Raw genomic sequence first — 222199 nt, forward strand, 5'->3', positions numbered from 1 at the left:
ATATATATATATATATATATATATATATATATATATATATTTTATATTTTATATTTTATAAACACTATTTGACAGTTCCATCAAAATCAAGAGGAAGCTTTGTTGGTGAGCCACGTTGCTAAAAAGCCAATGGGATTTGCCACATATCCAATAAAAATTTTAGATGCACCCATTGTACTATAAGCCGACTATAAAATGTGTATTTATAAATACTATTTGACAATTCTGTCAAAATCAAGAGGAAGCTTTGTTAGTGAGCCACCTTGCCAAAAGGCCAATGGGTTTGCCACATATCTAATAAAAAAAATCAAGAGGAAGCTTTGTTAGTGAGCCATCTTGCCAAAAAGCTAATGGGATTGGCCACATATCCAATAAAAATTTTAGATGCACCTTGTACGGCCAAATGGGTTTGCCACATATCCAATAAAAAAATAAAGAGGAAGCTTTGTTAGTGAGCCACCTTGCCAAAAAGCCCATGGGATTTGCCACATATCCAAAAAAAAATTTTAGATGCACCCATTGTACGGCTTATGGGTTTGCCACATATCCAATAAAAAAATCAAGAGGAAGCTTTGTTAGTGAGACACATTGCCAAAAAGCCAATGGAATTTGCCATATATTCAATAAAAATTTTAGATGCACCCATTGTACTGTAAGCTGACTATAAAATGTGTCTTTGTAAGCATTATTTGACAGTTCTGTCAAAATCAAGAGGAACCTTTGTTAGTGAGCCACCTTGCCAAAAAGCCAATGGGATTTGCCACATATCCAATAAAAATTTTAGATGCACTTATTGTACTATAAGCCGATTCTAAAATGTGTATTAAAAATAAATTTATGTAGTATAATAAATTATTCAAATATTTTATATATTATATATTGTATCATATTTAATTTTATAATATTAATTATCAAATATATTATCAATTATCTAATATTCTGTGCAGTGTATGGAGCATCAGTATACATTAGATGCAAACAAAGATTTCTTCTCTTTCTTGAAATTACAAGTACATTTAATTAAACATTCTTTGCACGAAGCCACCAAGTGTATATTTGTACATACACCACGTACCTAAAACTTTTTAATAGAAATTTTAAAATTAATTCATAAAATATAATTTAACGTTGATCATATATATTTAATTAAATATTGATATTAGAATATTAATCATCTAATATATGTTACGGTATATAGAGTATTGTTATACACTAGATGCATGTAATAGTTTCTCTTTAGCCCATCAATTTTGGTAAAGCCAAAGCACCCTAATCTATTCTTCAATTTAAAGTAAGTCCACTATCCCAGCACGTCGTTTCATAGGACGTATAGCAACCTGGTGGATCACCTGAGACCTCCGGAATAGGGCGATCTTCAGGACGTCTTAGTACAACCCAACAGTAGGTTCTTACAAGATCATTCAGTTGACGGACCTGTGGATGAAAATTTCGCCAGACTGACTCAACTGTAGCTTACCCACCCCCCCCCNGCGTCTTCTCGTCACTTGCCGAGGCCTTGCTGCCCCACCCACGTAGCTTAATTCACGTCCTTAATGAATGAAGCGGGTAGCGTGCTACCCTTCTCTCAAAAAAATTTAAAATAAGTCCTCCAATTTTAACTTTTTAAGTTAAAAAAATTTATTTATAGAATAACTATCAAAACTAAAAATTTGATCGAAGTTTTAAATAAAATTATTAGTATAATTTAACTTTACAAATACTGATAGTTAAGAAAATATTAATAAAAAATAATTTTTTTTATAATATACATAAGACTATTTTATAAATTTCTTTTGTATTTATTTAGTTAGACTTTTTTCAATCTTAAAATTTTAATAACTATATATCTTAATTATCCGAAATATTAGCGCAGCATAGGTCCCATACTAGTTCCAAATAGGGATGTCAACGGGTCGGGTTTCTGTCGGATTTTTAAAAATCCGAATTCGAACTCGAAAATTAAATTAAAACTTGTACCCGGATCCGAATCCGACGGATTTTAAAAATTCATACTTATATTTGTACCCGACCAAAAACTTGAAACCTGAACCTGGACCCGAATCCGGCGGACTTTAAAAATTCATACAGTTGAATAAAGATCTTAAAAATAAAAATTATTAAATATTTTATATATTATTAAAATAAATAAAAATAAATTATGTATATATATAATTTATTCAGATTTGGATTTGGGTTCGGACGGGATAAATATAAAATCTATATTCGTATTCATATTCGGCGAAATTTTATTTTCTATATCTATAACCGAATTCATATCCATTTATCTCAAATAAAACCGCTATGTTCGAATTCGAACTCGAATTCGGAGTATTGACATCCCTATTTCCAAACGAAGCGTCTGTGAATCAGTAAAGGAAATTTGAAGAAAATTTTGTGGATTAAGCTTTTGCCACGTGAGCACGTGCTATGAGTCTATGACAGCTCAATTCCGTGCTCATCTCCTTCTTCCCACCGCTCAGTCACTCACTCCCTTCGCTCCTCTCTCTCTCTCTCTCTCTCTCTCTCTCTGCAAAGCAACTCTGTCTCTCTCTCTGCAAAGCAACCTTATCACCGCTATGCTCTCTCTCTACCCTTCCCTTCGTCTCCCTCTTCCCATGGGGAGGTGGACGAGCCGCCGATCTCGAAGCGATCTCCGCCCCTTTCCTCGTACTCGCCTCCTCTCACGGCGAACTCCATTCTCCGTGAACGGCGACTCCGCTTCCGTAAAAACCCTAACCCTTCTCTCTCGCCCCCAATAGCAGCGATCGTCCTACTTTTTGATGTTTCCTGTTTTTTTTTTGTTTTTTCTTGTAAGCTTTTTGAGTTCGATCCTCTTTTGTAGCAGCTCGATTACGATCCTTCGACAGAGTTACTAGGGCTCGATGTGGATCCCAACTTAAGGTTCGCTTCTTTATTTTATCTCGATTGCTTGCTTGTAATGAATTTGGTGGGTTGTGAAATTAGGAATCAAGGAAATATTGCTGATTAATGAAAAGATTTCAATTGCGCGATTCGAATCGGAAGAGAGAAAAGATTGTGTTTAGTTCGCTAATTAGTGAGATGCATTAGCACGATTGTTTCTTCTTCTTTTTTTTTTGAAATTTCTTAACTTTAATTCTCTTACTTGTGCTAAAATTAGTTTGTTTCATTAGGAATCCAAATCCTGTTGCGGCGAAACTAAGATCCTGGTTTGGTCCAAATGGGCAATACATTAGAGAATTGCCTTGCCCTAGTTGTAGAGGCAGAGGATATACACCTTGTACTGAATGCGGAATAGAGAGATTAAGATCCGACTGTGCCCAGTGCAATGGGAAGGTAGATGCAATGTTATGCAAACTATTTTGGTTGGACTTTTTATTGGATTACTGATATTTGCAACTGTATTACCCAACATACTCACGGTGTGTGCAAACTGCAAAATTTTTGTATCCTTGAATAACTTCGTAAACATATTTTTCTATTGCAGTAAATATGACCATCAAAATGACCCATTATTGAGACCATTGATTTTATGGAGTGCAGAGAAAGTAGTCTATTCACAACATTATGATTCCTTTTACTGGTTCTAGTTGTACAAAAATAGACGTTTAAATGATTATTATGCTATATCAGCATAAACAAATTATGCTTATGATTTACTGCTCATAAAATGCCCATAATTTCAGTGAGCTGTTAATGCTTGTCGTATTAAACCTGCATATGTCTACAGGGCATTAGAACTTGTTGGCAATGTTTAGGAGATTGTGTCATATGGGAAGAATCTATTGATGAACGGCCATGGGAGAAAGCTCGATCTAGGTAACCCTCGTACTTCCATTCCTATTGCTACTGATTATATAATCTTCAGAGTTCAGAGTATATGAGACTCACTCCCACATTTTTGGCATTTTTGCAGCTCACCGCTAAAAGTTAAGGAAGATGATGAAGTTGATAAACTAGACATAAAGGTTGATATTTCGAGAAGATCAAAGCGTGTCTACCAGTCACCATCTCCTGAAGTTAGCTTAAAGATTAGCAGATCATTGAGAGTAAGTTTCTTTTCCATATATTTCTAAACTTCTTTGTTTTAGAGCAACAGGGAACATTAAAAATACTGTGCAATATGTTATGCTGTTAATGTGCTTCACATGAATCTCCGATCATCTTATGAACCAGAGTAACTTGCTCTTGATTATTGGCATGCCTGCATTGTGTGACTGTGCCTATGCAAGGGTGCTTTTTTGTTTCCTACATGCACTCCACAACCCTGGGGCACCCCAATACGCCTGCAACTCCACACAACAAACACTTACACGGGCTTTAGCAGTACCATCTTCTATATATATATATATAGAGAGAGAGAGAGAGAGAGTTGAGCTAGAATACTATCGATAGTAAACGAGCCGTTTTACTACTTATTTGTTTTCGATGATAGAGCTTCCAAATTGACGATCGGCTCCGTTGAACATGATCTATACCACTTGAAGTGTTTAGAAATCAAATTTCAAATCTTTTCGACATCATTTGCCTAATGATCAAAGGGTTTCAAAATTTGTAATTTTATGGTCGATAAGAGGCGTTTTCTCGTTTAACGGCGTAAAAATATCCAAATCAATTGAATTTTTGTTAGAAAATTCTTTAAACTATTTAAAACAAGATCTATACTCTTGATCTTGATTACAAGACTCCTATCATCATTTTTTAAAGAATATTCATTTTCAGCCATTCATTTTTCTGTTCACTTGATGGATAAAAGAACAATATCGAAAGTGCGTGAAATTTGATTTCTAGCTAGTTTAAATGGTTTAGATCATATTTAACGGAGCCGATCGTCAATTTGGAAGCTCTATCATCGAAAACAAATCGTAGTAAAACGACTTGTTTACTATCGATAGTATTCTAGCTCAACTCTATATATATATAAATAGAATTTAGCTTATATAGAATTTAGCTCCTATGCTTTTAAAAGTACCAAGTCATTGGTACTTGTAGGTTTTCGGCTCTTAAATTAAGGGATGTGTGGTTAGGATGATAGTGGTTCCCTTGGATTGAATGGGTGGTCGGTTGAATAGTATGATATAACGGGTAGAAATGATCGAAGGGGTAGATCTAACGGCAAAAACTTACAAGCACCAAGTACTTTGTGCTTTTGAAAGCACCATAGCCGGACTGACTCTCTCTCTCTCTCTCTCTCTCTCTCTCTCTCTCTATATATATATATATATATATATATATATATTCAATTCTAAAAGAACCTGTTAACTCCTTTAACCATGGTTTATTGCTGCCCAGTGCATTGAATTTGTTGCTTACTGCCTTTGAATAGTTCAATAATTGCAGAGTCTCAATGCTAAAACAGGATTGTTTAGTAAGCGCATGAAGATTATTCACCGGGATCCTGTTCTGCATGCGCAAAGGGTAGCCGCAATTAAGGTAAACAAAATCTTTTTTGGTCTCTATTTTAACATAATTTGTTGGCCAGAGTATGATTATAAGGTTTCAATTTGTATGTATGATTTCCTTTACTTGCAGAAAGCAAAAGGTACAGCTGCTGCAAGAAAGCGGGCTTCTGAAACATTGAAAGCATATTTCAGTAATCCAGAGAATCGTCTTAAGAGAAGCATAGCCATGAAAGGTTCTCTCTCTCTCTCTCTCTCTCTCTCTCTCTACACACACAGACATGCGCTTGTGTACACGCTATACAGGTATTTGAATTTTGGATAACTATTTAGAGAATTATTTATCACACATATGGACCAAAGAAAACTAGGTATTTCAAAATAGGAGATTATCTCCGAATCAAAAGTGCGTACAACCCAGTACAGTAGTAAACTGATGGAATAGGATTAGAGTTTGAGTGTAAAAGAATATGGACCAAAGAAAGGTGGAGCGGTGGATTATTATCTTTCATGAATTGGCAATTTATGTTATAATATCAGATGGCAGTGTTGTTTTTAAGTTTGATTTATGATGTTAATTTCTTTTTTAAATATCTTCCGATTCTTTTCCAGGAGTGAAGTTCTACTGCAGCATGTGTGGGCAAGAAGGACATAGGAGACACTATTGCCCAACCCTGAGACAGACTTCAGGTGAGATGCGTTTCAAATGCCGGCTATGTGGGGAACGAGGTCACAACCGTCGGACCTGTGGAAAGTTAAAATCAGAGGGAGAAAGAAAGAAGAATCCAAAGAGCTCTCGGCATTGCACACTTTGTGGACAAATTGGGCATAATTGCCGCACATGTTCGAAACTCATCCAGCCAGGAGGGAGTGCTGGTTCAAATACTCAAAAGGGACAATTTATTATCACTTCGAAACGAACTTATTCGTGCAGTTATTGCTTTGTAAAGGGACACAATAGAAGGGCATGTCCTAAAAGGGAGGTTAATACACGGGCTGTTAAAGAGAGAATACCAGTAACTTAAGCAATTAAGAATGGCTATCAGATTTTAGTGCTCACAAACTGTGAGAACATTGACATTGTACTAACAGAAACTTAGTATGTTATGCTTTTTTATTTTATTTTATTTTTGCACGGTGGCTCAAATATCGCTCCTTCCTTTTGCTGCAATTGTCTAGTCTTTGTATTAAACTTACTGTGTGCTCTTCTTAAAAAGTGCTTGTAACCTTTAAATTTGACCCCAAGATTAGCTAAATCCTTCGGCTGGAGAAACTAAAGAACGAAAATAAAATTTGAATCCTCTTGGAAACTATTCTTTGCATCGAACTTTTCCTCTCATCAATATGCAGTAGAAATGACTGTGGATATCCTAAGGTATCTATGGAGAAATGAATTTACTGATGCATGGTATTCGATTTATTACGCTGTAAAGAAAGAATTCAAAACAAAATGTTTCTGCAGTAAAGACCTCAGTCGATGTGCTATCTTTTTGTTCATAACACAATCAATTAGATCTATTTCTTCTTTCTGGCATCATTTTTGTGTTTTTGAAGGGTTTTAGGAGGTCTCTAAAACAATTTTATTAAGGAAAAGTAAGTACAACTAGCATCCTACGGAGTGCGAAAGGTAGGCTACTATCACAGACTTAGCATTTTTACTCGCAAAACCTGTGTGGCGCTCACCCTTCTCCACAAAGATGGAAAAATCTTTTTCCCTATTGCTAGTCCAGACTTTTTTGAGTCCTACGATTAAATATGTAAAGAAAAGAAAAAAGAGAGATGGAGGTTAACCTAAAAAAAAACTAAGCCCTCTCGATTATTTAGAAAAGAGGATTACAACATGTACACACTTTCTTATGTTTTGGCCTTAATGACACCCTCAATTTATAAACCTAAGATACAATAGATCTAACCACCATAACCCACCTACTAACTCACTTATTAACACACATAATAAGCCATTTTAAAAGCTAAGTCTAATAGTCTTTTTTATAACTCTTGGCAGTTTTTTCTAAGGAATAATAGGACATAATAGCAACAGTTTTGTAATTCTTTACTCTTTCAAAATGGCCTGGATTCGGATGGGCCAGGGACCAAGCTGCACAGAATATTTTTAAAGTCCCTGATACTACGGTGGCCTGTGGCCAACTACAATAGAAGACTGAGCATTCCGTCAACTAAACAGAAAAGAGCTAAAAAACATTAATAAACCCACCCAAATCCAACGAATGCTGTCGCTCATACGCTTCCCAACATGCAAACAACCAATTCTCAACCCAAAATCGTCGAGAGTGATACCCAACTCCCTGCTGAGCACCTCGGCTGAAATGCCACACTCTCTACTGATTCGTCAGCAGTCTTCATCAGAAAGAGGTGACGCCGCAGCGCGCAGGCCAAGAGGAGCAGGCACAAAGAAGCACCATTTGGACGGCAATATCTTTTTCTTCTTTTTTTTTTGAGAAATAGATAACTTGCTATCGCTTCATTCATTAAGAAGATAAACTTAGCTACAAAATGAGGCAACCAGACCTCGGAGATGGCCGGCAATATCTAAGTGGTGCCGAAAGGCACTTTTTCCCACAGGAGAAAGCAGCAGAAGAGACCACATTCTTCTTGGTTGAGACCAACTCCGCGCAAGCCAAAGTGCTACGATAAGCAACATTCCTCTTCCATGCAAGACCAATTTGTTAGCTGCGTACGTAACATTTCTATACACTAAAGAAGTTCGTAATGATTCTCAAATTACTCTTCCTTTTGCACTGATTGGTGCAAAGGGATCTAACGACATACAAATGCGAAATTTGGAAAAGAAACTAAAAGAAACTGAGAGAAGATAAACTGGATTCTCTCGACGCCTTTCATTGCATCGAAGACAAGCTCACAGCTCCATCCCAAATTATCTGTTCGCTGCTGTAATTATACGAAAGATTCTCCTGCAGTTTGATGCTTTGAGGACCATCAACAGTTGATGAGAAACAGCCGTAAGGCGCATTATCCTTGATCCCTTCGCAAAAGACTCCTACTTCGTCCACGGCTTTAGAGTTCTTCTCTACCAATCGCCTAAACATCGACGACTTCAGTAGGAGGCTGAGTGCAGTAGGAGAGGCTCTTCTACCGAAGCCGCCGTTATTATGGAACTGAGGAAGTGTGAATTCTTGTTTATATGGTGAGACCATACTATCTGAGATGAAGGGGTTGTTGCTTGAGATTATCTCGGATTCGCTGATAGAGAATTGGTTCATTGAGGCTTGCTCCTGGGTGATAACCGAGAGTGTCGAAGAAGCTGGCTTTAGCCATTTGATGTATGTGCTCAAATCGAAGTTTGTCACGGCATTTATCCCCCTATACTCGATTGCTGCAATGTCGTATGCATGAGCAGCTTCCTCTTGAGTACCTAACAATAGATTCATATGTTCATTTGGTAAGCTACGGAAATAAGAATTATTTTTTCGTTTTGAGAAAATTCTAAAAGGCAACAAACACTACCAATGAGGAATCCACTCCCAAGTAAATAAGTAAATAACAGAAAAAAAGATTGGAGAATCAAAAGAATAGGTAGAAAGAAAAACAGTTAAGGTCATGCCATGGCTCAAATAAACTTTAATGCAAGAAAAGGTTTCAAGTGTGCAAATAAGGAGTAATTAAAATAGAGATCTATAAATATGCACTAAAATTGATTTTTAGTGTTTGAGTACTTAAAAACTGTGTGTTTTACTTACTGTAAGTGCCAAGATAGAGGTACTTGTTTCCAAAAACTCTTCCAATGCGCGCTTCCCATCTTCCGTTGTGATGATGCCTGTAATATACTTAAATCCGTTATGTCTTTCATTCCCCTTCATAAAATTACTGGTGATCAAAAACATTTTTGGTCGACGAATATATACCGTGCAACTCCGCGGTATTTAGACACGCCTCTTGAGAAACCGCTGCTCTTCCTGCTATCATACCAAATTAATCAGTATTGAGGAGTTTGCTTCTAAGATTAATTGTTTGAATAATTCTTCAGGTAGAGGCAAGATTTTACCACCTCCTTAGCGATGCAAGGTACTCTTCTTTGGTAGCATTCTTCATGATTTCGAGCTCATTTTCATAGTCAGATACCTGAAACAACAGTCGATAATTCGTACTTAAAAACTATATGCCGAGTATTGCATCATACACTACCTAAATAATTGTGTACGTACTACGTACTCTCTCCATCTCTCCTTGTTCTTTTGCACTGCGAGGTTTAGTTATTCATGATGAATTTATAAACTCTTAAATGGGATACAGTAAAACTACAAAGAGCATTCTAAGAACATCCAATTTGGATTACAGTGCTTTATTAGTAGTAAGTTCCCTGATTAATATTCTGAAAAAGATACAAGTTTCATCGTGAATCCAATTGAATAGGAAGGGTCAGTTTCACTGGTGCATGTTCAAGCTAAGGTGATACTGATTACATACTAACATAATTATCTTCATAATATACTAATATGATATGATTAATGAGAACTATATGTGTGGCTTTTAAGACATACTGGGAAGTTTGTGTAGGTAGTTGGTCCCCAATACTTGAGTGCTGCGAGGTCATAAGCTCTTGCTGCTGCTTCTTCCACATCATATGCTCCTAGATAAACTGTTTTGAATCAATTAATGAACAATATATAAGATTCAATTATTTAACCTGTAGGAGCAAAGTAAAAGGCCCAAAATTGAGAAGACGCAATACATAGGACAACTTTACCTTGTTTTCCCTTCTTTCTTTGTGTTATATTCCAAGAGCTTTTGTCCCACAAATGTGCTTCGTAACGGCCTGTCCATCTATGCCTGTGTTCGGAAAATTTGCTCTTGTCAACTGCTATATATATATATAAATATATATAGTAGAATGATGAGAAGTTAGAACATTCAAAGAACTTCTTAACAATATATATGACATATGTGTTGTGCTACAGGTATAACAGTGCAGATATGTAAATGGAACAGTTTCTGATTTGCTTAATTTCTATACCTGCTAACCCCGCGAAACCTTGAACTCCTTTTGATGGTTGTACTAGGCGAAGATCGTTCGACGACTTCACCATTGGCGTCGGTGGCAACCGTGGGCTCCCTCCGTCTCCTTTTGATACATTTGACAACTTGCCTGCCCTCCGATGGGCCGATCGCCACACCGTGAGCCCGCCTTCCGCTGCTGTGAACTTCATTCTTTACCAACACTGCATCCATCTCTTTTCTTCTTTTTTTTTCGCCACGTAAAGCTCCTGCCCTAGTGGATAATGTGTTATGGAGCAGCTAATTCCAAGTCTCAAGCACAGGTGTGCTTATATATGGCTTCTAATTTTGTTCTTTAGTGAAATGAAGACAAGTTAGACGATAATTCCATTACCATACCAAGTGTGGAAATTTGTCTTAGCTGTGGCTGCCAAATTAATTACATAATTCTATACTGATTCAGGGCAAAATTCTCTACTTACCTGAAATATTCTTCTTTTTTATTTTTCCTGTGGACTTGTTGAGCACCCAGAATACTATATTTACCATGGGAAAATAAGAATATCGACTAATTTGAGTTGGCTTAGTTTGCATAAAAATCCACCCAATTTTCCTAAAATGAAATCCACACTTTTTTGTATTTTGCACTTTTGTAAATTAAATTTCCTTGTGGTGCAGAGTTTTGCCCATATTGTTGGCTCGAAACAGTTCACTCCACAATGCAAAAATTGCAAAAGCAAAATAAATGAGGTAAAATTGCAAAACAGTTTAAAAAAAGTTGATTAACATTAATCCCTTGTCTCCAACAGGAAAACTAGTTTGAGACATAACCAGGTAAAGCTAAAGAAGGGGTGAAAATAAGACAATAAACTTGCCCAAATGATAATAATCAAGTCCAAGAAAATTTTGGATTCTTGTGACAATACAGAACAAGAAACGAAAGCGCTGAGAGATCTGCAGTTGATGGTCTCTTAAGCCAATTTTATCTTGTGGGATAAAGATGAGGTGGGTTTTTCTTTTTTTGTATGTATTTAGAAATATATAAGTGAAAAAAACAGGATAATAGAAGGTTCATTATTTCCTTGGAAAATTCGCCCTTCTATCTTTATCTTCTATTTTTTGGCTTATATCTTAGGTTTCTAAGAAGCTTATGCTTTGTCCTCAAGTGTAGTAAAACAGTAAAGATTCACCTCATATTTGCTGGGTGGCTGCATTATTCTGTGCTAACTTGGTTCTCCATGTAAATTGTAGTAATTAAATTTATAGTACATTGTTTCTACTGGGTACAATAGTTTTTTTTTTTTTTTTTTTTTTTTTTGAAATGGGTATGGCAGATTTTTGAAACTGATAATAGTAAGGACTCCTTCCCATTTCCAAAATACTCCAAAATACTCAACTCAATAAGACATGCATTTTTTATCTTTTTGCGCAAATCTTTTGCCATATCATACTGGATTAAAAATTCTATGGAACGAACGGAAAAGAAGAAAAAAATGGTGAATAATTTACAGTTTTTTTAAGAAAATGGGAAATCATGTGATAAATATGATGAATTGTTCAACTTTTCTATAAAAATAGAATACGATTCACTGTTTTAATTATTTCCTCTATTTCCCACCCACACGTATTGCTGACATGATGAGAAAAAAAGTTAAATTCTAAAATAATTTTTTTGGAAGGTTGTAACCTGAAATTTAAAATTTTCAAAGATTATTATCAAAGAAAAAAAATCCAAATTAGATTAATATTACTAAATAGCTACGAAAAAAGACTTATGTTGTGCCCCACGTTTAAGCGCTCTCGCTCGCAACAACGACCAAAAGTAGGCATAACACTACTCTAGCAACTACAGCTCCACAAGACCACAAGACACTGTGATGCATTTTTAATTGCCTCGGTCTATCGCTGACGTGGTGGACCAAGTCTATACTAATTGCAGCGATATATGGGCCGCTGAACCCGTTAGGCCCAGTTTAATTGGACCGGACAACGTGGACCGAATTGGGTTTCCTTGGACCCATTTTGGTCCAAAAGTCACTATTCGCGCTCTATTACGCCCATTAACTAGGACACGTTGTTCACCACACACGTCGACCCAATCTTGAGCATCGTCGACCATCGACGTACTAATAATTCCCCCTCTCCATTTCTTCGTCGTCTTCTTCCTCGCCCCCCTCCTCTTCGTTCCTAGGGTTTCTTCTCGCCCTTCCTCGTCCCGGATCTCTCCCTTTCCTCTCGATCCCCCTTCGAGATCCGAACGATCGGCGCTCGGATCGCTCCGATCTGCGGCGAGGATGTACGGATTCGAAGCCATGACGTTCAACATCAACGATGGGTACCTCGAGGCGATTGTGCGGGGTCACCGCGCCGGTCTCCTCACCGCCGCCGACTACAACAACCTGTGCCAATGCGAAACCCTAGACGACATTAAGATGCACCTCTCCGCCACCGAATACGGGCCTTACCTTCAAAATGGTGACTCTTCCGATCTCTTTCCCGAACAATCCTGTGTTTATTCTTTTTGGTATGATTTCGTGATGTTTTCCGCTGTAAATCGTTGAATATTTTCTGAAAAACGGCACCCGTTTAATTTGTCTACTGGTTTTGGTCTAAATTGTTCTGAAGCATTAGATTGAAGCTTGTATTGGTGAGAACATTATCGAGATCCGGATCTCTGACGTAGTTAGTCGACATTAGAGAATCACCAGTGCTAAAATTTAAAAGTATTTAGTATATCAACTGCAGTAGGATAGATGATTAGTTTGTTTCCGTTATTGTTGATCTTGTGGTAACTCTGAAACTTATTGTTTTCCTTATTGCTGCACATTTGCACGTCAGTTTCCTACATCAGATCTTACTTTAATAGTTGTTTCCTTGAGCATGTTTCCTAGTTTATGTAACCCTGTTTGGTTGTTCCTGGTTGCATGAGCTTAAACTGTTCCGTAAGGTAACTACGCCACTTAGCGAAACATTTCAGTTTTGTTAAAAGTTTAGCCCAGATTTTTCTTTCCAAAATTGGCTGATATAGTTGTAGAGAATATGGGTTTCCTGCTAACTTGTTCCTATCATAGTATTCAATTTTCATTGTGCTTTTTTTTTAAAAAAAAAATTTCTTTCATCATTGTCTAACTGCTTGCAGAGCCTTCTCCTCTGCATACAACCACAATCGTGGAGAAATGCACTCTTAAACTGGTTGATGAATACAAGCATATGTTGTGCCAGGCCACTGAGCCATTATCGACTTTCCTGGAATACATAACGTAGGTATTATTATATTCAGTATTCTTTTTTAATACTATTGATGCACTTTTTATTACTGTAATGTTTGGATCTCCTTTCTGCGGGTTCAAGTACTGTATGGTAGTATAGTTTATTAGATCCTTTACTTTATATAATGTGTACAGGTATGGTCACATGATTGATAATGTTGTCCTTATTGTCACTGGAACATTACATGAGAGAGATGTTCATGAGCTGTTGGAGAAATGCCATCCGTTGGGTATGTTTGACAGGTAAATTCGCAAAGAGATGTGTTGGTTCTTACTTTATCCTTTCAGCACTTTTCACAGTGCTGTACTTATTTTTGTTTTCCACTCCTCCCTGCAGTATTGCATCCCTTGCAGTTGCACAGAACATGCGTGAGCTTTACAGATTAGTTCTTGTCGATACGCCATTAGCCCCATATTTCTCTGAATGCATCACATCGGAGGTACTATTTTTGTGTCTTGCTCATGTTTTGTCTGCTAAATGTAAGCTTGGATTTTTGTGGATTGTAAGATAGCAGTGGCTGCTCCTAAGTGTATTGGTGTCACGCATCGTGCTACTGTGTGTCTTTCTGATATGTAGTTTCTTCCAGGACCTAGACGATATGAATATTGAGATTATGAGGAACACACTCTACAAAGCATACCTGGAAGATTTTTATAAATTTTGCCAGGTGAAATTGGTTTTTGTTAATTAATTGGATTCTCACCAATGTTTGCGTTACTCAAGCCGACATTCTTTTCTTTATAAATCTAAGTGCAATTTTTCTTTCTTTTCTGATTTAATGGCTTTAATCAGAAACTAGGTGGTGCTACTGCCGAGATCATGTGTGACCTTCTTGCATTTGAAGCTGATAGAAGAGCTGTGAATATTACCATAAATAGGTGAGTCCTGCATAGGAATTTTGCTAATTTTAGGGCATGTTGCATTTTATTATTCTAGTTTTGTAATCTTAATTTTCTGTTTTGCATGACAATTAGTAAATTTTTTCTGCATTTTTTTTACATAATTTTGAAATGCCAAGATCATGGCACCATTGCCATAATAACATATAGTTATGTTGTACAGTATTGGCACTGAGTTGACTAGAGATGATCGCCGCAAGCTTTATTCGAGCTTTGGTTTGTTGTAAGTTATACATCTGAGTTTTTCATCAATTGGCAAGATATAAGCCTTACATGCCTCATTTGTTGAGTAAATAACAATTTTTTGCTTCACAGGTATCCTTATGGTCATGAGGAACTTGCTGTCTGTGAGGACATTGACCAGGTGAGTTTCCATGTTGGACTTTCTGTGAGAATGTGGAATGCGGTTCATTTCTTACTTGAGGTGTAGAATCTTGACAATCTGAATGCTTTTGATATTCAACCAAGGGTTAAATGTATGGATCATGCCTTTTTTGTCCGAATAATGTACTTTCTGCTTAAGCAGTGTTCCTGAACTTTCTTTTTTGTTGCAATTCAACCGTTCTGCTGATAATTAACATCCTTATTTTAGTTTACTTTAAACAGGTTATAGACGGTCATTTTTTTGGCAAAAGTCGTTGGATGTGAGATTTTCTTTTTAACTGTCAGGGATTGAATCTCAATATCTAAGCAAGAACTAAAGGACCAAGTAACAATATTAGGATGGTATAAGGACTAATTATAAGTTTTACCCTCTATACAGATTAGCGTGCCCTAGGCCGAGCGCTTTTCCCATAAGAGGTAGCGTGATATTCCATGGAGAGGTTGTTGTGGCACACAATGTGATGTGTGATGGGCAGAAAACATTTTCTGGCTTTCTTTGGCTATTCTTCTGTTTAAGAGGCAGTTAGAGCGGCAGAATTGGCTAATATCTGATCCTCACCATCTTTTACTTCCACATGAACAGCCTTTTGTGTTTTTTTCTCTCCTTGTTTATTTCATAATTAGTATTTTCGTGTTATACATATTTTTTTTGTCAAGCTAGATAACATATTGTAACCATTATGTAACAAAACATTATCATATTTTCTCCTTTTTAATTTTTATTTCTTCCCCCTTAAGTTTTTGTGGTTTTTGCTAATGCGTACTAGGAATTCAGTTCATTACTTCCTGAAGTTCTTTTAAAGTGCTGGATAACTTTGTCATGACCATATCTTATTTCTTCCTCGGGTTTTTTTTTGTAGGTCCGGGGTGTAATGGAGAAATACCCTCCATATCAGTCAATTTTTGTGAAGTTAGCTTATGGAGAAAGCCAGATGCTGGACAAGGCCTTCTACGAAGAGGAAGTGAAAAGGCTTTGCCTCGCTTTCGAACAGCAGGTATCTCTTATCAGGCACTCGACGTTAGCTGAATCACATATACTTGCAAATGCACATACTCTCTCTATATAGTGTTATATTTAACTGGATATGTGGGAATATCATCTATACGCATAACATTCAAAAGTTTTTTTTTCTTTTTATTTATACAACTAATTGCTATGTTTGTTCAGCAAGCAGTGGTTATTCTAGATCACTGGCATTGTCTTTCAATACTATCTTATATATGCGTTGAGTTATCTGCAATGTGAAGCCTTACATCAGTTCCCGACTTATGTAGCCTCCTAGTTAGTGCTATCTGTTGAGCAGTACTTATTTCAATGGCTAGATACATTGAACCTGGATTTGAATTTGCACTGTCCATAGTAAAACTGCTTTGTCAATATCGGCATCCCTTAATTCAATATGGTCAAAACATTTATATTTTTCTTTCTGTTTTTATTTAAACAATTTGCAGTTTCACTATGCGGTCTTCTTTGCATACATAAGGCTAAGGGAGCAGGAAATAAGGAATCTCATGTGGATATCCGAGTGTGTAGCACAGAATCAGAAGTCCCGAGTCCACGACAGTGTGGTTTTCATCTTTTGAGTGCTACGAAGTAATGTAAAAAAGTTTATTTTGAAGGACCTTTGTGAACGTCTATCTATTTTCCACCGGTGAATGTGGAGTCGCCTGGGTCATATACCATTCGTTATTTGCACCACCGACAATAACATGTAATCTTCTTGCGCAAACAACTACTGGGAAAAAATTGCTGTACTTTAAATAAACTTTGTACGGTAATACCATATTCCCTCCAGGTATTGAGGCATGTTCTGTATTGATCGAACTTCAAAAAACTATCGTGTATGTTTTGTTTTGATCAGTCGTGAATAAGCAGCAAGCCATGGTATGGCGGTGTTCTGATTTTGGGCCTTGCTTTCTACCACTCTATGATATTAGATGTGCTTGTACGTTAACATAACGGTTGTACAATTATGAGACCATGTGGTATCAATGGAAAATGGCAATCGTTACTTTCTTGGTTGTTTTGTCCGTCCTAGCAACTTACCAACTATTAGTATTTGTGAAACACGTCCTCCAGACGCCATAAGCTGAGTTAAAAAGAAAAAACAGAAACAAAACTTAAATGACACAAAATGAGACTTTAACTTGCTATTTGCTCTATCTTCTCTCATAGCTTAAATAAGAACAGAAATTACTTTGATAATAAAATGTAAGGTAGGATGGTTAAGGCAACTTAACGGATTTCTATCAGCAAAAGCTTTTTCACCACTGACGTAAAGAAAGGCAATAAATAACACGAACCGAAAACCTAAATGGCACTCAAATGGTGTGGTCTGATGTTCAGCCACCATCGAAAGCCATTCTTATGATTTAGAAGGCCAATAATTGTGTAAACAGTTATCAGTCACAATGAACTCTCCTGCCACCCGTTGGGCGCACATCTCAACCTTGGCCGAGGATTTTTATTTTTTTAAATCAAAACACATTTGAAAACCTTTGTTTTATGTTCCTCTTCCTGGGGCCTTTTCGATTCAATTTCCCTCAGATTATGTAGCAGCTGGCACTTCCCAGTCCTTGGGCAAAGGCCCAATGTCATATATGACTTCTCTGTGGCAAGACCAAACAAGCTTAATGGCTTCCGGGGTTCCAATCCCTGCACCCCTCGGGTCGCCTGCTGGACCAAACCTGTGTAGGCCCAATAATTGCCGATATAAGCTCTTTAATCTTTATTGATATTTTTAACTATGAGAGTGTTTATTGATGTATCTTAACAAACCAGTGGTTCTGCGGAGCACCAGTGGTCCTTGCCCGGATTCCGGCATACGTAGTCCCATTGACTGATCTCCCTATTACATCCTACAAAAACGAATTCGTTGCGGTACACTAATCACATGGTGCAAATATAACAAAAGCTGCTTAGGCATCTAAGCTTTTAGTCTCAACTATAGCTAATTCCATGGTAGGAGAGGAACTAGCAAGTCATGAGCTGGATCACCTTTAAGCACAGTTTTCATTACATGAAAAATGCAGGCAAAGATTGTTCTCTCAGGAAAAAAGCTAGTGAATTATCATGAATGACTAGAAAGAGTATGACTGGTAAGCAACCTTTCCCATTAGAACTTCAATGCCCTATCTAAAATCTTATTGACCCACCATAGAAACTTTTAACTATGACTCTCCCTGTAATAGCATTTAAGGATCCAACACAACTGGTGCAATTTAATTCTCTATATTGAATTACTGCACCTACTAATATGTCCCAAAAGAACCTGAAATGAAGAAGGTAATCCATATATATTTGAGATATGAGACACCGTGACATTAACTACAGATGCAACAGGTATCATAAATTAAATAATAAAGGCAGTCAATTTGAACTTAATGTAAATCTTGCCTGAAGGAACAATGGATCATTTGAAACCACAGCAGCTGTCAAATGTGCATGCATCCTCTCACAAGCATCCAAAACTAATTCAAGCTGATCATGCCTGTATTCTGTAATAATCTGGAACAAGAATAAGTGACAGCAGATAAACTCAGAAGCTATTCAACTGTGGACTGCGAAGAATGTGGTAGATAATGGTTTATAGTAAATTTAGTTGCAATAGGTAAAATGATTAAGATTAAGGGCTTGTTTGGTTCAAGGATGGAATTGGAATGAATAATGGAATGGGAATGAATTGGAATGACAATTGGAATGGTCCACTCCCCGAAGACGTTTGGTTCATTTGTGGATTGGGAATTGGAATGAGTTATTCCCATTTTATTGTTTGGTTCTTATAAACTAAAAAATTATAGGATATCATAATACTAATTTAACACTCAAATATAATATTATATTATTTAAAATTTATGAAAAATATAATATTATTCTCTAATGAGTTTTTCAAAAAAAAATCAAATTTATTTTTAAAAACTTTTATGCAAGAAAAAAATTATAAAAAAATCAATTAAAGAGTTGTTTTACAGGGGGTCTCTGTACATTTTTCCTATTCCAGTCCGGAACCCAATGGGCTTTGGGTATTGAATCGCAATTGGGAAGCTAATTGGGAATTGCAATTCTAGTGTGTTAATTACAGAAAACCTTTTGGGCTTTGGGTATTGAATCGCAACCCAATAGGCTTCGGGGGGCTTCGGGAACCCAATGGGCTTTGGGAATGAAATCTCATTCCGGGCTTGGAGGCCGGAATCAGTTTGAAGGCTAATGGGACATTCCCATTCCAGTCCGGAATAGAAATCCCAAACCGATTCCTGTAAACCAAACAAAATTAATCGGATTTGATCAAACCGATTCCCATTCCATATCCAAAATGAATGAACCAAACAAGCCCTAAAACTGCATATTTCTTCCAATATATGTGAAAAGAAAATATATGAAACTCAATAACTCCAAGGAAATCTTTTACTTCCAATCGATAATGGCTAGTTCTGAGCAGCTTGTACTAACCAACAGTATAACTTTATGAATACCTCTCAGAAAAAAGAATAATCCTTATGAAAAATAGATTCATAGAACTTTCGGTCATCACCTGGAAAGGACCGAAGATTTCTCTTGTCACAAGCTCAAAGTTGTCGGTTTTAAGCATTTCACCTAATGGAACAAAAAGAGCAGTTGGTTTCAAGGCTCCATAAACTTCCGGAATAGAATGGTTCTCCAGAGGTTCACCACCAAATAGAATCTTAGACCCTGGAATCTTAAGCAACTTGTGGATGTGCTCAAGCATGCTTGCTGTTGTAACCTGCGAATTCAGAAGAGAAGATAGGAAACAAGTGTTCTATGCAAAATAAAAAGAAGCAATCGATCAGTAATAGCCTACTTACTGTAAGAACTGGACCAATAGTTAAATCTTCAAGCTTCCTTTTTCCAGCAAGACATTGCAGTTTATCAATTAGACCAGTTGAAGCCCAGTTCTGCCAAGTAATGAATCGTTATCCTTCACATGACAAAGAAGTTAAATCTACCCACAATTTTTTTTTTTTTTTTTGAAAAAAAAGGGTTAAAAGCCAACAGCTTAAGTAGGAATTCCCAATTCAGCTGATGGAAATAACTTAAATCAAAATGAACAAAATCCGAGGGAAGATTCAATTAAAAAAATGCATATTCAAAATGATTTAGAAGTTAACTAGGTCTCTTCACACTCAACCAAGAAGTGACTAGAGATTATTGAGCAAATATTAGGCTGGAACTGAAAAATATAATAAGACTCATAAAACAATTGAATATATCCTATATTTAAAAAGCACTTAAATACCAGACACTACCTCATGCACAAATAGAATAGACTGAGCAGAGCACTTTTGACCACTGCAAGCATAGGCATCCTGATCACAAACCCAAGCAACATAATCAACCTGCAATAAAAAAAATGAAGATAGAGATCAATTGGACCATGGAACATGGAAAATTATAGTGCTTGCATAAAGGTGGAGTCGGAACCTCTTGAACATCTGGACCAAGAATTTTCCAATCAAATCCGGCATCCTCCAATTTTATACGACCATTTAGGTCAGAAGCCAGCTTCTCAGCTACATGCGAGCTCCCTGTGAAAAGAGTCATTTGCGGTTTTGCCTGTTTATGGATGTTAAAAAAATCTATGTTAACTGCAATTTAGAATAGCATAAACAATCACTTCCAAACAGATGAAAACGCCTGCAACCTAATTTATTACAAGCATCCGGAAAATATATTTTGTCATCATGATTTTTTAAACGGAAACACCAAGCTGAAACAGTTATAGTAATTATATAAGGAAAAAGTTACAACTACAGCTACATCAAAAATTGTTAAGAGAAAACAATACCTCTATCAACAATTTGTTCATCGTTATCCCATCAGAATTAATGAAGTCAACATCCTCCATAGGCAGCCCACAATCATGGAGCAGCCGAAGCATCTGCTCCATCACAATGCTTACCTAGTGCAACAATAATCAATCAATCTATAACTACAAACTAGAAAAAAAAAAAATGAAAGAACAAGTAAAACCAAACAAAGGGTAAGTAAGAAAGGATGATAAGTAGTTATAATAAGCATGTTAGTAATTCCTAGTTCATCTTGGTGTAGTTGATCCTACAATGTTCACTAGGATACAAACGTACTCGAGAGAGGAAGCAGAGTAAGCTATATACTTATTTACATTGAAAACAAGAAAGTATATTACTAATATAAATACATACTCAAGAGAGGAAGAAGAAGTTATATAATATCTATGTTGAAAACAAGAAAAGAAAGTATATTACCAGTATGAACATCTCATAATCACCATACTGTAAACAAGAATATCACATTCGAAGTGAAGCAAAAGAGCAAGCAGTTTGGAAGTTCTCTTTTAAAATAAAAATCCCAAAGTGGCATCTAACACTAAAGATCATCCATTTTGGAGGTACCTCTGCTGTTTGTCAATCAGCCAACAAAGAAACAACATAAAACTGCATAACTAAAGAATTCCGCTCAGATATATCTGATCAGAAACATATAAATGATTTGGCAACAATACCATCTGAATTACCGGCATTAAGTGAATTAAGATCATCAGTAGGCTATCACAGTTCTAAGACTCACTTTTGCCCAGCAACAATGCTAAACAAGTGGCAAATTATGAGGATGAAATTGATTTAATAGAACATTTTCAATTTTCACAAACCTTGCTATCAACTTTTAGCACTGGTTTATTTCCCATGTATAGTGCACCCATAACTTGCAGTAGTGGAATCTCCAAAGGAAAATTGAAAGGCGTGATAATGGCAACCTGTTGATACAAACAAAATTCTGAGTATGTTAACTTCTCAGCAGTTTGATGAAAATAAATGAACAAAAACTGCAATTTTTTTTTTCTGTACATAAACATGACAGCGAGGTCAACTGTGCAGTTAAACTGCTGTTTTATGTATCAACGACAGTTTGTATGTATATATATTGTCCTCTATTACAAAATTAAAACCAATTTATGATGTGAAAATGAGACTCACAGGACCATACGGCCAGCGATAACCATGACTATGTTGTCCAAGATGGTTTCCAGGTACTGCAAATGATCGCGCTAGAAAGCGAACCTGTCAGATCCAAGAGGCAACAATCAATATGGTTAGCAACAACTAGGGTTAACTGAATACTGCTTCATAAGGTATAATTCTACCTTGTAAGATGGTGTAAGCCGAAAATCATTTTTTTAAAAAAAGGCAAAGCATAAATATGTATAATACTGCATCATACAAGAATCAATCATGTAATCTAACTTTGGCGATTACTTAAATCCCAAGGCATAACTAGTGGAACAAGAAAACAAAATAGAACATTTATGTTTCCCGTTAGTTCCTAACCTTGCTTCAGCATGTAATTATGACTCAGATGAAGAAATCTGACGGAACTTTTACAATATGCAGAAGAAAGATTTCCTGATAGCATAAAACAGAAAACCATAGGCTTATGGTAGGAGGCAGTAACTTCTTTTGGTTGAAAAAAAAAAAAAAAAAATCAGATGGAACTCAATACCATTTTTTTTTAAAAAAAAATCTTTTTTTCTTTTTATTTTGAGAATAAAAACAACCAATCTGCATGAGGGGTTGAGGTAAACCTCTATTGTGCAATTCACACATCTCTCAAATACAAGTGTAGAATCCAAAAGGCCAACTCTCTCTCTCCAGCACCTACTAAGAAGTATATCCTTTTCATACACAAAATTGCACGCAATCCTACACTGAACGCAACTTTGCATTCATCCTCTTTAAGTTCCTAATTTTCTACATTTATCCAACTTCAACTACCTAGTTGTTGAATTCTGCTCTAAACTGCCAAAAACATAGAAATCTAGAATCCTGGGATAAACTATGTTATATGATTTTATTGCAGAATTATTTTTTTCTGACAGAAGAGAAGAGATTATATAAGAAATGACTCGAATAAGTACTATGTTAATCAAGCTATAGTCAAAGAAATGGATAATATTTATGAAAAAAGCAGCGGAAAACTGAAAGCCCATTGGACATATATACCTGATCTCCAGAAAAATTCTCCAGAAACTTTTGAGAAACATTAACTTCAGCAAGAGCTTGTTTATAACTCTTTGGAGAGACTCTCTGAATAAGCCTTGTAAAGAAATGTGAAACCTATTGCCGTGGATCAAAATGAGAAAAGTTACAAACTTTACCCCGCTTTGTGCTGAATCATTAACCACATGCCTATTTATTTTCTTTCTGAGAAGAAGTCCTACCTCAGGTTGAGCAAGCATATTAGCAGCTTTTGCAGATATATCTCCATACATAACATACCTAAAAAATCATTCTAAAACTCAGGTAAAATGTAGTAATCATTACATGATTAACACAAATTAAGAGAAATGGAGTGGATGAAAGTTAATATTTGGTTGGGGAATAGAATAGGATGGTGGTAGACAGGTAGAGTATCCCATTTTCCCACCAAACATGTTAGCGTTATGTTGAATTCCCTCCTAAACTGCACAGCCAAAATATCTCAATTGGAATAGCAATTCTATGAAATAAGGCAGATTTACAATAGCCCCATACTGTTATTAGTCCAAGCAATCTCTCACCCCCAGAAAATACAATGGAGACAAGAAAGATCGAAGTAAAGTTCTCATGAAGGAGAATTATACAATTCCATGGATAGAAAACATCCAACAAAACATTAAGGGAAAGGCAAAGTAGCCCAAGGTCCAGATAAAGTGATCTCTTGAACAGTGAATATATTCTAAAATCCCAGCTAACTCTAGTTCCCACTAGCAGCACAGCTTTAGTTCACTTAGCATAAGGGTGCAGTTTCATGCACTGGCAAAGTTGCAGATTGAAGAAAAGTATTAAGTTTTCTAAAAGGATTCAGATGCAGACCTGTCTTGAGCCCGAAGTGGGTTGTGAAGCCCATATTTTGGGCACTTAGATAAGCTCTTCACAAGTGGCTGGAAAAAGAAAACAATATAATTAATTAGATTTTCTAGTCACAACGTCCTAGAAGACTGTTTAAACTACAAATGGTGTGATTTCCACCAAATTTATCTTATGCAAAAGTCCAGTTAGAAATATATGCAATACAAATATCCTCAAAAAATTGCAGAAAGGAAACATGATGCATAAGCCTCTGAATAGCATGCCTTTATTTCTGTCTCCTGAACCTCAGCAACCTTAATGAACCGGTCACCATTTAGCGGGTCAAGTATCGAACTCCAGTTAGCAGATGTCTTCCAGTTGCCCTGCACTAAAAGTAATCACAATAGCATCACTTACAGTCATTGTTAACTATCAAACATAGCACAGAAAATAGAACTAAACTACATGGTTAATAGTACAGATTTGTGCATATGTTCAAAACTAGATTGATGGGGCATAACGGCACATGACGAAGGACATACGCTAACCTCTGTTGTTTCAGTAATCAACAAGCTCTTCCTACAATTTTACTAAATTTTCTTAAAAAAATAGAGGGAAAAAATGCTCGCTCCAAAGGCATCATGTTATGTGACAAATTAGGCTTGCCAAAAGTGCCCTCGCAATCAGAACTGTGTCACATTTGCACTAGGTTCCCCTTTCTCGACAAAATGAATATTTAGTGCTCCATTTTATCAGCATCCCATCTCTAGAGCTGAATGATATTTGCATCACATAATCAGTACGATTTCATGCATAGCTGGGAAAAAATATGTTGTTGCTTCTTCGCATGCAGTTTCCTGGTCTATGAATCCTTTTGTATTAATGAGGCTCATATGGAAGAATTTAAACATGTATAATGGCCGGTCCAACAAAAATTAGTTAAGTTACCCAAGTTCTTCACTTCTGCAGGATGTGAACTAGAAAGGTCTTCAACATCTACTGTGGCAAAGGATGGTGAATGCACGGACCTTCTGAAGACAGAAACAATAGATTTAGAAACCAGCGAAGATTACATGGGTGGGGGTCGGAGAGCAAGTTCATCATCTTCCAAATATTTGTTCGGTAAATGAGACGATAAACAAATGTACACCTTCTAGCAAACATCACATCAAAATTAGCTCACAAAATGGCAAGTGGGATACTCCTTAAGGGAACTCGCAATGACATTTTTCTTTTCTTTTTTTCTTTGTCTGAAACAATGGCAAATTATTAGAGAAAGCCAGGTGAGAAAAGTGTAGCAGGATAGTCCTAAACTTTCACAAATTGCAATTTGACCCATGAGTTTTTCACTTAAGAATTGTACTTGATCTTGCCTTGCCTGTAAACAGCAAAGCGGATTTTGGACCGAAAATATGCAACATTTGTTAGAGAAACAAAATTGCTTATACTATGTTCATAAACAATTCTTAACATATGATATCTGAGGCGGGAAATGTTAGATTCTGCTGCTCTAATTTTGCTTCCTAACCTGAATCTTAATATCTGAAAGCTGGAGAAACTGAGAGGGAGAAACAAAAAAAAAAAAAAGGAAACAGCTCAGTTTGTTGCATATCAAAATTGTTCTCTTCTGAATAGAAACTTCACAAAATTCCACCAAACATACTTTACAATCTCCATTTCTTAATTTTCAGGATATTACAACAATAAATACAGGCCGATCCTCAGCAACAATTATCTTCAATAGTTAATTAACCAGACATGATAGAAACTAACAAAGAGACACTAAAACATCGCAAATTCTTAGAATGATAATAAAAACATCTTAAGATATTACCGATAACAAAATTAAATAAGAAAAAAAACACAAATTACAGATTCATCCAATTCCTATCGCCTCCCTTCGGTATCGATCATTCGAATGGAAGTAGAGAGCTAAATCGAAGCATAACGAGAAATAAGGATTGAATCGAACGATGAATCGAAGCCCCCAGAGCGATCGAACGGGGGGCCGAGCGATAGCAAAGCATACCTAGAAGCTAAGGAGATCGAAGGGGAGAACCAACTCCAAGCCGCGCGTCGAGCTCCAGCGCCGAGTTCTCGGTAGGAGATGAAGCGATTCATGGCGATACCGAGGCTCAAGCGTATATAAAAGATAAACGCGATGGAGAGAGAGAGAGAGAGAGAGAGAGAGAGAGAGAGCGAGCGCTCAGTAGTGAGTATATAGCGACGGATCGAAGAAGAGAGCGGGGAAAGGGGGAGTGAGGGCCCATTTATAAGGGAGCGCCCATTTAATGATATTGGGCCAGTGACAACCCATGGAATTTTTTTTCCCTTTTTTGTTAATCAAATTCGACACGCATGAGGTGGAGGAATTCTACACTACCTCACTTGCACCACGTTATTAATAATAAGTCAATCACCTATCTTCTTTCCAAACAAAAGTACAATAAAAATGCTTTTTTATAATCATGATGGGACATATATTCTGGAGATTTTTGATTGATTTGTTACGCTATGACATTAATATACCCGTTGCATTCTAGAATTTTTTCATGAGGGGCACCCTTTGTAATTCCAAACGATGTCTCCGGGCCATTTGTAGAGATGGAAAACGGATCGGATATAGATAGTATAGTACTGGGTCAGTTGGTAGATATTCATATTCATATTTTCTCGTTGAATATAGATATAGCTTCAGATATTAGTTAGATACAAAAATACAAATTGATATATGATAAAAGTATATTTGTCACATCAGATCTAGATACAGATTTGGAAATTTGTTGGATACGAAAATAAAAAATGTAAAAATATACTCGAATAAGGATTGGATATTAAACGGATATATCGAATGAATATATAAATTTAAATCATAAAAAGATTTGTCTATGAATTTTCAATTTTGTAAAATTTATTAAAAAAATATTGAATATATTAAGATTATAAATAATAATAATAATGTTGAATATGCACTCAACCAAAATGTTACATGTTGAGACCATACCAAAATAAGTTTGGACTTAGATATTTTGACTCCAAAAGAAAAATATAATGAACCGGAATCCAAATTCAAATTAGAAGAATTTGTAACTTGACATCTGACTCATAGAGAAATTTTAATCCATGAATTTGGAAACTGATCGAGTTGATCTGTTCTCACTCCTACCATTTGGGGCGTGTTTGGTTTAAAGTCGAAATCAATATCGGAATCGAAATGAAAATAAATCGAAAACAAAATCAAAATGATTCATTATCAATGTATGAGTTATAATGCTGTTAGGCGAATATAAGTTGGAATAAAAGCATATAAAAAAAATATATTTTTTGATAAGGTCAAAAAAATATATATCTTATTTGGCTGATTATGATATATACAATGTAATATTACTTTAAAAATAAAAATAAACAGAATATCCCACAATTTTAGATAGAATTAACTACCTGGCTTAGTCTAGCGCAGTAATTACTATAAAGCAAATTAGAAAAATAATACCAAACAGTCTAAATTGCCTGCACGCTTCCCTTTCAAACTTTTTTTATGACTTTTACACTCCATTTGAGCAAAAAAAAAAGAAAAGAAAAGAAAAAGTGCAAAGGAGAGGAATTGATATTCTATAACAGTAATTTTCTTCTAGTAAAATGCTAAAATAAAATGATATTCAATAACGATCAACTTTTTCCATAACAATCAAAATTCTTGTTATAAAAAATAAATATTCCACAGCAATCCACTCCTTTTTCTTTTCTTTTTTTTTTTTTCCCTTCATTTAAGATAGAACCACGTAAAATTATCTAACTCTTTGAGTTACCCTTTTTCCCGCTCATATTTCCTCTGTCAAATGAATCGTTACTTAATTCCGAATCCGAGTCGGAGTGGACCACAGAGTCCTAGTAGTAGTCAGAGACCGGGAAATCCTAGAATATAGGCCCGAGCCCTCATTTCGTAATTTCACTTCTTGAAATCCGGATCCCGAACCGCACTATAAAACCACCCCAACCCACATCGCCCACCATCTCCCCAACACCTCTCTCTCTCTCTCTTCTCCTGCTCCGGCGACGACGAAGGAGATCGCCATGGACACGGGGGGGAACTCGCTTTCCTCGCCGGTTTGCGGGGGAGAGGCGCGGCGCAGAGTGTGCTACTTCTACGACCCCGAGGTGGGGGATTACTACTACGGCTCTGGGCACGTGATGAGGCCGCTCCGGATCACCATCACCCACGACCTCGTCGTCAAATACGGCCTCCTCGACCGCATGAAGGTGTTCTTCCCCCGCCGCGCGGAGAAGAGCGACTTTTGCCGCTTCCATACGGACGACTACGTCGACTTCCTCCGCGAGACGAGCCCGCTGATGCCCCTGGCGACGAGCGTTGCCAAACGCTTCAACATCTCCGATGAGGATTGCCCCCTCTTCCTCAACCTCTACGACTTTTGCCGGAGCTACGCCGGCGCCTCCCTCGACGCAGCCGCGCGGCTCAACGAAGGGGCCTACGACATCGCCATCAACTGGTCCGGGGGGCTCCACCACGCCAAGCGCGACAATGCCTCCGGGTTCTGCTACGTCAACGATATCGTCCTCGCCATCCTCGAGCTCCTCAAGTGCTACAAGGTCCGTTCGATCGCGATCGCTTTTACTCGATTTATGTGTTTATGTGTGTTGTTGTTTCTTCGATCTCTCGTTTGAGATCAGAAAAGGAAGTAACGATGGATCGATCTGTGCTAGGAGCCCTAACACGAAAATTTTTCTGCTAATTAATTAAGTTCTACTTTATTTTGTTTCTGATCATCCAAGAGTTCTTTAATTTTTTGGGCTAACAGTAGAACTTTGAAGCTTCAATCATTTGCTTCGCTTTATGTAGATGCCCCAGTGTTTGATGTCCTTAATCTCTTAATATTAAATTGTTTCTTGTGTGAGTTTTCTTCGATTTGTTTAAGATGATTTATGTGGCAGTTCCATAGATTGGCCTAAATAATGTAAAATATTAAAAGCGAAATACATAGACCTCTCCTCTGTGCAGCTGTTTTAATCCATTAAGCATCAATTACTTGAGCTGAAATAAGATGATCAAGTTCTCTGTTTAAGACTGTAAGCTTATGAAGTACTTACTCTGTTCTGGTGGATTATGTAATCTAGTAGCGTCTCTGTTACTTCTGGTGGATTATGTAATCTAGTAGCATCTCTGTTACTTTACGAAGAGGAACTCATACCAAATTGTCTCAATTTATTGGCGGATAAGCATGACTTCCTTTGTATGTTAATCGCTATATTCATGTTCTTTGCTGATAATATTTTGCTTCTCTCTCTGGCAGCGTGTTTTGTATGTTGACATTGACGTACACCACGGGGATGGCGTGGAGGAGGCTTTCTACACAACAGACAGAGTAATGACCGTTTCGTTCCATCAATATGGAGATTTCTTCCCCAGGACAGGAGGCATAGATGATATTGGTGATAAAAAGGGGAAATACTATGCCATAAATGTCCCTTTAAAAGAGGGTATTGATGATGCAAACTATCATTCTTTGTTCAAACCCATTATGACCAAAGTTATGGAAGTTTTCGATCCGAATGCCGTGGTGCTACAGTGTGGTGCTGACTCCTTATCCGGAGATAGATTAGGACGTTTCAATCTTTCCGTCAGAGGCCATGCAGAGTGTGTTAAATTTATGAGATCATTTAATGTGCCCCTTTTGCTGCTTGGCGGTGGTGGCTATAGAATGCCGAATGTTGCTTGCTGCTGGACTTATGAGGTAAAACAAGATTCTGTATCTTATTCGCGATGCCTTTTTCTTGTTGTCATTTTCATAGGTTCTAGTGATTCGTTGTTCTTGCATCAGGATTCAACATATTGGCTTTTCATTTTCCCTTGTCATCCTTAGTACTTAAGCTTCTTCTGGATTTGTGTACAAACACCCTTGAATTTAGCAAGCACAAGTAATTTACATTTGCTGTATGTTTAGATCAGAAATTGTGTCCAGACGTGAAAGCTATATATATTTGATCCAATTATCGCTCTTTCACCAATTGCATTTCAGGCAGTGACGCACATGATTTTCTTAACTACTTTTTCGGGAAAGAAAAAAAAAAAAAGTAGCTACCGTTATCACTATTCAGTGTTCTGTTGTTTTCCCTCTTGGGGTAGGAGAAGGAGGACGAGGATGGGGATGGCGTGTTGGATGAGCCACTTTTTGCATCCCTTACAGAAACAGATTGCACAACTTTCAAAATTTAAAGCAACACATTTAGCATGTACTTCTTTTCGATTAGTCTGGTTTTATTCTTGTACCATTGGGTCGAACTAAATTGAATGTTATATTTTGTTCCATTTTACTATCAGAAAAAAATCATTTTTATATGTTTTTGAGCACTTCTGATGCAGTGTGTTTTTATTTTTCCCCTTGAGCAGACAGCAGTGGCAATTGGTGCAGAAGTTGCTGACAAGTTGCCAGATAGTGAATATTCTGGATATTTTGCTCCGGTATATACCCTTCACAGGCCAACAAGTAACATGAAGAATGCAAATTCAAGCGCAGAATTGGAAAATATTAAACAAAAGGTTTTTGATATTCTCTCAAAGCTTCCGCATGCTCCCAGTGTCCAATTTCACGAACGGCGACCTGATACGGAGCTTGTTGAGGTACTCTCTTCTCTAAATTTTACCATGAACTTCACGAATTTCCATGTTAACAGATCTTGATAATAATTTATCAATCAATCCTCATTCAAAATGCACGTGCTATCAAGAATATGCAAATGCATCACACACATGCATAAACAGACATCTGGACACATATGCCCACAAAGTCTGATATGTTGATAAAATTATTTTGACATATACTTGTTGATTTTTTTTACATGTAGCTGGTACGGATTAAATCCTCAAAACATAGTTAATTTTGGGCATGTCTATCATCGTACTTGTTGCTATTCTTCTATAAGTGGTAGTTCTAAAAGGAAGGCTACAAACTTTAAATTTGAAAACTTGCAGCCACTGCTGCTAGGGAAAGAAAATAGGAAAAAAAAAAGAAGGAAGAGTGACTTATTTGTCTCATGAAGAAAATTATATTCGAAAAGATGGCTATTGGGGACTGAGATAGTAGTCAAATGAAGTGAAGGTAGAGCTGAGGATTAATGAGAGCAGATATTAGATTGTGTGTATGTTGAAGCTGAATAAACATAAGTTCCTAAGGCAATGTAATTAGCTTGGCTATATTAGTCAAGTACATCTATATGGTTAACATTTGGAAAGATGAGAAATAGTTCAGATTGTCCATGGAATGCATGTGTTCATACTAAATACATAGGTTGGTGGACCATTTTGACAATATATCTTGCTAGTTGCTATGGCAATTAATGGAACACACTAGAGTGCGCAATTAGTATTAACTTCCATATAAATTCAACTGTTTTCTAATTGTTGTGTGATTTCCAGACCGATGAAGATCAAGAGGATGGGGATGAAAGATATGATTCTGATTCGGATGAAGAAATGGAAGATCCCTAATCTCCTGACAAAAAATCATGGTGTACTTTTCTTTCTTTATTCTGTTTATCTTCCTCTTTATCATACATGTTTTTTTTTCCTGTTGTTTCCTCTATTTAGCACAATTATACAGGGAATTACTTGTCAATACATTGAATAGTTTAGTACATACAATATTGATGAATGTGTTCGATCACTGTTACGGCTGGCACCTGAATATCTTTTATATGAATTTAAGCATTAGTATTGTCACTTCTTTAAACATTTTATTCTTGATACATTTACTGGAAATGCGAAACTCAGATGTACTTGGGAGTTCTCAATTATTTGCAGCTCTCAGGGGCTGTTTGGTTGCACGCATTTGCAACTGCAGTGCAGTTGCAAATACGTGCAGCCTCAATTCCTTTGTTTGGTTTAGTGTAGTTGAGTTCAACTGCTGCAGTTCCAACTACACAAGAAGGTCCAAATGCTGCAGTTGGAACTACATCCAAATTGGCCGTAGTTCCAACTGCAGCAGTTGGTGAGGGATAGGATCACCCACAAATTAACAATAATAAATAAATAAATAAATAGCTAAATAAATAAATAATATATGTATATAGGTAAATAAAAATACTTGTAAATAAACTCATACTAATAAAATTTTTTAGACAATACAAGCTTTGTGCAAAAAATTAAATTTTTTAAATTTATTTTATTTAAAATATAAATATAGTTTTTTTNCTTTTATATGAATTTAAGCATTAGTATTGTCACTTCTTTAAACATTTTATTCTTGATACATTTACTGGAAATGCGAAACTCAGATGTACTTGGGAGTTCTCAATTATTTGCAGCTCTCAGTACATTCAAATAGGCAGGGGGAAGTTACCCTCTCAATTTTTTGTATTAGAGTTAAAAGCTAGGCTACACTTTAGCATATTTGAGGGCAGTTACGTACTCTTTACCTTTTATCCTTTGGGAGCATATCTTGGTTACAATTGGCTTGCACATTTCATAGAGAAAATAGTGTATGCTTGAAAGATAGGCTAAAGAGCTTGTCCCCTTTAAGGTTTCATTGATGTGTTTATATAATTACAAGAGATGTATATATGGTAATCATTGTTATAACTTTATAATATTACCATATAACCTTATAGTATATTTGGAATATACTATAAGTTCCACTATATCTGTAATGTAATATATACTTGCTAAATATATCCTAACAATCCTTTTAGTAAGGAGAACATATGCTTCTTATGTGACTATACCAGCTTGCTCGAAAGGTTACTCGTAACTTCTGGTATTACTTCCTTGATTGCAAAACGTTCAGGCCTCGTTTGGATACCCTTAAAAACGTAGTATAGTTAAACTATACTATACTAGTTGGAATATTATCTTATGAAGTGTTTGGAACACACAAGAGAGTATATATTTTTTAGAGTATAGTTAACTCTAAAAAATGGAGCAAAATAATAATCCACTCTAACCAAAGAAAAAAAATTCCACCATTCTTGGGCTTCCTCATTCTTGTTCTCCCTCAGCCCCAAGATGTGTCAAAATTTAAACTTTAAATTTCAAAATTTTAAATTTTAAATTCCAACATAAAATTTAAAATTCAAAATTCAAAATTCAAAATTTTATATTTCAAATTTGAAATTTAAAAACTTAAAATTTAAACCTTGGTTTAAATTATAATTATAATTTTAAAAGTTAAATTATAATTATAAATTTTAAAATTATAATTTTAAATTTTATAATTTCAAATTTCAAAATTCCAAATTTCAAATTCCAAATATCAAATATCAAATATCAAATTTAAATTTCAAGATTTTAAATTCTAAATTTTATAATATTGATTTTTTAAATTTCAAAATTTAAAAATTTAAAATTTAAAATTAGATTTTCTATTTCAAAATTTCAAAATTTAAAATTTAAAAGTTCAAATTTCAAATCTAAATTTAAATTTTAAAATTTAAATTTTAAATCTAAATTTCAAATTCCAAACAGTTTAAAAATTAAAGTCATGGAAGGATTCCCTATTTTATTTAGACCAAAACTACAGTTTATAAATTTTATGGAGATTTTTTTTATTATGCATCCAAACATGTCCTTAATTTACCTATTTTTCCTTTTCCTAAACTTGCAGGGAGAGCCCAAGATAGCTGCAGAAAATGTGAATTGTGTAGAAAACACAAGTGAAGACTTGCCGGATTAATTGATCCAACAGTAATTAAGGCATTTGAGCAAACATGAATGGCTCGATAATCATTTTTCGACTTCCTAATTATGATCTTCTTGGTTGTAGTCTCAACATAATAGACCTCAGATACATTTGAGCAAACAAGTTGAGCAGATTGTTTAGTTCAGTGTCAGATGATAGACCAAAACTTGTCAATAAATTGTACGCTAAGCTTATTAGTGTTTATTGGATTGCCATTTTCACAGTTTTGTGCATTACTAATGCACTCCCATAACATTCATTCGGGTGCTTAATTATTCTTATATAATAATAGTACATCAGATCAGATAGCTCTTGGGCTTCTTTTGTTTGCAGCAGTTATCATATTGATTTGATGAAATTCTTGGAGGACTCTACCCGAATAAAGGAAAGAAAGGGAATGAAGGAGGATTGATGCATATATTTATGCGGCATCTGTAAACTGTTCCTGTATATCCGTGTTTCAAAATCCTACTCTGATCTGTAACTGTTCGGGAAACTGACCAGCTTAATTAGTTGATGAAGAAGGAAAATGCTATAGTTTTAAATTCTTTTAGGATTTTTAGTTACAAAAATTAATAAAATAAGTACCAACCCCTATAAAAATGTATACTTATAATATAGGTGTACATATACTCAAGTAGCATTTTTGGACAGAGAAATCGAGTGGTGGCGGCGTTTTTTTTTTTCATTTATTTTTTATTTTTTATCCTGCAGTTGCTTGGTCGATCAGAGACTCAGAGCTCTTTGTACAAATCTGTAGGGTGCTTGAACGCCTATTTTGGAAATATAGAATGGACATGATCCGATAGTGACTGTGGTGGTTAAAAGAGTTACGTGTTGAATCATCCAGTTCGAAATTAGTTCCTCCTACATTTGTTATTATTCTATATTATTATTTAACTAATTTTAAACCATATCCAGTCTCATTACTGACGTGGCCCAGAAAATATGGTCCACACATCGCAGAAACCTTTTCACCGTCCAATCCTTGCACCGACGGTCCTGATCCTTTTTAGTGCTGTCTCAACGCTCCCTACATGCACGGTGACGTAATTTTCTTTTTCAAAAGCCTCGCTGGCGCGTACGTCTCTTTTAGCAGATGCCAACGTATGGACCTGGTCCACTGTGCACTATTATTTTTTAAATTGCTTATAAAAATTTTGAAATTAAAATGTTATTGCTTGTGGACCATGAAATTTAAGGTATCTACATATTAAAATTCATATATTTCGAACACCTATTTTTAATGAATTGAATAATATATTTCTTTTGATATTATTGAATTTTAAGGAATATTTATTTCTATATTTTGTATATTTAATTTAAAACTCATGACTTTTTACACATAATTTTTTTAGATTGGGGAAACTATCATTTTTTTAATTCAGGTGCATGAGAGGCATGGTACGCCCGGTGCATTCAACAACTGTTTCTACTTTGGTCGGTGTACATCACGTCGTGTGCTGTGCTCAACGGAACCCTCGAGAAAGGACTCCCTCCCCTCACCTCAACCCCTCTCTCTCTCTCTCTCTCTCTCGCTCTCTCGCTTTAATAAATAACGAAATCCTTTTTGTAATTTGTTTCCTTTTTCCTAGCGTGATCCTTCATTTCGCCATGGCGACGAGGAGGCGCACCTTGCTCAAAGTCATCGTCCTCGGCGAGAGTGGGTAGGGGATTCTTCGACCCTTTCCCCTTTTCCTCTTCAGATTCGTGCTTTTTTCGCAGGATTTCGCTTTAGATCCTATTGATCCGTTGGAATCGTTGACCGTTTTCGTTGCTAATTCGATTCGATTTGATCTGCAGTGTGGGAAAGACGTCGCTGATGAATCAGTATCCTTTGCGTGCGAGATTTGTTGTTATTTCCCCCTTTTTTGGGGTTTGTTTTTGTGATTTGTAGCTTCGATTTGTTTTGGAGGTTGATGCGTTTGTGCTCCTGATCAATGTGGATCGTACGAGGGCTTGATGCTCATTTTGATTTGTGCGACTGGAGTCACGGATTCATAAGCTAGGGTTTTAGATGCCTCATTGTTGATTTCGTTTGTGAATCTATGCTTGTGCGGAGAATCTAATTCATCTGGACTAATTCATGTTTCTATTTGATTTTCTGATCTAGCAAATTTGCCTATCTTTTGTGGTAGCAGGATCATTTTAGGACTTTAATCTAGGCATTTTACTTCTTCTTTGTTAAACATGACACTTTGTAGATTTTGAGTAGGAGACATCTTGATATGTGTGTTTTTACTTCGTGGTCGCACTGAAACGATATAGAAGTTAGATAAGCTCAATCATCAGTGTTCTCTTGACCTTTCAACTAGATATGTACATAAGAAGTTCAGCCAACAATACAAAGCTACCATAGGTGCTGATTTTGTCACAAAGGAAATTTTGGTCGACGATCGACTTGTAACCTTGCAAGTGAGACATTCTTATTCTTCTTTTGGAAAATTTGTTCTGCTTCTAATAAAAAGAGATTATACATTATATTCCTGGTGCATAACAGTTGCTTTTATCCTTTCCTTTTGATTTAGATCTGGGATACAGCAGGACAGGAAAGGTTTCAGAGTCTTGGTGTTGCATTCTACAGAGGGGCGGATTGTTGTGTGCTTGTTTATGATGTCAACGTGCTCAGGTCTTTTGACACCCTTAACAACTGGCATGAGGAGTTTCTTAACCAGGTTTGGTTAATTCTATAACTGTTACTCTTTGTTATTTTCTTCGTATCTTGTGATCATACTTAGTCTGAAATTCTAAATTTATAATGTCAATTATTTCATTTCTTATAATTCTATTTCCTCTAATTAGATGTTGGCATAATACCATTTGCCTTTTCTTTTGTTAGACTGAACAGGTTAGAGCTGAAATTTTTTTATAAGCCTTTCTTTTCTCCCTAAAACTGCATGAAGATATGTTTATTATCCTTTTCTTTTTTGAATTTTAGTACATGATAGCACATTTTGTTCTTGGTTTGCAACTTCTCTCATGATATTTCCCTGTCAATTTGCTCATCTGCTGTTGACCAAATGGCGTGGCTTGATGCACTAGGATAAATTCTTTTTTTTTTTTCATCATTATCTAATGATATTGTGCAGTTCAATTTTTAGGCGGTTGTTTGATATTCAGTTAGTCTATCTGCTTCTGCCTTAGTGGAGGCTTCCATCATGCTTTCCTTATGGGAAAGTAATAGCTGGATTGGCTGTTGGTGTAATTTGACTTCCTATAGAAAACCCTAATAGTGCAGCTTTTGTTACTTGGTTTGAGAGCTATCTTGTCTATCCTATTATTCATTGTGGCTTTCTTGCTGTCACAATTCTGTCTCTCAAATTCACCAATTAGTCACTGGTGTGAAGGTGGTTATGATCCTCCTAGATCTTGCATGATTTTATCAAGCTAATTGTGCAAATTGTTTCCATCGGTTTCTAGGTCTTCTATCCTGTGCTCTTTGTGTCATTTTATAGGAAGATTGCTTTCCTTTGTCCAATAAGCTGTCGATCAAATTCTAAAATTTCTCATGCAGATGAACAATAACTTGCTTGAATTGCTTTCGGCACCCAATTCTATAAATATTGTCTAAAAGAATGTACTATATTACCATATTACTGTATTTCCGTATTGCTTGGATTACTTTTTGGTGTTTCCAACTACATATTCTTATTTCATATGCATGGAAGATTTGTCTACCAGAATTATTTTGGCAAGAAATTCTGTATGGCCATGGATTGCTTGACAGATTTAATTCAGATGAATGCTATGCTAGATTTCGGAAGATTGAAATTTTTTTTTTTTATTCCTCTCCAATAATGACGAATGTTCATCTGGTGTTAAAGATGATAATTTCAGTATGTTTGGGGGTATTGGTGTGATGTTTTATTTCAAACAGCCCCTCAGTAACAATAATGCTTGTGGAAAGTAGGAAACAGTGGCTAGGTGATTGATGAAAAAGGCTGTTCTTAAACTTTGCTATATGCTGTGAAACACGGGTGTGTGAGATTCAGAGTCTCTGGTGGGCATTAGCCGCATGAATGTCAAGCAGTATATCTCTGGACATTTTAGTACAATAAGCCTGTGGGGCTTAATGAGCTTAATCAAATTTGGGGGGAAATTTATGTGCTTAGAGAGTTAAGCTGCTCTTGTTGGTGTATTAGCAGCGTGATCGGAATATTAAATGGAGGTTATGAGTTTTGCTGTGTCACTTCAAATACAACGTCCTGTATTGACTGTTATTTATGAGCTGAACGACATTACTGGGGCATTATGCGTGGTTCTTATCTATTGCATTTTAATAATTTTAATACATGTATACAACTGTATATTTTGATCTTAAATCAGTTGTAGGGTACATCTTAATTCTTAAAGAGTTCTTTTCAAATATTTTTAGTTATAATATTCATAGCTGGATTTCCCCACTCTAATAGGCAATGATTTGGTTTATGTTTATAGCTATGTAAATGCACATTTCCTTAACTAATGCACATGTCCTTAACTAACTACCATCAGATTCTATTATTTGCAGGCTAGCCCTTCAGATCCTAAAAATTTTCCATTTATCTTACTTGGAAACAAGGTTGATGTAGATGGTGGGAACAGCAGAGTGGTGCGTGTTTACTAATGCACATTTTCTTTCGTTATTTGTCAAATTCCTTCATTTTCATTGAACTTAGGGATGGGTTGTTTAAATTTGTCATTGTTTGGTGTTTTGCTAATTCATCCTTATTAAGTCAAGAAACGAAGAAAAGTTACTGCCATATTATATTTTTCCTTTATGTTGTCAAGGAAGAATTATAAATAAAGAATGTGCCAACCAAAAAAGAAAAAACCAACAATGATGAAATAAAAGTTTAGTTTGCAAATCATGCACTAAGTTTCTTATTTCTTATTTGACTTTTATAAAATTTTTATTTTTATTTCTTATTTAACTTTTTTTTTAATATAACTCATGTAGGTTTCTGAGAAGAAAGCGAAAGAATGGTGTGCTAACAAGGGCAACATTCCTTATTTTGAAACATCTGCTAAAGAAGATTACAACGTAGATGCTGCCTTTCTTTGTGTTGCTAAGCTTGCTTTGGAACATGAGCGTGATCAGGACATGTAAGTAGAGAATGAGGTCTTTTATGCTTTTCCTGTTGGCTTCTGATCAATCTACTTGTGCTTTTATATTTTTAATTTGCTCTCTGACGACATCCTCTAAATAGCATCTTTCTGATTTTTTTTTCCTTTTTTTTTCCTCCATGCGGCCCACTTCCTTAAAAATAATGATGGCGGACTATTCATTTGCATAAAATATTGCTAATGTTGTTTAGTTTTGTTGTTGAATCATTTCTTAAAATGCAAAATATATTTAATAGACAAGAGATACATATCTTGCTAATACATTGATGGAGTAGTGAAATCTTCAACACACCTAGCTGTTGATGGCTGCGGCAATTGAGTTTTGCACCCATTTAGTTAGATATCATTATTGACCTTGCATAATTTATTTCCCTACTCGCAGTTTTCCTTGGGAAGCGAGACCATTTTTTCCTCTTGGGATTCCGTTATTGTTAAAAGTATTGATTTTGGGAATTGACTAGCATATATGTCCCTTAACATTGTTAGTTGTTTGCTTTTTTTTTAAAATGCCAAGGAAATGCGTGGCTCTTTACACATAACAACTTGACTTAGATAATCATACAAGTGAATTTGCCTCGGATTTTAGGGCAAAAGGGGTAGAGATGCTATTTAATTATATGTTAATTGCTAATTTTATGTACTTAAGTTGATTTATTGTATTTTTTCCACCCATATAAGAAACAAAACAGATGCTGGAAATTAATGGAATTATTATTAAAAGCAATTATTTTGTGCAAACATACTGGCTGTTGCTTCAAGAGCATGTTTTTTTTTAAAAAAAAAATTTCGTACTTCTTATCATATCATTTCCATGTTACCTTATATATGTTTTTTGGCTCTTTCAATTGGCACCCAGATACTTCCAGACTGTTCCGGACCCTGCCTCAGACACACAGCAGAGGAGCGGTTGCGCCTGCTAGGAGTTGGCGCCTTCTGAACTCTCTCACCCTCTTTTTATCTGTTGATTCATTGGGACATTCAATTTTTTTCAATGATGACCAAATGTTGTCGATAGATAGCACATGTACACTATGCATTCCCTTCATCTCACCGACTTTTCTTTGGCGTTTGAGAAGATAAAATAACTCGTGGGATGAAGTTTGGTATGTGGCGAACTTCTAGTCCGGCGCACATGTTTGACCTTGTGGGGCGATTTCAGCGGCTACTTTTCCTATGGCCAAATTCTTGTGGGAAGTATGATGTCTTTTCTCTTCTTCTCTTATTTAGTAGGTCCGTATCTTCTAGTTCTGTATTCGGCAACAGTTGACGTTTCTGATGGAGGTCACAGCAGTGTAATTTTGGAGCTGGTTGTGGTTCTTTCGACCAGTCATGTTCCTGTTCGTAAGTTACTAACCTTGATGTCTTGTGCTTTTCGGTATCATTGGTTCTAATTTCACGGAAATTTTGATTACTAATATGTCGTATAACTTCATAGAAATTTTAAAAATGATTTGTATGGTACAAAATCAGTTTCAAAATACATGGAGGTACGATATAGGGTGAAACGGAATTAGGTCTAAACCTTCCGATGTCAGTGGAGGCACTTTGATGGATTAAAGAAAATTAGATGGTTTAATTGTTTATTCACATGGGTATTTGGAGACGCTTGGATGGACGGAAGAAAAATACTCTGATGACCCATTTGACAGGTTCAGGTATTAAGTTAGCTTACACGCCTCGCTTGGTATTGCGTGTTTATTTTTATTTTTTAAAATAAAATTTTGTATATAAAATAGTATATGAGTGGATAGTGAGTTATTAGTAATTTTTTATCCAAAATTTGTACTTGATAAAAAAAAAAGGACTTAAAATAAGCTAATCAACTATAGCAATAAAAAAAAAAATTCAACACATCAAATTATAAAAAATTAGTGTTTCAAAGAGTTTAACAAAAATACAAAGACAATATTACCATATAAGGTTGTAATTTAGCGATTTGACTATTCACCTCCAATCAATTTAACCATATGCTAGAATCCAAAACTTGATTGAAAGCCAATCAAGCTTCGAGAACAAATTGTTTGGCATAAAAGATACTCTACGGTATCGTTTGGTTCGGGAATAAAAAAAAAGTGGCTATTTCAGGGATAGATATAAATTGAGGTATAAGTGGGGATTAGATCAATTTTGCGTTTGGATGAAAATTGGGTTATTCCTGCGAACAAAAAAAATAGCGTTTGGTTAGGTATGATGGAATAAGAAAGATAATGAGTTTTTATAAATAAAAAATAATGATATTATCCACTTATTATATTTGAATTTGAATTTTTAAATTTTTAAATTTATATTTCTAAATTTAAAATTTTAACTTTGAAATTTAAAATCTCAAATTTTAAATTCAAAATTTTAAATTTTAAATTTCAAACTTTAAATTTAAGATCATATTTAAATTTAAAAAATATCAAATATCAAATTTTAAATTTCAAAAAATTTAAAATATCAAAATTTAAATTTAAAATTTAAAATTTATAAATTAGGTTAAACTTAATTTGAATTATAAATTATAGAATGTAAAATTTTTAGGTTTTGTTGGTGTGAGAGAGATTTTGAGGATAGTATAAGAGGGATGATGAGTGGGTGGGCGAGCAATTAATAAAAATAATTTATTATAATAAATTTATAAATTTTTTTAAAATTCTACTTAAACTTAAATTTAATAAAAAGAATTTATTATAATATTTAAATATAATTTATTATAAATTTTATTATAATATTTAAATATAAATAATATGTAATATAGTACAATTAATAATTTTATAATAAAAATAATGTATTATAATATATAATATATTATATTTATATAATTTAGTTTAATTCAATTTTTAATTTTAATTAAGTTGAAATTAAGCTGGAATAGCACTATTCCACCAAAATGGTGGAATAGCAAATTCCTTGTTATTCCGAAATAATCGGGAATAGCAAAGTTTGACCGGAATAAAATATTTCAGCCAAATTTCACTCCGTTTGGTGGAATAGCGGGGATAACTTTCGTTATCCCCGCTTATCCCGCGATCCAAACGGGGCCTACATGAGCAGGTATGGTTCGTTTAGCGTAAATAAGACGTTGCTTCCCCTTTTCAAGGGACCAAAATTTTATGGATATCGTCCCCAAACTAATGAGTTTGGGGATGATACAGATGGGCGCCACGTGAAAAAAAGAAGAAGAAGAAGAAGAAGAAGTGCCCTTTATTTTTAGAGAGAAAGACACCTGTCAGATAGGTCACGTGGCATCCTTCTGTATTGTCTTCAAACTAATTAGTTTGGGGACCATACTGACAAAATTTTGTCCCTTTTCAGGCTCTTGAGGATCCTTCTAAATTCTTACGCAAGTGATCGGACGCTTCGACAATGGCAGTGACGTGAGAAAATACTTCAATCTGACGTTGCATGTGACTTCAATCGTCATGGTCGATTGCCGCACTTAAGGCTTTCCAACTAAAATTTAATTTGTGTGATATTAACAGCAACGCGATCTCTAATCTAATTAGCACTTCATATTCTAAATCCTGCAGGTTTTATATTTTGCGAGAAAATTATTCCTTGGAGAATACCTAAGTAAAAAATTAAAAATTTCTGTTGACAGAGTAGATGCGCTAAATTTAATTAAGTTTAAAATCAGATCTTTTTATACTTATTATGGTAATATCATCACTTGTTACACCACAGGCGACGACGTTGGATACCTAATTTAGTACGAGGCCTTTTTTAAGCGCAACGATAACACCAGGGCACGATTCCCTGAATTTAATTAGTCACATAAACACGTTTACACAAATAAGATTAAATTTATCTTCCCGTCAATATCAATCCGTACTCTAATATTGTAAGTGCTTATCTTAAAATTAATTAGCTAACTATATATGGTCTCTTAAATAAGACAAGACCCTCCTGATCTTTGTACAGTAATATTATATTTGTGCAAAGTCTCAAACTTTCTACTTCCCAGCAGCTTCCAAATGATAAGATTAAGATTGGGAGGATCATTAACGCAAAAAAAGCGCTCCCCCCCAAAACCCACAATCACGCCGAAGCGCTTTTGTGGGCCGCCAAAACGCCCAACGAACAAACTAGAAGACACTCCAAGTCAACGCCCCCATGCCCAAATTTTCCTCTCCGGACCTTCCGAGAAGTGAGGATTCGGCATGCACCGGGATCGTCTCCATCAGAGAAAGAACCAACATTGTTACATACATAGAGGGAAGCTTCCTAGTTCCTAATTCCTAAGCAGAGATCGGATTAGACACTAACCCGCGACGTGGCGAATCTCCATTCGTGCGAAACCTAGGCCATCGATCGTGACAAAATTTAGTCGGAAATTTCATAATAAAATTTGCTTGAGAAGCTTCCGATTCACTGCCACGTATCAACTTTTTTTTTTTTTATATCTATTTGAATGAAAAAAAAAAGTTTTAAAAAAAATTTTCAAAAGAATTTATTAAGGTGAAAAGCAAAATCAATACATTATTATGTAATAAGGTGTCGTTGGTGGGCTCACTGTTGAATGGGACACCACTTTATGAGTTAATTAGGTCAGTTTGAGAAGTGTATTATTAGGAATTTCCTTTAGAAGCAAAAGGTACTGGAAACTTTTGCCAATTAATTAATGCTCAGCAGCAAACCTGAAAGCGCAAAACAAAATAATAATAGTAAAAATAATAATTGCGGTGGGTAGTTTTACACTCCACATTGTGGAATGTATATGTATATATTTCACAATGAAAGGACACTTTTGTCCATGTCAACAACGCACCAATAAAATTGTAACACTTCGTTGGATGGTGATCGCTCCTAAAATTGGCATTATCTGATTTGTTGGACGGTGTCACGGTGAGGCTTCCGATTTGTAGATATGGATAATAAATCTCTTTCCATAACAAATTAAATAAATAAGATGTTGCTGTGAGCTTTCGTTTTTATTTAATATATGTTCACTAACTTAGATCTAGTTTGGTAAATTGGGATGATTAAAAATATCCTCTTCCGAATTTAAAGAGTTTCAAAATGTTCGAAAGTTTTTTTTAAATTTTTTTTTTTTATTTTCTACTATTGTCGAATTATGATTATAATAATAATAATAGCCACTCGAGAAGCGTGCAACAGCTATAATTTTATAAATCAAAAGAAAATTTTTTAAAAATACTTCTAAATTTTTAGCTTTTTTAAAATGTTAAAACAAATATTTTTAGAAATGTGAAACCAGAGTAAGGCCTTAGGCCTAATTTAATAATATAATAACTAAAAATATTGTTTTTACATTATAAAATATTTTAAAAAATTTATAAACACTTATAATTTTTTTCCTTCGGTATTTTAAAATTACGATTGCAACTGCTAACGAGAAAGCATAGGATTTCATATATTTTTTTTATAATAATTGCATCTGTAATTTTAGAATATAAAAAATAATTGAAAGCATTTATGAAATATTAGATGTTTTATAGCATAATAATAATAATAATAATAATAATAATAATAATAATATTATTATTATTATTATTATTATATTCAGGCACACTATACTTACCTGATCTTAATCGATCAAGTTGTGGATGGAATCGATTCACACTGCTTCTTGATGCCGTTTGGATCAACAGTCGCTGTAATTGTTCTGGACCTAATCCACGCATGTCCAATTAGGACTTGGGAGTTAGGTTCATGCATCGTTAGATTACGTGGCATCATTAATTTGTCACATGCGCCTTTGCATCAGAGGAATCTGGGGGGCGCTACAGTGTCCGATCAGCCATTCTCAGCCGTTAGATTCCAGGCGGCTACAATAACAACACGCATGCCCCTTTTGTTTTTTCCCTCTCGGTGGTGTGGCGTTATCGATTAATTAAATTATTTCTTTTAGATTCATTCGTCTCATCATAATTATTAAAATTTATTTTTATTATAATTTTTAAATAAAAATATAATTAATTAATTATAAATAATATGTTGCAAATGCTACTATACAGTAAAATTCCTTCGCAAGCTCAAGTATTTGTAACGTAGCTTGCTCGAGAAGCAATACATTTTCTTATCCAAAACTCCGCACGGGAAAGTATGTGCTGATGTGGTGGAACCGGTCTATTACAGGAGCTCGGTAATCATTAGCGGGGCCCACCACCAGTGGGCAAGGCGCTCCGCATAATCCAACGGCAACTGGGGCCCACAACCACAGCCACAGAAACAAGCGACACGTGTAAACCCTCAGATGGTCCAATTCGAAAGGCAACACGTGTTCGGGCCTAAGCTCCTGATCCCGGCCCCCCGCGACCACGTCCAGATGCGAAGACGAATCCGGGCGCCCAAGCGCGGCACGGCGACGCCAACGCATGGCGGCGGCTTCCGCAGAAGCAGCAGCAGCAGCGGAGAAGCTTCCCGCGAGAGGAAGCTCACTGGGAAGTAGCCGTTGCCCACCCAAAAAAAAAAAAAAAAAAAAAAAAAAAGGCACTTCATCGATAGATCCCCATCCCCGAAATTTCAAACTGATTAATTTAATTTATTTATAGATCATCAAATATCAAATAATTTAATTTAATGGCAATTAAATTTAAGTTCGTTTAAAATTTTACCACTATAAATACGATCACCAATATTTTGTTGAGGACCATGGCGGCTTTACACGCCGCAGCGAGCTACATGGCTTATTTCCCGCCGCAGGGCCAGGGGAGCACTTCTTCCGACGACCCCCCCGCGGCCAATCCGACGTCGGGGTTCGATCTCTCCGACTTCATCTTCTTCGATGAGGGGTCGACGCCGCCGACCTCGTTCGCGCAGTTAGGGACCGGCGCGATCACTCCGCAGCCTGCGACGGAGAGCGCCTACGCAGGGCAAAGTAGTGGGAGGAGCGTACCTGCAAGTGGAAGTAGTACTACTAGTGGTATAAGGTATGTAAAAGAAATTAATTACCAAATTAATTACATGCACTGTTAAAACATCTGAGTGTTGATCTCACCGTAATTAAGAAGGTTTATCGTAGTTTTATTATTATTATTATTATTTTCTTTATATCTGAAGCGTTTTGTGGGAATATATATATATATATGTAATATATATGATCAGGGCCGAGGTAGAGAGGCCGAGAACGGAGAGGATTGCGTTTCGAATGAAGTCGGAGGTGGAGATCGTCGATGACGGCTTCAGATGGAGGAAGTACGGGAAGAAATCCGTCAAGAACAGCCCCAACCCAAGGTGTATATATATACATTTATACGTACGGATATATGCATAGTTTTAGTCTAATTAATTTTCTTTTTTTCTAGAGAGAAATTTTACATATATAATTACTTTCCACTGGCTTTAATTAGCACGAATTATGAGCTCTCTTGTGCACATTGCACTACTTAGTACAAGCATCCTACTTAGTACTAACATCACGTTTCTTTATTCGATTTTGAGTTTCCAAATTGGGAAAGTAACTATATGTATGTATATATATATATATATATATATATCTTGAATATATATAGAGTGGCTTTAACAAATTAAGTGACCACTTTCTATAATTTATCTTACAAAAGTGCCAATCCTTTGTTATTCTTCATTTAAAATAACCAATCAATTCACACATTTTAATTATTTACATTTACGTACATGGAAACCACTCAATTGCTTCAATTATTCTGGGTAAAACAGCAATAAACGGTAATTAATATAAACTAAGCTAGTCACTATGCATGAACGTACGTGCATGTTTGTTTCCAGGAACTACTACCGGTGCTCGACGGAAGGTTGCTCGGTGAAGAAGAGGGTGGAGAGAGACAAAGATGATCCGAGTTACGTGATCACGACGTACGAAGGGGTTCACAACCACATGAGCCCCGGCGTGGTTTACTACACCACGCAAGACGCTGCGTCGGGGCGGTACTTCGTCGCCGGATGCCAAATCCCTCCAGGTTCATCGTGAATCATCCTCATCATGCTTTTTTCTTCTTTTTTTTTTTCTTCTTTTTTTTTTCTTTTTTTAACTCATGCCCAAGTAAGCGATCCATCTTCTCCATGAAACTACCACCAAATGTAACATATTTTTTTGGGCCTTTGTAATAAAATTTAGTTCTTGGTTTTGGCCAGTTATTAACTCACTTTTGCTTAACTGTTGTTGTCTAGTACTGATTTTTCTACTTTTTGGTGCATGGCTAGCTGTGGCAAGAGAAGCCAAATATAAGGAAAGCGCGATGATAGATAACATTCTTAACAAATTTTTTGGTTGTCCAATCAACTGCTGAGATCCTTCATAATATTTCTTATAATTTCATAAAACTCTAATTAAACTCTACCTTGCATCACACCACATTTGGACTTCTTTTTTTTTTGGGGGNTTTTTGGGGGGGGGGGGAGTAAACACATTTCGATTAGTGAAGGCATGTATACACGCGGAAGATAAAATCTTTTCACCCAAAATAATTAACTCACCTGTAGTTTGATAACGGATTCTAGGAAGTTAAAATGGGGATAGGATTAATGCACGGGTTGTAGAATTAATATTGACGTGATTGATAAATAAGCGAAGAAGATAATTTGCTACTTTTTTTTTTATAAAAAAGGTGATTGCACAACCAATAATCGAAACCTGAAGCATAATAATTTTATGAGGGGCTGATCGATGAAATAGATTTTAACAAATTATCTTAGAATAACTCATTGAGAGTGGAACAAAGCCTACAGTACGTAATTTGGTTAACTCTTTAGGGCTCAATAATGTTCTTAATTAAGTTTGCTTTAATTTAACTGATCCTACTTCGTGTAGCTCACTGCGCGTGTGTATGTGTTTTTTTTTTTTTAAATTTTGAAAAGTTTGTTGCTCACCATGTTACCTCACTGTATTTATTTCCTTCCATTTTTCTTTCCCCTTTCTTCTGGGAGATGTCACAACTGTGGCTTTTTCCTCAGACAAAGTATTCCTGGGACGTCTTTATTTGCCATATTGAACGGGCAATGTGTCGCTTCCATTAATTGCATAAAAATGTTCCTGATCATATTCCTTTTACTGCTATTAGATTGATTTGACTTATTGTAGCTTCGTAAGTATTTAGATTATTTGGCATATATATATTTATTTAAATCAGATAAAAGATTTTGATTTTAAATTTTATAAATTAATATGTATGTAGTATACCTGCAAAAAAAGAAAAAGAAAAAGGATCTTCTTTATGGTTCTGATACGAGACTTAAGACTTTGAATCGGTAATTTTTTGCAGATAAAAAATTACCGATTCTCCTTAATGCATGTGGGAAAAGGCTTAATATATAGTTGATATTCGAAATTTTGAGTTATAAATTTACTTACTAAATTCCACGCTAAGTTCATTTTTTTTAAAAAAAGAACAAAATGGATACGTGTTATCGTTTTCTTATCCTCATCAGAATGATATTGTTTATTCTTTCTTATTCCTACAATTTGTGTATGATCGTGTGTATGCTTATGCATGTACAAATGTAACAGGATAAGCATACAAAGATAAACCGAGTATTTTCAAAAATAAAAATGACAAATATAACTAACAAGTACTGCTAGGTGGCAAAATTTCATTGGTATTTGTTGCGTTTGCCTGAGATTGGACAATATTTAACTAAGCATAATTGGACAATAAATGCATGTTTTGTGAGAGTCATCTCTAATAATTCTTTTTAATCAAAAAAAAAATTGTCAGCGTAGTGTAAAAGTTGAGCCTTTGTGCGCATCTGCAAAATCAAAACGAATGGGGCAATAAAATGTACCCACATAGACCTCTTGTGGTTTATACTAGCCCACTTATCGGACAAAAATTCTAGGCCAATTTGCATAAAAAATTCACTTATTTTGGACTTTTGCAAAATCGGGCCACCTTTTTCGTTTTTGCAGATTCGGTCCGCTTTTTCAGCAAACTCACCAAAATACTCTTATTACTTTTACTCTTTCCTCTTTATCTCTCTTTTTCGTTTCTCTCGTTCTTTTTTTTTTTTTCTCGCCGGCAGAGCGGAGGCGGAGTGGAGGCGGAAACGGTCCGTCTCGCCTCTCACCCTCATGCTCTCGCCCTCGCCCTTACCCTCGTCCATGCACCCCCCATCTTCCTCACTCGACGGAACGCAGCGGCGGCCCGCAAGGCGCGCGCACTTTTTTTTTTTGCTTTTTTATTATTTTATTCTCCGACTTTTCTTCACCGTCTCCGACGGAGACGCATCTAGCCTTCCCCGCACATTTCTATCTCGTCCCTTCCCTCATTTTCTGTCGCCTCCGACGAGATGTTATCTTGCCGCGCAGACGTCGACACGCTAGAGGATCACATGCGGGCTACAGGCCTCGGATGCGGCGGGTCTAGCGGCGCCGTTGCTGTTGCAGAGAAGGCGGTACAAAAAAAATTATAGAAAAAACAGAAAAAAAATAAAGATAAAAAATTATATAAAAAGAGGATGATGATGAAATTGCATCTTTAATTTACAAAAAAAATTATAGTTCACTATTTAAGATGTAAACTGCTGCTTAGATAAATTTATACTCTTTAAACGAAAATATACTATTTTTATCTTAAACTGTATCCTTTTAAGTGATATTTTACTGTTTCTCCTCTTGTTGCACTGTTTCTCCATCTTGTTTAACAGAATTGTGCATAAGAGAAAAAACAGTGCAACAGAGAGAGAAACAGTATAATATCTCTTTAAAAGGGTAGCAGTTTCTTCTCTTATTTTGTTTCTGCTTTGTTACACTATTCTTCTTATTGCACTATTTCTCCTATTGTTTACACAGAAATGGTGACAAGAGGAGAAACAGTGCAACATGAGAAGAAACAGTAATATATCTCTTAAAACAGTGCAGTTCTTCCTCTGTTGCACTATTTTCTCCTTGTTTACACAAAAATGGTGCAGAAGAGGGAGAAACAGTATATATATCTCTTAAAACGTTGCAGTTTTCTCTTGTTGCACTTTTCTCCTCTTGGTTACACTATTTCTCTCTTGTTATAAGCAGAAAACAGTCAACAATAGGAAGAAACAGTATTAAATATATCTTAAAAGGGTTGGAGTTTAAAAAAAACAGATGTAACAAAAGGAGAAGAATGTGCAACAAGAGGAGAAAACAGTGCAACTTTTGTTTAAAGAGTGTAAATTTCATCTTAATGGATGCATTTACATCTGAAGAGTGTAATAGAAAGAGAACAGTGTAAATATCTCTCAAAGAGTGTAATTTTTATTTAAGAGTGTAGTTTTCATCTTAAAGCTGCCCAGTTTAATCTTAGTAGTGCACTTATAATTTTTTTTACAGTTAACGATGCAATTTCATGTTCATCCTCTTTTTATATAATTTTTATCTTTTATTTTTTTGTTTTTTCATATTTTTTTTTTGTCACCTCTCTGCCAACAGCATAGCGGTGCCGGCGACGGACGCCGCTAAGGACCCCCCGCTCCGAGCCTGTAGCGCCGCAGTGACCTCCACGGTGTCGACGTCGGCGCCGGCGAAGATGCATCGTCGTCGGATGCGGCAGAGAATGAGGGAGAGGGAGAGATGAGAAGGGCGGGGAAGGACGAGAGAGGCGTCGTCGTCGGAGTCGGTGGAGAAGAGTCGGAGAAGAAAAGAAAAGAAAAAAGCAAAAAAGAAAAAAGTCGCGGCGCGGCTTTTGCGGGGTTGGAGGCGAGGAACGTGGGGGGTGCGTGGACGAGGGCAAGGGCGAGGGCGAGGGCGAGAGAATGAAGGTGAGAGGCGAGACGGACCGTTTCCGCTTCCGCTCTGCCGGCGAGAAAAAAAAAAAGAACGAAAGAAACGAAGATGAGAGAGAAAGAGGAAAGAGAAAAAGTAAAAAGGGTATTTTGGTCAGTTTGCTGAAAAAGCGGACCGAATCTGTAAAAACGAAAAAGGTGGCCCGGTTTTGCAAAAGCTCAAAATAAGTGAATTTTTTATGCAAATTGGCCAAAATTCTATGCGCACCGGCCCCAAATTATTTAGTTTGGGGCCGGTTCCCGATGGGCGCCGCATGGCACGGGCGCCACGCTGCGCCCATCCACCACTGCTACCCCAATATGGGGAAAGCAGTGGAATTTCTGGGTGCACCTGGTGCATGTATACTAGGTGCACCATAATTGTAATTTTTTTAATTTTTTAAAATTAAAACTTAATATGTTAGTATATATGTTATGATTTAAAATTTATATGGTCTATAATTCATGATTATTGATTTAGAAAATTGAAATTTTAAAATAAATTTATTTTTGGTTTCGTGGAATAGTGTGGATAATTTTTATTTTTTTTATTTTTTTTTTTGAAACCAAATGGAGTTTAAAATTTTAATTTCTACATGATAACTCCTAAAAAATAAATAATTTATTACATAAAATTGTAATTTAAAAAACTAAAAATTTAAAATTAATTTTATGGTGCATCTGGTATAGATGCACTGGGTGCACCCAAAAGTTCCACTGCTCTCCCCATATTGGGAGAGCAGTGGTGGATGGGCGCCGTGTGGCGCCTGTGCCATGCAGCGCCCATCAGGAACTGGCCCCAAACTAAGTAATTTGGGGCCGTGTCGATAGAAATTTTGTCCCCACTTATCATATTATTTTTTTAATAAAATTTTAAAAAATTAAATTAATTTTTTAATTTTTAGATATAAAATATAGACTTACAAGAAATGTACAAAAATCGGCACTCCGTGCTCCTGGCAACGGCCAAGTACCAGGAATGTGGATATTCCTTCCAAAAGGAAACAACTTAAAAAGTACCAAAAGTACAACAACAACAAAGAGAAGGAGTAGGTACAATTGTATAGAGATCCCTCAGCTTTAGCGCAATCTGGAACTGGTCTCCTCGACTAGAACTCTCACGATTCGCACGACGGCACGAGACAGTTTACTAAATTTTAACAATATAACTTATTTAACTTAATAACTTAAATTATTTTTTAGTAAATATAATATTTTAAAAAATAATTAAAACAAAAAAAAGTTAAATTTAGATAGTATCAAGCAAACATTAGGAGCTTAGTTTAAAATCAAGGGATAATTGCCTATATACCCCTCATGCGTCTGGAAATATCCGATTTATCTCTATTTTTTTTTTTCTTTCTAAAATACCCCTCATATGTTTCGCCGTTATTCCAAAATACCCCCGCAGTTATTCCCTGTTAGTTTAACTCGAATTAAACATGGGTTAAATATATACCAGAGTTAAAACCTAATAAAAATATCTATTTTGCCCCTACCTTATTAAACTATTTTCTTAAATTATCCTCTCTTTCTCTCCCAACTTATTATCTCTCTCCCAACTTGGGTCCCCGCCGCCCGTCGCCCGTCGCCGCTAGCGCCAGCAGCTCACCACCGCCGCCAACCTCGGCGCCGGCTCCTCCGCCTCCACCTTCGCCCCCAAGAAGCCTCGCCTCATTCGCACAAAAAAAATAGCCCGCGAGTCGCCGCTCTCGTCGTCGTCGTCGTCCTCCTCCTCCTCCGCCGCCTTGGCCGACGCCGGGAGCAAGAGGCCTGCAGCGATTCGTGCAGATCTCGTCCTCCTCCTCCTCTTCCTCCTTCTCGTCACATTCGACATCGCTGTGGTCGGCGGGTCGACATCGTCTCCCTCACCACCGGTAGCATCATCGTGCCTTCCACCTCGACACCATCGCCGTGGACGCCTTCTTCGTTGCTGAGAAACCCGTTCTTCTTCTCTGCCTCTGTCAGGAACAGCAGCTCCGATCACCAATATTGCCTCATGGGTTGCCACCCTCGAGGTTTGGAGTGGCGACGGTGGTCGAGGTGGGTGCTGTCGGTGTCGGAGGAAGGGGACGAGGAGGGGTGCTGTACAAGGGTCAATTGGGAGAGTTAATTAGGAGAGTTAATTGAGAGAGTTAATTATGGTGGAAGAGTTAATTGGGAGAGTTAATTAGGGTGGAATAGTTAATTATTTGAGATTAATTAGAATAAATTAGTCTTCTGATCTGCACAAATCTAAGTTTATTAATATTTTTAAATATATAACTCTTATATATTATTAATATATATTTATTATAATTTTAAATATATATATTTAATATATATATAAAAATTATAATAATAATATATATAGTATATTAATTATTATATATTTATTATATAGTCGAATTTTTGATCCCGAATTTTTAATTGGTGAACGTATAATACCCGTAAAAATCACGTATCCGAATAATTGCCGAATCCGATTTTTAGCCGTATTTTTCAACAAATTTAAAAATTAAAAGACGAATTTTATCCGAATTTTATCCGTACCGAATTTTTGCCGAATCCAAATTAACTAACTATGCCTCCAGCCACCAAGGTTTGTTTAGCTGCGATTGATCTCATCCGTTCACCTGTTCACTCCTGATGTGCTTAATTAATTAATTGATATTTGAAGGGCAAATAAGAAAAGTATTCGCTATATAAAGGATATATAAGAAAAGTTAATTACGGTAGAAGGGTATATTAGAATGGACAAAATGGTAATTTTACAGAGATAACGACAGCTCACTAACGGAACTTAACTCCAGGGATATATTAGAAAGACTCGGAACATAAGAAGGGTATTTTCAATATTAGCCTTCTAAGAGGGGTCAATAAGAAAACCAGAAACTTTTCAGGGTATATAGGCAATTGCCCCTAAAATCAATATGATGGAGGTGTCTCCATATATTTTTACCTTAAAAAAAAGAAGTTTCGTGTTTGCACGTATCCACGGTATCGAATTGCTCCTTACAGTTTCGTTTGGTTCGAGGTTAAATAAGAACTAGTTATTTCAGAAATAGGATTAAGTTCAGAATTAAGATTGGGTTAGAGTAAATTTGTGTTTGGTTGGGAATTAGATTTAGTTCAAGTATAGATAAAATAGTGTTTGGTTGGACTAGGTGGAATAAGAATATAGTAAGTTATTACAAATAGAAAATAATAATTTTGCCCCAATTTTTATATTTGAATTTAAAATTTTTATTTTATATTTAAAATTTTAAATTTAAATAGATAACTTTTAAAATTAAAAAATTCAAAATTAAAATTTTATTTTTAAATCTCAAATTTAAAAATTTAAAGTTATAAAATTTAAATCAAATCTAACAAATAAAATAACAATTTAAAATTGAAAATTTAAAATTTAAAATTTAAAATATAAATTTTATATTTTAAAATTTCAAATATAAAATATAAAATATAATTTAAATAATTAAAAACAACAATTTAAAATTTTAAAATTAAAATATAAATAAAATATAAAATTTAAAATTTAAAAATTTAAAAATTAAATTTAAAATTTAAAAATATAAATATTAATTTTAAGATTACAGATTAAACATTTTAAAAATCAAATAAAAATGTCAAATTTAAATTTAAATTTAAAAATTTAAAATATTAATATTAATTTTAAGATTACAAATTATAAATTTTTTAATTTTTTTATTTAAAATTAAAGTTTTAAAATTATATTAAAATTAAATTGGATGAGATTAAAGTTAATCTATTTCGATTGTCGCGGGGTTTAGCTAACCACCCCAAATAGATTTGTCAGGGGATAGGGTTTAGGATTTAGCCTAAGGAAGGGGCGGGGCCGGGGGAGGATAATACACCTTTATAAGCGCAGCGGCGCGGCGCGGCGCGGGGCGGGGCGGGGGGAGGATATATAATATCCCTTTGCAATATCTACAAGTTATAAGCGTAGCGGCCGTCGCTCGGTGTGTGTCGTTTAGAGCCGCCTCTTCTTCTTCCTCCCTGCTCCTTCTCTCTCTTCTCCCTCCTCCCCTTCCCCAGGGAACGACTACGAGATCATCGCCATGGCCATCGGAGCCAAGGTAACCGCCCTTTTTCTCTCTCTGATCTCTACGAAATTGAGTTGCGATGAACCTACACGACGATTTCTGAAGGGATCGCGATGAGGTGAGTTTCCAGGTTCGTCGAGATGGATGGTGGAATCCTCCTCGTCGCGGAGTGGCCATGGCCTCGCCCTATCCTCCGTCGAGAGCTTCGGCTGCTTCTCCGTCGCCCGTCGCCACCATCGTCGTTGTTCCCGGCGACAGCGTTGCTCTAGGCGCCGCCTAGGGCGAGGTGGCGGTCGAAATCGGGAATGTAGACGGTGATGTCTTCGTCGGATCCTTCGTGCTGAGAGCTTCGCACGCCGATTGAGGGGAAGCGAAGCGGAGCTGCGTCCTCTCGGGTGATCCGTGGGGGAAATAAGCTGAAGGTATCATCGATTTTGCGTCTTCCCCTCTTTTCTTAACTTTTTGTCGCTTAAGGCGAAGATAATTCTTCACGTAGTCCTTTGGATTTGCTTCATTTGCTTCAATTTCAGATCCATTTTATTGGTGAAAGTTTGGTTATGAATGATTCTGTCATTGTATTTAATCTTTGCCATGATGCATCGGTTTTTATAGATAATCTACTCAGTGAATTTCCACTCTGGAATCAGTTGTATTGAATGTGAGTGGCAAGAGTCATTCTACTACACCGTTAGCTGTAGCTTGAGGATTTTGTCTATTTCATGCAGCTTTTGCCATTGCTTGTGAAGCACATTAAGCTAATGCAGAACATGATCTGATTTTTGGATTTCCTAAGTTTTTAAGTAATGAATTCTTATTCAGATTCGTGGTAATACATTCTATCTACAAGGTGATTAATCATACTATGATAACTTGACTTTGATGATGCATATACTATGCAGCTGTAGGCATCTTTTGAAACTCCCTCTGAACTAAATAGCATACCCCCCTTGACTAAGCAAGAGAGCTATACGGAACAAGATATTCATGTATCCGAACAGGGACTTGTTTGAATGTTGAAATAATTTATATGGTGATGGTGATAACTTGTGTTGGGCGGTAAGTTTGCTGTCAGAAGTGTTTGACTTTAGTTCATCACAAGGTCTTAATAGTCATAAATTTTCGGGATAGTGTGTTCCACCTGTGAAGTAATTTATCATACCCTTAAAACTTAGGATTGCTTATTCCTCTGCATCCACTTTAATTTTAGATGTCTATCCATGCTTTTGAAAGTCCTATTGCAAGTAGTCCTTAGTTGACAATAGGAGATTTGCATGGAAACTGGTCCTTATTTTTGGAAATTAGACTTTGTCCCACCTGTGATTGGTTCATAAATAGTATCTCGAGCCAACAAGCTGAGCTCTAGCTTGAGCTTAGCCATTCTTAGCTGGAATTAAGCTTGAACCTAGCTCAAGCACCCTCCTGGCATTTCAAGCAGCTAAGCTCGGCTTAGCTATCTCAAGCTCAGCTCATTTACAATCCTGTACTAGACTTTAAGTCCTATCTTAAAGCTGTATGTGGTACAAAATTCAGACATGCATGCAAACAAAGCTTTGTTGATTGGCCATCTGGCTCTTTGTTGAATCTCAAAATATGTCCTATTTGGTCCAGCTTTACTTTGGACAAAAAATGAAATTGAATAAAGCTCAAGTTCCATATTTTAGTTCCTGAGCAGGTAGAAATATGTAGACATGACTGGATATTTTAGAATATCGCTATTTCTATGAATCATGATATGACTTGTGAATTAGCCTTGTTTTCCTGTTCTTCCAAAGTTTGGCATTAAACTTGGCGTGTTATATTGGAGTAATCTTTCAGACAACTCTACATGATTAGACCATCATTTAATGTTGGGGAAACACTATCGTTCGCAAAGAGGTGTGTTACTTCAACTATTATACACCTTATCTTATTGCAAAGCTCTCTTGTTGGCGGGCTCTAGGTTGAATTTTGAAAGTATACGCATATTACTTGTGTATTTTAACAACCGGTCATTTTCTGTATACGCATATTACTTGTGTATTTTAACATATGCAACCTTTTCTGCTTCTTCAAATGCATCTGTAGGTCCCTTTTGGCAAGACCTTGCTTAATTAAATATTGGGCAGATCAAAATTGCTTGCAATCGTTTGGAGGAGTTCTTTGGATCATCAATGGCCATTTAATATTTTGCAATGGTTGGAAACAGGACAGGTAAATCTCTATTCAGGCAAGTTTCTACTTGTTTTAACTACCTGGATTTCTGGCTTTTGATAGGATTTCTGGCTTTTGATAATCACTTCATGTTATCACATGGTTTGCGCATTGTTGTCTATTGTTTGCCAATTAGAATATTTGACTGCACTTGCGTAGCCTTTAGGGGTGTTATAGTGCAGTTTTGTGTGCAGAGGTAATCTATATCAGTGATGATTGTCAAACAGCATTGAAATGACGAAAAAAGAAGGCGGCTTGTCAAAAGGTGAGGGATTTTTTGATAGAGCTATCTGCTGGAAAAGAGCTTCATAAGGGATAGGATGTGTCTATGCTAAGGTAATCATTTGGTCCATGGTAAGTGAAGTGGAAGTACTTGGTCTTAAGCATGAAGCATTACGGCAGTTTATTATCTAATTAATTATACCAAAGAAGGTAGAGATTCTGCTCAACAGGTTGACTGGTTGTTGTACAACGTGACATCCTGATTCCTGACTAAACTATTGCTTTCTGTGTAGAGGCAAAACATCAGTACTATCAGCACTTTGAGAATCCCTCTGTTACTTTTGTATGATCAAACATAATTTCAACCAGGGTCTCTTCATGCTCATAGGACCAACATTTTCTCTGGAATGCTCTATACATCAAACATTCGACACATGAGCTGAAAATATTACATCTTTGGTCGACTATAATTTTTTCCCCCTCTCTGGGACTGGATAAAAGAATTGACATATTTAAGCATGCATGTGCAACAAGGTCTGTTTAAGAATATGGATACCAAGCAAGAGGAGAAATACATAAAACAGTAGCACAAAAGTAGAAACTGTAAAGAAAGGAAAGGAATCTGGTAGAAGAAATATGTTAAGTAGTACATTTTACGTTCAATATGGCTGTGAGAATTCAGCTCTTCGGCACCTTCTATTTTGTGCAAAGACTAAGGTATGTTTTCTTTCATTCTAAATTGATTTCTGTTCCTATCATGTATTCTATGTTGGGCTTTTATGTAAAATATCAACAACTAGAGAGTATGTGCTGTCCCAATTGTTTGAGAGTGAGGAAAGATCTCATGAAGGGTTGTAAAAACTAAAAATGCTGTCACTCGACATTCTTGGGCAATATCGCTTCTGCTGTTATCGATATTTACGCTTACTAATTTGACTGGTGCTGTTCTTTGGGAATCATATGCTTGTATACTTAAGTCTTATAGCCTGTTTGGACTTTAATCAACTGCATTATGCTACTGGACTTCTTTTTCGAAGTCTTTCCATCATTTGGAAACTAGAAATCTATCGCAATTGTCATGTATGTACTATGGATTCAAATAACAAGCCTAGTAGCCGATTTTTGGTGTTGCGCACTTCAAAGTATCTATGAGATGATTGAAAAGATATTAAACAGAATTGGTACAACTGCTTAAAACAATTCAACACTGTTATATCGAGCTTCTTAAAGAGTTTTATAGCACAACGAATGTGTTCTGGCCAAAGTAGGTTCTAAAGGCTCATGCCTCCAAATTTGGTATTTCTCAAATTAAAAGCTTCAAGTTTGATGATGGAGATGGTCAGCTGAATTTGTCGTTGGACATGTCAAGCGCTGAGAGCTGTGTCAAAATGCAGCTTTTTTCCAATTCTGGTGTTGTGACTCAAAAGCCTTCATTTATGATTTCTTTAACAGAGTTGATCGCCAGTGCCTTCTCAGGATGGGTATGGTTAAAAGACTTGATTGTATTCCTCTGTTTCTTTTGAGCTCTGCTATTTTGTCGAGCTTATGTTGAATTTGCATTGGCCTTGAGGACAGGTCTGAACCTACATGGTTTAGGAGGGCCTTCAGGAATCAAGAATAGCATGGTGTTGTTCCTTTCTATATAGCTAAATTTTGGATGCACGCTGGTTCGATGTTTCGAGAATTCGCTGGAATCGTTGCTTGCCATTTTCAGTTGGAGGTGATCTAGAAGACCGCTGTCGTGCTCCTGAATCAGTAAGTTATCTTTCTCACATTCTCTTGTTTTTACCTAGTAAGAAATGTTTGTTAGCTTCTATTTCTAGATCTAGAGAGTTTGCAAGCAAGTTTACTAGGCAATCATGAATAATTGGAATTCTTTCTTATTTGCTCTAGGTCATGAAATAGGAAAAACTTCTGGTGACATAGCTAAAATATTATTGTTCCTGCTTTGTTAAAAGCCAAATTTGGATCATTTGCAAGTTGTTGGATTAGCTTAGAATTTTTGTAAGTGAAGTCACAGTTATAGTCACCTTAATTTTCGCAGTGTATATAGAATTGTTTTAGTTCAAGAGTAGTAATGCCAAATATTATCAGCACATCTAAAGAGAGACCCAGAATTCCGTGTAGTGGCTTGGCTAGCTCACCTTTGGGCTGTCCATGCATTGACTTTCAATCAGCAAATCCATAAAAAATATTTGCATTTTCTCTAATAATTTTCTCGTTGAGCTTAATACAATTCTCCCATCGATAGTAAGCAGCTCGAGTCACCAATTTTGTTCCCTGAAGACTGAACAACTTATTAAGGTTAGGCAGCTCTCTTGTGACTTTTGCTCTATTTTTGGGGTATGAGAATACTTAATGCTCAGGATAATTTTGAGGCTTAATTAGGATACTTGACCAGTCCCATCTTACCTCACCTATTTGGATTGATGTTAATTACCACAGTACTGAGGGTGTAATAGTTGTGTCATATTTTCCGAGCTGTTCTGGATCTGGGGTGGCCCGACATGGCACAAATTTGGATATGTGCTGTGCCATGTTGGGCCATCTTTTTTCAAATCATAGCCTGGCCCGGCCTAGGGCCCGGATAAGACTGGGCCAAACTGGGCCGCAGGGCCCAGTAAATTTTAGATGATTTTTTGAAAGCTTTGTGAAAATTTCAATGGTTTAAATTATATTTGAGGGAGAAAAATAAAAAACGCTCTAAAAAAATATTTGAGGAAAAAAAGGACCGTTCAGACAGGCATGGTGGCCACTGTTTCGCCCAAGCTATGCTATCCATACATCTATTTTTAGGGGTAAAGTTTATACTCATAAACCTTTTGTGGTCCTTTTTTTAACTCTCTTTTTTTTTTTTTTCAACTAAAGTTAAAAGCTTGATCGACTGATTCTCGAGTGTAAAATATACACTCCTATAAGAAATGTACGGATAGCATTTATTTTCACGCTTTCTCATAATACCAACTGGTTGGTGGATTTTAGAAAATATCAATTAAACATGTCCTGTCTTACCAACCGTTTATAATGATGCTCGTTACCATAGTGCTTTCATTATTGTGTGGGGCCAATGTGATGCAATGACAATTGAGCCAGTGGGGATTTGGTTGTGATTTTTATCAGCTCCATTGCATGGTCTGAGCACAAATTGTCGCTCATGAAAGGGACTGCAATAAAGGTAAATAACACAATGTCAACTTTAATCTGCCCAATGTAGAACTTGTCCCATCGCTGCCTTGTGTCAATGGATCATCCAAATCGCCAATTAACGTTCTAGGAACTTCGACACAAACACAGAAAACAAACATGTTCCTGAATATCTTGATTGATGTTCCTAAAGTGTGTGTATGGACATGCTACAAACATGTGCCCGCACATGCATCTGTATGAGAGCAAGCTGTCAGGGACTATTTTCTGTTTTCAGCCTTTTCTTTTGCAATCACCCAAACTCTAAAAATTTTATTGATGTTCCTGAAGTGTGTGTATGGACATGCTACAAACATGTGCGCACACATGCATCTGTATGAGAGCAAGCTGTCAGGGACAATTTTTTTTTCAGCCTTTTCTTTTCCAATCACCCAAACTCTAAAAAAGATTGTTGCCAGAGGTTTTGTTAGGGTCTTCTAGAAGCATCTCTACGGGTATTGAGATTGCGAATGCGGAAGCCGAAGATTCAAGTATCTCTTAGGGTTTCTAGAAGAGTTAACAAATAGTCTCCTGGGGGCTTATATCCTCCCGTTTTGGCTTCTAGTTTTGCGCCTCTTGGCGCCTTTCTGTTTGCTTTCTTAAGCGGCAAGTGGCTTGCATATATATTTAGTCTCCACCTCCTCTTTAGACAACATAGATGTATTCTTTCTACTTTCAAACAACAGAATGCTATATTCCTCAAACTCTCTCTCTTGAACTTGGTCGTAGAATGCGTAGGTTCAGGCTAGCAAGCCGAGAGGTAGACTTGCTCACTTCGTGAAGAAAGGTGAGTGTTGGACGGGCTTGACAAGCAATTTTACAAGTTCGTAATAGTCGGTATGTGAGCAAGTATTGGAATTGGAAACTATGTCGTTGTTGGATGCTACCATTGTAGACTTTGTGCCGGAACCCAAACATACTAAGCGGGAAAGGAGCAAGATGCCGTAGGCACTTGCGAAGGAGGCCACATCCTTGAAGAACCATGCGGGGCCATAGGAGGATGTTACGACGAGAATAGAGGAGTGGTACTCCCATTGGCGTAGACAGTGAGTTTGTTAGACGAGGGGCTTCACTTGATAGAGGAGGATATTATTGTAGTCATGGCAAGATTTCGTCATCGTCTGGAGCAGTTCAAGGTAGATCTTGTCCGTCGCAACGACAAGCGAGATGCACGAGATGTACTGCTTCAGGACATCAGTGCCCAGGTCAAGGAGTTGGAGGGCCTTAAAAGGAGGGATGCACTATTCGAGCGGACCGAGAGTGATTATGGCAAGCTACTTAAGACCTGTAAGGCCAAAGGTGGAGGAGGTTGTGATTTAGGGACCGCAAAGGGGCGCGACCAAGAACAATCCCGCTGACAAAGGATCAGACCTTTACAGCACTACAGCTTCGTGAGGAAGTGGAGCACAGAAGGGTCAATATAGTGGTGGGCATCGAGGATGAGGACCAATTAGGCAAAAGCAAGGTTGCCAAACCTCATGAGTTACTAGAGCAACTTGCACCCAATCTTTGGGTGGGTCGCGTTATCAAGCGCAAAGCCAAGAAGGAACCCGAAGGGACCCAGGGGAGTCCTGGAGCTCGGTGGCGTGTGCATGCATGTCAAGGCCGACAAGCACACTCGACAGTTTGTGCTCAACAACAGGATTCTCTTATAGCAAATTGATTGGCAGTCCTACTCAGCGAGGCAAGGAACCGAAGAAGTTGGTGCGGAAGCAAGCGGACTGTGATAGCAATGCTTGAGACCGCGCGAGTGCGAAGGCATGGCAAACTACAAGCAAGGCTACGCGGGCAGCTATTGGCACAGGCGCGATGAGGGCGTCTGCGCATTAGGTGAGGAAGGTTGATAGGGACTTAGAAATTTTTTTTTTCTTCGCAATCATCCAAACTTAAGAGGAGATTGTTGAGCATCTTTACGAATGTCGAGATTGCGGACGCGGAAACTGGGAAGTCAAGCGTCCTTTAGGATTTTTAGGAGAGGCAATAAAATATTTCTCAGGAGCTCGTAGCCTACCGTTTTGGCTTGTAATTTTGCGCCACTTGACGTGTTTCTACTTGCTCTCTTGATCGGCGAGCGGCTTTTATACATACTTGGCCTCTACCCCCTCCTTAGACAATTCAGTTGTACTCTTTCTACTCTCAAACAATAAAATATTACATTCCTCAAACTCTCTACTCTTAAGAGATAGGATATTTCATTCCTCAAACTCTCTACTCTTAAGAGATGGGATATTACATTCCTCAAACTCTCTATTTTTTATTTGGGCAATTGTTTATATATCCCTGAAAAGTTTTTGGTTTTCTTATTTATCCATCTTAGAAGGCTAATATTGAAAATACCCTTGGAGTTAAATTCCAAGTTCTTTCTAATATACCCCTGGAGTTAAATTCTGTTAGTGAGCTGTTAATAGTTGTCGTTATCTCAGTAAAATTATCATTTTGCCCATTCCAATATACCCTTGTACCGTAACTATTTTTTTTTTATATATCCTTCATATAGTAAATACTTTTCTTATTTGCCCTTCAAATATCAATTAATTAATTAAACACATCGGGAGCGAGCAGATGAACGGATGAGATCGATCGCAACTAAACCGACCTTGGTGGCCGGAGGCATAGTTAGTTAATTCGGATTCGGCAAAAATTCGGTACAGATATAATTCGGATAAAATTCGTTTTTTAATTTTTAAATTCGTTAAAAAATACGGCTAAAAAGCGTATTCAGTAATTATTCGGATACGTGATTTATACGGGCATTATACGTTCACCAATTAAAAATTCGGGATAAAAAATTCGGCTATATAATAAATATATAATAATTAATATACTACATATATTATTATTATAATTTTTATATATAGATTAAATATATTTAAAATTATAATAAACGTATATTAATAATATATAAGAGCTATATATTTAAAAATATTAATAAATAATTACAAATTTATAAATAAAATATTATATAATAATATTTCTATATATAAACAAAATACTATATATATATAATTATTAAATAACAATTATATATTATATATAATATATATACTATATCTATATATAGTACTAATATATATATATATATATATATATAATATATATGTCCGGCTATGGTGGCGCTTGTAAAAGCAATAACCAGTTTGTACTTGTAAGTTTTTTACCTTTAATCCTATACGTCTTTAATATTTTTTCCACCGTTAAGATTATACTATTCAATCCAACTACCACTCACCCTAGGGGGACCATATCATCCCTAACCGCACATCCCCCTTTTTTTTTAATTCCCCCCAAGGCCCCAAAACTTACAAGTACAATGACTTGGTACTTATCAAGCAAAGGGCTCAATTTTTATATATATTATATATATATATATATATATAAAGTATGGTCTGTATCTGTGCATTTAGGCCGCCAGGAGTACTCGTGCTCCTAAATTCTTAGCCGTCCATCAAATTTGATGGGCGGTTAGGGTGAATATGAGAAGAAAAATTGGAGAGAAATTGGGTTTCTCAAATTCTCTTCTTTTTGAATATCTCTCGAATTTCTCTTCTCCTCTTCACCATAGCCACCCATCAAATTTGATGGGCGGTTAAGAACTTAGGAGCACAAGGCTGCTGTGCTCCTAATAGCACAATAGCCCTATTATATATATATATATATATATAATGAGAGGGAGGTCCACCGTGGACTTCCCTCTCATCCGGTCCACGAGGCCAAACTAGCCTCATGGACAGCGCACCCCTGCTGCTCCCCTCTGCGCGCAACACCGGGCCCTCTTGCTCCCGGCACACGGACGGCCTCGGGCGGATGGCACGCGGACGGCCTCGGGCGAGACAGGATCGTTGCTACGGCCTTTTTGCTCCCGGCGCCGGCTAAGTGATGCAAACCGAGAGGTTGCCAAAATTGAATTTTCAAGTTTGCTTTTGTTTTAATGTAAAACTAGGTTCAATTTATCAATTCCGATGAACTTTAAGTAAGGAAGTAAAAATTTCAACAAGACAAAAATTAAAATCGAATTGAAGTAACACTAAGATGATGATAAACCTTCAATATATAAGATAATAACAACCAACTGAAAATACATATAATAGTTCTGGAAGGTATATTCGGCTTTATCGGACTCAAAATTTTAGGTTTGGTTGTTAGGCAAATATGGTTGGTAATGGTTGAAGGCTAGATTAAAAGGGGATAATAGAATATCAGGATATGAGAGATACAAAAAGTGCACCATTCACACGATTGCGGAGGATCCACGATCGACGAGAAGGGCGGTACGGGTAAAACTTCGGCAACGGAAAAGAAGAAGATGAGGTAGTGACTCGGAAGAAGATGAGGGGTAGAAATAGAAGCCGATCTTGTCACGAGAAAGAAGCGACAACGATGAAGTTGAGGAAGAAGACGATCTCGGCGCGAGGAAGAAGCATCGATAATCTCACAGGAAAGTAGAACACCAAAGATAAAGAGTGAGAGTGAAATTTTCTATTCATCAAAAATTATCTCCCTTAAGGTTTCAAGAACCATATATTTATAGTGGTGAGAGCCCTTTGATAATAAATTATTATCTTTTCGTTTTCAATACAACACGGTCACTCAAGAGTTATGCATAGAAAACGAAGCAATTTTAAAAATTTCAAAGGTATTTTTGGAATTGTTTCTTTGTTTATTGGAGAAAAGGGTTTGGATTAGCCAAATCAATTAAAACTAAATGATTTAAGTTCGAATCAAACACAAACCAACAAAATAAAAAAAAATTGCATTCGAAAATAAAATGAGATTTATTTGCTGCATCACCAAGGCGGCGGAGGAGGAGGAGGACGACGAGAGCGGCGGCGGAGGAGGACGACGAGAGCGGCGAGAGGGGTGGTGTTGGAGGTGGTGGTGTGGGAGGTTGTGGTGGTCTGGGAGGAGATGAGGCAAGGCAGAGGCGGAGGAGCCGACGTCGAGGTTGGCGGTGGTGGTGAGCTGCTGACGATCAAGTTCAAGTTGGGAGAGAAAGAGAGGATAACTTAAGGAATTAGTATAATAAGGTAGGGGCAAAATAAGTATTTTTTTTAGGTTTTAATTTTAGTATACATTTAATTCATGTTCCCGAGTTAAGCTAACAGAGAATAATTGTGGGGGTATTTTGGAATAACGGTGGAACATATGAGGGGTATTTTAGAAAGAAAAAAAAGAAGAAAGATGATCGAATATTTTCAAACGTATAAGAGGTATATAGACAATTATCTCTTTTTATTTAGTAGTTTCATGAGTTGGTCCAAACTAGCAAAGAGGCACAAACTTGCGCACTTTGCAAAGAAAGTCAAGTATGGCATGGGCTTGACATGCAATTTTTTTTAAGTCCGTGACGAAGGATTAGCCGCGAGCGCGCAAGATGTGCACGCTACGTGTGCTAGCACGACGCACGCAAGCATACATATGAGAGAGAGAGAGAGATCACCTCAATATGAGAGAGAGAGAGAGAGAGAGAGAGAGAGAGAGAGAGAGAGAGAGAGAGTGATTTCTCTTAAATATTTTGATGCACATGTGCTTTGGTATTACTTGCGCGTCGAGAGAGAGAGAGAGAGAGAGGGAGAGAGAGAGCACTTTTCTTCATTTTTTGATTTCTCCTCTTTATTTCAACGGATAGAGTTACATATATCGTAAGTACACAAAAGTAAAATCAAATAGCTAGGGATAATCAGCAGCTTTGCACTTAAATTAATATACATTTGAGATTTACAGATCCTGAGTTTTCTTAACATAATAAAAAGACCAACAAAGGCCTAGCAATTACTATGCTCTTCTTGGACAGTGCAATTGGGCCTCCCATCTGAATGAGAGAGATACAAGATGTAGATTGAAGAAATTTGTTTATTAGGATTTTGAATTTGCTAGCACTATTCCAGTGCGTAGGGTTGGTTCGGAAGATTAATTTTTGTTTCTGGGAATAGTACTATAGTAGGTTCATCTGGATGTCATACACGTCTTCTGAACGTGCAAGCACTAGGGGGTCCATTGCCGTTCCAATTTTCTTGATATTCATATTGCAATATCATTCATTTACGGAGAGTCAACGTAGACGGCCTATAGAGAAAGCCTTATGCCGTTGGGTTACCGCCTAACCAGAGCTCCGCTTGAATCCCCGTGAACTGGAAGAAGGATTTTCTGATTTTCTTGTTCAGAGGCTTAACTGTGAACTGAAAGTAGGATTTTACGCTTTGATAGTTCAGCGACTTAGGTTGATCTCGTTCCTTTTGGCTGCAATCGAGCGTCTAAGTTCGTCCAGTTTGTCCACCTGTGTGCTAGCGAGTGCAGCGGCAAATCAAACACACACGGAATTGAGTTTCATGCATGTGCGAGCTCCTACTGGGTAAATAGCCATCAGCTCCCAGTCTCCTTTGTAATGCCCAATTCCATATAGATCAAGTAACACACCAATCAAAAGCTGCCACAAAAAGCAGCAAAAAAAAACAAGAAGAAAAAGTTAGTAAATAAGTTCTGAAGTACTATTTTTTATGCATTGAAACGAACTTCAGGGTAAAATAGAGTTTCGATAAAAATTATTTTTTTACTGCCGTTTGTTTTTATACGTATGAAAGTCAAGTTTTTCCGTTTTTGTTTGCCAAAAAATATAATAATATAAAATTATAATTTATATATAAAAAATAAATAATTTAGTAAATAATAATTTATAGTTATAATAAATAAATAAAAATAAAAATAATATATTATATTATTTTTATAATTAAAAATTTAATTTAAAACAACTAAATATTTTTATACATAAATAAATTATGATAATAAAACAATAAAATTATAAAGTAAAAAAAAAATTATAATTAACTAATTAATTTTTATCCTATTTTAAATATGCTTACTAAATAAAAAAAATAATATCGTAATTAAATTTATTTAAATACAACTAGTATTATGTATTATATATATATATATATATATATATATATATATTTTATTTACTTTACCGTAATTGATTTCGGTTCAAAATAGGGGAGGTCAATTACGTGGTTTTGGTTTTCGATAATTTCACACGAACGGACGAGTTGTAAATTGGTTTTTGGTCTATGCTTACCACGCATGTGATGCATCTTTAGATGTTTGGGTTGTGAAAGACTTTTTCCGAGCCCCCTTGAATGATGCATGTATGACATCCAGATACACGGATCGCCGTACCCATCTATGCAGCGGCACCCTAAAGCCGCCGATCTCTGTTACGTCGGCTATCCAGGGCTGCTACCGAAACTGGACGGCATCCTAAAGCCGATCTCTGTTACGTCGGCTATCCAGGGCTACCGAAACTGGACGGGTACAGCGATCCGTGCGATTCTACGGCCTTCCGAGCTTTTTCGGCTGCTGCTTTTGGTTGTCGGCGTCGGGAGTGTTGATGAAAAACCAGTAGAAGCCGAGGCCGACGGTGAGGGCCGCGGCGCCCCAGACGAGTACCGCAACAGGGAGAGGCATCATTGCCGCCACTCTGTAGGAGAACATCACAGTTAAGAAAGAGGCGAGAAACCACACTGCGGTTCTGAGATGGCGCCGCCGCGGGGAATTGCGCGGTGCGGCTTCGTGCAGGTGAAGGCAGTAGAAGAGGAGCAGCAGGTCGAGGAAGGAGAGGACGACGAAGGACACCAGCCATGGGTTGTCCCTCGCCCGATAGACCGCCACCGCCGTGTTGAAGCCGAGGAAGATCAAACCCGCCGACGGCAGCCTGGAGAAGGCGTCTAACCCCCCCCGACCGGGCTGCGCCGGAGGAGGATTTTGATTCTGGTTTTGGTTTTGGTCGGCGTCCTGGCGGTTCTGTTCAGCATGAGCTTTCTCGTCTGCCATGGCTGCAAGAATGAATGGAGTAGGGGGAAAAACTCCTTGTTAACTTACAAACTAGAAATTCAAAACTCAGTTTTCAGTGCCGCAAATAAAACGTTCAGTTTAGCCCGAAGCCGGAAAAGGGGCCGGAAGGGGAATGAAGAAAAAGCAGGAATTGCGTCCTGACCTTATTGCTTTGCTTGAGATAACAAGCTATTTATATACCTGGGTGGGAGTCTATTTAAAAATAATTAGTATTAGGTCCATATATTTTTCAAAGCAACTGGGTGACCCCGTGGTAATAAAATTCTTAATATTTATATGACTTCACAAGAGCCTGTCAATCTAATAAAAAAAATATCTCTCAAACTTAAGGTTGATATTGCAAGTGTGATTTGATGTTTGATGCTTTTGGTTTTTTCGTGGATTTACGTAGCTCCGTATGAATAAGGGGCCCACAGCTCAATTTTTGAGGTTCCTGTATTCGCACTCGGTTTCACGCCAGTTGGCAGCGACTATTCTTTTCTCGAAAATATATATATATATTTTTTTGGGTGTTTCGCATCAAGAATAATCCGCTTTGGATGGTACGGGCTCCGATATACGCCGAAGGGCTGTTACCGTCCCCCAAAAAAAAAAAAAAAAAAAAAAAAAAAAAAAATCAGAGGGAGCCCAGATAAGTATTACTATTTATAGACCTTACCGTTTTTTCTTTCTTTCTTTTTTTTTTTCCCCTCAGTATAGGCTTAAGGCCGGTCGCGTTGTCCCTTTCTTTTTGTTCTTTTGACAGTAGTAGTGCAATGTAGGCAGAATCCATCCAATAGATCAAATAATTAGAAACAAACAGATTTGACGCTTATGTTCCAGCAATAATTTTGTTAAACAAAGTTTTATCCGCGGTAGCGTGTAGGAGTTGCCGAGTTATTACATGTAAAATTAATATTATCTATTAAAATCTCATACAATAAAAAGATGAGTCAATGCAATGGATAGGTACCAATTCTACATGGGAAAAACCGAGCTCTCCTTTGTATCTACTTGATTTTTTTTTTTAAAAAAAAATGCAGTACNTATATATATATATATATATATATATATATATTTTAAGAGATAGATAGCACGCTATTCATTTTGTTTATTTCATTTAGAAATAAACTTAGTGAATCAAGTAGGATTCGAACTTGAATCTCGGGTACTAACCAATAAGTTTTTTGCCACTTGCTTTAGAAACGATCAGTTACAACGGCTACATTAGCAAGTTCCCACCTACTGTAGTATTCAAATATAAAATAATAGTACAAAAAATACAACCGGAGCTGTTGCACCTAACCCGTTTGGACGATTAGATGACCCAACTCCATTTGTCAGAGTACATTACAAAATGCCGGCCATCACGGACCGGAACATGTGGCTCGAATCAGAATTTATTCTTTTTTATTATTATTTAAATTTTAGGCTGTTTGAATATATCGCTCTCCTCGATTGTATCCACTTTAAATTCATAAACACTGGTGAAGGACACGCACGTTACAGCGGTATAATTTTATAGAAATAAATATATAAATAAAATATAAAATAGTAAAATATATAGCAAACAAATTATATAGAAAAAAGTAATCAAAAAATAAGCAACTATTGCTATAATAAAAAAATAAGAATAATACCTCTATAGATTTAGGAATAAATTATAACAGTGTAATATTTTCAGCTGTTTATATTTTAAATTTTGTCATCACAAATATATCCTTCACAAATCATAACAATATAATATAAGTGAGATAAAAATATCAAAATATATCATCGAAAAATTTAGGAGTAAACCCTTAACCCACTCAATTTTAAATTTTAAATATTTAATTTTAAATATTTTAGAAAAAGCAAGTTGTCACGTCCCTGGTTGAAATGATTCTATAATTTTTTTTTAAATCCAATCTTTTAAAATTTTATTTTGATTATTCAATTTTTTGATATATTAGATTTGAGTAAGTCGATGATATTTTGATTTTAAAAATTTGAGTGCATCGTTTTTTGATATATTGGATTTGAGTTGAATGTATAATCTCTCACTTTTACCTAGTATTTTTACCTTTTTTATATAAAATTATATATTTATTGTTATAATGTAGGGATTGAAAAAAAGAATTGTCAAATAATATTTTTGAAAAAAAAAAAGTTTAGAAAGTGGAATTAGACCAGAATGCTTCTAATAGCACAAAGTCATTAGTGCTATTAGGTTTTTAACTTTTGGATGAAAAAGATGTATAGTTATGATGATAGTGTTTTCTTAAGTTTGAGTGGTAGTTGGTTGAATAATATGATCTAACGAATGTAAATAATCAAAAAAATAAATTTAACGGTAAAAAAATTTGATAATACTAAATGTTTGGTACTATTAGAAGCATTCTAGTCGGACTCATAGAAAGTGAGAAGAATATAGTATAATCTGGCATAATTATCTTAGAAAAAAACTTCAAATACCACACTGTGGTTTTGCATTTTCTCACTTTAGTACGCTGTGGTTTAAAGTGTATCAATTCAGTACCTGTGGTTTCATTTTTTTCTTTTCGTCAACTCCTTCATTAACATTTCATTAAATTATATATAAAAAACTTAAGATACTCCATCTAGATTTATCGAATATTCACTTTAGTATCTTTTAGTTTTAACTTTGTTACTGATTTAATAAAAAAATTTAATATAAAAAGTAATAAAAAAAATTTAAAATTATGAAAAATTAAATTGATACACTTTTAGGCTGTGTTTGGTTGGAGGGATATCCCAGAACAAGGCGGGATATCCCTCCAAACACAATGCATTTTGGAACAACCGGGTTGTTCCCGGCTTAACGGGTTGTTCCGGAAACAACCGGGTAATCTTGTTCTCCCTTTTACGGAGAACAAGCAGGAACAAGAGATTTGGGCTTTTTTTTTTTTTTTTTTCTGCTTAATGTGTTTATACTTTATTATAATTAATTTCAAATAAATTAAATGAATGCTCAAATTTAATAAATAATATATTTAATATAAATATTATTTTTATGATAATATATTTATACTTAAATTTTATTATATATATATTAATTAAATTGATATATATTTTTTATTAAGTTTTATCATTATATATTAAATTTAATTATTTTTTTATTTATTATTATTATTACATAAAAATTATTTTTTCATATATTATATATATTTTTTAACTTGTATTGAAATTTATACTTAAATTTTTATGATAATATATTATATATTAAATTTATTATATAATATAATTAATTAAATTTGAATATATATTTATTTTATTAAGTTTTATCATTTATTTATATATTAATATTTATTATTTTATTTATATTATGTATTATATACATAAAATCATTTTATCATTATATATAATATATAATATATATATATATATATATATTTATAATTATATATATATATTATATATAATTGTATTGAAATTTATAATTAAATTTTTATCTATGATAATATATTTATACTTAAATTTTATTATATAATATAAATTAATTAAATTTGATATATTTTTTATTTTATTAAACTCTATCATTTATACTTTAATATTTAATTATATATATATTTTTTATTTGTATTAAAATTTATACTAATTATTAATTAAAAATATAGGGATATTGTTAGTATTATACTTTATTCATTAATATATTATGAATAAATTATAGAAAATAAATTATTACATAAAATAAATTATTATATATAATAAAATAACATATATTATTTTAAATTAGATTCTTACATAAAATATTATATTATAAATTACTATATGAAATAATTTTATAAATAATTTCATATAAAATATACTAATATAAATTAATTATTTTATTTTTAAAAATATATTTAGACGTTGTTCTAGACTTTTTATCCAAACGCTATTAAGGATATCCTCTAGAATATCCTCGAATGTATCCAAACACAAATTTACAATTGTTCTATCTTGTACCGGAATATTCCCTGTTCTCGGGAACAATAAAAATTATTCTCCAAAATTTAGTGCTCCAACCAAACGCAGCCTTAAATTATTGGATACAAATAAAAAAATTGCGAAATCTAGAATTTTAGGTTTTCAAAAAATTATTTATTGAGATTTTCTTCGTGATGGGTACAACGCGAAGCTTCGCGGAAGTTTCCCACAGACATGAAAACTGTAGAGTAAGGGACAGCATGTGCTTTTGAACAGTGGTGGGGTACACACTCCTAGAATAGATCAAAATTTTGCATCTTTCTTATTAGTCTTCTAACTTTTTTAACTTATTTGTATTATCTTTTTAATTGAAAGTTTAAAAATATTTTGTAAATCTTTGAATGTTTGAGGTGTAAAATATAAACTTAGCTATAGATGCTCACGTAGCATTTTTGTCTTTTGTTTTTTTTTTTTTTGTTTTTATCTTAAAATTAATTATTCGGTATGCCCAGGAGTAAAATGGGTATTGCCACGCCCTCAACTGCTTCCCACTTAAGATGATGTATGGCGCACCGCCGTTGTATTTCAGCCTTATCTAGGCATATAAATTAAGACCTTATCAAGATGTTGGAACATAATATTTAATAACATTTTATTCTGTATATTATTTTTTGCATAATTGAAAATTAAAATTTTGGCTTTTAGTTTTGTATATGTTTAGTGCCCATAATTTTGTGAAAAATTATATTTTATTTACAAACTAATTGCAGTAGATCTTCTATAATATAACTTTTATGTATTATTAATGTACGAATCAGAATGACTTTGCTAGAATATATGCATAAATCAATAAAATAAATATATATTCTAAATATGTTGATATCAGAGTGGCCCATTTTGCAAGAATAAAAGAACCATTGGTAGCGCCAACTGATTAGATTGCCACGAAAGCGATCCCTTACCAAAAGCCTCTTTACTCTTCCTCTAACCAAGAGAAAAGTATAAAAGAAGAAAAGCAAATTTCAGGTTCTGATGCGACCAACTCAAAGCGTGGTGGAACCACCCAACGCGAGAAAAAAAAAATGTAACTAATCATATAATTTTTCCGAAATTCATCCGTTCTATTCCTCATTATTAAAAAATTATTTTTATTATATTTTTTTATAAAATAAATAAATAATTATTAATAATACGATGTAAATACGATGCAATAGACTTTTTCTTGTGAAAGAGTGAGAAATGATGTCCGAGAATTTTCTTTTCCTTTTTTTTAAAGCCGAATCTTCATTTTGCGAGTAGATACTTGCGTGGGAATCGTTTGAGCAATTTCCGTCAACTTTTTTTGTCGGTCGTTGAGGGTCACCATCGTAGTTTTTATATTTCTTTGTTTCTTCGAGAACTTTTCTAAACATTTTCTAAGCTACCGTTTGGATCGGGGTTAAAAAAAAACTAATTATTCGAGAGGTAGGGTTAAGTGTAGGGTTAAGGTGGGATTAAAGTATTTTTGTGTTTAGTTGGGGGTTGGAGTTAGTCCAGGATAGTAAAATATAGTGTTTGGTTAGAGTAGGTGAGATAAAAAGAATAATGGGTTATTATGAATAGAAAATAGTATTTTGTTAGAATTTGGTGGAGTTAGGTAGGGTTAGCTAATCCGGAATAACCCATTTAAGATAGAATTAACTAACCTCATCCATTTTTTAAAATATTTGAAAATAAAATAAAGATTAAGAAGTTATTCTATTCCTTAATCCCTAATCAAACGGAGGCTTAAAGAAATCGCGTCGAGCGCCGACAATGACACGTTCTTAAACAGGAGGGCCATGTGAAACCTACTCTCAGCACAACCAAGTCACCGAGAGCTATTTAAGATTTAAAAGGACATGCACAGCTTTGATTTTGACAACATTTAATCACTTCATTTATTTTTTCTTCTTCCTATCAATTCTTTGAATATTATTTTACTTCAAAAACAGCGGTATGTGTATATATTGACTATCAACTTCATTTATTTAAAAATTTTTATTTATTTTTACTTATTTTATCAATTCTTATATTTTTAAAGTATATCCTTTATTTGAGTGTCGGTGAATTTTAGAACGTTGAGAATGTCTAAGATTTGCTCCGATAGATAGAGATAAATGAATACAATGCGTGTTCAGTTCATTAGGCACCGCGCGCTCAATGACAATCCGGTAAAATAATGTGCTTATATCTTTCCATATACAGAGGTTGATTGATTTTAGATAAAATCGGGCTGAAGGCATCGTCAGATCGTATCAGTTAAAAGATTTGGTGAAATCATATTAAAGTGCTCACAGTAATCTAAGAACTTGAAGTTTGTTAAGTAAAGAAACCTCCCATATATATTACATACATATAAGATTACTAATTTACATCTAATACAAAAATAATATTCTCAAGTAAGATTATTATTTTAATTTTTCGCTTGGATAAATTTGGTTAGAAATTAAGCACTTCCTGGGACGAAACCGGAGACGCACAACTTTAGCTGGTATGAATAGAGAGAACGTGACGTGCACGCAATTGGTTTACGTCGCTTTACCTGAATCGTGCAACGACTCATGGATTGACTATGTCAATAATTGTTGGCTCCCGCGCGTGAAAGTAACGCATAAAAGACTTTTCGCAAGTACCTTATGTAAATTTAAATTAAATAAAAAATAATAATGTTAGAAATTTGACTGGCCTGAAAATATTTTTTTTTTAATTTTGATATCACGTAAAATAATTATTGTATTCTAAATAATTAAATCGATAGAAAGCAGTGTTTATATATTTTAATATTTAATATTTCTAATTTAATCTTATTTAAAATTTATTTTATTAAATTAGTCACCTTATAAAAATATTTTTAAATTTAGTCTTTCTTTAATTTATTAAAAAATAACTTTTAGTGCCAATCAAAGAGAGCATTTTTTTATCGACTGTTCATATCGCAAGTGGCAAAGAACTTGATCGTTGGTATTCGAGATTTCAAGTTTGAATCACAGTTGATTTACATTTTCATCTAAGTTTATTTCATAAACGAAGTGAGTAACATGCTACCTATCTCTCTCTCAAAAAAGAAAAAAAAAGATTGAGAGAATTCTTTTTCTTAAAAAGTGTACCGATCACCTAAATACCAGCCTAAGAAAAATTAAAAGACCTACACAAATTTAAATACGAATTGAGGGGGTATATATATGTGGAGCGTTTGTAAGTTGTAACGCTCCATTGGGGAGTATGATGATGGCATGCGCGGCTGCGTAGCGTGTAGGGAAACGAGCACTACGTACGTTGGTAGTAAAATTTTGTATAATTCTTATTCTACCATGCATGTGCATGAAAATAAATTTTGGTACACGTAATTGCTTAGTAATGGCCTGATGTATTAAGAGGATCCGTATTTTCTACGACTCACCGAATGACTATCCTAGCGAGGGCCCGTGCTACCAAATGTGGACCCTAAGCAAAAGCAAAGCAAATTAATTCTAAGAGGTCAATGTTCTTAATTCACCTTCCTTCTGTTCTGAATCTGTCTCGAATTATAAGATGATCATACTTACTATTCTAAATCTTTTATTACGTGTCACTTATTATTATTCTGCTGGAAATGAGTAGGAGTGGGAACTTCCCCGAATTCGGATCTATTTGCATCCTATTCCCAACTGTACGTAGACTTGCTAGCGATTTGTACTATTTTTCTTTCAATCAGAAAAAAAAAGTTTGTGTCATTGTCAGTTTTTTTCTTGGCACAACTATGTAGACGGAGATTTCCATTGTTTAAAGGCCACCATTTTCCATGATGTGTTAGCTTTAACTTCATCTGACGTAAGAAGCAAGAAACAAGAAGCAAGAAGAGTCACCAAGCTAGGGTACGCAAATAGATCATTTTCGTGACGACGTGTTGTCCACTTGACCTTAAATAAATGTCACTAGACGTTTTTAATCTTACGCAACTGTATATTAATCGTTGTTTAGTTGCCAAGTTGTTCAACTGGAATTAGATGCGCGGCTCCCGTTCGTCAACTCCTCTAAACAACGCGAAGTCATGCGAGACATGTTATTGTTTTCTAAAGCGTCGTCTACAAAAATGACACAACGAATTAAGTGATAAGTTTAATTATAATTAACTAATTTATTATGTTACTCGGGTTGAAAGAGTATAAGCAATATATATATATATATATATATATATATATAGAATTGAGCTCCTATACTTTTAAAAGTACCAAGTCATTGGTACTTGTAAGTTTTCGGTCCTTAGATTAAGAAATATGCGATTAGGATGATGTGGGTTCCCTAGGGTTGAGTGGATAGTTGGTTTAATAGTATAATCTAACGGTTGAAAATGATTAAAGACGTAGATCTAACGGTAAAAAACTTACAAGTACCAAGTGCTTGGTGCTTTTACAAGCNTATATATATATATATATATATATATATATTGAATTGAGCTCCTATGCTTTTATAAGTATCAAGTTATTAGTGCTTGTAAGTTTTCGGCCCTTGGATTAAGGGATGTACGGTTATGATGATGTGGGCCCTATAGGATTGAGTGATTAGTTGATTGAATAGTATAATCTAACGGGTGAAAATGATCAAAAGCGTAGATCTAACGGGAAAAAATTCACAAGCACCAAGTGCTTGGTGTTTTTACAAGCACCATAGCCGAACTCATATATATATATATATATATATATAGAGAGAGAGAGAGAGAGAGAGAGAGTTGGACTGCGCTACTATTAGTAGCAAAATCTCATTGTTGCTACCAGTTTTTTAGCCTTTGGATCAACTCTTTTCATTATTTCTAATCATTGGATTAAATACTATAACCCAGACCACTCAACCCTAGGAGGACCACTCAACTCTAACCGACTAATATCATCCTGACCCTACAATTTTTCATCCAAGAATTAAAAACTTGATAGCAAAAAGAGCGTTTTACTATTAATAGTATTCCAGCCTAATTCTATATATATATATATATATATTCTTATTAATGAAGCAAATATTTTTCATCAAATATCACATTGAGAATACTTTCTATATAACCGGATGGTAATTTAATATTCCTATAGTTAAAAGTTTATAATATTTTCACTACTTCGATCACCAACATATTTTACCACTATTCAACTTAAATTGAATAATAAAAATTTAAATACTTTCAATCAAATATATAGGAGATTAATACTAGAATATTACAAATCGCGGACCAAACAGAGAAATTAGTATCATTACCATACATTCCTCCAAATAATATAAATTAGAATTAAATACTTTTTCGAGCAAAACGTGTATATTCGTGTGTTTTATGAACATCTTAAAAGAATTTTTTTTAAAAAGATGTGAACCATAAAAAATAAAATAGGACATGATTACTATGTTTATTTAATACGTGATATCTACTTTCAACACCTTACTTCGATACGTGTTAGGCCCAAAATTAAGGATTACTAGCGACACGGATATCTAATCGAATGTAATTACATGACATTTATATATTAAACCATTTTTGATTATATGTAGTATATAGAGCCAACTCACGTGGATGATAGGTGCTACTGGCCCGTGCCACAATCAACTTTGTGTGCTTGGTGCAACTATAGCACAAGAATATGGAGATTAGAAGAAGAAATTAAGAGGAGGAAGAAGAGGAAACTAGAAGAAGATGATGAAGATTGAGCACAAAGAAAGAAACGCAGAAGTGGAAATTAAGGAGGAAGAAGAAGATTAAGAAGATAAAGAATTAAAGATGGTGAAGAAGAAGAAAGAAGAAGAAAAAGGAGAAGAAAGAAGAAGAGCATTTAAAAAAAAAAACAAGAATGCAAAGAGGAGAAGAAGAATAATTAAGAAGGCGAAAGAAACAGAAGAAGAAGAAGAAGATAGATGGAGAGGAGGAAAAGGAGGAGAAGGCATTAGTGGCCGGCCAGAAATTATAGCTGTGAAACAAGTTCTCATACTGTGTGAAAGCTAGCTCTTGAACCAGCTCAAAATTACGAGCCAATACCCTCGTGCATTGTATATATATAGCCCAAGATTTTTATTTGGATAAATTACACTTTTGGTCCTCAAACTATTAATGGCAAGACACTTAGTCATTAAATTTTAATTTATTATAATTTTTTATTTGAACTTTTTAAGTTATTACAATCAAGCCTCACAACCTAATTTTCTTGACTAAATATTAATGAATTATTAATATGAAAATGATGCACTATTTTAGTTATTATTGTATCATCAATTACGACATTACGACATCACTTCTATATTAGTAATTAATCACCATTTTGATTAAAAAAATTGGATGGTGGAATTGGATTGGAATAATTAAAAAAGTTCAAGCCAAAAATTGCAATGAATTGGAGTTTGAGCTCTAAAGTATCACGTGTCCCATAGTTTGAGGATCAAAACTATATTTTACCCTTTCGTTTTTATTCAACATGAGTTTATTATTTTAACAAACTTCAGGTTGTTTAAATAAAATAATAGTTTAATCTTTGAAAATTTTGATTTTACATTCTAACATTTTGGTTCATGTTATGTAAAGTCATTTGATGACTCTAAAAAATATAGCTTACGCTCGATTTATGCATACAACCATATTTTGGTCTTTATTTATCCGATATATATGGTTTAATCTCCATGCCCAAAAATTGATGGATCTAAACTATGTGATGTATAATGGACAGATGATACGCAGTGCACAAATATACAGATGCACTAGGTTCAGATAAAAATTTTGCAAGAGACAAGTCAAATAAATTGAAGATAATTAATAAAATCAAATTTTCAATTATTAGATAGTTGTATACAAAGGACTCAAAATGATCAATTTTATATATTTTCATATAGATATAGACAATTCAGTTTAAACTTTTAGATCCTATTTGGATGTTGGTACGAGAATTTTCCCTTGTAACCAAAAGCTAAGAATTTAATTTTCGTCTCTTGAAAGTTTTTTTTTTTTTGAGAGAAAAAGATTACATGATATCCGCATCGTTTACTTTTTATAAAAATAAACTTGAAAATATGAAACAACTAGATTTCGAACTTGAAACCTCGGATACCAGCTACCAAATTTTTTGAAAGATTTTGGTATTCATAATACAATAGAATAATGTGTTTCACATACGAAATGGTTTATTTTATTTCGAAAAAAAGACTTTTAAGGTCTAGCTTTTGTTTTGATTGACGAAACTGTAGGGTGAAATGGCTCTACCAAGAGTGGGACACCTGCTGTTTGTTCATAATAAACAAGCATCATGGACCGAAAGTGACAATATATCCGAGACAGATACACCAACAACCCATCACAACCTCAGCAATTAATAATATCTAACAATTTTTCTACTCTTGCAGGCCAACTTGTATACTATATATAGGTCGGGAAGACTAGGAAGAAGTTAGGTTCTTAATTTGGAAGACTAGCAAGGAGTTAGCTAATAATCTTTGAAGGATCTCCCGCGCCCTCAACAAATTGAAGAGGAGGTGGCCAAAGATTTACTCAACTGTACAAGCTAGATTTAAATAGTGTGGACAAGAAGATACTATATATATATATATAAGCTAGGATTTGGTATCTTTTATTTCACTTATTTCACCGGTGACCACATGCACCCACACAATCTCGTGGGCATTATAACATAAAAATATAAAATATAAAATCAGAGTGGTTGATAGATATGTTTGTCAATATATATGTTATAAGAATGATATGTAATTACGTAGGGGTATAATGGTTAGCCCAAGCTTAATTATCTGGTACGTCTAGCTAACAATGTAACATGTCTTATGAAATTCATCTGGTTGAAAATTGAATGTCTATCATTTCTGTAAGTTCTTAAACCATTCACGTACATGTAAATCAATCAACTCTATACGGTAAACTTAATTCTCTACTTTTGTCATCCTCACAGGCACGGTATTTAAGTTCTTGCAAGTCACTATAAACTCTCTCACTTGAGCATATACGTCGATTGATATCTAACGCCTTTCTTTGTAAATTAAACTATCAGACTCTTTATATATGGATCATTGCAACCCCCCCTGAACTCAAGACAACGCGCCTAACCTCTACGTCGACTCGGTTCTTTTTTGAGTGCAACAAAGTAGCATGTCATACTTTTATGATTTTTTGTGAGCATACATGCATGTCACGATTATAATCATTTTCTCTGCGTTGATTATATACAATATTAGTTAGGGGTGTAAACGAGCCAAACACGAGTGAGTTGGGGTCGTCTCGTGTTCGGCTCGTTTATTAAACGAGCCAAACATGAGCTGGCTCGTTAAAGTATCGAACCGAAAAATTCAGCTCGTATTCCGCTCGTTTATTAACGAGCCCAACACAAGCTGACAGACGAGCTGGCCAACGAACAATAAATTAAAAAAGAATAGATTAAATATATATAAAAAATAAATTTATAAAATCTTATCTATTAGACTTTCATCTAATTGTTGAAACTTTACATATAAATAAATCTTTTTATAAGTAATCTCGCATTTATATTTTTATTTTGCTAAAATTTAAATAATAAAAATATATATTATATATAATTATTTATTTATATATATATAAATAAATTAAATAAATTATATAAATATAAAATATATGTATTTGAGCTCTTATCGAGCCGAACACGAGCGAGCTAACCCCAGCTCGTGTTCGGCTNTCATTTATTAAACGAGCTGAAAAATCCAGCTCGTGTTCGGCTCGTTTACTAAACGAGCGAGCCGATCTCGAACTCATTTCGAGCCGAACACGAGCTGGCTCGCAAACAGCAAGCCGGCTTGCCAACCCTAATATTAGTTTGTTATTTTCTTACATTTACGATCAATTTAATGTCTGAAATAGTTAGCGTACATTATTAGAATTTTTCTTTCTTTATGTCATGTAATTATTATATTGTATGAGACGGTTAAATATTGTTGTTGCAAACTCAAGCTCTTACCTCCCATTCATACAACTTTCCGTTTTCGGCAATGCGGATATATACCTCCAATATCATTCCTTTCGTTCCCTAGCTCTCCTCCTCTTCCGCAAACCGTCGAACACTTCATGGGCGTGAACGGTGAAGTGAAACCCACTCACGACAAATCGCTCCTTCATTCGTACGCTCATGTTTTAACCATGCACAAGTAAATGTATAAATAAATAAATAAATATAAAGAGTTATGGGGAGAGAGAGAGAGAGAGAGAGAGAGAGAGAGAGATGGGGGGATCGAGAGAGAGCTTGGCGCGACCACCTCGTCGATGCTCGGCACCGTTGATTCCTCCGATCTGGGCGGAGACGGCGGAATCCATCGCCTACGATTCCGCCACGTGGCCTCCGCCCATTGCCTTGGTTTGTGGGCCCGGAAACAGTGGCAAGTCAACTTTTTCGCGCCTCCTCCTTAACACCCTTTTAAGAAGGTCTCTGTACCGAGTAGTCGCTTTAGCTGTTCCTTCTCATTATTGCTCAAATTTTAAATATTTATTGAAATAAATTTGATAATTATAATTTTCCAGTACCTTATTACTATGAGTTTATTTTCACGTTGGATACAGGTATAAGAGAGTGGGGTATTTGGATACGGATGTGGGACAACCGGAGTTCGCTACACCCGGTTGTGTCTCCCTGCATATCGTCGATAAGCACACCCCTCAAGGCATGCATTCGTTTTATTTTACTCTTCTTTTACATTATTTTTTTTAAAAAAATACAATTAAGAATATTGTATTTGATCCTCAAAAAAATTAAATAAATAAAATAAAATAAAGGGTATGGTAGTAACGGACATTGCTTCTTTCTGTGGTTGCAGATTTGACGATTCTGTGCTTGAAGACACCAGAGAAGTACACATGCAGTCACTAGCCACTATTTATGTTCTTATTGTTTTCCGTATCAGTTTTATGGGGGTGATTGATAATGCATTTACATCGTGATTTATGATCTACTAATCTTTTTTAAAGAATTTAATATATAATCCTGTTCCTGCGTAAGTTATATTTCTCTAATTGTCTAAAAACAGTAACTATTAATTGCTAATTATTTGTTTGATCCACATTTTTTTGAGTTTGATTTCCTTCTGATAACTTTGTTGCATTTTTTTTCCTTCATCAGGTGCTTCTTTTTTGGTGATGTTTGCGCAAAGAAAGATCCAAAAGCGCATTTAAACTATATCTGCACACTCTATGATTATTTTCTTATTAACTACCATCAATTTGAGGAGGTTGATGATCCTGGGAAAGCCCCTGTGCTACCTCTTGTTGTTAATACCTCAGGATGGGTAAAAGGTATGCCTACATTGCGGCAGTTTCCCTCGACAAAGTGTTCTGTATTGTTGCTATAAATTAAACCGCATTTTCTCATCATAAATTCAAGTACTTGGTAATAATAAGTTGACATGTTCAATCCTTTTCTTATTGAAGGCACTGGATACGTTACGTTGGTGGAGATGCTGAGGCATATGTCTCCCACTCATGTAGTGCAGATTCGAGTTTCCCCGGAGAGTAAGAATCTACCGAGCGGGAAATTTTGGTCAGACGGAAACCAAAACACGCCGGTTAATGTGATCGAAATACACGGGACAGGCAATGATGCTTCTGTTCGCTCGTATGTGAAATTGATGTCATACCTACTCTAATAAGCTTTCTTTTCTGTAATTGTAGAAGAATGAATGGTGGATGTTGTGTGTATGTTTTTGGCTGCATGAATGTGTTTTCGATTGTGTCTTTATTTTGCAGGGTTTCGACTAAAAGAGAGGCGCGCATTATGCGAGACATTCGGATAATTTCTTACTTCAGGCAGTGCTTGCCAAGAGATTTTAAGATCTCAACCTACACAGAGCTACGTCGATGCTTGGCCTCTATTGCTCCTATCGGACTTCACCTCTCCAGCATAAAAATTGTGCATCTGCATTGCCAGGTGATCACTTGATTATTTTTACTTTTATGCTCCAACAAAAAATATATTGATATTCTCACAGAAGAGCGAAACAAGTATAGTATAATGAATTATAAGAATACTTGTTTGCAATGGCCTTTGGTTCATAATTTACTTTTCCATCAATAAAATGCAAAGTCACCTATCTTTTGCACATTTACAAAGAAATATATTAAATAATCTGTTGATTATAACTCGTAAAGTCACACACCAACTTATGTTGATGTTGTGTTTATTCTACACTTGATAGGTTCCAAGTAACATGATTTATGAGAGTTTGATTGGTTCGATCGTCGGCCTTGCTGATAGTTCCTTGTTTCCTACCTCATCTAGATGCTGCACACCTTGGTGCCTTGGACTAGGTAAGTTTCAATTATACTACCTGATGAGCTTAAAGTCTAGTACTATGGAAAGATAAATAGATTGTGGAAGGCCTGGCCCGATCCCCCCAGCCCGTAAAGGCCCATGAATAGTTCTATTTGGGAAAAAAATTCTAGAATGTACCAGATATATTGGTGATGTGGCGTAACAAACCAATCAAATATCCCCATTTAGAGATTATGTTCCATCATGATTGTAAAAAAATATTTTTATTGTACTTTTGTTTGAAAAGAAGAAATGTGATTAGCTTGTTATTGATGACGTGGTGCAAGTGTGACAGTGTAGAATACCTCCTATTTGGGAGGTAAATTGTGACTCTTTGGATGATATCTTATCATCAGCATGCCTAATACAGGGATTGTCAGAGCTGTAGACAATTCAGAGGATCGGATTTATGTGATTACGCCTGTTTCTCGCCGGGTTCTGGAAAGAGTTGATCTTGTTTTTCAGGGATCTGTTGAGATCCCTACTTGTCTTTTGCAGGTAATTGAGTTCACAGTGCTCTGTTTTTGCTGATTTACAAATTTCAGAATAACTTTTATGCTTCATTTCAAGATAATAAGCATAAGGCACTGTCAAACTCAAGCCCAGAGGATGAATTTGCTTTGTGTATCAACTTAAACTCACATTATCACGATCGCCATTAGATTAATCGAACCTTCAACCAATTAGATTCGATCCAAAATTTTATAGTGTTGCTCTCAATTTTATAGTTCACTCCTTGTTCCTTTTGTTTGAACTTACTGTTACCTACTCAACATACGCATACTTAGCGTCAAGGAGAATCAAACACTTAATACTGATTTTCATGGTTTGGGCCATCATATTTTGTGATAAGCAGATGCTTAGATGGTGGATTATAAATACTTTATTCATACATCTCTGAACCTCTTCTGATCGTAATTTATGCAACTTCGCAGGTAGAAGCACCTACACTTTTGGGGCTCTCTAAGATGAAGCAGCTTTAGGAAAGTAGATTAACATATGTTGGTTTCAATTGTTACAGCCAATCACCATATACTATACTATTATTTCTCAAAAAAGAAAAAAAAAAACCAAAACTGCTTGACATTCACTAATTCATGTTGACAAAGTTGAAAAGTTATGGATTGATTTTAATTTCCTTATTTTTGTCATTGGTGGTTTTTTGGTAACAGTTCGTTATTAGTAATTAACTAGGCAAACTAGAACAGCCAAAAAAAAAAGAGAAGAAAATATTCTTTTTTTTGAGAGAGAAAGAAGAGAATATTCTCAATAGCTTGTTTCAATGGATAAAAAAGAAGAGGAAAAAATAAACAGAGTTGGGAGAGTAAATTATGATCTGTCAAATGAAACCTGAGAGGAACAAGGCAGACAAACAGAGGGAGAAACAGAGTATACAAATGGTTTTAAAGGCAGAAAAGAAAAGAAAAAGAAGCACGCGGCATTTCTTATAAGCAAAAGAAAAACATACATGTTCTAATCGTTCAGCATTCAGAAAGCTATTAAAAATTACACAAAGCATTGGATACCAAAGAAGCGCAGCTGTGTCGATGCTGTAAGTTACAAAATTGTTCCATAGCGCAGGTACGAAACTTAAAGCATGTCACAAATATCATCATCTTTTAAATCTGTCGGTAATAAGTAGCTGTCGGGAGCGTAGATGGAAAGCCAGTAGAAGCCGAGGCCGACCGCCAGGGCCGCGGCGCACCAGACGACCGCAAGCATCATGTCTGCCACTCCGTAGGAGAGCATTGCAGTTATGAAAGAGGCGAGAAACCACACGGCAGTCCTGAGACGGCACCGCCGCGGGGAATTGGAATTGGGCGGCGCAGCTACGAGCAGGTGAAGGATGTGAAACATCAGCAGCAGGTCGAGGAAGGAGAGAACGACGAAGGCCACCGGCCATGGGTAGCCCCTCGCCCGATAGACCGCCACCGCGGTGTTGAAGGCAAGGAAGATCAAAGCTGCCGACGGCAGCCTGGAGAAGGCGTCTAACGCCCGACGGGGCTGCGCCGGAGGAGGATTTTGGTTTTGGTTTTGGTTTTGGTTGGTGTCCTGGCGGTTCTGTTCAGCACGAGCTTTCTCGTCTGCCATGGCTGCAAGAATGAATGGAGTAGGGGGAAAACTCCTTGTTAACTTATAAACTAGAAAATCATAAACCAAAACGCGCGGGATGGAAATGAAGAAACGCTGGAATTGCGTCCTGAGCAACGCTATTTATACTTGGCTGTGACCGGATTTTGTTGGAGAAAAAATCAAAATTTTTATATTTTATTATTATTATTATTTTATTTTATTTTATTTATTATTATTGTATTTCAATGCGGACGCTACGCTCGTGCTTCGCGCGCCCACTCCACGCAAGCTCCGCGCACGCTCGCGCGCTTTGTGCGGACGCCTTCTGTGTAGAACGTTGGTAACAACATTCTAATTACACCAATATTTATTAAATATTGATTGATGTATGGGTGGAACTTAAAGAGTCATGTGAATGTGCACATGACTGAGAGATAATTTCAAGAATTAGTTTTTAAATTATTTGCTATTTTCATTCACTTCGTTTGAACTTTTTTATCATCGGATTCTGAAAGAGTTTTCGTTAATTTCTTCCGCGTTCGTATTCATAAGAAAAGGAATTTCGATCGTATTTTAGGACGGTCTTTCCGATTAATCCCGCATGAAAGACGGAAATACGTCTTAAGACAGTACTTCGTACATTTTCGAATCAATCAAAATTTTTATTTAAATTTTTACATTTAACTGTAAGTTGGTTTATTTATTTATTTATATCATAAAACCGGTTAGATTCTAATCATAATTGAATTTTTCGTTGTTGTTTCCCTAACAGGAATTGCTTTTGTCTGTGGAGGAATCGTCCTATTTATATGTACCTGAAAGGGAGTGGATTTAAAGATAAAAGAGGAAAAATTAGTATTAAACCCATTTACTTTTGAAAACACTGGGGACGCGCTATAATATTTGACAAAGTTAATTATTTTGTTTAACAGTAATAGATATTACAAAAAACTTCAAAAAATCTCTATGTAGTTTCGCACTTTCTCAGTTTACTATCATGTGATTTAAAATGTATTAATTTATCCCCCTGTGATTTTGTTTTTCTTTTTTTAAAATTAATTTTATTATTTTTTTTCTTAAATCAGTGACAAAGTTAAAATTAAAAAGTACTAAAGTAAATATTCGATAAATCTAGATGGGTATAAAAAGTTTTTGTATATAATTTAACGAAATATTAAAAAAAAAATGCCGAAAAGATAAAAACAAAACCACAGGAAAGCAAATTGATACACTTTAAACCACATGGTACTAAAGTGAGAAAGTGCGAAACTACAGGAGGGGTTTTTGAAGTTTTCTCTAGATATTAGTATCAAATTATATATAATTAACAGTTAATGAAAATAAAAAATATCAAATCACAATTCGCAATAAAATTCAAAAATATTAAAATATATACATATTGAACGAAAAAATTTGGACTAAAATTATAACACCAACTTGAAAAATAAGAACACCAACTTCATTTATTATTAAATTTTTTTATAAATATATTATTTTTAGAAATATTTTTTAAAAAATATAAATAAATTAGGGCAGATTCAACACGAGTCAAATGTTTTTTTCGTTTCACAACCCAAATTTGCTTCGAATAAAAAAAAAATCATTCTGTTTTCCGTCTTTTTTTTTTCTTTTTTTTTTTTTTCGTTTACCATCCATAAGAGCTCCACCAACCGGAATTTCTTTGCATCTGAGAGAGAGAGAGAGAGAGAGAGAGAGAGAGAGGGCGGCTTTGCATTTATCTAATAAAAAAATTGGGTGGCCAGTAAATTGCATTTCTATCTTCTTTCAGGCTTGCCTTACGATTTTTCATTTTGATATCGAGATAATCTTTCTCCGTTTTGTAATCAAGTTCTTAATATATATATTTAGATGACTCCGCCTAATCAAAGTCACTCGGATCAAATGCCTGTTAACTGTACAAAAAGAAAAAGATATTGCCGACGTTTTTAAAGCTTATGTTGCAAATACGATTCGATGTTTGATGCTTTTGGTTTTTCCGTACATTTACATGACACGGCATTAATAAGGGGCCCACTGAGTTTCTCTATTCGCACTCGGTTTCACGCCAGTTAGTTGGGTTTGCACGACTATTCTTTTCCCGAGAATAAATAATCATTTTTGTTTATTTCGAATCTAGAATGTTCCGGGGCTGTTACGGTCAAAAGAAGTCCAAAAATCAGAGGAGCATTTATAGACCATATGTTATTTATTTATATATTTATTTATTTCAGTGCAGTCTTTTAGACTGCGTTTGGTTTGAGGGATATTCCAGAATAAGACAAAATATCTCTCTTTGTTCTCCCAAACACAAAGCAAAATAGGACAACCCTCTTGTTCTGGGCTTAACGGGTTATTCCCGAATAACCCATTAAGCCCAGTTCTCCCTTCCATGGAGAGCAAGCTGGAACAATAAATTGTTTCTTTTTTTCTTCTTTTCTCTTTTCTATTATGCCCTTTTATTTTTTTATACTTTATTTTAATTAATTTCAAATAAATTAAATGAATGCTCAAATTTAATAAATAAATATATTAATATAAATATTATTTTTATGATAATATATTTATACTTAAATTTTATTATATAATATAAATTAATTAAATTTGATATATATTTTATTTTATTAAGTTTTATCATTTATATATTAATATTTAATTATTTTATTTTATATTAAGTATTATATACATAAAATCATTTTATCATATTATATATATATATATTTTTAATTATATTACAATTAAAATTATTAATTTTTCAATCCTTCCGACACTCGTAAAATATATCAAAAAAATCTGCAAAAAAATTTCTCTAGAAACTTCAAATACGCCTAATTCAATCTAATGGAGCCGATCCTTCGATTCGAAATTTATCATTGAAAAATGGCTCAGGAGCCGAGCCCTCTGTCCCCTGAGAGCACAGGCACACTGATATATAATATATAATATATACTATATATATATCATAATATGTGTCCGGCTTAACTATTATATTAGAGTTACGATGCTCTCGTACTATAAGCTTGCTTTTCAAATGATCAGAAGCTTCTGAATCGACGATCCAACCACCGGTAAATTTTATTTACAGCATTTAAACTCCTAGAAACAAATTTTATAAAATTTCGACATCAATTTACCTTACGACAAGAGCCACACGAATTGATCTACGAATTTTTAACGGCGCGTATGGGAATACTTGCTAGTTTAACGGTTAACAACAAGAAATTTGTTAATTTATTGATCGAAATTCTATTCACTAAATAAATCAATAGCTCCGATCTTGTTGAGATCCGATCATACCAATATTTTCGTTCTCTCACAACATCACTGCTGTTATCATATAACACCAATGAATGGACTTTATTTTGAACAGCACAACACACACACAAACAATCTTATTTTCTAGAAAGTTTCAACTACTTTGATCATCCATTTAAACGGTGGATCTCGATTCGAAGCTCCATCCATTGAAAACAACTTTATGAGTAAAGAGCAGTCTATACTATCAATAGTAAATAGTAGCCCATGCTACTATATACATTAATATATATATAATATATTATTATATAAAAAATATACACTCACACACATACACAACGTTTTGAGGCTACATGCTTTTGGAACAGTACGGAGCCCTCGGCTTCCAGGATCGTTTTTCGATAATTTCGACTTTTGATCGTCGAATCGCTCCGTTAAACATTTAATTACAGTATTCTGATTATAAAATAAACACTTAAATTTATGATTTTTCAATATCATCTTTGCCTAGTTATCTGAAGGGCCCCCCCTCCTCAAATTAAATAATTTACATGTCGTAGTGAGCCGTTTGCAAGTTTACGGTGATAGAAATTCAAATCACGTAAATTTTAATAGAAAGATTATTTATACTATACTAAAATAAAATCAATATCTTTGATCTAATAAATTTTTAATCATATTAGTCACGTTTTTAAAAATTTTATTTATCAGGCCGTTGAATTGAGCCCTTGCGTTCATCTAGGCAAATGAATATCGAAAAATTACAAAATTATTTTCTAAGTACTTCAAATACCTAGATCAAATTTTAAACGGGCTAATCGACGATCGAGAGTCGCCACATCGAAAACGACCTGGAAGCAACGGAAGCCCCGTGCTCCCAGAAGCTATAGCCTCAACTCTATATATATATATATATAATATATAAGATAATATATATATATATATATGATAAATAATACGATAAAACATATAAAAACAAAATAATTAAATATTAATATATAATGTATAATTTTTATTAATAAAATTAAAGAAGAAGAATAACAATTAACTTCTTAGTTTTCTCAGTAAATAATTTTTAGCCCGGTTGTTCTAGAACAACATTTCGTTTGATCAAAACAACTATTTCACCTCCAATTTGGTCACTGTTGATCAAAGGTGTCCAAAAAATAATCGCGATATCTCAATACCCACTCCGACCCTATCGATCCGAACCGGACCCAGAACCAACACCGATAAAAATAAAGTCCTATCGGATAAACAAAATTACCATTAAAATTTCGGGTATAGGTCCGGATATTTATACCCATACCCCCGATTGGAGCCGACCCGAACCAACTTTTAAATAGTAGGGTCCGGAATAGTTTTCAAATCCGGACCCGGACCCGGACCCGATGAAATATCCGATAGTAAATAAAAAAAAATAAACTTTTGAAGTTGAAGGATCAATTTTAATATGACTTATAGATGATGAGTCACTATGTATTTTCATCCTAATGAAACCCTAGCCGTCTCTTTTATTCATTACTTTTTTCTAATTTTTTTACTCTTTGTTTTCTACTCTTTTTTTTCATTTTATTTCCGCCAACAATATTTCATTGTCAACAATATAGTTTGTTTATTGATTATTTAATAAAGTTTATAAAAAAATATATTTATACGGATATTCGTACCCGATTTAGACCCGATCCATATCCGATTTTGAACGGGTAGTATACGGGTAGTCACTATCCAGACCCGCTCAAATAGACCCGATGGGTATATTAGAAACTTTAGTACCCAGACCCGGACCCGACCCGAAGTTAAATGGGTAGGGTATATATATTTTTTTGTAACCATTTTTTTTTAGGGTATGGGTACAGTATATTAATTACTCAGACCCGACCCGATCCACGGACATCTTTAGATTACAAATTGCGAAATATTTTCAAGCCAAACAGAGCCTAAGAAAGTATATGAATGGCCGCCCAAGTCACCACCTCTCTTCAAAGCAGATGACCTTCAAGGCGAATGTTCCAGCAATAATTTTGTTAAACAAAGTTTTATCCGCGGTAGTGTGTAGGAGTTGCCGAGTTATGACATGTAAAATTAATATTATCTATTCAAATCTCATATCCATCTAACTACGACGTTAAAGGAAGATTTGGGAGACCAAAGGGTGACACGTCTTCCCCCAAACCCTCCTTTACTCTCTCTCACTCTCTCTCTCTCTCTATATATATATATAATTTTATATTTTGATATCAAAATTTAAAATTTGAATACTTTCCAATTTTATATTTTAAATTATAAATTATAAATTTAACTTATAATATTTATTTTTAAATTTTAAACTTCGAAATTTAAAATTTTAAATCTCTAAACTCTATTAAATTAATTAATTAATTTTATTAATAATTCATTATATATGATATAATTAACTAATTTATAATAATACGCATAATAAATCGCGTAATAAAATCTAACCTGATAGATGCAATTTAAATCACATAAAATATAGTTGTGTAAAAAAATACAGTATTTAAATTTCAGAGTAAAATTTTAGAAATATAGTGTATTTCTGTGTATATATAATTAATTTTATTAAATAATTTTTTTTACAATTTTATTTTTCTTCTATTTATTAATTTTTTTAAAATTATTTTGATAGATTTATCTCAAATTATGTTTATATAAATCTTTATAAAATAAATTATTGTATAAATTTGTTTTGCGCATATACCAATTTTAATGATTTTTATTTAAATAGATTTAACTATTAAATTATTTTTATATAACTTTTATTTAATTAATAATTAGATTTATAAAAATATTAAAAAAATAAAATTTATTATAAAAATATTTTTATATCCACGGCATCTCACTAGTACTACAAAAAAAGAATGATTCAATGGAATGGATAATGTACTTGCGAAAAAAGCAGTGCAACAGCCATATTAACAAGTTCCCGTCTAATGTAGTATTCAATTCAAATATATATAATAATAGTAAAAAAAAATATGCAACTGGAGCTGGCGCACCTAATCCGTTTGGACGATTAGATGACCAAAATTAACTTCATTTGTCAGAGCGGAAAATGACAGAATCAGAATTGAATTTATTTTATTTCTTTCTTAAATTATAGGCTATTTGAATATATATACCGCTCTTCTTACGCTATCCACTTTAAAACTACAAACATACAAGAAGAAAAAAAAAATGTATTATTATTTTTTTAATCGATAACCCTGCAGGAAAGATGTTGAATATAAATATTGAAACTATTGATTCACATTATCGACCGTCTTTAGAGCAAGTGGCAAAGAACTTAGTGGTTGGTATCCGAGATCTCAAGTTCGAATCCTAATTGATTCACATTTCTATCTAAGTTTATTTCTAAATGAAATAAACGAAGCGGGTAGCGTGTTACCTATCTCTCTCTAAAAAAAAAAAAAAAAAAAAAAAAAAAAAAAAAAACTATTGTTTTCTTGATTTCAAATCTTTGAGAATAAAAGTCTTTCCTGTTTATACTAATATACTTTGCACACATCTTTTTATAAATTTAATTTCCAACTGCAGATACATACCTCGTTCCGGTTAAGTAAATGCTTAATTATATTCTACTATACCAGTTCTTTAGTATTGTTATACTAGTTTTATTTATATTTTTCAGCTAAGTTTATTTTAAACGAAAGAAATTTTTTTTTTATTCTTTTCTAAAGGCAAACGTTAATTTTAGAGTGCGTTTGGTTGCATTATGACAATATCAGGAATGTAAAGATATCCGAGAATCTTATTCCTATTCATCCTATTACTAAGAATGTGGAATTTTCTGTGTTTTGTTCGCTACAGTATATTAATTAGCTATGTTATTTAATATTGCAAAAATATACAATTTAATTTATTTATTTATTTATTTATTTTAGATAATGTTACCAAAAGTTTCAACATCTTTTTAGAAAAAAGAGAGAGAGAGTATAAGTTAGAGAGAAAACATAATTAAAAAAATAGAAAGAAAAATATAGTCGAAATTAGAGAGAGTGAGAGAGTTGAAATTTTAGAAAAATAGAGAAAGAAAGCTTAGTTTAGAGAGAGAGAAAAAAAATTTGAATTTTAGAGAGAAAAATAAGTTTAGAGAGAAATATAAGGTTAGAGTGTAAAGAAAAATAATATCAATTAGCCGGCGGGTAGGAAGAAAGAAAGAGATTAGACATATTATGATTATCCCAATCCATTAATATGAGAATACCCACCCTCCCTCAAGGAAATGAGATTAGTATTTTGGGGTGAATCTTATTCCCAAGTGAATCCAATATTACCAATTAGATTATTTAGTGCGTTTAGCCAAACACCGTCATATTTTTTTATTTCTATTGAATTATTAGAAATCTTTAAAAGATAGCGCGAACCAAACGCACCCTTAAGAATAAATACATGGATGGGAATCTTTCAGCAACTACCAACTCACTGCTGTCCGCCGTTAAGGGTCGCCATCGGAGTCGCCGTGTCAAGGGTCGCCGTCCGAGTCGCTATCGGAGTTATATATTTATTTGTTTCTTGGAGAGCTTTGCTAAGAAAGCAATACTAACTGTATATCTCGACTATCTTACACTTTATTTATTCAAGAATTATTTTATTTTTTTTACTTATTTTATTAATTTTTGTCCTTTTAAGTAGTATATACTCTTTTGAGTGTTTGGTGAACTTTAGGATGACAAATGTATAAGATTTACTCAAATATATAGATATATGAATATGATGCGTATCCAGTTTATTAGGCGCCGTTGAATGATAATGTGGTAAAATCATGTGTTCATTATCTCTTCCAAACACAAACACGAGTGTACTATTGCATACACTAAAATGCATTGCCAAATTAGAGGTTGATTGATTTAGATAAAATCGGTTTGAAAGCTTGGGATTAAGCCTGTTAGGAAATTTTAAGGACAAAAAAATGGTGAATTAAAATGTGAAATCATATTAAAGGGCTCAGATTATCGCAGAAACTTAAGTCGATAGGTGAGGAAACCTCCCATTTTTATACGGACATATAAGATTGCGAATTAAAGTCTAATACGAAAAATAATATTCCTAAATAATATTTTGTTATTTAAATAATATTTTGTTATTAAAGTCTTAAGATTGCGAATTAAAGTCTAATGCGTGCAACATCACATGACTGACCATGACACGACTGTGTCAAATACCGTTGGCTGCCGGGTGGAATATCACGTGAGCAGATGCGCAGATGACTCAATAGTTTTCCATCCTAGCGTTTTTTTTTTTTTTTTCTTTAATTAGGCAAGTGAAAAAAAATTGGATGATTAATCTTCATAATTTTAAATTTTAAATTTTGTTATTCTATATTTTGAGACAATTTTTTTCAGAAAAATATGAACGAAAGGGAATAGTAAGTTACTGATTCCGAAAAAAAAAAAATTATTTCTCGCTCTTAAAATATTGATTAATATAATTTAATTAGCTCTCAATATAAATTGCTCTGTGTAGAAATACCATCAGCCTAAGAAAAATTATGAAGATTAATCATCTAATTTTTTTTCACTTGGCTAATTTTTTAAAAAAAAAAAAGCTAGGATGGAAAATTATGAACTAATGCCATAATCTACCCTTATTGAAAAAAAAAAAAATTTCAATCTAGCCTTGTTTTAAAAAAAATTTCTAATCTAGTCTTTCTTTTGATGGATTAGAAAATAAAAGTGATTTAAGAGCATTTATATGTTAATTAGGAGAAAGAAATTTTTTTCTCTCTCTTTCCTCTCAAGTCTCAACTCTCAACATACTAAAAATTTAAAAAAAAATAAAAAACAACAGCGCTACATTCGCGAGAACATTCTATTTAATTAATTCTTATCGTATGTTTAATGGGCGCGCAAATAAAATTTGTTAGGTCATCGCTGAACAATCCCAAGGTGGGATCAATCTTTTTAGCCTTCTCTTCTGAATCTGTCTCAAATTATAAAATGATCAGATTTATTATTAAAAATCTGTTTGTAGCGAGAACTTCACCTCATTCGGATCTAATTTCCATTCTTTTCCCAACATTTGACTTGCTCCTTGTTTTTTTTTTTTTTTTTTTTTTTTTTTTTTTTTTTTTACTGTTTTATTTAACCCAAAACAAATGTTTGTGTCACCATCAGCTTTTTCCAGGCACAACTCACTCTTAGGCGACGATTCCCATTTGAATTGTTCAAAGGCCATCAATTTCCACGATGCGGTAACTTACGCGTCATCCGACGCAAGAAGCAAGATGAGCCACAAGCTGGGGGGAGGCAAAAGATCAATTTCACGACGCGTAGTTCACCCGATCTTAAATAAATTAATGTCACTCGACGTTTTTAATCTAGATTAGCTCATGTTGATTTGCATTGCTACAGCTAATCACCATATACTAATTAAGGAAGTCATGCTACGCAATAGATTCTTTTATTCTTTTTATAAATAAATAATAAAATATATTTTTTATAAAGTAAATAATAATATATTTTACTTAATTAAATAAGGAAATTATAAAGACATTTTTCGTCATAAAATAATGCGCAAGTACTATATATTTCTGATGGCTCAAATTCTCATAATAAAAAAAAATTTGTCATAAAAATTTGCCATCTTCTGTTCACGTACTAAGATATAAAAATACAAGCCTGGCTCGAATCCGGCAAGTTTTAAAAATCCATGCCCATATTTGTATCTGACAAAAAAATTTGAAACCTGAACCCGAACCTAAACCTAGCCAGTTTTAAAATTCATATTCAATGAAAATCTAAGCGACAAAAACTATTCATATTTTATATTTATATAAATAAATTAAAAAAATTTTATATATAATATAAAATATATATATATATATAATATATAATAATATATATATTAATATATTAATATATATAATTATCTCGGTTCGGGTTGGATTCGGTCGCCGGATTGGTTTCGAATCAGGTAAATACAAAATCATACCCATATCCCTGCGTTAATTTTTCTGTACCACAACCCAATTCATACCCTTTAGTTCAAAATAAAACATCTTCGTTCGGATCTAAATTCATAAGTTTGTATTTTAATATAATAAAATTTTAAAATATAAAATTATTATCCTAATTTTAAAATATTTAATTGTATGTATTAAATATTAATTTTAATTTTATAATTATTTAGATATAAATAATTCATTTTATAAAAAAATATACAATTAAGTTTTTTAAAAATATATTTAATTGCAATAATTACATAAAATATATAACTAAAAATAATAAAGTTAAACAACACATTCAAAAATTATTAATAATAAATTTAAATTTAAATTTATTTTTTGCACGTGGCCAAATACACTTTAAAATAGAAAGGATTAGAAAAGGAAAACAAAAAAGAAAAAAAGTCAGGAGTGGCCAGCACAGGGAAAAAAAGAAAAAAAAAAACAAACCCACGTTGGGAATCCGGTGCCGAGCAGGCTCGCGCACGCCACCCCGCTCTGCCCGCCACCACCGCCCCTCGTGCCTGCCGCCACGTGTCTGAGACAGGAAACTCCAAATTCCCAATTCATAAGTTTATAAATACTATAATATTATTTCTCAAAAAAAAAAAACCAAAAAATGATTGGTATGCACATACTCATGCTGACAACCAGTGGAAACAATACTAGACTTGTTATGGATTTTCTTTCATTCCTTATTATTTTGTCATTAGTAATTAACTAAAACTAGATCGGCCAAAAACAAACGAAAATTTTCTCCATAGCCTGTTTGAATGGATTTAAAAGGAGAGCAATTTTTTTTAAAAAAGAGTTGGGAGAGTAAATTATGATCTCTCAAATGAAACTAAAGGGAACAACACAGAAAAACAGAGAGAAAGAGTGAACAAATGGTTATAAAAGTGAGAAGAAAAAGTGCACATGATATTTCTTACAAGCAAAACAAAAACATACTTGTTCTCATCTTATAGCATTTAGGAGAATATTAAAAATTGTATAAAGCGTTAGACACAAAGAAGAGCAACTATATTGATGCTGTGAGGTACAAAAAGTACAGCATAACACAAATTATCTTCTAAAACGGTAGGTGAGTAACGGTCACTCCGAAAAGCAACTTTAACATACCATTGGAATGTAGAGTAGAGAAAAAAAAGCCAGGAAAAAAAATGAAACTTGGGGGAAAAGGGGGTAAAGAAGAAAAAGAGAAAATGACTTTCCATAAAGGTCAATTCTTTTCACCCCTCCAAAAGTGGAGAGAGAGAGAGAGAGAGAGAGAGTTATTTTCTCTTTGTTTCTTCCCTTAGTCCAGACAAAGATAATCACTCTCTCTTGTTTTCTTTTTCTCTCCTCTTTACTCTTCTCCTTTTAATCTCCATCCAAGCAAAAGCATAAATCTTCAAAAGAATTGCATCTCATATATCTCTATTATGTGAAAAAAGGTCAGCCAACTGATACATAAAACTATACATCGACTCCCGCAGATTTAGCATTTGTAATATGATCTCACAAAAATGTGCCCCTACCAAATAATTCAGAAGAGTTGGGCTTAACTCATCCATAACTTGAGGACTCTATCTTTGCCACCCGATGCGACCTTCTCACCATCAGGGCTCCAATCGACAGCGAAAACCTAGCAAAATAAATGAATAAATAAAAAGGAATAGGATTTTGCTGACTATAATACGAAGTTCATTGGCTCAATAAGATCTCAGGAAAAGAAGAATTACCTCATCGGCGTGTCCTGGAAGGTCTTGTTTCAACTTGTGTGTCCGAATATCCCAAACCTTAATGAATAATTCACAAATTTAAAACAACTTTATTCTACAAAAGTGAAGTATTATTCACAAGAAATGAAACTTCATACAAAAGAATTGCACAAATAGTGGGGATGCACAACCTACATTTTATATTTAGCCTCAACTAACATTTTGCGGAAAGCAATTACAGACAATCATAGCAGTAAAGTAGTGTTATCAAAACAAAGGTAAAGTCCAAGTATGATATTGTGTTCAAAAATCCACTTACAAGTGATACCTCCAATGATAAGCAAAAGATCAAATTATCAAAAGCAACAAAAAGTTGCAATAAGCAAAAAATGCCAGAAGAATATGCTAGAGAACTGGCACCTACCTTTAAAGTAGAATCCTTGCTTCCACTAAGCAGAAGCCTACTATCGGCGGACCAACTAATCGAAAGAGCAAAAGGAGTTAGCAAATAAACAAAACTGTTGAAAGAGTTAAATACGTTCGAGAGAGAGAGAAGGGGGACCTGATCTGGTATACTGGTCCAACATGTCCTCTAAAAGAAGCAATAAATTTACCCGTAACGCCATTCCACAACTTGACAGATTTGTCGAAAGAGGCACTTGCTAACCATTGCCCATCCGGAGAAAAATATACATGGTTTACAAGCTGCAGAGTAAACATGTCAGAAAATCTTTCAGAAGGGTTTGTAGTAAAACTAGTAAAACAGCCAATATTATATCTGTTTATCTAATCTTTCTTATTTTCTTCAGATCTGGCTTCTACTACAGTATTTATTGAATAGCCCAGGATTTCACCATGTATTTTCTTCCTCTCAACACTGAGAAGTGTGTGTAATAATACATTAAAAGGAGAGCAATAATCTCATGTTATACCTGTTGGTGACCAGTCAAGCGGGCTTTTGGCTGCTTGCTAACGGAAGGTTCCCATAAAAACATCGTGAAATCATCCGAACCTGAAACTAATCTCTCAGGAGCATTTCCTCTCATTTTGTCATATCTTGTACGTGCTGCCTAAGAAAACAAAAACACGAATGAGGCACATGAAATTTCTACTCTCTTTGAAAAGTCGACAATTCTGCATTAATATAGAATAAGGTGGTACCTCCTTCATTTCTTCAGGGGTTGAATATGTTTTCCCTGTATGGTCATAAGGTCCAGTTCTAAGAACATATTCAGTGCTCAAAGCTAAGGAATTAACCCAGTGACCATGCCCCTGTAGACAATTTGTCATAAAATGCAAACATGGATAAATAATGTCTCATCAAGACAAACTTGTCTAACTTTATCTATTGATCATCATCAGAAAACAAAGCAAGAGAAAATCTATAAGAAAAAGAAAAAGCATGACAAAAGTCTAGATTAGCACTAGCTAAGTAGGTATCAACAAATATGATATATAGATTCGAAGTTGGATGCGAAGCTGTCTTTCACTTATTTTACAGTCAAAGCTCAAAACATTTCAACTTTTCTACATAAACTTCCATTTACCGCATTCAAAAGTTGTTTATAAGGGAAGCACAGGAAGAAGCAACCCTGTCCAATGATATATCCAAACTTGATAATGATACACAATGAATCGTATCAATACATTACCTTCAATTCACGGATAAGCTTTCCTTGAGTAGTTTCCCATACTTTGATCGTACAATCCTGAGAACTGCATGAGTTGTTACAGAATGGATAAGAGTTCAGTATCATTTAGCAGAGTAATAAGAACTTAATGAAAATGAACAAACATTTACAAAACAGTTTGTACTATTAAAAAGGCTAATGAAAAAAACCAGGAGAAAATATATTTTAGACGAAAGCCTATTTAATAAAATAAATTCAAGAGGTAATGGGAGAATTAACAAGTTATTATCTTATTCCAAGACAAGCGATATAGAGGATATCTACGTCTATAAAGTTGAAGACATCTTTTCACATTAAACCAATAACCACATGCCCTTCGAGTAAACAACAGAGATATGCGAAAAAGATGTGGTTCATGCATCCATATTGACCTACAAAACCTAGTTACTTAAGCTTAGCCAAACTGATAAAAGAGAACACATAAAAGCCTCCCAGCTAGAAGCTATATAGTAACCATAGATGGGCAAAACAGACAACTACAGTACTTAATAGGCAAAAGACCATTAGCTGATAGAGGCAATAATTAACAAAATATTTAGAGAAAAACAAAGTCCAGAACAAAGTGAAAGCACTCACATACAACTTCGTATGCTCTCGAATGAAGCACACAGAATTATTTAGAAAGAAATAACTATTGAAAAATGAAAAAAGAAAAGCTAGTTGCGAAGAAATATGGAAGTTGCATCAGCTAATAAAAATTAGTTCATAATAACCAAATCAAATCATACCCCGTGTAAATATTACCATCGCCCCCCCACTTTACGCAGGTCACTGCCAGTGTATGGCCGGTAAGACTAATAATGCACTTCCTCAAAGAAATATCCCAAATACGTGCATCGCCATCCTTACTGGAACTAACAAAACGACGACAGGGAGCTTGCAAGTGTATAGGTTCCCATGAAATACCTGTGATCCACTTCTTATGGCCCTGAAGAATTAATTCCATTAGACAAACCACAGCCTCATAGAAATGGTTTCAACAAAGAGGTCACATAGTGACAATTACACAGGTGGGTAAAAATCACAAAAGCAAAACTTGTCAACAGAGAGTTTAATTTAAGACAAAAATAAGGGCAAGTCAAGTTGATGAAATTGGAAATCCCATGATATTTAGCATCCCAGCTGGAACTGATAATTCCGCAAGTCTATTTTAACACAAAGAAGTCTTTTCTACAATAAGGCGCAATAACATTATCTTCTCAACCATAGCGAATGGAATAAGATAAAGAGGAAAATCAAACTGTCCTTTAGAGAGTTCTCATCAAAATATCTGATACTTTTAAAGAAAGAAAGAAAATAAAAATACCAATAAGGAGTTTCTATCGATGGAAAAACAATTCAAAATATGGAGGTAGACTTACCGTAAGTGGACCTCCTGATTGTTTCCCAGATTGTGGATCCCATAATATAAGTTCTCCCGCCTTGCTACCACTAACAAGATGCTTTCCATCAGGTGACCATGCAATGGAAAGGACCCAATTTTTATGCCCTATAAGGGGGGAAAGAGCAAAGCGATTGCCAAACAATTTTCAAACATGATACATATAATGTCTTAAAAATATATGTAATAGCCTGAACTGACAATTTAGCAGATACTTTTTAAATACTCACCTGTGCATGTAAATAATGGTGTTTGTGTATTAAGATCCCACAATCTTACTGTGGTGTCACCAGAACCACTGGCCAAGTTTCGTCCGTCAGGACTGAAGGAAACAGAAAGCACAGCTTCCGTATGGCCTGAGATTCGAGATTGAAGGGACAAAGTAAACAACCAATTAGAAGCCAAACTAATCAACTTTGGTGTAATCAAATTTTCTAGGCATTGAATTATGCATTTGCGTGCACAAGAGCATTTTACTTTTACATAAAAAAACTAGCTTTAACCATAAAGAGAGAAAGAAAGACCAGCAAGCGATGAAAACAAACTAAATATAGTAGATATAGGTAGAGTTTCTTTTCCAAATGTATAATATAACATGCAAAGAGATGAGAATATAACCATTTACCCAGCAAATAGAGCCCAATGATAAAATTTGATACAAATTTGCTAAAATTGTATTGAGAATTCCAATAAAAAAGGAGATTGGCAAATATTTCAGATTTATCAAATCTAAGCGTCATTCATGCATTTGCAAAAGAAGTTTAATTAAATTGGGTATTGATTCCATGGAAGTTCGCTTTGCCCAAATTACAACTCAAAAACATGTAGTAGAAATCAAGAAAATTTGGCAAATGCGATCTTTTAAATCTATGTATTCTAAGCTTTGCTCAAGTATCTGATTACAGGAATTTAATCCCAACGAGCGTTAATTTGAAGTTAATTAGGCTCTCCAGTTCACAATCTTCAATTTCATTAAACCGCCAAGTCAATTAAAGATCAGAGCACATGATAATGGTAGCAATTTAGAATTAACCTATCATGTAACACTATCAAATGTCAATGTTTTTCATTTTCACAAACCTTCCCAGCATGAAACTACAAAAATTGAACAAATGAAGCTTAGAGATACATACCGGCAATAGTAGCAGAGCACCTATTAACTGGACGGATTCGGAAAATTGCTTGAGGTTGGTAAACTATGCTCAAAACCTTCTCCACAGAAACTGCAAAATATATTATTGTTATTATTGTTTTAAAAAAAAGGAATGAGAAAGTAAACATAATGCTCATGTTACAAAAAGTACATTACAGCTATCAATAAAACAAGTGTACTCATTAAAAAAAAAAAAAAAAAACTTGCCTTTATTTTTCTGTAAGTAAGATCCAAGCTCAACAACAAGCTCCTGATCTGATATGTAAAATGCATAAGGTAGCTTCTCATCCTATAACAACGACGAGGTAAACAGATCCATTAATACTGTTCTGTAAGGAAAAAGATCGCATATTTACTCGGGAAAAAAAAGAAGGCTTAATAATACATTGTTAAGAAGCTTGTTAACAATCTCCTGGAGCTGCGGAGGCCCCGAGTTTTGTGGGAGATAAAGCGGAGCACCGAGAGGTTCTCCTTCGGGATTAGAAAGGAGGCAAATCACGCTGTTGTTGCTGCTGCTCCTCATCTCTCTCTCTTCTTCTTCCATCGCCTGCACCTGCATCTGCATCTGTATCTGCGTCGAACGACTAAACTACCGTAACGACGATGGAAGCGACCGAGGATACAGGAATTAGGGTTTATGAGGAGACGGGGATTAGGGTTTATGGAGTAAGATATATAGGGCGACGGCGTGGTGGTAGGGACGGCGATCGAGCTCCCTGTTCCCAAACCAACTTCGTGTTTTGCGTGTTCGGCTCGAAATGAGCTCGAATTCAAACAGCGCAAGCATGAGCTAGATCAGTTTGTTTGTATCTAGCAAGGGGTGGAACTGGGCCGGGCTTGGGTCGGATTATATTATGCCCAAGCCCGGCCAAAAAAATGTTGGGCTTCGGATCGGGCTTGTACATAATTTTTGACAAAACTAAGGTCCGGTCCAAATCCAAGCCCAATGCCTAATACCCATTGGGCTTTGTGTTGGCCCATTCTATGCATTTTTATCATATAATACATAAATATTTTTATTGTATAAAATTAAAATAAAATACATATTTTTATTGGGATTTGATCACATAAAAAAAATTAGTATCTAATATTAAATATAATACCATTAATGTCTACCAATAATTATCCACCGATGTAGGACAGAAACTTTTCACGTAAGAGGTAAAAATATAGAACGTTTAATTAATTAGGGCATTTGTGGTTTTTTAAAGGAGTATTATGATATTTCAAAATTTTAAAATTATTCTTATGTGCATGGAACATCTAATTAATTTTTTAAAAAAAATTAAAATAATATATATTTAGTAAGTGTTATGTACATAACTAATTAGCTATATATAATAATATGTACCATATATTTGTTCATAGATATGTATAATTAATTAATTGTATATAATAATATTATTTAATATATTTTAATATAGAAGTAAATATTTTGTTAAGGTATAATATATCCTCATATATGTAAATATATATTATTAATAACAATATATACTATATATGATATACTATATCACTTATTCGTTTTATAGATAAATATTATATGTATATATAATTAAATATTTTATTTTGATAATTAATATATCGGGGGTCGGGCCCGGGCCGGGCTTGGACATGCCCAAATAAGCCCAATTTTTTTTCGGGCCTAAATTTTTAAGCCCGGCCTAAATCCAAAGTACTATTTTTAATGCCGAAAGCCCAGCCTAAATATGGCCCATCGAGCTGGGACTTGTATAGGCCTGGGCCCAGTTCCACCCCTATATTTAGCTTGGTAAAAAAAAAAATAATAAATAATATATATATATATATATATAATATACATTTTTGTTATTTAATTTTTAGTCTAATATAAATATAAAGTCAAAATTATTTTTTATCTATATATTTTATAATTTTTTTAACTTGTTATCCATAAATCAACACGTTTCGAATATAAGTTAAATTTTTTGACTCGATATTTTAATGAATTAGTTTGTGTTTGGCTCGATTATGAAACTAGTGGAGGACGAGACACCCCGAGGTGGGAGGAGTTGATCTGAGGCCGCGTAGTAAGCAGTTTTATTAGCCCAAGTGAATAAGGGTCGGGTTGTCGGACGGATCGGAGACCGAGAGAGGAGCTACACCCGGATCCGAAGGTTGCCGACATGGGCCATGCACTCGGATCCAAGTGTAAATCGTGGATTAGTTGGGGAGCCAAATTGCACTTTTATCCCTCGATGTTGTCATTTCACAAATCACTCTAGAATGGAATTGGACAGACCGGCTTTTAGGGTAGTGATTTTTTCTCAAGTAATTTTAGTTTCGAGACTTTTTATGTAAAATGATCTTTAAAAATATAATGATTCATAACATACAGAATGAATTGAGTGCAATCAATTTATTATTTTATTTTTTTAAAAAAATATGTTTTCAAAATAAAACAGTGTTGAAAGTCTAGTTTATACATAAAAATTTTAAATATTTAAAATTTTAAAAGTTTAAAGATCCAAATGAAACTTTAGTTATTATGGTAAAATGGACAAGATCTCTTAATAGATGGGTTATTTTGAAATAGTTTCCTCAACTTTTAATTTTGTTTAACTTTCTTAACTTTTTAAATCTTTAAAATTAACTTACTCTAATTACTTTATTTAAATAGTTGTTTTATTTAAGAATTTTATTAGCTATTAGCCTATTAGCCCTAAATTATTCTAATATTATTTACTAAAAATAAGTAAAATATTTAAATTTAAATTTTCGATTAAAAACTAATTTATTTGACTAAAATTATTTATTTCTACAGTTTGAAAACGTAAAGTTGAGGGGCTTTGTCAAATTTCCTGTAGTTGAGGGGCCTCCATACATTTCTACCTTAATCGAACATTTTCGTGAAGAGTCCTATTGAAATGATGAATTATCCTTCTCTGTGAACTTCTATCAAACGCCTCGGGTTCTTTCTCTTCAAAGCGCGCTCGACTCCGTTGTTAACCCTCGGAGAAGGAGAATAAAAACGAAGATTAACCAAGCGGAATACGTGTTCTTCGTGGAGTAGATCACTATGTCGGAGTGGGAATCGAGCCTCGACGATGCCGAGCCCTTTCGAAAGGCGAAGCAAAGCATCTCCGATCGCTCCAAGGTACCAATTCCCAATCCCCACCTCTTATTCCTCTCTGTTCTCTTCGTCTTCGTCTCGTTATTCTCCGATCCCCTTAGGGCTTTGTGGTGCTCCCTCTTTTGCTCAGAGAGTCGTCCAAACGAAGGAGATTTTGACCAAGCAAGCTGATAAGCTCGCCAAACAAGCCGAAGAGCACGAGCGGATCATATTTAAGGTTCATTTTTCATATAATTTATTGTAAATCGAGCATCGCTTTCGAAGTTTATGTTGTGTGGTGAATGACATTAAGCTACTAGATTGGTTATTTTTATGCCAACAAGTTGGTGTTTTTACTCGATTATATTATATATGTTGATTCAGGTGACTCATTTGCTCGGTGTGCTTGGTTTTGGTGCATTTTGCTTTGTACTGGGGGCTCGTAAGTTAACTGATTTGTTATTTATTGCAAATTTTAGTGGAGTTGATGCTTTTGAATTTGGAAGTGTTATTTGATTTGTGTTTTGATCTTGAGTGCTTAGGACCACAAGATATTCCTTACGTGTATTGCGTGTTCTATGTTACGTTTGTTCCTCTACGGTGGCTGTACTATAAGTACAAGAAATGGCACTATTATCTCCTGGTGAGTAATTTTGTTTCTCTTTCCACTTTTGAAGTTATAAGAATTAGCATCTGGTCTATCTTTTGAGGAACACACTTTCAAGCATTAATGGCCATTTAATTCTGTTCATTGTTGCTTGCTTAAAGAACTTACTAACAATATTTTGCTAGCAAACGGATGGTTTAGTCACGTAGGTTTTTAGATGTCATGTTACAACAACTAGGATTCTCTATGGCCATAACAAGCAGCGTGAGGTGGAACATAACGTACCAAAATCTCACTGCGGACACTTAATAATTTCCCTAATGTCGCGCCAGATACTTCGTTTGCATATACAACTTTTTCCTGATCATTTGTCAGATGTCAGAGTAATTACTTGTTTGGTACTTGTAATTATGTTCTTAACAACAGTGACGTCATCATCCAGGATTTCTGCTACTACGCCAATACAATCTTTCTGATTATGCTGCTCTTCTTTCCGAAAAATGAAAAGCTTTTCATGGTTTGCTTTGCGTTTGCAGAAGTAAGAACTTACTCAACCCAAGTCCTATTCTCCCTTTATGAATCATCACATTTCTGTGTTCGTATATTTATTTGGGAGTAAATTGTTACAGGGGCCACTTGCTTGGGCCTTGATTATTTGGCGCAATAGCTTGGTATTCAGCTCTCTGGACAAGCTTATTAGTGTCCTAATTCATCTTTTACCTGGTAAGTTATCTTTGTACTTTATTTGTGCCCATTTGTTGTGTACTTTGAACATTTATTTCTCATTTCTTTATTGAATGCTGATTTAGATGCTCAATATGCCACTAGTAACTGATGAAATGCTTTAGCTTAATATACTAACAATGCTGTAGTCATTTATAGAATTAGCTCTTTTCTTGCTATTTGTCACTGTGCTTGATGTTCCGAATGTTGGGAATAGTTTTTCAATAATCTCACCTCGATCAAGTTACCAAATTCTGTTTGTGACAACAATTTTAGAGACTTTGGCCTGTCCACCCGGTTTGTGTGTGTAATTTATTCTGTGCACTTGCCTTGTGTGTTGTATGGCAAAATTTCTTCATGCAACTGTTGATAGATTGCACTAGTCAATATCTTTGATGGCCTCTGTGAGTGTGCCTTTTCTGTGGAAGAAGATAAGTAATTCTAGTGTGTTTTTCTTGTTAAGTGGAAGAGATGATGGAAAGCTTTTTCTCCTCCTTTTTTCTTATGTCAGTTTTGTAAATTTTATGCTAGGTTTATTTTTCCTTGTAGACTTCACTTGTTTCTTGCACACCTTGCACCATCCAATAGTCCATGTGGGCTTTCTTGGTAATTCATATACTAATTGCATATGTTTGTGTACTGGAGTTTGTGAGTAGGACCTCACTTTTCATGCAAAGTTCATGTACTGATTTCAGTTTACTTTTTAGAACTTGGTAGAACTTATATTCTTTGAGAAGCCTGAAAACCTCATATATTAATAAATGGCTCTTTTTCCTATATTATTTGCTTAAGATTTCTACCTGTTTTTCCCCCCCTCAAGTGATATGTTATGTGCATATCCGATCTCGCTGTACAAAAAAAAGAAAAATACTCTTTCTTGTAGAAAAATATGAGAATGTTATTAGTTAAAACTGACCAGTTGTTAGATGATATGATCTTCTGGCTTATCTTCTTTACAATAACTTTTTTCCTCTTACATGAATGAAGTTTCTGAATTTTTGTTGATAATAGATAATAGATTGCATAATTCCGAGAAACATTTGTTCTAGTGATTTATACCATGTTTTAGTATTTGATAATGATACGATTTGCCTTTTGTTTGTTCACCCATATTGTTTCACTATTAGGTGCTTGAGTAAGTTTTCAGCATCATTCTTTATTTGTCTTCTCTAGTTCGTTAGATACATGCAAGGCTGGATAAAGCTTTTTAGGTTTCATGAACTGAGACTAGGAGGTGCCTATTAGGGTCCTTGTCTATTCAGTGCGTGAAGATTTAAGGCAAAATCTTTTCTTTTTTGTGAATTTTTTTTTTGGTACATGATTTCATGAAATGTTGGTGACTGAATAACTAACATGCTCTCATTTTTAATGTTGTTTTTCCAAATTGTCACCGACATATTCTTCTTTATCTAAAATCTAAGGTTAGATTTTCTGCTGCTCTCCTTTGTCTGGTGAACCCTATTTTTTGTCCAACCGTTTTTATAATAGATTATGGAAAATAACAAAAGAAGTTATCAAATGTGGTGATGAGCAAACAAGAGATGCAAACTTCTTAGCTTGTGGATTCTATTTCTTGCTGGCTGACTTTAGCTTCATTCGCTTTTATATAACCATTCCATTCCAGGAATTGTTTTCTTCACTATTAGGTGGTGGAATCCAGTGACTTTCGCTGCCATGCACCCAGAGGGAAGAGCAGCTAGAGTGTCGTGGCCTTATGTGGAGGACAAGTCATACCTGTGGACTTGGCTGTTTGTCGTTCCTTTACTTGCCTACACTCTGTGGCAACTTCTCTATTTCCTCGTAGTTGACGTACTCCGACGACAAAGGCTATTGCGAGATCCTGAAGTCATGACTTCTTATAGGTTCTTTTTCTGATCCTTCATGTCTCCATTTACTTCAGTGCCATTACATATTTTAGTGAAAATGTTTGTGATTCGTTTATTTTTCCATGAAAGGCGCATTTGCAAATTAAGCAACTGCAACAAAACTACAGAAGTTCATTTCTAGGTGCCTTGTAAGTATACAGAACTTGAGCGAAAACAAAAAAAAGACAAGTGCGTCAAGTGTTGCTTAACTTTCAACTGCTATTGTTTCCTAAAGAAATGTTATATTCTCTACCAAGTTATTATTATTTTTTTTCCCACACAGGATAGAGCTCCCTCTGTTACGAGACCTATGTTTAGTGTTTTTTCAGCTCTTCTGCTATCTGCATTGTGTTTACTATGATTGACTAGTAGTGTTAGTCCAATTTTGTTGTAAATTCGTGCATGCTGGATGTTGGTGTGTTTCAGAATTATTTCCTTTGAGCCATAATTTCCTCCCATCTGAGGTCCTGTCTGTCCGTCTGCATTCATTAGGGAGCTTTCGAAGAAGGCACAAAAGGCGAATAACATTTGGTGGAGGCTCAGTGGTATGTTGGGTGATCAGAACCGTCCGACCATGTACATACTGCTCCAAGCTGCCTTCACCGTAGCAACCATGGCCCTCGCGGTCCCTATATTTCTCTCGTACAGGATGCATGTAATTTTCCAAATCTTCAAGGTATCTGCCACCGTTTGGAATGGTGGGAGCTTCCTTCTAGATGTCATGCCTAGGCAGGCAGTTCTCAAAGAGAAGAAGAAATTGGAGATGAAGCCCATAATAGAACAGCCACCGGTCCAGTCATCCGCCGATCCTTCTGTTAACCACCAAGAAGACCAACACACATCTCACGAGCGACACGATTGATAGATCTTCTGTGTCTTATAGAAATCTGTATCATCTGTTTGATGGCTTGTTTTTCCCCCCGTTTGGCATACATACCCTTGCAAACATGCGAAACCGTTCAAATACCCTTGCAGAGTTGCACTTCTGTGCATGTCCCTAAAGATCTTGTTGATTTGCATCCTTGTACCTGCCAGTGCTGCAGATGCGAAAGCACTCGTAAACCTGCAAAGCAGTAAGATCTCAAGGGTGCATGCACAAATACTCAAACTTTGCTAGGATATTACAGAGTTTGCGTATTTTCCAGGTAGTATTTATGCGAAAAAAGCAAACTTTTGGTTTTGTGATAGTCAGATAGATATAAAATTTACACTAGAGACTGGTTTGTGGTAGCATAGTTACAGTTACTTGTCATTCTTGTTACTAAATTCAAAATGACTTTCATTTTGATGCATTGATTTGTTTGTAAATTTCATGTCCGTTCTGTTACGAGATTCATTGTGCGAACCGAGAAGCACGTAGTTTGGAAAACTAAGGCCCATCACATGGCCATCTAAAACCCTCGTCCGAACCGGGCTCGAGCCCATGTATGACAAAGGGGACCAAATTGGTGTTTTGGGCCTGACTGTGGGGCCCACACGGGCGCTGTTCGCGCTCTCGAGGAACACGTGAACCGGGCCAACAAATCAGAATTCCAGGGAATGGAATGATTAAGTGGGCGGGGCCCACAAGGGCGTAGAAGGCGTGTCGGTGGGTCCCACGCATCTTTCAAATTCAAAACGCCGGCCGATTCATCCCTCCAACCCCCCATTGGAGGGTGGGAGGCAATTTTCGTCGAATCTCCCGAAATAGTACAGCCCAGCTTCTTCACCAGACTACGGAAAAAATTAATCACATTTATTAATAAATTGGGAACTTCTGTTTCAGGGCTTTTTTTTTTTTTTTTGGTTGGTAAAAAGGAAACGCTTTGGGTGAAATTTTTAAATTTTTTTTGAGAGTGAATGCTGTTATATGCTATCGTTTCATATATTTTTATTGATATTAGATTTACTAAATTTAATTGTTGATTTCATAGAGTGAAAGTAGTGTTCGTTCTTTTTCAACGACGAAAATCATATCTGCCATAATTGAAAATTGAACTGTAAAATGATCCATTCTAAACAGAATTATATATAGTACAATTGGTAGCATGCTTTTTGCATGTTTTCATCTTGTAAATTATTTGTACGCAATTGTTAGCATAGTTGATAGCACAATATCAATAAACGTACAAGCAAACACCACACAACCCAATTTATTGTCTCATCAAAGAATTAATTAAAGCCTGGTTTTTGTTTGATGTGCTTTTTTTTTTATTTGTTTTTTTGTTAGACGAAAATTATATTCTTACAATGATAAAGTACAAAATGAGGTTAATAATAAAATCTCTCACTGTTTTTCAAAATAAGTTCGAAGAATACTTTTGCAAGAAATAAAATCATGTACAAGATTGATCATACTACAATGTGACCGTGATCTCAAAATTATTGAGAAAAAAAAAATGAAATCAATTTTATGAAAATTCCTATGTTCAAAATATCCTACATTAGATACAACAAACAAATAGCAACTCGTAGCTTGTGCCGGGCCAAATACATCCTCATCAACCTAAACAACAAAGCCGTAAACCAACCAACCAACACGCGGAGATTAATTGTAGACAACTAGGCGACCATTATATATATTTATATATATAAAAAAAAAACACTAAAAAAAGAAAGTAATAAAAGAACACAAGCAAGGCATCCATCCGCCTTGTGTTTCTCCCCCGCTCCTCCCCTCTCTCCTCTCCATCCTCTCGTAATTGCACTTCCTCCTCCTCCGACGACGACGAACTCCACTTCCGGTGAAAAGGGAAGCGGAAACGGGGAAACGGGAAACGGGAAACGGCCATGCTGGGGAAACCGCTCCCGAGCAAGGGAAACGGCTCCCGGGGCGCCGACCCCGGCGACGCTCGATTCCTCCACGACATCGAAACCCTAAGCAAAGCCCTCTCCCTCGAGCCGAAACCCTCGAAGAAACCCTCGTCGTCTTCGTCTTCGTCTTCGTCTGCGTCCTCGTCCTCGTCCTCGTCCTCGTCCTCGTCCTCATTTTGGAAGTCCCTTCGATCCCTCTCCCACATCGGGCGCCGCCGCTACGAGTGCGTCTTCTCCCTCCACGTCCACTCCATCGAGGGCCTCCCCACCTCCCTCGCCCCCTCCTCCCTCGCCGTCCACTGGCGCCGCGCCGCCGACCCCGCCGCCGCCACCCGCCCCGCCCAGCCCTTCCACGGCGTCGCCGAGTTCGAGGAGACCCTCACATGCCGCTCCTCGATCGTCGTCCGCGCCGGCGGCGGCTCGCACCACCCCGCCAAGTACGAGCCGCGGCAGTTCACGATCTACGCCGCCGTGGTCGGCGCCCCCGGGGTCGACCTCGGGCGGCACCACGTCGACCTCACGCGCCTGCTCCCGATAACCGCATCAGAGCTCGAGGAGGAGGAGAAGGGATCCGGGAAGTGGAGCACGAGCTTCGCCCTCTCCGGTAGGGCGAGGGGCGCGAAGCTCAACGTGAGCTTAGGGTTCTCCTTGCTGAGGAACAGGGATGAAGTGGCGTCAGGGAAGGAAAAGAAGATCTCCGAGATTTTGAACGTGAAGACGAGGAAGATCGATCGGCACGAATCCTTACCCTTACCCTTACCGCAGATCCGAACCAGAGATAGGTCTCGATCGGTGGAGGAGGTGAAGATTCTTCACGAGGTACTGCCGAGCTCAAAATCTGAAGTCTTCAGTGATGAATCCAGGCCAGTGGAAGATGATTCGAAGCCAGATTGTGGAGTCCTGGATCGGCAGGTGGAACCGGCTGAATCCGAACCTCAAAAATCAGAAGAACGAATTGAAGGAAACGAGGATTCACCAGAATCAAAGCATTGCATGTCGATGGAGCCCATCAAAGGGCATTTAGAAACGGATTGTGTTGAATCGGAATTCAGTGTGATCGAGCAGGGAATCGAGATTACTTCAAAGGATCAAAAAGAGCTCGAGCCTGAGATAGTTAGTGATGTGGTCGGAAAGGAGGAAGAAGAAGCAGAAGTAGCTATCGAGCTGGATGAAGCACTGGAATTTGAAGAGAGAAGCACATTGGCTGCTGCAGAGCCTGTGGTAGAGGATTTGGATTGTGCCTTTAGTAACCTCTCTGTTCTTGAATCAGAAGGATTTGGATCTCCAATAATTGAAGGTAGTCTTTCTAAGCAAATGAATTATGACGATATCAAATCTAGTTATAAGTCGGCTAGCATGAAGAACAAATCCCGTAGCTTGGATGCCACAGCAGAGTCGGTTGCTAGCGAATTCTTGAACTTGCTTGGTATAGAGCACAGCCCATTCGGAATGAGTTCTGATAGTGATCCCGAATCACCAAGAGAGCAATTGTGGAAGCAATTTGAGAAGGAATCTCTAGCCTCTGGTAATCCTCTCTTTAATCTGGAGTATGAAGGAGAAATGGAAGAACCTGGTTTTGGGGAGTTCGGGGAAAACTTTGATCTCTCTTCAATTGTTCAGGAGGCTGAAACAGAGTTTCAGATGGCAAATCAGCCTATGAACAACAAGTCTAGAGCTAAATTGTTAGAAGATGCAGAGACTGAAGCTTTAATGCGCCAGTGGGGTTTAGACGAGAAAGCTTTTCAGAATTCTCCACCAGGAAGTAGGAGTGGCTTTGGTAGTCCAATTGATCTTCCGCCGGAGGAGCCAATCGAGTTGCCACCTTTAGGGGATGGTTTGGGCCCATTTGTTCGTACTAAGGATGGAGGCTACTTGCGGTCGATGAACCCTTCTATTTTTAGGAATGCAAAGAGCAATGGTAGTTTGATCATGCAGGTTTCTAGCCCTATTGTAGTTCCGGCAGAAATGGGTTCTGGGATTATGGAAATATTGCAGCATTTGGCTTCAGTTGGAATTGAAAAGCTTTCCATGCAAGCAAGCAAGCTTATGCCCTTGGAAGATATCACTGGAAAAACTATGCAGCAGATTGCTTGGGAAGCTGCACCGGCTCTTGAGTCAAGTGAGAGGTCCAAAAGATTTCTTGCTTTCTTACCTAAATTATATCATCCTTATTTTGTATTTGATTCCATTCTTTTTAATTCAAGTTTGGTCCCTGAAAGTTCACCTAGATTTTGATCTCTTTATCATAGTTTCAATTGTGACAATTTAGCCCTTTAAGGTTGTTCAGCATAAAAAGAAAGTCCTTTCGTAGTCTACTGCCTGAAAATGTGCAACATCGACACTATTGTTAGACTTTCTTTTGTTACGATTGAAACCTGTGAGGATGAAATAGAAACGAAGGGTGACCTCTAGGACGAAATTCATATTGAGTTGAACTTCAGGGTCAGAATTGAAACTTTGATGAGTAAATTGAAATTAGGGTCACACTTCAGCAATCGAATTGTTACAATTGACACTTTGGGGATGAAATTAAATTTTAGTTCAAGCTTTGGGGACTAAATATGTAATTAACCACTTTTTACTGTCTAAGCCTTTTCTTTTGTGGTTATGCAGGCAGGACTTGTTGGAAAATTATGCTCCAAATGTGCTGTCAGAGATTGGTTTTAGCAAGAGGAGAAAAAATAAAGATTTAAATTTAGCTCCATCAAGTTGTGAAGAGACGGCTTCAGAATATGTATCACTTGAAGATCTTGCTCCATTAGCTATGGACAAGATTGAAGCTCTTTCCGTCGAGGGGCTGAGAATACAATCTGGGATGAGTGATGAGGAGGCACCTTTGAACATCAATGCTCAGTCTATTGGCGAAATTTCAGCTTTGGAAGGGAAAGGCGCAAAAAATAGCTGGTCTTTAGGTTTAGAAGGATCTGCTGGTTTACAGCTTTTGGATGTTAAAGATAGTGGAGAGGATGTTGATGGGCTCATGGGCTTGTCTATAACACTTGATGAGTGGATGAGGCTTGATTCTGGAATAGTCAATGAAGAAGATCAGATCAGTGATCGAACTTCAAAAATTCTTGCAGCCCATCATGCCAATTCAATGGATTTGATTAGCGAATATTCGAAGGGAGATAGAAGGGGTGGTAAGAGATCGAGTAAAAGGTGGGGATTGTTAGGTAATAACTTTACAGTTGCTCTAATGGTCCAACTACGTGATCCTCTACGTAATTATGAGCCAGTGGGAACGCCAATGCTCTCTTTGATTCAAGTGGAACGGGTTTTTGTACCCCCAAAACCCAAGGTTTATGCTACAGTTTCCGAAAAAGGAAATAGCGAACAAGACGAAGAACCTGAACCGGAAAGTAAACCATTGGTGAAAGAGGAGATTAAAGAAGAAGAATCAATTCCGCAGTTTAAAATCACAGAAGTGCATGTAGCAGGTATAAAGAGTGAACCTGGAAAGAAAAAACCATGGGGAAATTCTGTGCAGCAACAATCGGGATCGAGGTGGCTGCTTGCAACTGGAATGGGTAAAAGTAATAAACATCCGTTTATGAAATCGAAGGCTGTAACAAAACCTTCTCAAGTGAATACTACAACAGTTCAGCCGGGAGAAACCCTTTGGAGCATTTCATCACGTGTTCATGGCACAGGATCTAAATGGAAGGAATTAGCTGCTCTTAATCCTCATATACGGAACCCGAATGTCATATTCCCGAATGAAACTATTAGGTTGCGTTGATGGCGGCGGATATCATACTCTAGCACTGTTGTACAGTAAACTCTAGTGAAATATACTGGATTTAATTGCATGGATGATATCAATATCTTGGCCAGAATTTTGACATGAATGAGTTCCCCTTGTAATTGGGAGGTGGTTGGAGCTGATTGCAGAGCTTTTTTCTTGTTAAAATTGTTTTCCAAAGGTTGTTAAATAAAGGTTATTGGCGAATGGTTCGCCTGCGCCTGCCTCTGCGCTCTAAGCTTGTGTCTATACTTAAATTGTACTGAAACTTGTGAATTATGCTTGTGTAGATGAGCTTACTATGATTGCATGAATATATTGTTTCCCCTTACATATTTTCCTTGTAAATGAATTGTTGCTTCTCTATATCTGATGTTGAAAGGTTGAGGCTATCCTCTGTGCCGTGGCGCTTTTGAAATCGTAGCTCAGTGTCTTCATACGGGTGTGGTGGCTTTTGTTATATCTGTTGCATATAGTAGCTCTGTTTCTCCTTTACAAGTAAGTAAATCACAATTGCAACGTATTTTTATTCCTATTACACCATCCATTCTTGCAGTATAGATTGTCAGTTACTTTGCTACAGTTATCTTTAGTTGCTATTCTTCTGCTCTTTTAACTGTGACGGAAATGGTGCCGTTCGAACAGGATGACAAACTCGTTGCGTTACTAATCACAAAAGTAAACCAAATTGAGGGCCAGATTGTTGTAAATTATGTTCTTTTTCCCCAAGCCCTGTTCATTCTATTATAACAACATTAGAGAAATGAATGCTGTGTTATTGCATTGAACTTTTTGAAGGTGCAATTTTAAAATGTTTGGTTGTCAGATAAGATTTAAAATGATGCAAACCCACAGAGAGGAAAGAAGAGAACTAGAATAGCACGAGTACATATCGAAGAATACTAGCCAAGCTATTGATTCACGCTAAACTTATTGGATAGAATATTTACAAGCGACTGTATGGAATAGTGAAACTAGTTCTAAACACTTCATTATAATTTTATATACAAAGTTCACTATATAAAATTTGTGCTTGATATTTCCTCTGTTCTGCATTATGTCACTGTATATTACACCGCCCAATATCCAAACACAGCAGAATGAAACTACTCAATCATCGTCGATTATATTGAAGGAGAATTTTGACAGTAGATGTGGAATTCCGGAGATAATAGGGCCATATACCTGCGAAACATAACAGCTTACATGAGTTTTTCTCTAGAAAAAACAAAACAACATTGGATACTGGTGAATTAGAAACAAATTGCGTGATATATTAAGGTAAGAATCTAATTAATTGCAGCTTCTACAAAATTGTTGCACCTCGGAATTGTCATGAATCTGGTACAGTGGAACAGCAAGCAGCTTCAAGTGTCTTGGTACAACAAATTGCCTACTCACTGGTAGCCTAACCAAGAACACTTTTGTGCATTCCTGATGAGAAGATAAAAAGCCAATTAGGTACACATCCTACAATTTTTATACAGTTTGAAAGAACAGCTTGAAATGATGTACCTTAGGTCTACGTGAATTAGGCGGAGGATAGGGAAACGGTAAAGTTTCAAACTCGGACCTCCACCACATTCCGACGCACTCCCCAATCTAAATATTGAGAACACATGAATTTTCACTAAGTTCTCGGCATTATCCAACTAAGGAATAGTTTAAAAGCAAGAATTCTAGTTAATTCTACATAACAGCCATAAGCTTACCTGCCAATTATCATTTATCGCACAATCTTCGAGGGAGAGCATTCTTGAAAGCTTGCGTTTCAGCCCATCAACATCTGAAAAGAAATTTCACATTGATCCGAGTGCAAAAATTATCATAAATTCAAATTTGGACTATTTCTCTAGTTGCATTGAATCCTGAGTAGATTTTCAAGCTAGATGCATTTCGACAATTGGTTCTGCAAAGTCCCAAAGAACAGCCATACATTAAGATGAGAAAGTATTTATATTGGCTTCAGTCTAAAGACTCTAAACATGACCACATGGTTAAGATAGAATATCAGAATGTTAATCTGTTGTACCTTAATATAAACAATATCTGAGAACAGTTTTTCAAAAGCTTAATACGTGCCTCATGGTAAATATCCATACATACATCATCCTAATAATATAAAAAAAAGACACACATAGAAACATGGAAGATTAGGAACTTAAAAGCGATGTTTTAAGAAATTCCAATGACATCGTCAGTCGTCAGATGACTTGTTGATACACTTAATATATGATCAACAGCCTGTGTTTCTCTCTCTTCAGTTTTCATTAGCCTTCTAAATTGGAGTCCAACTCATAGATGACATTATACAGCAATTTGCATGTGATCTGCTTGATAGGTTTGAGATACAATATGACTTACTACTAGAAGTTTATATTCCAAAAAATATCACAAACCTTGTTCGCCAGGTCTTAGTCGGCCTCCAGGGAGTTTAAAGAAACAGTTCTTTACTTGCAACACCAGCACATGAGGATGCCGAAACAATTCAACCTGCATCCCAAAAACATCAAAATTATCCATTAGAGCATTTCTTTAAGTCGAACCTGGACTTCCGAAGAGAATGTTTTGGGATATTGAGCAACCTAAGTCTGGTATAGAGAACACAGAGTAAGTAAAGTCACATGGCAAAATTAAGCACGGACGCAAGTATTAGTAGAACAGCTGAACCAACAATAATGAAAACATGACAATATGAGTCCTCCAATTCAACTTAGGATCCGTATATAACATATTGTCTCCAATTCACCATTATTTACCAATCTTTAATTGGTTTATATCAGAGTGCTTAAGCAATCCGACACCGAACGTCCCCATGCCACCTCCCAAAGAGTTGAGCCAAAACACTACAAACCTAGCAAAATTAGATTTAGAATCAGACCAACAACCGAAAGGCCGATCTCATCGACCCCCCACATCCAGCTCATAGAACAGCTTCTCTCAGAAAGCCAAGCGAAGCGCGCAGCAACAAAACTGCTCTAGAATGATAAAGTTTGTTGAGCTGAGAATGAAGCATGAAAGCTACAGCTTCTAGGTTTTGTTGCAAACTAATTAAATATTTAATATTTTACGAAAGAACCTGTTCGTGCTCTTTTTGACAAGCTCCATCTGATTATAATACTATAGTAAACACATCTTATTCTTCGACATGATCAATTTTGATGTAACAGTAAACAAGCCAAAAACACAATTCAAACTCAAATGAGCCAATACTTAACGAAACAAATGATTCAGTGCTCTATAAGTATATTCCACTCATATGAACCCGAGAATCGCAATAACATAAATAAAGGGAAAAAAAAAGAAGAGAGAGAGAGAGAGAGAGGGATCGGACCAGGAGAACACCTAGGACGCAGGTCCTCAATCCATGGGAAGCAAAACTGTCAAAAAGTCAAAAAGTCACAACCAACCAAACACGACGCGCCGTGTAAGTGTTCGAGAAAATGCCCCAAAGAAAAAGTGATACGAGAGAGAGAGAGAGTGGGAGTACTTAGATTTGAGGCGTTGGATCCTGTCGAGGGGGTTCTCGTCCTTGTCGGGGAACGCGTCCTTGGCGCCGAAGTAGTAGCGACTCAGCGGGTATATCTCCACCGCCGCCGCGCTGTGGCCCGCCGCGTGCGCTCCCCCGTTCTCCATTTCTCTCGAAACGCGAAAACACTCGAACGCTCACCAACGAGAGGGGTTAAAAAAAACAAAAACAAAAAAACAAAAACGAAAAGAAACAGTGAGAAGGGGAGAGAGAGAGAGATTCGGGGTTGGGGTCGGGATCGGGTGGTGGGGTCGGGTCGGTGGAAAAGAGGCGACGACGTGGCGAGCGCATGGTCGGGGTCGGGAACCTAAGAAAAGTGAAGCGGTGCTGCGGATAAGAGAACTACGTGGACTCGAGAAACAAAGAGGACCCGTGCGCATCTAACACGTAACACGTTACTGCTATTATTACACTGCGGCCTCGCACACTAACAGCGTGATTCCTTTTCGTTTTAGTTTAAAGATGGCTACATACATTGTTTAGCAAATTGCTACGCCGACAAAGTACAAACAACTTTTATAACAGTTTTCCCCAATTCAAAATTTAATAATATTATCTTTTTACTAATTAAATAAGAGTACATAAACAAGTTCGTAAAATAATATAGTTTATTTATAAGCCTAGTATTACTTTTCTAGTTTAAAAGCACTTTCAATGAGTCATAATATAATATAAGGCATAAAAGCCTACGTCAATTTGTCGGTACTCAGCTGCCCGAAAGGGATCTTTTGCAAGAACCCAAAGCATTTTCCATCTAAAAAAGCCCAACGCATGATAAACTCCTCAAATTTCAGAGATTGAAAAGTATAGTTTCCATCTATATCACACAAATGCTTGGGGCATTCGGGGTTCAATGGCATGAGGAAGCCTCTATAAAACAGAAACTTATCGCACGATTTGCAATGAGCCAGTCCCATTAAAGTGGCCATGAGCAAGCTCTGCGACTTGATCAAAAGATGCACAAAGTGTGGGGCAAATACCGATTACATCCCCAGCATACTATACTTTTTCTACATTCTGATGAATACAATTTATCAAAATTGCACTGCACGGCTGCTTTTCTGACAATCCCAGAACTGATCTTTCAGCTACACCTCTCTTCATCTGGTTCGGATTGCGGAGACCTTCAGTTAATCATGCTTTCGAGGTTTTGTTCTTCTTCTTTGGGCGCGGCTCTTCAGAACTGGCAATGTATGATTCAGCTCTAACATTTTCGTGCTCTTGATACTTTTTGAAATCCTTTGTCTTTTTCTGCAATAAAAAGAACACGAGACGCAATGTGTGACGAAAGACATCGAGACTCAAACGCTATATGATCAGTTCAGACACCAACTACTACAACGTACAAACAGTAAAACAATACCCAAAAAAAAGTCACAGTACCAACCCAAGAAGGTGCTATCAACATAATATTTCATGGTGCTTTGTGTGTAATTATCTATCAAAAACTAGCAATTGCTTATGTACCTGTTAGTCCTTAAATTTTTTTCAGCTTCGCTATAACATTAGTCAAGTGATAAATAAAGTGAACTTACTATACATTTTTATTTCATGTTTCATAGGCAGCCATCAAACTCTAGAGGAATAAATGAAAGTTATAAGTTGTTGTAGCTTCATAATTGCAAATTTTGGCGCCTCAAAGGGCTTCATAAATGCAAATTTTGGCGCCTAAGGCTACATTTATGATTTAAAGTTTCTCAAGAGTAAATATCCGAAAAAGTAAATGCAGGACATACATACAGAGAAAGTAATAGTAAAACATTAGGTAGGCATAATTGACCCATTATATCAAAACAACAAAATGGAATGATTAAAAATTTTATTCCTTCAATCTACAAGTTGTTTGATAAGATTTTAAGCATATGACAAAAAAGAAAAAAAAAACCAACTAAATAATATACCTTTAAAGATTTCGCAATGGCAGCTACGTCCTTACTCTCCTCGTTAGTTATAGCAGAATCAGAAGCATGTGCAGGATTTTCCTGTATAAACTCAAAAAGGAGCATGTGAGAGGAAAAGATACTACGAAAAGAATAAATAACATGAACTACACAGCTTTCAGCATAATAGAAGGCCGCAAAATTTCAAAATTAACCTTTGGTGGAACAAATGCAGCCTCTCTCTTTCTCTTGTTTTCAGCTGCTTTTTCTGCCTGCTTCTCCAGCTTCTCTTGCCATTTCTTTGCTGATTTCTTTTTGTCACTTAGGAAATACTCACCACTTTCCAATTGAAGGTCAATCTGTAGTATTCAGGATTAAAAATTTATGGAACTCGCAAAGTTCACAGCAAAAAAAATCAAGAAAATGAGAACACAAAAAATAGCACAAATAAACCCAAGGATCACAAAATAGAAACATATCCCTAACCCACCTTGCTAGGTTGCTGAGGTGGAGGAAATGGTGTATATGGTTTCTTCTCCTTAGATTTGACTTTTCGTTGCTTAACATTCTTCCTGTACAACAATTAACATCAAATGCATTGAAAGACAGAAACACGGAGTAAATCATATTAATAAAATAATTCCTATGAATTAAACGATCATAATCTCCTTACTTCTTAAACTTTGGAAGGAACCTGTCCCAATTTTCATTTGCAAGAGCTGGATTTTTTGCAAGTTCTCGTTTCATTAGGAGAATCTGCATTGTGCAATAGACGACACCTGGTAAGTAAATCACAATATCTCTTACACTCGCTGCACCTTAAATCTGCAATAGTCACCTTGACGTGGTATACAGGATGCATCTTATTTTGAATGCAATCCTCCACGATCCTTCTGACTTGTTTAAGACCCTTAAATGGACCCATAGCTGCAACAGTGTTTCCCTTTCCCGAATTAAAATAAAATGAGAAAATTTGATTAGTTCTAGCTATACAGATAGTATAAGGTAAGAGAAGTGTCACAAATAAAAGAAAAAAAAAAGAGTATGACGATAAAAACAATACCTGAACCAGCACATAACACCCAGTCAAAATCTCAATGGCCTATAACAGAAAGGCAATAAAGATTTAGTGAACGAAATTACAAACTATTGATCATTGGCAAGAAGACAAACTGTCGATGGTTATCACGGAAGAAACAAACATGCCTTGAGGGTTGATAGATTGGGGCCTAAAAGACGTTCTCTCCTTTTCACAAATCGTTCCTGCAAGTAACACAATTTCCAAAATTAGTGGCTAGCAGATAGTTAGTACCAAAATATATAAATGAGAATTAAGCTTATCTTTCACTTCATGCTAAGTATTCTTATAATTAATCTCACAGATTGTCGAACTATGGCTAGACAGCATTTTGGCTGCAGCCTGCAACTGCTGCAGCAGATACTGTGCCAACGTGTAGTACAACAGAACCGGCATGCCTTGGCACAAGATTTTTAATGACTAATACAAGAAACAAGTTCTGGTCCAAAGTTAATTTTTATTTTTACTTTATTTTATTTTTTCTATAGGGTTTCCTCAAGGTTAGAAAAGAACCCTAAACATTATAAATCTACTGCCATGTTGTCAGCATGAAGGGCACTACAATGTTGCCCTGGTATCTGTTGCCTTTTGTTGACCAACAAAGGAAAAAGCAAATCCTTATTCTAGCAGAAAGAGGTGAAGTTGTGTTAACCAGTTTAGGAGTCCCTTTGTAATGTGTTTCAAAAAAATATGAAGTTTAATCCAGTGAAACTCAGAAACATGAAAAAACCTTGGTGGCTAATAAGTTACATCATTGGTGACAAACTATTTAGTAAGAGAATTGGCATTAATTATGTGTAGCTAAATATGGCCCTGACTAAGAGAATCAAGTCAACATCGTACAAAGATTAAAGCTTAGAGTTCACATTTTTATACCACATAGCTGGCGTGAGTGCACATGAATATAAGCAACAATCATCATCATTTTTTTTTACCAATGTTGTATAGAAACATAAAGAAGCAAAAATCTGATAAGCTATCTATGAAGCAAACAATGCTTTGTAGGAAGCTTATTTTTATCAGATGACTCTATTACAGTTCAATCTTTAATATCACACACAGCAAACAATCCTTCTATGTATGATCATCATATCATTCATCTAGCAAACTACTAATCTCAACAAGGCACTAGCGCATTATTGTTTCCAGACTACATGTAGTCCTACCTCCTTTCCAGTTATCTCTCACACACTGGCTCCCTTTAGACCAGCAGTCTCACCTAACCTAAAGTGTACATATTTATCACCTAACCTAAAGTGTACATATGTATTAATGTATCTTCTACCCAAGGTGTCATACATATTCAGAGCGAAAGATTGTATATTGCCAAATTCGGAACAAAAGAGAAGAAACTGAAGGGTATGAGAATGTGTTATCATAAAATAAAATATGAGGTGATATATTGTTAGTTAAATAATTACACATCCAACAAAGATTATCGCTGTCAGTAAGACCCTAGTTTATAAAATATTCTACATAGTTGTCTCTATCCTCTTATTTAAAAGAAGTTTTCTGCTCAATAAAGTCCATGTCCTTAGAAGCAATGACAGTATACCAAATTAATAGTTAAAAAGAAACATCCTACATCACGAGAACTAAAGACATAAAAATTTACGTACATACCTTATTGCGTTCGAGGTTACCAATCTTGATGATATCACATTGCATATCATCATTTAGTATCTTAATTGCCTGCAACATTAGAGCTATGGCAAGTTAAATAGGATTCCAGATGACAACAGTGCTAGCAAAAGACTTAGATCACAGTTAAATGTCAATTTTAAGCATTTTTTTCGTCAATTATAAAACTTATGCAAAGATTTAAAAACAAAAAGAACAAAGATGAAGTATATTAGCATTAAACAACATCCTAGAAATTACCAGACACAAAGTTATGAACTATAACAAGCAGTTATTGTCAAGAAATGAACACACCTGCGGTGCAGGGACACTCCTGGACAAAAGCTTTATTAGATCCCTAGCCTTAATAATGATGTAGGGGTCCCTAGTCTTCACAGTGGTTGAAACAGTCATGGAACCCTCAACCTACAGAAATAATGTTGCTCAGAGCCTTAGACCATAAACCAAAAAAGTTCAAACTAAAAAAGTAACGTGCCGCCATGAGACACATAAAGCATAAGCACGTATGTCAAGAATACCAAAACATTCATGGAAATTTATTTCCTACCAAATTGAGCTCACATGAAATGCCACACTCCTTCAGTGCACTTTTCACCATTGGCCACGCTTCTTGCAAGTACTTTTCTGTTAAAGAAGAAGAAAGCAATTCGGAGAAGTCACACAGGTCATGGCAAATTGGACACAATCAAACTTTTAAAGGAAAGGTTTATTCAAGACATAAGAATAAATATTCTCCTTCTAAATTCAAAATTTGGAGAAAAGTTTTCGCAGCAAAACTACAACCATAATCTCCAACTAGCCTTGAATTATTCGATAAAACCTGCTGAAAACCTTGCGATAGCTGGTTTGCTCTAATTCGAGTCATATTATCTATAAGGGAAATAGAAGAATTGTTTTATCTAACAAGAGCAAAAATTCATCATCACAGGTTAAAGTAAACAAAAAACAATCAGGATTAAATAAAACAGAATCTACTACATAAGTTGGTCATTAGATATATTGATAGTAACAGGCAAAATTGCAGCAAAGCATTATTTGAAGTTATTTAACTCAAACTAGATACTTAGCAGTCCAATTACATACGTCTTTCAACTAAACGCAAAACTGAAACATATTTGTACAATAAACATCTGGAGAACAATGCATCATCTCAAGAGAAAGAACACAGCAAATGCAGCATGAACAGTTTGCGAGATTCGAATCTACGGGCCTGTTTGGCCCTGCCGTAGGGCGTAGTGCTTTTGACAAAGTGCTGTTTAAGTAGTGCTATGTAAAAAAGCGCTATATAATAATCCTCCTCTCAGTGGCCTCTCTCTGCAGCATAGTAGAATCCAGAAGCTGAAAAACACAGGAGAGGAAGAGGGGGGGAGATTAACGATTACCTCGTATTTAGGAAGAGGTGGAGAAGGAGCTCACTTCGAGCATGCCCCCCTCGTTCCATGAGGGTCGAATTCTCGATCTTCCAACGGTCGATGTTAGGGTCCTCGTCCCACGGTTCGGCTTGTCGTGCTTCCCCTTATGCTTCTTCCCCCGCGCTCGCGCCTCGCCCCGATCCGGCTCCATGGATGGTCGCGGTGTAGGAGTAGGTGGTTCGACTAGGGGTTTGTGATCGCGAACACGATTGGTGTCGATTAGGGTTTTCGCGGAGATGTAGGAGAGGAGCCTCATCCTACGAGGGCGATCCGAATGAGAAATAGCAAAGGCGCGCAGTTTGGGCATATAAGGCCGTTAGGCTTATAAACCTGAACTGAGGGGCCATTACCCACAATCGACCTTTATATGTTTGGACGCTGGTACACGCGACACACTTTCTTTTAAAATAATTCTTAGATTCTTAGATAATAATATACATGCAAAATAATTATATTTTTAGGAAAACTTTAAAAAACCCCCTGTGTTTCTGTGTTTCTCTTTTCACTTTAGTACCCTGTGGTTTAAAACGTATCAATTTCCCCCCCGTGGTTTCGTTTTTCTCTTTTTGTTATCAATTTTATTATTATTTTTTTCTTAAATCAGTGACAAAGTTAAAATTAAAGGATACTAAAGTGAATATTCGATAAATATAGATGGTTATCTGAAGTTTTTTGTATATAATTTAACAAAATATTAACGAAAAAGCTTCCGAAAAGATAAAAATGAAACCACAGGGAGGCAAATTGATACGTTTTAAACCACAGGGTGCTAAAGTGAGAATGCACGAAACCACAGGGGGGTTTTTGAAGTTTTCCCTTTTTTTTATATGTAATTTTTCTTTAAACACATCAAAATTAAAAAATAAAATAAATTTATGTCAACAAAAAAAAATTTTATTGCTAGAAAAAACATTGCCATAGTCTAAAACTTACGGAAGTGTCGCTATTTTTTCTATAAGGAGACGACACCAATAAAAGCTCCCGCAAATTACTCTTTTTTCCTACCCCTTCGCCGTCCCCGTACGTCACTCATTCGCCGCTACATAAACATATCCACCCAAATTCTCTCAAGCTCCCTCTCTCGCTCTCTCGCTCTTCAATCGCTCATAGGTAAGGATTTTTCAACCAATTCGTATGCTTTTATTCGATTTAGGTTGCAAGATTTGTAGAATTGGGATCATAATTCGATTGATTTGCTAGAAATTACGCTAAATTTGTGCACGCATGTGCAATTTTTCTTTATTGTGACAGTGATCTTTGGGGTTTTTGATAACTTGGATGGAAATATTTTAGTTGGAGTCCTTTTGGGTTGTTTTTTTCTCACCAAATTCTTTGCTTAACTTGGTTTGTATTAGCGTCACTGAAATTTTCAATTGATGAAGGTATAATTCTATGTATGGATGTGTAATTCAAAAGTAAAGGGACAACTTTGAGTTTGAGAATCTTTGCTGAATAGTTAACAGTAGTATTTAATGGTTGAATATGGAATGTTGTAGAGAATTTTGGACAACTCTCAACAACTTTGTGATTTTACTTTGTGATTCTGGAACTGCAAGCCATTTTTTGCATAACTTGTCATTTGAGAAATCCTTGATAGAAATTATTTTTGTGAGATGGCTCTTGGCCTAATGTAAGCAAGTATAGACTATAGAGTTGCTTAAATACCTTCCAACATCATTACTACGTTAAAGGTGTGATCAGGGTATCATACAAGCCGAGTTGCCGGAAACAGTGTAGTAAACACTTAATTTAGTTGCTTGAGTTTGAAACTAATATCAATTTTGTTTGCATCTTGAAAGTTTCTTACTGTCTCGCATACGATAAATTACACAATTTGAATCATGCTGTTTTCTAGAAATTTTCTCTTCTGAAAATGTCTGTGTTGAATATCCTTAAGCTAACAAGCTTGCAGAAAGATAACAAGATTTTGACGTAATGTTGTAGATTTTCTCACCCTTACAAATGTCACTGGCAGTATATCCAATTGCCTTGCTATGTTGTTATAGATTATACCTTTCTTCCTCTTTGTTTTCTTCTTTATGTATCGTTGGATTAACTTTGCTGTCATCTAAAGTATCGTTGTAACATCAGTTATTCGGTTTTTCCATACAATTATCCTTGGTATCGAAATCCGAAGTTCATATTTTACTGTTGACCCCGTGCCAGAATCACTGATAGTGCTTAGACGCTTTCAGCAGGTTTTGAAGCTGTGAGGCGATCAAAGACTCAGATATAAAAGCGTAATCTTCATGGAACTTGGTAGCTTTTTCCTCTCTTTGGATTTTCCATTCTTTTTCTTTTGTTATAGTAATAATAACTTATGGTGAGTTTTTATCTTTTGCGTGATGCTGTTTTCCATTTCTCTGAACTCAAAATGGTATGTAAGAAATTTAGAAACAGTGGTGATGCTGGCTTTCACTTGTTTGCTGTCATTTCTGCACAAAGTCTGGGATATGAAATGCTTGTCATTGTAAATCCATGATATGTGCAATGATCTTAAAGCGAGTAAACTCAATGAATGAATCATGAATCATGATTATTCTCTTAAATTGCCCTTCGCAACCTTTCCACTTATGGCTAACAAAATATGTTCCTTTGCAGCAAATTAGTCAAATTGAACTTATCAGTCAAAGCGGCGATTTTGGATGAATGCTTATAAATCTTTATCTGAAAATATGCAAATGGTTTATTTGCCACATACTTTTGAATGATTATTGGATTTACTCAAATTCAGGGCAACTTTCTGATGCCAAGGACTCTGGCGTGAATTATACATTGTTAAGAGATGAAGAAACATTGCATGCGGGGATATTCGACAAGCCCCTTCCTTGTTTTGGCTGTGGGTTAGGATGGTTTTCGTGAGTGTGCCGTGCCATCCTCCTCTTTTACTATCTCCATTCTTTAGTGTCATGCTAACATTACTCTTATCCAGTTTCCTTGTAGGATTTCTTTGCCCCTTGTTCTGGTATTACGCTACAGTTCTGTATTTGTGCAATCACTATCGCAAGGATCCTAGAGAGCGAGCTGGACTTGCAGCTTCTGCAATAGCAGTAAAGCTCTCTCTCTCTCTCTCTCTCTCTCTCTCTCTCTCTCTATGTTGCGAAAAAATTGGCGTTCCCGAGTTATCTGAGAATAGGGCAATTTGACCAGAGCGACTACTTCTAACTCTTCTTGGCTGCATTTGGCAGAACACTTACATAGGCTTATTTAGCTGCCGCAGCAGTGCAGTTCCTGTGTCTGCAATCATTATTTAGAAGTCATTTACTTCTGAAAGTGCAACTTTAGTTGTTCTACTTAGTGAGTGCTTGCTTTATTGGATTATAAGCATTGTTTTTTCACCAATCTTTTTTAATCTGCAGGCATCGATATGTACAGTTGCTGCCTTCATCACTACAATTGCCATCTTGATATAAGCTGATAGCAAAATCTCTCCGGCCGGACCCCTGTTTTTTCTAGTCAAAAGTTTTATATGGAAATATTGATATCATACAGCATTTTGTTTATAAGTCTCTTGTATGGTAATTTTCTTTGTGCATAATTATCAACTTAATTGGGAAGGATGATATGAAATTTATATCAAATCCGAAACCGGGTTATGGGTTGTTTTTACAATTGTTTCTACTGGCCATGTCAACATTTGTTTTCAATTCTGAATATAACTTACTGTTTTATTTAATCTGTATGAAGTTTGTGCTAATAATATATTTAAGATCCTCTTGATTACTAATAACTAAAATAAAATTTAAATTTATTGCTTTGCTCTACGGGTTGACATTCACCGGGTCAGCTTTGTTAGAGCCGGAACGTGTTCATGTAATATCAATTATATTGTAATCAACATTAGTCCTAAGTTTTTAATTTTCACTGTATGAGAATTAGAATTGGGAAGTGATTATTCCTGGCAAAACTTGCTCTATCAATGTCAGCCCTTTTCCGCTTCTGGGGCTCAGATTATTGCAATTTTAAACCACAGCAGAGATTTTGTATACGGGGATGTTAACAGGTTGGACTCATAATACGGTTTATCTGAAGAGCCAAAACGGAATCCAAAATCAAAATGGTGCCAAAATCTCCATTTCTCTGACTGAACTAAGCAAATTACAGCCCATACCCTAAAATCTGAATCCGATTATTTAATGTACCAAATATCAAATTAAACCATGTCTAATGATTAAGCTAAGGTGTTTTACTGCAGTAACTAAGGAAAAGAAGCAAAGTACACAAATCTGAGCACCACATCATGGTTAAGCATACAATGCCAACACAATGCCCTGATTAAGAAAAGCAATAATTACAAGATAATCCACATCTCAATACACAGTGGACCCCAAAGAGCCCATGTTGGACAAAAAAAAAAAGGTACTGATGGGCAAGCTAGTGTAGCGTCACTATACATCTGATCAACTTTTGAGTCCAAACATCTTATGGGCTCTAATCCAGATCATTAATCAAAACAAAAACTAATATTTTTTTAAGTTTAAATCAAACATGAACTACCCAGTTAGGTTTTGCTCATGGACTTCCTTTTCGATTTCAAATCGACCACAATAACTGTGACATTATCCTTGCTTCCTTTCTGTAAAGCAACCTTCGCTAAGAAGTCCGCAGCCGCTTGAGCAGCGGGATCAGTAAATTCACCATTTTGATCGGAGGACGGTGTGGTGCCGTTCTTTTTGTGCCATAGTAGGATTCGCTTACGGGCTAATTCGGATGCCTCTTCATTGGACATCACATCCCACAAGCCATCACTGGCAAGAATGAGACATTCATCTTCTTTTGCACGAGGAGTTATTGTCACTTCCGGTACTGGGATTACATATGGCTTGAAGTACCCATCCCCTGCAAGCATATCACAGACGTTCATTAAACGCGCAACTTCTTAAGTACAGCGATTTTGACTTCCCAAAATAACTATTTAGAAACAGAGAGGAAGAGAAGGAAAAAAGGGAAAAGGCAGCAAGCATCCCATTTTTAGAGTCCCTTTAATTTCCTTACATGTGATGTAAACCTCTATTGCTGGAATTCGTAATAACACATATTAATGATAAGTTAGAAGAAAAAACATAAAGTAATTTGGTTTTGATTACATATGGATTCAATTATCTACTGGAGTTACTCTGATCCTAAAAACGTCATAACTACAAAGCTTTATCAAGGTAACATGACCATTCAATAAGGTGTGCAAGCATGATTAAATACTAAATACTTCACTGAAACAGTTAACTTCATAAAGAGAAGTACATACCGATTGAACGTGACATAGCAAGAATACCAGACACACGGAAGCCTTGCCAATTTATGACCGTGCCGCCTTCGGCTTCAATCCTCGCTTGTTCGTCCTCTCTATTAGGCTGAAGCATAAAATAAGAAATAAATTCTCTATTTCCTTAAAAAAAAAAAAATCTTATACAAATATTGTAAGACATGTCTTACTTTATGATCCGACGATAGAGGCACCACCTGTTTGCCACGACAAAGCACTACCCTCGAATCGCCACAGTTTGCAACTATGATGTGTGAAGAACACACAACGGCAACAACAGCCGTTGAACCCATAGTATCCGGGGCTAACGGTTCCGAAGGCCCCTCGTGAATCGCTTTCCCTCCCACTTCGTCATCAACTCTTTGAAAGCAATCAATGAATGCTCTCTCCCACTGTTTCTTTATATCAACCTCACTTGTCCCTCCTAGACCTTTGTTCACATTATTCAGTTCTTTAACCAATGCAGCATGAATTCGGTCATGGCAGTAGTTAGCCACCTATAATTTGAATAAAAAGACAAACTTGAGAAATCGTAAACCAGCAGTAGACATACAAAAACAATAAATGATGGGCTATAAGCAATTTGGAATGCAGATATTTCTTCTCGCCAAATTGGACAGATATCTACAACATCTGGAGAGATACTGAAAGAAGTGACATGCAACATATAAGGCCTTCTAACAGTTTTTTCATGGTTTCAACATTATAGTTGTGCCCGTTAGATATGGATTTGCTATTTCTACATAACTAAAGGTATTTCAGATAATTGCATACCATGAGCAAATTGGGGATAAATCAGTAATTGCAGGGTTTTTTTTTCCCCCTCCTCCGCTCATTGTTACATCAGTAGAGTTCTTCTTAACTGCTATACTAAATTTTGCCTATTTGTACACTCGGTTAGTGAACACATCCCCCCCTTTTTGCGGAGCTCGAAGTTTGGCCTAGAACCAGACCATGTATTTGAATAAAGAATGAGTGCCACGGACTTAAGCTAGGCATATTCGACATGTCCAAGCAGTTTACGAGAACATACGGATGAGAACATTTAAACTAGGTGAAAATTAGGTTAATGAGCACATCGCAAAACAGAAAATAGCATCTGCGCAGGGCAAACATAACTAAGCATAATCAGATATGCTAAAGAGGATACCTTTGCACCTCCATGGCCATCATATACTCCAAAGAAATGAGCGGGCAGCCGATAAGAACTCGCGTCCACTCCATCCACACAAGGTTGACTTGTTAGCATCCAAAGCGGGATATCATAAAACTGCGGCATCGCCGCATAAGAATCTTCCATCTCCTTTGCCTCCCCGCAGATCGACGAGCAACCCCAACGGGCAACACAATCCATGAAGAACACGCTGCGATACCCGCCCCTTTCAACAACTCGGCTTTCACGAATTACCGGCTCAACCACAGAAGGTAATATCATATTAGACTCATACATGCTCAAACTATGGCTTGCGCTCTTCAGGCAATTCGTCGAGCACATTGCGGGCATGTCGCAGGGCACATGTGTACACAGTGGAGTAGCAGCCACCACAGCCATAGCATCGGATTTGATGCAAGTGATCTTTCTTGGATCGTCGCAGACTAAGGATTTCCTTACCATAATTGATGGTAAAGCAATTACAGGGGACATCTCCTCCATCAAAATTTCCTCCTTTTTTCGTTAAATCTATTCCCAAGCTGATTTATTAAAAACCGATCTCCTAGCTTGCCAGTTTCAATTCTCCAAATCCAACATCTAATAAGTGAAATCTCCTTCCTTTACCTCTCCAGTTATACTTTCTATCAGCGCCCGTCTCATTATTCGTCCGACAATGTTAAGACTATTTCTGAATCATTTTCTATCAAATCAATCTTTTCGTTAGCACTCGTGGTGGATTTGGACTTCAAAAATGGCACATCCTATCACGACATGGTCAAACCGCCGCCGCCTCTTCATCACCCTGATTTACCCAAATAAAAGGTTGACCAAACTATGAACAACATCCACTTATAGAGAAAAAAAAAAAAAAAAAAGATCCTGCTTTGATAGATTACTCTACAAGTAGCAATTTCACAGGAGAATAAAGAGCAGAGATCTGAGAGAACTACCGATTGATAGACAAAATTTTGAGCTTTAAAAACAAAAAGAGAGAGAGATTTGTTACCTGATCAAAAGACAAAGGGGAGCTGAGGAAGAACCAAGGAAGAAGAAGAAGAATAGGGAAAACTGCTACTGCTACTACTATTTCTTATAAGCTAAAAATAGAATCAACAAAAAAAAGTTAAATGGGGAAAATAAGTCGATAACGAGTAAAAAAAAGTGAAAGAAAAGAGATTTTTCTTATTATGGGTAGAGGGACAGTTTGGTGGACAACAATGGGTCAGCGAAGAGGAGGAGGGACAGGTGTCGGCTACAGAGAGCGTCGTGGAGTGTTAGGATTAGATGTTGGGGTACAAACACGAGATCCGTTACCTTTTCAACACGTATAAAATGGGCGTTTTTGTGGGGCCCACTTTCGGTCCAGTAGAGGGCTAACACGTAGGGAGACGTGTTGTGTAGGTGCGAACTTCGAAAGGGTTCCTCGAGTAAAGTATACAAAGAAGGAGAGCATGTGAATTTACTAATTTGCCATCGGCTTTTTGGGGGGGGGTTCGGACACGTGATCCATACGCTATCCAGTATATACGTGGCCGTCGTGGGTCCCACCTCGTGACGTACGGTCATACGAGGAGATCACCGCTGTTCAGTGTTGACGTCATCTCGGCCGTCCACGAATAATTTGACCATTTTCCAGCGGATGTTGGTTCCTGCACCCGGTGTAGAAGCACATCTCCTGCTCCACTTCTAAAATTTTATGTAGTAGCCGTGTTGCCGCGTGATATTCGTGTGGTGCGGCTTTTGCAGTTGGAAACCGCATGCGTGTTTGGATTGTATGGTCATAATTTTAGGAGGCGTTTACTTCAAATTATTCTGACAAGATTATAAATAATCAATTCTGTTAGTACTATTATATTTAGTTTATCCGATATATAATTTATTTGAGAGTCCGGCTGCTATGCTATCAATAGCATTAAGTATTTTGTACTATCAAGTTTTCTACCGTTAGATTAACTCCGTTGATTATTTTTATCCGTTAGATTATACTATCCAACCAACTACCCACTCAACCCTACGGGGCCCACATCATCATAACCGCACATCTTTTAATCCAAGGGCAGAAAACTTAATAGCACCAAGTCATTGGTGCTATTAATAGTATTCCAACCTAGTTATTTATTTGATATTACAGCATTATAAAAGATGTAAAATTATACCAAAGATATTACTGGAGTATCTGTATCTTGGATTACTGAAGATGATTAATTTTTCATGTCATATAAAATTACAAGTTTATCTCTCCAACTCCCGAAATTCTTTTAATGCGTCATTTTGAATATTTTAATTTAAAATTTTTAATTATCAAATTTTAAATTTTAAAATTTGAATTTGAATTTTCAATCTTCAAATTTAAAATTTTCAAATTTTAACTTTTAAATTTAAAAATTTTAAACTTTAAAATTTAAATTTTAAAATTCAAATTTGTATTTTAAATACTAAATTTTTAATTAATATTTTAAATTTATAAATTTCATATTTATATTTTAAATTAAAATATTAAAATTTGTATTTTTTTTCTTCAAATTTAAACTTTAAAAATTTTAAAAATTTGAATTATTTAAAATAAAATTTAGTACAAAAATATTATTATATAACTAAGGGCAATTTTTGAATAGACTATACTTTATTGTCAAGATTACTAAATTTTATAAACTGAACCAAATTTAGTAATGTTATAAATATTACAATCCATTATTATATTACTGTATTAAACCAAACGCGTTAAATATTAATGCAGCATCAATAGTAATTTTATTTAGAAATCTAAAACATTTGAATATATTGAAATGCTATATAATATTATATAACTCGAACCAAACGCGTCCTCGGTGCCATGTGTTATCTCATGTCTATACATCTTTGAAATGTTATGAATTAGAACTTTTCCAGATAGACAAGCGATGCGGCCGAACAAAACCATATGGAGTTTTCAAAATCACAATCTAATAACTTATTAGACATATTTTATGCACATTCGAAAAATTATAATATTAAAAATTATGAATTTTGTGTGCTAATCTTTTATGCAAATCAAATAATAATTTTTTACTTTGCTTTTAATGCTGTCTATGTTGTAGATTTTTGCAACTTGCTCCATTATAAATGTACATTATCTTGTTATGAATGATGAAATATTACCGGGTCGTAGCAAATCAATCAAAATAATAAAACTACCTACGGTACTCACATTGACGTATAAATCATTAGGCAGTTTATGAAGCTACAATATAGGAATCACAAAAAGATCAACAAAAAATTTAATCTCTGCGAAAGTTGTAGTGTTTGCTCCGCCGCAATTTGCACATAAAAACTTGGAGAGAGTGGGGCATAGAAGGGAGCCATGATGATACAAACGAATTCACAAATTGGCTCCAACTCCTATACTGACTCTCGGTTTTTAGTATTTTTTTGTTCATTTTTTGAAAGGAGACTTAATTTGTACCGGCTTATTTAAAAAGGAGAAAAACACGGAACAAAATTTTATTGCTCTGTTAGATATCGACGTTTTTAACTCTGATTCATATATCTAATACAATTTAAATTAAAAAAACAAAAATTTAATAGATGTCACTCACAGAGAGGAGAAAAAAAAAAAGAAAAAGAAAAAAAAAGAAAAAAAAGAGGAAGAGGAATCAATTTTCAAAATTACATGGAAGTTGAGGGTCCTCGCATACTATTTCTCATGAAGTCGGTACAATAAAGTGTTCGCTGCCGACTTGTAGGAAAATCCGGGATACGGCGGTGTAAAGTGATACCGTTAACGCAAAGTCGGTAGCGACAATGCAGAGAATGCCGACTTCGTGGATATTTTTCATTTTTCCCCTAATAAAACAAATTATTTCATATAACTACAGAAACACACTGATAGAGCGCATATCGCTCCCTCGTCGCCTCCGTCCCGGCGAGTACAACCACATCCAAAACCCTCGCATGGCGGCGCCCTCCCTTCTCCTCCATCGCCATTGCTTCCACCACCTCTCGCGCCCTTCCCTTTGCCCTAGTTGTGTAATCCTTCGGCGTAGATCTCTTCTCCGCTCATATTCGACCCGTTCCTCTCCCAATCGCACCTCCGTAGAGCCAAAGCTCCACAAGTACGAGATAAACCCTAGAAATTATTGGGACGACTTCTACAAGCGTCACCACAACAAGGTTCACATCTCCCTCTCCTTCTCTTTTTCCTCTCCTGAATCTCTTTCTCCTGACGTGTGTGTAGTGGATTCTACGTTGTTGCAGTTCTTTAAGGATCGGCATTACCTGGAGAAGGATTGGGGTAGCTACTTCTCCGTGAGTGTGATGTTTGGATTTAGTGAAAGTATCTCATTTTCTGAGGCGGAGGATTACCTACTTTTTTCCTTTTAATTTTACCTAATTTCAGTGCCATAGTGGAAATGAGGAACCTTGTCTTGATCCGAAGGTTGTATTGGAGGTTAGTGATTGGAATTCCCTTATTTGATTTGCCAAGGCATTGTAAATAAACTGTGTTTGTTTGTTATTTTGATCTACTATTTTCAGGTAGATCTTCAAAGTGATCTAAACTGTGACAATATATGCAGCTTTGAAATTTTCGTCCTTGGTGTTAAACTTGTTGCATTAGAAATACTCCGCACGGACTTTGACACCATATATGTAAATGTGTAGATGCAGATAGGAGTGAAACCATCCCACTGTAGCTAACAGTGAAGTGGAACTGAGGGATTCTGCCCAACTGAAAATATTAATGTGCATTTCTCTCTGTGTTTTTAGGAGTTTAAGATTTTTCAATTCTAATGCACAGTTTTCTTGTATTTCATGGAGTTTCAGACGCTAATGCATTAGGCTTTTGCTTCTTGGTAAGACACACAGACCATTGTTTTGATCATATTTTGTTCCAGGTTGGCTGTGGAGCCGGCAATACTCTTTCCCCACTGCTCAATGCATTCCCTGATATTTTTGTTCATGCTTGCGATTTCTCGCCTCACGCAGTTGAGCTTCTCAAGGTATACAATTTTTATAGTTTTAGCTCATTTGATTGGATTTTGGTGATCAATCCATTATTTCTTTAGTTCTAAATTTCCTCATATGGTACTTTCGCACTATGAAACATGACTAAAAGATTCAGATAACAAACTTATTGATTAAATAAATCCCTCTCTCTCTCAAACCTATTGTTAATGCTAAACTAACTTGGCAACAACATATTTAGGCCTCGTATCTTGTTTGTTTTTTTATGTTTTTAAACACTAATTCTATATAATTTAATGTGTTGGAGGTAAGGCTTTCCTTTGTTGACTAGCTTACAATACATCTAGCTAAGTAATAGATGATAACTTGTTTAAAAAAATTTTGGAAGTAAAAAAAAGTTGCTTCCGACTTTTTATTATTTGTTGCTAATTAAACACTTTGGATGAAGTGGTTGCAATCAATCCACTGTCCACTCCTACTGTCCTACACCTTTTTGATTTACAAAATTCTATTTAAAAAAATAAAAAACAAACACGATGCCAAACGAGGCCCTAGTCAGCCAATTAAATCAACAATAAGACACCCTAGTCTGTGAGTTAGCTTTTTATTAGCCTGATTCTTGATAGAATCTGCATCTTTTCCATTTCAATTAACAGGAACAGGGAACTTTTAAGTCTGATCGGATGAATGCTTTTGTTTGTGATGTCACAGTGGATGACCTTTGCAACAAAATAGAGCCGGCGTCAGTGGATATTGTCACTATGGTGATTTGAAAATACACCAGCAAAAGTTGTTATATGTTTTCATTGTTTTTCTATTGTACATATATTTTGATGCATTAGTAGATTTTTATGTTGTCTGCAGTTCCCCCAGTAAAGATGCCTTTGGTATTACAAAACATTATAAATGTGCTTAAGGTAAGTTTATCTTTATTGGTGATAAAAGGTCTTATAGAAATTTGTCTCTTATAAAGTAGATTATCATTAACTTTATCATTTTCAGCCTGGTGGTTTCTTGCTTTTCCGCGATTATGCTATGGGTGACTTTGCTCAGGTAGATCTTCTCATCTCTTTTTAGAGGATGCACTGTTTTTGGGAATCCATTGTTGTGCCAAAAATCAAGTTATTGCTATCTTCAACAAGAAGTACTGCATGAAATTTCTCTTCAAGTTTTTTTCGTTGTTTCTTAATATTCTCTATGTGCTATGCACCAGAAAAGTTGTTATAACCATTTAGTTGACAGAGAATTGAACTACTTTGCTGCCACTTCCTTCTGCCTTTTTATTTCTTTCAAACAGCAGTGTTAGCATGAAAGTAATTACTGATAAATTTGCAGGAAAAGCTTGCCGACAAAGATCAGATAATCAGTGAGAACTTCTGTGTCAGGGGTGATGGAATTGTGGGGGCCCTTACATTTTCCTTTTTTAGCTGAGTATACTTTTGTGTTTTGTCACATCAACGGTATTCTCTTCTAATGCTTTAGCATCACGATCCCAGGGTGCTTACTACTTTTCTGAAGGTTTTCTCTCTGGATTGTTTGAAAGAAACGGCTTCAAGAAGATAGAAGTGAGCGTCTACCACAAACAGATTGTAAATCACTTGAGAAATGTAGTGATGAATAGGTATGGGAAACTTCTACATGCTATTGTACAAGATTATTTCCTACCTACTCTTCTTTGATGTTAATGTTTTGCAATGTTCATATATCCTACTATTTCGGATGTTATAAAACTTTATTGTGTGATACCAAATGTAGCATATATGAGTCCATTACACTCATGAATTTAGTGCATGCAGCATAATTAACTATACTTAAGAAGATCAAAGATTTCAAGTATAAATAACTGGAAACATTCATGCTCTTCATCCTATTTATCTCAAGCTGGTTACTGGCTTTCAAAGTTTATTATGTATGTTGGGTGTATGCTGTGACCATATATTGGGAACCAAATTTCAGGAAAGATTAAGACATGGTCCCAGAGTCCTTTATTGTTTTGGAATGCATAATTACCTTCAGACATGGTTCCCGGCATGATTTCTTTTACATTTCAGATTGAGCTATTATTAATGATCTAAACTAATATATTTTATCCAATTGGTAGACAAGAGATGTGTTATATACTACCAAAAAGCTACTTAATGACTTTGTGCCGGCATTTATAACTGAAATAGGGAGAAAAAAAAAGAAGACAAAGAGACAATCATATTATTTTGCTTGAATGTCCAGCTTACATGTTCAAGTAAAGCATGCCTTAGTGTAGTTTTCAGTGACAGAACAAATGTGCTCATTTTTCTAGTTTTTTCTGCAATCACATTAGTCAGCTGTAGCCATCTGAAAATGCATGACTATTACAAACAAAAATTTTCTCACAAGTAATCCGTTTATAAACCGTGTAAACAGGTGCGTTCTAATATCGGAAGAAAAATATCCTATTGCTTTAGAATAAGTTCTGCACTTGTGCAGTTTTGTCTGACTTGTTAAAGGAATTTTCTCCAACAAACCTTCTAGATTTTTTAAATTATATGCAAGGCTTCTAATTTTCTTGGTTATATTACTTCATGACTTTATACGACAGGCGCTGGATTCGTGCTACATTTTGTAATACTAGTTGCCATAATGTGCACTCAACAATGTCTGAGCAAACGGTTGTTGACAAGGTATACTCTGAATGATGGCTATAGATCCTTTTGCTGTAGAGAAGTCTTAAACCTTGCTTCTGAAATCTGAAAGCTGAACATCGTGCAGATCAAGAATACGCTGTTAGGTAATGAGCTCTATCCATGTTTTTGTGGAAGAGCTCTTGCTTCTCTACTCCATTAGTAGCAGACAGCCATTTGGCAAACAACTACTACATTACTTTTACTAAAGCAATGAAATGAAATGAGCCTCTAGATGCTCAAAAGCAAAAGCTTCAAATTGAAGCTTTTCCATTTGCTGCAGCTCATTTCCTTTTTTCTTTTTTTTTTCTTTTCAAACCCTTCTTGGAGAACAGATTAAGTAATGTAGATCATAATTAGTTTTATTTTATTTTTTTTAATTTTATTTTGATGGCCTAGATTTGGGTGCTATTATTTCGGCATTTATTATCTTTTCTTTATTCTAGTCAAATAAAATCCATTTATACTATTGATTAAAGCTAACCCATGAAGTGTCAATACCTTGTTACCTGTTGGTTGCTGTAGATGCAGAGTAAGCACACTGGAATTATGGAAAAGTCGCAGACAGGAAGAATATGGCATTAGGGCAAGATAAAGAAGTCAAAGATGAATCATTTATTTGTAAAGGTGCTCGTGCTTAATAAGATTTAGCTGTTCTTGAATTGAGGGGAAGAAGAGGAAAAACTCGGAGACTTTCTCTCCAGATTTTTGGTCAAGATTTGCTACATTTCGCAAAATCTCACTTGTGTTGTAATATTCTCTTACTAAATAAGCAAATTTATTGTATGCGCGCATATTGACAATTACATTGGTAAATGATGGTTAATTGTTTTCTATTTTAAGCAAGTTCTTCAATTTCGAAAGCTAAGTCCTTATAAAAGTGCACTTGTATTGCATGCCATTCGAGAAGTTGCACAAAATTGGGAGAATATTACAACTTTTCAAATTATTCTGTTGTGTAAGATTTAAATTCTGTGGCATCAAACTTATTCTGGACTCTGGAGCTCTCTATTTCTTTAGCTTTTGGTTGAGTGTTGGAATAGCTTTTGACTCTTTTTGGCCTGCATTTCTAATTAAGGGAATCGGGTCTCAAGCCATTTCCTATTGACCACTCTCAAAAAAGATTAGATTCGTGACATTACATGTAAAAAATGATATAATGCGCCAAAAAGAAAATCCATATCCTTTTGTCCCTTCAAAGTGTGCTTTTAATTAAAGGACAAATTGTTACATGCCATTTATCCAAAATTTAGTTGTTCTTGAATTAGAGGTTGGGAGACCTTGTTTTGTTTGTTTGATCTGACTTTTAAAATAGGGGCAATTGCCTATATACTTCTGAAAAGTTTTCAATTTTCTTATTTACCCCTCTTAGAATGCTAATATTGAAAATATCCTTCTTATGTTCCAAGTCTTTCTAATATACCCCCGGAGTTAAGTTTCGTTAGTGAGCTGCCGTTATCTCTGAAAAATTATCATTTTGCCTATTCCAATATACCCTTCTACCGCAATTAACTTTTCTTATATACCCTTCATATGCAAATACTTTTCTTATTTGCCCTTCAAATATTAATTAATTAATTAAGCACGTCGGAAGCAAGCAGATGAACGGATGAGATCGATCACAGCTAAACCAACCTTGGTGGCTGGAGGCATAGTTAGTTAATTCGGATTCGGCAAAAATTCAGTACGGATATAATTCGGATAAAATTTGTCTTTTAATTTTTAAATTCGTTGAAAAATAAGGCTAAGAAACGGATTCGGTAGTTATTCGGATACGTGATTTATACGGGTATTATACGTTCACCAATTAAAAATTTGGGATCAAATATAATTTTTAAAAATTTGGTATTATACTATATATATTATTATTATAATATTTATATAGAGATTAAATATATTTAAAATTATAATAAACATATACTAATAATATATAAGAGTTATATATTTAAAAATATTAATAAATAATTACAAATTTATAAATAAAATATTATATAATAATATTTCTATATAAAAATAAAATACTATATGTATATATTTTATAAATAAAATTATATATATATATATATATAATATATATATATATAATATATATATATATATATATATAATATATATATAAATATATATATATATAGTCCGGCTACTATACTATTGATAGTATCAAGCCTTTGATACTATTAAGTTTTTTACCGTTAGATTTACCCTTTGATTATTTCCACCCATTAGATTATACTATTAAACCAACCACCTACTCAACCCTAGGAGATCACTATCATTCTAACCGCACATCCTTTCATTCAACGGCCAAAAACTCAATAGTACCAAGGGCTTCGTACTATTGATAGTATAGTAGCATAATTCTATAGAGTCCGGCTACTATGCTATTAATAGCACGAAGCACTTGGTGCTACCAAGTTTTCTGCTGTTAGATCTACCATTTTGATCATTTTCACNTATATATATATATATAATGAGAGGGAGGTCCACGGTGGACCTTCCTCTCATCTGGTCCACGAGGCCAAACTGGCCTTGTGGACCGCGCACACCCAAGGGCGAGGGCGCGCCGCGGTCGGGCGTCCGCGAGGGCGACAGCGCGCCGCGCTCCGACGTCCGCAAGGGCGTGGGTATGGTGCGGTCGAGCGTGCTAGGGGAGGGGTGCTGGTTGCGGGCGACCCAGAGGTCCATGATCTTGCGAGCGGCGTCGGTGCTCTCGTGCATGAGGCGGGCGACCTCGGCCTTGGGCAGACGTAGGCGGAGCGTGCGGGCGCCGTCGGGGTAGGCGTGGGTGTGGGAGTTGAGGAGGGAGAGGTCGGAGGAGGAGGACGACGATGATTCAACAAATTCATAGGCTCTCGGCGCCGGCCAAGGCGGCGGAGGAGGAGGAGGACGACAAGAGCGGCGAGAGGGGTGGTGGTCTGGGAGGAGATGATGCGAGGTGGAGGCGGAGGAGCCGCCGATCACGTTGGGAGAGAAAGAGAATAACTTAAGGAATTAACATAATAAGATAGGGGTAAAATATATATTTTATATAGATTTTAATTCTAGTATACATTTAACCCATATTTAACTCGAGTTAAGCTAACAGGGGATAACTGCGGGAGTATTTTGGAATAATGGTGGAACATATGAGAGGCATTTTAGAAAGAAAAAAAGAAAAGAAAAGTAGAGATCGGATATTTCCAAACGCATGAGAGGTATATAGGCAATTATCCCTTTAAAATGACTCTTTTAGTTCGCCAAGCATCATAGCTCGCATAACAATTTTAGAGTTTTATTAATTTTAAGATCTAAAAAATAGAAATCCTGATTGAAATATTCTCATTTTTTGAAATATTTTAGCTAGAAGGATAAATGCTACTGATTCCACATACATAATATATAGTTAGCAGTTAATTCAATTTAACCGTAATTTCAAACATCAACTTTCATAAGGTATTAATTAAGAAACCTGAATGACTTATTTAGTTATCATTTCTTAAGAATACGAGATACAATTTAGACGAAAATAACAAGTTGTTTCTCTAGACTCCCTGTGACCTATCACCAAGCAATTCAGTTAAATATTTTGATGATATATATAGTTTTTAGTGTCCAAATCTTACTCTCATCTATTTTAAGAAAAGACATAAAATAACTCACAATTAGAGTTATATTATGCACATTCCCTTTACATCCAAGTAGATGAAGTAGCAGGATTAGTGCAACTAGGCATTTAGTGTGATTCTTGCATCACGCGGGCCCCATATATATATATATATATATATACCTCTCAAAACTAACCAATTCAATGCATCATCTTCTATTTTACACCACACCACCTTTCCCTTCTCTTTTCCATTCCAGATTAGTGTTTAATGTAATTTAACAAGCAATTTGATCTAATAAAACTTTGTAATGCAACGGAGGTCATTGTCAACGACATTCGTACCGCATGTTAATTAAAAGACAGAAAGAAAAATTAGTTATATATGGATGAGGTGGTACAAGAAAAATTTAGGGACTCTTCTGGTTATATGTAGTTATAACTACATTACAGTTATAACTACATATATGTAGATTCAAATTCGGTGTTTAATTTGATGCGTTTGAATTCAATTGCTACAGTTGGAATTGTATAAGGAGGTTCCTTTATTTTTTAAATAGAAAATACTATTTTTTTCGACATTACTGATATATATAAAATGATAAAATTTTAAAAGTACAAATCTCAACTTCATACAACCAAACAAATTATTTATAGTTATAATATTTTGTACTAATTCAACCAAATAAGATTTATATAATTATGACTGTCATATTTTTAATTACATGCATTTTTAACTATACTGTATTTTTAATTATATCTAATTAAATAATTCTTTAGTTGCAGTTGTCATCAAAATGAGATAATTTCATCTGCCATTCTTACATCAAAAATATAAATCTCAAATTAAGCTCCGGAGAAAATGGATGCATGAACGTACGTTCTCAAATTGGGATGGTCCCAGCATATCTTTTTTTGAGGGAAAGAATATATAATTTGAGATGGCTAGTTTAATTATAAGGAGCCAATATTGAAAATAACAAACCATTTATTCCTCTCAACCCTAGAGGTGATTAACAAACCAAACCCCCATCTCCTCCTATATATAATAACCCCTACAACAATCTCCTTTCCCCACACAAAAACTCACAGCCTCTCTACTCTCTCTCTCTCTCTCTCTCTCCAGTAGTGTGTGAGGCCGCCACTTGTTCAGACCATATATATGTGTATGTATATATTTAAGCATGTTTCTATGGAGAAAACTAGCTAGCTAGGTATGCGTACATGTGTGGTATGTATGTACATGTTGCATGCATGGGGAGGGTGACAGAAGAGAGTGAGCACACATGGTGGGTTTCATGCATGCATGGGAGAGTTCATGCTCGAAGCTATGCGTGCTCACTTCTCTATCTGTCAACCCCACCACCACTGCAATCTCATCTTTGTGTGTGTGTGTGCGCGCGCGCGCGCTCGCGTGCGTGCGTGGGTGTGTGTGCGCTTGTGCGTGTGTGCGTGTGCGTGTGCGTGTGTGTGCGTGCTCACTTCTCTATATCTGTCAACCCCACCACCACTGCAATCTCATCTTTGTGTGTGTGTGTGCGCGCGCGCGCGCTCGCGTGCGTGCGTGGGTGTGTGTGCGCTTGTGCGTGTGTGCGTGTGCGTGTGCGTGTGTGTGCGTGCTCACTTCTCTATATCTGTCAACCCCACCACCACTGCAATCTCATCTTTGTGGGCGCGCGCATCATTTGGCTCCTCTCTAGCTTTCATGCTATTGACAAATGAATTGTTTAAGCCTTAGCTTTTCTCTGAAATTATTATCACATGCATGGTGCATTTAATCTAGGAGACTGTTAGGAGGGAAAAAAGAAAAGAAGATATGCTTAGATTTTGTCATTATTTTACATTTGTTATGGTTACAAATTTGGAGAGTCACTGTGAAAGAACTAATTAAAAACTTAAGCCGATAAAGATGGTGTTTTGATATTATATAATCAACAAGAGGATGGGTCTCAAGTCCTTTTTCGTTTTCCTGATTATAATCCAATTTGGATCCAGAGCTAGATTTTTAATTTGGTTCATCGTAATCGAGTTTTGTAGCTAATTTTTGTAATCGTAGTTTTAGTAGGTAAGATAAATTCGTTATTTTATCGATTTAATTTCTTAACTTTAAATAGTTCGATCAGAAAAAAGACACGAAGTTCGTATAAGATTGTTGTGTTTTACTTTCGAAATTATAACTAGTTTCAACCTAATCTGGTGCAAGATATATTTTTTTTTTGAGAAATAGGTAGCTTGCTACCTGTTTCATTCATTAAGCAAAATGAACTAGGCTTACATATTGGAGGCAACCAGGGCCTCCGAACCGAATCCCACGATTACCAAAAAATACAATAGAAAAACTAGACTACCCTATAGCTACCCTTACAATTAAGATACGAAAAGGAGAAACACCTCAGTCCGAAGACGAATTAAAAGTTCAAATTGTGAATTTGTAATTGAGCAGAGTTCAGAGAATTTGGCATTTTCCTTTTTTATTTCCAGAAACAAGCCCAAGTCCACAACCATTCATTTTTTTTTTCCTTTTATTTATTTATTTATTATTTATTTTTCCATCCAATCTAATCATAAATGCTAAACATTGGGTTCAATTTTAAGCCCAATTAGTGGAAAGATAAAATGGGCCGGACCTGCAAAGGCCCAAAGTCCATAGTGCGTTTGCCACAAACCGTGAATAGTCGCCTCGAACTCCTACCAACCGTCCATCATCCTTGTCCTATTCCAAACGAACGGTGATGTCTCAGCTTGGAGTTCAGGTCCCCACCTGCTATAATCCTAATCGTTCGTCCCGTAACGACCTCTTAAAAGGTGTTCCGCCACCTAATCAAGACCGTCCATCAACAAATCCCAAACAAAATATCAAAAACCGTCCGATCTTCATCCAACGACCCATAAACTTTCCCGCATAGTGATTTTTCTCTGCGTGCGTCGTTTACGAATAAAGGAGGTAGTTATATATATATATATACGTACAACCCCAAAACGCCGTTCCAAACACAGTCGACTCTTTCCCGCTCTCTCCCTCTCTCTCTCTCTCTCTCTCTCTCTCTCTCTCTCTCCGCAATGGGGGCCGCGCCGGCGGCGGAGGAGGAGGAGGGGACTGGGGCGGCGCCGGCGCCGGCACCGGCCACGCTCGCGCCGCCGTGTGCGACGCTGTATGTGGGCGACCTCGACGAGCGCGTGACGGAGAAGGAGCTTGCGAGCGCCTTCGCGGGGTTCGGCCCCATCTCCTCCATCCGCGTGTGCCGTGACCGTTGCTCGGGCGACTCCCTCCGCTATGCCTACGTTAATTTCCTCTCCTTCGCCCACGGTAACCCTAATCGCAGTACCCCAGCGTCCTCGTTCTCTCTTCTTCTTCCTCTTCTTTTTCCTCCTCCGGATCGAAGGTTTCTGATCCGATTTCGATGGGTTTCTTGAAGCCGATAAGGCTCGCAAGTCGATGAACCATGTCGCCCTCATGGGGCAACCCATGCGGATCATGTGGTCGAAGCGGGATCCCATTTCACGAAGGACGGGGGTCGGGAACCTCTTCGTTCGGGTACGTGACAATCCCCTTCTTTTATAGATTTTGCTTTCTTGGACAATCGATTCGTCGTTCTAATTCATCGTATCGTGAATTGACGAAACCCCTACAAAGAATTTGGGGGCGGGAGTGAACGGGGCGGAGCTGGAGAGGTTGTTCTCGGTGTACGGTGTGGTGGAGTCGTGCAAGGTGGCGGTGGACGAGATGGGGAGGAGCAAGGGTTTCGGATTCGTTCAGATGGGGTCGGAGGAGGCGGCGCTTTCCGCCATCGCAGCGCTCAATGGCAAGACCTCTACCGGCTTAAGCGAGAAGCTGTGAGTTTGTTAATCTTCTTCCGCTGACTCTCTCTCTCTCTTCTTTTTTTCTTTTTTTTTTGATCTAGTTCTATTATAGGTCGATCCTTTCATGTGTTTCTATTTTGTGAATGTGAGTTTCTACAGCAGATGTTTCAATGGGAATGTGGATTTCGCTCGTTCTTTGTGTCTGTTAATTTGCTTTATTACATATGGTTTTCTCTGTTTTGATCCTACAAGCATGGATCTCTTCGCCGGATAGGATTTGGCATGCTTTATGAGTAAGAATTATGTCCTTGATGTTGTTTGTCGTAGCATTATATGCTTTCTAAGTTCATCCGGTTACTTTTCTCTCTTCTATCCCTCTTGGTCTTTTCTAGTACAATTAGTTAGTTAGTTACAGAGTTTTCTTGCATCTGCTTTGTTTATGAAGGAATTCAAGTGTTGTTGTCTGGCTCGTCTTCCTGTATGTAATCTACCTTACGTGCACGCTAGTTATCAATCCACAGACTCTGTGTGATCAAATTTGGTCTGCAGTTACTAATAGGAATGCTGATAGAAATTATGCTACAAAGGTTTTTTTTTTTCTAATTTTGGAGAAAATAAAACATGTATCCAGAAATTATGAGAGTTTATATGATGTTGATAAGTGAGTATAAAATTCCAGATTGCCTAAAAGGTATTAGAAATTATTTACATGGCAAAAACATGTTTTAGAAACAATTGTCATGCCTACAGCTCATAGTAATCTTCTCTTTTGTTTTGCTTTACGTACATTATATTTGGACATGCAGTAATCCATCTTACGTTAAAATTGTTGTTTTTGGCTTCTTTGGTTCTTTCTTTTTGGATGCTATGTACATCGTTCGGAGTTTGCAGAAATGATATGTCCTTGATTAATTTTCTGTAGAATCCTTCAATAGCCTATGTACTTGGTGGCAGACAGTTGCCTTGAGTTTTCTTCTTCTTAAGGTGGTGTGGTTGAGAAGAGCTAATCAACCCATTTGTTTCATCCTTTTTATTCTTGTTTGCTGTTTTGCACGTCAGGTATGTGTCGAAGTTTTTACAGAGGAACAAGTGGCAAACTGGGACACAAGAGCCAGAATACACAAACCTTTATGTCAAGAATCTTGACAGGGACATAACAGCTGATATTCTTAGAGAGAAATTTTCTGTATTTGGGAAAATCAACAGTGCAGTTGTGATGAAAGATAAAGATGGCAAGTCCAAAGGGTTTGGTTTTGTCGATTTTGAATCAGGTGAGCAAGCAAAGAAGGCATTGGAGGCTATGAATGGTTCCACACTTGGTAAGAGCATCATTTTCTCCAAATTGTTCATTTAATTTTTGCCCAGTTCTCCATTCTGTTATACGTTTTTCTTTCTTCCAACTTACATCATTATTATGATGCCAAGGTTTGAAGATCATATATGTGGGACGTGCCCAGAAGAAATCCGAACGCAAGGAGCTACTAAAGCTTCAGTTCGGAAAGCCTTATGTACATTATCTCCTTTTGGATCATCATGCATTAGTCATATTATAAGCATTAGGATTAAACTTCTGTCCTTTTCTCTCTCTTTTTACCTTTTTTTTTTTTTTTTTTTTGTGGTTTAGGGTTCTAATGTGTATGTGAAGTTTCTTGATAAGTCGGTTGATGATAAAGCTCTACGAGAACACTTTGCTGTCTGCGGTAAAATCTTGTCAGCCAAAGTGATGCGTTATGAAAATGGAGAGAGCAAGGGTTTCGGATTCATTTGCTTCTCTTCCCTGGCGGACGCTAACGCTGCTGTTGCGAAATTTAATGGTAACTGGTACTCTATTTCTCGGTTAACTATGAGCTACTTATTTTATCTAGAATTTATACATAAAACCTTCCATACACAGGTACCATTTTCCACAATAAGCATATCTATGTCGCAATTGCTCAGCGCAAGGAAGATAGGCAACAGCTCAATTTTGCCAAGCCGATACCAGGAAAGGGTGCTGCATCTTTTGGCTTCTCACAGATGCACTATTCACCTTACTGCACACAGATCAATAACATACCTGTGAAACCTGGTGTCCAAATTCGCTATTCTTCATTGGTAAGCAATAATACCTATAACTTGTTTGCCATTTCTACTCAGTAAGTTTGGTAGTTTTATTCAATTTAAAGGTCACTTCCTTTGTGGTTGCAGCTCCCTTATCAATCAAAGGTACCAACTAATGCAGATGCTACCTGGGCAAATTACGTCCCTTTCTCTGTACAGGCTAACCATGTTCCATATGTTCCTCACTTGGTAAAGCCTGGTTATATGCAAAATTTACAGCATATGCAGGTAGCAATGGCATAGCTTTTTCTCTTCCTCCTAAGAAACTTGTTCTATGTGTTTTAAGTTAAAAATATGGAGAGACTATATGTGTGCTTTTAAAATGCAAGCAGACAATTGTCATGATCTTTTTCACCTCTGCAGCTGCCAAATGGCTATGGGAGTTGGCCGAGGATGTGCTACACAAGGAGGCCTGCCTATGCCTCTCAAGGATCCAAGAAAATGAGTGAGAATGTCATAGTGGTAAACTCTGATCAGAACGCATTTTGCCGGAAACCTCTCTACTCTAAATGTCAGAAATAGAAGGTAATGGCTGTGACCTTTTCTCTTCCGTGCTCCATTTTAGGACAGAGTATTTGGCTTTACTAACGTAAACGATGCTAGTGAGCGAGTCTAACAAGATTTTTTTTTTTTTTTTTTTTTTTTTTTTTTTTTTTTTTCTTTGGATTAGATTAAGCTTCGGCAAACATCTAGAAGTGGGAGCTGCTCGTGTAAAGAAATTTTCGCAAAAGTTACCAGGCAAACAGGCAATTCAAAACTTTTAGATAATTGAACAAAATCAATTTTGTACATGTTCCTGCTATTAATCATTTTAGCATATCGGAACAAATCGAGATTTGTAGAATGCTCTGTACTTTTCTGTTCATAAAAAATTTGTCCTCATCGAATGTTAAACTCGGTATTTTTTCTTGTTCGGAATTTCAAGAGCATCTCGTGGTGAACATGTCTGCGATGATATATGTTTTAGGGTGGTGGGCTCATGCCTTATTTGGGCCTGAGGTTGATTCTCAGCCCAACGCAACCTGGGCCTTTCCATGCCCTGCTTGGCTGATCTTTCCGTTTGACAAATTCTACCTCAGGCAGAGGCCGCCCCACAAAGAATTGTTTCAAATATATGATAAGAAACTGGGCTTGGGTTTTTTTCTGTTGGGCCAACACCCACATATAATCCTGTTTAATTAGGATTATTATTATACTTACAATTCCTGAAGGATTAATTCCTGTTCCCTTGGGTTTTTTTAAATTTTTTTATTTATTTATACCTTCACCTTTGCCTTAGGTCATTTATCGTCATAGAAAGACAATAGAGCACATCAGAGGGACTCAGCAGAATATATTTACTTAAGGAAAACTGGACCCACGTTTATTAAAGGCAAATGAAATTTGTTAGAAAGGGGCAGCTCCCTGTGTATTTGGTGCACAGATTATTATATGCTTATGGCACAAGTTAAATCTTTTGCTAAATTTATTAAAGCGGCCTTTTCTCAAATTAAGTGCGTAGTGGAAAGGTAAAAGAGAAGCTCCTTTTTCCTTCTCAAAGAGGATGCAGAGCACCAAGTTTGTTACAAAGTGAGATTCTACCGCCATTCTGATCACTGTTAAGTTTTGAGTAAACTCTTTTTATTGTTATTTTCTTACATTCATGTATATTAGTAAAGGACCTACGCTTCACAGCAGGATGGAGATAAAAAGATGGCGAACAACAAGAAGCTAGAGACTTGTTAGGGTAATTTGATAGGTAAGGTAACTGTGTTGTGATCTTTGAATAGCGAACGCATAAAAGGTTCTCCAGAGATTTAGAAGCAAAGCAAGTGACGTGCCGTTGCACCAAGCTAACACAATGGGGGAGCCTCGCTTCTCCCAATTCTCTTTCAATTGGCTAATAAAATGGGATTGGAACCCTGAACTTAGAGCATTTAGGCTAGTTGGTTTGTTTTAATAGGAAAGGGAGTCGGTGAGATATAGAATTTGATTCTACAAAACCAGCAAGAGAGAGAGAGAGAGAGAGAGAGAGAGAGAGAGAGAGAGAGAGAGATTTGATGATCTTCAGTGAATCTAAGAAAATCCTGTGAAATAAAAGGAGAGGATGAATCTGAGTCCCAGGTGTCCCAGGAAATTTAATGTTTTTTTTTTTTTTTTTTTTTTTTTTTTTTTTGAAAGATAGGCAACATGCTACCCACTTCGTTTATTTCATTTAGAAATAAACTTAGTTGAAAATGTAAATCAACTAAGATTTGAATTTGAGACCTCGGGTACTAACCACAAAGCCCTTTGTCACTTGAATGTTCAGTGTCTAATTTCATCGATACGTCTTCTAATGAGACCAGAGATTCCTTCTCAGAGAAAGAGACCGAAGGGTTCGTTTGTCACAGCTGAAAAATTGTTATTTAAGCAGAATTGTTTAAAAATGTTCATGCCGTTTTTAATCTAAATCTTTTAACTTCTCGACAGCAAAACTGTAAGATACAAACTGTGAGTAGACAAAGTACTTAGGAACCAGACCAACCAAGTATTTAGGGGAAAAATCATATCTCTGTATTTAATCGTATTATGAAATTGTTATACTCCGAAGCAGGAAAAAGATAAATACAGTAATAAATAGAAAATAAAAAGAAGAAAAAGATAAATCGTATTTATCTTTTTCTTGCTTTCAGAGGCTTTTAGTTGTTTCTATCTTATACGCTTAGTTCATCTTACTTTATAAATGAAGCAGGTAGCTTGATACGTAATTCTCAAAAAAAATAAAATTGTTATACTCGAAAAGTTTTGAATAGAGAAGTGATTTCCTCATACGAAAAGTTTCTACAAACTACATTGATAGGTTGGAAGCGAGTGGGTCTCCTCCATGTATAAGATGAATCCCAAACTAGTCCAATTCAGCATCATGATTCCCTTTGTTGCTTCTTTTCCTAAAATTATAAAGAGAAAACAAAAAAATATTGATCATTATAAGCCCTCCAACAAAGAGGAAAAAGTGCTCAATTCTCTACGGCTATAAATAGGCCTATAATATTTCACACTTCCCATCATTTCAACATTGCTCAATTCTCACACATGGCTCCGAAAAAACTTGTAGCACCAATATCACTGTTGCTATTTGCTCTCTCACACACTGTTCTATTGAATGCAGCAGATTTTTACTCTGATTTCACCGTCACGTGGGGCGGAGGCCGCGCGACGATCTACAACGGAGGAGAAGACCTTCAACTTATGATGGATCGGGCCTCCGGCTCGGGCGGTGAATCGAAAACTGCGTTCCTCTTCGGTAGATTTGATGTGCAAATTAAACTTATTCCTGGAAACTCCGCTGGCACGGTCACAACTTTTTATGTACGTGAACTACTATTTTTTTTTCTTGCAAAAATCTATGTGAGTATATACCTGCAAATTTAATTTAATTTAATCTCAGGTAGATTTTTGAAGTCCTATGTTAAAGTTTGGATTGCTTTCGTAGAATTGTTCTCTTCAAGATCAAATATGCTTTGAGTTTCGGTCATACGATTAACATGCGACATAATTAATTCCTTCTTTGTTTAGCTTCAATCGCGATCGCCGTATCAGGACGAGATAGATTTCGAGTTCTTGGGTAGCAACAGCTCCTATGTGTTGCACACAAACATTTACACAGGAGGAAATGGTGGGAGAGAGCAACAGTTTCACTTCTGGTTCGACCCGACCGCCGATTTCCACACGTACTCAATCTTGTGGAACCCTCAACAAATAAAGTGAGCTTCTTTGAATCTCACTATGATCTTCAAAATCTACATATTCGTATGCGTAGCACTCAAAAGTTAAATTAAATTTGATTCTCCTGGAATTTGGAAATGGGCTATTTTGCGTGTGCTCTGCTTGCTATACCCTTGGAATTATTACATATATTTCTGTTGAATCCTCTACTTAAAAGCTTATAATAAGTGAATCGTAATTTTGAAGGGGTAAACACTTATATATGAGCTATATTCGAGGGTATGGAGGAAATGTACACGAATAAATGTATTATTGTGACCCCTTTCATTCTTACCATAAAATGATTATGCTTTAAAAAGCTTTTAACCAATTCGACTTAAGGTCACTGAACCCAATCATAGACATTTGGGTCCAAAATAGCTGTTGACACAAAGGCCCAATTCGACTCTAACCGATGGAGCCCAATTTAGCAATTTTGGGCTAAATTAGATTTTGGGCAGTAAGGCCTAGTTGAAAGTAAAGCCCATTTAGCCCAAATTGGGCCTAGGTAATGGCCCAAGTTAATTTTAGGCAAATGTACACACCAGCAAAAAAGCTTCTAAAGGACATATTTATTTAAACATGTATTTTGGACTATATGAAGTCATAGATCAATGCTAAATGTTTGTACTCACTTCTTATTTAAAGCTGGTACGTCGACGGCATTCCCATTCGGGTTTTCAAGAAGGCGAACGTCTCCGAAGTCGCCTACCTGGAGAATCAACCGATGAAGATCCATGCAAGCCTATGGGACGGATCGAATTGGATCGGACCGATCGATTGGAGCAAAGCACCGTTCATCGCGCATTACCATGGCTATAGCTACACAGCGTGCGTGTGGACCGGAAGTGAAAACAGATATGGCTTAGTCACTTGTAGTAATAATGGCACGGGGAATAACTGGATGAACAAAGTGCTTAGTGAAGATGAGAAAAATAAAATAGAAATGGTGCAAAAGAAGTACATGTTTTATACCTACTGCAATAAATCCACAGGGGGGAATAGAAGTGAGAGCACTATCATTGAGTGCTCAATCAACACATAATGACATGGCATGCATATGGGTTGAATAAAACAGTGCATGCATTGTGAATAACACAAGAATCTTATTAATTATTATCTTATTAATTAGTGGGCCTCTTCTTTTTCCCTTGTTTTTTTTTTTCTCTTTTTCTTAATATTTTTTGGGCTTATATAATAATTAAAGATAGTACGTACGTAGTTTGGCCAATCCTGGTATATGTGATATATGGTTGTGTATATGTTCAAGTAAGTTTCTGGAAATCTAGAATCTGGTACTTGAGCTTTTTATGATGAAATAGAAAGAATATCGTTGTCAACTTAAAATTAAGTACATATGATCTAATGTCATCTTAGTCACGCGGCAATAGAGCAACTTTGCTGGTACACCAAGTTTTGCTCTGTTTATATATGAATTTTTCCATGCATTGCAAACTAGATCTAAGAGAGTTTCACTTTGACACATGCTTGATAGGAGCTACGGAATCCATATATATAACAGTTTCGGTCTACAGATATTTGAGAGTTTGTCATCATTGAAGAGCCAACTTATTGCTGATTCTCGCATATTTGGAGTTGATAAAAAGAAATTCAGACGAGATCTCTAAGCTCGGATTCGCATTCATTGACTAAGAAAGTCAAACAATTACAATTTACTTGATTCATTGAATTTGTGCGGTGTAAAGTAACCAAAGTTGACCTCTTAACGTTGTTATGATCGATCACTTGGAATTATTTAATATTTGACTTCAATTCTGGGTCAAAGAAATGATCTGCCGGGATTCTCGGCATTGTGAGGTTAACCAACATCATCTGATCCTTTCAGCAGAAGCCAATCTTGTTGCGATCCAGAAGAATCACGAATCTCGAGGGGATTCACTGGATTTCTCATGTTTATTGTACAAGCACGTAACTTAACCCAATGAAATTTATCTCCCTATATGATGAGTAGTGAAAGACAAGTTAACAAAGCTGTGGGAGGAGATGCATGGGACTTGGTTTTGAAGCCAAGTTGGTGCATTTTAAATGGACTTAGCCAACAATTGCCCACATTATTGTGAGTTGCATTTGGACTCAATACTCAGAACATAGTCACCTTTTTTCTTTAAAAAAAAAGAGCCACCTTTTCTCTCTCCTCTATATATTTTGTGTACTTATGGACTAGTATAAGTAAGGACCCACTGGAGAAACAACAAGCATAGAAAAGCACATCCTTTAGGATCATATAGAGATGGCAATTCCAGTGGTGAATCTTGCAGCTCTTGATGGGGAGAAGAGGAGAGAAACAATGTCTCTACTGCATGAGGCTTGCGCAAAGTGGGGCTTCTTTTGGGTGAGTATATATATATATATAATGACATTCATAGCAATTTCTTCTATTTACTCTGTTTTACTATGTATGCTGTAATATATAAATAGTTGACGATAAAATTGGTTGGGCGGTATTTTTCTTCAGTTTCTACTACAAACAAAAAAAAAGATCACTTCTTTTAAAGGTACAATTTGTTATCTAATATTTGCGTGCACTACTAAACTTATGTTGTAAATTTGGCAGGTTGAGAACCATGGAATTGATGCGGCTCTGCTGGAGAGGGTGAAGAAATTTGCGAACGCGCATTACGAAGATTTCTTGAAGCAAAAATTCTACAACTCGGAGTTGGCGAAAGGCCTGGGGCCTCAGACGAATGCCGCGGAGGTCGACTGGGAGTGTACTTACTATCTTCAGCATCAGCCAGTGTGCAATATCAATGATTTTCCAGATATTACAGCCGAATTCCGGTAATAGATCTATCCCATAGGATAACCTTTTATCTCAGTAGAAGCATTCAAATGATTGATGATCAAACTAAAATATTAATTGTTGTAACTACATACAGCCAAACAATGGACGAATACATAAAACAGCTGGTCAAGGTAGCCGAGAAGCTCGCGGAAAGCCTGAGTGAGAACCTTGGCCTGGAAATCGACTACCTAAAGAAAACATTCTCCCCGCCCTTCGTCGGGACGAAGGTCGCAATCTACCCTCAATGCCCTGAGCCCGAGTACGTCACGGGCTTCCGCGCCCACACCGATGCGGGCGGGATCATCCTCTTACTCCAAGATGACACAGTCCCGGGCCTCGAGTTCTTCAAAGACGGGGAATGGGTCCCCATAAGTCCTACGAAAGATAACAGAATTTTCGTTAACATTGGAGATCAGATAGAGGTGGTGAGTAATGGCACGTACAAAAGTATTCTGCACCGCGTGACTGCGCCTAAGGAGGGGAACCGTCTTTCGATTGCGATGTTTTACAATCCCGGGAATGGTGTGGTCATTTCGCCAGTACCGAAGCTCTTGTACCCGAGCGGATACCGGTTCCGGGAGTACCTTGAGTACTATTTCGGGACGAAGTTCTCGGATAAAGTGGCCAGGTTCCAGACCCTCAGAGAGGTGTTCAAGTGAGCTCTAAATCAAATTGGAAGCTGATGGTTATTTGATATTGCTTTTAATGTTGTGCAATAAGCTCATTCATGCTTTGGTTAATTTGTAAGTGGTTTTTGGTTAATTTGTAAGAGAAGTGGTTTTGGTCTTGTTAGAAAACTTGTTGTTGTTGTTGTTGTTGTTGTTGTTGCTGTTTTTCTTTTAAGAGGTGTTTTGTTGTTGTGTGATTTTATTAAATAATACCATATTTGGTTTTGTTGTTGGAAAACAAAACACATTGAATACATTTTCTTTGTCAATTTTCTATCAATAGAAACATTTAAAAAACAAAGAATTTAACAAAGTAAGAGCTTCGGAAAAGGATCCTTACCGAGGGATCAACAGCGTTGACTTGAACCTTATTGGTCAACAGGTTGGACCAAATGGCATCGTTTTTTTTTTTTTTTTTAAAATAATAGAAGAACCAAACAAGAATATATCAGAACAAAAAGGAGATAAAAAAAAAATCAGCCTATATTTTTTTTTTTTTTTTTTGGAATAATTGTGAAAGATTTTACTAAAATTGCACTCAGTTGAACCAAAAATAAAATGACAATTAACAACGTGGAATGATTCTTAAGAAGCATGGGTTTTAGATTGGAAAATTGTCACTTAATTCAAGTGGTGGAACTGGTACTCCAAAAGGATTCCTTTATTTAATGACATGTGTAGCTCCAAATAGATTCGTACTACTAATGGTTTTGGATCTTAGGAAGTACCTTTGCTCAAGTTGTCTTTATATTTAAGTCTCTAAACTCAAATACCGAGGGAACAAGTTTGCCTTAACAGCAGCTTATTTCACAACCTTATGGCACCTAAACATAGCACGAGAAGCCCATTTACAAATTTGCACCCCTGGGACTGCTATTTAATTATGATAATAATGAGAAAAATGTTTTTGGTATTATCTGATGTTAAGGGTGAATCAAGGGAAACACTGTAATGGAACTAACTTTCATTGTTTTCTATAAGAAACCACAAAATAAGACCAAAAACTCAGGGATTAAAAAGTTTTATAAGGTCAGATTTCGGTCGGTTCCGTACAGATAAGATCTAAATTTTTAATCCTGTAAAGATTCCAGGCCATATCGGCACGCGAGTGGAATCATACCAGAGAAATGAAAGACTATTTGTAGCCAAATCCAAACCTGAAATTTTCGATTGAGTTCTCGAGTAAAAGAATCATATCATAATAATATCTTGGTTAATGATTGAATAAATAGTACAGTCCTTTAGCAACCTGTTCCCTTCCACAAGTGTATCAAACCATCTGAAAAATGCATACAGCTCCTTTGTTGTCTCCAAATTTATGCAAATGATAATAAATCTGCCGGTCTAGTGTACATATAATAGCTTCTCCAATCAATTGTAAACTGTACTTGTTGCTTCTGACGGTTGGTGTGTCGCACTGTCCGTTAACTTCACCTCTTGCCAGAAGCTGAAGAAATTGAAAACTGCTCGGCGTATGCTTTAAATCGAAATCAGCTTTTCAGTGTGGGTGTGGTGAGCAGACAACATAGAGCAAATGAGAATTATCAGCTTATCTACTAGTATTATCCTTGATTCCATCATCCACAAATAGCCTCCACTGCTAATCTCTTCATTGTTCCAGGACATGGGTCCCCCCCAAAGACCTCAGGAACTACACTAATCGAGCACCGTTGCTGACCAATACACTTCTGCAATACAAACTCGAATTAGATTCTCGACTAACAAAATTTACAGCATTTGGTGCCTTGTGTGGCCTAGATTCTACTGATTGCTTCTCTTTTTCAGAAAGCAAAAGCTTCCAGAGGATCAAGAGCTTTTGCCTAAGCTGGAAGCAAAGATGAGCTTTTGGGACACAAAATCAGAAGCTGCAACTTGAATCTTCTGCTTTTGTTATACTGCAAAGCTTCTAGTGCTTCTTCCGAACAGTTTTACTCAAACAACATTGTGCAAAAACTCACAGTTACCTTCTCGAAAGGATCATACGACTTGTGGGCATGGCAGCTTCCCTCTGAGAAGTTTCCGCATACTCCTCGGGGTGTTCCAAAGCTCGCAAACGTGATCTTTGTTATCTTCTTTCCAAAATCACAGAGCAAATGAACTTTCGAATTCTCGTTTTCTTTTGTATGCCAATTTCTCATCGATGGTTGCATCTCGAAAACATTGGCACAAACACTACCAATAGTTCTCTTCACCATAGAGATGCCAGTAGGATCACTGCCCCACTCTTCAAAGACAACCAACAGGTTCCCAGTTGGGTTCAGCCAAGACCGAGGAACATGATACCTGAGAGAGAAGGCAATTGTATTATTAACGGGGGGAGGTAGGGTTGGTTGATAGTAACCACAGCTAAATCTAAATTTCTATATATCTTCGAGAAATGTTGTTGGTTGCAAAACAATGTAGTTCAATCATCATTGGAAAATGTAGGTGTATATTAGAGAGAGTTTTCAAGAGAGTAGATTAGTAAGAAATTACACTATACAAGGGCAAATATGAAAAGTCACATTTTTCAGGGATATGACTGTATAATTTGGCAGAGGCATGCTGTTAAACATCTCTAAAAATAAAGGCATATCATAAGCTACCCGAATCGTCATTGGAATTTGAATAAAAGAAGTGTAACTACCATCTTTGAGAGGGCTCTCCGCAGTTGGTCTGACATTTGGTCTCATTATAAGTTCCACGGTAGTCACAATCACTACAATCTCCATATGCTTTATAGCCAGGCCAATACCGACCAATGCCTTGACCATTGATCCATGCCTGACCTTTCCCCATGTTGCTCATATCTAAAGCCAATGGTTCATCCCCATCCGGTGCATTGAAGAAAGCCTAAAGATAAAGAAGTATTACCAAGACACCCAAGAAAAAAAATGATTTACTTCGAGGAATAATCAAAGTTCTAGAGTTCAAAAAGGAAAATCATTACCTTGTACCACATAAGAGGCTGTTCTTGAGGAACTTCTCCCCACTCGAGTAAGGAGCTTCCACTCAGTGAATGCAGACCCAAAGTTTCACCTTTCAAACCAACCTGCATTTTGTAATTGAATTAATGAGCTAAAATAAGAAATTAATTCCTGAAAAGAAAAATTCGGTGAAATATGATTAACCTGAATTTTTATTTTTAAAAAAAAAAGAAAAAAAAAACCTGATAGGTCCATTTCTGCCATGTGAGATCTCTCCTTCCCTCGTTGAGACCATTTAGCATCACAGGACCAAGAACCCCGGCATTCCATGTCTCAAAATGCTCACCTACATTCTATAATGCATCATAAAAGGTCAAGTTCGAATAACATATTTGCGATAATAGCATGCGATATATATTATTTGGCATCAGATTGGAGCAACAATGAGCTTACAGGGAGCCCAACCGACACGCTTAAGATGGAAATGGTGTTGCTTCCCACCCAAAGATTCACATTTCCAGTATACGTCAACTTTGGATCCTCTATACTACCATATACGGTACCTGAAAATAAAGAAGAGTCAGTACACAATACAAGTGAGTCGAATATACGACAAAGGAAAGAGCTTTCGCATTTCAACAGTTACTATATGTAGGGACTTTTGCAACACCAATGCAAAATTTGAATTTTCACATATAACCCTTGAAAGTGTTGTCCACTACATAAATACCGTTATATTTAAGTAGCAGATTGAACCAATTCATGAGGAAGTTGTTTTGAATTGTTAAAAGTTTTTCCGCGGCTATGATGGCACTATTTGTAACAAACTCAGTTTTTGAAGGGCCTAAAAAGTTTTTTTTGCTTATGCAGGGCTATATGTGTAAATAGATAATTTTGTGAAACTATATATGTACATCTTTTTTGCTATTAAAATTTTCCTAGTGGGTAGGGTGGAGTAGCAAACCAATTAGTTGTCTGTTAATGAAGACATGCAAAGAATGACCAGCTGACATCACGGTGAGGACAGGAGACTGCCCGTTCTGTAAAAATCGTTCATCCTGGCCAATGTCAACACTGAAGAAGAAACTCTCATCGGAACGATATTAACATTAAGACTCTTAAAATCAAGGATCTTATTTGAATTTAGCTACTTACTATGTTGTATACCACAAATAGTCTGTATTATCTCGTGTCACATTTATCTGCTCCAATAGCCCAACTGTTGTGAATGATTCATCATTAGACGAGGTTATCTCTTCATTGAACGATTGCCATGAAAACCCTCCAACCCGTTCCATTGTCATCTGTGAGGTCTGAACTCCTACCTGTTTAGGATCATTGAATTTGTGCAAAAATATCAAATAAATAAATTTTCTGTATATATTCAGTGAATAAAATTATCACAACTCAACGCTGAAATTGCATACATAGGGAAGTGATACCCAAGCAAGCTTTAGTATTTTTGGGGAACAACAAGAAAATCGTATATCTACAGGGAATTGGCTAAACTTATTGACTTTCTCACCCTTGCAGTGTTGAAAACTGTTGTTTTGCAATCAGGAAGAATACTTATGGACCAGGGCGGAAGATGATAGTGCACTCCATTAAATGTTACTCTTGCAGAAGACTCTGAATCATAGTTTGCAAGAAAAGCGGCACAATATCCTGAGCTTGACCTAAAAACAGAAGCCTACAGATAGGAAGTCAGAATGGATGTGAATTATTTAAGGGAAACCTGATTCAACAAGAAAGAATTATAGCAAATTAAAACCTGCTGAGAATTTCCGAGTGAGATCACTACAGGATCACTGGAAATCAGAGCTGGCTCACACAACTTGATGGCTTTGTGCAAGCCTCTTAAGTGACCCCATTTTGGTTGTCGTAATAGACCTGGAAAAAAGCACAAAGCACAATGGGGTTTCCTACAAAAAAAAAATCTTTGCAAGTGGTGCAATTGTGGAGAATATTTATGCCTGCCACATCTAGCAATAAAAATATTTCAATAAATATAATCGTTAAGATCAGAAAAAGCATCCTAGTCTTATTGCTCGCTGCATGATAGAAGCTTGCCGAATGACCTGTAATTATATTTAGATATCATTCTTAAGTCAGCTAAAACTGAAATCTGTAAGTTATAAAAAGCCAACACATGCTAGTTATAGGAATATTTCCTTCAGGGGCAATCTTCCATTTTTGGCCAAATTGCACCAGCAATCCCCAACCATCTTAGAGGTTTTGATTTATCCCAAACCTTTCAATTGTTACAACTGGGTACCAAATCTTTGCATCTTGTCGCAATGTTATCCTTTTCAATAAATTCCTTGATTAAATTGGATGGAGATGCTTGCCTAAGCACCATATAGTAAGTCCAAAAGTCACCAGCATTTAGATATGACTACTTGGATAATTACGTCCAAGTTGATCGAGGAACATAATCATTAATCAACAGCGTAGGATTGAAACAGAAGGCTCTTTACGTGCTTTTGACGAAGAATGCTTTATCCGGTTTGTTTGATGGAGGAGGAAATTACAAATATATTTCTTTGAGAAGCAGTAGAATTAGACAGACAGTAAAAGCGCAAACCCATAAGATAGAAGAGCATTTATATGCTCACCATACTCATCTATTGGAGCATCATAGTCATAACTAGTTGCAATAAAGGGACCACCAGCAGTGCGGCCAAAGTTTGTTCCTCCATGGTACTGAAGAAAAAGTTAAAGAAAAAAAAAAAAGAAAACTCAAATTTAGCCCAAAAGCATTGAATTTAACAATTGTATCAATCAGATTTCTTTTCTTTATAGTTCTCCTGGGAATAAATATCCCCTTTTAGCTCAAAGAATAAATATATATTAACCAGATTACAATGGAAAGAATTATTACCATATAGTAATTAACAAAAGATCCACCTTTTTGGATAAATTTGGCAACAGAAAATGCTAGATCTTCGACGGGCCGGTGGGGAACTGGAATCCCAAAACCTGTGTACCTGTAATACCATTGTAGATGGAAGAATTCTAATGAGTAAGAAAACAAGCATTACTACTTTTGTGACCCAAAATTTCCAATTGGAATCACTCTACTGTAGTTCTATACAAGTTTTAGCTTTTTCTTTTGAAAAGTAAGAAACAAATACCATGCAGTCCAAGCCTCGGTCCACATCATGGGCTTGTAAGGCTTGCTTGGAGTGTAGTAGTCGCAATAGAATCCGTTGCAGGTGTCAATCTGTTTGAGACAAGTCCAAATAAATCAACAAATAGACCAAAAAACAAAGCTTATAAATATTAATCATGATTTTGAAAAGCTCAGGAGTCGGGATTGCTAATTTTCAAAGACCTCAATACAAATCATAAAGTAAATCTGGAAAAAAGATGCTCATAAGAAAAAGAGCAACTGGAGAAGTAAAGGGTAAGCGATGTTATGAAAAGAAACGGGGCAGCAGACCAAGGAGATTTACCAAGGAGACTTACAATGAACAGATGAACAGAAAGGAGAAAAGCTTAGGAACTGAAGTGATACCGAATGTAAGGAATTTATGACAAGTTCATTGATTTACTAGAAATTACAACTGCATGAGTAGAAAGAGAAACTGTCATTGAGAGAATTCAACAAAAGTAAGAGAGGAAGGCGAACACATACAACTGGATCAGGGGCATCCTCTTCTTTGCACATGACCCACGGGACACCAGTGTTGAGGCCCACGGCCATATTAGCAGCCCAGCTCGCATAAGCTTTGGCCGGCTCTCCTTGATCCCACTCCAATGGTCCAAACTCATTTTCAATCTACAGAATACAGAAACCAAGTTACAACTGTGAATAGAAATCACTATTCTCCAAAATTTCTTCCTTTCCCTTAAGTGTACAGATCAAACAACTCTAATTCCAATTTAGATGGTAGTGAAGATACCTGAGAAAGAATGATAGGACCACCCTGCCATTCAAACAGCCCTTCGCTCTTCATCATGTTGACGATCTTAGCCGTGAAGTTTGCCATAGCGGCCTGTTTTCTCGGAGAATTAGTGAAATTGCTCAAAATTAAGCATTTGGGTGGGAAAAGGAAGAAAATAGATTTGAAATATGAAAGAAGGGAAAGAGATTGTACTTAATTTCCCACCTTGAAAGGCTCATTATCTGTTCTAAACCTGATACCGGGAATATATTTTAGCCAAACAGGAAATCCCCTGCAAACAATGACACCAAAACATCAATTTAGCACTCCATTTCTATTGAATTTTGGTGATCTACCTTCAGAGAAAACAATAAAAAGGCTTATCCATATCCATTAAACATTACCCAAAATTCCATTCCGCACAAATGTATGGACCGATTCGGAGGTGAACATAGAGACCAGCCCGATGCACCAGCTTAATGAACTGAACCAAATCATACCTCCCCTCGAAATAATACTATCAAAAATAAACAAAATATAGGAACAATATAAATATCTAGAAAACTCAATACACATAATTAAAAAAAAAAATCCAAAAAGAGTAGAATTGAAGATAACAACAACAACAATAATAAAAAGAATACCTGACCAGGGACTGGCTCATGCCCATTCCAAAAAACATAAGTTTGTATAACATCCAATCCCCCATCTTTAGCCTTCTGAATAAGATCAGGCCACATCTGAACAAGACCCAAATTTCCATACTCCACATATCAACAAAAAATTAGGGAAAAAGGAGAAAAAAAAAGAAGGAGCAAGAAGAGTAAGATAACTAAAAGCCTGTTTCCGGGATAGTCAATAGTGTTGTTTGACAAAGTGTGTTTAAATAATGTTATTAAAAGAACTATTTATACTAAAACTTTTCCAATAGCTTCTCTTTGCGGCGGCAAAATCAGAAGCAACAGAAGCTCACGTTTTGCTCTCTATCAAACGCTACACTTAAAAGCTGCTGTTGCGAAAAGCAGAAGCATAAGCAGGCCCAAACAGGGCTCTTAAGGAGCGCTCTAAAAAGACCCAATCAAAACAAAGGAGCCACATTTCTTAGAGTGGGCAAGGAGAAGACCTCGGGGACGCTCCTGGGGTAGTGTATGGAGCCGGAGATGAGGATCCGGCGCCGCCCATTGATGACGAGGGCCTTGCGGTCGTAGGACACGGCGGCGACGGCGGGGTGGAGCGCCACCGCCGCCGCGGCCGCAAACGCCATTAGGACCACCGCGGTGGAGCTCATCAATGGCGTCAGAGCCATTAAAATTGGTGGAGAGAGAGAGAGAGAAAGAGGAGGAGGAGAGTGTTGTTACATGGGCTCCAAATGCTTCTCTCTTTTATTTTGTATAATCTTTTTATTAAGTTTTGATCTCCCAATCAACCCCCCTCTTTTCGCGAGAGTGAGAGAGAGTCGAGGACAATGGGAGGAGTGGCGCAGTGACAAAGGAAAAATGTTTGTATACGAGAACGAACAGAGGCTTTTTTTTCCTTTCTTTTTTTTTTTTTCTTTGCGAAAAATGTACTGATAAACCCCTCTACTATTGTCACCTTTAAAATGAGCACTTTACCGATATTTTTAATTTTTAATTTTTAGTTTTCTTACTTGGACTATTATGCTTAGTTTAATAAAAGTTTTTGTTGAATAGATAGCTTTGTCAGCTATAATCCACTAATTGACATATTTTTTATTAAAAATAATTAGAATTACAACCCTAATAAAATTACCATAAATTTTAATAAATAGTTTCAGCTCAATTGAGCGAAATCTAAAAAATTAAAAGAAATCTTAACAAATATTTAAGCTCAATTGAGTAAAATCTAAAAAAATTAGAAGTTTAGGAATCTCCATGGATTAATTTTTGGGCATTGCTATACCTTCTTAGGCTATATATCTGAGATTGGAGTTGGAGGGAATTGCAGGTGTGAAACAGCAAAAGTAGTTTGTGTGGGAACTGAGAAATAGGTATTGGAGCCAAGGAGTTGGGTCCACCTTGAAGTGGAACCATTCCTTTCTCTTTTTCTGTTTTTTTTTTCTTTTTTTTTTTTTTTTCCTTTTAGTAAAGTAGACCAATTCTCATCCTTAGGAATCTTCCTCCACCCAATTGATAGTTTTCTTCTTTTTCTTCTTCTTTTTCCTTTCTATCATTAGTAATTTTAAAAAAGTAACAATATAAAAGGAAAAAAAAATCTTATGTTTACTCTAGATAAACATAACCTAAAGCGTCTTTAATTAGAGCTGATGATGTGCTTTTTTTTTTGAGAGAGAGAGAGAGAGATGAATAGCACGCTACAGTTTCATTTATTTTATTTACAAATAAGCTTAGCTAGAAATGTAAATTAATTAGGATTCAAACTTAAAATTTCGGGTACCAACCACCAACTCTTTTGCCACTTGCGCTAGGGACGGTCGGTAATGATATGCTAATTTATACAGTATAAATTAACAGATATGAAACACATTATTCATTGAAGATTTTAGAACTACTCATACGAAATGACAGTAAATTTGGTTATTGGAATCTTCATTTAGTGTTTAGTGCAATATATTTTTGTTCATAGATCAATTCGATGTCTCTTCAGGTTAGTAGGTTAAGTGGATTGAGCTTTCGAAAGCTCTTTTGTACCAACCAATTTAATCCTTTAGTGATTTGGTTTTTGGAGAACAAATTATGGTGAATTATGGAACCATATGCCTTAGAATATAAAGAGCCCTACTTACAAATTTCAAATTAAACTTCTCATTTGGAAGCTTAGAGATACATATGATCGCTCTAATCGCTTCATAATTCCATTTTCCTTTTCAGCTACAAAATCCTCTAAAATGAAATACAACAGAAAAAAATCAAATAATCCCGCATATAACAGTGGTCCAAGGACAACAAGATTGAAGTGGACTTCACGCGCAATCCACTCCCAAATTAATCACTTATTATTAACAGAGCTTAATTAAGATCATGCATGATACTCTCAATTAAACCCCATGCGCGCCAACATGCTTCTCTTAGAGTGCACAATGAAACGTTGATCTCGCGGCGCATATTTAAGCCTCTGTTTGAGATTACGTATAACATAAGCTTCAAACTCAAAAGAACCCACATAAGAATCTATACCTACTAAATACGAAGTCCCCGATCAAGGTTGAAGCCTTAAATTTATCCACATAAAAAGAATTGATTGTCCGATCTCAATATAGGCTGCTACATGCCTTACTGTTATAGCAACGATATTTATAAAAATAAATTTTTTAAAAAAAGTGAACAAAGCACAATGCTTATTTGTTTTTCTCCTGTTAAGTAAGGATCCCTTTTGGACATGTCCTGCACATGATGATGAGCTACTTACCACACAAATTGCAATTTGCTGTTATGATACCCACTAGTTTTGAGAACCCAAAAGACCATCTTTTGACACACGAATCCCACTAAATTGGTCCCAAATCTCAACCAATGGTGATTAGTTAGGTCAATTAACTAGTGGGTTTGATAATTGATATCAATGGTCTCCTCTTTTTGAATTTAATAGTAGGGTATATCTATTTGAATATATAATTAAATTTGTACTTTTGATATACATGTATTCTACTAGGAAAGCATGTATGGATAGAGAAAGTCTACTATATAACACTTACACCACATTATCTATTACCAACAAAACATATCTCTTCATTTGAAAGAAAAGTGTGAATTCAGTAGAATTTTTTTATTGGCTTGGAATACCACGTCAATAATATAAATGTACCACAATAATAATTCGACATGTTGTAACCCTTTTTCAGGTACCCTTTACCTCATTTCCGCAAATGCAATCACCCACGGTTGTGTTTTACCATTATTTTTTTTTTCCTTTTCTACAAAGAAATCACCTGTGATTGTGTAATCTTTCAATTCACACTCCATTGTGCCAATTCCTAAAAGGGAAGTGTATAGTAAATAGGTCACCACATTTGTGATGTTTAAACTTCTTTTTCTATGATAGAAGCCTAGTCTAGAAGGAAGATGAGAATGTTTTTACTGAATACTATTTCTTATTAATGAATTGACAAATTAATGATTTTTTTTCATAAGTTGAGTAAGATATTTCTCAATGTATACAGTTACTGAATACTATTTCAAAATATGTTATCTTTGGTAGTCCCGGAAAAATAAACAGTAGCATTTTACCTCAGAAAACTACATCAGTAAATAATTCTTTGCCATAAAAAATGCATATAAAAAAGGAAAAATAAGGCCAGGAATAACTCTAAATGCACATCAAGGAAAGAAAACTAAATGACATGACGGTAAATATCAACTATCAACCTTTTTATAATAGGAGAAATTATAATTGATATTATTCAATTAACTATTCTAGTTAACAAGTCACAGAATTATTAAATGCAGTGCAGAAATATTCAGACGTCCACAGTGACCTCTTAAAACAAAAACAGAGGATTCATATGAGAATCCAAAGTTTCCTTTCAATCGTTGTTGGGGACATTAATGAAAGCATCCAAACACCGCCACAGTTCACATGGTATCAAAGGTCGGGGGACCCACCCCCCTCCTCCTCTTAAATTTTTTTAGAATGTGTAGTATGTAATTAATGAAGCCACATTTTCATATTTTACTCCATTAATGACCTTGATTGCTGATCCAAAATTTAACAAAATTGTAATTTATTTTATTTGTTTCAATTAATCATCTTATATATGACTGTGTCCATCTAAAATCTTTCTCGGTGGGAAAATTCAGAAGACTCTGGAAAATTTTAGGATAAAATAAATAACAGGGCAGAGGCGGTTTTGACTGACCTTTGTTAAATTCGGCATTTAAGCGTGATCTCGACTGACTTGTACAGTTATGCGTGATCTCGATCTCGGCATTTTAGCAATGCGATCGCCGACTATGGGACTTGAGGGCGCAGAATTAGTCTCTATGCGGACGCATAACTAACTCAATCTGAAGTTCCCGCGCTCCCTCTCCATTTGAACACCACCTCCTCTTTCCCCTCTGTAATGACCTGAAGTATTAAGTAGTCTAATAGCTAGCAGGGGAAGGAAGTAAAAATGTCTAACTTTACAATAGTAAGAGCAGAAATAATGGCCGCAGCAAGTGAGGAAAAGCGCGCGCGAAGGAGCTTGGGTGTCCTCGGAGCGGAGAGAGAGCAGAAGAAGGACCGAGGTTGGAGGAGAAGTCCGACAGATCTTGGTTTTTTGGGGCGAAGAAGAGAGCAGGCGGGTCGGAGCCTCAAGCCTTCGGAGCGGAGGAAAAAGGCGAGCCCAAAACCCGCAGGGTCGCGGATGATGCGGAGAAGGAGGAGTCCGGCATCCGTTTACCCACTTACTAGCACTGCCGGACCGGGAGGCCCAGAGAGGTAGCCCAACAAACCCGAATGGCAGCCCAACCAATCAGCATCTCATTTTTGGTCACTTTGCTGTTTAGTCCTAAGAGATTATGTAATTTCCATTACAGTTTAAGTCCTAAGAAGTATAAGTACGAGAATGTATGGCAAACAAAGGCATCGATGAAATGAAATATTGCTTATCTTCTTCCCCAATCCTTCTCTAAACCCTTCTTTGCTTCTAAGCTCCCTAATTCTCCTCTCTCTTCTCTACTTCTAATCCCTATCCTCATCTCTCTGTATCTCTCTCTGTCTCTCTCATTCCCATCATCTCCCAATTCACGCTCCTCAATCCGAGGTCTCATCGGATCGCGATTGGGATCAGGTTGGTCACGCCATCATCCCGGTTAGCCATCCATCTCCATCGAGGGTTGCTAACAGGTCCGGCACATTACACCCTCCTTTCTCACATAGTAGAGAAACAGAGCTCGAAGAAGAAGAAGAAGAACACCAAGAAGAAGAAGAAGAAGAAGAAGAGGATGTCGGGGGTGTTGAGGTGGGGAGCGACACTCCTCGCCGTCTCGTTGCTCCTCTCACTGATCGAGCTCGGCGGGGAAGGAACCAAGAAGCCCTCGAATATCCCGCCATTATCCGACCTCGATGATCGGCGGATCGCAGATAAGCCTCGGCAACTTCAAGACGATGAGGGCGAGCCTAGCACCTCCTTCTCGTTCTCTTCATCTGCACCGTCGCCACAATATCTGGAGGTCGGGTTCTACCGGAGGAAGTGCCCTCGAGCCGAGGGGATTGTGGAGTCCACCGTGAACGATCTCTACTCGCGCAACTCCAGCGTTGCCCCCGCCCTCCTCCGCCTACTCTTCCACGACTGCTTCATCCACGTCCGAAACACTTGTTCCGATGTTTGCTCGTCTTTCTCCGTTTGTGATCATTCTAATTTTGGCTGTTCTCTTTCTAGGGGTGCGATGGATCGGTGCTCTTGGACCGGATCAATGGCTCCCTCTCCGAGCGCGACGCCATTCCGAACCGCACGCTGAAGGGCTTCGACGCCATCGACGCGATCAAGTCTGCGGTGGAGGCGGTGTGCCCCGCCACCGTCTCCTGCGCCGACATCTTGGTGCTCGCCGCGAGGGACGGCCTGAAGCTGGTAACCCGATCCCAATAACCCTAACCCTAACCCCAATCCGTTTCACCGTTCTAATTTGGCCCGCTTTCTCACGAATCGTCGGATCGAAAAGGTGGGGGGGCCTAGCTACACGGTGCTCACGGGGAGAAGAGATAGCGTGCGGAGCTTCTACGACGAGGCCCAGATCCAGATCCCGACGCCCAACGACACCTACGCCAAGACCCTCTCCAGCTTCGCGAGCCGCGGCTTCACCGAGCGCGAGACCGTCGCCCTCCTAGGTTCCCCTTTCCCACCCCCCACCCCCGCTCCCTCCCTCCCTCCCGATCGAAAACTCCCTCTTCTTTTCTTTGTTTTTTTTTGGGATTCGGAAACCCTAATTCCCCTCCTCTCCATTGCCGCAGGGGCGCACAGCATCGGGAAGGTGCACTGCCGCTTCTTCCGCGACCGGCTCTACGACTTCGCGGGGACGGGGGAGCCCGACGGGTCCCTCGACAGGGAGATGGTGGAGGAGATGAGAGCCATTTGCGGCGGAGATGCGGCGGCGGCGGCGGCGGAGGAGGCGGGGATGGAGATGGGGTATTGCAGGGAGGGGAGAGAGGTGGGGTTCGGGAGCCATTACTACTGGAGGCTTTTGGAGGGGCGGGGGATACTCCGTGCGGATCAGCAGCTGACGGCCGGTCGCACGGTGCGGTGGGTGCGGGCGTACGCAGCGGGCTGGGAGGGGGAGCGCGCCTTCCGCGCCGACTTCGCCGCCTCCCAGGGACAGGTCCGGACCCGCTGCTCCCGCATCCTCGGATCCTGACCGTTCGGCTAGGCTACTGCTTCTTCATCTCGGCCGTCTGATTTGTGCGGCACGGCCTCCACGTAGGTACACCAGACTCTCTGCTTCAGCAGAGTACAGAGATTTTTTCTTTTCTTTTCTTTTCTTTTCTTTTTTTACCCCTAGCGATTTCTCCAAATTTATTTTGACAAATATCTTGTGCAAAGTATATCGACAATTAAACACTCCAGTTGAAGATTCGAGCTTCAATTTTCTTTTAAAAAAATTCACTGGGCCCAGCGTGTACACGTTAAAGGCCCAACTAACCCAATTTCAGGGCCCGGCCCAGATGCATCAGAGTTGCACAGAAGCGCTGAGGTGAGCTCACCGCTCTCCCTACCTTATCCGGAAAATATAGACACTTCCGTAATAATAGATTCAACACAGGAATTGATTTTTTTTTTTCATTCCACAATCAAAACAAGTTGGATATGACTTATAAGCATATTTCTGTATGCAGAAACTGTTTACTCAATTTGATGATACATTTCACAGGAACCAGACAACAACTCTTTCAACCTGCTTTTATCATGGCTCAGTTTGCATTACAGGAAATTGTCACAAAAACAGAGAAGCTGATTGGTCACTCTTCACTCTTTAATCATGCATACTTGTGATCATCAGCTGCAAGGGAAAAAGCATCGCCCATTATTTCAAGCTTAGATTCCCTCCAAATTCAACTGCGCGACATCAAACGAACAAGTAAGCACCTTTTTAAAGTAGAAGCTCTTAGCATTATATCTCAAAATAAAATAAATGCCTGAAAACCAGTTCCAGTTATACTAATTTATATTTAGGTAAGAATAGAGTAAGCATATTTTGGTACTGTTTAAGGCTAAAGCAGGAGGCGCATTTGGTGAAAATTTTCATTAGAACTTGGGAGCAAGACTGAAATGTACGCTGGTATCACTAAATGGTAGGAGGCGGCTATTATTCTTGTTGTATGGTAGCGAGAACTGAGAAAAGGAAATTGAAAATATGGCATGTTTCTATATGCAATGCTCCTTTATGGTACAAAAGACTAGTTTATAAATAAATGCACACAAAGAGAGACATAAAAAATGAAGGATACTATACTAATTTGAGAACACCTGATAACCACGTAGATTGACTTTAAGAAGACGGAGTAATGTGAAGGTTTGAAAAGAAAACAAAAAAAGGAGGAAACAAAGAAATAACAATAGGTCAGAGATTAAAGAAGAAGAAGAAAGTAGCATTCAATCCATCTAGCTAGTTCTCAGAGCATAATAGCCTACTATAATAGTTACGAATTCCCTGAAGGGAGGTAAAAAATTCTTATCTACATGCTGCAACAAATAAGATCAAAGGATAGTGCACAAATGAGCTCTATAGACGGTGCATCTGCTAGCTTCCTGATAGGCTAACCTTAGAGCAGTAAAGTCTTAAGCCAGTCAGATTGTTGCAGTCCTATATAACTCGTACTAAATAATAAAAAGAATTGCAGTCGCACAACCAGCTCACAGAGATTTTGACAATTTAAGGATGAGATGTTGTCGCCATAACAATGAAACATGTATATCGAGAGAGGAAGACTTTTAGCCGTAAAATGACTAAACTCCTAGGTTTTAAAAGGAAGACGACAATTAAGTTTCTTCAAAAGAAAGAATACAACTAGTTTCCAAAAGAATTATTCTGATAGGCCAAATTGCTACTTCAGTCCACTGACAGAGTCATTGAACAAGCCCACATGTGCTTGATAAATCCACTTGGTTTAGATTCCCGTCACAAGATGGATTTGATTGCACGCAATTCAAAAGTTAGTGGATTCGGAAACCCAAAACCCAGATTGTCTTAAATCTTAACCTAGTGGACTTAATTAAAGAACCTAAATCAGTTAGTGGATTTATCTATCAATATGGCCTAAGTTATCATGCAAGACTTTTCCACAGATTCCACATACTATGTATTAGGAAAGGGAATGAGTGAAAAGTGAAGGCCATATGTTCTTTGACCTTCAAAAGATCAAAAATAATGATATGATTTTGATAGATATATTCTTAGCTAGCTGTTAAGAGTAATTAGTTCAGCATGCAAGATCTTCTTGAATCAAGGGGGTGATTAGACTAAGACCTTATAATTCCATGACCTACAGAGAGTAGTTCTAATTGGTCAATGGTAAACTGATTCTTGTAGAATGCAACTGACCCACACCAACAAACTTATACCATCTAGAAGTGTGTCCAAACAGATACTTAAGACCACTAAATGATCAAAGGATGCAGAAAAGGTGGTGTTCGTTTTCTAATAGAGCTGCATTCTCCCACTTATGTACTATGTCTGAGATGGTCAAGTAGTAAAGTTTGAAATCCAACTAGATAAGTTTCAATGGGCTCGTTAGCACATCATCAACACCAAATTTAACAAAATTGGATATCTGTTTTTATCAAGAAAATGATTAGTACAAAGAACTAAAAGCAACTTTTAGACCTTCAAAATGGAAATGGTCCATCCAATTCATCCTCGAACTTACCTGATGCACCTTTGTGTCCTCTAGCTTTTCATATTCAATCAGTTTAATGTTATTATGCGTGAATCAATGAGAACCAGTCATTAACTTTTCATCAAATCTAGCATTATTGTACAAAGATACCGATACTCTTTAATGTGGTCCCTTCCTAAGCTTGATCTCCTTATCAAGCTCTTACAAATGGGAACTTCACAGGATCACCTAAAGCAAGGTTCTCGGTCCACTTCCATCGTGGAATCACATTCTGAAAGCACAACCATATAGAGCATGATTTATATTTGTTAAGATAGTGCTTATGATGCCATTCTTTACACTCAAGCTTTAATAGATAATAAAGACATCTGATGTGTTAATCATGAAATGGGTGAAGAACCTGTACGTGGACCCCCCTACACCCACACCCCTGAATTCCCCCATAAGGACTTGAACCCACACGCTCACCCTTCCCCTTCCCATGTCTCGCAACTAAGGATCCGAGTGGTTTGGCCGTAAACAACTTATTTACTTCATATTTTCAAGATAGTCATTGCCTAACTTACGAATATGGCAACAAAAGATATTCAATGCATATATTCAACTAAAAGAAGCAGTAACTTTTAGCCGTTATCTGAATATGTTTAGCACTGATGCAGAAGATGAACATGAGACACCAAAGAGAAACAAGATGAGATCAAAGGTCATCTGCAAACATGTTACACTTGGAACATTGGCTTGCATAATAGTGAAGATCAACCAAAGAAAGAAAGTTAATATTTAGTTCAAAGAAAAATAAAAATATTATTTAAATCAAGAGGTTTAATGGAAATTTTTTCAGAAGAAAATGAAGATCAATGTCCTTATCATATTTATAATAACAACGCAACCTTCTAGCTGGCCAGGCCAGCTAAACATTCTCTACATGAATCAACTTCCTGCTTCAATAATTCACACTGCTGGCCCCCCCATTAATTGTCAATAGAGAAGGGTAGAGACAAATGTACACATAATAAGTAACTTAATCTTTAGACATGCTTACATGTTATTGGGATAAGAGGCATCTGTTACTACATTATTTTTCTTATTTTATTTATTTATTGAAGTTGTTTCAACATTTTACTGGGTAGATTACTACAAGCTCAATTACTTTCTGCAAATGACCTACTTAGACAGACTTATAAGGAATAAATTTGACATTTTGAAGTTCTAGTCAAGAAAGCAAATAGAAGGACTTAGTCAGATACTCAAATCACAATATTTTGTGGTCAATATTCTTATTCAAAGTTGAGATTGATTGCATTCAGTAAAACAGATTTAACACAAGATGACATAATTTCAACGAATTTCTGTTTAAAATGCACCTCCGGCACGTAATGCTTTCTAACAGAGCGCCTGCATTTCTCTCCATTTCTAAATGTCCAAGTTGTTGATTGAGGGAGCAATTCCAATTAGCTAAATGGGATTGAGAATACAAGGACTAAGTGGGTGCAAAGGTTATTCACATTAAAAAATGTGAATGTTTCGTCACCAGAAACAATTCGAATTAAACAACTACTTAATCCAGCTCACATTAGATCATATCTGTGAAGCTTACACAATCTTAAAAGAAAACAAAAATCAGAGCAGGAATGCTATTCTTTGAGACAGCCTGATACTTGTCGACCTCTTCACCGAATCCGACACAAAAAAAATATTACCAACAAATTGTCCATGTTCCTATAGTGGTAGGTATCTTTCTCAAAGCCCCCCTAAAAATTTTAATTTCCGATAAATATACGCTGTGATAAAGGAAACATGAGCTGTTCTGATATCCCCCTCCTACCCATGCAAAGAAGCACAACTGTACAAACAACAACAAAAGAATCCAATTATGGTACCAAAGGAATCTAGTTCCTTTTCACACTGGGCTAAGCAACCTAACCAAGGCACTTGCTTGCAATGCATGGACCTTTTCCCATCCAACCTAAGTGCTAATCCCATGCAGACCACACTATTTGAATGATAAGCAGTCACTTTCATAGCTACATTGGTGGGAGTCCCACACACACTACTCCTCACGCACGATCTCCCTATCATAATCATCATTGTTTAATTAAGCACGTTCGCGTTTTCGATACAAAACAGGTTGGATAACTCCCCGTCCTTCCTAATCCAATAAGCGACGCTCTGCGAATTTATGCACAGCTTTCGAGCGATCAGTTTGGTGGGACGAGAAACCACACGGCCTGCATCGGAGCTAATCGATGTTCGGCGAATGAGGAGTGGCAAAGTAACAATAGTTTTGGACCCTTTCCTCTAGCCATTTGCATAAAGGAGAATATAATTGTAAGCATGCATGAACAATTGTAACTAATGAGACAACAAAAGCAGGTAGAAGAAAGGTTGGTTCAATTATTTGCGTACCCCATCCCTATCCTTAGCCCGTAGTTGGAGAGGATGAGGAAAGATCCTAGAAAAAGCGCTCCATTTTTAAATTAGAAGGTGGATAACAAACGGAATTAAATAAATTGAAAAAAAAAAGGCTCTCTAATTTAGAAACCTTTAAATAGCCACATATCCTACAGATGAAACTTCCCCCCTCTTCCTCTTCCTCTTCCTCTTCCTCTTCCTCCAAGCTTTGAGGAACACCGTATACGATCGATACTAGTGCTAGACAACGACAAACATAACTGGGCGAAGGGGAACGGGAAGGGGAAGGGGGAGGGGAAGGGGATAGGGGATAGGATGGGGGAGGAGAAGATCACCGACAGATCGACGGCGGAGATGGCGCTGCCGGGGTTCGTGATCTCGGTTCCCGGTGGGCGCGGTGGGGCTGGGATCGAGCGGGCGCGTGTACGTGGGCGTGAACCTGGAGTTCCCGGGGCTCCCCCTCCACCACTCGGTGCACGCGGAGCAGTTCCTGGTGGCGAACGCCGCGGCGGCGGGGGAGGCGGGGATCCGGTGCATCGCCGTGTCGCACATGCCCTGCGGCCACTGTCGCCAGTTCCTCCAGGAGCTCCGCGCGGCGCCGGAGATCCGGATCCTCGTCACCTCCGACGGCCCCGCGGCGGCGTTCCGGCCCCTCTCCGCGCTGCTCCCGCGGCCCTTCGGCCCCCCCGACCTCCTCCACAAGGACGTGCCCCTCCTCCTCGAGCCCCACGACAACGACCTCGGCCCCGCCGCCATTGCCGCCGCGGAGGACGGCGTCGAGGGGGCGGCGGACGAGAGGCTGAGGGCGGCGGCGGAGGCGGCTGCGAGGGCGGCGTACGCGCCGTACAGCGGGTGCGCGGCGGGGTTCGCGGTGGCGGACGCGGCGGGGAGGGTGCACGCGGGGGCCTACGCGGAGTCGGCGGCGTACAACCCCAGCCTGGGGCCGGTGCAGGCGGCGATGGTGGCCATGACGGCGGCGGAGGCGGAGCGAGGCGGAGGTGGGGCGGCGGCGCTCGTGGAGAAGGAGGGGCGGGCGGTGTCGCACGAGGCCACGGCGAGGATCTTCCTCGCCGCGGTGGCCCCGAGGGCCCACCTGCGCGTCTACCGCTTTCGACGTCCGATCAAGCCTAGACGGGACAGATCTGCCGATTCTACTTGCCCACGTATATTTATTATCTCTCTCTCTGTCTCTAATGGTTTGTTTTTTTTTTTTTTTTTTTTTTTTTGTATGTTGATGATGACGACGATCATGAATGATGATGATGATGATGATTATGATGATTAGTGGATGAGGGAAATGGACGGTGGGGTTTGGAAGATTTATCTGCATTGTGAAGACGAGGATGTTTTGGCTGGTTTGCTCTGGTGGATTCTTCAGGCATAATGTTGTTATTGTTATTATTATTATTATTATTATTATTATGTTGGCAAACAATCACGGGCTTCAGATATGTGGTGTGGATAATTTGATGGGGAATTTCTTTTCTGTCTAATGGATCATTTTGATGAGGAGGTTCTTCAATTTTTTTTCTTTTTTTTTCTTCTATATGGTCATTTAATTCTCCATTTCAGATGCTTGGCTGGCCTGTTACTGTATTATCTTTTTTTCTATATATATTTTTTTGTTTGGTTTATATAACCTATTCGTGCTCAGTAGTTAACAAATGAAAAAATGATAAATATCTCCGTGTTAGAAGAGCAGGACAGAAGCAGAGAAATATATCTATATCTATATATATAATATATAGATATATTGAATTTTTATGGAGGAAGAAAAGTTGTTAGAAGATTTTTTGTAAAAATATGTTGTTGCTTCTTTTATAAAGTATGTGACATTCATTTCATAAGGTGATATTTTGCGAAGTAAGTTTTGTTGCTGATGAAATTTGGCCACTGAATCCTGGCCGTCAAAATCAAAAAATGCTCATTAAATGTTTTTGTTTTTTTTCATAGCGTGGAAAACAGGAGCTTGACTTGTGCACCAAATCCCAAGTCGTCTGGAATCAACGCTCCAGATTTGATGGTTGGTTTTCCAAATTTAAAATTGAAATCTAGTTCTTCATATTTTCAGCCAAATTAATTATTTAAAAAATAAAATGTTCTCATTCTATTGAATTGATTGGCAGTGAGAAATTAGCAACCATTATTAGGCCATTTGGAGCTGTGAACTGAATTTAGATGAAGTTAATCAACATGGAACTTTATCCCTAACAAAGAAAACATAAAAATAAAAGAGAGATGCGGCGAGGCTATCAAATATCAAAAATGCTCAACAAGGTGCAATCGGATTAAGTTGCAATCTCTTTTAACAATATATATTCTCTTTCCAATCGCTGTCAAAGGTCTCAATCCATTGACAAGCATGATCGAAGTAAATGTCAAATCGAGCAGTGTACATCGTAGTCTTTGTTGCAGGATTAGTTTTACTATTTTTTTAATAAAATAAATTAACAAAAATAAAATTTCGATCTATAGGATGTTAAAATTTTTATATATTTTAATAGAGTGCAAGGATAGTATTTTTCATGCTAATTTTATCTTTACGTGAGCACTCAACTACGTAGGGAAAAATAAATATTGCTTTTTTGTTGAGAAAAAAATAGTACGCTATCCGCTTCATTTATTTCAAAAGTAAATTAAGTTGTATAGGTGAGACATCACAGGTCTTGAGTAAAGCGAAAAAAAAAAAAAACAATTACAGCGGTGCCTAACTATTAAGAGAAATTGCTCTCATTGACTCATCAGTTGTTTAATCTTGTAGATTTCAGAAAAAAGTCTGATTTGGCCAATCTGAAAAACACACCATTTCTGACCTTTCAAGTGACCCACCCGCAAGTTATTAAACCAATTAGCTTGGAATTTGAAGATCGTGAATCCTTCCTACTTATCCATCTATTACAGACCAAAGTAATTTAATATCTTTTCAAGAATACTTGATAAATTAAGAAGAGCATTATTGGTAAAAATTATCTAATTTGTCTATTATGTCAAGCATCATTATTATTGGCATTTGGAAAAAATTGGAGACTTTTGTCACATTTGTTCTTTTTTTTTTTTTTTCAGAGAAGATATTTAACTTGTTCTGCACCTGATCGTGACTTAGTATAAGCTAACATACTGTAAAATAGAATGTTAACAGTAACCAAATTGGACACAAATCTTATGAGCGCCTAACATGAACAAGAAATTAAGAATGCTTGAAATTAAGATAGCCAGCTTAACAAGTTATCAAGGACTCGTATGTGATGTCTAAAACCTTCCGTAAGATCGTTTTATATTACTCGTGAAACATTTTGAACGCTCTTTTGTCATAAATGAACCCCCCTTACGTAAATTACCTTATAAATATAGGGTTAAATGCATACAGGTCCCTGCAAACATAGTCAATTACGAAAATATTCCTGCAAAACGAAAATTCCATAAGTTATCCCTGCAAAAGTCTAAAGTTATGCAGATATGTCCCTCTGATTAACATCTGTTAGAGAACTGTTTATTTTTTAACAGTTTTCATGTGAAATGACCATTTTGCCCTCACAAATATATCCCTCCAAAAGCATCTTCCCCCTCTCTTTCTCTTCCTCTTCCTCTTCGGGCCGCCGGAGCGGATGGCGGCAACGGCGCGGGTCGAGCTCGCCGGCGACAAAGAAGAGGGAAGAGAAAGAATGAGAGGAAGAAAAAAAGGGAAGAGGAAGAAGGAGAGGAAGAGGGAGAGGAAGAGGGAAGAGAAAGATGAAGGGGGAAAGGGTTCGTCGCCGCGCGCCGCCGCCGCATCTCTTCCTTCGCCGGCGACGAAGAAGAGGGAAGAGGAAGAGGAAGAGGAAAAGAAAGAGGGAGAGGAAGAAGAAGAGGGAGAGGGAGAGGGTTCGCCGCCGCCGTCGCATCTTCTCCCTCGCCGGCGATGAAAAAGAGGGAAGAGGAAGAGGGAGAGGAAGAAGGGAGAAAAGGGAAGAGGGAGAGGAAGAAGGAGGAAAAGAAAGAGAGAGGGTTCGCCGTCGCCGCCGTCGTCGCCGCCGTCGCTGCCGCCGCCGCCCTCGCCGGCGATGAAGAAGAGGGAAGAAGAAGATGAGGAAGAAGAAGAAGGGTAGGATCGTAAATTTATCTTATAATTAATCATGGTTAAGTACTTTAACCGTGGTTAACGAAAATTTTCTAACAGTCCTTAACGGCAGGGACATATCTGCATAACTTCAGACTTTTGCAGGGATAACTTATAGAGTTTCCATTTTGCAGGGATATTTTCGCAATTGACTATGTTTGCAGGGACCTGTATGCATTTAACCCTATAATATACAAAGCTTAACATCAAACAGTAATTAGAAAACTTTGACTTATTTAGCTAGGTTGGCATTTATTGCACTAGAGAATTGGTGTTAGCATCTTGTAGGGCACCAAAAAAAAACCCTCTTGGCTCTACACATATTCAACTCATTAGTATTTTATTAGACCACTTGTCTCTCTCCCGTGTTAAATGCAGAGAGAGAGAGAGTATCAGTATAAGCATGTGTTTTATTTATTTAACTTTTATGACGAAGCTTACTGCGCAGACACGCTAGTGAAGCAATTAATTGAGTGGGGGAGCCACACATGATTAGCTAGCTTGTTAATCTAATTCAACATATTGGCTATGTTTTGCAACACAAATTATATGATCTAGTAAATTGTAACCCCTTACTAATAATCCTTTTCATAATACGGTCCAATTAATGGACATCAAGATCATTGCTCGAGATGAAGGGCATCAGATGCTTCCTCCTCGTAGTCTCAAAGGATCAGTGTCTTCTAAGAAGATCTTCAAAGAACCAATATTAAATCATTAGTTCTCTTCTCGGCGCATTTTTCACTATAAACTATTCAGATGGCGGGTCTTTTGTGATGCAATTCAATTTTATGCAATTTGATTTAATTACCAGTACTTAAAATTCTCCTACAACCACAAAAGTTCTTGGATCACGGATTGGAAAAATAAGATTGGGTCGAATTTGAGCCGATTCATATCAAACTGGACCAAATCTATAATTGATCAACATGATCGACATCTACCTACATATAATACGATGTTAACTGCTGAATAACGACTTAACCCGAAAGCTTAAATCATTATTTCAAATGAATTTGTTACCTAATTTGTTGCTTAACTTCTAAAGCTACATTTATGTTCGAATCCTCTTGCTATATTTCACATGAAGATTTTTGTTTCTCAACATGTTTCTTTCTGATGGCTTTATATGGCTCTAATTAAAAGTTGAGAGAAACACATCTTTTACTTTTAAGCCTTGAATGATGTATTATATTAAAAGTTAAATCTTCGTTGGGATTCTACGTTGGCTTTAAAGCATTAATATATGCATCGCACCTTATCTCCTTTCTATAAGTTAATAAGATCTACATCATCTTAATAAGAAATAGCGCAGGTCAATTATAGCTAAATGAAGCACATTTGTTGGCATAGAAATCTTAAAATACTCTTGACAGCGACACGCATGCAAATAAATAAAGTTTTTTGAAAGTACGCAAGTAAATACTAACTTTGACAAAAAAAAAAAAAATCTATATGTTTACATAACTTTGAATATTAAACATTGCAATTGTTTCGTGGCCCAGAGGTTAGTTTAATCTTTGGTCATAAGTCCTTGTCATATGATAATATGCGGTAAAAGGAAAACATGAAAGCAATGTTTGCAGCTACAAATGACCGCGTCCGTCGCTTTTAAAGCACCTTTTTTTTTTTGAGTGTTCACGAAAAGCACTTTGTCGTGCCCCAGTCACCTACTTAAGGGCACAATTATACAAGCAGAGCTCGTGGAACTCACGGCTCTCCTTTTTTTTTTCTTTTTTTTTCCACCTTTTTATTTTGGCTTTTTCCTGTGTTCTGCTGTGTTGGATCTGGTGCATGCTTGAGCAAGAATTAAGCCGTACTATTTGGCCAAACTGGATTGAAAGAATCTAATGTTTAAACAAAAATGGTGTTCCGAATGGTACATTTAGGCGTAGTTTGAGATTGCGTTGCCAAAAGCATCAACTTTTAAAATTTTTTTTAAAAAAATTATAATCGGTGGCAGAAACTGCCAACAAAAAGGCAAGTGACCACCATTTTGTATCTTCGGAGAAAATTTTCGAAGCGCTTTCAAAATTATCAGACCAAGTTTAGATTTTTTTTTTTTTTTTTTTTTCACTCCTAACTAATTACTTGCACTAATTACAGGGCCAAACCACAAACAAACAAATAGATTTGGAGAGTTGGGCCTTTTGTAAATCATTGTTCAGCCCAAACTTAGCTTATATGGGCCGGATTTTTTAGGCTAGCCATTAATGAATTTCACAAATGTGGGCCAAAACACGGCCCATTTAACACAAACCTTTCGTGTGACGCGCGAACCTCCACGACGCTCTCGAAGGCGCCAATGGATGAAGAAGAAGATGATGACGTGTCCTCCTCCCTCCCTCTCTCTCTCCCTCCTCTCTCTTCGATCGGGATCTCGTTACCTCCCCTCCACTCCCCACTCTAATCCATGGCCACCACCTCGACTCCGCCGCTTCTCCTTAACCTAAAGAGGACGCGCCCCGTTCGCCTCCTCTCCTCCTCCTCCGCCTCCGCCGCCGCCCCCTCGAGCTCCGGCGGTGGCGCTCGATCGCCGCGGCGCCGCCTCTTCCTTGGCCTCGGCGTATCCTTTCTCGAGCAGGTCGTGCGCATGGCCTCAGGAAGCGGCGGTGGGGTGCGGTCGTTCGTCGCCTCCGCGCGGCCGCGCCAAGGGGTGTCTCCGGTCGAACAGGTTGCGTGCGATATCCCTTCTTTACGCTTTTGATTAGTCGATGTGATCGTATTAGGGTTTCTTATTAGGGTTTCGTGTTGGTTTAGGTACTGAAGAATGTGAAGTGGCCGGAGAAGTTTCCGTTCAAGGAGGAGGATTTTAGCCGCTTCGATGAGTACTAACTCCCTTTGCCTCACTGGTTTGGATACTGCTTTGATTTCTTCTTCCTTTGTCTATCGTACATGATAATTATAAGCAATATTTCGATGAGTGGGAGTGCAGTTACTTCAAAGAGCACTCACGTTTGTGTCTCTGGTTTGAATTCTATTCGGATTTCATGGAAAATTTAGGGTATTAACACTTTGCTGCTGCAAAACGCTATGTGGAGGAGTAATAGATGGAATTCAAATTTTCAGTAGCAAAATATTTTTAGGCTTTTTTGTTATATATAATTTTTAGTTGGTCACTTTATTTGTATCTTTTGTTTTCACCATCTTAAAATATTATAAATTTACAAGTATTTGCTGTTAATTCCAGAATGACAATGAATTTTTCTTCATTTTCGCAGATCACCAGATTCCTTATTCTACTCAGAACCTCGTTTTGTCACACATATCGATGATCCCGCAATTAGAGCTCTTACCAATTTCTATTCACAAGTTCTTCCTCCGAGCAATTCTCCAGGAGTGTGTCTGCTTGATGTGTGCAGCAGTTGGGTCTGTCTTTTCTCGCTTCTGTGCTGTAAATCGATCTTTTTCATGAATATTATCACTTTTATGTGTGATTCATAGTCATTTATCGCATGTACTTCGTATAGGTGAGCCATTATCCGGCAGGATACAAGCAGGAGAGGATTGTAGGGATGGGCATGAACGAAGACGAACTCAAACGAAACCTGGTACAATTAATCACCTTGCTAACTATGCATTGTTTGTTTTACAGAGCTAGATATGTGACTATCTAGGATTGTAAATTAGGTAGTGATTTTTTTATCGCAAAAAAGGGTAGTGAATTTTAAGCTTGTTTAACAAGTTTAATTGTTGTCGGTATTCAGGTAACATTACTTACTGGTACTGACTTATAAGAAGTTGAGAATTGTGTCACAAAGTGTCACATTAAGGCAATATTTTTCCTACTCAAAGCTGAGTTATCGTAAACGGTTGTGTTAGTTTGAGAAGTGAATCTGTATGCTGGGTTATTTGGTTGAATATGCTCCAGATTGCTAGATCAAACAATATATTGGTTTGGCATGATTCAAACTATGTATAAATCATCTCTTGCTAGAATTTCCTTTTATTGTGTCAAGTTATATTACTTGACCAACTTGACTTCATCTATACATCCAATATGAACAAACTAATGCATTTCCAGGTTTTGACGGAGTATATCGTGCAAGACTTGAATGTGAATCCAAAACTTCCATTCGATGATAATACTTTTGATGTCATAACTAATGTGGTATGTTCTCTATCAGTTCACTTTCTATCATTGCTTCTAAATATTTCCATAATGGAGATGTAACTAGATCCTGAAATTTGTACTCCAGCCTTCCACTTCAAATGTTCTTTGCAACTCAGCCTACAGTGTCCATGAACCCAAGACAATATGTGAAAAATAAAAATAAATAAATAAATAAAGATCTCTCTTATGAAAGATGCTGAAGATAGTTATATCTTTCGATATAATATGATTCTCCCATTCGCTAAGTAATATATAAAAGCTATGTCAAATTGTTTTTGTAGGTTAGTGTAGATTACTTAACCAAGCCAATTGAGGTTTTCAAGGAGATGCAGCGAGTACTCAAACCATCAGGCCTTGCCATTATGAGGTAAGATCTTTAATTACTTCTATCCCTTTTTTTATTGTCTTTAGTGCCAATCATTTTCTCTGAATGTTTGTGGCGGCTGAAGTCATGCTTCGTGTTCTGAAAGGTCCCCTAGTGTTAGCGGTGCAGATTCAAGTCTATTTAGTTGCTTACTAGTTTCATTTTCCCACCAGGAAACATAGGATAAGTATGAGACAAGCAACATTTAGGATGAAATGTTAAAAATGAAAAAAAATTACACCTGACATGAGGGGATAGAGAGCAACGGAGGTGTGCGCACACTTTTGGCGCTCTACTACCCATGTAAGATGTACTATCTCAAATAGGGTGTTCCCCTGTTTAATATAAAAAAAAAAAAAATTACACCTGACATGAGAATTTATTTTGCTTTTTTTTGTGAAAATTGTTTTGGCAGGATCCATCTTTGTTTGAGACTCACCTATTAGTTTATCTTGTAACCTCCTTAAAGGCATAAAATAGGTAACTTTTTTATTCTTTGGTATAAAACAGTTTTTCAAACCGTTGTTTTTGGACAAAGGCGATATCCATCTGGACATCAACTGGCGATGCTGATCATGCTTGGATTGTTGGATCCTACTTCCATTATGCTGGAGGTTTTGAACCACCTGTGGTATGCAATAATCGGTTTTCTTTTCTTTTCTTTTACTTCAGGAAACCAACTTAAGGAAGCTTTTTCTTTTATGTGAATGTGCTTGATCTGATCCTTGTGTCCAAAGGTTATGTTTGCATGTATTCAGTTTGTTGTTTTCTTAAAGGATACAGTTCCGTATGCTCTTGGTGTTTCTTTTTCTTTGCTTATGTTTGCTCTTGTAGGTGAACTTAAATGATAAAATTATTAGCAAGAATAGTGTTTCACGTGCAAACAACAATGTGCTAATCACCAAAACACAGTAAGGATTAAAGTTAGATGGTTTTGTGATGTATAATGTAGTCCAGAAAGACTAAAACTGTCTCTCGTCTTATATAGTTTCACGTGATCCCACTGTCTGCAGATGAAAGATACGTGTGTTAAAAGAATAAACGATGTAGAGAAGTTAACCATAGTATGATTTATGAATGTAGATTAAAACACGTGAATTTGCTGTGGTGTGATGAGTTGAATTTAGAAGGAAAAGGATTCACATGAAGGAAGAGAACCATTAGACTGTATTTGAAATCATTAAGTATCACTACATTCTTTATTTGTGTTTGGAGCGAAAGATGGCTAGTATGAATTTTTTGGTGTTGCCACAATAATGGTGGAGTGTACATAGTTGAATTAGGGATGAGAGTCGTTGTAAGAACGGGCTCTGCTTGCCTGGAACACTGAATTGGAACTGAAAGTGATAGAAATATACATGCTGATTGAATTGTTTTCTTGTGTTTTCTACTTCGTTGGCTTGTTTCTTGAGTTTTCTACTTGTTTGTCTTTTATAGCTAACATAACATATAAGTGTATTCAGTAACGAATTTTCACGGAACTGATTGGTTTTGTTTTTTGTTTTTTTTTCACAGGCTGTTGACATATCTCCCAATCCTGGACGTTCGGACCCAATGTATGTCGTGTATTCTCGGAAGCAAACCACTGTATAACCACTCCGTAGGGTGTAGAAAGAGAACATTCTGAAGCAAGAAATATTCTTGGGTGAGCCTTCACACTTGATGAATAGAATTCGAGTTTAACATTTATCGTGGACACTCTTTTTGAATTTTGATCACATACGTAACCCTTGAAAGTTTAATGGGTATACATTTGTCGACAAATTTTGTATATGGACTATTGGCATTTGCTCACTCCATACATTCATCCAAACTATGGGTAAATGGCTTAAGATTAGCTAGTTGAGAATCTTGAGACGTCTAGGTGTATGGTCGAGCTAAACAAATGGGCTGCCATTGGATCCTTGAACCTTTTCAGTTATGCCAAGCTATTAACAGAGCCCTTTGTCTTCAGGAGCTTCTTTCTGGAGGGAAGTATGCCTTTTTCAAGGATGAGTTGAAGATAAAGGACCCATGTTCAAAGCTTGACACAAATCTGCTTGCCATCATGGGCTTAAATATCCTCGTTTCCGCCTCGTAATGGTTTAAGTGGTTAAGACAAACTTTTTACAATTTTATGGTAGAGACTAAATATGACAACATTTTGTCCGTTACAAAATTCTGCGGTTTGAACAAAGTCTCATTCTTATCATCTCCGATAGTTCACACATTTCAACACCGAATTACTTTAGGGGCAAATAGAAAGTTCACTGCATTGGTTCACATGAATGAATTATCACATACATACATACAAATTTCCGTTATTTGACTTCATTGTTGGCAATGGCTAATATGCCAAATTTAATAATTTTGAAGGCTTGATCTTGCGAAGCATACCTTTCAAATGTGAAGCACACCTTTCAACAATGATTTTTCTCCAGAGGAAACTGTAATTACAATTTCGAAGGCCGCTTCAATCCACAAGAGAAGTCTGGATCCTCCACCAAGTCAATTGTGAGCTCAGGATTGGGCGAATGCAACTCAAGTATGACCTGTGAAACATAAAATATAATTAGCACAATTCAAAGCCAAACGAATGACAAAGCATTTATTAACAATCTTTTATTCATAGCCAGTCTTCAGATATTTGTAAAGAGTATGCTCTTTTCTACGAGCTAAATATACCAATAGCTAAATAAGACGACAAATGACAAAAATCTCAATTCCCAGGTGGTGAAAAGACAAAAGTAATGAATGGGAATATAATTTCTTTTCAAAATAAATAGTGGCATTTTGCATACAATGACATTCCGGCCATGCTGAAGAATAGGTGCAGGGACATAAAGGGTGCACTGCGGTCCTGCTAACTGCAAATTCATCAAAACCTCTTGTGATCCGAATGTAAATAAGAAAAAATAGTAAAGTTTCTCATCGACCAATTAGAAAAAAAAAAAAATCAGCAACTGTAAGCAATTAGTCAGCAAGTTAACCGTAGAGTTCTACCGGCCAGAATCGTCCAATGTTGAAGTTGTTCACAAAAGCAATCCCTTTGTTCCAACCACGGAATGATATGAATGTATCCTTAATTTCATTTTCTGGATCAAGAGTGAAATGAGCTTCATAAAATGCTGGTTCTTCTGACATGCTCTCTGCAATAATGATAACTTAAGACCACATTTTAGTGCCTGCTTAGCCTAACAACTGCACTACTTTATTTCGAAAAGCTGTAATTAAACATTCGGCAAACAAAAATCTAGAACTTTTTTGAGATTTCAAGCCTCAAAAGCAGAAGCAATTTTTTGCTTCTGATTTTGTTGCTGCAGGAAGCTGTGGGATATATCTAATGAAGAAACTGTTAGTGTTGTTTCAAAGAGCCTCCACTCACACAGCACTTATCGCATAAGCTCCAGTTAAGCCAAACAGGCCTTTAATATCATTTGAGGACTGTTTTTCAGTTTAGTGAAATAAGGTGATTAACTTCAAGAAGGGTTACCTGAAGAAAATGCTTTCTTGAGGTGATTATTTAAACTGGCTGAAATTGAAAGTTTATTAGCTATAGCTCCTGGAAGTAGCTTAATTACACTGAGCCTTGAAAGGTTGCCCAATCCATCAAATGTAATTGGATAGTGCTTCCACCTTTGGAGGATGGAGCCATCTACTGTAACGGCAGACAGTATTCCCTGAATTTCAAGCATGTGCATCAATAACAAAACCCATACAATAGTTAATCATCAAATTAAACGCAAGATATTTGGTCTTACAAAATTAGCATCTACTTCTGGTATACCATTTGCAGTATCTGTACCATGCTAATTATTAGCTTCACTAGCTTAAAAGTGTGTAGATAACGACCAACAGTAAGAATAATTAATATGGTAGAGTATCTGCACAGTGTAGCACTCTTACTACAGTCAGAGTAAGGAGGATAATGAAATGGAAACTGGAAACTCATTTTCATATGCTATCATTCACATGTCCTGGTTAAATAAGGAGTACCTTCCTGTCATAGATATATGGTCCATAATTAATACGACCCATGTTTTCCACCTGCCAAAAAGAAAGAGCACACATGAGCATAGGTAGGAGAGAATACCGACAGAAATAAAGGAGTTGATGATAACAGTAGCTAAGAGCGTTGATAATAAGAAGCCAAGCCACTGGTTCTGCAATAGTATGGTGTTTGGGATGTTGGTGGTTCATGCCCATTAACCCAAAAAGGATTGAAAAAAAAAAAAGAAAGAAAGAAAGAAAAGAGGAGGAAAAAAAAAAAAAAACTCTACAGAGATAGTGGAGTGACACATAATCAAGTTTACTTCTCTTCTGCCAAAACCAGCAAAGCAATACATTAATTACACAACCAAAGATTTGACTTCAATAGAAGTAAGAAATTTTTACCATAATAAACAAGCTGGTATTACATGAACACTTTAAGTTAGGGATTGCTAGTTTTTTATTCGACCATCTCTCAATGACGCCAACATATGTTGGATTCTTTATACCATCAAGCGAGCAAGCAACAAACACTTGAGCTCTGTCATGTACCTGCGGTTGACTTCATAGTTAAGCCACAACCGAACTATAGAATAGAAATAAAAGAAATATGAACAATTAATAATACAAACCTTTGGGATCGAAAGAACGCTATTGGCTTTCTTTCCTGAGTACTCTGAGACGTATAATAAAAAGCCCGACATCTGAATAACATAAAACATACTACAAAGAATTTCAGAACAGCATTCGGAAACAGCAGCCAGTCAAAAAGCAGAAAATAAGGGGAAAAAATGACTGTGTGCAGTGGCTGCTCTACCTGGCCCGCTAACTCCATTGCGACAGGCTGTTCAGTTTCAAGGACCTTCATTGGATCACATACGGCATAAAGAACCTCAAACAAAGAGACAATCTTGCGGACTTTCAAAGGCCCATAGCTTGCTCTTTCGATAAGCAAAGGAAATTGGCGAACAGATCTCCTAGTATATTTATGAATTACTCTGCTCAGTGCTGCGTTAAACCATCTCGTGGATATTACAAATTGGCTCTAAGTTTGATCTTATGGTATACTGGTCTAAAAATTTGACTCCAACGGAAGTTACTTCTAATTATGCATCCAAGGATTATACTCCCTTTGGTCGAAAAAAATCTATATAGCTAGGTTCTACAGCCACGTTCTCATTTCATTAAACTTCTTTTTTTATTCTATGCTACCACCAAAGAAAGCCCTAGAGTACTTTTCAGTTTTTGATCTCCATAAAGTTTTAAACTATTCCTTCTGCAGAAACGAGGTAGCCAAGGAATATAAACTAATTAGATTTGTCACATATGAAGAATGAGAGTTTAAAATTGGCTCGAACATGCCTTTAAATTTTGGATTATCCACGTCACCATATTCCTTAATCGGTGCATCCTACAAAGCAAGAAAACAAATTGCAATTAATTAACCTAAGATAGGTTTTAAATTAGTACAAATTTCTCAAAGAGCATTTCTCACATAATCATAAGAAGTAAGGTCAGGCTTGTAATCAGATTCATTTTGGCCAGTATTTGCACCACTGAAAAATCCAAAATTGGTCCCCCCATGAGCCATCTGGAGATATAACCCCTTTATGCAATGGATTGTATAAAATCACAAACACAATGCAGTAAGCATGGATCAGAACAGACATATAGTACAGCAGAACCATTCAGAGACAAAATTCTTTGAAGAGCTTTGGCTGTAAAGTTGGCATCAGTTGTTGCAATATTTTCCCCCCAGTGAGTAAGCCATCCGGTATAAAATTCTCTGCAAAGAAAGCGCTTTTAATGATGATTAAGAATCACATCACAGGAAAGGGTCATGATCTACTGACGCTGATAGCGGAGGTGATTTCCCAGGCAAGTTATACTTCTTCTGTAACTTAAAGATGGGCCATGGATCGTCACCCGTTGTAAAATCCACAGCTGCATGCAAAGTGGTAAATTGTCATATGATAAATGAAAGTGGCGTATAGAATGAGCACTAAGACTTCCTCGTCGAATTTTTTGCTTTTAGCACATGTAATGTATCTCTGCAGCTTTAAAAGTTTAAATACATAAAGGTACCATTTTATGCTGTTAATTTTATTTTCAACAATCAGCATGCAGCTACCGAGGTTTTCTCAGTTCAGTTTAAAATAAACTGACACCAGAAAAGAGACAGATCCAACAAAACGATTTGTGTGAAACAAAACGTTAAGAGTACTGAACAAACTACGGCAGTTATTACAAGGAAAAGAAAGACGAAAGAGGCTTAGAACTTGTTACAGATCAAGCAGTTTCCTGATAAAGGAATGCCCGAGTATCTTAAATATAGATATATTACCAGCAAATCTGCAATCTTCAGATAAGTGCTACTTTACCATATATCATAATTGTACCAAAAGAATTTCTTAAGAAATTCCCTCTAAAATGTCATAGTTCAGTATTTTAGAGACTTAAACACTAAAAATTTGTATCTGACTGCAAAGAATTTTAGCTGTCGCAACTAAACTAAGCTTTCATTCACACTATGTCATTTAAATCCCAAAAACAAACTATATGAGATTTGTCATATGAAATTTGACATGAGACTGAATCACTATAATTACCTGCAAAAATGTCCTTCTCAGGAATAGTTCCCTTTTCTAGTGTATCTTTAGATCCCCCGTCAGTAGTATACCTGCGACATAAATTAAAAGCAGATCTCAGATTAATGAACACTAGCTCCAGATTAGATGAACGCCGCCATTTTGATCATGACAACTCGCAAGAAAACTGGAGAGATTTTAAAGCTTATAAGACACATACCTACATTCATCTAAACATACGATTAATAACAAACTGAATGTACTATGTGGTATTCTATAGGGTGTAAACATAAAGTACATACAAAATAGTGTCGGTCCCAAGGTGCCTTCTCGCTAAGTCCACCAGGTGATGAAGATAATTCCTGTCATCTCCAAATGAGCCAAATTCATTTTCAACCTATCAAATTTGCTCTAAGGTCATCTATCTTGTAGGGTCAGAAAATTGGTAAAAGTAAGTAGCTGCATCACAACACATACAATTTTAGAACAAAACTAAAGATCCAGACAACAACAGCAATAATCAACTTGCCTGCACCATAATTACGGGACCTCCATTAGCATATAGCAAGGGTGCTACTTTAGGAAGTAAAGTTCCCCACCACCTATCTACCTGTAAAACTCAGAAAATGTAAATCACAAACTAGTCCTATCTTTTCTAAGAAAAGATATTCCCAACAATCTCTGCGACCCAAGCAAGTATTTCAGATACACAAGTTTGCAATGAAACTAAAGAGTATGCATTTACTCTGGTTTACAAACCAGGTTAAGAAAGATGAAGCCAGATACAGTCTAGAACAGTGTCAGTATGAGTCATAATTTAAACATAAAGAAACTTCAAGAACGATACTTTGTGCTTTGAATTGACTGATTAATATCTAATCGATGTGGCCTAATTCCTTGGTTGAATCCTCCAAATAGGTTAAGTGTTAACCCAGGAATATAATCAAGCAAATTTTGTATGCTCTGATAAGTGAAGGAACTTGCAAATGAAAGGAAGGTGGAATCTGATGATCGTAGATTCAGAGGAGGTTGTATGGCAAGTAACCAAGCAGGAAAACCTCCCAAGTCCCATTCTGCACCCAAAATGCATGCGAAGTCCAGTCATATAAATAGAAGTATAAAATAGATTAATAAACAGAAACAATAACAAAAGGCAGACCAAATGTACAGTACAATGCAACAGCCATTGCCTCTATATTTTGTACAATTGTTCTTGATAGACAGACTAAAACTGTTAGCTGGCTATTGCATTTGGGAATATTCCTCAGCGTAAGTTGAATTTCTCTAGATGTCCACAAACTATGACTGGCGTGCTCAATTATTTATGAGTTGTTAAAATAAATAGGGGTACAAATTACCTGCACATATGTATGGACCAGCACGGAGCATGACAAGAAAACCTAACTCCTGTGCAAGCTCCAGAAATGACTCAAGATCGGCAATACCCTCGAAGTTCCATCTCTGTGGCTGTGGTTCATGTAAATTCCAAGGAACATACGTTTGGATCGTGTTCAAGCCCAGTGCCTTAGCTCGTAAGAGTCGGTCTCTCCAGTACTGCAATCACAAAGCACACACTGCAAAGAAACTCAAAATAGAATATAATTTTCCGCAGGGGGTGGGGGGGAGGAGACCTTAAAGTAAACTATTAGAAAAGAGATAAAGCTGATCAGGTACTTATAAATAGTAGCTCTACATATCAAATTAAATTCATGTTTAACTGAAACAGGACAAACTAGAATCAAGTTTTTGCTGACAATGGAACTCTAAAGTAACAAAGACGTCTAATATGTCCAATATGAGGGCTTCGATTACACAACAAAAGCAATGTGAGATCGATAAGCTTTCTTGCAAATTGACGTAGCTGTAAAAGCTAAGTGATAGGCGATACCTCAGGAACGATTCGAAAATAATGCACATCACCACCGATAATCCGAAACGGGCGATCATCCTTCCAAAACATGTCATCCTCGATCCAGAATCGCCGAGAACTAACCTGATGCTTTGGATTGCCAATGTTAACAAAGGAACTACGAGATAAGATCTGTAGATTCTGATGTTGTAACTACTCCGATTCTAGGCTTTTAGCTTCCATTTGGGGGTTTGAGAAAGGACGTAAGGAGAGAGGGGAGAGTGGTAAGAGGAGCTTACCGAGGAGCCATGGCGGGGAGAGAAGGGAAAGGGCGAGGAAGAGGAGGAGGAGGAGGAGGAGGAGGCGAGAGTGAGGATGGTTAGGAAGGGGAGAAGGATCTCGAAGCTTCTTCTCGAGGCCATCCAAAGCTTTCTCGGGCTCGTAGCGCCTCGAATGGAGAACGAGGGAGGAGGCTGTTGGAGCATAGATATTGTGTTTGTTTGTTTGTTTTTTTTTTTTTTTTTTTTTTTGGGGGGGTGTGTTTTGTAACATTTTTTTAAAAAAATAAATATATAAATAGAGAGTATTAGATTTTTTTTTTTTACTTGCATTATTTTAGTTATTTAATATAAATTTTTAAGTAAATGTATTTTAATTTTTTTTTTAGAGAGAGTGAGAATTGTCTAATCATAAAACTACGGCGACTATAAATTTGGAATTGTACAAACTTGCAATTAACAAGTACAATTTGGCACTCGTGATTTTTTGTAATCTTGCAATTGACAAGTACAATTTGGTACTCGCGACTTTTTATAATTTGATAGAATTGCTGCATAAGTATAATTTCTCTCTCATGTATTTTTATTGAAATAGGTATTTGGTGCTTGGGATATCTATATAAAGTTATTGGTTGATAAAAGGCTCTATAGTTGATATCCAAGATTGTAATTTCAAATCTAATTATTTTATATTTTCAGCTAAACTTGCTTTTTAAAAAATAAACAAATTTCTAGCTATATTTATTTTTTAAAAAAATAAACGAATCGAATAGTATATTATTTTTTAAAAAAATATTAAACTATTTTACTATATTCTAACTCTTTAAGGTTTATTTTGGCGTACTCTACTGTCCTACCCGGGGCAGAGCTCATTTACTGTCCTACCCGGGGCAGAGCTCATTATATAGAAGGCAAAAACGTATGGAACTTGCTCTAATTATGGCCCATTTAATTTTTTAAAAATTTAATTTTATCGTCTAACTATTTAATTTGTTTAATTTGAATTAATCAACTTGGTTTTAAATTTTAAATATATTTTATTTTTACAAATTTAGTTAATATATTTCATGCAAATCTTATATATATATATATATATATTTATTAAATTAAGTAATTAGCTTAAGTTTTAATAACAAAGTACTGTTGATTTTAAAAGATTAGACAGTAAATTTAAAACTTTGAAAGACTGAGGAACCAAATCAAAATAGTTCATAGCCCAGATATTTGTTTTATATATTTTTACCGTACTAGAAATATTATTCGCCTCGCATGCTGTATATATCCCATAATGTTTATATACCTCTATCGTGGAAACGATTCAAAATCAAAATTTGATTTTATTCAATATTATTGTATAATATTTAGAATATTCAAATATTAAAAATAAATAAACAATACAAATTTGAATGTCGTTTTTCTAATAAATCCATTTAATCTTTAGGCAACGGTTTTTTAAAATCTAAATAACTCATCATATCCAATTTTAACTAGAATCTGGAATATTCTTTGCTCAGATGTGTGTTACAAATACGCCAATAACTCATGATATCCAATTTCAACTTCGAAATATCATATCATCTTATTTATTATTTAATTACTTAATATTAAATATGGTGCATGAGGAAGTAGGGATACACCTGGAGCAGGTAATAGTTTTTGTCGGAACAGCGAAGCGTGATTATTACAAGTAGCAGAGTGGGAGAGTCGAAGCACGGTGACCATCACCGAGCAATTCCTTTCCTCTTGGGTATGGCGCAGCCCCTCTCGTCCGAGAAACCCTCCGATCTCCCCGGTAAACTCCCCTCTCTCTCTTCCCCACCCCCGATCTATCGCCTCGGTGATTAGGGTTTTACGGCGTTCGATGTGTCTCGGAATCGTTCTCGATTCGATGAACATATCCTATTTTTCCTCGATTTTTATGATCCGACCCCTTGTTTGTTTTTTTGTTTTTGTTTTTTGTGTTTTTGGCGAATGATCTTAAATCTTGATCTCTCGTGCATCTGTCATTGTAGTAGCTTTTGCCTTGTTAGAAGATCGAAGAACTGTGATTGCGTTGATGCTTTCTCTAAAGCAGAATTTGATGTCGAGTATTATTGGAATTTAAATGCACAGTGCTGCTACACTTTTGTACGACTTTATATTTTGCTTGGGGAATGAAGGGAATTGATGAGTTGATCTCATGATGTTTTCATGCATAAGTTGAGTGAGAGATTTCTCTGGAAGAGGGCACTAGACTATGAAAACAATTCGGTGTTGATTATATTCAATTGAATAATTAGTCCTTCGTAGTATTTTATTAAATTTTGTGTTTACTTGTGCCTCCTGGTTTGCTTGTTGTGGATTTTGTGTGTCAAGTAGGAGATTTAAGATTGAGAAAAGGGGAAAGAGGAGCAGCTAAGTCCCAACCTCTGAACTTAGGGTTTTAATCATTTTGTTGTGGCCCACTGATGAACTGTTTTTTCTCAGAATATGTAATAGATCTTAGGTGTGAGACTAACTTTGTTAAGAGATGGTATCGTACAGATCAGAGAATCTCACGTCTACCAAACATAGGGGCTTAATAATGATTAATCTTGATGGGATAGGTACTTGAGCCTACATATTGCTGCTTTCTAGTTAGAACACGGAAAAATTTGAGAAAGTTCAATTTTGACAATGGGAGCAGTGTGAATTTGTTATCTTTTACGTATAACATGCTAGATGCTTAATGTCTAATGATCCTTGCTCTGTTATTGTTTATGGTACTTTTATTATGTCTTAACTCAACTGAATGTTCTAGAGATATATGAATTCGTGCTACTTCATATGCACTCATTGAAATTCTTTCTATGCCGAACTTTATAGTTTCAATGTCCTCTTTACATGTTCTGTAGCATCTTAAATCTTAACACTTTTGCTTCTGAAAAACGTGATGAATATGTATCTTACAGTCATCTCCGAACAAAGAATTTTAATACCAAACAAGTACGGAGAAAAGCTTGCTGGAGTGTTGCATCAAACTGGTTCCAAGAAGCTTGTGATCTTGTGCCATGGATTCCGGGCTTCAAAGGTTCTTTTCTTTATTATCTCCATATGAGATTTTTTTGCAAGGCTTATCATGTATGTTATACCTCCCATGTAACTTAGTGCGAGCCATCTCTTTCCATGAATAAGTGGCCAATTTCATTTCCATTTATGTCCCGAATTTGCTTGCATTTAGTTATCAAAAGAGTTTAATGTTTCAATGATAAAGTTGCACAGTTACCAATTTCGATCTTGCATCTGAAAATATTACTACTTCCAGGAAGATAACATTATAGTTAACCTCACTGCCTCATTGACAAGCCAAGGAATCAGCACCTTCAGCTTTGATTTTGCTGGAAATGGGTAAGCTTTGTGTAGCCGGAATCCATTGTTCATTTAGGTTCACTACTAGTATATTTCAGTATATTCTGCTTTATATGGAAGGCTGTCACTAGACGTTTCTTGCCTTTTCTTTTACCCTCTCTGAGGTCTCTTTGAATGTTGCCTCCAAGTAGAAAGGTCTAAGATTGCGAAAAGATGCACATGAATATGTTCCATGTCACTTGCATACTAAAGAAGAATAGTAGCCCTAAATTTTATCAACAATATTATGCTGCCATTCTTTTACTACTTTATTTTATATATATATTTTTTGAAGTGAGATGAATTTATGCCATTATTTGGTGCTTGTCATCAGTATTGGTTATGTATGGAACTCTCATAGCATGCTAATTATGATCTTTAGGGAAAGTGAGGGCGAATTCCAGTATGGCAACTATTGCAGAGAGGCTGATGACTTGCGTGCTGTAATTTCATATCTTTCTGAGCAGAAGCATGAAATTGCTGCCATTATTGGACACAGCAAGGGTAGGAGGTTTTTCTCCTTTGTTTCATTGGTTACATTGGTCTTTAAAGTTTCGGGAACCGCACACAAACACTATCAGACACATTAATAGCTCCCTCATATATGTATTTTGAGCCATCACACTGACAAAATGTTTTTCTAGGAGGAAATGTGGTGCTCCTATATGCTTCGATGTATCATGATGTACCTATTGTCATCAATTGTTCTGGACGCTTTGCCTTAGATAGAGGTATTGAAGGTCGCTTGGGGAAAGAATTTATGCAGAGAATAAAGAGAGATGGTTTTATTGATGTGAAGGACAAGACAGGTAGACCTTCAACTGCCATATAAAACTTTTAGTTAGCTTCCGATTTCATCTGCACTTTTTTTTAAAAGCATTGCAATATCCTTTTCAAAATAAATTGATGGTATTTTTGTTTATTTATTCGAGCATGTTGCTAATGTTTACATGGTATCGGTAACATATTTAACTCCATGTTAGATGTATGCTTATCCAATTGATGGTTGTTGATACTAGTAATCTTCTTGTCTAGCTCTGCATATATAACTCCACTCCCTCTGTAGTTTCTTTCTTCATACATCCTTCTTTGCAGCACCTCTTAGTTCCTATCACATATTTAAATGGACAATTTCGACTAAAATCTAGTTAACTAGCCATGCCTGATGTAGATGTACACTTAGTACGGTAGTTTTGGTGCTAACTATTAGATTTTCATTTGTTATATCCCAGGAAAAATTGAATACCGGGTGACAGAAGATAGTTTAATGGACCGATTAAGCACAGATATGCATGCAGCAAGCCTTTCCATTGACAAAGAATGCAGGTTAAGCACCTTTTACTGCTATGTACGAAGTTTTTATCTTTGTCTTTTCATGCTAAGGTGGTAATTGTTTGTTAGATAAGATTGTGTTCAGACCTATTACCCCAGCAATCTCCTCGAAGTGTTATAATTGGCAAACAAATTGGATCAAATAACCAAGTTTACTACAATATACTTGCATGTGTATCTACATGAAACGAGGTTTACTACTGCATCCTTCATGCAACTTTTGAAGAAATTTGGTGTATTTTGATTCTCCAAGTCCAAAGTCGTATCAAACATTTGTCTTTGCAGTTTACTTGAGGGTCCATCACCGCATAAGTTGTCTTAAGTTTTGAGGCCTGTGCTTATTACCCTTTGAACTGTTGCTCAAATTTTCGCCCTCTTGTAGATATTTTAGAGCTTAAAAGCTACTTGATTTTTTTTAGCAATCATAGTTATTCTTATGTTTCTACAACAATAAAGTTAATCTTGGTTGATTTATTGGTTTAGGCATCACTAAATAGATTGCTGTAAACTCTATGCTTGTCATATAAGCTTTTGTACTTCCTGTTGAAAGGCATGTTCAATTTGTTTGGTAATTTCTTGACTCATTTGACCTTGTCATCACACAAGTTTCACATTGCAACTTTAGGCATTGTTTGGTATTGATACCTTCTTTTTTTTTTCCTTGAATGCTAACATACCAGCAGAAAGGCTTTCTTTTTGTTGCATCGCATAATTACTTTTCTTTTTGTTGCTTCCAATTTTTTGTTTTGTTTTTTTGCCAAAGAAACACTTGGATTTAGCAATTACAAATAACCCACCATTCCTTCCTGCACTATATCATGTAGAAATTTTATTTAAAAAAACAAAAAAAGGGGGCAACGATACCAAACTAGGCCATAGTTTTCTACTAATTTATAATTGTGCAGTCTTTATCTACAGGGTCTTCACTATTCATGGCTCAGAAGATGAAATCATACCAGTTGAAGACGCCTTAGAATTTGCGAAGCTTATACCAAACCACAAGTTGCATATTGTTGAGGGCGCCAACCATTGCTATTCTGCACATCAGCAAGAGTTGGCTTCACTTGTAGTGGACTTCCTAAAATCTAATCAGGTAATACCTACAGGAAAAGAAAATAAAAAGTTGCCTTCAAGATTATGAATCACATTCAATGAACAATTTAGATTCATGTTTCTTTGCTAATTAAGAGCTCTCAAAACTTAAAAAAGCTTTTGGCTTGTTAATATACTATTAATTTGTTACCATCATTAGTTTAATAAATCTAACATATTGTTGGTTTTGTTTTATTTTAATACACAAAATCAAGTAGAAAAGGGATGTAAGATTTTTCTATCTTGTTCTACAGTTGATGAGATGTGTATAAAACAATCTATGAGTGCTTCTGAACATGCATCGTGATGACAAATCAGTTTAATTACCACAGGTGGGGGATGCCTCTTGAGGGTGAGAAGAATAAATTACGAACCTAGAAACTACTACACGGGGTCAAGAAGAATCACTGCAGGATATGATTCCAAACTTTCTCATGTACTAGTAGATGTTTGGCTATGTTTATTCTGAAAGTGGCTGTTGTCGCAAACTTGTTCTCTAAAATAAAAGTGCCATTCAAACTAATAGTAGTAAAAAAAAAAATTAAGAAGAGGATAATTTATCCATGTAGACAGTGTTAGACAGTTTAATATATAAACGATTTGATCGCTAAACTTAATCATATCATGGTTGACCGGCCGTGACTAAGGACTGCTGGAAGGTAGCACCGCCTGGGTATTGAGTCACCTCAGAAGAGTAGAAAAGTACGAACTATACTTCAAATATTAACAAAACGATGCATCAAGTAACCATTTACTACACCACGCGCACGCACCTACATACCTTCTACTTCATCACGCGCGCAAACGTGCACGCACCCGTTTGTCGTTTCATCACCACGCGCACGAGTGCAGAAAAACAGGCCCTCCAGCAAGCCGCTGTTAACAGGTAAAACAGGTCCTCCTGCAAGCGGCTGTTAACAGGGACTCAACAAGCCACTACTAACGTTACATAGTGTTACATTACACTAAAATTTGAACAAGGGCACAAAAATAAAAAGATGCTGATAGAGAGTGGTAGAAGATTGAAACAAATCAAACAAATTTCACCACTGCAAGCACAAGTATGAAGTTTTTCTTCTTTTTTTTTGGCGGGCAGCAGGGAATCTTCAAAACCACTCATAAAATAATGCAAAAGAAAAAAAAAATCTTCACAGCCACTTGTGATTGTAAGTAAGCGCAACAAAAGAACCACCAACATACATGATTAAAAGAACAGCAGAAACCCCTATTTTTCCTAAATATGCTTGCTGAGGTAACAAGAGGAAGGGAACAGAACAAAACTACTATCTACATAATATCTCCTAACAGCAATAGAGCTGCGGCAACTCATCTTTGAAAGAGCTTGCTTGCTGTTGCTGGCATCCGAGTGGCCATTCCACCTGCTGCCCTTCCTCTGCTCACGCTCCCCTGCTGTTCTGTTATTCCACGGAAAACAGAAGTATATAACAAGATAAGGCAAAGCTAAAGAAATACAGCTGAATAACAACGTATCTATGTCTCGGCAAAGATATTGAAAAGAATAAAAATCCTTTGAAATCCCTTCCTGTAGGAGCAGGGACCATCGGAGAGATCTAGTTTCTCAGACCTTCTTCCTGACTTTGGCCTTCTCCTCTTCGTCGTCATCCTCATCTTCGTCATCGTCTTCTTCCTCTTCATCTTCATCATCCTCCCCGTCTTCATCATCCTCATCATCTTCAAACTCTTCTTGGACAGCCTCCCCAGTAAACCACGAAACAGCGTGTGGGATTATCTTCTCTCTTACGGTGGATCTGGAGATTGGAATGACTCATTCAGTATGATATCTAAGTGTCGGTAACAGGACTCGAAAAAAAATCAATTTCAAACTTATAATATCAAGGGAATTAGCTATGACATATTGAAGTAAAAGTTTCAGCAAAAGAATCCACAATACTATACTTAGTAAATGGAAACATGATAATGTTATCTTGCTTGACAAGGTGTATCTTACCCAATTTCATAATCTTGCTCCATCTGATTCTGCAACTGGTCAGCCTGTCCACAGGTCAAAACAGAAAAGAAGCATGTAAAGACATATATCATTATGCTATTCATAATACTGCCCACATACCCCCCCCCCTACAACACAGCCTCTTTCTGGAAAAAACAAAAACAGAACATTATGAGGAAAAAAATGATAAATTTCACTCACAGTATCATCATCAAGTTCATCTTCATCATCAGGTACTTGAGGTGGATTAAAGAAGTTAAAAAAGCTCTCACAACTTTCGATTTTCGTGATAGTCTTGGCATTCTTCGATCCCTTTTTGGGTTTCTTTTTCAGAACCTTTTTAGTCAAGCACTTCCCAGGAAACCACTCAATCTCAGTCCTGCAAAATAATGAAGAATGAACATCACTCTGTTTCATGAAATAGAAGCTTATGTAGCTGTCTAAAACAAACAACATACCCTATTGCTCTCTCTAGAATGGGTTCATCTTCATCGACCATGTGATATATTTTTGTCAGCACAGAATTCTTGAAGTACGGATTAGGATCAAAGAAGAATTCAAGCTTGAAGCCCTTTGGATTATCAATCCTGCACCATTTAATATCTTTAAGAAACTTCAAAGCTTCTTCATCACGCTCCTGGATCTGAATCAAGGACCAACGTAAGAAAATGCTGCATTAGCTAAAACCTCTATTAAGAGTAATTTAGGCGAAACAAAAATCAAGCAAACATGCTAATCGTTTACCTCTTCAGCCAGCAACTCGTTAGTCTTCATTGCAGTGAGCCAGAACTCTGGTACACCTTTCTCTGCTGCAAGATAGCAAATTAATTATCCTCAAAAAAGAAGTGATACAAGGAGAAATTATGAGTTCCCAATTAAGGTAGGGAAAAACCTTCACAGTTTTGATCCTCTGCAGAGGTGTCATCAGCACATTCTTTTGTGACACCTTCCACTTCAACTAGACCATTCACAATCTCATAACGCTGATATTTCAATTGGAATAAATAAATAAATAAACAAAACACAATCAGGGCATGCCTGGAGAATTTTTTTTAAAAAAAAGCACTATGACATCTGCAGCTAATCTTAAAAAAAAGAAAAAAAAAAACACCAGACAAAACCTCTTTTTTATCCAAATCCTCCACCAGGGGAGAGCATAATGGACAGGAAAAATGGTTACTTAGTACTGAGGGTAGTCTGTCAAGCAGCTATACTCAACATTGAAGAAAGAGGCCCGTTGCATAATTGCCATGCAAGAATGAAGCATAAAATCTTTTGAAGTAAGTACCTTGGTGTAGAGTGGTTCATACAGCTTCTGGTATTTAGCTTCCAGCGCAGCTCTTTCCTCCAAGAACTTTGCCTCTAGCTCATCATGTTGGCTCTAGATGGGGAAAAATATATATATCAAGAAACTTCTCCACAAAATTATCAATACAAGAACAGCATGCTTTAATGATCTTGAGTAGCTTGATATAACTATAGATGGACCACTGGATGGAAGAAATCCGAAAAAGACACTAAGTGAAGAAGAATCTCATACACACAAGCTACCAGGAATTTTATGGCAGCTATAATGGCCTAACGGGGACAAACCAATTCAATTGTCCAAGGCCCAAAAGATTCAGATTTAGACCCCAATTTTTGGCCCTTGGGCATTGTCAGCCTATATGAATCTTGTATTTGGCCAAATGTGGCTTCCCCCCACATCATTTAAATATGTTCAGCTAGTGATGTAGATGACCTACAGTTTCTCTTTGAAAACTCCGAAATTACAGTTTGGAGTTCTATAGAGTCCATGAAATTCCTCTCGTTACTTTGGTCTCTTGCAACCGTTAGCATATATAGCAAGTGCTAGATAAACCAATACCATACAGACTTCATGCTGCATGACTAAATACCGCGAAGAAACTTTTCTATTGCACTCAGAATTGGGTTTTTTAGTGCAATAGTCTTCTCCTAAAATTTTATTCTAAAAATAGGCCTGTTAAATTTTTATTTATAAATATGGTCCTATAAAAGCGGTGAATGGTTCACCGCTCCGCTTTCTTTCTTTTTCTCACTTATTTCTATATTTCTACGATGGTAAAAGCAGTGAATGGTTCACTGCTTTTATTCTTTTTCTACTCCTAATGAGGAGTTATGAATGCGGTGAATCATTCACCGCATTTAGAGGTCTATTTTTATAATTATTTTTTTAAAAAAATTATTTTTACAATTATAAAAATCGATAGGATTATTTATAAAAAAATTCCTCATAATTCACCCACTATATAGGACTCCAAATGTCACAACTTAATTTATTCTCGCACTAAACAGAGTCCAAAATGTTACATGAGAAAAGCAGATTTCTGAATTACATAGTACATACAATTAATGAGAGAAAGGAAATGTATCAGCAGTTTCATTTTTATTGGAATTGGCACCTAATGATAAAACGCAAGATGTGAGCAAAATGCTTATCAATAGTATATAGGAATCCAAATTGTCTCATTCTACAACAAGAGGACACTTTTGCAAGGCTTCCATAATTAGTGCTCTCTCCCTCTACCCCCAAACAGAAAAAACCACTGAAAAAGCCATTGAAAGAGCCATAAGAAATTCTTCGGCACTGCTCATGCCATCAACCACATTTTTAATGTCAGCATATCACTTAAAAAGTCGAAAGGAAGAGCTGAAAGCATATTTAAGGAAACTCATCGTGCTGATGATCTAAATCCATGTACACAATAAGATTACTAATTCAACAGTAACTCAACAATGCAGCATGCAACATGGAACAGACGATAGATGAAATTACCAAGAAACACACCATACACCATTAGTTTACAATCAGAAACCCTAACAGAAAAAGCTACATGAGGACCGGATACAATGCAAAGCTTAAATTCCCTAGCACATCCACGGTAAGAAATAGAATGAGGGAAAGTTCTCAACCTGGATCTCCTTGAGGACCTCGACGCGCTTCCTAACCTTCGGATTGAGGCTCTCAAGAGCATTTCCGTGCGCTCCAGCCAGTCCTTGAACCTTGTTCTGAGATCAAACTATCGAATCAGAAAAACAAACACCACTACTCTCGAAGTTACCATATATCATAACGTCATTCACGCTACTGAATCAAAATCAACAAACACTGCGCGGGCAAGAAGCATCACCTTAAGAGCGCTCACAAAGCCCGCTCGATCTTCCGCGCTCAAAGCTGCATCACAATCACCTCAAAGAGTGAAACAGAGATCGAAAGAGCGAGATCGAGACGAACGAGGGGGAGAGGAGATCGAAACAAACCTGCGGTAGCGGAGGGGAGAGAGGATTTGAGATCGGAGAGGTTGAGATCGCCCTTGTTGTCGCTCATGGTGATCGATCCGTCGACCTGAGCGCCTCAGAGAGAGAGAGAGAGAGAGAGAGAGGGAACCCTAGGATCAGTGAAGAGAGAGAGAGAGAGAGAGAGAGAGAGAGAGAGAGAGAAGGGGAACGACGTGGGAAGTTGGGGGAAGAGGAGAAATGAGGAGTGGGAAGAGCCTCGAAACCGGCGCGGTTGAAATGAGGTGTCGTCGCCGCTTGGGCTAGGAACAAAAGAATCCCCTGGGAGCGAGGGAGAAAGGAAATTTCAGTGTAACTGAGTCTTCGGAGTAACCGTGACATGTCGCGGTTTTTCACACGTGTGCGTTTTCGCAGCTGTGACAAACGACGATTGCGTGTCGCTCTCTTTTTCTCTCGGCCTATTAATCAGGCTCCAGAAAGATATTTTTAAATAAAACTAGTAAAAACGGGTCGGGTTGGATCAGTTGGACACGTTAGGACGACTAGAAGTCAGGTGAGTCCCATTTACTTGTTACTCGTTATTAAAAGGTTTCGCATATCCCCGAATCATATATTGTGACGTATATTTGTGTCTATTTATATAAATATCTTTTTTTTTTTTGAGGAATTATATAAATATCTTTTTAATCTCAGGAATAATTCATCTTATAAAGGTCGAACTCGACCAAAATACAATATGCGTACATAAGGCTAAAACTCAATACGCAGAGCTTTCCCTATAAATCGAAACAAATAATAAAGGAAACATACCAGATAAAGAATGCTTCCAACGAATAGTACTAATATGCAGATAGCAGCAGATTTTGTTAAGAAAATAGCAACTTCAATCTGTTCTCCCCTACTTTCTTATACTTTCCCTTGCACAACGCCTAATTTGATGCTCTAGATGGGGTAAGATAATAAATCTATTCAGTCCCCAAAGAGAACCAGACATATGCTCATCAACGCCCAAATTAGAAACCACATAGAAAAAAAACAAAAAAAAAACTGAAATTTATGTGCTTTTCCTCATAGTCAAATAGAAGCATCCTTTTCCTCTGTTTCAAAATCATGAATCAGCATAAATAGATACAGAAGCCGTAAGAGTAGAGCCTGGTTTTTCACTGTCAAATAACGAAGCAATCAACATATCAAACCCCTCACACAGTATACTCCAACAAGAAACCAACCAATCAAAAGAGAGGAGAATACAGCCATCCCGATGAGGAAAGGCCAACCAGCCATCCAAATCCCGCAGCACATTACCGCGACGAAGGGCAAGCACGATCGGATGACCGACATTCTGTTGACCCATCTCCCTCTCCACAAGATTAGGGCGGCCACATTGATCACATTCCACCGTGGAGAGCCATCGTATGCGAGGCGGTTAAGACAGTTGGCGACGAAGGAGTGGCAGTTGCATGTGAAGAGGTTGTAGTACTTGTGCTGGAAATGCTGCATGCTTGAACGCAGCGCATCATCCCATGAGATTGCAGTCCCGCACTCTGCATGCCTGTAGGAGATCTCGCACGTGTGTGTGCCGAGATTGGGAGGAAAGCAACACTACATAAGGTGTCCAACCAAGAGAAAGTAAGGATAATGTGTTAATTTTTATTGGCAATAAGGGGTCAAAAGTAAATTCAAGATTGCAAGATCCTGATATTGTTCTGGAGGTTCCACTTTGTGATTATCCTCTTTTAGTTCATCTAACTGAATGGACTTCTATTGTAAGGCAAACAGCAGATACAAGAAATGAAAGAATAAAAAACTAGGCAAGGCAATTTAAGCCCCCGTCATCTCCATCTTTTTCCATGAGAAGGAATTCATTTTGATACCCGAAAATATGCTGACTCAGGTAAAATATTTCCATGGCTTTTGCTACACTTCCTTACATCACAACTTTGTATGATTAACTTTATGAGAAAGGAAATCATATACAAAGGGGAAAAAAAAATGGAGGATGGGACAGCAGCTATATTTCACATGGAACCATCAATATATTCAGCAAAAAAAAGATAATCTAATTTTTAGTGATATTCTAACTTCAAACAAATTATAAGAGCATAAGATCTGTTAGTATTGGTATTATACCTTCTTTCTGTCGAGTTGAAGATATCTGGCTATTGCACCATATGCAAAATTATCCACGCTCACGAAATTCGAACCTGCAAAGTCAAGAACTGCTCCATCCTCACGGCCAATTCCGACATGGCCAATATAAGGAGCCAACCAAGAAACAACTGGAAGAGGAGTCCAAACTATGCAGCAAGGGAATCTCGCCCTCTTTGGATCTACATCATCAATCGGCCATAGATCCCCATGCGTTCCTTGACTAGAACTGGCATCTTCACTGTCGACAGCAGCTTCAACTTCCATTGAAGGAACTGCTTTTGGGGACATCTACTTTGCTTCAAGTTATTGAACATATCATGTAAAGAACTGCTAGGAGGCCATTGCTCCAAATAACAATTTTGCTGGTAAAAGGAATAAAGCACTTAGATTTCCTAAATATCTAAATTGTTTCTTAAAAACAAAATAGAAGCAATAGAAACTACATAAATGTCACAATCAGCACACATATGATTTAGAAATTTCACAGGGATACATACTGGGTCCTAGTTGTCAATTCGAGAATGGAGGTAAATATGAGAGGTAAATCTGAGAGGTAAATCAGCACACATACTTTCCCTGGAGAAGTCAATGTTACCCTTCTTTATTCTTTTTGGCTATACAATGATACCTTTATTTAATAATCACAAAAAAACTGACCGTCCCTAGCACAAGTGACAAAGGGCTTGGTGGTTGATACCCGAGGTCCTAAGTTCGAATTCTAGTTGATTCATATTTTCAGCTAAATTTATTTCTAGAAAGAAATAAACAAAATGAATAGCATGCTTTCTCTCAAAAATAATAATAATAATAATCACAAGAGAATGTACTATCCTATGATGTGTTGTTCAGGTGTGCTGTTTTAGATTTGCCCATATTTTCAATCTGAAAATCCCACAAGTTCAACCTACAAGAAGGGGGCATAAAGACCAATATGGACAATTTATAAGAGTATGGGTGTAAATTATAGCTTTCGAGGGTATATACGGATAAACATACTGTTTCTCAGGGGCACACGTAGTTTTAAGTTTTGAAGGAGGTAAAATGCAAAAATTCCTGGAGAAAAATAAAATAGCTTAAGGACCAGGAATGCAAGCACACAATAGGGAGAGGTCCTGATGGAGAATGCAAAAGATTTTTACAGATGTCGGTTATTTATATCTCAGCAGTATCGTGGAGCCATTTATACTAATTTATTGTTCAAGCATGTAAGCTAAGAAAGTTACACATGAATCGACAAATCACATGCTCACTATGGAAGCAAAATAATCATTAAGTATAAAGCTTTTAGGTCCAAATGGAATTTCATGGATTTGGCAAACCAATAGAAGTCAAAGGTGTGGCCTGTTGTAAAAATGATTGATGACACGTTTGTCCACGACTCCAAGTTGGTGTAGTAGTGCGCTCAAGCTAAAAGCTAGATCAAATATAGAACTGTGATTAAATCACATAAGTATTTGACAAGTCAATGTTGAAGTTCTAAAATAGGTAAGTATTGAACCCAATATAAATTTATGGAGAACTAACAAAAAGACTGGTTTCTAAATCAAGGTCAGGAAATGTGGAATTTTAAGTACTTAGTAGCCTGGAGAGCCTTTTCATTCATGGGTAGCACACGTTGGATTGGGTTAAGATTTTTGCATATAAAATCCATGTAAAAAATATTATACAATTTATAGAGAAACTTTTTTTTGATAAAAAGATAAACATGCTACCCACTTCATTCATTAAGAAAATATATTAGGCTACAAAAGGTGAAGTAACAAGGCCTCAGACAATTAGGGAGAAAGCAAAAAACAAAACTAGAAAGGTGTAAGAAAAAAAATAGAAACCACCCAATAAAAAACAGCAAGTAAAAACACAAGGGGGAGCTTTGGCTAGTACAACAGCACTTGATAATCTACTTAGCCAAGGCGTCCTCCCAAAGTCCCCTTAAGTTCCGAATATCAAGCAACATTTGCATACGACACTCCTTTTATTCAGAAAAATTCTTTTGTTCCTATCTAGCCACACTAGCCGCCATCTTGTTACGATTGCCGTTGGCTCCTTTCTCCTCTTTGATGACCCAGCCTGCAGTCTGACCAATTCCCAATGTTCGATAATCGACAAGCATCTATGTAAAGGTCCTTTGTTGGGTAACAAGAACATTAGCAAGAGATGCCATGGGAAGTGTTGAGGTGAGTGGATCTCCCACAACACGGACAACCAATTAAGGAAGTTTCTCAAAAAAGCCAGGATATTAGTGATTCTACATATTGAGAACTACTAACAGCAGTCCTAACATTATCACCATTTGTTGGCTAAATATTCACAAGACTACTAATTATAAAGATTCGATGTCTAAAACCAATATCGTTTCTCTTTTTTCTTTCTTTTTTTGGGTAAGATAGGGGTAAAACTTCCCAAAAGAAGAAAACTATGGTAGAGAACCAAAAAAACATTCTTAAATTCTTTACAATCAAACACCTATCGTTACACAAACACTCCCAATTCACTAATTACTCCAAACTAGCATTATGTATATCCCGTTTTGATCCACATGCAGCTTTTAAGTCACAAAATGCTAGAGGACTCGAACTATCAAAGACGCAAATCATCTGATCTACCAAATAGAACCTTTAATCACATCAGAGCACAGATTTACTATCCAAATAAAGGAAATAAACTATGAAAAAAAAAGAGAACACCAATGCAGGAGCTCTTAGATCGATTTGATATAAAGGATGAAGCAAATAGCGACCTATTCATCGTCTATGTGCGATCAATCGCAAATGAATGAGAAAACTGAGAAGGTGAAGAGAGAGCTCACCATGAACGTCGGAGAGGTGTTCGTGAGAGTTCCCGATAGAGAGAGAAGCCCCCTCCGATGAGAAGAAGCAGAGTTTTGGACAAGAAAGCTACTATGACGCCGTATTAAAGAAGAGTTGTGGGGGAGAGAGAGAGGGGAAGATGCATGAACCTGGAATGGGCTCACTGGGCCCATCCGTACCCCTCGGGCCCAGGGGCCCATTCAAAATTTTAAAATGCGGTGGTCGGCCTTGTGGGTCCCGCTTCTGAAAGGAAGTTCCTATGCGGACGCGACGATCGGCCGTTGGTGGATGACCAGAAACAGATCTGGACCGCCCGTTGTCGGAGTCACAGCGGGAGAGTGGCGCATGGCCGCGCGAGCAACAATGTGGTCTTTCGCACTACTTTATTTCCAACTAGCCAGTTTTTTTAATTAAAAAAATATAATAAATATTTAAAAATAATTATAATAGAATAAAGATAAATTAAAAGATAATTTTAATTTGTTAAAATATAGATGATGTGATATTATTGTAATACTTAAAAAATTTTCACAAAACTTTTTGTACCGTGCTAATAAGGAAACATCTAGTTACCGTTTGGTTCGAAATTATAAAAAAACTAATTATTTCAGGTATAGTGTTAAGTTCAGGGTTAAGATAGGATTAGAGTATTTTTGTGTTTGGTTGGAGGTTGGAGTTAGTTAAGGATAGTAAAAAATAATATTTGGTTGGGATAGGTGGCATAAAAAGAATAGTGGGTTATTGTGAATAGAAAATAGTGTTTGGTTTAGATTTGGTGAAATTAGATGGGATTAGCTAATCCGAAATAGCCTATTTGAAGTAAAATTAGCTAACCTCACCCATTTTTAAAAGTATTTAAAAATAATATGAAGGTTAATGTGTTATTCCACCCTTTAACCCCCAACTAAATAAAGGCCCAGAACTTTCTGAATGACTTGCGCGGTCCTACAAACTTGGTGGGAGTTACGTGTAGTTTAAGCGTGCATTTATTATGGAACTGTACGGACAAACACGATGGGCGTAGAAAGCGGAATATGCGTTACTCATCTCATACAATGTGCCCGTTACTCATCCCATATATTTAGACATTATGGAATAATATATACACTCACACAGTCACACTTTGATTGTATTGAAACTTAGAGCATCCGTGATCTCATTGTTCCTCCCCCAAAAAAAAAGAAAAGAAAAAAAGACCAACACATCAATTAAATGATCAATTATTCTTAGCGCAAGTGATAAAAAATTTGATGTTTAATATCTGAAATTTTAATTTCAAATTCTAATTGATTCATATTTTTAGCTAAATTTATTTCTAAATAGAATAAACGAAGCGGATAGCATATTATTTACCTCTTTCAAAAAAAAAACACATATTAATTAAATGAGCTGACCAAGTAATCTGGCAATGAAAGAGATTCAACAGTTGAGATTGATCGTACCTTTCAGTTGACTGCAAAATTAATTAGAGTGCAAAGAATCTACGCATGAAAATCGCAAAACAGATGTGCCTAAACATTTTTCTTATTGATAGCTGGGAACAACTAGCGTGCGGAATATCTAGGCATGTAAATTATATAAAATTTTCCCAGCGCATGGATTAAAAGAAAAAAAAAATAAAAGAAATTCAAGCACATTAACGTTTTGTCTTTTCCACAGGCACTAGCCTAAAGCAAAACTAGGCCCAGTTTGAAAAGACCCAATCCTAGTTTGGACCATTAACCTTTGCCAGGTGCAACCAATGTTTACGGCCCATAATAGGCCCATAACGTATCCCATCCAAACTGGGAGGGAACAGAAAAAGGGAAAGAAAAATGAGAGCCGTCGCTCACTCCGGCCAATAGAGAAAGGAGAGTCCAAAGAGCTACTCTAACCATGGCTACTTCCCCTCTCTCTCCTCCTCTCCTCTCGCCCCTTCCGATCCCGAAACTCCCCTCTCTCCTCTCAACCTGTAACCCTAACCCTAACACTAATTCTAATCCCAGCACTTGGAGGAGGAAGAAGAAGAAGGCGATCTCTCCGATCTCCGCCTCCTCCTCCTCCTCCTCCTCGTCGTTCCGGAACGGGACCCCACCGGAGACGGAGTGCCCCGTGCCCGCGGAGCAGCTCCCCGTGAACGAGTACCAAGCCCTATCGAGCTCTCTCCCCTTCTCCTGGGCCGCCGCCGATCTCCGCCTATACTGCTCACGCCTCGCCCTCACCGGCGGATCCTTCGCCCTCTTCGTCGGCCTCCCCGTCGCCGCCTTCGGTACCGGCGCCGTCGCCGATCCCCAAGCCGACGCCCTCCGCTGCGCCCTCGGCACCGCGTCCGCGGGGCTCCTCGCGGCCACGCTCGCCGTGCTCCGGATGTACCTCGGGTGGGCCTACGTTGGCAACCGATTGCTCAGCGCCACAGTGGAGTGTGTGTGATCTGGTTTCGTCCGATTTTTTACTCAAATTGTTGGGTTAATTTAGTGGATTAGTAACTGTTGCTTCCTTTTTAGTGCAGATGAGGAGACGGGATGGTACGATGGGCAAGTAAGATTCAATCCCGTTTTCTCTTTTTACTTCTCTAGCAATTTTTATCCGTGAATTTTAGTCATTTTAAGCAGTTAATTTCTGTTGAGTACATCTTGTGAAACTTTAGTCCCCAAATGGAATAGTGATGTAAGAGTAAACGATTGATATACATGTTAGTTGCATACCTAATGACGTAGCTTTTCAGTGAACTTGGTTTTAACATGCGTATCAACTTATGTTTAAGGGGATGGAACTACCTTGTATATCCTGTTAAGCCTATATAAAGACGTTTTATCCGCAATAAGCTACCCGTTTCTATTGTGCAGTGCAATGTGGACGCAACATTAAACCAAAAAAAAAAGTCAAATCCTTTCTTTTGTTTCATTTTGTAGTGTTTAGATATGATGGATTTGGCATATTCTCACCATTCCGTGCATTAATTGTTTATTTTATTGCAGAAAAACGGATTTCTTTAGTCCTTCTATCTGTTTAATTAGCCTACATGCATCTTATGTATGTGTTCCTGCAGTTCAACAAATGGAATAAAATGAAAGAATTCAGACAAAGCTATATAATTATTGGTCGTTCACATGTTTTTTAAATTCATGGCAGATATGGGTGAAAACTCCTGAAGTCTTAGCCCGTGATCGGCTCTTGGGCTCATTTTCTGTAAGTTCTTTCTTATGTTTCAGCATCTCTTTTCCATTTTTCAGTTAGTTAGATGTTGCAATTCTGTACTCTAAAGAAGCTATTTTGACATCTTTAATATGATGTATGTCAATCTAATTCAATGATAATGAGATTACTTAGGTACTCTAAACAAGCTATGTTGACATCTGTAATAAGATGCCTGTCAATCTAATTCAATGATAATGAGATCACCTCTTCTGTCTGCAATGTTGTACCCTAGGTGACTCAACCAGGGAGCTGCATCAATGAGTCTTTAGTTAAGCTATTAGCCAATTATGTTTGTTATTGTGCTTAAGTGGCTTGTGAGACTATCAGTTTGTTTGAAACCCTTGTTATGGACTAACACCTGTCTCTCATACCTTATTCCCATATCCCATATAGATCTGATAAAAGTGTTATCTAATATGATAGTTGTATAGCACAATAATTCTATGTGAAGCCCTCGGGTCACCTCAATTTTTTATGCCTTCTTTGCAATCTCTTGATTCTCTTTCTTATTTTCACTTTATCTGTCCTTAATAGTTTATCTCTCTTTCAGTCACTCAGGGTCTCTTTACTATTTCTCTCTTATCCCTTCTGAACTGGAACTCCAATATTTCTCTAAATTTATCTAGTTTTTATGACTTTCTTTAATTTTATGCCATGCAATCTAACTTGTATTACCTATATTTGGTTTTGTAATTTCTTCACAACCATTACTTGAACCTTATTTGCTTTTTACACTTCAGGTAAAGCCTGTGCTAAACAGGGTGAAGCTTACATTAGTAGTTCTGGCGGTGTCCTTGGTAGTCTGTGTTCTTCTTTTCATCAATACTGAGAACCCAAAGCGGTCATCGGAAGATGGTGGTGGACGAGCTATAGCTGGAGTGTACAACGATGCCTCAGCAAGGTCATTTGAGCCTGATGCATTCTGTGGCGAACCTGATCTGTCGTAGAGTATGTTCAGTAAACTTTCTTTCCTTTCCCTGGTAATTCATCTGTTCCTCTCGTTCATGTGGAGGACCTGTATTACTCTAGTTTCCATGTATGGTAACATCATCAGTTGGGTATTCCCAATTGGTGGTAGTTATGGCAAGTTGTACATAAATACCATCTACAGGACAACATCTTACATTAATTGATATATTTATAAGAACTCTGTAAAATTTTTAGAGAGTCAAAAGATTTTGCCTTCTTTGTCGCTTGTTCTGTGATGAACTATCACTTTCATACCCTATTATGCAGTAAGTGTGCAGCTTAACTCTTTTCATGCCCTGCTATTTGCTTGTTCTAACTCTTTTCAGCTTGGTTCTTGTTTTAAGTGTGCCAATTCCGTTGCACTCCCATTGTGGAGGAGCAGATTCACTTTTCAACATTTCTTTTATTAATAATCTAGCCCTCTTCACTGCAAACTTATTTCTCAACTAATGGCCTTCTAGTACATTATTGAAGCTTCATTTCTTACTGTCCTTGAAAGAAGAACATAGGAGGTGTTTATATTATATCAAGTCAATCTAGAGAAACACATGAGTGGTAGTTACTAAAATTTTAGCAACAGATCAGATACAGTATCTCTATGTGATATTATATATATTAATGATGGATGGTTTTGACCTCAATGATGGGATCCATTAATTGTGGTGGTGTGACCACATAGCTGCCTTGCTTCCACTATATCCAAAACAGTTTTCATGGATCCTCAAATATTAACAAGCTAAAATATGAACTAATTTAATGAAAATTTGGTCATTCACTCTTGTGGGTATAGATACCTAGTTTATTCATCTATATCTTTAGTCCATTCCTCTATTATCACAAGGCTTTCTTCATCTACAGCCACACCATTCTATTCGTGGCAACTAAAGAAAACAACTAAGTACACCACTTAAATATGAATTAAATTTAACTCAATCTCTTGTCAATTCTATAGTAACCAGGCAAATTAGTTGCTTAAGGATTGAGGATACTCACAACTATTATCAAGTCTAAAAAAGCAACAAGCAAAAAAGAACCTAGGATTTATTAGTTCTGAAAATTGTTGTTGCCAACATTATTCTTCTTAATCAAACTCGGCCACTACCAAATCAAACTATCAAACCTAACAAATCACATGCTAACTAAACTTCATTTAGATCAACAACAGCCTTCAAAGCCACAAAAATTGAAGAGGAGGAGAAAGCGCTCGTAGCTTAATTTTGGATCAGACCGCAAGATAGACCCATTAGCAATATTGCTGCATCCTTCTCATCCTGCGGGAATACCCGATGGAAAGCTGAGTTATTATTCAAACTAATTATAACATCTTCAAATTTAACTTTCTTCTTAGCAGTTGGGGTGATTCTGCACCGCTTCTTATAAGGAAGGATACAACAGTCTTCATTCCTCTCCATCTCTATGGGCTTTTCAGCTGAGATTACTGCACCACCTGCTGCTGCAAGCGCCATTGCCCGTCTTGCCTTCCGTTGCCTTATTCCACAGGCATTACAAAGTGACTGCTCAATGAACGCAAAGAAGAAGAGGAAAACAAAGAAAACAGATGAGAAACTGAGACAATAGTGTTAGAATACAACTACAGTAATTCTAAGCTAGTATAAATATAACATTAGATTCTAGCTACTTCATTACTACCTTGGGCCCCTGGGGGCCACTTCTCCACAAAGGGGTCCTTGTAGTGTTGCAGTTGGAACAAACTCTTATTATTCCATTGCTATTGTCTTTTGTTTCTTGTTCTTGGCATTGAAGATCTTGCTTCCTTCTTCGCAGTTTTCTCTCAACGAGTTGATCAGAACCCATCATCTTCCTCGTCCATTGCATCTTCAATGATGTCCACTCAAGTGAGCAATGTACGTCTTCTTTTCTCTCATAGCGATCGGGTGATGACTTTTCCATGCAGCCATTCTTGTATTCATTGGTTGGCAAAAGGGATCGTAGGATCAGATCGCTTGACCGCATGGTATCATTGGGCTACATCAAACAAAATATATAGAGATCAGACATACATCGCCTTCTGATCGTGCAAAGTATTACGTTCCTTACCATTTGCTGTTGGTGGTGGTGATCGTGATGATGACGGTGATAAAGGAGATAATGATCATAATGTGCTGCACCGGTTCCCTCTTGATCATGTTGAATGTTGAAAAAGAGTGGACAAGGGGAATAATTTTCGCTCTTTGGAGTGTAGTTCGACGGGTGGTTCTTCTTTTGGACACCCTCTGGAAGAGAAGAGAATTGATTTGCACCAGTTGGAGTCATGGATAGAAAGGAGGAGAATGGTTATTTCTGCTTATGAGGAGGGAAAGAAGAGAGACTGGTCTATCTAACAGAGGAAGAACCAGTAGATATAGTAGTAGGGAGGGTAGAGAGAGAGAGGTTGGTAAAAGCTGCAACTGGCTATCAGTGATCATATTATAGCATGTTCAAGGTATAATGCTATTCTTTTGTGGGGAAAGGCAATCACATGGCTTACCAATCTGTAAAAAAAGAGAACACCATATAACACCAGCTGGATGGTTAAGAAGCAAAAATGCTTCAGTACAGCAACTATATATTCCTAGAAGCCAAAAGATCCACATCTACAAGATCCTCAATTATTGCAGGAAATTAGCAATCTTGTAGATTTGTGGCTGTACATCTGCATGCATGCAGGCAATTGCAAGTCCCTCCCTTTTTCTCTCTCTCTCTCTCTCTCTCTTCATTTGTACCAAAGGACAATAATAAATGTCTTGCACTTGGGTCAGGCAAGGGAACAGCTACAAAGTCTATTGACTCAGCTCTCTACTCAATCAGATTAAAGATTAACCACGCACTGTCAAAGACAGCAGGGTGGTCCCTTCCATTTCGTTTCTTTTCTTTTAGGTTTTTTCTTCTTCTTTTTTTTTTTTTTTTTTTTTTTTTTTTGGAAGAATAACAGGAGAATAGTCCTTCCTCTTAATACCCCCAATTACCTCCTCTTTGCTCCTATTACGTGGGGAATAGTAGCTGCTGCTGTAGAAAGGGAAATATATCCTCCATTATACCCAAACACAGCTCCATGCACAAAAACCAAACCAGGGAAAGGACTCCACACGTGAGCTTTAATAGTACCCGAGTGAAAGATGGAGATATCATTTAAATTTATAGCCATATTACTTACTTTTAAACAAGTTTCTTTATATCCTTTTACAGTAATCTGTGTTCTTCAACTTTTTTTTTTTATTCATTAACTTTCGCAGTTAGCTACAAAACCCAAAGATTAAGCCCGCATACACAGAAAGTGTTGTAGCTTTCACAGGGGTGCTGGCATAAGCTACAGGACACTGTCCTCCATGTCACCAGGGCCCATGCCTTTCCTCAAAGGAGCTTGTCCTATGTTACTCCATGTTGCCACCAATTAATCTCATTTAAGACAAAAAAAAAAAAACAAGAAAGAGAAAGAAACAGGAGCAATTATCATATTTTCTAACACTTTGGTCCATCGTTACAAGTTGCTAGCCAGAGACAGTAAAGTGTTAAGAACAATATCTCAGCGTAACTCAAAATTTAAACACATGCTTCAATCTTGGGTTCAATTTTGATGACAACATCGGAACAAAAATGAATTTGCCGGATGTAAGGTTTTTGAACACATGCTTTCTCGGTGAAGTATTTGTTAAAACTCGTGTAAAATGCAAAGAATTTGATACGACAACACAAGTACAGTGAGTTAATGGTCAAATAAGTTGGCTGCTAAGTACATTTCTTGCTATGTTTATTTCTAAATAAAATAAACGAAGCGGCTAGCGTCCTACCTATTTTTCAAAAAAAAAAATTAATAATAAGTTGGCTGCTGAAACCAAATCTGTTCTAACTCACAGTTTGGTATGGCAGTTGATAGAGGAAGCGCATTGCTCTGATTCAATAGGAGCCTTGTTATAAGCAGTTTCATAGCTGGTCTTCAGCATACTCTTTGATTTGTCTTTTTTTCTTTTTTTTTAAAGGAAAATGGTAGCAAGATACGTGCTTTGTGCATTATTTTTAAAAATAAACTCAGTTAGAAACGTGAAGGAGCTAAGTTTCGAACTTAAAATTTCAAACACCAACCATCAAATGTTTAGCCAACTGCGCTATGTACGGTCAGTCGTACTCTTTGAATTGTTGCCGGCCAATTATTTCCAGTATCATCTGTGATGATTGGAGAAGGTTAACGCCTTCTTTACTGAGCCGTCGACCACCGTGTTGAAAACAAAACTCGTAAACACCAATGTGACATCCCCGCGAGGAAAAGAAGATCATCAGAATCAGATATTTATTTACTTATTAGGCTGCTGGGTTTATGAGATTGTAGGAAGGTAATCCCTTGTGCCTCACTTTCTTCCAACTTAAGACCTGTATACATTCAACAGTCATCCTCTGAATCATAGCAACCATCTCTCTGATGTCGAAACCAGATATAGCATTCACTTCCTTGTTGATTATTCAAGAATAGCAGATCAGTCTAAGCCAGGAAGAGAAGATTAGTTATTCCATCCAAATTTATTCTCCAATTAGTTAAACAGTGCCTTACTGTAATTTGACAAGTCAAATTCTTTTTTTTTTCTCAATATAAATCAAAACAAATCACCAAACATCAGACAAAACAGTGTATTATGAAGAATTATCAAGGAAAACTCATTACTGCCAACTGGTGTTGTCTGACAAGGAGCTGATAAGCCATAACGTGACTGACCATTTGTGCCGTTCTACTACTTGCACCTCACAAAATGGTGCTTTAAATTCACTGCTTAACAATTTTATATTTCAAAAGGCAACAATCCCTGTTGGAACTTTCAGTAAATATTATAAAATATGGTTGATCGTCTCTAGCGCAAGTGATAAAAAATTTGATGGTTGGTATTCGAATTCTCAAGTTCAAAGTTTAATTTCTTCATATTTCTAGTTAAATTTATTTGTTAAAAAAAAAGAATAAAGTGGGTAGCATATTGTTTTTCTTTCGACAAAAAAATTATAGAATTTTTCGAGATTATAGTATATGTAAAGTCGTAATTATACATTGTCGAACAAGTATTTAAGTGTCGTGACAAAGAGTGGTATTAAGCACTTGTAGGTATAGTATGATATGGCTTGTGTTGTTCCGCACCGGTGTGTTTTGTTTCCAAAAATACCCATGTGACAGGAAGGATGGATGTGCGTGGGCTTTGGACCCAAATCCAAATAAAAGGCTTAAATTTGTCAATCAGGGGCCAGATGTGCATGTGGGCCAATTGTGCTATTCCATGACCCGACTCAAGGCCAGTTTATTTTTGTGGATATTCGAAGTTACTTTTGTGACTTCAAAAAGAGCATAGCACCGAAATTACAAGATCATTTGAACTCTCGCTTATAATTGTACAAAAAAACATCATCCTTTCAACTTTGATGGAGTGGGAATAAAGTAGAGATCGTGAAACTCACAAATTTCTCTGTCTTCGACTTCTTGTTTCCAAAACAGCCCTTCAACTCATGGAATTGGCGAGGATTGCATGATTCAAGCCAAAATGGGAGGTGCAGCAACACAGAGAAAGGATGAAGTTTGGGTGGATGGAAGAACTTATCTTGCAAATCTATGTATCGAGATAATACTTTTTTCACATACCACAATTTCTAAACTCTAGAATATATAAAGACTTTAAAATCAGGACTAAGTCGTTGAATATATTCTACGACATTCAAAAAATTTAATATAAATAATTATAAATTTTGAATATATTACTTACAAATCAAATACTAAATTTTTGTTATTAACTGAATTCTAGAATGTTCACATAGTTTTCATATAAATTTTTTAGATGATATATATTACATCTACTAAAGTATTAAAAAGGAAAAATATATCTTTGGTTTCTCTCTCTCTTTTTCTACACAGCTTTGATGCCACCCGTTATACTCTCCTACCCTTCTCTCTCACCCTCTCCCTCTCCTCATCCCCTCAGTACCTACAGGAGCTCCGCTTCTCTTCGAGCTAATAAATTTGCTGATACTCATTTTGCTACGAAAACTACTCTTAATGGCGCTACTATCTCCAGCAATTCATCTACTAAGGTTACTAAACCGACCCACATCCTCTCCCTGCTCACCACCTACACGCGCGCCGGCCTTATGGACGACGCGCGCAAGTTGTTCGACGAAATGCCCGAAAGGAATCTTATAGCATGGACTGTACTGATGTCCGGCTATTCTCTCCATGGCCCCGCCTTCGAGGCCGTTTCCCTCTTCCGCGACATGCTGCGGCGGCAACCGCCTCTGCGGCCAGACCCCTTTGTTTTCTCCGTAGTACTACGAGCCTGCTCTCTCGCCGGAAGCCTCAATCATGGCCGGGAACTGCACTGCATGATACTAAAGCTGTTCTATATTGAGGACCTGTTTGTCGCCAATGGTCTCGTCAGCATCTACGCGAATTGCGGGTCGATCACTTACTCTGAGCTTGTCTTTCTTAGAATCCGGCGGCCGGATTTGGTTTCGTGGACCTCGATGTTGAGTGGGTACATGAAAAACGGGCTCGATGATGACGCTCTTGAGCTCTTCAATGATATGGCTTGGAGAGGAAGCCGCTTCGATGCTTTCGCTCTCTCTGTCAGTCTAAAGGCTTCCAGCAATCTGGGTTGTGTACGCTCAGGGATTCAGATTCACTGCGTTATGATCAAGATGGGTTTTACTTCCTGCCTCTTCTTGCAGAACTGCGTGATCGAGTTCTATGGAAGAATCGGTGAATTGGTCGCCATGAAACAAGTTTTCGATAAGCTGGATGGAAAGGATTTGGTTTCTTGGAACACCGTAATTGAATGCTATGCTTACAATTGTTGTCACGGACAGGCTCTATCGCTATTCCGCATATTGATGGATGAAGATTTGATATGTGATAGGTTCACTTTGGTCAGCATTCTTCAGGCTGTCGCGGCCTTAGGAGCTGTCGATCATGGTAAGGAAATTCATGGCTACTTAATCAGAACCGGCTTCGCGTCGGACACTCATGTGATCAGTGCTCTTCTTGATATGTACATCGAGTTTGGATCGTTGAATGACGAATGCAATGTGGTTCCTCTTAAACTTTTCACACATTTTCTATCAACTGGAGCAAAAGTAGATGAGTTTATTTTCGCCAGCACTTTGAAGCACTGTGCTGTTCGCCTTGATCTAGAGACAGGGAGGTTGATTCATGCTTGCGTTGCGAAGCTTGGAATGGATTCAGATGCACATGTGGTCAGCTCGTTGATCGACATGTATTCCAAGTGCGGAATTTTAGATTCATCTTATTGCCTTTTCTCAAGAATCGAGCATCCCGATGTGGTAACATGGTCTTCAATAATCTCAGGGAGCTGTTCTAATGGTCAGTTCGAAAAAGGTTTGCAGCTCTTCAGGAGTATGCAGTTGGATTACATCAGAGCAAATGAATTCACTTACACATCTGCTCTTAAAGCCTGCATTGCTTCGAGAGATATTCGACGGGGAGCGGAGATTCATTGCAACTTAATTAGAAATGGTTATCTGTCGAATCTCTCTGTCATGAAAACCCTCATCAACCTCTATTTGGAGGTGAGCCAAATCGATCGAGCTCTCAGCTTATGCTCATTGATACCGCAGAATGAGAATTCGTGGAATCAGTTCATTCAAGCATTTGCAAAACTCAACAACCACAAAGGGATCCTCGAGCTTTTTCACCGCATCCAATGCTCTAATGGGCAGTTAGATCATTCATTGGCCCATTTGGTCCTCGATTCCTGTGGGAATCTATTGCTTCTCAATATGGGCCTTCAGGCACACGCCTACATTACAAAGAGAGGATTTGCATCGAACCACAAAGTAGGCAATGCTCTTATTAAAATGTACTCCGATTTTGGAATACTTTCACATGCCATCGATGCTTTTAACCAGATGCCAGAGAAGAGCTCATCTTCTTGGGCCGCCATTATTGCAGCAAATGTTGATAATGGCTGTCCATCTAAAGCTCTTGAGCTCTTCATTCAAATGGTAAGGAAGGATAAGTCTCCGAATTCCAATACATTTGTTTCTGTGCTCAAGGCTTGTGCACAAAAAGGACTCATAGACGAAGCCTTTCATTTATTTGTATTGATGAGGAAAGTTTATCAGATAGATCCCTCGGCCGAACATTATTACTCGATGGTCGAGGTTTTGGGGCGTGTTGGGATGTTCAGAGAGGCAGAGCACTTTATCGAGAGAGTAATTCCTTGCGAATCTGGCACTGCAGCATGGAAGGCACTTCTTTCTTCAGGTCTAGTACATGGTAACACGAATGTTGCTAAGACGCGGCATGGAAGGTTCTAGAACTTGAACCAACTAATTTAAGGCAAACATATTTCTTAAGAACATCTTTGTAAATTCTCGTGAATGGAGTGATGCATGGATGCTTGTATTTTGGGAGTAAGGAGATGTGAAGATTTTTGTTCTGTTCTTATGACTAATAGGATGAGAAATAAATAATAGATGATTCATCATTCGGACAAGTAGCAGAACATCAACAAGGGGAATCATAGATGAAGACATCAAAGATTGGAGGTATAGCTGCAACATAGGTGGTACAGATGTTTTCTTTTTGAATGCTGTACATAAAGTGTTCATTTCAGGCAGTATAAAGAAGTGAGTTCTTTCATTTTCTATTGACACCCACTTACTGGGCGTTTGGGAAAGTAATTCTATGTTTGAACAAGAATATTATGCCTAGAGAACATTTCAACCATCTTCCATTTCTCCATCTATCTTATTGCATACATGTACCCGTGAAGTACACATCTATGTACATACATACGACAATTATCACAATTTGGTGGATAGCTTGGTTAGAGAGAAATCTTCCTGAACAGGAAAGTTAACTCGAGTCAACTCTTGAGTGAGGGCTTTGGAAAGGTTATCGGGTCAAGTAATCCTTTCCGGTTGGGGCTTTTGTGTACCTTTGTGGTAAGTTTTTTTATTCCTTCGTTCTGTTGTTTTTTCTTCCTCGGCTCTGTAGCAAAGTATATCAGCTTAATGAATGAAATTGTAGCATGCTACCTTCTCCTTGAAAAAGGTTAAAAAAAAGTTATACTTTTACAATTAAGGAATGAATATTATGTAGGGAAAGCTACAGGATCGCAGAACAATGCAGTGTTAATGATGTTGCTCTGATAAAAACTCAGCAGAAGATCCAGTGAATCACATGATAAACATGTCTCTCTTTTTTTTTTTTTCAAGAAGACATGATAAGTTGATAACCAAGCCTTACTGCCCAGTAACAACCATTCATTACAACAGTACCATGTGATGCATATCAGATAGGGCCCAAATGATTATTAAGCAATTGAAAATGATAGAAAAAGGTCGCATACCTGCAACCTTTCTGGCTAAAATAAGGTCAAAATGAAACCAAACAATTATTGATTCATAACCATGAAGACTAACTCACATCATTAGCACTAATAAGATACAAGAAAGCTGGGAATAGCTCACATAATTCGTTACACACTAATAGATACAAGAAAGCAGTGTAAGTATCCACATCTCAACCCTACATTGACAAATCCAGGATTATATTTCAGGCACTTGGTAGAAGAACAGAATTGGGGAAAGAAGCCGAACCGTTATTCGGAGCTCCCTTTAACTTGAGAATGGAGGTGATGAGATTGTAAATCTCGATGTTCACGAACGACGGAATTTTCCGGCCCCTCTGAAACTGCGGGCCGTGGGCAACAAAGATGGTCCGCATCGAAAATAATGCATTGTCGTAACCATGAGCACCTGCACACTCCTTGTTGTTCGTCCGCGCCTGCTCCACACTAAATCCTTCATCCACCAACCCAACAATCGGCGGAATTCGAGAGCTATCGGAGTAATGTAACCTCCCAGGCAAATCCTCTTTGAGGTACATTCTCAGATAATCCCCATTCTCCACTTTGCCTGATGCCAACCCTGCATTCATTTTCGCCACCATTTCGGAATAGGACACACTAGTAGGCGGTAGAATCGAAAGCACCGGGTAGTAGTAAGTAACCCAGCTCTCGGGAATTCGTATCCAAGGTGCCAAATCGTCGAGAAAGATCGTCTTTTTATCGCAGGTTCCGACCATTCCGTGATCACCCAACAAGATGAAGGTAACATCCTCGAAGATCCCTCTTTCCTCCAGGCCCTGGATCAACCTGCCGATCATTTCATCGACGCGCACGACGGCTTTGGTGATCTTGGGATCGTCTGGGCCGACTTGGTGGCCCTGTTTATCGGGGTCCTCGAAGTAGAGGTTGATGAACACAGGGATCTCATTTTGGGGGAGATCAAAGTAGCTCAAAACGGTGTCGACGCGTTGCTCGAAGGGGACGGAGGCGTTGTACTTGGGGCAAAACCGAGGGGGGCAGGTCCAATTACCTTTGACGACCTCGGAGCCCGGCCAAAAGTAGGTGGCGGCGTTGAGGCCGTGGTCGGCGACGGTCTCCCAGAGGGGCTCGCCGAGCCACCATTTGGGGTCGTGGTTGCTGGGGGTGAATCGCTCGCCGGAGACGGGGTCGACGAAGTAGTTGTTGATGATGCCGTGGGAGGCCGGGTAGAGGCCCGTGGCGATGGCGTAGTGGTTGGGGAAGGTGAGGGAGGGGAAAACGGGGATGAGCCCCGTCTCGGCCTCCGTTCCGTTGGCGACGAGGCGGTGGATGTTGGGGGTGGGGGTTTTGAATTGGTACCCGAAGCGGAACCCGTCGCAGGAGACCACGAGCACGACGGGGCGGCGGAGCTTCGCGAGGGCTCGGGCGCGGGGAGAACCCACATGGAGTGTTGTGACGTGGTAGTTCGAGGGAGACTCGAAGGGGTTTTTCGGGGTTTGGGGGGAGAAGGAGAAGCAGGAGAAGGAGCGGTAATCGAGGCGGCGGCGTAAGCAGAAGGAGGAGAGGAGGAGGAGTAGTAGGCGTAGGAGGTAGAGGGGGCTCTANTGGGGAAGGTGAGGGAGGGGAAAACGGGGATGAGCCCCGTCTCGGCCTCCGTTCCGTTGGCGACGAGGCGGTGGATGTTGGGGGTGGGGGTTTTGAATTGGTACCCGAAGCGGAACCCGTCGCAGGAGACCACGAGCACGACGGGGCGGCGGAGCTTCGCGAGGGCTCGGGCGCGGGGAGAACCCACATGGATCTCGGGGGAGATGGAGGATGCGGATGATGAGGAGGAGGAGAGGAGGAAGACGAATGCGGCGGCGGAGCTAATGGCGAGGAAGAGGACGAAGAGGAAGAGGGGGGTTTGGGGCTTTTTGGGGAAGCTCAGAGGTAGCTTGATGGTGCAGTGTTGTGAAGGGTCGGGGGAGGAAGGAGGGGGTTGGAGGAGAGGGGAAGGAGACGCCATTGGAGAGCTCGGGATCACCTTTTTGTTCGGCCACTTCCCCACCCTGTCCCGAGGAAGGAGGAGAGCGGGGGAAATGGAGCTTTATAGGCCGTTTGTTGGACCCTGTTCTCCTTTCTTTTTTTTTTTGGGGGTAAATTTTTGTTTAAAAATAATATTATTTGTACATTTAAACACATGTATATATAAATTTTAAACACTATGCTGTGTGTGTATATATCATATAGATATAAATCTTATATTTTATATTTTTAAAATTTCAAATTTATTGATTTGTCTTATTAGTTATGTCACGCCCCGGGGCCGATTTTAAAAGCCTTTTAAAAACAGGATTGCGGAAAACGTGCCATTTTTTTTTTTTTTTCAACCTGGCCCACGTGACGTACAGACCCGCCACAAATACAAAGTT

The 222199-nt window shown here is 36.8% G+C and overlaps 33 protein-coding genes and 2 long non-coding RNA genes across 61 annotated transcripts; 20 read left to right on the forward strand and 15 right to left on the reverse strand.

The window, feature by feature from the left end:
- Positions 2616-6525, forward strand: LOC109717197. The gene is made up of 8 exons (XM_020242868.1): positions 2616-2723; positions 2843-2901; positions 3153-3315; positions 3710-3798; positions 3896-4028; positions 5320-5412; positions 5512-5614; positions 5991-6525. The coding sequence occupies exons 1-8, from the start codon at positions 2616-2618 to the stop codon at positions 6401-6403; spliced, it is 1161 nt and encodes a 386-aa protein (XP_020098457.1). The 3' UTR covers positions 6404-6525.
- On the reverse strand, positions 8237-10586 carry LOC109717198 (AP2-like ethylene-responsive transcription factor At1g16060). The gene is made up of 7 exons (XM_020242869.1): positions 10372-10586; positions 10105-10187; positions 9899-9987; positions 9406-9479; positions 9263-9313; positions 9098-9174; positions 8237-8772 (listed from the first exon to the last, which is right to left on the reverse strand). Exons 1-7 carry the CDS (start codon positions 10584-10586, stop codon positions 8237-8239), a joined length of 1125 nt encoding a protein of 374 aa, XP_020098458.1.
- On the forward strand, positions 12448-16810 carry LOC109717004 (probable V-type proton ATPase subunit d). Its single transcript, XM_020242645.1, has 10 exons — positions 12448-12827; positions 13492-13612; positions 13757-13864; positions 13959-14061; positions 14209-14289; positions 14415-14500; positions 14685-14744; positions 14837-14885; positions 15766-15900; positions 16358-16810. Exons 1-10 carry the CDS (start codon positions 12647-12649, stop codon positions 16487-16489), a joined length of 1056 nt encoding a protein of 351 aa, XP_020098234.1. The 5' UTR covers positions 12448-12646; the 3' UTR covers positions 16490-16810.
- LOC109717003 (probable aldehyde dehydrogenase) lies at positions 17079-25932 on the reverse strand. Of its 2 annotated transcripts, none has more exons than XM_020242644.1 (16): positions 25758-25932; positions 24677-24756; positions 24013-24116; positions 23753-23820; positions 23119-23176; positions 22901-23014; positions 21878-21961; positions 21553-21657; positions 20710-20823; positions 20346-20477; positions 20171-20260; positions 19730-19819; positions 19438-19647; positions 18303-18413; positions 17685-17764; positions 17079-17593 (listed from the first exon to the last, which is right to left on the reverse strand). In XM_020242644.1, exons 1-16 carry the CDS (start codon positions 25847-25849, stop codon positions 17455-17457), a joined length of 1671 nt encoding a protein of 556 aa, XP_020098233.1. In that variant the 5' UTR covers positions 25850-25932; the 3' UTR covers positions 17079-17454. The 2 variants fall into 2 exon arrangements, with proteins under 2 accessions (XP_020098233.1, XP_020098232.1); XM_020242643.1 differs by having other exon boundaries at positions 24677-24759.
- LOC109717049 (histone deacetylase 19-like) lies at positions 27753-33707 on the forward strand. Its single transcript, XM_020242706.1, has 5 exons — positions 27753-28336; positions 29038-29478; positions 30135-30365; positions 31161-31252; positions 33343-33707. Exons 1-4 carry the CDS (start codon positions 27803-27805, stop codon positions 31230-31232), a joined length of 1278 nt encoding a protein of 425 aa, XP_020098295.1. The 5' UTR covers positions 27753-27802; the 3' UTR covers positions 31233-31252; positions 33343-33707.
- On the forward strand, positions 34907-39901 carry LOC109717830 (ras-related protein Rab7). Its single transcript, XM_020243760.1, has 7 exons — positions 34907-35084; positions 35221-35247; positions 35733-35832; positions 35946-36092; positions 37928-38008; positions 38357-38502; positions 39380-39901. The coding sequence occupies exons 1-7, from the start codon at positions 35032-35034 to the stop codon at positions 39441-39443; spliced, it is 618 nt and encodes a 205-aa protein (XP_020099349.1). The 5' UTR covers positions 34907-35031; the 3' UTR covers positions 39444-39901.
- On the forward strand, positions 44725-46603 carry LOC109717040 (probable WRKY transcription factor 50). The gene is made up of 3 exons (XM_020242686.1): positions 44725-45398; positions 45574-45702; positions 46216-46603. The coding sequence occupies exons 1-3, from the start codon at positions 45121-45123 to the stop codon at positions 46415-46417; spliced, it is 609 nt and encodes a 202-aa protein (XP_020098275.1). The 5' UTR covers positions 44725-45120; the 3' UTR covers positions 46418-46603.
- LOC109717735 lies at positions 54071-72174 on the forward strand. 7 transcript variants are annotated; one of them, XR_002218288.1, is made up of 7 exons: positions 54071-54257; positions 54355-54646; positions 56289-56414; positions 56609-58117; positions 58212-58391; positions 60549-60606; positions 60715-62062. It is a non-coding gene; the product is annotated as an uncharacterized LOC109717735 (long non-coding RNA). The 7 variants fall into 7 exon arrangements; XR_002218289.1 differs by having other exon boundaries at positions 54330-54646; positions 60549-62062; XR_002218292.1 differs by having other exon boundaries at positions 56574-58117; positions 60549-62062.
- LOC109717733 lies at positions 65464-67876 on the reverse strand. The gene is made up of 2 exons (XM_020243623.1): positions 66889-67876; positions 65464-66243 (listed from the first exon to the last, which is right to left on the reverse strand). The coding sequence occupies exon 1, from the start codon at positions 67641-67643 to the stop codon at positions 67143-67145; it is 501 nt and encodes a 166-aa protein (XP_020099212.1). The 5' UTR covers positions 67644-67876; the 3' UTR covers positions 65464-66243; positions 66889-67142.
- On the forward strand, positions 80756-84000 carry LOC109716905 (polynucleotide 5'-hydroxyl-kinase NOL9-like). Its single transcript, XM_020242515.1, has 9 exons — positions 80756-80970; positions 81106-81206; positions 81360-81393; positions 81662-81834; positions 81970-82153; positions 82285-82465; positions 82734-82845; positions 83220-83347; positions 83785-84000. The coding sequence occupies exons 1-9, from the start codon at positions 80771-80773 to the stop codon at positions 83830-83832; spliced, it is 1161 nt and encodes a 386-aa protein (XP_020098104.1). The 5' UTR covers positions 80756-80770; the 3' UTR covers positions 83833-84000.
- On the reverse strand, positions 84151-85009 carry LOC109716906. Its single transcript, XM_020242516.1, has one exon. It carries the CDS (start codon positions 84938-84940, stop codon positions 84440-84442), a length of 501 nt encoding a protein of 166 aa, XP_020098105.1. The 5' UTR covers positions 84941-85009; the 3' UTR covers positions 84151-84439.
- On the reverse strand, positions 96531-101817 carry LOC109716893 (notchless protein homolog). The gene is made up of 13 exons (XM_020242496.1): positions 101452-101817; positions 101274-101355; positions 101047-101136; positions 100144-100269; positions 99894-100021; positions 99261-99460; positions 98494-98557; positions 98003-98113; positions 97774-97911; positions 97404-97546; positions 97266-97320; positions 96863-96919; positions 96531-96765 (listed from the first exon to the last, which is right to left on the reverse strand). The coding sequence occupies exons 1-13, from the start codon at positions 101629-101631 to the stop codon at positions 96682-96684; spliced, it is 1458 nt and encodes a 485-aa protein (XP_020098085.1). The 5' UTR covers positions 101632-101817; the 3' UTR covers positions 96531-96681.
- On the forward strand, positions 103950-108639 carry LOC109717712 (uncharacterized membrane protein C776.05). The gene is made up of 8 exons (XM_020243591.1): positions 103950-104181; positions 104288-104374; positions 104521-104578; positions 104679-104779; positions 105186-105281; positions 105373-105466; positions 107091-107328; positions 107824-108639. The coding sequence occupies exons 1-8, from the start codon at positions 104104-104106 to the stop codon at positions 108191-108193; spliced, it is 1122 nt and encodes a 373-aa protein (XP_020099180.1). The 5' UTR covers positions 103950-104103; the 3' UTR covers positions 108194-108639.
- Positions 110101-114258, forward strand: LOC109717199 (protein PLASTID MOVEMENT IMPAIRED 1-RELATED 1). Its single transcript, XM_020242870.1, has 2 exons — positions 110101-112250; positions 112738-114258. Exons 1-2 carry the CDS (start codon positions 110101-110103, stop codon positions 113861-113863), a joined length of 3276 nt encoding a protein of 1091 aa, XP_020098459.1. The 3' UTR covers positions 113864-114258.
- LOC109717449 (pre-mRNA cleavage factor Im 25 kDa subunit 1) lies at positions 114757-117587 on the reverse strand. Its single transcript, XM_020243248.1, has 7 exons — positions 117357-117587; positions 117201-117246; positions 116266-116359; positions 115579-115652; positions 115382-115468; positions 115190-115300; positions 114757-115051 (listed from the first exon to the last, which is right to left on the reverse strand). Exons 1-7 carry the CDS (start codon positions 117500-117502, stop codon positions 114977-114979), a joined length of 633 nt encoding a protein of 210 aa, XP_020098837.1. The 5' UTR covers positions 117503-117587; the 3' UTR covers positions 114757-114976.
- Positions 118151-123690, reverse strand: LOC109717450 (KRR1 small subunit processome component-like). Its single transcript, XM_020243249.1, is given in 14 exon segments — positions 118151-118646; positions 119297-119377; positions 119491-119634; positions 119766-119847; positions 119949-120031; positions 120114-120218; positions 120339-120377; positions 120482-120538; positions 121977-122045; positions 122289-122399; positions 122542-122618; positions 123377-123447; positions 123449-123491; positions 123494-123690. Coding segments are annotated over 14 exon segments (1248 nt in total). The 5' UTR covers positions 123663-123690; the 3' UTR covers positions 118151-118529.
- LOC109716978 (60S ribosomal protein L18a-like protein) lies at positions 124365-127018 on the forward strand. 2 transcript variants are annotated; one of them, XM_020242612.1, is made up of 5 exons: positions 124365-124516; positions 125602-125665; positions 126141-126264; positions 126339-126456; positions 126766-127018. In XM_020242612.1, exons 2-5 carry the CDS (start codon positions 125656-125658, stop codon positions 126817-126819), a joined length of 306 nt encoding a protein of 101 aa, XP_020098201.1. In that variant the 5' UTR covers positions 124365-124516; positions 125602-125655; the 3' UTR covers positions 126820-127018. The 2 variants fall into 2 exon arrangements, with proteins under 2 accessions (XP_020098201.1, XP_020098200.1); XM_020242611.1 differs by having other exon boundaries at positions 124366-124516; positions 125605-125665.
- Positions 127634-130990, reverse strand: LOC109717479 (probable protein phosphatase 2C 50). The gene is made up of 5 exons (XM_020243293.1): positions 130829-130990; positions 129820-130624; positions 128840-129166; positions 128652-128757; positions 127634-128245 (listed from the first exon to the last, which is right to left on the reverse strand). The coding sequence occupies exons 2-5, from the start codon at positions 130321-130323 to the stop codon at positions 127908-127910; spliced, it is 1275 nt and encodes a 424-aa protein (XP_020098882.1). The 5' UTR covers positions 130324-130624; positions 130829-130990; the 3' UTR covers positions 127634-127907.
- On the forward strand, positions 133556-138275 carry LOC109717824 (uncharacterized methyltransferase C3H7.11-like). Of its 3 annotated transcripts, none has more exons than XR_002218319.1 (11): positions 133558-133971; positions 134056-134106; positions 134198-134248; positions 134694-134798; positions 135420-135527; positions 135609-135680; positions 135766-135816; positions 136099-136161; positions 136260-136384; positions 137339-137527; positions 137946-138275. XR_002218319.1 is itself a non-coding variant. In XM_020243751.1 (11 exons), exons 1-11 carry the CDS (start codon positions 133603-133605, stop codon positions 138003-138005), a joined length of 1137 nt encoding a protein of 378 aa, XP_020099340.1. In that variant the 5' UTR covers positions 133561-133602; the 3' UTR covers positions 138006-138275. The 3 variants fall into 3 exon arrangements, 2 of the variants coding, with proteins under 2 accessions (XP_020099341.1, XP_020099340.1); XM_020243751.1 differs by having other exon boundaries at positions 133561-133971; positions 137339-137420; XM_020243752.1 differs by lacking the exon at positions 137339-137527 and having other exon boundaries at positions 133556-133971.
- LOC109717036 (polyadenylate-binding protein 4-like) lies at positions 144046-147813 on the forward strand. Of its 2 annotated transcripts, XM_020242680.1 has the most exons (10): positions 144048-144310; positions 144420-144538; positions 144638-144837; positions 145864-146123; positions 146230-146312; positions 146429-146618; positions 146699-146898; positions 146992-147132; positions 147268-147429; positions 147575-147813. In XM_020242680.1, the coding sequence occupies exons 1-9, from the start codon at positions 144064-144066 to the stop codon at positions 147424-147426; spliced, it is 1599 nt and encodes a 532-aa protein (XP_020098269.1). In that variant the 5' UTR covers positions 144048-144063; the 3' UTR covers positions 147427-147429; positions 147575-147813. The 2 variants fall into 2 exon arrangements, with proteins under 2 accessions (XP_020098271.1, XP_020098269.1); XM_020242682.1 differs by lacking the exon at positions 147575-147813 and having other exon boundaries at positions 144046-144310; positions 146992-147174; positions 147231-147299.
- On the forward strand, positions 149959-151810 carry LOC109717681 (xyloglucan endotransglucosylase/hydrolase protein 24-like). Its single transcript, XM_020243549.1, has 3 exons — positions 149959-150234; positions 150442-150629; positions 151279-151810. The coding sequence occupies exons 1-3, from the start codon at positions 149959-149961 to the stop codon at positions 151673-151675; spliced, it is 861 nt and encodes a 286-aa protein (XP_020099138.1). The 3' UTR covers positions 151676-151810.
- On the forward strand, positions 152854-154381 carry LOC109717677 (1-aminocyclopropane-1-carboxylate oxidase 1-like). Its single transcript, XM_020243546.1, has 3 exons — positions 152854-152983; positions 153206-153429; positions 153528-154381. Exons 1-3 carry the CDS (start codon positions 152882-152884, stop codon positions 154090-154092), a joined length of 891 nt encoding a protein of 296 aa, XP_020099135.1. The 5' UTR covers positions 152854-152881; the 3' UTR covers positions 154093-154381.
- Positions 155244-165894, reverse strand: LOC109717383 (beta-galactosidase 2-like). 2 transcript variants are annotated; one of them, XM_020243143.1, is made up of 19 exons: positions 162018-162409; positions 161539-161634; positions 161299-161411; positions 161120-161186; positions 160913-161005; positions 160645-160788; positions 160142-160230; positions 159889-159994; positions 159623-159710; positions 158779-158897; positions 158533-158697; positions 158163-158332; positions 157972-158081; positions 157461-157570; positions 157250-157360; positions 157031-157132; positions 156728-156933; positions 156066-156384; positions 155244-155789 (listed from the first exon to the last, which is right to left on the reverse strand). In XM_020243143.1, exons 1-19 carry the CDS (start codon positions 162198-162200, stop codon positions 155679-155681), a joined length of 2502 nt encoding a protein of 833 aa, XP_020098732.1. In that variant the 5' UTR covers positions 162201-162409; the 3' UTR covers positions 155244-155678. The 2 variants fall into 2 exon arrangements, with proteins under 2 accessions (XP_020098732.1, XP_020098733.1); XM_020243144.1 differs by lacking the exon at positions 162018-162409 and adding an exon at positions 165729-165894 and having other exon boundaries at positions 155277-155789.
- On the forward strand, positions 166769-173201 carry LOC109717384 (putative Peroxidase 48). Of its 4 annotated transcripts, none has more exons than XM_020243146.1 (5): positions 166769-167157; positions 167235-167423; positions 167515-167680; positions 167804-168924; positions 172811-173201. In XM_020243146.1, the coding sequence occupies exons 1-4, from the start codon at positions 166798-166800 to the stop codon at positions 168202-168204; spliced, it is 1116 nt and encodes a 371-aa protein (XP_020098735.1). In that variant the 5' UTR covers positions 166769-166797; the 3' UTR covers positions 168205-168924; positions 172811-173201. The 4 variants fall into 4 exon arrangements, with proteins under 4 accessions (XP_020098735.1, XP_020098734.1, XP_020098736.1 ...); XM_020243145.1 differs by lacking the exon at positions 172811-173201 and adding an exon at positions 171343-171830; XM_020243147.1 differs by lacking the exon at positions 172811-173201 and having other exon boundaries at positions 167804-168270; positions 168718-169066.
- LOC109717386 lies at positions 168655-169862 on the reverse strand. The gene is made up of 2 exons (XR_002218176.1): positions 169609-169862; positions 168655-168902 (listed from the first exon to the last, which is right to left on the reverse strand). It is a non-coding gene; the product is annotated as an uncharacterized LOC109717386 (long non-coding RNA).
- Positions 173472-174734, forward strand: LOC109717201 (cytidine deaminase 1-like; the record flags this gene model as incomplete). The annotated part of the gene is made up of 2 exons (XM_020242871.1): positions 173472-174258; positions 174381-174734. Coding segments are annotated over 2 exons (837 nt in total), but the record flags the coding sequence as incomplete, so codon positions are not given.
- LOC109717357 lies at positions 179532-184283 on the forward strand. Of its 4 annotated transcripts, none has more exons than XR_002218170.1 (9): positions 179539-179865; positions 179952-180019; positions 180413-180560; positions 180662-180742; positions 181216-181302; positions 181587-181672; positions 182180-182300; positions 183185-183314; positions 184025-184283. XR_002218170.1 is itself a non-coding variant. In XM_020243101.1 (8 exons), exons 1-8 carry the CDS (start codon positions 179605-179607, stop codon positions 183260-183262), a joined length of 930 nt encoding a protein of 309 aa, XP_020098690.1. In that variant the 5' UTR covers positions 179539-179604; the 3' UTR covers positions 183263-183510. The 4 variants fall into 4 exon arrangements, 2 of the variants coding, with proteins under 2 accessions (XP_020098691.1, XP_020098690.1); XR_002218169.1 differs by lacking the exon at positions 184025-184283 and adding an exon at positions 183624-183862; XM_020243101.1 differs by lacking the exon at positions 184025-184283 and having other exon boundaries at positions 183185-183510.
- Positions 183879-190583, reverse strand: LOC109717356 (beta-galactosidase 8). 2 transcript variants are annotated; one of them, XM_020243100.1, is made up of 19 exons: positions 190375-190583; positions 190115-190219; positions 189585-189780; positions 189211-189299; positions 188756-188836; positions 188529-188623; positions 188248-188318; positions 187492-187582; positions 187307-187424; positions 187134-187229; positions 187001-187049; positions 186456-186646; positions 186271-186342; positions 186044-186190; positions 185645-185695; positions 185142-185328; positions 184652-184743; positions 184450-184515; positions 183879-184200 (listed from the first exon to the last, which is right to left on the reverse strand). In XM_020243100.1, the coding sequence occupies exons 1-19, from the start codon at positions 190558-190560 to the stop codon at positions 184102-184104; spliced, it is 2082 nt and encodes a 693-aa protein (XP_020098689.1). In that variant the 5' UTR covers positions 190561-190583; the 3' UTR covers positions 183879-184101. The 2 variants fall into 2 exon arrangements, with proteins under 2 accessions (XP_020098689.1, XP_020098688.1); XM_020243099.1 differs by having other exon boundaries at positions 184652-184797.
- LOC109717234 lies at positions 191987-196666 on the forward strand. Of its 5 annotated transcripts, none has more exons than XR_002218128.1 (8): positions 191987-192145; positions 193284-193402; positions 193637-193719; positions 194102-194223; positions 194364-194528; positions 194952-195067; positions 195957-196144; positions 196398-196666. XR_002218128.1 is itself a non-coding variant. In XM_020242906.1 (8 exons), exons 1-8 carry the CDS (start codon positions 192103-192105, stop codon positions 196413-196415), a joined length of 819 nt encoding a protein of 272 aa, XP_020098495.1. In that variant the 5' UTR covers positions 191987-192102; the 3' UTR covers positions 196416-196666. The 5 variants fall into 5 exon arrangements, 3 of the variants coding, with proteins under 3 accessions (XP_020098495.1, XP_020098496.1, XP_020098494.1); XR_002218127.1 differs by having other exon boundaries at positions 196476-196666; XM_020242906.1 differs by having other exon boundaries at positions 194952-195045; positions 195970-196144.
- Positions 197131-201687, reverse strand: LOC109717233 (nucleosome assembly protein 1;1-like). Of its 2 annotated transcripts, none has more exons than XM_020242904.1 (11): positions 201395-201687; positions 201265-201308; positions 201047-201142; positions 199401-199493; positions 199005-199095; positions 198857-198918; positions 198571-198755; positions 198314-198491; positions 198113-198156; positions 197729-197912; positions 197131-197558 (listed from the first exon to the last, which is right to left on the reverse strand). In XM_020242904.1, exons 1-11 carry the CDS (start codon positions 201459-201461, stop codon positions 197541-197543), a joined length of 1062 nt encoding a protein of 353 aa, XP_020098493.1. In that variant the 5' UTR covers positions 201462-201687; the 3' UTR covers positions 197131-197540. The 2 variants fall into 2 exon arrangements, with proteins under 2 accessions (XP_020098493.1, XP_020098492.1); XM_020242903.1 differs by having other exon boundaries at positions 198857-198921.
- Positions 202398-206446, reverse strand: LOC109717236 (protein REVERSION-TO-ETHYLENE SENSITIVITY1). Of its 2 annotated transcripts, none has more exons than XM_020242908.1 (3): positions 206328-206446; positions 203501-203883; positions 202398-202972 (listed from the first exon to the last, which is right to left on the reverse strand). In XM_020242908.1, the coding sequence occupies exons 2-3, from the start codon at positions 203807-203809 to the stop codon at positions 202553-202555; spliced, it is 729 nt and encodes a 242-aa protein (XP_020098497.1). In that variant the 5' UTR covers positions 203810-203883; positions 206328-206446; the 3' UTR covers positions 202398-202552. The 2 variants fall into 2 exon arrangements, with proteins under 2 accessions (XP_020098497.1, XP_020098498.1); XM_020242909.1 differs by having other exon boundaries at positions 203501-203817; positions 206328-206434.
- Positions 208125-210700, forward strand: LOC109717485 (uncharacterized protein ycf36). Of its 2 annotated transcripts, none has more exons than XM_020243300.1 (4): positions 208125-208727; positions 208812-208845; positions 209440-209496; positions 210246-210700. In XM_020243300.1, exons 1-4 carry the CDS (start codon positions 208204-208206, stop codon positions 210450-210452), a joined length of 822 nt encoding a protein of 273 aa, XP_020098889.1. In that variant the 5' UTR covers positions 208125-208203; the 3' UTR covers positions 210453-210700. The 2 variants fall into 2 exon arrangements, with proteins under 2 accessions (XP_020098889.1, XP_020098890.1); XM_020243301.1 differs by having other exon boundaries at positions 208126-208729; positions 208817-208845.
- On the reverse strand, positions 211534-212652 carry LOC109717486 (putative GATA transcription factor 22). The gene is made up of 3 exons (XM_020243302.1): positions 212533-212652; positions 212125-212460; positions 211534-211988 (listed from the first exon to the last, which is right to left on the reverse strand). Exons 1-3 carry the CDS (start codon positions 212533-212535, stop codon positions 211686-211688), a joined length of 642 nt encoding a protein of 213 aa, XP_020098891.1. The 5' UTR covers positions 212536-212652; the 3' UTR covers positions 211534-211685.
- On the forward strand, positions 216260-219197 carry LOC109717424 (pentatricopeptide repeat-containing protein At4g13650-like). Its single transcript, XM_020243206.1, has one exon. It carries the CDS (start codon positions 216361-216363, stop codon positions 218770-218772), a length of 2412 nt encoding a protein of 803 aa, XP_020098795.1. The 5' UTR covers positions 216260-216360; the 3' UTR covers positions 218773-219197.
- On the reverse strand, positions 219842-221932 carry LOC109717426 (ectonucleotide pyrophosphatase/phosphodiesterase family member 3-like). Its single transcript, XM_020243207.1, has 2 exons — positions 221524-221932; positions 219842-221173 (listed from the first exon to the last, which is right to left on the reverse strand). The coding sequence occupies exons 1-2, from the start codon at positions 221791-221793 to the stop codon at positions 220016-220018; spliced, it is 1428 nt and encodes a 475-aa protein (XP_020098796.1). The 5' UTR covers positions 221794-221932; the 3' UTR covers positions 219842-220015.

Source organism: Ananas comosus, linkage group 11, assembly GCF_001540865.1.
Source record: "Ananas comosus cultivar F153 linkage group 11, ASM154086v1, whole genome shotgun sequence".
In the NCBI taxonomy this organism is placed as follows: Eukaryota; Viridiplantae; Streptophyta; class Magnoliopsida; order Poales; family Bromeliaceae; genus Ananas; species Ananas comosus.

What these genes read in the sequence shown, in the direction of transcription:
- LOC109717197 (XM_020242868.1), top strand. Translation starts at nt 2,616, where the DNA reads ATGGGGAGGTGGACGAGCCGCCGATCTCGAAGCGATCTCCGCCCCTTT. An exon ending in TGAACGGCGACTCCGCTTCC is followed by an intron (nt 2,724 to 2,842) that starts GTAAAAACCCTA and finishes CCTCTTTTGTAG; the next exon opens with CAGCTCGATTACGATCCTTC. An exon ending in GATGTGGATCCCAACTTAAG is followed by an intron (nt 2,902 to 3,152) that starts GTTCGCTTCTTT and finishes TTGTTTCATTAG; the next exon opens with GAATCCAAATCCTGTTGCGG.
- LOC109717198 (XM_020242869.1), bottom strand. Translation starts at nt 10,586, where the DNA reads ATGGATGCAGTGTTGGTAAAGAATGAAGTTCACAGCAGCGGAAGGCGG. An exon ending in CTACCTACACAAACTTCCCA is followed by an intron (nt 9,480 to 9,898) that starts GTATGTCTTAAA and finishes CTGTTGTTTCAG; the next exon opens with GTATCTGACTATGAAAATGA. An exon ending in CCTCTATCTTGGCACTTACA is followed by an intron (nt 8,773 to 9,097) that starts GTAAGTAAAACA and finishes ATCTATTGTTAG; the next exon opens with GTACTCAAGAGGAAGCTGCT.
- LOC109717004 (XM_020242645.1), top strand. Translation starts at nt 12,647, where the DNA reads ATGTACGGATTCGAAGCCATGACGTTCAACATCAACGATGGGTACCTC. An exon ending in GTGAATATTACCATAAATAG is followed by an intron (nt 14,501 to 14,684) that starts GTGAGTCCTGCA and finishes TATGTTGTACAG; the next exon opens with TATTGGCACTGAGTTGACTA. An exon ending in TCTGTGAGGACATTGACCAG is followed by an intron (nt 14,886 to 15,765) that starts GTGAGTTTCCAT and finishes TTTTTTTTGTAG; the next exon opens with GTCCGGGGTGTAATGGAGAA.
- LOC109717003 (XM_020242643.1), bottom strand. Translation starts at nt 25,849, where the DNA reads ATGAATCGCTTCATCTCCTACCGAGAACTCGGCGCTGGAGCTCGACGC. An exon ending in ATATGCTTGCTCAACCTGAG is followed by an intron (nt 23,015 to 23,118) that starts GTAGGACTTCTT and finishes CCACGGCAATAG; the next exon opens with GTTTCACATTTCTTTACAAG. An exon ending in AGAATTTTTCTGGAGATCAG is followed by an intron (nt 21,962 to 22,900) that starts GTATATATGTCC and finishes TGGATCTGACAG; the next exon opens with GTTCGCTTTCTAGCGCGATC.
- LOC109717049 (XM_020242706.1), top strand. Translation starts at nt 27,803, where the DNA reads ATGGACACGGGGGGGAACTCGCTTTCCTCGCCGGTTTGCGGGGGAGAG. An exon ending in AGCTCCTCAAGTGCTACAAG is followed by an intron (nt 28,337 to 29,037) that starts GTCCGTTCGATC and finishes TCTCTCTGGCAG; the next exon opens with CGTGTTTTGTATGTTGACAT. An exon ending in CTTGCTGCTGGACTTATGAG is followed by an intron (nt 29,479 to 30,134) that starts GTAAAACAAGAT and finishes CCCCTTGAGCAG; the next exon opens with ACAGCAGTGGCAATTGGTGC.
- LOC109717830 (XM_020243760.1), top strand. Translation starts at nt 35,032, where the DNA reads ATGGCGACGAGGAGGCGCACCTTGCTCAAAGTCATCGTCCTCGGCGAG. An exon ending in ATGGTGGGAACAGCAGAGTG is followed by an intron (nt 38,009 to 38,356) that starts GTGCGTGTTTAC and finishes TAACTCATGTAG; the next exon opens with GTTTCTGAGAAGAAAGCGAA. An exon ending in CATGAGCGTGATCAGGACAT is followed by an intron (nt 38,503 to 39,379) that starts GTAAGTAGAGAA and finishes ATTGGCACCCAG; the next exon opens with ATACTTCCAGACTGTTCCGG.
- LOC109717040 (XM_020242686.1), top strand. Translation starts at nt 45,121, where the DNA reads ATGGCGGCTTTACACGCCGCAGCGAGCTACATGGCTTATTTCCCGCCG. An exon ending in AGTACTACTAGTGGTATAAG is followed by an intron (nt 45,399 to 45,573) that starts GTATGTAAAAGA and finishes ATATATGATCAG; the next exon opens with GGCCGAGGTAGAGAGGCCGA. An exon ending in AAGAACAGCCCCAACCCAAG is followed by an intron (nt 45,703 to 46,215) that starts GTGTATATATAT and finishes GTTTGTTTCCAG; the next exon opens with GAACTACTACCGGTGCTCGA.
- LOC109717733 (XM_020243623.1), bottom strand. Translation starts at nt 67,643, where the DNA reads ATGGCAGACGAGAAAGCTCATGCTGAACAGAACCGCCAGGACGCCGAC.
- LOC109716905 (XM_020242515.1), top strand. Translation starts at nt 80,771, where the DNA reads ATGGGGGGATCGAGAGAGAGCTTGGCGCGACCACCTCGTCGATGCTCG. An exon ending in AATGATGCTTCTGTTCGCTC is followed by an intron (nt 82,154 to 82,284) that starts GTATGTGAAATT and finishes TTTATTTTGCAG; the next exon opens with GGTTTCGACTAAAAGAGAGG. An exon ending in ACCTTGGTGCCTTGGACTAG is followed by an intron (nt 82,846 to 83,219) that starts GTAAGTTTCAAT and finishes TGCCTAATACAG; the next exon opens with GGATTGTCAGAGCTGTAGAC.
- LOC109716906 (XM_020242516.1), bottom strand. Translation starts at nt 84,940, where the DNA reads ATGGCAGACGAGAAAGCTCGTGCTGAACAGAACCGCCAGGACACCAAC.
- LOC109716893 (XM_020242496.1), bottom strand. Translation starts at nt 101,631, where the DNA reads ATGCAGATGCAGGTGCAGGCGATGGAAGAAGAAGAGAGAGAGATGAGG. An exon ending in CCCCTGAAGAAATGAAGGAG is followed by an intron (nt 97,912 to 98,002) that starts GTACCACCTTAT and finishes TTGTTTTCTTAG; the next exon opens with GCAGCACGTACAAGATATGA. An exon ending in GCTTGACTGGTCACCAACAG is followed by an intron (nt 97,547 to 97,773) that starts GTATAACATGAG and finishes TTTACTCTGCAG; the next exon opens with CTTGTAAACCATGTATATTT.
- LOC109717712 (XM_020243591.1), top strand. Translation starts at nt 104,104, where the DNA reads ATGTCGGAGTGGGAATCGAGCCTCGACGATGCCGAGCCCTTTCGAAAG. An exon ending in GCATCTCCGATCGCTCCAAG is followed by an intron (nt 104,182 to 104,287) that starts GTACCAATTCCC and finishes TCTTTTGCTCAG; the next exon opens with AGAGTCGTCCAAACGAAGGA. An exon ending in TTTGCTTTGCGTTTGCAGAA is followed by an intron (nt 105,282 to 105,372) that starts GTAAGAACTTAC and finishes AAATTGTTACAG; the next exon opens with GGGCCACTTGCTTGGGCCTT.
- LOC109717199 (XM_020242870.1), top strand. Translation starts at nt 110,101, where the DNA reads ATGCTGGGGAAACCGCTCCCGAGCAAGGGAAACGGCTCCCGGGGCGCC. An exon ending in GCTCTTGAGTCAAGTGAGAG is followed by an intron (nt 112,251 to 112,737) that starts GTCCAAAAGATT and finishes GTGGTTATGCAG; the next exon opens with GCAGGACTTGTTGGAAAATT.
- LOC109717449 (XM_020243248.1), bottom strand. Translation starts at nt 117,502, where the DNA reads ATGGAGAACGGGGGAGCGCACGCGGCGGGCCACAGCGCGGCGGCGGTG. An exon ending in ATCCAACGCCTCAAATCTAA is followed by an intron (nt 117,247 to 117,356) that starts GTACTCCCACTC and finishes ACTTTTTGACAG; the next exon opens with TTTTGCTTCCCATGGATTGA. An exon ending in GCGTCCTAGGTGTTCTCCTG is followed by an intron (nt 116,360 to 117,200) that starts GTCCGATCCCTC and finishes TTTGGGATGCAG; the next exon opens with GTTGAATTGTTTCGGCATCC.
- LOC109716978 (XM_020242612.1), top strand. An exon ending in TGTGGGTTAGGATGGTTTTC is followed by an intron (nt 126,265 to 126,338) that starts GTGAGTGTGCCG and finishes ACTCTTATCCAG; the next exon opens with TTTCCTTGTAGGATTTCTTT. An exon ending in TTGCAGCTTCTGCAATAGCA is followed by an intron (nt 126,457 to 126,765) that starts GTAAAGCTCTCT and finishes TTTAATCTGCAG; the next exon opens with GCATCGATATGTACAGTTGC.
- LOC109717479 (XM_020243293.1), bottom strand. Translation starts at nt 130,323, where the DNA reads ATGGAGGAGATGTCCCCTGTAATTGCTTTACCATCAATTATGGTAAGG. An exon ending in ATGGCCATGGAGGTGCAAAG is followed by an intron (nt 129,167 to 129,819) that starts GTATCCTCTTTA and finishes TTCAAATTATAG; the next exon opens with GTGGCTAACTACTGCCATGA. An exon ending in CTCTATCGTCGGATCATAAA is followed by an intron (nt 128,758 to 128,839) that starts GTAAGACATGTC and finishes TTTATGCTTCAG; the next exon opens with CCTAATAGAGAGGACGAACA.
- LOC109717824 (XM_020243751.1), top strand. Translation starts at nt 133,603, where the DNA reads ATGCAGAGAATGCCGACTTCGTGGATATTTTTCATTTTTCCCCTAATA. An exon ending in GTGTCAGGGGTGATGGAATT is followed by an intron (nt 136,162 to 136,259) that starts GTGGGGGCCCTT and finishes TCACGATCCCAG; the next exon opens with GGTGCTTACTACTTTTCTGA. An exon ending in AGCAAACGGTTGTTGACAAG is followed by an intron (nt 137,421 to 137,945) that starts GTATACTCTGAA and finishes TGGTTGCTGTAG; the next exon opens with ATGCAGAGTAAGCACACTGG.
- LOC109717036 (XM_020242680.1), top strand. Translation starts at nt 144,064, where the DNA reads ATGGGGGCCGCGCCGGCGGCGGAGGAGGAGGAGGGGACTGGGGCGGCG. An exon ending in ACCGGCTTAAGCGAGAAGCT is followed by an intron (nt 144,838 to 145,863) that starts GTGAGTTTGTTA and finishes TTTGCACGTCAG; the next exon opens with GTATGTGTCGAAGTTTTTAC. An exon ending in TATGAATGGTTCCACACTTG is followed by an intron (nt 146,124 to 146,229) that starts GTAAGAGCATCA and finishes TATGATGCCAAG; the next exon opens with GTTTGAAGATCATATATGTG.
- LOC109717681 (XM_020243549.1), top strand. Translation starts at nt 149,959, where the DNA reads ATGGCTCCGAAAAAACTTGTAGCACCAATATCACTGTTGCTATTTGCT. An exon ending in GCACGGTCACAACTTTTTAT is followed by an intron (nt 150,235 to 150,441) that starts GTACGTGAACTA and finishes TTCTTTGTTTAG; the next exon opens with CTTCAATCGCGATCGCCGTA. An exon ending in TGGAACCCTCAACAAATAAA is followed by an intron (nt 150,630 to 151,278) that starts GTGAGCTTCTTT and finishes TCTTATTTAAAG; the next exon opens with CTGGTACGTCGACGGCATTC.
- LOC109717677 (XM_020243546.1), top strand. Translation starts at nt 152,882, where the DNA reads ATGGCAATTCCAGTGGTGAATCTTGCAGCTCTTGATGGGGAGAAGAGG. An exon ending in CAAAGTGGGGCTTCTTTTGG is followed by an intron (nt 152,984 to 153,205) that starts GTGAGTATATAT and finishes TAAATTTGGCAG; the next exon opens with GTTGAGAACCATGGAATTGA. An exon ending in GATATTACAGCCGAATTCCG is followed by an intron (nt 153,430 to 153,527) that starts GTAATAGATCTA and finishes AACTACATACAG; the next exon opens with CCAAACAATGGACGAATACA.
- LOC109717383 (XM_020243143.1), bottom strand. Translation starts at nt 162,200, where the DNA reads ATGGCTCTGACGCCATTGATGAGCTCCACCGCGGTGGTCCTAATGGCG. An exon ending in CATTAACAGACAACTAATTG is followed by an intron (nt 157,571 to 157,971) that starts GTTTGCTACTCC and finishes CTTTATTTTCAG; the next exon opens with GTACCGTATATGGTAGTATA. An exon ending in AGCCTCTTATGTGGTACAAG is followed by an intron (nt 156,934 to 157,030) that starts GTAATGATTTTC and finishes CTTTATCTTTAG; the next exon opens with GCTTTCTTCAATGCACCGGA.
- LOC109717384 (XM_020243146.1), top strand. Translation starts at nt 166,798, where the DNA reads ATGTCGGGGGTGTTGAGGTGGGGAGCGACACTCCTCGCCGTCTCGTTG. An exon ending in CGAGGGACGGCCTGAAGCTG is followed by an intron (nt 167,424 to 167,514) that starts GTAACCCGATCC and finishes CGGATCGAAAAG; the next exon opens with GTGGGGGGGCCTAGCTACAC. An exon ending in CGAGACCGTCGCCCTCCTAG is followed by an intron (nt 167,681 to 167,803) that starts GTTCCCCTTTCC and finishes CCATTGCCGCAG; the next exon opens with GGGCGCACAGCATCGGGAAG.
- LOC109717357 (XM_020243101.1), top strand. Translation starts at nt 179,605, where the DNA reads ATGGCCACCACCTCGACTCCGCCGCTTCTCCTTAACCTAAAGAGGACG. An exon ending in TTGATGTGTGCAGCAGTTGG is followed by an intron (nt 180,561 to 180,661) that starts GTCTGTCTTTTC and finishes TACTTCGTATAG; the next exon opens with GTGAGCCATTATCCGGCAGG. An exon ending in TTGATGTCATAACTAATGTG is followed by an intron (nt 181,303 to 181,586) that starts GTATGTTCTCTA and finishes TTGTTTTTGTAG; the next exon opens with GTTAGTGTAGATTACTTAAC.
- LOC109717356 (XM_020243099.1), bottom strand. Translation starts at nt 190,560, where the DNA reads ATGCTCCAACAGCCTCCTCCCTCGTTCTCCATTCGAGGCGCTACGAGC. An exon ending in CAAGAAAGCATTTTCTTCAG is followed by an intron (nt 184,798 to 185,141) that starts GTAACCCTTCTT and finishes TCATTATTGCAG; the next exon opens with AGAGCATGTCAGAAGAACCA. An exon ending in AGCATGGCCGGAATGTCATT is followed by an intron (nt 184,201 to 184,449) that starts GTATGCAAAATG and finishes TATGTTTCACAG; the next exon opens with GTCATACTTGAGTTGCATTC.
- LOC109717234 (XM_020242906.1), top strand. Translation starts at nt 192,103, where the DNA reads ATGGCGCAGCCCCTCTCGTCCGAGAAACCCTCCGATCTCCCCG. An exon ending in ATGGATTCCGGGCTTCAAAG is followed by an intron (nt 193,403 to 193,636) that starts GTTCTTTTCTTT and finishes TACTACTTCCAG; the next exon opens with GAAGATAACATTATAGTTAA. An exon ending in TTTGATTTTGCTGGAAATGG is followed by an intron (nt 193,720 to 194,101) that starts GTAAGCTTTGTG and finishes TATGATCTTTAG; the next exon opens with GGAAAGTGAGGGCGAATTCC.
- LOC109717233 (XM_020242903.1), bottom strand. Translation starts at nt 201,461, where the DNA reads ATGAGCGACAACAAGGGCGATCTCAACCTCTCCGATCTCAAATCCTCT. An exon ending in ACGAGTTGCTGGCTGAAGAG is followed by an intron (nt 198,756 to 198,856) that starts GTAAACGATTAG and finishes TCCTTGATTCAG; the next exon opens with ATCCAGGAGCGTGATGAAGA. An exon ending in ATGAACTTGATGATGATACT is followed by an intron (nt 198,157 to 198,313) that starts GTGAGTGAAATT and finishes ACCTGTGGACAG; the next exon opens with GCTGACCAGTTGCAGAATCA.
- LOC109717236 (XM_020242908.1), bottom strand. Translation starts at nt 203,809, where the DNA reads ATGTCCCCAAAAGCAGTTCCTTCAATGGAAGTTGAAGCTGCTGTCGAC. An exon ending in TTCAACTCGACAGAAAGAAG is followed by an intron (nt 202,973 to 203,500) that starts GTATAATACCAA and finishes CACCTTATGTAG; the next exon opens with TGTTGCTTTCCTCCCAATCT.
- LOC109717485 (XM_020243300.1), top strand. Translation starts at nt 208,204, where the DNA reads ATGGCTACTTCCCCTCTCTCTCCTCCTCTCCTCTCGCCCCTTCCGATC. An exon ending in CGGGATGGTACGATGGGCAA is followed by an intron (nt 208,846 to 209,439) that starts GTAAGATTCAAT and finishes AATTCATGGCAG; the next exon opens with ATATGGGTGAAAACTCCTGA. An exon ending in GGCTCTTGGGCTCATTTTCT is followed by an intron (nt 209,497 to 210,245) that starts GTAAGTTCTTTC and finishes TTTACACTTCAG; the next exon opens with GTAAAGCCTGTGCTAAACAG.
- LOC109717486 (XM_020243302.1), bottom strand. An exon ending in GTGGCCCCCAGGGGCCCAAG is followed by an intron (nt 211,989 to 212,124) that starts GTAGTAATGAAG and finishes TTCATTGAGCAG; the next exon opens with TCACTTTGTAATGCCTGTGG.
- LOC109717424 (XM_020243206.1), top strand. Translation starts at nt 216,361, where the DNA reads ATGCCACCCGTTATACTCTCCTACCCTTCTCTCTCACCCTCTCCCTCT.
- LOC109717426 (XM_020243207.1), bottom strand. Translation starts at nt 221,793, where the DNA reads ATGGCGTCTCCTTCCCCTCTCCTCCAACCCCCTCCTTCCTCCCCCGAC. An exon ending in GCCGCCCCGTCGTGCTCGTG is followed by an intron (nt 221,174 to 221,523) that starts GTCTCCTGCGAC and finishes GTCGTGCTCGTG; the next exon opens with GTCTCCTGCGACGGGTTCCG.